The sequence below is a fragment of the Neomonachus schauinslandi genome, chromosome 2 (assembly GCF_002201575.2).
Source record: "Neomonachus schauinslandi chromosome 2, ASM220157v2, whole genome shotgun sequence".
NCBI lineage: Eukaryota > Metazoa > Chordata > Mammalia > Carnivora > Phocidae > Neomonachus > Neomonachus schauinslandi.
Window position 1 is genome coordinate 16,175,046 of NC_058404.1, and position 237,372 is coordinate 16,412,417.

Below are 237,372 nucleotides of genomic sequence, written 5' to 3' on the forward strand. Positions count from 1 at the left end.
TAAGTTATATTAATAAAACTGTAAAAACCTCCAGAACAGAAAGAATAAGTTTGTGTTGTTTTAAAGACTAAGTTTGTAGTAATTTATTACAGCAGCAATAGAAACCTAATGCAACGGGTACTCAATACAGTTTTCACATGAAAGTGCAAAGAAAGCTAGGAACTATGGGTTACCCATATCCTAGGGAGTGTCACTAAGGAATTGACTCTATTTTTGTGCTTTACAATGTATCTTGTACTGGTTGTAATTGCCAACAAGTACACAGGATCATTTTGTTGTTTTGTAGGCTAAAAGGCAGGATTTCACTTAATTCTGCTTGATAAACTATGCTGGTACCATTTCCCAGGGATGAGTGTCTACTCTGTGGTCAAAAGTTTGTTATACAAAGGGTTTGAAGAAACATTTCTCCAAAGAAGTTACACAAATGGCCAATAAGCACATGAAAAGATGCTCAACATGACTAATCATTAGGGAAATGCAAACAAATCATGAGATACCACTTCACACACATTAGGATAGCTATTATAAAAATAAGAGAGAAAATAAAAAGGATTGACAAAAACGTGGAGAAATTGGAAACCTTGTGTATTGCTCATGAGAATGTGAAATGGTGTGAGTGCTGTGGAAAAACTATGGCAGTTCCTCAATAAATTGAACACAGAACTACCATATGAGCCAGCGATTTCACTTCGGGTATATACCCGAAAGAATTGAAAGCAGAGTCTCAAACAGATATTTGTACACCCACGTTCATAGTAGCATTATTCACCAAAGCCAAAAGATGGAAACAACCCAAATGTCTATCAACAGATGGATAAACAAAATGTGGTATATTCATACAGGAATATTATTCAGCGATAAACAGGGATGAAGTTATGATACATGCTACAACATGGATGAATCTTGAAAACATTATGCTAAGTGAAATAAGCCAGGCACAAAAGAACAAATATGACCCCACCTGTATGAAGTACCTAAAATAGGCAAGTCACAGTAACAGAAACTAGAAGTGGGGTGCCCAACTAGCTCAGCTGATGGAGTGTGCAATTCTTGATCTTGGGGTTGCGGTTTTGAGCCCCATGTTGGGTGTGGAGATTGTTTAAAAATAAAATCTTTGAAAAAAAAGAATAGAGGTTACCTGGGGCTTGGGGGGTGGTGAGGGGAGGGGGAGTTCTTGTTTAATACGTGCAGAGTTTCAGTACAGGATGATGAAAGTGATCTAGAGATGGATACTGGTGATGGATGTACAACAGTGTGAATGTACCTAGTACCACTGAATTGTACACTTAAAAATGGTTAAAATATTAAATTTTGTGTATATTTTATCATGATAAAAAATAACAAAAAAAGATTATATCTTAAACTTTAATTTTGGCTCTTTCTGGACTATAAATTTATAAAATTTTGCCTTTTCCCTGGTTTTCTTTTCCTGCAAAGAGCACATCCTCATTAGTCCATATTGAATGAATGAATCAATGAACATATGAAATAGATTGTAAATAAGCTTTTTTTTTAAAAAAAGATTTTTATTTATTTGACAGAGACACAGTGAGAGAGGGAACACAAGCAGGGGGAGTGGGAGAGGGAGAAGCAGGCTTCCCGCGGGGCAGGGAGCCCGATGTGGGGCTTGATTCCAGGACCCCGGGATCATGACCTGAGCGGAAAGCAGACACTTAACGACTGAGCCACCCAAGCACCCCTATAAATAAGCTTCTTCAGGACAGAGATTTTAATTTCTTTGTGCCGCTTCATAATTCTGGTCAGAAACGGTCATCAACTTATAAGTGAAAAAAGGATCTTCTCCAGATTCATTGAATCTGGACTCTTTTATCAGAAAAGATGAAAATAATATCCCCTGACCCCTTTTCACAAGTTGTTTTTCACTTATTAAAAACTTCTTGAAACAGAATATAGGCCTGACTATTTCTGTAGAGAGCTATTAAAAGACCTTTTTGCATAATAGCTGGAGGTTTTTTCATCGATGCTAAACTTTATGTTATGAGTAAATGGATTTTTTTAAAAAAACTTAGGAATTAAGTTTTGAAGGATGAAGTCTTTCCGGGGTTGAAGTTTATAAACCAAACTGAAACTAAATGTAGTTGAGTTTCATATATTTTAAGTATCTAAAGGGGGGTACTTCAAAATATCTAAATGCTGTAAAAGGAAATTGAGAAAGCAAAATGACTTAGAATCACATTTGAATTTCCTGAACTTCCACAAAGCAGAATTAGTAGCTCTCTTCTTGCCACCATAGAACTTTATAATACCTTAGTAATATATATTACATTGCTTTATGCTTCCCCCACCAATTAGAATGTGAGCTCTTCAAGGACAGAGACCGTATTTTTTTAAAGATTTATTTATTTTAGAGAGATGGGGCAGAGGGAGAGGAAGAGAATCTCAAGCAGACCTCACTGAGCAGGGAGCCTGATGTGGGGCTCGATCCCACAACCCTGAGATCATGACCTGAGCTGAAATCACGAGTGGGACACTTAACCAACTGAGCCGCCCAGGTGTCCCCAGAGACTGTGTTTTATACTGTTTTCTAACAAAGCACCTAGCTAATATTTTTGGACTGAATGAAAGAATGAATAAAAGTCACATACTACCTTCCAGAAGTTTACAGTCTATTTAAAAGCCGGATGAATGCTATTATTATTGTATTGGTTTTGTAAGGACATTATTTGTATAATATAGAAAGCAGTTTGTTTTGCCCTTTGACATTACTTTTAACTATTTGAAAGATGGCATCATGGAGGAGAATCTTGTAATTTAGGTTCACCACTTACTAGCTGTGTGATTTTTTAACAAGTCATTTAACTTCACTGAGCCTCAGTTTCCTAATCTGGAAAATGAGATTATAAAATTTACCTTATGTCCTTTATAGAGTTATAGTGAGGAACATATGTTTTAAAAAGGATTTCCAAAAGTTGGAAGTTTCCATTAAGGGGAACCTGGGTGGCTCAGTCAGTTAGGTGTCTGCCTTTGGTGTCATGATCCCGGGGTCCTGGCATCTAGCCCAGCATCTGGCTCCCTGCTCAGCGGGACATCTGCCTGTGCTCTCCTGCTCTCTCAAATAAATAAAATCTTAAAAAAAAAAGTTTCCATTAAAATATGAGATTATTTTTACTACTTTTTTGGGTCTACTCAATTATTCTAGATATAGTATCATGGAAGAATATCAGATTTATTCATTCAAAAGTATTAAGGGCCTACTCTGTGCAACCCCTATTCATACTCTAATATTAATTTTTACTTTCTATAGGTATGTTCTCTTTCCTAGAGCAAATAAATGACAAATGAAAGACACGGGCTTCTTTTTGGCAGTATATAAAAGCTTTATATAATATTAAATATATAGTGTTAATCTGAAAATATTCAAAATCCTTTCCTAATTTATGCAAGTACATTTAATCAATATTGTGTCCTGCCTACTTTATATTTTACTCTGCTCATAATATATATCATGAAAAAGCATAAAGATCAGTTCAAAAAGTTTTTTTTTTTGGCCCACATGCATTTTGGAGAAATTAGATAATAAGTAAACACAATTTATATTCTTTCTTTATCATCTGCTGCCCAATAATACTGGATATCAAATCTAAGTGAGTGTAGAATTTTTTTCATTTTGTTTCATAACTTGAAAATATTAGAGTAAAATAAAGCTAAATGATATAGCTATAACCCCAAACTCTTCACTGAGAAACATAGTTGTATACTATCTCCCTTCCCCCTATCCTTCCCTAGGTCCTTTTGTTCATTTTATAGGTAAATGGGATTAGATTATGAAGAACTATCAATTCCAGGAACAAGAAATGTGAACTTTAACATATTTACAGTGATAAGTCACTGGATACCACTGATTTTGGTGTGCAGCCAGATGATCCACAAGATACTGATTAGTGTATTCTGTCAAAGCAAATTGTGGTAGGTTGTTAAAGTAATGCAACCAATGAATTTTACTCCCCATATTTAAGCCCATGTGTAGACCTCTCCCTGTTTAATTACTGGTTGGGCCATATGATTTGCTTTGGCCAATGGGACATTAGCAAATGTAAGCAAAAGCTTAAAAAAACCTTGCACATGGCATCCCTGAGACTGTCATGTGAAGAAGGCCAAGCTGACCTTTTGGAGGGTAAGTACACAGGGAGCAGAGACAAGCCATCTCAATAGAGACTCCATAGATCTAACAGCCCCTGCCTATGCAACCAGGAGACCATAGTTTCATTAGTGACCCCAGGCAAGAAGAGCAGAATTGCCCAACTGACCCCAGTCCAAATTGCTGACCCACAAAAGCATAAGCAAATGAAATAGTTATTTGGTGGTAGCTTGTTATGCAACAATAGATAATTGACACACCATATTTCCAGTGTGTCTTCTTTTGGATAATAACCTCTTGGATAATACTTAGTTTTTGTTTTGTTTTGTTTTTTAAAGATTTTATTTATTGAGAGAGAGAATGAGATAGAGAGAGAGCATGAGAGGGGGAGGGTCAGAGGGAGAAGCAGACTCCCTGCTGAGCAGGGAGCCCGATGCGGGACTGGATCCTGGGACTCCAGGATCATGACCTGAGCTGAAGGCAGTCGCTTAACCAACTGAGCCACCCAGGCGCCCTGGATAATAGCTTTAAAAGAATAAATAGCTGGAATTTAAATAAAAACTTGAAACAAACAAAAATATTTGGCAGATAAAAAAATCAAATTGCACGGCTCATTGTATGTAAATTATTATTAAAAAAATAATTACAAAAAAGATAATTAAAAATAATTTAAAAATCCACCAAATATCTTACTTCCTATGAATGCTGTATTTTTTTCCTTCGTTGAAATACTGACACAGATGATTCCTTATAGAAAAACAGTATAGTCATAGTAATTAAAAAATATATTTTAATGCTTACTTTTCTTCACTATGCTCCCTGGGAAGCAGGATATAACTCATTTGATTGGAAAACAATAGTGCTGTTGAACTGTTGAAATTCTTCAGGATTGCTACAAGAAGAGAGTTCTGAGACTTTGCTTTTGTTTCTCTGTATCACTCATCCATTTACTTCTTCCCTTTTTTCTTTCTATGCCCGATTGGCCCTATCACCCATCCTTTTAAATCATTAATCTCTTCAGAATTCCTTTATTTCCTTTCCAATTCTTTCATCTATCAAAGATACAGCTGCTGCTTTATTGGTCTTAGTAGTAATTTCTAGTATTTAGCATATTAGCATCTTTTCAGTAAACATCTGTATATTAACGATGGGATCATGATAGGAGAATAGGAAAATAATGTACTCTAAAAATTATCTGGACCTCTTTCGCTTGTGTAGGTAGTAACATTTGTATTGAATCTTTGGTAACGAAAATATAGGGACTTGGAGCCAAAGCGATTACGGCAGCTGTGTACACACTTTGGCACCAGGCCGACTTTTTGGGCCTTTCGATAACTAGCATTTGCAGGCTTCATTACTCTTCCACGTTCGTCGGATTCTTTCCCTGAAGGAAATAAAAGAAGGTTGTTGGGGGAAACTGTATTAAAAGTGAGGATCAGGAATGGTTGCCGATTTTATCTAAATAGCAGGTGAAAACAAAGCAGAAATCTGGGGAACCGTAAGCATGGGAGATTACTTGTCAGGGAAGCGCGGAGAGCGAGGATTAAGGGATCACCTGAGCCGGAGAATTACAAATGCTTCTGACACCTGCAGCAAAATTTTCCATCCACGGATGGCACCCTGGGGGGAGGGGAGGAGCAGCGCAGGACCGAGCAGTTATCCCGGCGATTGGTCGCGCCCCCTCCCCTTGAGGGGCAGCGACGGTCGGACCCCGCCCCCGCGCCGCGGGTGGGCTGTGGGGGCCGGGCGCGGCCGGGCGCCTCCCACCTGTCACTCAACAGGCCGCGGCGGCTCTCCGCCCCCCCCGTCCGCCCCCCCCCGTCCGCCCCCCCGCCTGAGAAGCACTTCGGGGCCGCCCCCACCCCCGCTCCGCCGCGGGCTTCGCCAGCTTAAGTCACAACGAGGTCCGGCTACCTGGGCGCGCCCGGCCGGACGGCTGCGGGGCGGGCGCCGGGTGGCGGCGCTGAGGGCTCGCTGAGAGGAGCTCGGCGGCGTCTGTTGGAGCCGCTCCCTCGGTGGGCCGCCGGCGAGGGCATGAGCGCCGACTGCCTGTGCCTCAGGAGCGGCGGCGGCGGGAGCGGCGAGGGGAGGAGGCGCCGCGCAGCGGCCACCGTCCAGGGCAGCGCCGGGGGACAGCAGGGCAGGAGATGTGCTTGTCCTTAGCGGCACAAGAAGCAGCATGCACCCCGATGCCACCGACAGCAGCGGCGCCGGCCTCAACCTCGCGCCGGCCGCAGCCACCGGCGGCCGCCGTGCCCCGAGCGCCCCGGGCGAGCTGCGGCCGGACCCCCGGGAAGACGCGGCGGCACCGGGGGCTCCTGGCGGCGGGAGCTGGCGAGTGCCGGTGGCCGTGGCCGCACTCGCCGCCGTGTGCCTCTCCTGCCTGGGGCCCGGTTGCTGGGAGGCGGTCGGAGGCGCGGGGCCGTGCACCGTCCTGCTCGGGCTCAGCCTCTACATGGGCTGCGCCGCGGCCGCCTTCCTCCTGGGGACCCTGTTCTCCCTCGTCTGCCGGAGCCGGCGAGCCCCGCCGCCCGACTTCGTCGCCGCCTGGAGACGGCTGGCCGCGGCCGCCCGCCGCGCGCGGGGGGTAAGTACGGGTCTCTCCACTGCTTCGCGCGCCCGGGGCCTCGGCCCGGCCCTCCCCCGCTTCCGGTGCCAGCCGCCCGCTCTCGGAGCCCCGGGTGGCGGCGGCGGGGCCCGCCCTCTCCGCCCCGGTTGCCCGGGAGGAACGGGGCTGGGGTTGGTCGGCCCGGCCGGCAGCTGCGAGCGATCCCCCAGCTCCCGCGGGAGGCGGGCTCCGGGCTCCTCCGGGCTTGCGAGATGCTCGCCGAGATGCACGTTGTTAGGCTATGTAGTTGCTCCACAGCCATCCCCAGGCACAACCTTGATAGCTGAATAATCATTCCAAATCTTGGATGTTGCTCTGCAGTTGGCGACGGAGCACTCACTGTGCGCACGCGCTGCCCCCTATATCGGTCATTGTATTTCTAACCGTTCTCTGGGGGAGGTAACTTGATGACCTTTTACCGATGCGGAAACTTGTTCAGAGAGGCTAACTTGGCTTGGCAGTACCTCTCACCCAACGCTGTGTACACTTTTCACCACACCATCCTGCCGTCCACTACGTAGATCAGTAGCGCAGCCCCAGCTAGTTTCTGTGATTTAGAAAGGGGATGTCAGAAATGACTTCAGTTTGCAACAAAAGGAAAAGTATCCCCAGTGAGGTGTGAGACAGCAGGGCGGTGGTTAGGGAAGATAGGAATGAGCTCTTCCTCTTCCTTAGTGCCAAACCGCTGCTTGATCAACCTCCCAGCTTCCTCTGGTAACCCTCTAAGTTAAACTTGATTCTGTTGTAGCTTGTTAGCTTGTTGTGTTTGGGGTACATTATGCTGAGGCTGAGATTTGTTTCTGCCAATGATTTATTTAACATGGGTTTACTAAGAGAATTATAACTAATATTTCATAAGCCAATAGGATACAGGATAATATCTCTAAATAAGCCCGTGAAGAAATAACCATACTCCATAAACCAGTGGTAGATGAATACACTATTGTTCTAGGCGATGGGGAAATAAAGTCCAGATTGACTGAGTGACTGACTGATTTGGAATTGGTTCTTGGTAGAGTCGGTGCTTTCAACCAAAAGCTGGGTATTAGCTGCCACAGAGCTGGTGGACAGTGGCATTTGTGTTGGCAGGCAAGGCGAGCTGCTCTGAAGTTTAGTGCTTTAGGGACAGTTACACAGTTTGCACCACTGCCTGTGAGAAATAGGCTCACCAAGGCAGAAACAGATGTCCCTTCCCCTCCTGAGACTGCTGCCTGGTTTAACACCCCTGCTGACCAAGAGTTGCCTGACCACAGCAAGAGCAAGTGTCTGAAGATCTGCAGAGAGCTGTTCAGATCAGCAGAGAGTAGCCTTGCCCAGACTGAGCACTCTGGGTAGAGTCCACACAAATTACTGGTATTTAAAGTTTAAGTGTCCATTACGTCATACTTATTCTTCCATATGTTTAGATGGCTAAGCACTCAAGAGCACAGTACTTCTGCAGATCTCATCTTGACACGGTTTCTCAAATTCACCCTCCGATCAAACAACTTCACTTAATTTAAAAATGTGGATTTGAAATCATAACCAATACACAATGTAATTTGGCACTCACTGCTTGACTGAATGATATTGTCATTAAACTGAAATTGCCCAACCACTTTAGGGTAAGGGAAATGGCAGTGGTTCAACTTCATAAAAATATTTGTTAGAAGGACCATTGCCCCCTTGGGTTTTGTATTTGCTTATAATATGATCTGCTTACTGTTTTGTAAATATCATCACTCTCTTCATCAAAATTACCCTGTCCTGAATCGGTCACTTCTGAGTGCAGCCCTCAGATAATGGCTGGAGGGTTGTACGTAAGGGAGTCAGGCATCCTCACTCTGTAAATTGATTAAGAGTTCAGTATATTGGGGCGCCTGGGTGGCTCAGATGGTTAAGCGTCTGCCTTCTGCTCAGGTCATGATCCCAGGGTTCTGGGATTGAGTCCCACATCGGGCTTCCTGTTCAGCGGGGATCCTGCTTCTCCCTCTCCCTCTGCCTGCTGCTTCCCCTGCTTGTACACTCTCTCTCTGTCAAAAATAAATAAAATCTTAAAAAAAAAAAAGTTCAGTATATTAAGGAACAGGAGCTTCTGTTTTCCTCAGTAGTCTCAAAAATTAGTAATGTTAATTTCTTTTAAAAGCCTTCATGTAACAGTCCTTTTTTCTCCTATCTAATTTAGCAAGAGTTGGTGGGCAGGTGTATTTTTCCTCTTGATTTTTCTCTACAATGATAGAAAATAAGGATCCCGATTTTACAGGCTGGTTTATTGATTTATAAATGATGTCCCCATTCTTTAGAGTATTGTAAGAAATTATAATTCAGTCAATACGTATTTATCGAGTGTTTTATATGAGCCAGGGATTATTCTGGAAGCTGGGATTGAATCAGTGAGACACATAAGAACCCTACTCTCTGGAGATTATATTCTTATGGGAGATCAGGCCATAAACAAATGAGATATTTGTAGATAATGATAAATGCTTATGAGACAAAAAATAGGAGTCAAATGATTAAGAGTTCCTAGTAAGTGAGAGCAGGAAGTTTAGATGATGAAGTCAGGGTCAAAACCCGGGGTATTGCATTTTGCCTCTGAAGCCGTAGAAGCCTTATGTTGTGGGTTACCAACATTTCCCCAAACCCCCCAGCTCATTTATACCTCTGGGTAGATAAAACTTGGATTAGCATCCAGAAAGATGGTTTAGTAGAGGAATTCGAGAAAATAGTACTTTTTTTTTTTTTAAGATTTTATTTATTTATTTGACGAGAGAGACACAGTGAGAGAGAGAGTACAAGCAGGGGGAGTGGGAGAGGGAGAAGCAGGCTTCCCGGTGGAGCAGGGAGCCCATGCGGGGCTCGATCCCAGGACCCTGGGATCATGACCTGAGCCACCCAGGCGCCCCGAGAAAATCGTACTTTAAAGGTGACAGAAAATGAAGCAGTATATGTAATCCTTAATGTATACAACCGGAAGATTTCAGTTAATAGAAGAAGTGAAGTATAATTTTAAGGAAAGTAGATTATTGGTCGTTCTTTGGAACTTGGATTCTTATAGTAGTCTTAAATGAGAAAATAAGGACATTAGGAAAATGTAGTTTCTAAGCTCTATATTGTAATTGAAATGCGTATTTTTCACATAAAATTTTATTTTTTTGACAGGACTGGTGTTATTTACTCAAGCCTTTAGTTGTGCTGTATTGTTTATTTATTTTACCCCTTCCTCTAGTTGTGCTATATTTCTAATTTGTATTTAGGTATTTTTTTTTAATGTTCTGTTCTTTATGAATGGAAGCATAAGCATGTGGTGTAGTATAAAACATGTCAGTTCTGTGGGGGTAGGCGCTGGACCACACAGGTCATTTAACATATGTGGAGGGGGAGGCTGTTTAGTAGTGAACCAAATGGTGCCTCTTAAGATACAGTGACTACTTCACTACAGAAATTTTGATTCAGCATGAAGAAAAGAATCCTCATTTGTTCTTACACATTTTGGATTCTTCTAGTATCAGCCAGACAGGTCAGAGGCTGGGATCTATCCTTCTAGCTGTCCATTCTTCCTTCCTCTTTTTTTTCTTCTTGGTCTCCTTCTATAGAGAAAAAAAAAATGCATACACCGTTAAAAGTAAACAACCTCAAAGAAGCCCAAACTAAAAGTGACGAGGGGTTTTTGTGTCTAGGAGTGTTTAAAATGCTTCTGCATGCTTCACAGTGTACTTATTGGCTGTAAACTCCATGTGGTTAGCACCCATGATTGACACCTTTTGTTATATCTTGCACTTAGAAAGAACTCAAGCAGTGTTTGCAGATGATGATAAAGAAAATTGTTCTCTCATGCTTTCCCCCTCCCATTAATCCAGTATTAGTATTTATTGGGAATCTCCCATATGTGCATGAATTTTGATTTTTGGGGGGGGGGCAGGAATTACTATTGATTAAAATAGTAAAAATAATTTTCAACTCAAGTAGAAATAATATGTAGCAGTATATACAGGTACTAAGGAAGCTTTTTTGTAAGGTCAGGAAAGTCTTACAGGTGATATCTGGGCCCCACTTTAGAAAAACTTGGACTTTGTTACAGGCCAGTGGACTGGAGCTATGATGCCCTGGGGCTGCCCTGCTCCTGGGGTGAGAGTTGTCTTATGCCAGGCCAGTTAACTTGTCTGGCCCAAGAGCCTCAGCTTCACTGGCCACAGTTACTTGACCCTAGCACATCATCTAACCAAGGCAACAGAAAGAAAAATGGCAAAAGTGAATCAGTAGTTTAGAAAACATATTTTCTTTACTGGACCTGCCATACAAAGCGCATCTTCATATAATGGAAAAAAGGAGAATGATTTTTACAATTATTCTCATAGTCTATGGATTTTCTCTTTCACATTGTTACTTACTAGATGTTTCTTCATTTATGGCCCATAAATTCAAAAATAAGCAATGAATTCATGATGATCAGAAGGCTGATAAAAGAAAGTCCCCTTAGTAGCATATGGGAAACCAAAGTCCACTGCTATATGAAGAAAACATTAATGAGAGACTTTCCAAAGTTCAAGCAGATAGAAGAGTTCACGTGGTTGATCAAATCTAATTAATAGGAATTTACCGAATATCTGCTACATATCTGCTATTATGATCTTATTAGATCACTTTTTGCCTAGTTAGTTGCTGAGTGCCTGTGCCCGGCACATAGTAGGCTCTCAATAGATCAGTTTTGCCTGAATAAATGGATTATTGTTTGAGACAAGACAATCCTACTGCCATTTTTAATCAAAATTTTAATTCCAGCATCCTAGAGAAGGGTCAGAGCCTTGCAATATGTGTTACCAAGAGCTTGGGAAATTGCTCTCTGGAAATGCAGAGCAATGTTTTTAGTGTTGGGGAGGATTCAAAGATGAACAAGAATCTCCCTGTCCCTGCCCTCTCAGGCTGAGTAGATGGGACTGACAGAGAAGACTGAATGGGAGAGGCCAGATGTTTATAGAGACAGTAAAATATTCACACAGCAATCCCTGGTGCCAGTTGGCTTGGGTAGGACTTCTAGAATTCCTAAATGAGTTCTTTTACGAATACAAAAGTTCTTTGAGTAAAACAAACTTAATTTAGTTACTTGAGGGGAAAAAGGAAAAAGAAACCGGGATTAGGGAGATTATATACAACCTCTTTGTGACTTTCCTTTATTATGCTAATGTGATAAACTAACCCTCAATAATTTGATAATGGATAATGGCATAATAAATTTACTGTCTTCAGAATGTTTGCGTTTTAACCAGGGGATTTAAGTCATGGTGGCTAGTGGGAAAAATGTTCTTGAGGAAGATGGCTTTTTGACAACCCTTAAATCACAGGATCCTTCCTCTTTGTGGTCTAAAGGTTGTTTTCCTTTAAATTCACAGTATTCATAATTTTTAAATTTAATTTTTTTATGTAGATTATAAGTTCACATGTTTTTTTTAAAAGTCATATACAAGGGTATACAGTGAAATTTTCTCTTCCCTATAGACAGTTATTATTGATAGTTGTTTATTCCAGATATATATTATGCATATATAAGCAAATATAAATATGTATTCAAAGGGAGAAGTTTTTGATATTTATAATTTCTTGATACAAAAACTATTCCTTAAGCTTAGGAAACACAAGAAGTTATATATGAATGGTAAGTTCAAAGTAGGAAGATACAATACATGATTATACCTGGAACATAAAAAAATGCTTATCAAAAACAGGACATGTATGCTAAGAAATACAGAAAATGGGATTTGAATTTAGCAGAACTCTCTAAACGAAGCAATATTTATTTTTATAATTTATACAAAAAATAAACCAAGCAAACTGCTGACAATACATGTACCATTTAGGATTTGAGTTGCCACTGAGTACATGAGATGAAGCCCAAGAACTAGGATTGGAAAGGTAGTTTGGGCCACGTTGTGGAAGTCTTCAGTCAAGAGAACAGAACTGGATTTTAGTCTGTAGGCTTGGCAGCTACTGACTCAGGAGGAGAAATACTATGTTAAGTGCAGTGATAAAAAGTGAGAGTTAATGAAGCTGTGTGAATGGAGACAAGAGAATTTGTGAGTGAGATTTTTCTTTGATGTAAAATATTATCATTACAGTTGGGTTTAATTATCTTCTCCAGAGTGTTCCAACATTCTCTTTAAAACAATAAATTCAGCCCCAAAACAAAGGGTCCTCCTGTTCACAAAATGAAGACCACAGTTTCCAAGCTTGAATGTTCATTCTATTTGGAGCCCAAATTTTGGTCACTTCTGGGAGGTTTATTTCTCTCTTGAATCTCAAGCTGTTTTTGTTTTTGTTTTGTTTTTGATGTCACCTTTGTAATTGAATGTTGCCTTCTTGAAAATATCTTAGGTTTCATTTCCCAACCTTATTTTGAGGTAGGGAGTACCCCCAGATTCCTGAAAATGTGTTCTTGTAGTCAGAATGGTGCACACAATTGTACTAAAATGGTGATTCAGCAAGTTTGGTGCTGAAGGCTCAGGCTTTAAGTATTAAAACGATGGCATACAAACTTGTGGTTTTAAAACAAATTGCACCTTTGCTGTCGAAAGAAAAATATTGCAAACTTGGAATTTATTTTTTCACCCTTCACTGTTAGGTCCCTTTCCAAACTAGGGTTGGGTGGATGGGGGGGAACAGTAGGGATGATACGCAGCTCTTCTCAAGGACTCTCCTGGGTACCCTGAGCCCAGGGTCAGGGCCTGTGTCCATTACTCATTTCTGTGTCCAGTGTTAGTCCTGGGGAGTATGCTTATATAGTTTCTCCAAACACAGTGGAGGTTTCCAGAAAGTCCAGTGCGTTTAGGTTGTATTTTGATGGGTTTCCCAGCTCCGGTCCTGCTTTGGGAGAATATACTTAGGAGTGTGAGATATGCCTGCTCTGTCCCTGGGGCTGACCTGTGCTGGTCAGTTACTACAGGCACTGACCAGTCCGGTACATTTGTCAACCAGCCTGGGGTTTCCATGTCTGAATAGCCCGGAGCTGGATGTGAAGAAAAATGTATACGGGAACTCCAGATAAAATGTCTCTGAGGCTGAGGAGGAGAAAGAACGAATTGTACATTTTTAGGATAAAAAACATGAACTTGTTTAGGCCACTAAGGTCTATTTAATAAGCTTTCAGTTTTAGTGTAGAATACTACTCCTGGAAAATTAAGGAAGTTTTTACAAATACTTATTTCTAAAGTAACCTGCATTTCTGTAGTTCTCAACCACCTGAATGTATGAGTGACATTACTACTCATGGTAGTAACTAAAATTTTATAGGCATTTGCTCCTGTCTACTCGGGCAGAACCTTGGTCTGCAGTGCCTTTAACCGCCCTTCCCAGTATTTCTGAGAGTCCATAGGCAGTGTCTTCTGTAATTGTGAATAAGTTTATTTATGGTGTTCCGTTCCTGGTGCCTACAAAGCATTTGAGCATGGCTTTTCTGCCATCGCTGCTGGCAGTCTGTGAAAAAGCCCATCTCTTGTTGGGCTACTAGTGTCTCAACCCCCTGAAGCTGGATATCCAGGTATACTTTGTTTCTGTTTTTTTTGTAGTTTATAGTAGCTGAGAGTGTAGCCCTCTTTCGGATATGCTTTAAAAAAATTTTTTTCACCCTTATCAAAGAAGCTGAGGAGCTGATGCTCCTGTTTGCATTTCTTGTGAAGAGAACCCCTTTCCTTTTGTTCACCTGGCCAGGAGCAGCCCTTGGAGTCAAGCTAGAGCTTTCTCTGTCTCCAACCTTGAACCCATACGTACAAGCCACTTCCCAAAAGGCCTCTTTACCCTCTGTAAATCAGCTTTTACAAATATCCACCTGAGGGCTGCATGCAGGCTTTGCCAGTTTGTTAGATATGAAATTAATATTTTAACTATTCCAGAAATTTCACTGTGGTTTTTTCTGAGGCAATTAATCTCTTTTTCCTTCTGATTTTTTTCCATTTCCCTAAACCTTTCTGAGATTACAATCTCTAGATAAACTCAGGAAGTTGCTTTGTTTTCCAGATTTGAATTATGGTTGTTCTTGGTGTTTCTTTTTTATTATCTTAGGCAGTCTCACCCTTGAGCCCCCTGTAATAACCATCTCTACACTCAGGATTAGAGATTTATTCTTCTTTTTGGCCCTCAGTCTCATTTATTCAACTGCTTGACTTGGCATTAACAGCGGTGCCTGAAACTCAGCTAGTCCAAGTGTCCCCATCCCTCTTCTGTTGTCTTTTATGTCCATGACTAGCACCTCCTAATGTCAGGTCCCACAGCCAGAAACCTTTGAGTTCCCTGGACATCTCCTTCTCTTCACTCTCCTTATGCCATCCATCATCAAGTCCTGCTGCTTATTTCTTGAGTATCTTGCACCCATCTACTTCTTTCCATCTCCCCTGCTTCATCACAACTGCCATCATGTCCCACCTAGATGACCGCAGTAGCCTCTCAACTGGTCTCTCTGTCTCCTTGTTGGCATTTTAAAAATACAAACCTAATCAACCCATCTTCAGCAACATGTTTAATTAAAATCCACCAGTAGCTTCCTGTTCTTCCCAGCTCTTTAGCCTCATCTGTCTTCACTACCTTCATCCTCACATTCCATCCTCAGTCCTCAAAGGGTCATGCTCCCTCCTTCACTGGCGACTTTGTATATAGCTTCCCCTGCTTGGAGCAGCCCATTGCCCTCTTACCTAGTTAACTTCTTTCCCCCAGACCTCAGCCATTGCTTCTGCAGAGATGGTCTCCCTATCTGCTGTGTGTATTCTCATGGCGCCACATACCTTTTCTTTATTCTGTATCTATCACAACTGTAATTTAGACCCCCTTGGATGATTCCTTGTCTTTCTTGATCTCCACGAAGGCAGAAACTCCCCTGTATCTTTAACTTTAGCATGATTTAGTAGGTAAGTGATAAATCTTTCTTGACTGAATAACTGGGAATCAACAGAGCATTGGCAATAAGATAATGGTTTTGGAACTTGTCGTCTGAATTTGAATCATGGCTCTCTCAACCATGGTAACTGTGGTTATGGGCCCAAATAACTGTGACTATGGGCAACCTGCTTAAGATTTCTAGACCTCAGTTTTCCTGTCTGAAAAATGGAGATAATAAGTAATTTCAAGGGTTGTTGGGAACAATGTTATAGTATTTGAAAATACAAATTCTAGCATTCGTAAAAGTGCTTTGAATATAGAAGGTGTTAAATGGTAGATTTTATAGTATCACTTTTGAAAAGAGCTTTTTATTGTAAAATAAAAAATGCAGATTCAGAAAATCACACAAAATAAATGTATAGTTGGATGAATGATCATAAAGAGAATACCCTTGTAATTTTCAAAAACCCCAGAAGTCCCCTCTGTATCTCCACCGCATGTCAGCCCCTTCTCTTACACCTAAGTAACTGTCTTGACTTTATAATAATCACTTCCTTGCATGCCATTATAGTTTTATCACTCAAATGTGCATCAGCGAACATTGTAGTTTTTTCCTGCCCATTTAAAAAAAATGTATTAGTTTCCCGTCTATGTTTTCTTTCCTTTACAGTTTATCTGTGAAGAACCTGGAGCATCTGTCCTGTGGAGTATCCTGTAGATTGGGTTTTGCTGATTGTGTGTGAATGATGCAGTTCAGCATGTTCCCCTCCTTTGTATGTCCTGCATATTAGCAGCTGGATCCAGAGGCTTGATCAAACTTGTGTTCAATCCCTTTGGCAGACTATAGATGGTGGTGTGACCTTTCATCAGGAGGCACATAACATCGTCTTTTTGTTGCATGAGTAGCTGTTGATGCTTGATACCTAGATCCACTAACTTATTGGGGGTGACAAAATGGTAATGTTTTAATTCTGTCGTGAGGTCTGTCTGCAATACAAGCTACTGGAACCTGTTCTGTTTCTGGGCAAGGAGTGATTTCCTGGGGTGGACATCTGAGTCCGAGTGAAGGGTGGTGGTCACGTGGCCCAGATTTACACAGTCCCCCAGCCCTTCTCCAAAGCCCTGGTGACCCATTATGAGAAATATGTGGATGGGGGAAAAAAAAAGGGAAAGAAATATGTGGATGAGGCTTCCAAGAAGGAGATCATTTTCATTTTCATTTCATACTTTCATTTTCATGTATTGGTTTGAATACTTTTTAAAAAGAGACATGTTTCTCTCATCTGTTTGGTTCCACAGTAGTATAGTTCACACAGAAAAGCAGGGTAAATGCGAGGTTCCCCCCCCATTATTTCTAAAATAATGAGTTAATTCCCCATCATCCTCTGAAGGTGATCAGTTGTTTTGTGTTTTGAAAAAAAATTATGAACTTATGGATTTGAACACAGTAGATGGGTTTCAATCAGTTGTAATTATCTTTTTGGAAGCTTATATAATCCCATCTTCGGCTAGTGGGAGCCTTTTGAAGTTGGCTCCTGAGACCTTTCAATATGACCCTACCTTTTGATATGACCCTGATTGGCTTTTGAGAGTTTTCTTGCTATCTGGTATAACAGAATATTTCAGGTTCATCTTGAGCATTTTCTGCTCTCACACCTGGAATTAGCCATTTCTTCAAAAAGAGCCATGATTTCTTTTAGTGGTAAATGGAATTTGAAGAACCCATTCTGCCTCAGCTCTGAGCAGCACAGCCAGACCCAGATCTAGCTGTTGGGACTTCATTTGCTTTATTTGTTTGTAGGGTGACCAATGGACCTGATTTGCTTAGAACTGTCTTGGTTTTAGCACCGAAAGTTCTGTGGCCAAAGGGGAAAAAATAAAACCAAAAAACTCATTCTAGGTGTTAGGGAGGCTCATTGCTATTGGTTAGGTCATTGTTTCTTGGCTTTCTCTATGGAGAAATTTGGAAAAATATGTGTGAGGTTGGTCTTTTGCAGAGAATTCACTCAGTTTGTTAGATTTATATACTCTGTATGTCTTCTTAAAGGCAAGTAACACTTATTTTGAATAGTGCTCTGTAATCATCTTTGCCACTTGCTTATCATAGCGTACAGTGACATTGTTCACGGGTTCAGGGAAAGAGTTTCTGTGGTCTCCATTGAATTCATTGCACTCCAATCCATGGTTGTGAATATAGCGGACACATATGTGCACTACAGGAATCCCAATGGTGAATGTTAGAGAGTGAATGCCTTAGTAATTGTTGTAGCTAAACTTAACATTAATTGCACTTACTGTATGCAGGTGGATGTATGTATTACCTAATTTAGTTTTTATACCTGCCATGTGAGGTAGGACTTTTCGTTCATTTTACAGATGGAAAAGCTGAGGTTTAGAGCAGCTGAATAAAGTATCCATGCCATGTAGCAAGTGGAGGAACTAAGAATTAAACCCAGGTATCTCTTACTCTGGAGTCTATACACTTAACCACTATATTACCCTTTTAATTATTAAAGACTAGTGTCACCTAGTTCAGGTTTAAAAAAACTTGAAATTCTTTGAGATGGTTCTAGTATCTGTTTAGGAATTAGTGTCACTTTAGAGGTCTCAGGATGAATAGCACGATGTCCCAACTGCCCCTTCTGTGCTCATGATGATCATTGCTAATCAAGTAAGGCCATTTTTTTGTTTGTTTGTTTTTCTGCTGGTTCTGGATGAGGTCTCAGAATCCCTTTCAACATAGTATTCCAGGCAACCACTAAATATTTACTCGAGTAGGCACATAATGTGAAACCCATCTGCCATGCTGAGTGAGAACCTCCTGGAAGGGCAGTGATTCTTCTGGATTCCCGTAGCACATTCCTGTGTCTGTATTACTCTCATCACTTTACTATATCTTAATAGTCATACAGTCTTCTCATCTGCTCTGGTAAAAGCCACTTTTCTAAACTATGATCCATAAATACTTAATTCTGAGAGATGCTTTTAGGTACACTGCAAAAACAAGAGGCAGGATGAGAGGCTTGTTTGGTCACAAAATTTGAAAAACTAAGTTCTTGAAGCTTTATTTATTTATTAAAAAAGATTTTATTTACTTATTTGAGACAGAGTGATAGAATGTGAGAGAGAGAGAGAGAGAGTGTGAGCATGAACGCACAAGCTGGGGGGGTTGGTGGAGGCAGAGGGAGAGGGAGAAGCGGACTCCCCACCGAGCAGGGAGTCTGACACAGGGCTCAGTCTCAGGACCCTGAGATCATGACCTGAGCTGAAGGCAAATGCTTAAGCAACTGAGCCACCCAGGCACCCCATTCTTGAAGCTTTATAATGTGCATTATTGTGTTAACATTCTGAGAAATCCTGTCGTAAAGGAATCTGTTAAACTGTACTTAATCCTTGTTTTCTACATGTGACCGATCCCTATATCCCACTCTTTTTTTTTTTAAACAATAAAGAAGATGTATTAAGAAATCATATAAAATCTGGAGGTAGGACAGGCCCAGTCCCCTTGTGGGGACTGTCAAACCTCCAGCACCATTTCTTTGTATTTTTCTGTCCTCCCCTGAGGGGGATTAACTCTCAGACTCATGGCCAGATGACTGTAGCAGGCTCAGGTGCCACAGCCACACAGGATGATACTCAGAGGAAGAAAGGCCCTTTTTATTTTATTTTATTTTTTTTTTATTTTTATTTTTATTTTTTTTAAAGATTTTATTTATTTATTTGAGAGCGAGAATGAGAGAGAGAGAGCATGAGAGGGGGGAGGGTCAGAGGGAGAAGCAGACTCCCTGCCGAGCAGGGAGCCCGATGCGGGACTCGATCCCGGGACTCCAGGATCATGACCTGAGCCGAAGGCAGTCGCTTAACCAACTGAGCCACCCAGGCGCCCCAGAAAGGCCCTTTTTAGAGCAAGGAAAAAGTTATTGGAAATGCCTCTGGCAATGTTCCCTTCACATCTTATCGTCTGGGTTTGGGCAGGTTTCCATTCCTAACGAATTGTTGGCAAGGGGGATGGGACTTCTGTGAGTGACCCAAGTGGATCCTTTAGGAAGCAAAGAAGTAATAGAGTTAAAACAATGAGCATTTCACTTCACCTCACAGGTCTTCGTGACTAGGGCCAACCTCTCTTTTTAGCCTGTCTTCCACACTTCCACTCATTCTTAAAGCTACCTTCTGTTCCTGAATTTACCTTTGTGTGGTGGATGTGTGAGTGCCCACATGCCCCTGGGGAGGCCACTGCCCCCATTTCTGCATGGTCACTTCTGCTTGTTGTTAAAGGTCCATTTCAGTTGCCCTTCCACTCAGTCAGGTTTACCTGCCCTTTGGTTCTGCCCAGTAAACATTTATTGCCGTGAGGAGAGGGAAAAGTCTAGGTTAATTCCAGGGTCTGGCATGGGTGGATGAATGGCTTCAGGTGCCATTTGTGCAGCTTTGGAATGGTGGAGGGTAATGGGCTTTTGCCATGTAGATTTTGAGAGGCCCGTGGATATGTTCAGCCTGAGTTGGGTATGCAGGTCTGCAATTTTAGGGAGAGGCCAAGATGAAGCAAGTCAGGATACAGGTGGGTGGGACCTAAAACTACAAGGTGGGTGAGGGTAGCCTGTAATGGTTGAAATCAGGGAACCAGAGGGTGGGCGGAGGAGAAGCCGCTCACGGAGGTGTGAGAGGAAACATTCCACGACAGTGAGCAGGAGAGAAAAGCCCAGAAAAGCAGGGAATTAATGGCAAGTAGCGTCAGGTGTAGCAGAGAGGTCCAGAAGGAGGACCAAGTGGTGTCCACTGGCTTTGACAACTGGGAGGTCTTTGGAGACTTGTGCCAGTGGTGTTTGGGGAGGCAAAGGCGGATGTGGGGGCAGAAATGATATTCTTGTGGGTAAAGAGTGAGCAGGAGGTAAGGAAGGAGAGACAGTATTTGGACAGTGCTTTCTAGAAGCTTGGCTGAGGAGGAAAGAAGAGAAGGCAACATTTATAGGATAGTGTGTGTGTGTTTGGGGAACTTTTTGTTGAGTGGAGAGATGTAAACACATTTCTGGGTTAAAGGGGAATCTTGAAAAGTAGAGAGGAAGGGCCTGAACGTCTCCGAGCTAGAGGATGATTGATAGGGCCAGTGTCCAGGCAGACGGGACCAGAGCACCGGTGGAGGGTTTAGGCTTGAGACTAGTGGGAAGGAGGAACAAAGGGGAGAGCATAGAGAGAACCTCATAGGAGGTTGACAGGGAATTCAGATGTTTCAAGCTGACCCCTACTTTCTTGGTAAGTAGGAAGTAAAATTAATGGCTGATGGTTAAGAGGATGACAGATGTAAAGGATAATCTTAAAAGCGGTGGTAAAAAGGTTTGGGGAGAAAAAAATCAACCTATTGGAGAAAATAACAGCAAAAACATTCGTTGAGCCCTTAACTGTTGTACCCGGGCCATATACCGAGTACATTCTCATTCAGTCCTCCCAGTGACCGCATGAGATAGTTACTGTTATCCCCATTTTATGGGTCAGGAAACCATTTTAAAGAGGTTAGGTGACTTGCCAAAGGTCAGGTTTTGAACCAGGGATCCAGGCTTTTTCTGACACTGGAGCCAGCCTCTCAGTTTTTATGCTCTACTGCCACACAGGGGAGAGGAAGCCTAGCAAAAATAAGCCGGCATATTGTTTTAGAGTTAAGGGCAAGATGTGGGTTGGAAGCCAGGAGAATGTGGTGACCCCCACTGGCACGGTTGTGATATTTTTGTAGGAGGACCACTCAGTTCCTGCAGTGGAGCCAAGAAGGAGCCAGGCTGTGGAACAGGCCAGGGTGCAGGAATCCTTGATGAGAGTTGCTCAGGTGTCAGCTAAGCCAAGGAAGGAACAGAGGCCAGGAGGGAGCGTAGAGAAAGGGGGAGGGTCAAAGAGATTGTCAGTCTCCTGATGGTCATGCCACAACCTTGGGTGTGGCCACAAGAAAGGGGGAGTGGTGAGGAGGGTCCTGGAGCTGAGGAGCCAAGACACTGTGTTGTGGATGTGATATGCCCTGATGGTCCACGTTGTTCATCTTCCTATTTCTCTTGTGACTGAAGGAGTTGCCTTCAGAAGCTCTCTGGTAAAATGTTGTCTGAGGAGAAAGCTTGCATTATACATTATGAAATCAGAGACAATGGGAGAGACTAAAGGTGGGGAGAGTGGGGTTGTTGTCTCTTGACTGTTTTGCCCAAGCCCAGTTCTGGCAATACCAGTGTCCTTCATGGCATTTGCTTGGAATTATACTTGGGCGATTTTGCCAAATAAATGCAATAGAAGTTAGGTAGTAGAGTTGTTTTTCTTTAGAAGAGTATGTTTTAGCCAAGTTAAATTTCCAAGAATGGTTTCATTCATCAGTGTAGACCGTTCTAGGAATACAAATAATTTTTGATTCAAGAACTGCCTTTAAAACTACCTCTTATTACCTTAACTGATTTTTCTTGTCTCTTAAAGTGATTAATGGTTTGATAATATTGTGGAATAGAAATTCTTTGGAGAAGGAATTCTTTGAGAATACAAATGAAATATTGTAATTATCATTTCAGTTAACTGAGCAAAGTCAAAGTTAGGAGTAAATCTTCTGTGATTCTGCTTCCAATTAATGTAAAATGATTGCTATACTCTTAAAAAATCTTCTGAATAGTAAAACACTAATTAGTTTTTTTCAGGGGTCATAACTTTTATTATCACAATCATTTAGCATTTCTTAAAGTGTAGTCTAAGGGTCCATAAGTAATTTAGGAATTTTTGTTAAAAATGCTGTACTTATTTCAAAGACACATCTTACGCTTTCTGAATTAGGATCTTGGGGGATGTGACCTAGAATCTGCATTTGAGCAAATTCCCCAAGTGATTCTTGAAAACTGAGTTGGTGTGTTTTCAAGCAATGGATAGCCACTTCTGGGTGTCAGCAGGGGCAAAGGAAACTCAGAGCCACATGTGGTATTTGTATTTGTTTATATACCTATGCACCAGCATGGCCCCCTTCTCAAAGATGGAAGGCTATGAAGGCCTATCTTTAATACTATGTTTCTTTTCAGAAGAAGTTTTAGTCTTTGAATTTCAACGTTTATTTTAGATAGGAATGGAAGAAATAATTTGTATGATCTAGATCTAGGCTGAGACAGTTAACTTTTTACTCCTCCGTTAGAAGGGATTAAAAAGTCAGCCTCTGAGTAGTTTTCAATTTTGTATAGCTAGTATTTTTTATGGCAATAATTTATCTCCTACATTTCAGTATCTTGTATATATTTGTTACCTGGGCCACTCTACGTGGAGCTCAGCTTTTTGCTTTAAGGGAACTGTGGAAATAGAGATCCTACTGAATCAAATTACTAATGTGATATTTTTCTAACTAGGTATGTACTAAATATTTAATCATCGGTTTTTATTTAAAAGCTAGCCAGCAAATTAATAATGGTATCGTGGTTTTTCAGGGCAGTAATGGAATATTTAAAAAAATTGCTTTCATTACTAAAGATCTCTGAAAAAAGCAATTCTACATGACTCATGTATTTGTTGAGTTACATGAAGCAGAGGTAATCACTCTGACTCCTTTATCATTTGTAGTGAGTGGTTTCAGTGAGAACTTTGATGAGATGAGAGTCATTCTTGTAATATACTTCAATATGTGTGAACTTCAAAATTCTTATGAAATGATTTCCTGGGTTGACTGTATATTGAGCAACTTTTCTTCCATGACGTGGGCTGGAGAGCAAAATGTAGAGAAGATAGCAGACTAGAAAGAATATTAGAATTCCTCAGCATAGCCTCCCTCTTTAAAACAGTTTCCTGATCCATAAAATGGGAATAACAGTAGCTATCTGATGGGGTCACTGTGAGGACTGAATGAGAATGTACTTGGTATAGGGCCCGGGTATAACAGTTCAGGGCTCAACGAATGTTTTTGCTGTTTTATTCTCCAGTAGTTGTTCCTCCCCCCACCCCCCGCAAAACCTTTTGCCACCTCTCTTATTTGATTGTGGGCTTCCATCAAGAATAGATTAAGGCCCATGAGCCCAGAGAATGTAATTTCTTTACCTTTGTCTCTGTAGTACCCACCTAAGTGGCAGCAGACACACAGGATTCTCAGTAAATGTTAGATGATTGAATGAATGGATGGAAATGTGATTCATATCATGGAAGCCTGTGATTTCCCGCATGAACTCAAAATTACAATGGAAGCCAGTGATAAAATGGTTACAGAAATTTTATTACACAAACCTTTTCAGGAATGCCCAAAGCTAATGTCAGTTTTCAATAACCCTTCCTGAGCCAGTTTGCTGTTCCTCATTCTCCTCCTTCCAGCCCTAGTATCTGTTCTACACTTGCCAATTTAGGCAAACTGCGGCTGCCTGTGTACTTTCAAGTGCATGTTAGAATTTCAGTTTTCAAATCTATGTCTGATTTGAAATATACTTAAATTTATCTTGAAATCAAGTAAAGTGTGTTTTCTAAGGATCTTCAGATTTAAGTCCTTAACATTAGAAATGGAACACATTTTTCTTCCCATTAGTCTAATTCTTCCAACTGAGTGGAAAAACAATCCTAAATGTATTAACCTACCTCAAAATCTACCTCTGTTGATCAATTAATAGAGAAATATTCATTTTTCTCCTGGAAAGTGGATTATTAACCAAGAAATCTGCTTGGGACAGTAAGATCTGAAAGCATGAAAGGTTGTAAAACTAATCACATGTAATAGAACTCATAATTATTTTGGGGGGAAGGAAATTAACATAGTAAAAAAAAAATTAGACCATGACTCTTGGAACAATAATAAGAACCTATATTTGTAAACTGTTTTATAATTTCAAAGCACTTTCACATGCATTATCCTTCTTGAAATGCAGAATAATCCTTTAATAGAGCAGAAATCATTTAAATTGAACGGAATCTCAGACAGGTGGATATGTTCACTAGAACTCAGCAAGAAGATGGCAAAGAACCAACTACAGCCTACTTTTTCTGGGTATTAATTTAGTGCTCTTGCCACTGTAATGTAATGTCCTATGCTTTTTGCCATAGTAATAACAAGGGGATTGTGCCCCAGCATAAAGTACATTTGAATTTCATATTTGTTCAGAGAAAAGATCTGATTTCATACTCCTTTATAGGATCTAGTCTCAGATCCATCCCAACTGAAGATCTTTCATTATAGAAATATAAACAGAACCCCGATCCCTACATTTGATGCATGCAGGCAGGGTTGGCCTTTAGCCTAACACAATAATACTCTGACAAATGGTGTAATAATCTAATCTACCATTCATCTCTTGCCAAGTTTATTTTAGTTAAAATCGTCATGGGGATTTGTATTTCTAGAGGTCATGTTGGCTTTACTATCTAGGTATTCCTCGGGCTAGAGAAGGCCCTGGCTTGCTCCTGCCTCTGTATCTCTTCCTCATTTCCCTGTCTGGAAGTGACCTGCAGCATTGGACTTTCAAGGTACACAGTTTAGGGTTGGCTGAAGAGGCTGGAAAGGGATTTTTCCAGTTCACCTCTGCATAGTTTGTGCTTCAGAGCATCCCCCAAACCCTCCTACCGTGCGCTCTTGTTCCTTCAGTTTGTTCTTAGCTGAAAAGACTCCCTGAAGCACAAAATTCTTGAGGTATACAGTCCTTTGAAGGAAGTCAGAGTCTAAATCCAACTGTATATTTAATAGACACTTAGTATTTTTTTAGAATGTTTTTTGGTGGTACTACACTTAGATCAACAGCATAGAAATGAAAATATTTTTTCATTTAAAATAGGAAAAAAATGATGGAGACAAAGTTAATGTACAAAGTAAGTAAGAGAATAGTCACATTGTGGTATAAGTCATTCAAAACAATATATTACAAATTTTTTATTTCATAAAAGATGCTCATAATATAATATTGAGTATGAAAAGCCAGTTCCAGAGCTGTGTGAATACTATGATCCTAATTTCTATTAAAAAGTATGAAAATGAAAAAAGTACCAATAATAATTTGTAATTATTATTGTGTTACCAGGCACCCTTGTGCTTCATGTGTATCCACTCATTCAATGCTCTCATCAACCCAAAGAGGCAGGTACTATTATTATCTTTATTTTATTTTTTTAAAGATTTTTATTTATTTTTTTGACAGAGAGAGAGACAGAGAGGGAACACAAGCAGGGGGAGTGGAAGAGGGAGAAGCAGGCTTCCTGCTGAGCAGGGAGCCCGATGTGGGGCTTGATCCCAGGACCCTGGGATCATGACCTGAGCCGAAGGCAGACACTTAACCGACTGAGCCACCCAGGCACCCCTATTATCTTTATTTTAGAGATGAAGAAATTGAGGTACAGAAAAATAAGTTGCCCAAAGTTACATAGTAAGTGTTGGAGTCACCCACTAAGAGGAAATACACCACAATGTCAATAATGATTATCTCTGGATTAATGGTGTTATAGGTCAATTTAATTCTTTACATCTATAATGTAGAATGTGTCTCTGCTCTTTATGTTATTAGAAATAGCATTTTAAAAAGAAATTAAAGCATGTTTAGGATCTTAGAAAAACAATATGAGAACATTTGTAAGTTTGAATTTCAAAAAACCTTTTTTTTCTTGTGTCTGAAATAGAAATTATACTTGGTTAAGAGGGGGGGAAAAAGACACAAATACTGCTACTTTCCATCAGTACGATCTCCCTTAATGATAACCTCTCAGTGTATGTGTTTGATAATTTTCTTTTATCAATAAAGAAAATGAGACCTTTTTGAGTTCATGATTAAACATTATAAAGCACAATCCAGGAAGCTGGCTTCTGATCAGATCAGACCAGGTTTTGTTTGAATACTCAAATACTTCGCCAGTAATAGAAAGTGTGAAGGCACACACACTGTAGAACATCTCCAGGAAATGTACACTTTCCTCCTTTTAAAGTATAGCCTCAAAGGCAAAAAATATTTCAAGAACAATGTTTTATTATGTTGTATCTTATTTTCCTGTTACTTGACTTTTCAGCCCTTCTTACTTTCATTTCTGCCATTCCTTTCCCTTCAGAACACCAACCAACAAGCCATCCAACCAACCGACTGATTAGCTGTTGAAAGTTGGTAACATTCTGGGTTTTATTAGTGATAATAGCTCTACTTTGCTATTAGGTGCCAGGCACTCTGCTAAGTGTAGAGTACCTGGCACCGTTTGTCCCCAACGGTGTAAGCCCACAGTGTTTGGAATAAGATAGAATTACTCAGAGATAACATCTGAGCTTTTTGATTTATGTTTTTTTTTTTTTTAAAAGATTTTATTTATTTAACAGAGAGAGACACAGCGAGAGAGGGAGCACAAGTGGGGGGAGTGGGAGAGGGAGAAGCAGGCTTTCTGCCGAGCAGGGAGCCCGATGTGGGGCTCGACCCCAGAACCCTGGGATCATGACCTGAGCCGAAGGCAGACGCTTAACGACTGAGCCACCCAGGCGCCCCTGATTTATGTTTTTTGTTGAAAAGAGTTGGAACATCTAGCTGTGCAGTGGTGGAAACCCCCTTAACTCGTTTATATTCCTTACCAGGCTCCTGTTGTCTTTTTTCATTTTTGGACCCCTGATGTTAGTTATTTAATCCTCTGAGATATTCTAAGCCCGCTGAAGCTAGAGAGGGAAGTGGCTGGGTCAAGGTTCTACCATGAGTAAAATGCGCTGTTGGACGGACTGGAGAGCCCGTGTTCTCTCTACTCTGCCCTGCTGCCCTCACAGCTCTGTAACGTGGCTACTCAGCTTCGGTGTTAGGCATGACTTTTATTGCTCGTGTCACAGTCTTTTGTCAGTGTCTTAGTCAAATGAGATGGATTTTCAAGTTTTTTATCTTTTTTTTTTTTAAGATTTTATTTGTTTGACAGAGAGAGACACAGCGAGAGAGGGAACACAAGCAGGGGGAGTGGGAGAGGGAGAAGCAGGCTTCCCGCCGAGCAGGGAGCCCGATGCGGGGCTGGATCCCAGGACCCTGCGATCATGATTTGAGCCAAAGGCAGACGCTGAACGAATGAGCCACCCAGGCGCCCCTTTATCCTATCTTCTTGAGATAGCCTTTCAAGTTTCTTAGTCCCTTATCTTCTGAGGGAGGCTCTGTCTGATTCTTGCATTTCTTTGGTTTTGGAGAAATTATTTTTTGAGGCTGAGGCAGAAAATGATTGGCTTGAAAGGAGCTATGATTTTGAAAATAACATAGTTTGAGAATGAGAATATTAGTCATGGGATCCCAGGAGTAGTTGTCAGATGCTGAGAATACTTGGAAAGACTCAGCCATGTGACAGGTCCATGTGGTTAATGGTGATGATGAGGAGTTTGTGTTTGTTTTCCTAAGATAAATCACTATTTCAGTACCTTATAAGAAATTATACCCATTACTCTTTCAACTCTGTGCAACTGTTTCTCTTTTTAAAATAGACTAAAATACATTAAAAAAATTTTTTTTTCACCGTATAAACATATACTGAAGGAGAACAAGGAGAGCGGCACTTGTTTATTTGAGTAGCCCAGGTAATGGGCATGAAAGCATTTCCAAGTCATGCGCTGGTGGGCCTGGCCCTGTTCGTGCTCCCTCAGGAAGCAACACAGTAAGTAAGCAATGTCATGCTTGTAAACAGTGGACAGCGAGGTACTTGTCTTGGCTGGATTCCAGGTGGTTGCTGATTGTTTGGTTGCTAATGATGGCAGAGTGCCCCGGTCTCTCCACGCGGATTCTCTCTGGGTGTTGCTTCCTCCTGTGAGGGTGTCTGTAGCTCTGACACAAAGACAGGGTGTATTTTGGCTATAGACTAAAAGCTCATCTTCAGAAGTGAACAGAAAGCTGAGATGTACTCAATAAAGGGTTTATTGATATGGTATCTGCTCCTTGATGCTGGAGGATTTAGTTACATATGTTAGAAAAAAGCTTTCTGGTTTTGCCCTGTCTTTGGAAAACATTTTTAAAATGAGCAATTATATGTCGGGACCTCATCTTCCCTCCAGAGAACTCACCGAGTGATTAAAAATGAACTTAGGTTTGTTTTAAGCTAGATTTAAATCTTAAAATGAAGACAGAGTTCATTTATTTCAGTTACATAAAAAACAAGGTGTATTTTTTACATGACAGGGGTGCTGGTTAACCAAAAGCTCTTATGAGTTAATAGTGTGGTATGGATACTAAAAACTTTAATGAGAGCTGGGGGGGTCAGACTACATTCAAAGTCCTAATTTCTGGATTTGAAATCTTACTGAAGATTTATTTCTAGCACTTTGCTGGAGTGGGGAAAGTACAGACATTTTGATTTCCTGTTTTCCAGTCCTGGCATTTTAGGAAAGTGGCTGTCAGGAAGAGGTAGGCTTTCCTTGGGGAGTGAGGCCTGTGACAGCGCAGATAGGGCAAGTTAACATTTGCCTTCAAGAATAAGTCTTTTGGGGAAGTCTCTGCCAGGCGGAGTTTGTTTTTTCAAACCTATAAATAGAAGAGAAATGAAGATAATTTTGGCTCAACTGTCTTCTGAGCTACAGGAATTTATTCAAATTTTGCATTTGTTGCAGCTAGCTAGCTTTCTCCCCTTCTCCTCCCTTCTTCCCTTTCTCTTTTCTTTTTCCACCTTGGGATAAGGATTAGTAAATTGCATATTTGTGATCTAAAAGAAATAGGGTATGTGTGATAGTGACTAACTTATACGTGTGTAGTAATTTAGAGATGAGGAGATTCTGGCTCCATAAATAACTGGTTTCCCAGTTATTTTGAGCCCATGATTTTTTTTTTTTTTTAAATCTTCCTGTTCCTCTTACTCAGAGATTCTCCAAAAGGCTGTGGGGATGGGATAGGGATGAAGAACTTTTTTCTTTCCAATAAGGGCCAGTAACCCCTGGGGGATGGGGTGTGGGGAAATCCAGAACCCCAGGTTGGAAAAACAGATTGAAAAATTAATAGAGATTTTACTTAAAGAGCCAAAATAGAGAACATTATTCTCATACTCCTTTTAGATTAAAGAGAGTAAAGGACTTACTCAGCTACAGTCAGTAGTGACAAACATGTTTATAATACTACATATTATATCTAAGTATGAAGCAGAGGGAGGAGGGTATGTGGACAGATGGCAAGAAGTAGTAAAGCCGTAATTAGGGACAAAAAAAGAGTAAAGGTAAGAATGAAAAAATTTAAGTTTTGGAGGGGCATCTGGGTGGCTCAGTCGTTGGGCGTCTGCCTTCAGCTCAGGTCATGATCTCAGGGTCCTGGGATCGAGCCCCACATCTGGCTCCCTGCTCAGCGGGTGTTCCCCCTGCTTGTGTTCCCTCTCTCGCTGTGTCTCTCTATCAAATAAATAAATAAAATCTTAAAAATAAAAAAAAAAAGGAATTTGTAAAGATAGACACATAAGCAAAGAATATGCCTAAATATGTGTGCTGCCTGTCAGTCACATTCATACTTGCTTCTCTCCCGGCCCTTAAAGACAGCTTCTATTTTAAGAACCCAGATTCAGGAATGTCTGAAATAAGTGTTGTTTGGCCTTGGTTTTATCATCCAACTAGTGTTATGTACTAAAACTACCATACCTACATTTGGGAAGCCAAAGGCTTGAGAAATTGTGATTATTTATTAGAATAGTGCTCTAAAAGTGTTAGCTCAAAAAAACTGTCCCCAAAAATGTGCAAGTTTTTAAATATCTGTCTAATATTTTAAGAATTGCTGGAACTTTAAAATTCCTTTCGTTTCCTCAATTTTTTCCACAAAATAAATAAATTTAAAAATTAAAATAAAATATACCTTTAATTTTATAGCAAGCTACTGAGAGACTAAAATATAGTTTTAAGTGGTTGACAGTGTATTTCTTTCATGCAGTAACAGCTTCTGTCTACAAGATGATGATTATTTAAGGTTTTTTTTTTTTTTTTTAATTCCTTGGGAGAGTGTTGAACGTTATGTTAATTTGTAGCACAAAAGGATTCTTTTCTTTCATGACTGGAACACATACATCTTTTATTTATTTATTTATTTATTTATTTGAGAGAGACAGAAACAGAGTGGGTGCATGGGGGAGGGGCAGAGGAAGAGAGAGAAAAGCAGATTCCTCACTGAGCAAAGAGCCTGCCTGATGCATGGGCTCCATCTCTTGACAGGGAGATCAGGACCTGAGCCAAAACCAAGAGTCAGATGCTCAACTGACTGATCCACCCAGGCCCCCCTCATGAGTGCAACACATACATCTTAAGGCTTTTAAAAGTAGTTCAACTAAGGAATCTGAAAACTGTGGCTTTTTGTTTTTAATAACAAAAATGGATGACACTCTTGGCGCTTGACCCGTGGATAGTGTGAAACTAAGCTAAGGACTAGAAAGTCTCCACTTTCAGGTTGGGTGGCTCAGGGCCATGGGGTTGATTGCAGTTGTGTTGGGCGTCAAATTTGTATTTCTCTAACTAAAAGGGAGGTTACATATTTTTTTCATATATTTATTGGTATTTGTTTAACCTATATGATAGGATCTTTTAGTTTCTTTTCTTGGTTTTTAGTTATTTTTCTGAGGAGCTCTGTATATGTTAAATAATAGTCCTTTGTTATATATATGTTGCAGATATTATCTCCTGCTCTGTCATTTATATTTCTTAGTATCTTTTGCCAAACAGGAGTTTTCTATTTTATATAGTCATATTTGTCAGTTTTTTTTTCTTTAAAACTTTTGAATTTTGTGTCTTATTTTAGAGAGGCCTTCCCCATCCCAAGATTATACACAGTTTCTCCCTTATTTCCTTTGAACACTTTTTTAGTTTAAAAAAACAATATGTTCTTTATCAATTTGGAATTATTTATGTATAAAGTATGAGGCAAGACTCTAACCTTATGCATGAATATCAAGTTATCCCAACACCACTTATTCAACAGTCAGATTTTCTTATGTTCTTAATTCTCATATGTAGATACATTTGTTTTTGTACTACTACTGTTCTGTTGATTTGTTTATTCTTACTCTGGCATCATGTTGTTTTGATATATGTAGGGAAAATCTTTCTTTTTCAAAAATTTCTTAACTAACGTCAAGCATTTATTTACTTTTCCAGAAGAACTTTGTAATCTATTAAGCAATATCTTAAAGCTTATTTAAATGGTATTTCATACTTTGGTTTTATTTTTTATATATAATTTATTCATTCAGTAATCTGTGCCTTTTTTTTCTTCCTTTTTTTTTTTCTTTACATTTCAGAGTCCTGTGTATGGAAACTCACATGAGTCAGTTCAGTCTAGAAGGGTAGTAATTTCTCATAATATGGACAAAGCTCTGAAAGAAGGTAAGGATTAAATGAGAGCATGCGATTACTATGTAAAGCAATTCATTATGTTCTAAAGGGAAAATTGTAATCTCTAACAAATTTATCTATCCTTCTTGTCTGTGTGTAGCATTAGGAATTTTTATGATGAATGAATAAATACATCCATATTTTAGTTGAATGGATGGGATTTAAATATTTATTAAGTAGGATTTCCAGGTCACATGAAGCTAACTGGCCACGTGGAGCTAATTCCACCATATGAAACAAGGATCTGTTTTCTTTTACCTAAAATAGGTATTAGGAAATATTTTTTCTTTTAGATATAACCTAGAGAAGGTGTGTTGGAGATGGGTGCACTTAGGCTCACTCATCAACAAATCAGTTAAACAAATTAAGGGGTGTAGTGGTCAGCTTTCTTAAAGAATGAAGGATATGTCAGTAGAACTGGTATTGAGCAAGGTTGAAGGTAGGTTGCCGAGGGCATGGTGTTGTTACATGTAGAAGTGGAAATCAGGTGTAATTAGAAATATTAAAGTTGAAAAGATATATTTTGATGATCAAATTAAAGTTCAAACAATATTTTTAAAATCAAATTTCTAAAAACACAATTTCAGTTACAAGTGCAGAAAGTCTGAGTTTTTCAAGTGAATATGGGGTGTTAGATACGAAGTGGAGAGAACTGAATAAGTGATAAGTACATAGCAAGTATGTTTACTTTCATAGTTCACAGAAATCACTGTATTAAAATTTGAAGATGAGGGGCACCTGGGTGGCTCAGTCGTTAAGCGTCTACCTTCGGCTCAGGTCATGATCCCAGGGTCCTGGGATCGAGCCCCGCATGGGGCTCCCTGCTCCATGGGGAGCCTGCTTCTCCCTCTCCTGCTCCCCCTGCTTGTGTTCCCTTTCTCGCTGTGTCTCTCTCTGTCAAATAAATAAAATATTAAAAAAAAAATTTGAAAATGAGTACTATGTAAGTACAGAGACAGTCTGAAATTGTGTGGATTCGTAGAATTTTAGAACTTTGGGGACTAATTAAACTTCTAAAATATTTGTATTAGTAAAGTATGATGACTTTGATAAAGCCAAATTTAAAATCCAATAATTTTTATTCATAATCTCAAAATTGTGGTTTAAAAATAATTGCTTTTATTGAGGTAAAATTTACATACTTTGAAATGCACAAATCTTAAGTGTACATACAATTCAGTAATTTTCATAAATGTGTATAACCATGTAACCAGCAACCCTGTGAAACTAAGGAACATTTCTGTCATTACAGAAAGCTTGCCACCTGTACCCCTCTAATCAAACCCACCTTCCCTTGTTCTAATTTCTATCATTATAGATTAGTTTTGCCTGTTCGTTTTGTTTTTTAAAGATTTTATTTATTTATTTGACAGAGAGACTCAGTGAGAGAGGGAACACAAGCAGGGGGAGTGGGGGAGGGAGGCTCCCCACTGAGCAGGGAGCCCGATGCGGGGCTGGATCCCAGGACCCTGGGACCATGACCTGAGCCAAAGGCAGACGCCCAATGACTGAGCCACCCAGGTGCCCCTAGTTTTGCCTGTTCTTAAACCTTATAGAAATGGAGGGCGCCTGGGTGGCTCAGTTGGTTAAGCGACTGCCTTCGGCTCAGGTCATGATCCTGGAGTCCCAGGATCGAGTCCCGCATCGGGCTTCCTGCTCGGCAGGGAGCCTGCTTCTCCCTCTGACCCTCCCCCCTCTCATGTGCTCTCTGTCTCTCTCATTCTCTCTGTCTCAAATAAATAAATAAAATCTTTAAAAAAAAAAAAAAACCTTATAGAAATGGAATCATACAGGATGTAGTCTTTTATGCCTGGCTTCTTTTCTCAGCATGTTTTTAAGATTTATCAGTTGTCTGTATCAGTTCATTCTTTGTTATTACTATTGAGTAATATTCCATTATACTAATATGAGTGTGTCACAGTATATTTATCCTTTCTTTTTTGGACATTTGGGTTGTTTCTAATTTTTTGAAACACACTGGATAAAGTTGCTATAAACAAGTATTTTTGTGGACATATGTTTTCATGATGTTTATTCTTACTCTGGCATCATGTTGTTTTGATATCTGGTATTTGTTGGACAAATTCCAAGGAGTAGAATTGATAGGCCTAGGGTAAGGTGTGTGTTTAACTTTATGAGAAATTGCCAAATAATATTGTAAAGTGATGATGTCTTTATTTAGACTCTCACCGTGTATGACCGTTAAAATTGTTTTACATTATCACCAACATTTACTGTTGCCATTCGTTCTATTTTAACTATTCTGATAAATGTAAAACAGAATCTTACTGGGACCTTAAATTGCATATCCGTGGCAACTAATGATGCTGAACATCCTTTCATGTGATTATTGACCATTTCCATATCTTCATTTGTGATGTGTCTGGTCAAGTCTTTCTTTTTAAAATTTATTTAACTTATAATTTATTTGTAGGAATGTTCTTAAAGATTCTGGATTCACATCCTTTGTTAGATATAGTTACAGTGAATACTTTCTCCCAGTGTATAGATTGCCTTTTATTTTTTTAATGTTGTCCTTGAGCAGAAGCTTTTAATTTTGATGATGTCTAATTTACTAATTCTTTTTTCTTTCTGTTCTCTAGATAGGATAATTTTTATTCATCTGTCTTCAAGTTCACGGACTGTTTTTCTGTCATTTTTAATCTACAGTTAAGTGTATCCAGTGAATTTTTTTATTTCAAATATTGTACTTCTCCTGTCTAGAATTTCTTTTTTTTGTTTTTTAAAGATTTTACTTATTTATTTGTCAGAGAGAGAGAGTGCGCGCACAAGCAGGGGGAGCAGCAGGTAGAGGGAGAAGTAGGCTCCCTGGATCCTGGACCCTGGGATCATGACCTGAGCTGAAGGCAGATGCTTAACCAACTGAGCCACCCAGGCGTCCCCTGTCTAGAATTTCTATTTGGTTCTCTGCTGAGATTTCCCCATCTGTCACTTATTATGACCATCTTTATCTTGAATTCCTTGAACACACACACACATATATAGTTGCTTTAAAGTCTCTGTATGCGAAGTCCAAAATTGAGGCTATCTTGGAGTTGGTTTCTATCCATTGGTTTTTCTCTTATGTATGTGTTACTTTTTTTTTTTTTTTTTGGTTTCTTCTCAGGTCTTCTTATTTTTGATTGTATCCTGAACAATGTGGATGCTACTTTCTAGACATTCTAGTTTCTGTTATCTTTCTCTGAAGAGTGTTGGTTTTTGGTCTAGTATGCAGCTTAATTTTTTGACTGTTCACCTTGAGGATACTTGGTTTTACCCATATTTTTAGGGCAGGTCTGCCTGGATTTTGTCTAAGGTAAATCCCTCAGCCCTGGGACACAGGCTTAAGTCATCTAGTTCATGTCCCTTACACAGTGGAAAGTCCATGGTCACACCTCTAACCGACCGGGTAGGACTTTAGCTCCAGACGTGGTCAGAGTACCTGCTCAGCTCTTCCAATTTTCCACCTGTTGCTGTGAGCTGGTCTCCTTGCGGTCTTTCCTCCATACATGTGTAGGGCAGAGTCGGCAATGGGTTTGAGAGCGTGTGATCCAGATTTTGTGGCTCCGTCTTCTTTGTATTTCCTGCCCTTATTTCCGTCTGCTTTGGCAGTTCCTAACTCTGTTTTCTGATATCTTATATTAAAAAAAAAATACAGATGTTCAGTCTAAGTTTGAACTTCCTTGTGTCGCTAGGACCGTCAAGTGCTTCGGGGAAAGTTACATAAATGTGGTTCATACCAGCACTAGTCCCTTCTATCAAGGGTAGGTTTTCCCTTCAGTTTCTCTGACTTTGCTCTCCAGTGCCTTTATGTATTTATTTAATTTTTTAAATTTAAAATATTTTCTTTATTTATTTGACAGAGAGAGGGACAGACAGAGAGCACAAGCAGGGGGAGCAGCAGAGGGAGAGGCAGGCTTCCTGCCGAGCAGGGAGCCCGAGGTGGGGCTCGATCCCAGGACCCTGGGACCATGACCTGAGCCGAAGGCAGACGCTTAATGACTGAGCCACCCAGGCGCCCCTCTCTCCAGTGCCTTTAAATAGTTCTTTAATATTTTTTTTCTAGAGTTCCTAATGGTTTTCTGTAGGAAGGTTAGTCTGATATAAGCTATTCCACCATCCCTGGAATTGGAATTCTTCTCTTTTAATTTTAATTGTTGTAGAATACACATAGTGTAAAATTTACCATCTTACCCATTTTTAAGTGTACTGTTTAGTAGTGTTAAGTACATTTTCGTTGCTGTGTAAAGTCTTTAGAACTCTTTTCGTCTTGCAAGACTGAAACTCTGAACCTATTAAGCCACAATACCCACTCCTCTCTTCCCCCAGATCCTGGTAATCACCATCTACTTTCTATCTCCATGAACTCAACTCTAGGTACTACATATAAATGAGGTCATGTAGTATTTGTCCTTTTGTGTTTGGCATATTTACTTAATATAGTGTTCTCAAGGTTAATGCATGTTTGTAGGATATGTCAGAATTTCTTTCCTTTTTAAGGTTGAATAATATTCCATTTTATGTATATAACCACATCTAAAAAAATATTTATTTTTTTAAGTAAGCTCTCCACCCAGTGTGGGCCTTCAATTTATAACCCCTTGATCAAGAGTCGCATGCTGTACTAACTGAGCCAGCCAGGCGCCCCTTATAACCACATTTTCTTTATCCATTCATCCATTGTTGGATATCTGGGTTGCTTCCATCTTTTGGTTATAGTGAATATGCTGCTATGAACATGGATATCTCTTTAATTTTTTAAGGCTGTGAAGTTGCTTTGTAATTGAGATAGCATGTTTACTTAACCATGGACCAATTTGTTTCAGAAGTGTTTATGGAAAAAAAAAAAAAAGATAAGGATTGAGATCTGGTTGACAAAAACCCAAACAGAACAAAACCAAAAAAAACCCCAAACCACATCATCCTCAGTCTAATTTCTGTGCAATGATTTATTTTGAAAGAACAGTATTATCCAAAGCCTTTGGGTAAGAACTTTAGTTAATTAAACTTTGGTATAATAATTTTTTTCTTTTCCACTGTATTCTTAATGTTTACAATTTCCTCTTGTTTTAAGCAAAATGATTTTCAGTGAAGTTGAATATTATATCATCTACCAAAAGAACTAAAGGCTGCTGTAAAGTTGGTTATGAGAGTAAAATGTATGCATCAGGCAGTCGTTAAAAACAATAAACTAAAACCAAAATTGTCTTCTAAAAAATTTTAGACATTTAATTTAATGAAGAATTGGAATCTAGAAATACATGTTGAGAAAGTTAAGAGGTTTCATAAGTATTTGGAAAACCTATAGTGATTATAATATGCATCTCTGGAGTATGTTAATTTGCATTTCTAAGCCCTGGCACCAGTATATTTAATTGAAATTCTGAATGTTATTAGCTAGCTATAGTAGACTTATATTGGTAAAATTGAGGGTCTCTTGGTATGTTTGCAAAATTTAATAGCAGGTACACTTGTTAAGGCTGCAGTAACTTGAGTTCAGTTGATATGAAGTGCTTATGAACTATTTAAAAATTTCCCCCTAAAGTTAGTTTGAAGTAGATAACATAATTATTCCATCTTACCTTTATATATTTGTTTTACTCCCTTTAGAATACATATATTTTTTTAAGATTTTATTTAATTTTTGAGAGAGAGAGACAGCAAGAGAGGGAACACAAGCAGGGGGAGTGGGAGAGGGAGAAGCAGGCTTCCTGCTGAGCTTCCCGATGTGCGGCTCCATCCCAGGACCCGGGATTATGACCTGAGCGGAAGGCAGATGCTTAACGACTGAGCCACCCAGGTGCCCCTAGAATACATATTTTAAAAACAGATTTATTCAAAGAGTTGAGTAAAATACAAGGTATGTGTGTGTATATGCATGTATAAATGTTTGTGGGTGGGTTTTTTGTTGTTGTTACTAAAAGTATGCTTGTGTTGTAGCTCAATATAAATTAGGACTTGGTCTTAAATCTCTATAGATTGAATTACAAAGAAGAGAGAAGTAATATTTAAAAGTGCAGCTCAAAATAATACAGTTTGGCTTTCTGTGAAGCAGTAAGAATTATTAAAGCTATGAGGTGTGCCTGGCTGGCTCAGTCAGTGGAGCATGTGACTCTTGGTTTCAGGGTAGTGAGTTTGAGCCCCATGTTGTATGTAGAAATTACTTAAAAATAAAATCTTCAAAAAAAATTACTAAAGCTAAAAATGCTGGAAGTTGAACGGCATACCCAGGGAAGATGATTGAACTATATATTTGCTGTGCTTTGTTAGCCAATTTTAAGTGTAAAAACTGTATTTTAGGGATTCAGATATGGTATGAATGAACCATATGTTTGAGAAGTCAGAATAGCCACCTTTCTATACCAGATGCTCTCAAAAGTTTCTCCTAAAGTTACATTTCCAGGAAGACTGTCAGGAGATACTTTTGAAAATCTTTATGAGTACTAAATCTCAGATCTATAGCCCAATTTTTACTAGGCTACCCTGAATTACCTCACTAATGTGGACCAGATAATATAGTTCAGTAATGAGTACCTGCTATTTGCTCAGGAGAACTTTCAATTTAAATTCTTGAATTGAAAATACAGTTCTTTGTAATGTTATCTTTTTCGAAGCATTGAGGATACTGACCTCTGTACTTTGACTTGTAAGATGTTGTCCAAGTGTCTTATAAATACCATTACTTCCATTACTTTTTGGAGTATCCTTCACAAATGTAATATTAATGTACATTTCCAGATGAACATATTTCTGTTAGTTTTGATTGGCTCTTAATACTTTTCTGAATTTCAGGGGTAAATGTGCCTATAAAATAAAGTGTCCAGGTTATACAAAAGGCCATAACATGAACGATCATGATAACAGAAGATATTACAAGGTCGTTGTCCAAGTATAACAGAACTTTCAGTTTCTTTGGAACTTGTCTTAGATAAGGTGAACCTGATGTGGCGATCTCTTTTACTAGGCTCTCTGTGGCCATTTCCAGACGATGGTAGACTATAAGAATTAGATGCTGACACAGAGGGAGCAGAACCTACACTTGAAAGACCATGACTCTCCCACCTTCCACTCCCACCCCTAACCTCCTTTAGGCTCAACTCTTCTAGTTCATGACTCTACCTAGTGGTGTGAAATATGTATACATTTTTTGTTGACGGAATGAACACCTCAATCAGTGACATAAACTAATAACCCTAAATTTTCCCAGAAGTTGGCTTTCCTTCCACACATAGACAGTAATTACTAATTGCATTTTAAAAACTTTGCAAACTGCAGAGTGCTATCTATATGAACGATGGAATTATTATTGTCCTTATTACCATTAGGCCAGTTCCTGGTTGAATGAGCTCTCTTTCTTTGTTCAAAGGGACTCAGGTCATGGATGTTTATGACCCTTGGGGCCTTACCTCTTGGGCAGGGAAGACTGTATCTTGAATTGCTCTGGGGAAAAGGCAGAGGTAGAAGAATGGCTCTCATGGAGCTCTTTCTCTTACACTATTTCCTTAGTTTGAGTCATTCTTTGTTCTGAAAATTTATAGGTAGAGATTACCTAATATCACGTTATCTAGACTAACATGGTAGCCTTTTAACTGGTCTCCTCACTTCCAGTTTTTCCCTACTTTGTTACCCTAAATCCTCTTTTTTACATTAATCCTACTCAAAGTTCCAAACATGTTATTCCATTCTCTATAATCTGCAGTGATTCCTTTTTACCTGCTTATTTCATTGAGAGTAGTCTAGAAAATAGATCTGATAATAGCACTTGAAGTTTTGTTGGCTGCTATTATGTGTTTAGAAGAAAAACTCTTTGCTTGGCAATGAGCATAAGTGTTCTTCCATTTCTCATTGGGGTTTGTTATATTATTTCTGCTTATCTCTTAGTAGAGACCATAAAATAATTTTATCATGAATTTCTGTGTCTCTTCAAATTGATCCGTAGGATATATTTTAAAATATTTTGTTCATATGTGCACTTGTATCTAAATGAGTATATGTATATACTTGTATATAAATGAGTATATTTAGCTACATAATATATACTTAGAATCATGGCTCTGTTTTATACTTTTTTCTTCTTCTTTTTTTTTTTTTTTGCCCCACATGGAGCTCAAACTCATGACCTGAGATCAAGAGTCACATGCTTTATGGACTGAGCCAGCCAATTGCCCTTGTTTCACACTTTTTATATTTGCTATATTTTTATAATACTTAGGTTAAAGGTGTACTGATAAGCTATTGATAGAGATTTGTTAGTTCCAGGTATATCTTCTATTACTGAGTTGTGGTTTTTTTTTTTTTTTTTTTGAAGATTTTATTTATTTGACAGAGAGAGAGAGAGAGAGCACACACACAAGTAGGCAGAGCGGCAGGCAGAGGGAGAGGGAGAAGCAGGATCCCCACTGAGCAGGGAGCGGGATGCGGGGCTCGATCCCAGGACCCTGAGATCATGACCTGAATGGAAGGCAGATGCTTAACTGACTGAATCATCCAGGCGCCCCTGAGTTGAGATTTTTACCCATATTCATTTTTATCAATTCCTAACAAAAATGTAGTATTGGAGGAGTATTTTAGAGCTGTATTAATTAACATATGCAGTGTGTGGTTAACACGTGTAATGGGAAATTATGTAGATGAATATGCCCTTCACATAAATCCTTTAGCGTGCTGAGATCTTATTTTAAAGATATTAAGTCTCTTATAATTGCTTTTAATTTCCTTCTATAATTTGAAACTAAATTTTAATGAAAGGAAAAATGCTTCTATTTCCCAAACGTTTCGGGTTATAGGTTTATTTGCTACTAGTTAAAAATTCTGTGGTATGACAACTTTGTTTAATAAGAGAGTAAGGGAGAAAGAATTGCAAATGAACAAATTAGCAGTGCTTTGTAGTCAGGGTGGCTCTTACCAGAAGGATATAAAAGCTTTGCAGACAAGAGTCTGTGGAGATTACGTAATTCAGCCCCCCATCTCAGGAAGTAATTTTTTCTAGGTCATCCTTGTCCATTGGATATCCAGCTCGTTTTGAAAGTTTCTTATGATAGAATATTCACCATTTACTGTGAATCTTGAATAGCTTTAATGATTTTATTCATTATGTTGAACGGAAAAGACAATTTCTTATGACTTCCACCCATTGGTCCTATTTGTGCCTTCTAGGACAATTTTTAGCGTATTTTTTTCATATAAATGTTTTAAAGAAGCTGGATATCCAATGGAAAGGGCCGCTATTCAGATTTCTCATGTCTTTTACTCACGTGACTTGTTCCACCTTCATGCAGGACTACAGTGTGCTGAGTAGGAAGAGTGTTTGACTGGCAGATAGGACACTTGGCTTTATCACTTATTTGACTTTGAGCAAGTTATTTCACTTCTGGGAGCCTCAATTTCTTGAGAGGATGTAACGCAATTACTGTGTAGGAGCTATGGTCTACTTTTTGTCAATAAGTGAGATTATGGGATTAGCCTACTCCTGTTTTTGCTCTAATTTCTTAAATATCCAGGTCAGAAACCATTTCTGCTTTCTCCTAAATGGAATAGTCCAATTAGGAATGAGATGTGGCTACTTTTTGTAAAATCTAGAAAACGTAACCATTTGTTCAAATTAATATTTGGAAGTGATCAGAAAATAGCCAAAAGGTTTAGGAAATGATTTATTTGTTGGTTTTGCTTTTGTTTTGCCTTTTCTTTTGTGTCCAGCAGATATCTATTCTACCTTATATACTGGAAGCTGTACATACCAGAATTAAATGCTTATTTAATGAAAAATGAAAGATTGAGGTAGTATCTCTTTTTTTTTTTTTTCTTTTAAATGCCTGCCCCTTAGTCTTTGGCAAGTAATCGTTCTCAGCTATAAAGCTTAAGCTATCTTAAGTGTCTTATCCCACTACTGAGGCCAGTGGAATCACTTTGAGGATTTAGCTAAACCTTTGTACATATGTGTCTGTGAACAAAATTCTTGATGATTTATGTATGTGTTTGACCTATGGGATTTAAGATGCCATTTTGTGAATTATTATAAAGCTGCAATGCAGAAATTCTGGAAATGTGGAAAAGCATTGGATAATACTTTCATAGTTGATATTCTGAGGAAAAAAAAAGCCATCACAGAATATTAAAACAAGAATGGGGCTTTCCTTGACTTGTGGGCTTTTGCACATATATGGAATCCTTACATAAGATGAACTCTGAGCTGGAGGTTCCATTTGCTATTCAGCTTTCTAAGAACTGTGACCTCCCTCCTGCCACCTTCCCATCTCCCCCCGACCTAAGCCCATCTAAAATTGGTATATAGCAATCAAGATGAATAAAACAAGCACCCAGTCCTGGCCTGCAGAATTATTTAAGAATTATTTGTCAGACATTTGTGGGCCAGGTGTGCAGTAAATCAGGATCCCAAGTTACTTTTTGTTCCACAGGATTCTTGGGAACAAAGCAAAGCAAGAGGATAGACTATTTATCTGAGACAAAGTATGGTCATATCAAAATTAAGCCAAATCAAGTGGTATTTGAAGAAGGAAAGAGAAAACCTTGAGAAATAAGCAGTGATTAAAAAATAGTACAGGTATCCTTATGCTGAAACACGGATATGGGGCTGTGTTCTTCCTCCCTTGGGAAAATCACGACTTTAGTCCAGTAACATTTTTATTTTTCAGTCTTCATCTTCTATGTGGACTTGAGCTGCCTTGAGCAACAGAGAACTACTGTGTATAAGTGGCGAGTGAGTTATGTGGCTAGTCCAAATTAAGATGTGCTGAAAGTATAAAATATATACCAGATGGTGAAGACTCAGCATGGGAAAAGAATCTCATTAATTGGGGTGCCCAGGTGGCTCAGATAGTTAAGCATCTGCCTTCACTCTGGTCATGAGCCCAGGGTCCTGGGATCAAGCCCCGCATCGGGCTCCCTGCTCAGCAGGAAGCCTGCTTCTCCCTCTCCCACTTCCCCCTGCTTGTGTTTCCTCTCTTGCTGTCTCTCTGTCAAATAAATAAATAAAATCTTAAAAAAAAACTTCATTAATTGATAGTCTTGATTATATATTGAAATCATAATATTTTGGATATATTAGTTGAAACATATTAAAATTTAACCTGTTTCTTTTTTCCTTTTTTAGTGTGGCTACTAGACACTTAAAATTATGTATGTGACTCTCCTATTTCTGTTGGACAGCACTGCTCTAGAGCTAAGGGTTTTTATTTCCAAGGCATAAACTGATCCAGAATTAAGAAAAGAGATACTAGAAATTTCCCAAAGAAGGTTGTCAGCCACAGATGCTGAGCCTGGTGTGATCTCTGACTTAGGGGATTCTTCCTGCGTTAGTTGGGGTCTCATTAAGAGACAGAAACCACATAATACTTGAACAAGAAAGTTTAATATAAAGAATGATTAACTTGCCAAGGGACTTGACTACTGAGGAATAAAAAGAACTCCAAAGAATATAGGAAGAGCAGATAAGGGGAGCAATCACTACTTCTGGGGCCAAGGCAGAGCACTTCCAGGAGGGATACGTTTGGGAGCGGGTTCCTTCTTCACTCCCAAGTTGAGATCCAGGTCTCACTGGAGAGGGCACATGTGTGGCCCAGGTAATGGTGGAGAAGTTTGGGGGAGATGCCACAGGCTACGGGAAGCCACCCCAGGGTACTAGCAGACTTCTCTGGGGAGCTGCCCTCTGAATGCCATTAGAATCTGCGGGGGGTGAGGCCATCTGATGGCCCACCTGCTGCTGCCCACCGCACACTGCAGGAGCAATCAGAGAAGAGCACACAGGAACCAGGACAAGAAGAAGCCCCTTCCTCCTCCACAGTCCCCCCAGCATCCTCTCCTGACAAACTCTAACATGGTATGGGTTGGCAAAGAAATGTTTACATGGTCTATCTCCAGTATCATAAAGCAGGGCAAGAAAAGGTGAATTTGGAAGCGAGAGGCAATAAATTGATGACTGGCAGACTCGATAAGTGTGTTGCCACTCTGTAAGATGCTCTGTTTTTTGATAAATTTAGATAGTTTGGCCCCAGGATAGAATATTTAGAAATTGGGCTGTCCACAAAAATTCAGGACATATGGTCACCACACCTCCAGAATTTTAGTTAGATGAGAATCTTTTTATTTTCAAACATTCTAGGAAAGATTATGTCTTCTCTTGTGTTATCTACTGTCTTTATATTTTAAACAGTGAATATTAAATAGTAGGTCCTCAGCGTCTAGTAGAAATGTGGTCTTGGTATATGCTTCTTTCGTCTAAGATTTACTCATTGCTTTGTTTATTCCTGGTAGTGTTTGACTACAGTTATAGAGATTACGTTCTGTCCTGGTATGGAAATCTCAGCAGAGATGAGGGACAGCTTTACCACCTGCTCTTGGAAGACTTTTGGGAAATTGCCAGACAGCTGCGTCACAGACTGAGCCATGTGGATGTGGTTAAAGTCATCTGCAATGATGTTGTAAGAACTTTACTCACTCATTTCTGTGACCTGAAAGCTGCGAATGCCAGGTAACTGTTCAAACATGAACAACCTCCCCCACTTTTTTTCCACATTAAAATATCTTTCTTATACAGAAAGGGGTCAAAGTCAAGATAAAACTCTAGAATTTTCTGCCTCTTGCTGGCACTTGGCTTGAAATATAGATATATTGAGGGAGAACATTTATAGTGTACTGGTAGAGTAGATTTTTTTTATAACTCTCTAATAGAAAACCCCTTTATGGACTTCTTTAATTTTGTGAAAAACTTAAACAATGAAGTGAATTTTACCGAGCCAGCACTGTCATGAACTTGTTTATAGAATCATGAGTACCTAGAAGTAGAAAATTTAAATACAGTGTCTTATACTGTGAAGTGTCCATGAGTTTACAATGTTTAGTAAGGTTTAGAATTTCTTTTTGTTGAGAGCTCTGTTGCATCACCGTATCCTGAAAATTGACTTTTAAAAAGAACTCAATATTGGGGTTTGTGGCTGTAATTAGAAATGTTTCAATATGAAAATTGTGAATATTTAGGCTTGTTAGCTCTTTGTACTGTTCCACTGACAAGATCTGTGCCTATGAGGTGACTCTGCCTTTGGAAGGAAGACTTCAAGGCCATTTCTGAGCTTGTAACAAATCCTTAGAGGATTTGTTTAGAGGTTTGCTGGTAGGCTCTTAATTGTATGTCCTACTCCTGAGTGAGTGTGAGAATGCTGAATTACAGCACTTCTAACTTGCGTATAAAAGTCATCTTACTGAAAGAAAGGAGTAGTCTTCTGCCTGTTTGGATATGGACTCAGTAGGAGGGGTGCTCCTTACAGTTAACGTGGCCTATTCTCACTGCTACTCTTCTACCTCTACTTTCAGGGGAGAGAGTGGGTATCTGAAAAATACAAATGAGGATGGATAAGCATTGGCATCCTTATTGGGCAGGTGGTGACTCCTATTCTCTTCTGAGAGGCCCTGCCTAGTGAGTTTGTCAGCGGGCAGTCCCTGTTCTGCCCTGTGCTGTTGCTCAGTGGGGCCTACTTGCCGAATGTCCTTGCGCAGCAGCAGCTCCCTGTTCTTGGCTGTATTGCCTCTTTCCATCAGTTGTTCTCTCTCCCAAAGTCTGTGTCGCACAGGCTTATGAGATCAAAATGTGCAGAGCCATCGTGTGCCTGATATTTTCCAGTTTGCTGCCCCTAATGTTTTGCATTTTTTAAAAATGGTGACCCATAGTAAGAAAAACATTTTATATCATGACCCAGTTTCATAAAACAATACTCTTATTACCTGTGATAACTGGTATTTTTGTGTTAACATCTTTTTAAAAATGGTATTTGAGATGAACTAAATTTTATTTTATTCCTTGTGGGTCACAACCCATGATTTGAAAAAAATTACTGTAGAGCAATTGTTCTCAGATTTTTTTTTGGTCTCAGGATCCCTCTGTATTCTTTAAAGTTGTTGAAAACCTAAAAGCACTTTTTTTCTTTAAGGTTTTGTTTTTAAGTAATCTCTACACCCAATGTAGGGCTCAAACTCACAATCCCGAGATCAAGAGTTGCATGTTCTTCTGACTGACCCAGCCAGGCTCCCCCAAAAGCACTCTTGTTTATGTGGGTTCTATCTTGTGGGGTGCTAGAACCAGCTTGTACTGGTTTGAGTTTGCAAGAGCTGACTGTGCACATCCCTTCCTTACTTTGAGATCAGGAATATCACCTTGCTAGCTTGTCATTGGCCGTGGTGGGAGTATTTACACTGTGCAGTGGGCGAATACTACAAATCAGCTGTTTTTCCCCTTGGGGAGCCAGTTGTTAAATGTATACCACCTCACCTCTTGTTATACTATCGATATTTACCATGTCAGCTGTTAAAATCAAGACATTTTTAAAGTGCACGAACACAGTCCACTTCCCATTAGCCAGTAGAGTGATGGTGTAGGCACACATTAGGTGGCCTCTTGGACGCTCCACTCTGCTGGTGAGAACAGGAGTGGAAAAGACAAGTGACATTTTATCTTACACATAGGGGTCCCCACGCCACCCTTTGAAAACTGTTGTTGGTAGAGAAAGCAACTTCCAGAAAGGGAGTGTGTGAACTGACAAGGAAAGGGAGAGAATGAGGACTCTAGGGTTATACCCCTGATGTCTCAAGAGCTTCAGCTGCTCTTTTCAAGTGTTCAGCAACCCCTAGGAGCTCCTGCTGGTTTGCTGTAATATCTGTTGTATAAAGGGCTCCTTGCTTCTGCGTGCCAGGTACTGTCCAAGACTTTTCTGAACTCAGTGGAAGCTCATTTTAAAGTATTTAAATTATGGTTCACTGAAAGACAGTATTTTAAATTTATGTTTTATTCCAGTGAGAAGACTAATGGATTTAAGTTTGGGAGAAGAGCAAGTGGTTAGAGAAATTTAGTATTTTCATGATGATATAATTTGAACATGAGCATATATTTTTCATGGAGACATTTACCAGCTTCTGAAATTACTGCTTTTGTGACTAATATAAAGATATTATGGGTAAAGCATCACAATAATAGAAACAGATAATTGATTCCATTTTAGAAACGCCTTCCCTCTGGGCTTCTAGTTTTCTTATACCAACGGTAGATTTATTTTGCTGATATCTGGGCTATGCCTAGAAGCTCTAGTTGATGATTCTTATTAAAGAAAAAAAAATCTACCACTGTCCTCTGGGATTATAGATATTTGAAAAAGTGCCAGTTAGTTACTAGTGTTTTGCATATAGATGATTATGCCCTAGAAGTGAACCCTAACTAATATCTGTTAATGCATTATCTTCTACAAATCACACAATGAGACTGGCAGACAGTGTGTCTAGGTTTGAAGGCTGTGTCTGCACTTGCCTGCCCCAGGTAAATAGTGCCCTCGTCCTAGAAATCTCCCATTGGTGTGCGGATGTCTATCGGCTGCAAAATGACTTTGGCAGCCTGGGAAGCACCCAACTGAATTGGCCACTGTCAGACAAGAGAATAATAAATTGCATTAATAAAAGCAACACATACACTGGTTGACCGTTAGGCAATGGTGTGGAGGCAGCTTTCCGGTCAGCTTGTGTTTATTTCCAGGCTGACATTCTGTTGCTGCTTTAAACCCAGTCCAGATCACATTTAAGTCTTGCCTCTGCTTCCTCTTCCTTTGTCCCATCTGTCTTGTTCCAGCATGTTTCAGGAAAATCTAAAACTGATTCTTTTTATGCTGTTTGATCAGTAGCATCTTTAATTTCATAGTCTCCTTCTTACAATCTCTGTGTGTTTGATTTACTAGTCAAGTACAGGCATGCTGTTTAAGGGGAAAAAATAATGTTTTTTATTCATATTTTCTGTCTTTATCTCTGAAATTTTTCCCCCTTTCATCTTTGCGGTCTTTGATTATGGAGTAGCGTAGAGTCTGGACTTGAGAGTCAGGCTGAACAGGAGAGTTATTTCTACCATTTATTACCTCCGACTTTGGACTATTCACTAACCACTCAGATCCTCAATGTTCCCATCTATGAAATGCTGCTGATGATACCTGCTTCTCAGTGTAGGTGGGAAGATTAAGTCTTGTTGTACATGTGAAATTCATAAGAGGTGAATGAATGTCCTTTCGCTCACTAGGAATGAGAACCCAGATGCAAATAGTAGGACTTGGAGTAAACAAATGATCCATCCACACTGGCAGAAGGAGGGTGCTGCCTGCACGCAGGTGCATGGACACCCCCTGACCCAGAAGCAGCCACGCGCCTCGGGATCTTTCCTCAGGTTCTGAAGCAGTACTTGATGTCCATGAACTAGAAGCCATCATAGGAATATCCTGCTTGGAGTGAGCAGAGGGATTCCAGGGAAGCATTGGCCTCTCCCTTTTCCTTAGATGGAGTGCGTCTGACCAGATATCTGGCCTTTTAGGCTCACTCAGAAAGTTTTTCCCTAACTCAGTTCTAGGAGGGAGATGAACTTGTAGAAGTCTGATGGCCAGGCTCCTTTTGTCTGCCTTCCACTGGAACAGAGAAGGGATTGTGAATACTTTGAGAGGTATTTTGTTATTATAGAAAGAAGCTTCTGTCATTAGTTTTTTGGGGCCAACTTTCCCCAATAATTGTTAACCGACTACCTATTTTAAAGTAAAGTTTCATCCTTAAAAGTGCTTGATGAGACAAGTATCATCTAGATCTTACTATACTAAAAGATCATCTCTAACTGGCAGCATAGCTAGAATTTCAAATAATTGAAGATGCCATTTTAAATTTACTTATTTTTTATTTTTGTTTTTTTTTTTTTTAAGTAAACTCTACCCCTAATGGCCTGAACTCATGCCCCCCAAATCAAGAGTCTCATGTTCTACCAACTGAGCCAGCTGAAGATGCCATTTTTAAAGAGTCAACATATACCACTATATATGTAAAGGGTTATTCTTAAAATCTGTTTCTTTTGTTGGCTTTTCATATTAGTATTGAATTTTTCTTGCTTGTCGTAGAAGACAAAGAGGAAATCTTTCTGTTTTAGAGTACCTACTCTGGAAACTAGTCTTCATTGTCCAGTGCAAAAAGAAATTGCCATCAACACTCCGGAGGTGCTAGTCGTAAAAGGCACTAATATGCATTTGTTTCATTACTGTGTAGCACCTGGTGTGATTCCTTCTGCTCTGCATAGTGTCACCCCTTGCCCAGGATTGGGTGCATTATATTTAGTTAATATAAGAAGTCCGTAAACGTTGTCTCTTATCTGGAAGGTATTAGAAAAATGAACTTCCCAGTCTTTCTTGAACTACTCCTATCAAGGTACTGTGGGAAAAGGAGGTATAGAAAGTTCTACTTTCTACTCCTCTTCACTCAGATCCTCCAAATTAATGGTCCTGGGATGAGGATAGGGTCAGTGCTGATAGGGAAGCCTATGACCACAGTTGGCAAGACTCTTTAGAAAATACTTGGGAACCTCACAGAAGGCAATTTGCCACCAATTTCTGTAGCATCAAGTAAGTCATGGACCCTCTCCTCAGTAGAAAACCCGTAGAAAACCCGTAGAAAACCCATTTTATCCCATGATTACTTAGTCAGGAAAGCTGTCTAGTGACCCTGGTTATGTTAATTTTTTTTTGAAAAATGAAGCTGTAGATCACATTTAAGAAGACATCTAGGGGACTTAAAAATAATCCAGTTAAAGAAACACTCATACTTTTCTGGATTGTTGCTGTGATTTGGGAGTTATGTGTAATTGTTGATGCTACTTAAGGTTTGAAATCCTGGAAGGGCATGCATTAGCATTTTTCTAAATTAGTCTGTGATTGAGAAAATTATTAGCTATTGACATTTTTGAGGAGTGGACACAATTATTACAACATGTATTGTCCATTTGAGATATTTTATACTTGATACATAACCAAATTGTTTCCAGAAATTTCTTTCCTTCCTCTTCCCTCTCTTCATTAATTTCTTTTAGACATGAAGAACAACCAAGGCCTTTTGTGTTACATACATGCTTGAGGACCTCATATGATGAAGTGAGATTCCTACAAATGTGTTCTCGGGTTCTGGTATTTTGTCTCCTTCCCTCAAAGGATGTCCAGTCTCTCAGCTTACGTATAATGCTTGCAGAAATACTCACAACAAAAGGTAGACTTTTATAAATAATTCTTATTACTAATGTGATAACAAATATGCAAACAAATGATATGCAAACAAATGTTCTACATACTAATGTGGATAACACTTTATATAGACCTATGCGGACCTTGTATATCATGGGACATGTGGGAGCTAAGATATTTTCAGATTTTCAAATGTGAAGTGTCACTCAAAGACAGCATTATTTGGCCATCCATGATAAACAAGTTTTTTATGTAACATGTTGCCAAATGCATAATCCATTCTGTTGTTTATTTTGACAAAGGATAATTAGTCCTTATGTTCTTCACAGGGAAGCATCCCTTTAGGGTAGCTTTTGAATTATCCAGGTCAATAATATATTCATCAATGAAAGAATACCTGTACTCAAACTCTAGTGTGCATTTACTTAAAATACTTTTAAGATAGAAGATTCATTGATAATGCCTATATGTAATTTTGTGAACTTGGAATAGACAAAAAAGGAACTGTACCACAGTATAATGTAATTACTAAAGGACGTATAATGAGGGAGATGCTTGGCCAGAATATGAAAAATGGAAGAAAATAAGACCTAAGAGAAATTTCTCTTACCTCAAAATCTCAAATAACATTGCATTTGATATGCATTGATTGATTGTCTCATTTCTTTTCTTTTTTTTTTTTTTAAAGATTTTATTTATTTTTCAACAGAGAGAGAGAGACAGTGAGAGAGGGAACACAAGCAGGGGGAGGGGGAGAGGGAGAAGCAGGCTTCCCGCGGAGCGGGCAGCCAGATGCGGGGCTCGATCCCAGGACGCCGGGATCATGACCTGAGCCGAGGGCAGACGCTTAACGACTGAGCCACCCAGGCGCCCCTGTCTCATTTATTTTCTGTGGTCATTAGTGGATACCAAACATAGAGAAAAGGGAATTTTTAAATTTATTTTTATTTTTTATTTTTGGCTTCACAACCCTGAGATCAACAGCTCAGCTGAGCGCAAGAGTTGGTTGCCTAACCAACTGAGCCACCCAGGCTCCCCAGAAAAGGCAACTTTTTTTTTTTTAAGATTATTTATTTATTTTAGAGAAAGAGAGTATGTGTGAGCATGCATGTGTGCAAGTGGTGGGGAGGAGGGGCAGAAGGTGAGGGAGAGAATCCTCAAGCAGACTCGACGCCGGGCTTAATCCCAGGACCCTGAGATTATGACCTGAGCCAAAATCAAGACTCTGATACTTAACCAGCTGAGCCCCCCAGGCACCCCGAAAAGGGAACCTTTTAACCTAAAGTTAGTAGGATGAGTTTGTAGTCGTGTTATTGACTTTTTGACAACTTCTTCCTTGAGGTCTGCATTCACCAGTTGGGAGAACGTTCACTTTCATCTTTTGGCAGACAAAACCTGTTGAGCCTTATAAAAAAAATAGATAAAAGGAAAATAATCAGTGTACTTAATTTTGATGTCTTTGTTAGGAACCTGGGTTGCAAATGACTTTCTTTCATTATTCCTTTAAACTTAACTCGTTTGTTAAATCAACCACTTGATTGTGGCCGTAGTTGGTAGCATACCCAGAGGGAGCTGTATGTACACGCACACGCGTTTTTGAATATTTGAGTTGTTTGTATTTTCCCCATTTGGGTAGTTTAAAAACGTTTCCCAAATGTGGTTTCAGTTCTGTAAAAGAAAAACAATTCCTTTAAAGGACAATACCTTTCTCAGTGGTGCTTTCTTCTTCTTCCCACAGTCTTGAAGCCAGTAGTGGATTTACTTAGTAATCCAGATTACATTAACCAGATGCTACTTGCCCAGTTGGAGCGCAGAGAACAGATGAATGAACATCACAAGAGAGCCTACACCTATGCTCCTTCTTATGAAGAGTTCATCAAGCTTATTAATAGCAACTCTGATGTTGAGTTCTTGAAGCAACTAAGGTATTTGATCTTTAATTATAGCATGACAGTAGCTACTAATTATCATCCTCTGCCTAGTTAGGTACCAAAAAAATGTGGTTGTCAGGGAGGCAGAAATAAAGGAGATCCATAAATCTTACTACTCAGTGACAACTAAATTTATCCAGTTTCTCCTTTCGCAGAGGAATTAGTGTTTTTTTTTTTTTTTCCCCAAGGTATCCTGTTTTTCAAGTAATTAGATTATAATAGATTGAAAGCTGTTTAGTTGTAGGAGTAACTACTTAGCTGCTCAGATATTTACTTAGAAAACCATGGGAAGGAGATGGTGTGTTTTTAAAATTACATAATAGAACATTGCATTGATCTTCATTTTTCTTAGAAAATGCAGGCCCAGGTTTGGGAATCATGGGTTCTTGACTAATTATTTTGAGAAAACACATTTGAAATATACCCTAGGAGTCTCTTTGATAGGGGAATGGAATCTTCCTTATCGTACTTGAGATATCTTAGGGTTAAGTGTGTCTGTTTTTGTATATTTATTTTTTATTTTCATAGTATATGCATAAACAGTATGATTATATAGCAATATATAGTTTGTGGATTTTCTAGGCTTCTGTTTCTGTGGTTTCTCTTCAGTTTTAATGTCCCCAAACAATAATACATGGGGAAGAAAGGCAACTCCATATGTCCGTTTTGCTTCTGGTAAGTAATTTTGATAAATTACAGATGGAAAATAAAATATTGACTGAAAGGGTCTTTAAACTCGTTGAGGATTTTAGATTTGTCATATTTGCCTCTGAACTAGGGTTGCCATTAAGGTGAGTTGTGCTGCTTAGTTTTCTAATCTGAATAACACAGTATTGTAAGAGGTAGACATTATAGAGGGTACCATGTTCTTGTAAACCATGTCCTGTATTGATCTAGGTCCTGCAAATGTATAATGATGGCTTCACTTGTATGATTGTGGTTACAGATAATTTAATTCTTAGGGGATGTAATCTCTGGAGATTTATTTATGCTTCTCTTTCCATGCATAATCTTGAATAAGCTATATGGTACTCATTTATTAGAGATTTATAATCATCTGTGTCTGAACCTAGAAATTCCTTTTTGATCATTGTGACCCTTGAGTGTAGAGAACCCAAGAGTCAGTATCCCAGATTTGTTATCTGGGGTGTACAGGTTATACCCACTCAAAGGTTATCCTTATCAGGACTTCCTTTGAAATTTAAAAGGAGTTTAAAGTGTCATTCTATAGAGAGTGAAAGAGCTCACAAGGACAGGACACCCTTGTTGCCTCCTCTTCCCCTTCAAACTGCCAACACACGCACCCCAAGTGCTGGTTCTAGAGATGCTGTTCAAACCTGTGCTCCAGTAGTGCTCTGTCTGCCTGCTGCTGTACCTGTTGTTCTGGATGTACTGCATGTGGTGTGACCTTGGTAACGTGATGACCACCCTCTGTGCAATTACGGTTTTCTCTGAAGACATTGCTTGTGAACAGATGGCACCTTATGTAGATAAACTGAAGAAGCGTTGCATTCCTAAGTACTTTTTCCCTGTTAAGCAGTCTTTCACAATACAGTCAGAAGTGGGTCACTTGGTAACTTCAAGGAAGTCTAAGATAACAATCTAGGATCAATGTGGCAGATAGTTAACTGAATCCGTATTCGTTCTACTTCCAGACTTATGAATGAGTGTTCTGTTTTGTGTATCAAACAAAAGATCCTAGCACTGCACACATGTTGACAAAGATAGTGGTGTAACGAAAAGGTACCAAAAGACTTTTTTGAAATCGGAAGTCATTATTTTGAGTGATCAAACACTAGTACTCTAACACAGTTCTGTAGTATGAGATGAATGAATCTTGATTAGAATTAATGGCTTATCTTTTTCAAAACGTACTGGTCAGAGGCTCAGGACTATCTGAAATGCTATCGATATTTTAATATTGGCAGTTCGTCATCTGATAGGTAAAGAAGTAACTCAGTAAGAATTGACCTTTAGAAAACAAAAGCCCCAGGATAATTGGATAACCTGCTTTTGTCAGAGTAGGGGCATTTTGGATTGCTTTCACCTGAGTGGCCAAAGAGGACACTAGGTACCCTGATTTGACGCTTTTCCCTTTAAACATGATGAAATAAAAATGGTATGAGCGCTTAAATCTTTCTGTAAGATCACTTCCTCTTGATGTCATAAATAGGGCAACACTGAAGTCTAACACACTGGGTGTCCTGAGAGGCAGGCCCTCTGTTGAGCACAGAGAGGCTTAAGGGGCAGTAGAAATGCTGAACTAAAGAGATATGGCTTACACCCCATTAAATTCACCACTTTATATGATTCAGTGGTTTTTAGTGTATTCAGACTGTGCAGCCATTACCTCTAATTCCAGAATATTTTCGTCATTTTAAAAAGAAGCCCTGTGCGCATTAGCAGTCACTCCCCATTCCTTCTCCACCCCAGCCCTTGGCAACCACTAATCTACTTTCTGTCTCTGTGGATTTGCCTGTTAGGGACGTTTCATGTAAATGGAATCGTGCAACATGTGACCTTTTGTGTCTGGCTTCTTATATTCAGCATAATATTTTCAAGGTCATCCATGTTGTGGAATGTATCAATACTTCATTTCTTTTTTTGGCTGAATAATATTCCATTGTATTAATACACCACATTTTGTTTATTCTTTTGTCAGTCGACAGATAATTTGAGTTGTTTGCATTTTAAAGAATGCCTTTTGAGTTATCATTGAGCATCTTCAGTAGTATTATCAGAAAATTCCTAATCTCTTCCTAACCACCCATCTCATATATATTCCTATTCCATATATTCCTGTTCTCTTTTGTGTCTTCCACGTTACTGTTGGGTTTTCTTTCCAACAAAGTTCATAGAGTCCATGGGGAGGACACTTGGAGAGGTACTTTGGTGATTAGATTATCAAACTCTTAAAGTGCCCACTCTGTTAGATAGAAAACAATACATTTTCAGATTTAATTAAGTTGATGTAATGACTGAGTGCAACTAAATGACCTATCTTTCTGACCTCTGTCCCTTTATAAACTTTCAATTTTGTAATCTTGGGAAATATGTTGATGACTTCCTTTGGAAGGGCTGCAAATTTCTCTTATAACAAGAAGTCGTATACATTAGTCAGCATAAGCTATGGGATCATGGTAATCTTGAATATATAGTCCCCGCAACAGCTTGGCAAAGAAGCTTGGGAGAAAATACTGTGAAGGGCATTTTCTCTATGAGACCATTCCTTGGCCTTTGCTGTAGATAAAATTTCAGGCAGTTCTGTTTGATATTGTACTGGTATATCTTGTACCCAGGGGGCAGTGTCCCTATTCATTGTATCTTAGGGTAATCTGAGGGCTAACCTTATTCTCTGCTTCTTGCACAGATTGAACTAGAAAGGCTGCCAGGAACAACTCTGCAGTGGTAGAGGTTGATCTTTTTGCTCAAAAAAAGTGATGCTGCATAAATTATCTGGTTACTGGACTACTTATTGTTTATCTGATAGAAAAATTGCTCTGTATTCAAGGGTCAGGCCTACATACTGTTACTGACAGGCAAAATTGCTTTTTATCAGACTCTTGTCTAAAGCCGGCACTGACGAAGCTTATCAGCTGCCCCGCACTAATGGAGTGGCTTTCTTCCATCATAGTCTGAACTATTCTGTTTTTCTTGTACAATGAGAGTATGCCACTGTCTGACTTTATTAGCATTTCAGGTCACTATCTTCAAATTGCCCTCAGTAAGATTTTAAGATAGGCCACCTAAGCAAGGAATGTGTCTTATTTAGACTTAAGCAGTTGATGAAACCATCCACTTTTATTTCATACATATTTGGGAGATAGATGCATATTTTCTAAAGGAAATAAAGTCATTAAACTCTGCTGGGTTGGAATGCATTAAAAACAAACAACCAAACCAAAAAAGCCTTGAAGGTCATATTTGTAGTTCTGTGACAGTGTTTTTTTCGGAGTCAGCATGAGCTGCTTTGACAGTACGATTATGGAGCTAGAAGTGCTCCCTTCGCGTACACTAAACCAGTGGTTTTTGACCTTGGCTATATATTAGAATCACCCAGGCTTTAAAAAAATTACAGCTGGATATCTCACTGTCCTTTGCAGCTACTTCCTTTTTCTTCTTTTCTGGCATCCGAGATGTGGAAGTGAGGATGTGGTGGCTGGACTGGTATAACATTTTGAATTTTCCAGCGTCTTCTAGTGGAAGCAGTGATCCACTCTGCCAACGAGACAGGAGCCAGAAATCTGAATGTCCTGTTGATGCAAGATATTAAAGGACAACTGAACAGATTCCCACCGCCCGTCTGGGTGGTGGGGTGGCGACCACCGTCAAGGAAGGCAAACCAGAGGTCAGAGCAAAGACACATCCGTTATTGAGACTGGACGATTACAGCTGTACTAGAGAAAGCGATGTGTGTTCCTTTATTTTGAAGAGAAAGAGGGAGTGGGAGTAAACATTAAACAAAGGGGAAATTAAAGGTTCTGCCCTTATAGAACCTCCTACGAGGGAGCAGGCGGATCATGGCCCAGGAATACCCCGTTGCCTGTGTTGTGTGTGTAATTCCTCGGCATGTTTGCACAAAGTGCGCTATGGAAGCAATTTGCTCCTCCATGAGAAATACACTTGCCTAGGCTTCACCCCCAGGGATTTTTATATAATTGGCCTGCAGTGGAACCCGGGCATCAGTGGTTTTTAAACGCCCTCCAGGTGATTATAACGTGCAACTAGAATTGAGAATCTCTTTTAAATGGAATATTCTTCCACTTGCTACCAATCTCAAGTCTCGGCTAGATGTCCTATAGTTGTTATATTCTAATTCTTTGAAAACTATTTATCACTGTTTGTGAGAGATAGTAACTGTTGAGAAGAATATTGATTAATCCAGACACCTCATTCTTCTACCATGTTTATTGTAATGAATAAAGGGCGTTTTATCACTGGTGATCCTGAGAGATGTATTTAACCCAAGGTTTCTCAGCCTTGGTGAAAATGCCATTTTGGCCCAGACAATTCTTGGTTGTGGGGGTGGTTCTATTTATTGTAGAATATTAGCATCACTAGCCTCACCCATTGGATGCCAGTACCACCTCCGTAGTTGTGACAACCAAAAACATCCCCCAGACATTGCTAGATGTCCTCTGGAGGACAAAATTGCCCCTGATTAAAAAGTATTACTTGAATCCCATGAAAAGATTGGAGATACTTACATTAGGATTAGATTTAGATGAGGAGGCTAGAAAACCCACAGAATAATGATTACTTACCAAAGTCCAGAGGGTTTTTTCTTTCTTCTATAAAAGAAGTCAGGAACAGGCAGTCTAAGACTGGTAGGAGGGCTCTACCCTCCTCAGGGACCCAGGCTCCGTCCAGCTCACTGCTCTGCCATCCTAGGAACATTCCAGAGTCCTCGTGGTTCAGGGTGTAGTCTAGAATGCCATTCATCATATCCTAATTCCAGGAAGCAGAATGAAGGCAAGAAAAGATGGTGGCAAAGGTCATGCATTGGCTGTCTTTTAAAGAACTACCTGGAAGCTACTGCATGACATTTCTGCTTATATTTTTTCCGTCAGATATAATTATTCTGGGAAGCCTTAGGTTCAGTTAAAAATGGAGGATTCTATTATTAAGGAAAAAAGAAACATAGATACAGAATGGGCACGTTGCCATTTTTGCTACAGTGCTCCTGTTGTATAGTTAGAGCAAGGTGGGATAGCGCTACTCCCCGCACAGACATTGGACAAGTACTACTTTCCGGGACTAGACATTTGCCAAAGTTAAAGAGATGCCAAGCAAATGCCCAAGAAGGGGAAACTTCTTTGTTTTTAAGCTACCATTTGTTGAATATCTAACATGCATTAGGTACAGGGAAATTCTTACCATCTGATTGTTGTAACGACTATGTGAATTAAGTACTACTATTCTCATTACGTAGTTGGGGAAGGTAAAGTGACTTGCCCTGGATCACTTAGCTAATAAGGAACAGCTGGGATTTGAACTCAGGTCTGTCTGACTTGAAATCCTACCTGTAAAGGCGGGTAACCGGCTAGCCAGGTGGGCAGAAAAGAGCAGCGCACACGGCCCCTCCCTTGTGGGACTTCCTGCAAGTGGGGCGGCCAGTCTCTACTGTCCAGGAGCCTTTGCAGGCACTAATGCTTGCGTGGGGAACAGTGCTGCCAGAAGTGCCATCCTTTGTTAGGGAGACAGGGAAAGGCTGCCAGAGAGACAAGAAAATCGGGGCAACCTGTCACTGCCGTAACTTCCATTTGCTGCCAGTCCGGTCTTTATTAGATTTTTTCAGTTCTGGATTTGTTTATTTCTGACCCCTTACTTAAAGAGCAACATGGAGAATCTAAAAATAGTAGAGAGGAAATGTCAATAATGAATAAAAGGTTTAAAATTAAAATATTAAGTATTATTTCGCTTGGAGAAATGAAGGAAACCTTTTATCGAGTGTGTACTGAGATGGATGTGTTTTCTGTTTTACTGCGATAAAGCAAGCGGGAATGGCCATAATGGATAGGTTAATTTAAGAGGTCATAAGGAGCAGTGGAATGGGTTACTGAGGGAGTTTGCTAAATGGTTTTTCTTCAGATGTTAAGGGGATGGATTTCATCTCTGAATTAGTTCAGGGGCATTTGCACATGAAGATTAGTACACTAAAAATATTAAAATTCCTAAAATTGCATGCTTCTGTGTAGGAGAATTTAAATTATTTGAATGTTTGGTGCTTTGAACAGTGATTCTGAAGATAGATTTTGAGTCATGAGCAGTAAAATTGGATTATGTTATAGAGGAACATGGAAAAAGAAATCAAGCATACCTTCAGACAAACTGCTCCACCATGTCAGAAATCAGTAAGCACATATAAACTGCAAAGGAAAGGTTAACGTGGGTGGGCAAGGAGATGAGAAATCATGAAGTATAAAACAAAGAGAAGCCTGGCAAATTTTTATGAAAAGAATAAATGAATATAAATTTAGTTTTTAAAAAACCACATTAAAATGCAAGGCTGCTTATGGAAAACGTTCAAAAAGATCTTTCAGTTTTATAAAAAGTAAAAGTACATTGACTTCAGAATTTAATTCCTTCTGTTGGTGTCTGAGAAATAGCAGAGGGCACAGAGGTGGTAGTTAAACATATGGGAGAAAGCAAAATACCTTCATTTAGGAGGAAAGATAAGTATTGATGGCAATGGAAAATTTGATCTAAGAAGGGGATATTTGGGATAAAGAAGTTTATGATCTCTCTGAAATTAAAGAATTCATGATGCGCTTATAATTGGAGCAACACTGGCACGGTGGGTAAGGTGTATCTGCTTTATGAATGACCATGAGGACCATGAGTCCATTTACGTAAAGCACTCCGCCCAGGATCTGCATATTCCGCATTGTTAGTTACTGCTATCGTTACGATCTCAGACCAAGGATTGCAAGTAGATCTAATTTCATGTGGACACTGATCACTTACTTGTGGCCCACTAGAGTGCAACATTTTATTTGGGGGTTTGAGGAGGCCCAATAAATAAAAGTGCTCCTCTCTCCAGCCTGAGGTCTGAACCACCTAAGGGCTAAGGAATAAGCCAAATGAAGGCCAAAAATCTTGCTCTTATTACTGATAGATGATGGAGAATGTCGTTTATATATGCAAGCAATGACTCTCTAAAATGGAATCTCAGAATCAGACATTCTTTCCCACCTGGCTTTGTCCCTGATTCTCCCTCCCGATCCCCATCTTTCTGGCAGGTGCGGAGTCCACGTGCTGGCTGTCCTTGGAGGCAGAGAACACATGCTCTGAAGAGGAGAACAGAAGGGCTGTGCTTCACATGCCCGGTTCCTCCTCCTCTGTGGTCAGTTTAAAGACCTCTTCCTTCTCTAGAGCATAGAGGAGAAGATGAGAGAGAGCTGGAGAGAGGCTGGGGATGAAACCCCTTATACTTAGAAAAAAACATCAAGAGGAGGTGGTGGGGTGGATGGGTAGTGCTCTTTTTTTGGAAAAAACAAGCAAAAGTGGTGGTGCTGGGTCTCTACTCAATAGAGAAGAATTTTATGATTCACCAGGTTCACTGAAGGAATGGCAGTGAAGAGTATAGAAGTGGTGTGCAAAATAGCCAGTTTTAAAAACTGGCTATTTTGAGGAGGGGCAAGAAACCCTGACTTGTCGCATTTGCTGGTTTCTGTGGTGTTAATACTAAGCTGCCAGGATGACCTCACTGAATGGGAAGTTGGGAAGAGATTTGTCGCAGCACACCCTCCTATACATAGTGGCTCCACCATGCTGACACAGTAGACGTGAGTAACCGTGAACATAGGTGCTAGCACAATCCATTTATTAGGAAATGATGAGTTGTAAGTACTTTCACCTTTTAAAAAGTACAGTTTAATTGCAGGTTTGTATCATTTTAATAATGGTAGATTTTAATTCCTGAAAAGTTAACAGCCGGCTCTCCTGAGCCGACACAAGCCTTGTGAGCTGGCTCCAGCATATTGCTGAGTAGTGGCCACACGCTCTGTCTTTTGATGACCCTGCACTACACAGAAATGCAGTTCTCCTAGAGGTAGATGAGGGTTAATAACAAAAAGTCACCCTATAGCGACCAGTCTCGCTATCTAAAGTAGACTCTACCCACAGACATGGGCTCGAGTCAGATAGGCTTGGATTTTGCAGACCTGGCTTGCACTTGGCTTCCTTTCTTATAGGCGGTGTGGCCTTGGGAAGTCATGTATGCTCCAAGCCTCAGTTTTAACTGTGAAATGGAGAAAATAGTTCCTATTTCATACGACTGTTGTGATAATTAAATGAGATAATGCATCAGCACAGTTCTGAGGACAGACTTGCTAGGATCCCAATAAAGAGCTAAAAATATAACCGTGAGCAGGAGAAGGCAACAGAATTCTCAGATCCTGACTTGAATAGGGTTAATGGATGAGATGAGGCAACACAATCTCTTATGTCAGAAAAACTTCAAAGTGTAGGAGAAAGTCGTTAGGACATTTTCAGTACAGAACATAAAACTAGGCAACTAAAGATAATATTCAGTAAGCATCCTGAATGAAAATGCCTCAGGCAAGAATTGAGAATGGACTGTAACATCAGTGGTGCTATACATTGGTCTATAAATAAACACTTTATGGTGATATTAATAGCTGATATAAAGATATGAGAAACACTAGTAGAAACGAGGTACAGGTAGCAGAGAGAAAAATTTTGGCCTCCTTGAGGTTAACTGAAGGACACCAGCTAGCCAGTGGTGACATAACTTAGCTTGCTTTTGTAACATGTAATTTCCATAGACTTCTGGGAACTAGAAAATGAATATATGGTAACATGTTATTTTAGGAAAACTTAAAGATCTAAACCAGATGAAGAAAATAGAAGCCACATTGCAAACACATGACAATACTTGGTATTTTCCAGATTATTTTCTGTACACATAGCATGAATTGTGTATGTGTGTTTACGTAAGTTCGGGATACCGCAGGCTGCTCTGGTCCAGAACTTTCTAACTGGTGTGACTCAAATGTAATGTATAGGTGTGTGGGGATAAAGGTTTCCTCAGCCCTCCAGGTGGCTGGGTAGGACCTGGGATGGCGGTTCTGTTCAAATATTATGATTTGCCATGTGTGCCACGAATGGAAAAAGCTTAGGAAGCATGCCTTAGTCTTTCTGTGGAATCGGCTGCCTTCTACACACTAGAAAAATGGAAAACTGGTTTAAAAGCCCCATTAGAGGAAGGAGACTGACTACTCTGAGTCCTGACTGAAAATACTGCCCCAGTTGGTGCTACAGCTTAATGGCACTTCCTGCTTAATACCATTAAACACACCCCGTGGGAAGATAGCTCTGAACCTTGTTGTTCTCCTCAGACAGAAAAACTAACATGAGAGACTTTCCTTGGTTCATAATATTGGCGAAGATTAAAAATTTGACACCCAGGGTTGGCAAGGATGTAGGAAAACAGACGACCTCATGTCCCCCTGGGAGGAGTATGAATTATTGCCTTTCTGTATCACAGTTTTATAATATGGAAAGCAGGTCACAAAATGTGTATTCTTTCTGATACAGTTATTATTCATAAGCACTTATTTTAAGGAAATAATCATGAACGTGTGAAAAGATATTTCCAAGAAAGTTTCTTGCAATTTTATTTAAAATAGAGAAAAGCTTGAAATAACGGAATGCCTAACCATTAGGGCTTAGTGAAAAAAAGGTGTCGACACACCTGTACAATGGAGTGCCACTTAACAATGGTGCTGCATCAGAGTATTTAATAATATGGAAGATGGTATACATTGAAAAGGCTCTAAGGCCTTTTATAGCATAAATCCAGTCTTCGAAAACAAAAAAATTTGTTTGAAGAGAAGTCTGTAAATACTCACCAAGTGTTAAGTGTGATTGACTTTGAATGTCGTGCTTTGTATATTTTCCCATTTTCTTCAATGAATATATGTTACTTTAGAGAAAGTAAAAATGGGTTCAGCCTGAGGAAGTAAAATCTGCCCAGCCATTTATCAGGTTGGAATAACAGATACTAAAACCAGCTACAAAGTTAACAGGAAATGATATATTTTTTTCCAAGTATGCATAGCAGCTGTAAAATGTCATAATGATAACCTTCTTTGAATGACCACTGCTTTCTTATTCACTGAGAAACTTTGCTCTCTAAAATCTTAGATTTTGCCATTTGAAATTATTTCGGTAAGAGTGACACATCCTATTCTTGCCTGGAGGGTTTCAGTCACTTTGACACAGAGAAGCACCCTCATTTATATAAGTCAGAAGTAGAGCTACAGATAAGGGGTTTTCTGGACTAACCATTCCATGTTTATTATAACTTTGTAGTTTCCAGTAAAGTGAGACCCTGGGTCTATGTGAAATGATGATTTACACAGCTCTGCTTTGAACCTGTCAACATGCTGCTTCATTTAAAATTTCATCTACACTCCATACTTCCCCAGAATCCCATAGAAGCTATCTTTTCCTTGGTTTGGGGAGACACCCCATGTTTCTTCATGCTTATTGAAATGAGTCAATAAACCTTATTTTGTTGGACTTCAGTGACCTTGGTGGCCTTAAATTGATTAGGCTGAGATACTTTTATAATCAGGAGAAAAGTAAGGCTACTTAAAAATTTTTGTATATATATTTTACAAACATGCACACACAGCATCTCCTTAAATACTGCATATCTAAAGGGTCAACCAACAGCGGTGTTAAGGGACAAAAATAATAGTTAATATTTATTAAACTCTCACTGTGGGTTGGGCACTATTCCAAATTTTTTAAAGGTGTTATTTAATATTCATAAATACTGTTACTTTTGAAATAATTTTCAAAATAGTATTTTGAAATAATATTCAAAAATATGGTTAGTCTTTTTACAAATGAGGACTCTTGAGTTTTAGAAAGCTTAAATAATTTTTTCAGGGTGACACAGTAAGTGTTGGAAGCAGGATTTGAACACAGGCCACCTGGTGTCAGAGCTCACATGCTTGACTACTCTGCTACACTTAGCTGGGAAACAGCTTTAGCGTAGCCAGCTGAAATCACCATGGCTTTATTTCTTTCCAGATGTTGTAACTGAAGTCCCTCTAAATGAAAACACTGTCCCTAACCTAGCACAAAGTAGCCTGTAGCAACTTTGAAAACATTATTTTTAACTTTTAAATTTTTAAAAAACCTGTTTATGTATATGGTATTCTAATCTATGTTATTGCTAATTTTATTTTATTATTTTTTTTTTTTAGAGAGGGAGTGTGTGTGTAGGGGTGTGTGTGTGTGTGTGCGCGCGCATGTGCGCATTCACGCGGTAAGGAGGGGCAGAGGGAGAGGGAGAAGGAAAATCTTAAGCAGACTCTGCGCTGAGCATAGAGCTGGACATGGTGCTCAATCTCATGACCCTGAGATCAGGACCTGAGCCAAAATCAAGAGTTGGGATGCCTAACTGACTAAGCCACCCAGGCACCCCTGTAATTGCTAATTTTAGCATAAAACCTATTTTAAACCATTTACCATATTGTACACCTGAGGGTTTATTCAGCTTTTGACTCTTCTAAGACATTCCAGCATGTGCACATCCAAGACAGCTCTAAAATAGTAATTAAAAAAAAAATTGTGTAAGATGTGTGTAGAGAATTGAGGAGACTAATATTTGTGTGTGCATGTGTGTGTGTGTATAAATAACTTAGAAGTCAATTCTGATAGAATTCCAAAGTTCTGAACAATTGACAGTAAAAGGCAATAAATATATATATTTCTAAGGTGATTATTTTGAAGACTAATTTTGTAGCATTTCGGGTGAGTTTGAGATGGTGGGAAGACTTCAAAAATACAAACCTGCCCTGAGTCTTTATTAATGCAGCTGAGTGTTCAAAACTAAAGAGAAGTGAGGTGATAACTCGGGCAAGAGATGGCTGTCTTCATGTGACCTTTTTCTTGACCCTGGAATAAGAGATATTGGAGGTAAGATCTCACCATAGCCGGAAAAGAACCAAATTCTTGTTAGTGGCTTCCTCTTAATATTGGAGTTTACATTATCATTTTGGAAAAACACATACTTGTGCACTTCTGATCAAGAGGATGTTCGCAAATATCAGCCCTCCAGATTCTTGAACCAAACTCAGCACCAGCAAGGCCATGCACTCCTCTGGATGAAGACAGCCGAGTGAGTGCTGACTATTCCTAAGAGCTGGGTAGATAGTCCTCCCGGAGGACTAGGAACCCTGTGTCAGCAAGGATAGCTGCCAGCATTTGGATGTACAGTTGACCGTTGAAGAACGTAGGGTTGGGATTCTAATCCCTCGTGCAGTCAGAAGTCCGCGTATAAATTTTAACTCCCCTAACACTTAACTACTAATAGCCTACGGTTGATTGGCAGCCTTATCAATAGCATATACAATCAACACGTTTTATATGTGATATGTATTATGTACTTTATTCTTATAATAAGCTAGAGAAAAGAAAATGTTAAGAATATCATAAGGAAAAGAAAATACATTTATAGTACTGTACTGTATCGAAAAAAATCTGCATATATAAGTGGACCCACATAATTCAAACCCATGTTGTTCAGTGGTCAACTGTATGTTGTGAGCTTTTTTTGAGAATGAAAGTCACTCATTTCCCACGTCGTCTTTTGGTATCAAGTGAAGGTGAATTTTACAAATTCAATAATCATCTTCAAATACCTATTATGTGCAGGGCACTGTGAGGAGGGTTTGGTGTACATAAAGATGAATTAGTTGTGGGTCCTTGGATTTATTCCCCTGCTGTCGAGGTGTTAGTAGTCCAGCATAGGAGACCCATGTGGGTATAAATTGCTAAATAGGAAGCAAGATATTAAGATCAGAAGTGGAGTGCAAATTGCTAAAGAAATGGATAGGAGCAAATACTCTGTCCTGTAGAAGAGAGGAATCTGAGAACCCTGAGAGAAGAATGCTATGAACTGATATTTAGGAACAAATAGGATTTCAGCAGATAAGTGCGAGAGGTTGTGTGCAAGAGGGAGAAGAAACAGAGCAAAGGCTGGGGGTCAGGAAAGAGCTGAGTGTGTGTTGGGGTATTGCATGCAGTCTGGTTTGGCAGGAAAACGGTACCCAAGAGGGACCTAGAGGGCAGTGAGGCTGCAGAGATGATCTGGTGTTGGCCATGCTTGTGTCCTTGAGAGGGCCTGACACAAGATAAACATGAACCCATATTGAATTTTAGGGCAGCAGGAAAGTGGTCAAGAGCATGAACTTTAGAATCAGCAGCCCCAGGTTATCATTTTGGCTCTAGTACTTAAAAGCAGTGAGACCTTGTATAGATTTCTTAATCCACCTGAACAACTTCTTCCTCTGTAATGTGGGGATAATTACAATAGCTATTGTGAGGATTAAATGAGAGAAAGTATCTGGACAAGTACCTGGTACTGAATGAGAGGAATCTGTGTAAATGTTAGCTGGTATTTCATGATAATTTTATGGATTCATTTAAGAAGTTTAACTCTTCACTCAAACAGCATGTGTTTCTTCAGTACCATTGATGACTCATTTGTTCCAGAGCATGAATCACCAAGAACATCAAAAGAACAGATTGTTCAGAATATTACTTGTACCTGTTTAGTTTTACAGATGTTATTGTATATTAATGTAGCTTCTTGTCTTAGTTTGGGCTGCTATAACAAAAATACCACAGGCTGGTGGCTTAAACAACAGACATTTATTTCTCACACTTCCAGATGCTGCGAAGTCCAAGATCAAGGGGTTGGATATTGGGTGTCTGGTGAGGCCACTTCCTGGTTTATAGAGGGCCTCCTTCTTACTGTAACCTCATAAAATGGAAAGAGCTCTCTGGGGTCTTTTTTTTTTTTTTTAAGATTTTACTTATTTATTTAAGAGAGAGAGAGCGCGCACGCGTGCACAAGCCAGGGGGAGAGGCAGAGGGAGAAGCAGACTGACTCCCTGCTGAGCAGGGAGCCCAATGTGGGGCTTGATCCCAGAACCCTGGAATCCTCACCTGAGCCGAAGGCAGACGCTTATCTGACTGAGCCACCCAGGCGCCCCTCTAGGGTCTGTTTTATAAATGCACTTATCTCATTTGTGAGGGCACCACCTATTAGGGGTTAATCACCTTCGAAGATCCCAGCTCCAAATACCATCACATTGGGGACTAGGCTTCAATGTATGAATTTTGGGGGAACAAAACATTCAGTCCATAATATTCATTAGTATTTACTGAGTGCCTGTCATGTGTTTAGTGCCAAGCTAGGTTCTGTAGGAGAATACAAGACACAATCTCTGTCTTCGAGAGGCTCATGATTTAGTTGGGGAGAAAAAGGTAGCATATCTTTCTTATAGACAAAACCACAATTTTATCTTAGGCTAAGGTGTGTTATTTCTTAGAGAAGTGTTAGGCCCTGAAAGGACTGGGCATACCATTTCTTAAGTGCACAGCACTGTTTGTGGAAGTTTGACTCTTTAAAACAGCAATATAAAATAGTAGATAAATAGGTACTCTTTTTTTTTTAGATTTTATTTATTTATTTTTGTGAGAGAGAGAGCCCTGTGTTTTATTTGATTAGTACAAAATACAGTCTAAACGGTATCTCTGAAAACAGCATTTTCTAAATATTCGATCTTTTCTTTTTCTCTCTTTTTAAATATCAGGTATCAAATTGTAGTAGAAATAATCCAAGCAACTACAATTAGCAGCTTTCCCCAGCTGAAGAGGCACAAGGGTAAGAACGAATTTGTTTTCTTCAGTTATACATTCTAAAGGTTCTCGGTCTACCCCAGTCTTCTCTTTTGTCAGAATGTTGGCAAGTATGAGCATTCTTCTGGCTTATATTTAAATATTTTCAATTTATTAAAATAATAGTATAACAGCAGCATTAGAGAAAGTAAATATAACTTCATGCTAACAAAACCCCCTATTTGTATTTCTGTGTTTCTTTAAACTTTATTCATCTGTAGTCATAATTTTTCAAAGGCTGAAATCATTGAGTATAGAGTGCTTCTGTTCTTAAAGTAAGCATGATTTTACAGTTTTTTCTCATTAAAATTTAATCTTAATATTCATTAATATTTCTAACTTGAAACATAATCTTGATAGTTATTTAAATGACTCCAGTGAGTTGATGTTTCATAATTTCCTCAACCTTTTCCTTTAGTTAAGATTTGTATTGTGAATAGCTTCTTTCCTCTTTCTACATTAAAAAAAAAAAAAAAAAAAGTTCTATTTTTTTCCCATTTGTTTCTCTTCAAGTGAGATTTTTACCCAGGCATGGTAGGAGTAATTAAGGTGTAAAGCTGGCTCTCAGGTCCCTTATAGTTGGCCTGGGGCCAGCATACCCCCATCATGCATGAAGTTGAAGGTCATGTCACTGTTTAGAGTGCAGGTCTTGAGTTGTGGCCGAGAGGCAAGCAACCCTACCTTGTAGACCGGCCTTTCCGTGAAAACCTCCAGGCCCACTCAAGTCCCATCAGGGAGCAGAGTGTTAAAAGAAGGAAGAGTTGGGCCAGGGCCTTAAAATGTGCTCCCAGGTTTCTAAGTGGCTCAGAGGCAACAGGAAGCTTGGCCTGGGGACTATTCCTTGTGTCTGAGTCACTGACCGAGATAGGAGCTGGGTAAAAAGGAGATGAAGAACAGACTAGGAAGAGGCACTAATTCTTAATCTCCGCCCAGGAGGGAAGATTGTACAAATTTGTTCATTCAAAAAATGTTTACTCAACATCAGCGAGGCGATGATGATACGGTAGCAGACAAAACAAAATCTCTGCATTCATCAAGCCCCAAACTGAGACTGGGAGGCAATCAGACAATGAGCAAATCAAGTAAACAGTATTTTAGATGGTGATATGTACCCTGGAGAAAAACAAAGCTGTGAGGTGGGGTGTATAGAAGGGAATGCTGGCCCAGCTGGAGGGGGAGGAAGATTTGCATTCAGATAGGGTCATCCGGGAAGACCTCACCTATAGGGTGACCTGGGAGCAAAGACCTGGGGGCCTGAGGGTGTCTGTGGAAGGACAGGTGAAAAACTCTGAGGCAGAAGCATGCGGGGCTTGTCTGAGTTGCCTAGGTGGCTGAAAACGGGTGCAATCCATTCCAAAGGGCCTTCCTGGTACTGCTGGGACGGTGGCTTTTAGTCGGCATGAGGAAGGAAGTCTCTGGAGGCTTTTGAGCAAGGCATGTGTGGTCTGATTGATTCCTGCAGGATTGTGGGCTCTGTTCCTCTCCTTTTTTCCTACTGTTCCTGCAGAGAAGATCCTACATCTGCAAAGACCCTATTTCCAAATAAGGTCACATTCACAGGTACCAAGGTTTATTCGCTTCATTTCGGACAGATATTTTTAAGAGGATGCGAGAGAAGGAATTCTAGTTGCCACCATTATCTTTCCTCATTGTTCCTCCTTGAGTTTAGTCAGAGATACCTTTCCTTATTTTGTGGTGTTGTATTTGTTTACTAGGGCTGCCATAACAAAGTAGCACAGACCGAGTGCTTAGACAACAGAACATTATTTTCTCACAGTTCTGGAGCCTGCAAGTCCGAGATCAAGGTGTCCAAGGGGTCGGCAGGGTTGGTCCCTCCTGAGGACTGTGACAGAAGGGTCTGTTTCAGCATCTCTTCTTGGCTTGTAGTTGGCTTTCTCCCTCTGTCTTCACATTGTCTTCCCTCTGCCCAGGTCTTTGTCTAAATTTCCTGTTCTTGCAACACTAGTCTTATTGGATGAGGGTCCACACTAATGGCCCCATTTTCGCTTAATCACCACTGTAAAGACCCTGTCTCCAAATACGGTCATTCTGAGGCCCTGGAGGTTAGAACTTAATGAATTTGAGGGTGGGAGGGGGGCACAGAAAAGCCCATACAATGTTATTAAACATTGTCAGTGATACTTTCATGCTTCTCTTTGCCATTTGAGCTGCTCTCAACTTTCTCGGGTATCCTGGCCTCCCTCTACCAAGCATTGGGGAAAAGGCAGACAAGCTGAGCTCACTTGGGGCCTTGGAGCTATGTTGCCTTGGGACAGAAAATAGAGGAGACCGGTTTACTTCTCTGAGGTCACTGGTTAACAGTGATTATCATCATGTCCACAGAGTGTAATACTCAAATGGATTTTAGTCTTCTTGCTTTTTGCAAAGATAAATTGTCAAGATTAGTCTTTTATTACGTACTTAGTATTTAACATGAACATTTAACATGAGAATGTAAGCACATTGTAGGTATATAAGGACAAATTAACTGCTAAGAATGTATTCTTAATTTGATGTATTCTGGTTGAATTTTGATTATAACTTAAGCATTCAGTTTATTATATGTATTAGTTTCCTAGAGCTGCCATAGCAAAGTACCACAAACTGGGTGTCTTAAATAAGAAAAATGCATTCTTTCGCAGTTCTGGGGGCTAGAAGTCCCAAGCCAAGGTGTCAGCAGGGCCATGCTCTCTCTGAATGCTCTAGGGAAGAATCTCTTCCACACCGTTTCCTTAGCTCTTGGTATTGTCAGCAGTCCTTTGGCTTGAACACATGTCACTCCAGTCCCTGTCCCTATCATGACATGGCATTCGCCTTGTGTCAGTGTCTCTTGTTTCTTATAAAGATACCAGTCCTATTGGATTAAGGCCCACCTTAATTAAAACGAGCTCATCTAAATTTAGTACATCTGCAAAGACCCTATTTCCAAATAAGGTCACATTCACAGGTACCAAGGTTTAGAACTTCAACATATCTTTTTGGGGGACACAGTTCAACCCACAGCATTATAACTGATATGTTCAAGATAGCATTGGAGTGACTTTTTTTCTGAAAATGCTAGAAACATTTATTTTCAGTAAGCTCTCTGACCACATTAAGATGCGCTGCATTACTCTTCTTTTGGGTTAATTCTGGTACCAGCAGTTAGCTTTTCTAAATTAGTCCCTTGGGGCACCTGGGTGGCTCAGTCGGTTGGGCATCTGACTCTTGATTTCAGCTCAGGTCATGATCTCAGGGTCCTGAGATTGAGCCCCGTGTCAGGTTCCACGGTGAGCAGGGAGTCTGCTTGAGATTTTCTCTCTCCCTCTGCCCTGCCCTTTCTTTTTGTCTCTCTAAGGTAAATAAATAAATCTTTGAAACAATAAAAATAAATTAGTCTCTTTTAAGTCTGTAATAGGGTTCAAAGTAAGAAATAAAATCTCAGCAAAAAGTAGGATAGCTGAAACCATTAGGTGATTTCAGCCACAGTGTGTCTTTATGTCCAGAACAAAGACAGTTTCCATGGAATCCGCACTCTGGCAAAATGTGTGGGTCTGTATAAGAATGAAGGGAAGCATAGCAGAGGGAGGAGGGAGGTAAAGTGGATTTCATTAGAAGTTAAAAACTTGTGTGTGTCACAAGAAAGTAAAAAAGACAATCCACAGAATGGGAGAATATATTTGCAAGTCATATATCTGATTGTATCCAGAATATATAAGGAACTCCTGCAACTCAATAATCAAAAGACAGTGTAATTGAAAAATGGGCCAAGGATTTGCATAGCCATTTCCCTAAAGAACCTATATAAATGGCTAATAAGCACATGAAAATATGCCCTACATCATTCCATACTAGGGAAAAGCAAATTAAAGCTAATATGGGATACCTGTTACACTCACTATAGAGTGTAAAAAAAAAATTGGTAAGGAGGTGGAGAAATTGGAACTTGTGTACGTTGCTGGAGGAGATGGATAATAGTCTGGCAGTTCTCCAAAATGTTAAACATAGAATTACCATGAGATCTAGAGTTTCCACCCCTAAGTACGTACCTAAGAGAAATGAAAACATACATCCACAAAAAAACCTGTGCTTGAATGTTTGTAGTAGCATTATTCATAATAGCCAGAGAGTAGGAACAACCAAAATGGCCATGAACAAAAGGTGGTATATCCGTACAATGGAATATCATTCAGCAATAAAAAGGAATTGATTCATAAAATACATAAATAACTATTAATACATGCTACAGCATGGATGAACCTTGAAAACATTATGATAAGTGAAAGAAACCAGTTATAAAGGCCACATATTGTGTGATTCCCTTTATATGAAATGCCCAGAATAGGCAGATCTGTACTGACAGAAAGTAGATTATTGGTTACCTGGGGCCATCAGCAGAGAGTGAGATGAGTTGGCAGGGGAAGTAAGTACAAGTTTGAGTATGAGGGCTAGTGGGTACAAGTTTTCTTTTGGGGGGAATGCAAATGTTCTTCTACATTCAGATTATGGTGATGGTTGCATAACACTGAATATACTAAAAACCATTGAATTGTATGTGGCAAATGGATGAATTTATAGTATGTGAATTTTATCTCAGTAAAGCTGTTTAAAAAAAGGAATGAGAAGGTAGAGACTAAAAATTCAGCTCGTGGCAAAACTAATTTAAGTGTGTGGCTGCCACATTGGACGCTAAGGAAATAATCAGGAATTTCTAGGAGTTTTTAGCGTTTATTAAGTTCTACTAAATGAAGTAGCATGTTCAAGTGTCTAGGCTGGTCTCTGGCAGGTAAATGTGTAGTAAAGTTGAACTGGAATAATAAGTAAAGTCTTATTTTATAAGCGCTTTTTGATCAAATGTATTTCTGTTTTTAAGTTTATTCTAAATTCTAATTGGATCATTCTGGTTTATCTGGTTTGGCTTTGAGCCAGAGAATCTCTTTCTCAGAGTCTAGGACTCTGCTTCTTGTGTATGCAAAACTAGCTTGAAACAACCTTACAGGCTTAGAGTTTGGGAGAAGTGATCTCCATTTGCAGGGGACTTCGTGTGGGCCCAGAGGACAGAATGTGTGCTAGAGAACTTAGCGGGGAGAACCAGCTTTGGTGTTGCTTCATTCACAAAGCAGACTCTCACACTTAATGAAGCCACACGTAGCATTTAATAGTGGGGAGGTAACTGTGACCAAAACAAAGATTTTTATAATTACCTTCCCAGGTTAGTCTGTGTATCACCAGAATGTTTTGATAGAATATTCACATTATATTTTTATTGACTAATTCCATTTAAAAAGGGTGTTCAATACTTTTATAAGTTATTTGAGTTATTAGATTTTCTAAATCTTATAAAAATTAATTTTTGATAAATAATTAAAAATTTTGTCCCTAATTGTATTCAGGTTATGGTTAATGGCATGGTTAATAATTCAAGTCTATTTATGTTCATATTTTTATAATAAAGAGAACATTTGAGTGTAGTGCCTCTGGACATTATAGCCCTAACAAAGTTAGAGAAACCGTGTAATGCACAATCACATATAAATGGAAATAGAAAATTTAAAGTTGATTATTTATGAAATCTTTTTTTTAAAGATTTTATTTATTTTGAGGGAGAGAGTGCAAGAGTGGGTAGGGGCAGAGGGAGAGAGAATTTCAAGCAAACTCCACCCTGAGCATGGAGCCTGAACTGGGGCTCAATCCCACGACCCCACGACCCATAGATCATAACCCAAGCTGAAACCAGGAGCCAGATGCTCAACCAACTGAGCCATCCAGGAGCCCCTATTTATGAAATCTTTTAAAGTATTTTTGGAGTCTCCTGACTAGGAAGGTGATGCAATGTCTGGGAATGAGGTATTCCAGTCTGGGAATTTTAAATAATTTTAAATAATTAGGTCGTTATAAGTGCACATACTTTTTTATAGAAGAGGAAGATGAAATTTAGCATTCCCCATTGTCTTTACTTTTTCTTTTAATTGAATATTCAGTAACATCTTATAGGAAGTAGTTATTGTTTGTGAGATTTGGAGTTTTAATGTGTGGCTGGCAAATAAAAGGTTACTTTAAAAACCGGTTCTAGATAGCTACTGTATCATTCCTTAAACTGATCTTTTCAAACAAATTTGTGTGTTTATTTTCCTCCCTGTTAAAGTCATTAAGGAAAGTTAAATTTTTAGCATTAAAGGCTCCCCAAAACATAATTGTTGAGTTATTTTTAGTGATCTTTGAATTTTAGGGATAGTGTGCTTTAGTGAAAATAGGGAAAGAATCAGGGAAAAACCTCAGGCAAAGAATCAGGCAAAGAATCAGGGAAAAACCTCATTCTGTTAATCTCTTGCCACAAGCCCGGCTGGCCTGCGTTGGTTTCCTTAAACCTGGAAAATCAGGCTGTGCTCGTTTATATCTCTGAGTGACCATGTAGCAATGCAACCAGGTTGTGTGTGCGATTGTAAGCACTTTCTTTTTTTTTTTTTTTTTTAAGATTTTTTATTTATTTATTTGAGAGAGAGAATGAGATAGAGCATGAGAAGGGGGAGGGTCAGAGGGAGAAGCAGACTCCCCGCTGAGCAGGGAGCCCGATGCGGAACTCGATCCCGGGACTCCGGGATCGTGACCCGAGCCAAAGGCAGTCGCTTAACCAACTGAGCCACCCAGGCGCCCGTTGTAAGCACTTTCACTTCCAGTACTGTTTCTCCTTATTTCCATGTTATTTCTGTGAGTGGGAAACTGAAGTTTTAAAAAAGAATGAACAGATGGAGGATCCTAAGAATATTTTAGGATTGAACCTAGAGATGGGAACTTTATTTATGAATGTAGTGATATATATGTGCTATAAATATAGTTTTGTTTTTACATATAAAGATGTTTCTGGCAAGTCTTTTTCTTTTTTTTTTTTAAGATTTATTTATTTATTTTAGAGAGAGAGAGGGTACATGAGCAGGAGGGACATAGGAAGAGGGAGAGACAATCTCAAGCAGACTCTATGCTGAGGGCGGAGCCCAATGTGGGGCTCCATCTCTCGACCCTGAGATCATGAGTTGAGCTGAAATCAAGAGTTGGACGCCCAACTGACTGCACCCACCAGGCGCCCTCTCCTTTTTTAAAGATTTATTTACTTATTAGAGAGAGAGAGCATGTTCGCGAGAGAGAGCGCGCGTGCGTGCAAGCAGGGTGCGGGGGAAGGGCAGAGGGAGAGAGAATCCTGAAGTAGGACCGGTCCCCCCCCCCGTTGAACGCAGAGCCTGGTGCAGAGCTCCATCATGACCCTGAGCTGAAATCAAGAGTTGGCTGCTTGACCCAGGCACCACAAGTCTTTTTCAGTCAAAATCACTGACAACTAAGAAATGTTATGCAATTGTGAAAATACCTTGAACATTTAAGGAAAAAGTGTCATATAACAGGTTGGGAGAAATTACTTGACTGCACGCTCTCTGAGACCTTAAGGAACCAGCCAGCTAACTCAGGATGACAGAGGAGGGCCTGGGGACTATTTTACTTTGTATATTCATGAAGGGTCAAAATAAGGCTTTTTTGAGGCTTCAACAAACTCCAGCAAATTCACATAAAACTCTGCATGTGTTTTAGATTCACTAATCACTTTTTTTTTAAAGATTTAATTTATTTATTTGACAGAGAGATAGAAAACACAAGTAGGCAGAGAGGCAGGCAGAGAGAGAGGGAGAAGCAGACTCCCCACTGAGCAGGGAGCCTGACATGGGGCTCGATCCCAGGACCCTGGGATCATGACCTGAGCCGAAGGCAGACGCTTGACCGACTGAGCCACCCAGGCGCCCCTCACTAATCACTTTAGATTAGTACATCATAAATGAGGAACAAATTACTCTCCTTAACAAAGTAGGAATTTTAATTTGATTTTTAATGGCTTTTGGGGGGGAGATTTTTATCTTTTCAAGAAATAAGGTATCAAATGATTTTTTGACATCTTTACAGAGCTTCATGGTTTAATTGCTGACATGATTCTAGGGAAAATAAGTCCTAGAAAAAAAATCATATTATCAAACTCATCTCCATGTATTACGGGTAAGAAAATTTTATTAGGTATAATTAAGGGAAAAGGTCTTAGAGAAAACTTATAAACACTAAACAATTTGAAACAATTAGTCTCAGAAGATTTAGTTTGTTCACAGAATTTTCTTGCCTCTGACCTTATTTTATCATTCATCCTGGCCAAATGTACTGACTAAGGCCTGAGTTTTCCCCACTAATAACCTTAACTGCTTATTGGTCATGGAATTTAGGAAGTTTAGCCAAGTCCAGCTAGATAATTTCAGTGAACTTTTTCCAGTCTTCATCCTCTTTGACCGTTCGGTACATTTGACATTGTTGACTATCCTGGCTAGCACTCTGTCTCATTCTTCTTTGTTCTTCTGCTTGCTTATTCTCTGTTCAGCCTTTAAATGTTGGAGTTTCTTAGTATTTGTTTCTAACTCTCTCATTACTTTATACCTGCATGGCCCAATATAAGAGCTATTAATTATTTATGGCTATTTAAATTTAAATTAATTAAAAGTAAATACAAATTTAAAACTCAGTTTTTTTATCATACCAGCCACATTTCAGTTGTTCAGTAACCGTATGTGGCCACCATATTGGATAGCACAGAAAGAATATTTCCATCACCGTGGAAGTTCTGTTGGGCAGCACTGCCTCTACCCTTTCTTTGGCTAGTTTTCTCTTTCCCTTACCTATATGCTGGTAAGTCTCCAAATTTCTCTCTACAGAACTTCTGTGCTCTACTTTTCTACTTACTACTGCTTACTCAGTGTTTTTATTTGGATATCATAAAGGGACCTCCAAATGAAAATGTTCAAATTAAAGTACCACATAACTGGTCACTCTTGTTTCAGTGACCAGGGATCACCATCCATCCATATGTCACAAACGAGGAGTCATCTCTGTTCATTCCTTCTTCTTCATGTACTATGTCGATTCCATTATTGTCACACAGATTGACCTCCTAAGTATATCTCAACTCTTGTTCTCTTTCTCTACACAACCATCTTCCACGACCGGTCTCTCTTGACCTATGGTAATAACTTCTTAATTGGTCTCCTTCTATCTACTCCTGCCCCTGTTTAATACATTTTTTCATATAAAGTCACAATGATTAAAAAAAAATGCAGGTGCTGTCATGTTACCTCCATGCTTAAAACCCTTCATTGTCTTGCCATTGTCCTTAGACACGCAGCCCACAAGGTCCTGCTTGCTCTGGCCCGCGTTTCTGTCTTCAGCCTCATCTCTTGCCGTTCCACTCCCTCTCGTTGTACTCCAGCCACACCAGTGTTTCTTTTTCCTCAACTCACCCTGATTCATCCTGCCTCATATTCCCTGCCCATTTTCTTGATTCTTCTTAGAATGCTACCCTCCTCCCAATCTCACTCTGTCTAGGTAATTCCTACTTACCTTTATAATTTATCTCAGATGTCTCTTCTCTGATCACAACCCCACTTCCCCTGATTCTGGGTAGGTAAGAAAACTCCTGAGTTTTTAGGACCCCTCATATCAGTAGAGAATAATGTACTCTGGAGGAAGTCTTAATCACCAGAAGTAGGTCTTTAGTCATTCAGCAAACATTTTTTTGAATGCCATTACGTGTTAGGCACCGCTGTGCAATGAGAAAAACTGTCTCTGACCTTAAGGAGATCATAGTCTAACAGGGAGACAGGGAGATACACATACAAAATTATAATACAATTTGATAATGTGGTGAGAGTTACATGTTCAGGATTTAGTAGTGGAATGGATGTGCGGGGCAGTCAGCTCTACCTGGAACAGAGGTCAAGACAGACTTTTTCTTCAGAGTAGCAGCATTGAGTTGGAAAGATTGAATGGCCCTCATTTCCTTCTGGGCTTATCAGGTGGATATGGATAGATGGTACCACATGTCCACAGACAAAGAAGACAGTTGTGGAATGGCCTCCTGTGTGTAAGTTATGTCAAGTGAGACACTGTGCTGGTGCTTGGCATGTAATGGAGAAGTAAGGCTTAATAGGAAGACAGGAGCTGAAACTAAAGGGACTTGTAAGCTATCCTAAGAAGTTTGGACTTAATCCTGTAGAGCAGTGGTTTTCAAACTATTGTGTGCATCAGGATCACCTGGAGGGCTTGTTACAATGCAGATTCCCAGGCCCTACTCCAAAGGTTCTGATTCTGGAGATCTGGAGTGGGCCCTAAGAGTTTGCAGTACTCACAGGTTCCCCAGTAATGCTGATGCTACTCATCCAGGAACCACACAGAGCCACTGCTGTAGATAATGAAGAGCCATTAATGTATTACTGTTTGTATTTTAGTAGCCAACTCTTTAGCTTTTTATTTACAATTAGAACAGCCAGACTAGTTGAGTAATAGTCTATTGAAATAAGCGGACTGCTGTGGTCTGAATGTTTGTGTCTCCCAAAATTCTTACATTGAAATCCTAACACCCAAACATGATGGTAGTAGGCGGTGAGGGCCTTGGGAGGTACTTACGTCATGAGCGTGGAGCCCTCATGGATGGGACTAGTGCTTTTATCAAAGAGGCTCCAGAGAGATCCCTAGCTGCTTCTACCATGTGGCAAAAAGGTGGCCAACTGCATCCTGGAAGAGGGCTGTCACCAGAACCTGCCCATGCGGGCACCCTAATCTTGGATTTCCAGTCTCCAGGACTGAGAAACAAATTTCTGTTGTTTATAGCCGCCCAGTCTGTGGTTGTAGGTGCCGGAATGAACTAAGACATGGGCTAAGTATAGGAATTCTAAGTAGTACCAGGACATAAGCTAAATTGTCCCTGCAGCTTGGTGGGAATAAGTCCAGGATTACAGCTCCCTTTTTAAAGCCTTCTTTTCTGTTCTTCTGTTCTGAATCCTGAAATGTTATGAAGAATAGTTAAGGTGATTCAAGAGTAACATTTATTCAGCTGACTACAATAAAGGACATGATGTTGATTTGAGTCTGCTAGAAACTGCCAAGTATTAATAGTATACCCTGGGGAGTAATATGCTCATAGTATAGTAATATGCTCAAAACATAGGGCTTTGGTCACGTTGTGCATCTTCTTTAGAGTTTAAGTAAACCATTTTAGAACTGCATATATCAAGTAGAACTATAGAAGACCTTCAGAAAATACTGCGTATGTATATGGACACAGATAGTTGCTGATAAGGACCATAATGATTTCCATTAGAAGTTACTTTAATAAAGATAATATATACCTTCTTTGTCTGATCTTGCATTTAAAGGTGCCCCTGCCTGAAAGAAGGGAGCTAATCTGTAGACTCTAGTGGACTTCTCAGCATCCTTCATTGTGCTTTGATATGATCTGATTTTCTAGCATTGTAGCAATCTGATACAAACAGTTCCTAATTTATGAATGACCTAAACTTAGAAGACACCTCAGCCTATGGCTACAGGGGCCCTTGCCAGGGTTTCTCCCTGCCCGGCCCTCCTGCTGTGAGTACTGCAGCCTCTGGCACCTGCTGTCCCTTCTCCAGCATCCCACCTGGCTCCCTGGTCCCTGTCCGTCCTCTGCCTGGAGGGTCTAAGGGCTCAGGGCTCTTCCACTACTCTCTCTATAGTCCTATAACATTATAGCCAGTCCTCCTCCCACCTCTGTACCCCAAGAAAACTTTAATCATCATATATTCTAACACCTGCATTTATACAAATGAAGTTCAGGTCTAGAGATGGTAAATAATATACCTGGTGTAACTAGAACTAGTCACACACAGATCTTGAACTTGAACTTGAACCCAGGTCTCCTGATTTTTAGTCCTGGTCTCTTCCCACTACACTGCTTATTCACATGGGTAGATGTTATGAAAGTCTTGTTCAAAACTTACAAATTATTGGGCTGGATCTGTGTTCTAAGTGTATGTCTCATACCTGTTCAACTCATGGTTCCTGTTTGGGAGCAGGACTCTCCTAGCTATTGTGTGGATTTAGTTGATACGACATTATTACTTTAAAAATGTATTGCAGGCATGTTGGAGGGCTTTAAACCAAAGGAAGTGCAGGGAGTTTGAGTACTTGAGACATTTAAAGGAAGGAAGAAAAGGTGTACTGTAAGCATACCTGACCAGACTGGGCCAGGTCAGACTACCAGCTCTCTGTACTCTTCTCCATTATAACATGAGAGCTTCCGCCATCAGCTCCCGCCGTGTTCTGCTTATTCCTCAAGTATGCGTTCTGCTAAAGTGGAGTGACACTTTATACTGAAACTCAGGTGTTTGATGTGGTAAGAAAATCCCAGGTGTTCTTTTTGAAAAAGAACATACTGGCCTCAAGTTGAAAAGTAAGATAGATGTATATATATTTTAGTTCCTGGGCAACTTCTGAGGTGATTTTCAGATAATTTTGAAGAAATTTGTGATGATTAGTAACTACTGAGAATTGCTGTTAGTTTCGTGTTAAAAAGTGGAGCACCATTTTTCATTTTGAAAGTTGACTAGTCCCTAGGTAAATACATACCCGTTCCTTGACTCCTTCTCTCAAGAGGGTTTATTAAAACTTCTATTTACATGAACAAGAAGGATTCAAAGGATTGTTAGTTTGTCACTATGGACACGAGTTGAGGAATGGAGGCCCAATATTTTCCGGTGAGGAACTCCTTTAATTCCTTACCTCGAGGGCCTGGGTGGGGTGTGGAGGGGGTGGGGAGGTAGGGGACCGGGCAAGAACAGGCCTGTGCATCCTGGGGAGGAAAGCCACGTGTTGGGGAGTCAGGGGAAGGGGGCAAGTGTGCATGCAGCCCTGTCTCCTTAACTGTCACAGAGTTTGTACTTCTCGGTGGGGTGGGAGTGCAGGGCACAGTTTGGCCCCCCCAGGGTGCTTGGGGCATTTGACAGTGTCCAGAGACCTTTTTGGGTGTCCCATCTGGGGGAAAGTATGCTGCTGGCATCTAGTGGTAGAGGCCAGGAATGCTGCTCAGCATCCCGCAATGCACAGGACGGCCCCCACGAGAAAAATTTGTCCAGCCCAAAACGTCAGTAGTGCTGCTGATGAGAACGCCTGCTCTGTTACACATCGACTCCCCCAGTCAGCCTGCCGAGAGTGTTGCCATCAGGAGATGTCTTGGGATTTGGTAGCGTGCTATGAGAAAAGAAAAAATACTCTGCTCGTGACATTTTCTAGGACCTGAAAAAGAAAGTAGTGCCATGTTAATCCACTTACACTTGTGCTGTTTCTGGAGTCCTTAGTTTACACTGTAAGTGACTTCACTCTCCTTTGCTTCATTAGAAGTCGTACGTAACAGTTCTCCCTGGTGTTTGTACTTTACTGATAGACACTTCACTTGCTTGAAGAAGAACTGTATTGTGGGAAGAAAGTTTAAAGCAAAAAGCAGTGCCCGATGTTGTCCATAGGTCTCCTGCAAGATCTTCATAGCCAAAAGCATTCACCCAATGTCTAATCTGAATTTCTTTTTTCAGCAGAGGAACCCAATGCACCCATTTCCTTTTGTTGTGGCCTCGGTAGAATCTGGACTATTCAGAAGGAAGAACAGTAAATATTTATAATTCATTGCTTTAGAATATTCTATCACTTGTGTGTTCATCTTGGCACCAGTTTCAAGAGCCACTGCCATTCAGTGTTTCACCTGCCACTGTTTATCTTCTTGGCTTCTTTTTAAAGCTAGGTCAAACAGTTGTGTGATTCACCGGCTTGTAACAATGCACAGTGTTCCCTAACACTCGACAGAGAGCCAGCCATGTGAATCTGGCTTGAGCTGGGCCACAGTGTGTTGTCACATGCCCACTGGCCTATACTTTTCGTGGCACGAATACTTCCTGACTGAATGGGTTTTCAGGTCACAGAGCATATTCATCTACATCGCTGGATTTACAAGGATTTTGGCACGACACACACACGGGCTGCATGAGTTCCATGTTACTCATTTAGCACTGAACGTGGTATTAGTTTTCTGAGGCAAAAATAAACAGAATTGCCTAAGCAACAAGCTGCTGTCAAATTCGTTAGCAACAAGCTTTGTGATCAGACAATGGCATTGTATTCACGTGAGCAGGCGACATTCAAGTAGAACACGAGAATATTCTTCTCAGCCCTGCAGCTGGGTTTTAGATGAAGGTTTATTCTCTTTCTTCCTTCCTTTTGGAATTTGCTTCTAGTTTTTGTGCTTTTAGAAAGGTTTTTATGCTTTCTTAAGAGAAGAATTTGGTTGTTGATAAATGTGTGTCAATTTCTTCCTATATATGTCTCTTTACTAGCCTATTTTAACCCCAAATTAAAACTGTGGCCTAGATTTATTTTATAAAAGGCAATTATTTTGTTCCCAAACTTTAGGGTATTTTAAATATGCGTAAAATAGGGATGCCTGGGTGGCTCAGTCGTTAAGCGTCTGCCTTCAGCTCAGGTCATGGTCCCAGGGTCCTGGGATCAAGCCCCACATCGGGCTCCTTGGGAGAGCCTGCTTCTCTGCCTGCCGCTCCCCCTGCTTGTGCTCTGTCAAATAAATAAATAAAATCTTTAGAAAAAAATGTGTAAAATTTAGATTTTAAAGATGTATGTTTTAAAAATGAAAATATTTTTTCTGAAAAATTAGCTGTTCCAAACGTGTGTTTGTTTTGGTACACACAGAAAGCATCCTAGTTTGTGCTAGACTGATTTGGAAGCAGACTTACATTTACCTTTATCTCCCACTAAGGGGACTCTGAATTACTATTTTTTCCTTTTGAGGTTATCCTCATTATTATTATTAACATTGAGTTAATGAGCTCCTTGGTCTGGGCCTATCAGCCAAGCATAGGACAAGTTGAGAAACTATTATTAAAGTCAAATGAAAGCATCTCTTCAGCACACATACAGAAAAGTCATCCTATAATATCTGACAGACCCTCTGGAACAAAGCCATCTGTTGACCTGAAGTCTACCTATTACCCTTGTGCTATGTACAGAAAAGAGCTGCTTCTGAAAGATCAAATGTTTTGTGGTACTCACCGAAGTTGTCTCAGTAGTTTGTTCAGCTTGCCTAGGTACTGTTTTAGGCATCTGCACAAACTGACTAAGTGGGTCGAGAGAGGTAATGACCATCTTAGGGACTGGAGGTCTCCGGCAGAGTTCTATAAAACATTACAAAGTGTTCTATAAAACAGTTGGAGGGGCACCAAGAAGCAGAACCCAGACTCCCTTCTTTAATATGGGTAGTTCCAATCTAAGCTGAGCACATTAGAACTCACCTTCAGAAGGTGTGATCTACCTGCCTAGGTATATTTATATTTTTCTAGTGGTCACCTAGGCCCTGAACATTGCCTGAAACAATCTCATTGTTTCTGAAGTGAGCCTGCTCTTCTGCGTTCCATAGAGGATTTCCCACTTTCCCACTTTCTGCAGGCCTCTGAACAATTGCCCTTTTTACTTATCTCCCTGTAAGCAGATAACCTTACTCACTACTTCAAGGAAACGGAGACCATATGAGGGGAACCGCCCCAGCTTCCAACCACCAGTCTTCAAACTTGCTTTGTATGTATCCCCTCTCTTCTGCCTTCTGTGTTACTGTGGTGGAGGAGGTGGCCTTTTTCCAGAGCTGGTCCATTTACCTGTCTTCTGGATGCCTCTCCCCATCTGTCACTTCTCTTTCTATCTTAACTGATTCCTTCTCATCAGCATTAAAACCAGCTCATCTCTCTCCCATAAAAAAAAAAAAAAAAAAAAAAGCCTTTCCCTCAATCCCAATCCTGCCTCCATGTTGTGTATGCAAAGCCTGTCCATTCTCCACAAGGAAATGACTAAATATTTAGTCATTTTTAGAAATTAATATTGTGTAAGTTTTTTGTTTTTACTTGAAATTGTATAATGCTAACATAAGGAAACATACCATTATAAATGTTTTTGAATTAAATCTTAAAAAAAAAAAAGTTCTTGCTAAGACCATATAACTCCTAAGTGGCACAGCCAGAATTCAAATTTAAGTCTGATTCCAGACGCTACTGAAAACTCTCCACTGTATTTAACATGGATGTCGCTAGTGATTGGCAATGGCAGATTTGGTGGGGAGAAGGGATAGAAACCATATTGTTGCCGTAGAGGTAAGGATACTCTGTTTCTCTCCTTCAGAGCCCAAGTTTAGAGAAGCACAATACCTGAAACATAATAAGCGCTTAGCGAAATGTTAGCTCTATGGTTGTTACCGCTCAGGAATACTTGACACAACTCATTCATCCATTTCAACAAATATTTAATGAGTTTCCGCTGTGTTGCCAGGCACTGTTAAAGGTGCTGGAGATACAAGAGTGTATAAATAAGCAAAATGCCGACCTTGATGAGGACCTGCTTACAGGAGAAATAAGTCGAATATAAGTGTGGTTATAGGTGGAGAAAGTAAAGCAGAGAGGGAGAAAGGCAGTGTTGTAGGCTGGGGGTTGCAGTTAGAAATAGGGTACCTAGGGAGGGCTCCCCCGAAACCTGAACTGAGGATCTGAGGGAGGTGAGGAAGTGAGCCCTGCAGATCCAGGGGTGGATGAAAGGGCCTCACTGAGGGAAGGCATGAAAAAGCCCTGAGCAGGGAACCACCCAGTGTGTTCAGGAAGCTCGTCATCAAAGACCACGTATTATATGAAATGTCCAGAATAGGCAAATCCATAGAGAAAGCCCCATAAAAATGCCCAGGGCTGAGAGGGTTGGGTGACTGCTAATGGGTACCTGGCTTCTTCCGAGGGTGATGAAAATTTTCTAAATAAGTGATTGTGGTGACGGCTGCACAGTCTGTAAATATACTAAAAGAAGTTAAATTGTACACTTTAAATAAGGAGAATCGTATAGTCTGTGAAGTGTATCTCAATAAAGCTGTTATTTAAAAAAGGCAAGAGGGGCGCCTGGGTGGCTCAGTCGGTTAAGCATCTGCCTTTGGCTCAGGTCATGATCCCAGGGTCCTGGGATCGAGGCCCGCATCGGGCTCCCTGTTCGGCGGGAAGCCTGCTTCTCCCTCTCCCACTCCCCCTGCTTGTGTTCCTGCTCTCACTGTGTCTCTCTCTCTGTCAAATAAATACATAAAATCTTAAAAAAAAAAAAAAAAGCAAGAGCCCATAAGGAAACCGGTGTGGTTACATGTGTGCGGAGTCAGAGAGGATGAGTCTGGAGTGTGTAGGGCCTCTGTCCCCCTGAAAGAGCCTTGCCTTTCGCTGCGGGAGAAATGGGGGCATGGGGGAGGGTTCTGAGCAGGGGAATGATGTGATCGGGTTGATAGCTTAAACAGGTTAGCCTTGGCTGCCATGCTGACAAAGACTGAAGGGGAGACGAAGGGGACAGCATGGGACCAGCTGGGAGGCTGTGCCTAGCACACACGAGATACTGTTTTTCCCGTGTTGCTGAAATTCCTTCTTTGGCTTCTCTGTAAACCACACACTCACATTCTCCTTCTGTCTCTCCTTCACCATCTCCTTTGCTAGCTCTGCTTCTTCTTTCTCACTATTAAATGTAGGGTTTACTTAGATTCTGTACTGGGACCATTTTATCTCCTCCTGGGTTGTCTCACCTACTCCTGTGACTTGAGTTACCATCGACTGCTGAATACTTCTCAACTCCACACCTTGTATCTCTGCTCAGGTAGCCAAATGCCCTTAAACTCAGTTTGCCTGTTCTTTTGCTGTGTAACAAAACCACCCCAAAATGCAGTGTCTTAAACAATAGTCCTTTCTTTTGTACACAAATTGGCAGTCTGAGCAGGTTTGGCAGGGATGACTCTTCTCTCCTTGACTGTGGCTGGATGCCTCACCTTCAAGATGGTGTATGTGCATGGTGCCAAGTTGGTGCTGGATGTGAGCCGAGGTCCAGCCAGGGCTATGGTCTGGGGGACCTCTCCATGTAGATCTCTCCAATGACTGCTTTGGCCTCCTCAAAGCACAGAGGCCTCCTGGCTGGTGGACGATTTACCAGGTGGCTGGCTCAGGGCTCCAAGTGTGTGGCCTTTTACGATCTAGCTTTAGAAGTCATGGGTTCACTTCCTCTGTAATCACAAACCCACCTGTGTTCGGGAAAACGGAACACATACCCTCCTTCTCAGAGGGAGATTGTCACAGTAACATTGACAAAAAGAGCAGGTGAGATGAGAGATCTTGTGAGCACCTTTGGCAAATATCATCTGTCACATTGTCCACAGTTGAATTTAAGATCTTTCATAAACCTGTTTTTTCTATAATGTTCCCTGGTTCATAATTGGCCCCACCACCTCCATGGCTGCTCATGGCAGAAACTTGGGAGCATCTTCGATACCTCTGTTTTCTTTACATTCTTCAGCCACCTACCCTCTCCCCTGTCTGGTCAATCACAGGGTCCTGTTAGTTCTCTTTATAAATCACTCTCAGATCCTTCTAGTCCCCTCTCCTGCCCTTGCTGTGACCCTGGTTTAGGCATCTGCCTCCTGGGTTACTGCAGTGGTCTTCAACTGGTTTCTCTTCTTGCAGTCTTTTGCCTTCCAGTTATTTTTTTTTTTTACCATTCGTGTATAATCTTTAAAAACACAAACCCGTTTATGACATACTCCTGCTTAAAACCCATTAGAAGCTGCCCAGTGCTGTTGAGCTAAAGACCGAAGTTGTTCCTATGGACTAAACGGCTTTGTGTCTCTTGGCTCCTGCCTCCTCCACATTTACTTTGGATCACTATCTCCCCCTTGCATCTGCTGCACTGGTTCTTCCAGGTCCTCCCAGGCTCTCTCCTTCCTGCCTCACAGCTTTTACTTGCACACTTGCTGCTCTCTCTGGGCGCCACATTCCACTCCTTCTTCATTTCATTTGAGTGTAATTTGCTCAGGGAAACCTGGATCAGAAGCACTGGTCAAGCAGCTCAAGGATACCTGCGCATTTTCTTTGTAGCCCATATATGCTCATAATTGCTCCTGTTGTCTTTGGATTTCTGCCTTGCTAGGCTTTAAGTTCCATGAGATTTAACAATTGGTCTTGAGTCCCAAATGCCTACTAGCCAGTGCCTGACACACAGTGAGCACTCACAGCATGCTTAGGAATGACTCTGCACACATGATACATACATATATTTAAATACACATTTACACATGCACATCGATTGTGAGTTTATGTGTATAGATGAGGTTTTTTAAAAAAATGTTTTATACCCGAGTAGGATTTTTCAGTGGTGTATTTAGAAATTAATGGTACTTCTATTTGAGGGTATATATATGTGTATGTGTGTGTGTTTAGCATGAATTCTCTTCTTTAGTACCCACTGTTCAAAATGTACCATGTCAGACACCAGTCTCGTTCAGAGTTGTTAACGTTCCCCTTTTTGTACCTTGTCCTCTGACTGGGTCCTGTCCATCCATCCCATTCAAGGTAAAGAAACTGCTGCAATGAAAGCTGATCTCCTAAGGGCCAGGAATATGAAAAGGTACATTAACCAACTGACTGTGGCAAAGAAGCAGTGTGAGAAGAGAATCCGAATCCTGGGAGGCCCTGCCTATGACCAGCAAGACGAGGGGGCCTTGGATGAGGGAGAAGGGCCTCAAAGCCAGAAGGTAGAAGTTTGTGGTTTCTTGTTTTGACCATTTCGTGTTAGTTATAAACACTCATGTGATCTCCCATCCAATCTTTTAACTTTTTGGTATTTAACATAAGACATATGTTCCAGAACAGAGACTCACATGTTTGCTCACAAAGAGCTGTATTACTTGGTGTCCTTGACTTCTGTGAATGGTAATAGGTAAGATAGGTAGGCACCGAGTATATGTGTGTGTAGGTGCCCATGTGTTTTTTCCTAATCCACAAACCCTGAGGCACACACTTACACTTACAATGGCCCAATCGAGTTACCCACTACCAGGTGGATAGAACTAACCACCCATGGAATAGAAGGTATCTTGTAAGTTATTTTACTTAGCTCTCATCACAATTCAGTGAAATTTGAATTTCTCGATCTTTCCCATTTTACAGGTGAAGAAACAAAGTTGGTTTAAGTAAATTACCTAAGCCCAGGTGGGAAGAGGCAGAACTAGATAAAAACCCAGATCTAGTTGCTTCACAATCTGAGTGCTTTCTCACTGAGCCATAATATGTCAGCAACTGTTTTTACAACAAAACTTTGGACTGTCTGATACGGGGTCCTCAAATCATGGAGCTTAGGAAAGTGTCCTAGCCCTACCTCAGTATCTGTTCTTACTCTCAAGGACCCAAGCTTGTCTTGCAAGACCCAGGGCATGCTAGGATTGAAGGAAACAGCAGCGGTACCCCCTGAGGAGCTTGTTTGTACCACTTGGGAACAGGACTTCAAGGCAGTCTCCAAACTTCTCTTTTTTAAGATGGCACTTAGCCACAAAGAGGCTACCATTAGTATAATTTGACTTTGGCTACAGCCTCTAACCTCACTTGTTTGGATTTTTAGTCTCTTGATCTTTTCTCATGCAGTTCTTGGTTTGACTTCAGATGCCTATCTGTGACTTTTCCCTTCCTCCTCATTCCAGAGATGAACTTTGACCTTTTTTCTTATTTGTGGCCCAGTCTCCATTAGAGCCTCTTCAGGATAGTTTATGCTTGACCTTGGACCAACTCTAACACAAGCCAGAGTTGTTCTTCTGCAACATCTTGGACAAGTGGCATGAATGCAGCCCCAAGTAGCTCTTGTTTTATAGAAGGGTCTCTCCTTACCACTGGAGATCTGTTTATTTTGCTCTTAGCAAATACACCTTTCTGCAATTTTGGCTTTGTGGTCCAAAGTGAAAAATTTTACCTTTTGGTGAATGTTGGAGAGAGAGTGGATTTGGCAGGTCGAATATTGTCCTTCTTCCCCTTTCTCCTCAGCCTCTGGACTCTTAAATAGATTTCCAGCCACATTTGTCACAGAAAAAGTTCTCCTCTTGTGTCCCATGTATTCATTCATTCATTCATTCAACAGACATTTATTGAGGGTCTACAATCTCTCAGTTACAGTGCAAGGTACTAGAATACAAAAGGAATAAGATGGAGTCCCTGCTCTTAAAGAGTCCTATGTAATTATAAAATAGAAAGGTAAGTGATCCAATAGAGATGAGAGATATATACCTAGAAGACGCATCTGATGGCTTGCTACCTAGTCAAAAGATGATGTGGTTTTAGATCTTATGGTAGGAGAAAACCTTGAGAAACATAAAAGAAGATCATTTCAGAACTGAATGTGAATTCAGTACATGTTATCTGGCAGTATTTACTAGAAGTAGACTTAATCTGGTTTTAGCTCCCTTTTGACTTATTTCTTCACGTATTTAGGAAAGGAGCAACCTATTGGTGTTGCAACAGTGTAACCTCAGTAAAATTATTTCCGTTAGGCTTCAGGCTGAAAGCTTCAGATAATATTACAGAATTCTAATGTTTATGATGGTTTGCTAGTCGAAAGATAAGATTTTGGTTAGTTTGGGGCCATAAATGGGTAGAGGAGTTTTGCTATAACCTAATCATATTTGATCCAGAAAAATCACCACCCAACTTTATTTCAGAACCTAGTCTTCAAAATTAGGTGAATCCCCCAATTTAAAAGAAAGAGATTAAGTAAATAAAAAGAAGGAATTATATGCTCTCTATAAGAAACTAAATATTAAGGAACAGATTGGTTGTAAGTGAAAGGAGGGGAAAAGGCATGCTTATGTAAACACGAAGCATAAGAAATCTAAAGTAGTTAATATTAACATCGGATGAAATAGACACCAGAACAAGGAATATAACCAGGGATGAAGAACATTTCATTATGATGAAGGGGTAAGTTCATCAAGAAGGCATGATAATCCTAAATATGTATGCAATCAATGAGATCTTTAAAATACATGAAGCAGGGCACCTGGGTGGCTCAGTTGGTTAAGCGTCTGACTCTTGATTTCAGCTCAGGTCATGATCTCAGGGTCGTGAGAGTGAGCCCTGAGTTGGGTTCCATGCTGGGCGTGGAGCCTGCTTAAGATTCTCTTCTCCCCTCTGTACCCCCTCCCCACTCACTGTGCTCTCTCTCTCTCAAAAAAACAAAACAAAACATGAAGCAAAAACTGACAGAACTGAAAGGAGAAAAAAAGTTCCACAATTATAATTGGAAATGTTAACACCTCTCTCTCAGTAATTGATAGAAGAAATAAACAAAAAATCAGGATACAGAAGACATGAACACCAGTAATAACCAATGGGAACGAATGGACATTTCTAGAACATTCCACCTAGTACCAACAGAATACACGTTCTTCTCAAGTGTACATTGAACATTCACCAAGAAAGACTATATTGCTGGGCAATAAGACAAATCCCAACACATTTAAAAGGTTTAAAATTATACAGGTTATGTTCTCTGACCAAATGGAATTGGAACTCAACAGTAGATCTGGAAAATTCTCAAATATTTTTAAATTAAACAGTATATCTAAATAAGGCTTGAGTCAAGAAATTATAAGGGAAATTAGAAACTAGTTTGAAGGGAATGAAAATGAATGTACAACATCTTAATATTTGTGGGATACAGCAAAGACTACTTAGAAGGAAACACTTTTTTTTTTTAAGATTTTTTATTAGAGAGAGAGAGACAGAGCAAGCATGAGTGGGGGGAGAGGGGAAGGGCAGAGGGAGAGGGAGAAGCAGGCTGACCACTGAGTGAGGAGCCTGATGCCGGGGCTCGATCCCAGGAGCCCGGGATCCTGATCTGAGCTGAAGGCAGATGTTTGACTGAACCACCCAGGCGTCTCAGAAGGAACCACTTTTTAATGCTTATGTTAAAAAAGAAGTAAGGTTTAAAATCAGGGATCTTCCTCCTTAAGAACCTACAAATGAAAACTAAAATAACTAGAAGGGAGGAAATAGTATAACAACAGAAATCAATGAAATAGAGAACAGAAAAACAGTAGAGAATCAATGAAAGCAAAAGGTAGTTCTTTGAAAAGATCTATTATACAGTCTAGTTAGACTGACAAAAGGAGGAGGGAAGGCACAAATTACCATTATTAGGAATGAGAGAGGGGGCATCACTATAGATCCTCCATGCATTAGAAGGAGAACAAAGGAGTATTATGAACAATTTGAAGTCAATAAATTTCACAATTTAAATAAAACAGACAAATTCCTTTGGAAATACAAATTACCAAAACTGACTCAAAAAGAAATAGAAAATCTGAGTAGCCTTAGATGTATTAAATAAAATGAATTTATAATTTAAAACCGTCCCACAAAGAGAACTTCAGGCTCACATTATTTCACTGGTGAAATCTGTTAAACATTCAAGACATAGATAAGATCAATCTTTTTTTTTTATGTTAATCGCCATACATTACATCATTAGTTTTTGATGTAGTGTTCCATGATTCGTTGTTTGCATATAACACCCAGTGCTCCATTGAATACGTGCCCTCTTTAATACCCATCACCAGGCTAACCCATCTCCCCAACCCCCTCCCCTCTAGAACCCTCAGTTTGTTTCTCAGGGTCCATAGTCTCTCATGGTTCGTCTCCCCCTCCAATTTCCCCCCCTTCATTTTTCCCCTTAACCATATATAAGTTTTTATTTTAATTCCAGTTAATTAACATATAGTGTTATATTAGTTTCAGGTGCACAATATAGTGATTCAATGATTCCACACATCACCCAGTGCTCATCAACTATTTAACCCATTCCTGCATCTCCCTTCACTCTGGTAGCCGTCAGTTTTCTGTTTACAGGTGAAGAAACAAAGTTGGTTTAAGTAAATTACCTAAGGTTTCTCTCTCTCTCTTTTTTTCCTTCCCATTGCTCACTTGTTTTCCACATAGGAATAAAATCGTATGATATTTGTCTTTCTCTGACATTTCATTTAGCATAATACTCTCTAGTACCATCCACGTCCTTGCAAATGGCAAGATTTCACTTTTTTTAATGGCTGAATAATATTCCATTATACACTCAAGCATGTGTGTGTGCACGCATGCGACACACACACACACACACACACACACTACTTCTTTACCCATTCATCAGTCAGTGGCTACTTGGGCTGCTTCCATATGTTGGCTATTGTAAATAATGCTGTTATAAACATCGGGGTGCATGTATCCCTTTGAATTAGTGTTCTTGTATTCTTTGAGTAAATACCCAGTAGTGCAATTATTGGATTCTAAGGTAATTCTATTTTTAACTTTTTGAGCAATCTCCAAACTGTTTTCCAGTTAGCTCTCCTACCAGCAGTGCACTAGGCTTCCTTTTTCTCCACATCCTCACGAACACCTGTTGTTTCTTGTGTTTTTGTTTTTAGCCAATTTGACAGGTGTGAGGTGATGTAGTAGTTTTGATTTGCATTTCCCTGATGATAAGTGATAAGCATCTTTTCATGTGTCTGTTGGCCATCTGGATGTCTTCTTTGGAGAAATGTCTCTCCATGTCTTCTGTCCATTTTTTAATTTGTTTTATTGGGTGTTGGGTGTTTTTTGGGTGAATATTGAACCACCCTTGCAACCCAGGAAGAAATCCCATTTGATCGTGGTGGATGATTTTTTTTTAATGTATTGTTGAATTCATTTAGCTAGAATTTTGTTGAGCATTTTTCCATCTGTGTTCATCAGGGATATTGGCCTACGGCTCTCCTTTTTAGTGGTGTCTTTATCTGATTTTGGTGTCAGAATAATGCTGTCCTCATAGAATGAATTTGGAAGTTTTCCTTCCTTTTCTATTTTTTTGGAATAGTTTGAGAAGAATAGGTATTAACTCTTCTTTAAATGTTTGGTAGAATTCACCTGTGAAACCATCAGGCCTTGGACTTTTGTTTTTTGGGAGTTTTTTGATTACTGATTCAATCTCTTTGCTGGTGTTCAAATTTTCTAATTCTTCCTGTTTCAGTTTTGGTAGTTTATATGTTTCTAGGAATTTATCCGTTTCTTCCATGTTGTCCAATTTGTTGGCACATATTTTTTCATAATATTCCTTGTAATTATTTGTATTTCTGTGGTATTGGTTGTTATTTCTCCTCTCTCATTTGTGATTTTGAGTCCTTTCTCTTTTTTTCTTGTTAAATCTAGCTAGAGGTTTGTCAATTTTGTTAATTTTTTTTCAAAGAACCAGGTCCTGGTTTTATTAATCTATTCCATTGGTTTTGTTTGTTATTTGGTGTTTATTTTGTTTTTGTTTTAGATTCTATATCATTTATTTCTGCTCTAGTCTTATTTCCTTCTTCTGGGTTTAGGTTTCATTTGTTGTTCTTTTTCTAGGTTCTTTAGGTGTAAGGTTACGTTGTTTATTTGAGATTTTTCTTGCTTTTTGAGGTAGGCCTGTATTGCTATATATTTCCTCTTAGAACTGCTTTTGCTGCATCCCAAGGTTTTGAGCTGTTGTGTTTTATTTTCATTTATTTCTATATATTTTTCTTATTTCTTCTTTGACTTCCTGGTTGACTCATCCGTTGTTTAGTAGCATGTTATTTAACCTCCATGTAATTTTGGTCTTTACAGATTTTTTCTTTGGTTGATTTCTAGTTTTAGCAGTAGCGTTTAGCATAGCATTGTAGTCAGAAAAGATGCATGATATAACTTGGATCTTTTTTTGAATTTATTGAGACTTGTTTTGAGGCCTAATATCTGATCTGTTCTGGAGAATGTTCTATGTGGTCCTGAAAAGAATGTGTATTCTGCTGGTTTAGGATGAAATGTTCTGAATATATCTATTAAATCCACCTGGTCCAATGTGTCATCAAAGCCATTGTTTCCCTGTTGATTTTATGATTGGATGACCTGTCCATTGATATAAGGAGGGAGTTAAAGTCCCCTACTATTACTGTATTATCATCAATTAGTCCTTTATGTTTGTTATTAACTGTTTTATATATTTGGGTGCTTCCATTTGGGTGCATTAAATATTTACAATTTTTGTATCTTCTTGTTGGGTTGTCCCCTTTATCATTTATTATATAGTGTCCTTCTTTGTCTCTTGTTACAGTCTTTGTTTTAAAGTCTAGTTTGTCTGATATAAGTATTGCTACTCCAGATTTCTTTTGACATCTGTTTTCATGATAGATATTCTCTGTCCCCTCACTTTCAATCTGCATGTGTCATTTTTTTTTTTTTTTTAAGTAGGCTCCATGCGCAGTGTGGATCCCATTGTGGGGCTTGAACTCATGACCCTGAGATCAAGGCCTGAGCTGAAATCAAGAGTTGGATGTTCAACTGGCTGAGCCACCCAAGCGCCCCTCAATCTGCAGGTGTCTTTAGGTCTAAAATGAGTCTCATGTAGGCAGCATATGGATGGGTCTTGTTTTTTTATCCATTCTGTCACAGTATGTCTTTTGATTGGAGTGTGTAGTCCATTTACATTCAAAGTAATTATTGATATACATATTTGTTGTCATTTTATTTCTTTTGTGGTTGTTTCTGAAGATTTTCTCTGGTCTTTTCTTGTCTTTCTCTCTTTCATGGTTTCTGATTTTCCTTAGTGATATATTTGGATTTCTTTCCTTTATTCTTTGCATATTTATTAGTGGTTTTTGATATATGGTTACCATTAGGTTTGTATATAACCTCTTCTGCATATAGTAGTCTGTATTAAATTCATGGTCATTTAAGTTGTACCCATTCTTTATTTCTCTCCTCCTCATGTTCTTTATCATGTTTTACATCCTTTTGTGAGTTCCTTGACTGATTTTATACTGAAATACTCATTTTTACTGCTTTGGTGTTTCCTACCTATCTACTGTCATTTTTGGTCTCTCCTTTCTATTCAAAGTTTGCCTTTTAATATTTCTTGCAGAGCTGGCTTAGTGGTCATGATCTCCTTTAGTTTTTGTTTGTCTGGGAAACTCATCTCTCCTATTCTGAATGATAGCCTTGCTGGATAGAGTATTCTTGGCTGCAGATTTTTCCTGTTCAGCACTTTGAATATATCATGCCATGCCTTTCTGGCTTGGAAAGTTTCTGCTGAAAAATCCCAATAGCCTCATGGGGTTATTGGTCTTCTTTTGTCTTACTGCTTTTAAACTTTGTTCTTTATCATGTGTTTTGCCAATTTAATTACAATATGTCTTGGTGTGGATCTGCTTTTGTTGATTTTGTTGGAGGTTCTCTGTGCCTCCTCGATCTGGATATCTGTTTCCTTCCCCACATTCAGGAAATTTTCAGGTATTATTTCTTCACATAAATTTTCTGCCCCTTTTTCTTTTCTTCTTCTTCTGGGACTCCTGTAATACAAATGTTACTACATTTGATGGAGTCACTGAGTTCCCTATTCTCTTTTTGCATATTCTTTTTTCTCTCTGTTGTTCACCTTGATTACTTTCCATTACTCTGTCTTCTAGGTCATTAATTTGTTCCTCTGCTTCTTCCAGCCTGCTGTTCATTCTTTCAAGCATGTTTCTCATTTTGTTTTTTGAGCCCTTTATCTCTGCTTATTATTCCTTATCTCTGTGTAAGACATATAAGACACTCATGTCTTCCACCTTTTCTCAAGTCCAGTGAGTATCCTTATGATCATTGCTTTAAATACTCCATAAGACATGTTACTGGTACCTGTTTCACTTAGCTCTCTGGCTGTGACCTTGTCCTGTTCTTTCATTTGGGATAAATTTCTTTTTTTTTTTTTTTTTTTTTAAGATTTTATTTATTTAGAGAGAGAGTGCATGTGAGTGAGTGCCAGGGGAGGGGCAGAAGGAGAGAGCAGACTCCCTGCTGAGCAGGGAGCCTGACATGGTGCTCAATCCCAGGACCCTGAGATCATGACCTGAGCTGAAGGTAGATGCTTAACTGACTGAGCCACCCAGGCGCCCTCTTTGGGATAAATTTCTGTCTTCTCATTTTGTCTACATCTCTGCCTGTTTCTCTCTTTTAGGAAAGTCAGCTATATCTCCTGTTCTTGAGGGTAATGGCCTTCTGAAGAAGAGGTCCTATAGTGCCCTGCCATGTAGTCTCCCTTGTTCCCCAAGACCTGGTGCTTCTGGGAGTGTCTCCAGTATGTGGTGTGTGTGTTCTGCTGTTTTGTCCTGGCTGCTTTATCCTTCAGGCCAGTTATCTGGAGAGGCTCTCTTTGCCTGTTGTGGGCAGTGTTTGGTCCCTGCCCTGAATGTGGTACCTTTTAACCAGGTGTGCTCAGACTGCTTGTGAAGTGAGACCTGTCACCACTGCCAACAGAACTACAAAACTCTTGAGTCGGGGCACATGGTGTGAGCAGGGGTTTGGGCTGGTCTTCTGGGGAAGGGGCCCTGCCATGCTGGGACTGAGGCAAGCATGACTGGGAGGGGCAGTTCCGCTGCAGCATAGGGTTGAGGGGTGCTTGGTATAAGCAGGTTAGGTAGCGAGTGTGGGAATAGTGTTGGTTCCTGCAGGTGGCCCTGCACTTATGCTGAGGGGTGGGGGAGGGAGATGCATATATATGGCCAGTTCCTTTGTTCCCCGAGTGGTCTCTCCATGAACACTGCCTCTCTGGGATATACTCCGAAATGAGTGAATAACCTCCCCACTATGTGCCCTGGGTGCTCTTCAGATCTCTCTTTCCATTCTGTATGTCTGCAGGTTGTTTGCTGGCCTTCTCTCTGAGAGCAGCACAGCCCCCTCCAGGCTCTGTCCCAGCCCAGTCCACTGACCTTTAGAATTACAGGCTTCAAGCCCCACTGGTTGCCAGAAGTCACGAAATTTGGCCCCTCTTACTTTCTAAGCCAGTTACTGTGGGGATTTGTTTTCCCCCGCTCTCCCCTGTCATTCATCCTTGTCCGTGACCCTGGCTTCTTCCTCATCGCAGCACCGGGATCCATTTCTCTCCCAAGCCGCATGTCCACACTTCCTACCTTCAGTGTGACTTATTCTCTACCTTTAGTTACGAAGTTTGTTCTGCCAGCCTTCAGGTCAGTTTCTGGGGCATTTAGGATGATTTGAAAGTTATCTAGTTTTGTATGTGGGACAAGGTGAGCCTGTGATCCTCCTACTCCACCACCCCCATCTTCCAACCCACTGTCTAAGATCAGTTTTCATATCAATTTATATTTGATCCAAGACCCGTCCAGAATGAACACCATCGAGTGTAGCTCAGGCGGGACTCTGCACTTGAATATGAAGATTCTCTGAGTTTCTGTTTCTGCGGGAGTTCTTGGAAAGCATCTTTCCTAAATTCGTCTTTCCTTCTTGAATTCCATACTATTTGTAGTTTGCTACAAACACAAATCAGGTAATTTCTTAAGGAGAGGAACTGTTTAATTATGGTTAAGAAGCTGTGCTAGAGTCGGAAAGCCTGCCTCTCAATCCTGTATCTACTGAGATTGACTTTGGACAAGTGCGCTTCTTTGTACTCCATTTGTAAAATCAGGATAATTGTATGTATCCTTTGGGTGGCGACCATTAAATAATGCACATAATGGGATACGTACACCACATGGTATATGAGCACTCACTAAATATTATTACTGGCGTTGATTATTATGGGAGTGTGTTTAGTGATGATATAGATGTAAGAAAAATCCGATTGTAATCTCTCCTTTTAGGATAAAAACATCATTCCCAAGATCCTAATTCTACATATTCTCATTAGTATATTGGAGATAGCCTCATGAGTAAATTGTGGATGTTTTGTAACTAGAGAATCCTGGTCCTTTGTCACTCTTGGTAACATGTTGGGTACATTAGGAACATGTTTATTCCTCTAAGGCCCTGAGGTACTTCTGAGTGCTTTTCCTGGAGAAAAATTAACTAGCTGGGTAAGAGGTAGTAACCCACACAAAACACAGAACTTAAGTTCACAAAATATGCATGATGAAACCAGATCAGGTTGGACTCGGAGAAACTGAAAAATCGTAAATAAAAATTCCTGAAGAGGAATAGATAATGATCTGCCTTCCTGCCTGAAATGCTGTATGGCCTTTAGTAATGTAACGTCTACCAGGACAGTATTTTGTCTCCTACCTAGAGACCATTGACTGTGGTAGCATCCCTCCCAGAATTACCAGGGATCTTAAGACAGAAAGAAAAGGGCTGAACTAACAAATAAATTAAGAGCACAATGTTTGCTGTATGGAAGCCCTTAGTGAATGTTAATTATATCATTTATAGTTTAAAAAAATGATTTCGGTAGTGGTGTCAAGTTTGACCTACCCACCCTTCTCTTTGTACTTCTACACAAAAATCTCAGAATTACTGAAATTAATTAATCTCAAATGAATTGAGATTGAGTTAATCTCAAATGAATGCATTTGACTATGAAGTATACGATCTACTCATCCTGTTCACCCCGATCCACACTGTTAGTGTAGGTGTTACACACTGAGATGCTCTTCTCTCCTTCAAGAGGAGAGAAAAAACCCAAATGGAGCAGAGAATTTGGTTAATCCACCAGCCAAGGTAAGAGATATATCAGATGTTTAATTATTCTTGAGATATATTTGCTATCATTTATATATATATATTTGTACTTTCGGAACTGAGCATAGACTATTCATAAGATACAATAAAAATCTAAAAATGGCTAATATTTTAGAAGACGTTTTGAACTTGGTTTTGCAAATATATGAATTTGTATCTAACTTGGAATTCATTTTGATCCAAGGAAAATTTATACTGGGAAGACTTCCTTAGATTTCGTTGAATGCTCTTTCTGCTCGGCTTCTCCCTATACTAAAAATCAGTAGCTGAGTGATGTGTTATCCCTAGCCAAAGTTGATATGGTTCCTAGAAACCTCTGTGGACCATGTACAGTTAGAGTTTGTACTTCAAAATGCTTTACTGGTAGGGTTTACATAAAGATACATGCTGTGATCTTCCAAAGTTAGTAAACTAACTAAATACTAACTGAAATATTTATGGACTCTAATTGTTAGTGATCTGTAGCAGAGGATGGCTGTCTCTTTTAATTAGTCACCAGAAGTTGTTAGAAAAATGCCTGAGCCTTTCTGTTCACAAAACCTCTTGAGGGCTCACTGTTGGCAGAAGAGTTGAATCTGTATTGATCATATGCACTTGATTGTAGAAAGATCTTACTGGTAACATTTCCAAAAAAATTCTAATTGCCACAATTTAAATTTTAAGAATCTTAAAACATAAATGTTTCTTTTATTGCATTTGAGTTATACTTACGTGTCTTTTTTTTTTTTTTTTTAAACCTAACTAAGAGCTAAGGATATGGGGCTTCAGTTCCTTCTAAATTAATTTGAGGCATTTCTTATAACGAATTGAATTATGAATAATTATAAAGGTGATCTGCTTTCTCCTATTGTGGCAGCCTATGCTCAAGATTTTGCACGCTGTGTCTCCAGATGTGGTTTTTCTTTTTCTGTAAGCATGCAAAATGGTAAACAAAGGAGTAATTTTGGTACATGCATAACAGTGTAATATTATGAACCAATTAAAATGCTTACAAAAGATTTTTTAAATAAATCTGAACAAGGTTGACAGATTAGCTAATAGTACTGTGTTGATGTTTATTTCCTTATTTTGATCATCATACGTTGTTTATGTAAGAAAATATTCTTGTTTTTAGGAATGTGGGCTTTATCCAGTGGTAAAAGGCTGATCTTGTCTGCAGCTTACTATTTTTTTTTTTTAGTATGGTGGTTGTGGTGGTGTGCACCCATGTGTGTGTGTGTATGTGTGTGTAGCAGGGAGAGAATGTGATTTTAAAGTTTAGGTGGTAAAATTTGGGGAATCGGGGTAATAAGTAAAGTTATTTGTAAAAAAAAATGATACTGTAAACAAAGGAACAAGATATAAAATCATTTTCCTCAGCTGTATAAAAATAGGATGGAAGGCAAAAATGCCAAACTATTAGATTCTAGCCTCCTGGGTTTTTTTAGACATTTCTCTTCAATTTTTCTAGTATGAGCATCTGTTACTTTTAGCAGTATATCCCACAGGGCAAGGATTTTTGTCTGTTTCATTTCCTAGAAATGTGCCTGATTCAGAGTAAATGTCAAATAGATCTTTTGCTGAATGTGTGGATGATTAATTCGAAAATTGGTATTTGTTGAATATGTACATTTTGAATCTTTAATAAACTTTTTCCATTTAAAATTTAGGAAGTAGAGAGAAATACCATATTACACTGACTATGACCTTAAAAAATGAGGTCCCCCCCCCCCGAATTAGAGACTAATCCATTGGAAGTTAAACTGATAATAAAAATTTTTTTTCTTAAATTTCCTTAATAGATTCTTCAGTTTGAAGATATCTTGGCTAGTACTTTCTACCGAGAGCACTTTCGAGTATACATGGAAAGGATGGACAAGAGAGCTCTGATTAGTTTTTGGGAGTCTGTGGAGTATTTAAAGAGTGCTAACAAGGTAGTACATACAGCATCAAAGGAATATGAATCACTAGCTGATGAAAACGTGCATGTTAGACACTGTGTCTGTTTCTCAATGAAGCTGTAAGATAAGTATACATTAAAAGACTATTTAAAACCAAATATAATAATGGAATTATGTTCTAGCCGCTAACAGTAAATGAAATTAGATTTTATTTACAAAAAAGATGCTTTTGAATGTGTAGTCAGGGAAAAAAAGTGACTTATAAATGTGCCAAAATATTGAATTTATTTTCAGGCAGTTATTTTTTTAACACATTATGAAAAGACTTATATATATATATTCACATTGCTGTTATAATGAATTGATCTTGTCATCTGCACCTCCATCTCATAACCTTGTTTTTTAATATCATCGTGCATATTTTACACAACTGTTCTCCTTTTATTTCATTTAAAATATGATTGAATTAATGGGGCTTAGGTGGTCCAGTTCGTTTAGTGGCCGACTCTTGGTTTCGGCTCAGGTCATGATCTCAGGGTCCTGGGATCGAGCCCCATGCTGGGCTCTGCGCTCAGTGGGGGAGTCTGCTTGTGGATTCTCTCTCTCTCTCAAATAAGTAAGTAAGTAAATAAATAATTTTTTTTTTAAGATTTTTATTTATTTATTTGAGAGAGAGAGAAAGAGAGAGAGCATGAGCGGGGATAGGGTCAGAGGGAGAAGCAGACTCCCTGCTGAGCAGGGAGCCCGATGCGGGACTCGATCCCGGGACTCCAGGATCATGACCTGAGCTGAAGGCAGTCGCTTAACCAACTGAGCCACCCAGGTGCCCAGTAAATCTTTTAAAAAATAAATAAAATATGATTGGATTAAGAAACACAAAACATTTTTGGTTATAGATGCCTCTTACAATGAAAACTCCAACAATAAGCATTGTGTTTTGCACTTGGCAAGGTCTCAGTACATTTAAGGATTAAAGACTGTGAAATATGTATGTTTATATGTTATATGTATAACATATACATATATTTTGAGAGGCTTATTAAAATAAGCACAAAGGTACATTAAATTACTATTTGCACTTTATATGAGTGTTGGCAGAACTGAATACCAACTTAAAATACATCATAAATCACAAACTACTTGTTTTCTGTAAAAGATTTTTATTTATTTATTAGAGAGAGGGAGAGAGAGAGAACATGAGTGGGGAGAAGGGCAGAGGCAGAGGGAGAAGCAGACTCCCTGCTGAGCAGGGACCCTGATGTGGGTCTCCATTCTGGGACTCCAGGTTTATGACCTGAGCTGAAGGCAGTTGCTTAACGGACTGAGCCACCCAGGCACCCCACAAATTACATTGGTTAAGGAATTAAATTCACTCTCATAGTATTTTTAAATCTTCTTAGAAATGCTTTTCGTTGTTAATTTGTAAGCCACAAATTACCTCGTTTTACCAAATACTGTTTTTGCCTACTGTATTAGATATTTTATTTACTAGACTTGATTCCAAATGACTTTTGGCTGCGCTCAAAGGAATATTGCAAACAGCAATCTAAAGAACTTTTCTAAACTACTGAAAACAATTTGAAAGATTTCAGTGGAATAGGAGCATATAGCTTTGTCAAATGCAACACTATTTGACCTGGCAACACTGATTTGGATGTAAAAGTTCTGGGATGTTTGTTGAATTCACAATCTTCATTTGTTAAGTTGTCTTCATTTTTTAAAAAAGATTTTATTTATTTTTTTTAGAGAGAGAGTGTGAGCAGGGGGAGGAGCAAAGGGGGAGGGAGAGGGAGAGGGAGATAATCTCCAGCAGACTCTGCACTGAGCGGCAGAGCCCTAAGACCCAGAGATCATGATCTGAGCTGAAACCAAGAGTTGACGCTCAGCCACCCAGGCGCCCCTGTCTTCATTTTTCACTTCTGTTGAAGACTTTGTGTAACATTCCTGGAGTTAATGAGATGTGTCTAGAGGAAATATAAATATTATGTTAACCAGAAGAGATACTGAATTTGCGAAGCAGGCTGACTGTGACCTAAGTGTAACGTTTAAGACTAAGCCGTCTAATATAAGCTTGATTATAATGCAATAAATCATCATTCTGAAAGAACATTTTTCTTGTTTTCTTAAATTATACAATACTGACTTTTTTTTTTTTGAGTGAGAAATGGCACTTCCAATTATTTATATTAGATTTTAAAAAGCCAAATTGAATTTAGCTGATATTTGAGCTGTGGAATTCAGATTTACGAGGAGGAGTCCATTGCAAGAAGAGAACTGTTGTCATTTTTCTCCTTCCAGCATTTCAAAGAAATTGCATTTGTTAACTATTCAACTGAAGTGTTCATTTAAGGAGCCAGTTGTCTTTTGAGGGTCTCACTCTTACCCCTTGGTTCTGAATGTGCACACGGAAGCCAGAGAGCCACCTGGTACCAGTGTATGTTCCACGCCTTCCTTCCAGCTTTGAAATGTAGAGAATTCTGAAGATACTCCGTTTTGTCAGGGATGAAATTTCTTACCTTTCTTGTTCTTCATCCTTCTGTTTTTCAGAATGAAATCCCTCAATTAGTTGGCGAAATTTACCAGAATTTCTTTGTGGAAAGCAAAGAAATATCTGTGGAAAAATCACTTTACAAAGAAATCCAGCAGTGTCTTGTAGGAAATAAAGGTATTGAAGTGTTCTGCAAAATCCAGGGAGATGTTTATGAGACCCTAAAGGATAGGTATTACCCTTCATTCATTGTCAGTGACCTATATGAGAAACTGATGGTAAAAGAGGACGAGAAACATGCCTCACAGTTGATTTCCAGCAAGGATGAACTGGTGAGTCACCTTTCACTTTCTCCTCCCTTCTCAGTGGTTAAGCTTCGAATATGATCTGATGGGCTCATACTGTATAAGCCGAATTTGGTGCGCCCCTTCACCTTTTAATGAACAGGACCGTAGGTGGAGCTTGCATACGCCTCCCCTTGTTCTTGTGAACAGCTGACTACCACCACCTGCTGTTGAGTCAGAGACCTCACTGCCCCTGCCTACCTGAGACACGCCCCGAAAACGCGAAGGCAGAAAGCCTGTGGGGTGGGACATTTGTGACTTAGGCCAGGTAAGAGAATCCATAGAACTTAGTGCGGCCTGAGAATAGTCGAAGGGTGGGGAAATGAGGAGAGAAAGAGAATGTGGGAGGAGTTACAGGAAATATTTTGGAGTTTAAAAAACCAGAGGTGATAAAATAAAAAAAAAAATAAAATAAAAAAATAAAAAACCAGAGGTGAGTAAGATGTTCCAAAGAAAACCTTGCTCAGCCACACCTGAAGTCTCATTTTCTTAAGTGTGCTGTCATTTAATGGGAGAACCCCAGTTGCCACCTGCCATTTACTATTAATGATTTACGTGAGTTTTAAGATTTATGAAGATGCAAAGAAAAACAAAATGTTTTAAGTCACCCTACATGGAAAGATGATAATTTATCGTGGGTTTTTTTCTTTTTTTTTTAAGATTTTATTTATCTGAGAGAGAGAATGAGATATAGAGAGAGAGCATGAGAGGGGGGAGGGTCAGAGGGAGGAGCAGACCCCCCGCCGAGCAGGGAGCCCGATGCGGGACTCGATCCCGGGACTCCAGGATCACGACCCGAGCCGAAGGCGGTCGCTCAACCGACTGAGCCACCCAGGCGCCCTCTTGGGTTTTTTCCTGCCCAGTGATTTCTCAAGCCTTGAGGAATCACGTGCTTGCTCTTGATGGTATTTGAAGTCAGTATCTGAACTGTTTTTAAATTCATTCCTTCAGAGTTTTCAAAAGATTTGTTACTTAGTGCTTTATATTTTCAGTGTATAACACCACCGAACTGGTCCAAAAAATCATTACTCATTGCATCTTATTTTTTAAGATAGGTCAGTTTGTTTAATTTTAATTATTTATTTATTTATCTATTTATTTACTTAGTTATTGGTCAGTTAACTGTGTTATCTCTCCCTCAAAAGTTAAAATGGTTAATTTGCAAATGCCTTAAAAGAGGTTATTCAAATTGATTAAAAATGTCAATACCCAACAGATAAATTGAATAAGGTCTTGAACTGACAGTTGATATGAAAGGTAAACAAACATGAAAAATTATCCAACTTCACCTGGGACTCAAGAGTAATACGTATCACTGAGCTTTTGAAAGCTCCTACTCTTTTGTAACAATAATCCTACTTCTAGAAATTTATCTTAAGACAGTAAGTAGAGAAGTTTATGTATCATGGAGTTTGTTTTAGTACATTTGGGATAGCAAACCAGCAGAATCAACCCAGAGCACGAGCAGCAGTAGGAATATGTCTTAGTGTACTATCCATTGCTAGGATACTATACAGCCATAAAAATTATAATTTTGAAGTCTGTAATTAATACCTTCAAAATAAGCAGCATTGTAAATTATATGGAAAAGACAGACTACATGTCTATGTGTACAAGGTGTAGAATTATGTCATGATATGTACATTCATGGACAAGGATTTGAAAGAGCCGACAAAAATAAAAACAGCTTGTTTTTCTAGGATTATTAATACTTCATTTTTGTTTGAAAAAATGACTGTTACAATTACTAAAAATTAGAAGAAAAAATTCTGGAAGAACATTAAGGAGTATAAACAAAGCAGAAGACTGTTCTCAGCCATTCTTTCCAGTGCCCCGCACAAATCTGTTTTATACGCAGTCTGTTGGTAATCTATCCAGATTTTTGAAAGTTACACCGTTCTTTATGAATCTTAAGTCACTTTGAACTGCTAACCATTTTACTTGTAAAATGATCTACCTGTTGATCTGTAAAATACATCTTCAAGAGAAGGACTGAACAAAGGGTATACCAAAAATACTTTCACTAATAGGAATTTGGAAATTTTATTTTAAAGGGACTCGCATGAGTTTTCTGTAATATTCTTTGGAGCCCGAAAGGAAGCCAAATGTATCTCAGTGTCTTTGTCCAATATTAGGCACAGATCATTCGGGTTGAGCTGGGTGCAGAACTCAGTTGGCTTCCCTTGTTCCAAGCAGATTCCCTTGGGTGTACCATTTGGAAGATAATGGTATGGAATCCACCCCACGACCTCATCTCCACCCTCCACCCGCTTTTTCCGGCTATTAAATGTTTCTTTTTTCACTGCAATCCTGAACACCAGTTACTTTGGTTCCAAATAACTTTGACTTGTTACTTTGCTGAGGCAAAGCAGCCTGCTCCTGGGTTGTTACCACAGAGTCTTTCCTTAGTGGAATCTAGTCCTTGAGCACAGTGTAATGATAGAGAACCTATGCACTCGGTAATAATGGCTGACCAGTCCAGCATCAGAAGATAGTGTGGTTCTCCCATCCAAGTACTAACCAGGCCTGACCCAATACCTGCCACCCCAGTCTTAATCAGTGGTGGAAGAACGGTCTCAGAACTGTTTGTGTCAATTGGCCATTTAAGTTTAATAGTAAAAGATTGGTTAATGATAATGCATCGTAAAACCTTCAGAAGGAAAGGAGAATGTTTTGTGGACCATTTGTTTTGTGTGTGTGTGTGTGTGTGTGTGTGTGTGTGTGTGGCAGTTTTAAGTTATTAGTTTTTAAAATCAGTACTTTTTAATGGAAACAACTTGACCAAAAATCTGTCACAGAATTTTGAGACCCATTAAAACAAAAGTTTAATGAGAAAAAAAAAAGAAGAAGATAGTGTGGTTCATGTGACTTTCTCCCCCAGGGCCCGGGAGTCGAGGCTGGTGAGGAAGCTGTAGATGAAGGCACGAGCCGGATTAATGAACAAGCCAGCTTTGCTGTAAACAAACTACGAGAACTAAATGAGAAACTTGAATATAAAAGGCAAGCTCTAAGTTCTATTCAAAATGCGCCAAAACCTGACAAGAAGGTAACTCTTTTGCTTTCAAGGTTGTCTTTGAAAGTTTCCATTTTTCCAATTTGATAAATAGTTTTCAGTTTATGTTGCAAAGCATCACAGTTTCCTTAAAAAGAATTTTAACAGTAAGTTCCATTGTTACATTTTTGCTTCTAGTATAGAATGAGAAAAGCACTTGTTTCTAGCCTTCGGTGGTCTGGGGTTCCCCCCCCGCCCCGTCATCAGCGGTGAGTAGCTCTGTTCTCTCACCTGGCTTGCCTACAGTACCTTTGCAGAACAGAGCAAAACATTTCCTTGTGTCAGATTCCTTTCTGGAAGTAAATTAACTCCACGAGGACAGTCTTTTCAATTTCATTTTTCTTTCAAATGCTGTGAGTCACGGTTTAGAGAACCTCAGAGAATTACGCAAGAAGTAGATTGTTTTGCTAAAAGCCAACAGAATTGGAAAGTTTAAAAAGGTGAACAGCATCTCCCTAACTGGCATTTTGCGAACCCCAGCAGTGGTGTGGCTTTTTGCTTTGTGGTTATACCTTTTCAGAGTCTAACAGGGAGGCATTTCTAGTATGGCCTTGGCCGATGCTCTTCGGTCTGCCAAATTGATCTCCTCTGGCAATTTCTGAGTGCGTGTTCAGCAACATAAGTGATGAGTAAATGCACGAGGCTGTGCCGGTCCCTGTGGGGAATCAGTGATATACAGAGCCTGACGTGCCCTTTGGGAGCAAACATGGTGACGGTGGGACCAAAACATACCCACATGAACATGAAGCAGAGAGTCTCAGCCCTGACTGATGATAAAGTGCAGGACAAGGTTTAGGCTGGGAGTGCTTCCTGTAGGCTTTTTGAGCAAGGAAAGAGTCCTTGTAGCCTTCATGTTCAGGAGACTTTCGGAGCAAAACTTGTGCCCTCAAACCACAGAGTTACATATCCTTATAGGATTTCTCATGAAAGAGATCCATAGCCTTTTTTTTTTTTAAATAAAATTACTTATTTTTTAAAAATTGTTGCAAAATATACATAAAATTTATTACTACTTCAGCCATTTTAGGTTGTCAGGTCAGTGTCTGTGTATTCACACTGTTTTGCAACCATCACTACCATCCATCTGCAGGACTCATTTCATATGGCAAAACTGAAACCCTGTACCCATTAAATAATACTTACCATTCCCCGCTCCCCATCCCCTGGCAACCACCATTCTACTTTCTATCTCTTACAGATTTAGCTACTCTGAAATACGTCGTGAGTGGAGTCATACAGTATTCATCCTTTTGTGACTAGCTTATTTCACTTAGTATAATGTCTTCAAGGTTCATTCATATTATACTGTGTGTCAGAACTTCCTTCCTTTTTAAGGCTGAGTGATTTTTCCATTGTGTATATATATAGCATTTTGTTTATCCATTCACCCATCAGTGGACATTTGGTTTGCTTCCACCTTTTGAGTATTGTGAATAATGCTGCCATGGACATGGGTGTACAAATATCTTTTCAAGATCTTGCTTTCACCTCTTTTGAGCATGTACCCAGATGTGGAATTGCTGTTTTTAATTCTTGGAGGAACCTCCATACTATTTTCCATAATGGTGGCACCATTTTATACCTTCTCACCAACAGTGCATGTAGTTTCCAATGTCTGTAGATCCTCACAAATAATTGTTTTTCAGTTTTTTGATAGTAACCATCCTAATGGGTGTGAGGTGGTTTGAATTTGCATCTCACTAATGATTAGTTATGTTGAGTATCTTTTCATGTACTCTTTGGCCATTTATATATTTTTTTTGAGAAATGTCTATTCAAGTCCTTTGCCCATTTTTGAACCAGACTGTTTGATTTTTGTTTTTAAGTTTTAAGAATTCTCTATATATTGGGGCGCCTGGATGGCTCAGTCGTTAAGCGTCTGCCTTCGGCTCAGGTCATGATCCCGGGGTCCTGGGATCGAGCCCAGCATCGGGCTCCCTGCGCTGCGGGAAGCCTGCTTCTCCCTCTCCCACTCCCCCTGCTTGTGTTCCTTCTCTCGCTATGTCTCTCTGTCAAATAAATAAATCTTAAAAAAAAAAAAAAAAAAAAGAATTCTCTATATATTTTGGATGTTAATATCCTATCAGATATGTGATTTGCAGATATTTTCTCTAATTCTGTGGGTTGCCTTTTTACTGTGCCAATAGTATTCTTTGCACAAAAGTTTAAAATTTTTACGAAGTCTAGTTTTCCCATATTTTCTTTTGCTGCCTGAGCCTTTGGTGTCATAGCCAAAAAGTCATTGCTAGTCCAGTGTTATGAAGCTTTTACCCTATGTTTTCTTCTAAGAATTTATAGTTTTAGCTCTATGTTTAGGTCTTTTATCCATTTTGAGTTAATTGTTATATAGGATGTTAGGTAAGGGTCCAACTTCATTATTTAGCATGCGGGTATCCAGTTTTCTCAGCACTATTTGTTGAGGAAATTGTTCTTTTCCCATTGAGTGGTGTTGACACCCCAGTCAAAATTCTTTGACCATATATACAAACGTTTATTTCTTGGCTGTCTATTCTAGTGCATTGGTCTACATGTCTGTCTTTATGTCAGTACCATACATTTTGATTAGTATAGCTTTGTAGTAAGTATTGAAATCAGGAAGTGTGAATCCTCCAACTTTGTTCTTTTTCAAGATTACTTTGGCTATTCAGTCTCCCTTGAGATTCCATATGAATTTTACAAAGGATTTTTCTATTTTTGCAAAATACATTGGAATTTTTATAGGTATTGTGCTCAATCTGTAGATCACTTTGGGTAGCACTGACATCTTAGCAGTGTTTAGTCTTCTAATCCATGAACATTGGAGATCATTCCATAATTTCTTTCATCAGTGTTTTGTAGTTTTCTATGTAGAAGTCTTTCACTACCTTATTTAATTCCTAAGTATTTTTTTAATTTTTATGCTATTGTAAATGGAATTTACATTTCCTTTTTGGATTGTCCATTGTTAGTGTAAAGAAATGTAGCTGATTTTTGCCTGTTGATTTCATATCCTACTATTTTGCTGAATTGTGCAGCATTTCAAGTGGTTTTATAACTCTCATGATGTTTTCCCTTTGGCAGATTGTTTTCAAGTTGAGGGAAGAGATAATTCTAATCGAGAAAGAACGCACGGACCTACAGCTGCACATGGCAAGAACAGATTGGTGGTGTGAGAACCTCGGAATGTGGAAGGCCTCCATCACCAGCGGAGAGGTAGGTCTGATTGCTTTTCCTCCCAGTTTATTTTAAGAGTATGACTTTATATGAGAAGACTTAGTCCTAGAGAACTATGTTTGAGGGTAGAAAACCTATGTTTGTTCTTGTAGACTGCATTTGTCCTTCCTTCTCTCTTCCTTCCTGTTTTCACTCTGTCTTACCCATGACTGCAAGCTGTAGGAGGGCTGCCCGGTATAGAACTGATCTCACTCCACTTCAGGTTGTCCTTATTCACTGGAACTGTAAGCAACTTTCAGATAAGGACAGTTAATGCCTCCGAATTGCCATTTTATTTTTCCATTGAGGATTGAAATAAAATGGAAGGCACTATTTGAAATTTGGTGGTGAGAAATTAAAAATTTAAGTGTTTCTGATTGCTTCATTCTGCTGACTTCACTTACTTAAATCTCAGTTGCTCTAAGATCTTTAATAATGAATATTTTTTCCTTTGAATTAGAAAATATTTTGCTGTTCTTTGAGGGATATGGGTAACAGTTTTCAGAATATGCTGTATCCCTTTTGTCTTTGAAAATAATTTCTTTTCAAAGAGAGATGCATATGGGCATTTACATTGTTAATGTGGACAACTTCTTCATTCCCACCTGCCCTACTATCAGTCCTGTGGAAATCTGGAGATAAAGGTCAGGTCCACACAGATAACGAGATCATGAGTAACATTAGGGTTAATGTTCACACTCTTACTGTGGTGTGGGGCGGGCTTGAAATTCACAATCTTAAGTTCACCTCTAGATTACATAGCAGACAAAGCGTGTTCTCCAAGAGCTACTGTGAAAGCACACACATTACATGAGTGCTTAACCAAGTGCTTCACCAGGTCTGTGGTACTTGGTAGCACTCCCATTAAGGTAAGTTGTAGGAATTTGCTGTGGCACCTTGGTCACGGAAAAGATAAGTGGACATGGACACTGAGGAGTCCCCTGACCACCAGAGTTCACAGGCAGTCCCACAGAGAACGTGTGGAAGATGTGTCTGCTTCATGCCAGATTCTCCTGAGTTCTGATCTGGGCTGACTCCCTTACTAGACGTGTGATCCTATGACAACCCGGGGACCCTGTGCGTGCCTTCACCTCCTGCATCCTCACAGTGGGATAATGGTCCTACCTCACGGGCCCCGTGCATGCTCTGGGAGTCTTGTGTCTCTTTCCTTTGCCTTTCTTATTGACTCTTTGTCTCTAATTCGATTTGTGACACTAATTCAAGCTTAAATTCAGTGTGTTTTCTTTTTGTTTTTTCTCTTAATCTATTTATGTTAAGTATAATAATGGCCTGTTCTGAATTGTGATATTGTATGTATATGTGTCTGTGTTAAGGAATTATCTAAGTCGGGAGGTAGAGGAAATTACGTGTTTCAATGTAAAATTTCATAAAAATAGAAATCATGGTTTGTTGAATCCAGAAATTGAACCGGGGAAGTCTTTATCCTTTCCTGAGACAGGTTTTGGCATATCTTACACTTGTTTGCTTGCTGTTCATTTGTTTTTTCAAAGAAACACGCTTAAGATGTTAAGTTTGCTATATTAGTTTTCTTTTGATGTGTAACAAATTACCACAAATTTCATGGCTTAAGACAACACCCATTTATTAGCTCACAATTCTGTAGGTTGAAAGTCCAACCCTGCGTGACTCTCTCATTCTCTACTCATTGTGTCATAAGGCTGAAATGAACATACTGGCCAGACTGAGTTCTTGTCTGGAGACTGGGGAAGAAATCCTCTTCCAGGCTCATTCAGGTTGTTGGCAGAACTCAGTTCCATGTGGTTGTGGACCTGTCTCTGCTCTCTTGCCGTCAGTGGAAGCACCGCCACGCACCCCTCTCCTTCATGCTAGCACCGCGTGTGCAATCTTTCTTGCACTTCCAGGCTTTCCCACGTCTTCTCCTGCCACCAGCCCGAGGAATCTCTCTGCTCTTAAAGGGCTTGTGTGATTAGGTTAGGCACACCCAGGTAATCCCGCTGTGTTAAGGTCAGCGGTTAAACATAACATAACCTAATTGCAGGAATAGATTCCGTGGTATTCACAGTCCCAGGGATGACGCAGGGCATGTACACTAGGGAGTGGGAGATCTTGGGAGATATTTAAAAATCGTGCCTACCATATCTGCTCACCACCCTTTTTGTTGTGTTTGTTTTTCCCAAGGTTACAGAAGAGAATGGTGAGCAGATGCCCTGTTACTTTGTCATGGTAAGCTTACAAGAAGTTGGAGGAGTTGAAACTAAGAACTGGACCGTCCCCAGAAGGCTCAGTGAGTTCCAGAATTTACACCGGAAACTTAGTGAGGTATGAATACTCATGAACACAAGGTGTAGAATTACTAAGCAAGAAGATATATAAGAGCTCATTTCAATTTTTTACATATAAGGAAACTAATTAACCTTTCTCCTTTGCTGTGGATACTGGCAAAGTGGCATTTTCAGCATGACATTTGGAAATTAACCCATAGACAAACCATTTAGTGTAAATCCTTCAGGACGAAGCATTGTCTGCTCTCCATTGAGCCTCATAGAACCCCAGAGCTGAAAGAGGGCTAGGGATCATCTAGGGCCACTGGTGTTTGAAGCTACCAGTTGTGACCTTTTAGTGGGAAGCGAAATCAATGAATGATTGCAGCAACAGGAAGACCATGGAACATACTGGATTTCGGCACAAAGAGTAAGGGTCATAAAGTGTCGTGGTTGAGAACACAGACTCGGGAGCCCAGACTGCTTGAGTTTGGATCCTAGCTGTACTGTTTAGTAGCCATATGACCTGGGACTTGTCACTGTGTCTCTTTGTCTCTCTTCTTCATCAGTAAAATACAAATACTGATAGCGCCTGTGTCTCCTATCTCAGAGTTGTTGTGAGAATTAAGGGGATAAATGCATACACAGCACTGAGAAGAAGGTGTGGCACATAATAAACGTTATCATGTTGGTGGTGGTGGTAGTAGCAATGAGCACTGTTTCCTAGAACCCCTTAGTTTTATAGGTGCGTTCGATTTTATATGTGGCTATGCACGTATGCGTGTGCGGGTTGCAACACAGCATGTATTTCCTACTGTAGGTTTTAGGTAGAAATGTCAGAAACCTTCTAATCTAGGTCAGCTCTTTTATTTTAAGAGGAGAGGAGCTGACCCCAGAGAGTTTGATCGATTTATCACAGGGCATGTTCCTAGTGGCCCAACCTGGACTGGAGTCCGGGCCACCTTATTTTCCATTCCTTATTCTTCCATCTTTCTCAGGAACTGCGTCCTCTCCAGCTCTCCTCCTCCTAGAGATGACAGCCCTCCTCCCTGGCAACTGAGACTCTCTTTGGTCACTTCTCCTCTTGTTTCTGTTTATTGTCGTCTGGCTCAGAATGAATTGATGCTGGTAAAATCCTGCGGTCACCTATCAGACTGCTCTTCTGCCAGTGAAATGCGTCTGTTTCCTTTAACATTTTCTCCTAAGGGGATTTTTTAAAAAATCCCTTTAATCACCAGCTTATAAATTCTATACCTTCTTCAAGTGATTTTAAAATGATGGTGGGGGCGCCTGGGTGGCTCAGTCGGTTAAGCGTCTGCCTTCAGCTCAGGTCATGATCCCAGCATCCTGGGATGGAGCCCCACATCGGGCTTCCTGCTCAGCAGGGAGCCGGCTTCTCCCTCTGCCTCTCCCTCTGCCTGCCGCTCTGCCTACTTGTGCTATCTCTCTGACAAATAAATAAATAAAATCTTTAAAAGGATGGTGGCCAAAACCAAGTGTCCTACTCCAGTACTTCTCAAAGGGACTGTGGTCACCCTGGCAGTGTGGAAAGCGAAATCTCTCTCTAAATAGAAGATTACATTTTCCCCAAAATGTGCGAGTAAAATAGACACTACGGAAAAGTGTGTCGTTTGCCCTGTGACAAACCATTGTGAAGCCGACGTTTAGTATCCATCCAGTTGCTGATAAAAACAGGAGGAAGGAGAAAAAGGAATTTAGAGGAGATTTTGAAATAAAATGTATGTGGAAAATGTTCTTTGAAAATAAAAAAAAACAAGTAGACTGAAGCCTTAGAGGAAGTAAACCTTATAAAACTCCATGTCTGTCTCATTTCCTTATCTGTAGCTGATCCTTGGTGTTCTTTTCTTACCGTTAGAATTTACTGTCCTGTGACTTTTCGTTTTTGTGTGTAAACCCTTCCTGCTGACAGCTGGGACAGGAGGCACCTTTTCAGGTCCCTGGTGAATTTTAATCTTCCCTTCTGACTCTCACTGCCTGTTTCATTTCTTGAAAATTATACCCCGAATTTGAGCCCTGATTTATATGTCTCCTTGGGCACATGCCATTGTACCCCTGGTTCTTCAGTGGGCTGTGTGGGAAGGGCTAGTTTTTCCTTTCCCAGCACCCGAAGCACCTGCATGCCCTTGTTACAAGCGACTTAACCCATGCCATCTCATGCTGTGGACGGGCCAGCAGGCACTCCTGTGACCCTCCTGTGCACGGAGGGTGACGCCAGCAGTTAGAGCGGTCGCAGGCAAAGGCTGTGCTCGCTGACTTTTCAATGCCAGTTGGTTTTATTAAGCGTATTCATGTGACCCCAGTGCCTTCATGAAGGGCCAGTGTTTGGAAGTGGGGCCAGAGTCCAGAGCATTTGGAACCCACTGCCCTCCTAGGGTCTGAGGGGCAGACTGGCAGAGTCCTGTCATAAAGAACACAGACTTTGTGGTCAGATGGATCTGGGTTTTAATCCTGATCTTTAATTGTCTCATATGTGAAATAGGAATAATAACAATTGCCAACTCTTCGAGCTGTTATTTCATGTGCCGAGCTTCTAGCACAGTGTCTGGCAGAACGTAGGACTCAATCCACAAAGGATCTGTTATTATTTATTAATATATTATTATTAATGTACTTCCATTGTGCAGTTTGCCACTGAAGGGCAGTAATAAAGCGGCAAGCTAAGTTACTCCTTCTTTCCATTGTTTTATCAACTGGGATAACTTTTTCACAGAGATGTTATAAACAAAGCACATTCTAATAGGAAGATTTTCTTCCTGTGAGCCAGGTATCCACACCTAGAGCCTTGTGCTTTGTGCGTGTTGTTCAAACCCACCTGATCAGCCTGGCCTCTGCATTGCCCAGCTCTCAGGCATTCAGGGGCCTAGGGATGAGCTTTAGCTTTTTTCATCAAATGTCCCGTTCCTCTCGATTCCATGAGCCTGATTAGAACAGGCAGGTTTTCAAGGTCTTAAACCTCAGAGGAACAAGTACAGGAGGAAGATACTTGGTTTGTTCTAATTATAATTCTAAACTTTTTTTTTTAACATGAAAATGTGATTCGAAATGCTAACATTTAATGTTTTCCTCCACAGTGTTTCCCTTCTTTAAAAAAAGTCCAGTTGCCTTCTCTTAGCAAGCTGCCTTTCAAATCTATAGATCACAAGTTCATGGAAAAGTCAAAGAATCAATTAAATAAGTTTTTACAGGTAAGCAATTGAAAACTTTTTGGATATGAGAGGAAAAATTAGTTATTTGGGGTTAAACTGTCATCATACTAAGAGCTTGCTTGTTTGCTTCCTGGTCTTAAAGGTCATGCCAGGTCCTCAAAATGTCTTTGGTTTGTTGGTTTCTTTGTTTATAATTAAAGTATACTATACACACAAAAAATAAAATATAACAAGTACAAAATATGTACAATACAGATACCATGTGTGCAGCTTTGTCCTTTTCCACACACTGAGCCCGCCCTGTAAATAGCACCCAGGCCAGTACGCTCCGGCTTCTTTCCCGTCACAGCCCCTGGCCCAGGGTGGTCACGATCCTGACCGACGACTAGCCACACAGATACAGTTGTTTCTGAACTTCCTGTAAATGGAATCATGCAGTATGGACTCCTTTGTGTCTGACCTCTTTCACTCAACAACTGTGTCCAGGGGATCTACCCACAGTGCTGTTCTAGTTGCAGATCATTTGTTTTCACTACCACGTAGGTTTTTCATTGTGAGAATACACTACAGTCTATTCATCCCATTGTTGACGAGCATTTGGGCCACTTCCAGTGGAGGCTATCATGAAGAAGGCTTCTATAAACTTGTAGTACTTGACTTGTGGTGAATCTGTGTTGCGTCTGGGTTTCTTCATTTGTCCAAGTGGTTGTGGCAGTTTTTACAGTCACCACAGTGTGTCGGGATCTGATGGCCGCCCCCCGCCCCCGCACCTCCTCTTCTCTGCCTGTTTCTCTTTAGTCCTGGTGGGTGTGTGCTGGGGTCTCCCCGTGGTTTCAGTTTGCATTTCCCTGATGGCGAATGAAATGGAGCACTTCATTACTGGCCACTGGGATAGCTTCTCTGGTGAAGTGTCTGGTCAAGTTGAGTCTGCTCTTCTGTCGTGTTGCCCATCTTTTCCACACTGCTTTGTGGGAGTTCTGCATGGGATTTGGATGTGAGTCTCTTGTCAGACCATTTATGTTGCAGATATCTTCTCCCTTTCTGTGGAGGGCCTTTTCACTCTCTTAATGATTTCTTTTCATGAACAGAAGTTCTCAATTTTAATTTAGTCCAGTATATCAATTTTGTCTTTTATGCTTATGTCTCTGTGCCTGTTAAGAAATCTTTGCCTCCCCCAAGGTCCTAAAGCTACTCTCCTAATTTCCTCTAAATGCTTTATTGTTTGTTTTCAGTCCATTTTTAGAGAATAAGGCCAAACATATACTATCCTTGATAGCAGCCACTATTTATTTTTCCTTAGCTGGGCCCTCTGTATTCAGAGGATAGTTAAGTTACTCAAACCACGTACGCTTGTAGTTTTTGGAGGCATGGAACTTTGCCTCGTGAAACACTTTTTGCCTATGTAGTGGTAGCTAGAAGTCCTAGGATTTTATTTTATTTATTTATTTTTTATTTTTATTTTTTTTAAAGATTTTATTTATTTAACAGAGAGAGACATAGCGAGAGCAGGAACACAAGCAGGGGGAGTGGGAGAGGGAGAAGCAGGCTTCCCACAGAGCGGGAAGCCTGATGTGGGACTTGATCCCAGGACCCTGGGATCATGACCTGAGCCGAAGGCAGACGCTTAACGACTGAGCCACCCAGGCGCCCAGTCCTAGGATTTTAAATGATGGATGTTGCCAAATTCTTAGTGAAGGCTTTATTAAAACATAGTTGTTCACTCAGAAGTATGGGTCATTGTTGGGGCGCCTGGGTGGTTTGGCCTTCGGCTCAGGTCATGGTCCCAGGGTCCTGGGATCGAGCCCCGCATCGGGCTCCCTGCTTGGCGGGAAGCCTGCTTCTCCCTCTCCCACTCCCCCTGCTTGTGTTCCTCTCTCACTGTGTCTCTCTCTGTCAAATAAATGAATAAAATCTTTAAAAAAAAAAAAAAAAAAGAAGTATGGGTCATTGTAAAAATAGATTTGTTTAAGTCAGAGTTGCTTTGAAAGTGTTAGTCTCTTTTTTCCACCTATTCCTATCTCCCCCCTCATATATATATGTTTGTATGTGTATATGTATCCTAAAGTTTTTCTAAGATGCAAATTATTTTATTTCCTGAGGGAAACTTTTATTTTATAATATAATAATACATAAATATGTGTGTGTATGTAATATATAATATAGTGTAATATGATGTAAATTTTCCTTAGGAAATAAAACAATTTACACCTTGAAAAACTCTGAATTTAATTATGGCAGAACTGGATTAGAGAATCGTCAGTGTTTAAATGCTCTTACAAGAGAATTTGAAACTGAAATACTACCATTTTGTTGCTGATTCAAAATGTCTAGGAAATAATTAAACCCACTCCAACACAGTACCTGCTTAAATCATCCGGATGAACTAAAGATCTCATTTGTGAAACAGATGTGTATTGCTCAAAATCCAGGATTTTTAAACTTCAGGTGTGGAGGTTTGGAACCCTGCAGCCGACTCTCGTTTCCTTCCAGTCCTCTGCTACTGGGGCGGCGGGGGGAGGTCTCCGTTTATTTGGCCTTTCCTGTTGCCACAGATCCCACACTCTGGGCCTGTGCTTTTGGGGTGCAGAGAGGGTGCCCATGTGCCTTTATCGGATTGTTGGTTGTGGAAGTGGGTTAGCGAATTCTGCTGTTGTGCCAAGAGAAACCGCACTCTGAGACTCTGCCGATAGGTCATGTGGACATAGCCGAGAGCAAGAATAATCTGCAGCTAAGCCAGATGAAACAGTGTGTCTAGTGACCTTTTGTCTTTTTCGTCAAGAGGATTTTCAGTCAGGAAGTAATGGTTTGGATTGTTTTTCATTTCCTCAAGGACTGTTTGATAAAGCCATAACCATTGAATGTAGTTAGATAGGTTATACAGCAGACTGTTGTTTGAAAGTATTATCCCACCAGCCGCAAACAGGAAAAAGGTGCAGAATGCTTAGTCTTTTATTGGGTCCACAGGACCTTCCAGAAAAAGGGATTCCACTGAGTGTATGTTTACTTGAATGTTTATTTATGACAGATAGTTCCCTAGTGAAGCATACTAATTGTACAGATATTTAATAATCTAGCTACTCATTCCTAGCCATACTGTTGCTTATGTCTTTCTTCATTCGTGCTTACCACATTCCCCATTCCTGCTCCCATACTTAACACCACCTACCCCAGCTATTCCCCTCCAGTGGCGCTCCGTCCTGCTTCTGGGTATGCATGTGCTGTGTACTCTTCTTGGAATGCCTTACCCCTTTCTCCATCACCCACTGAACAGTCATCTGAGATCTTTACCAGAATAGAATAACATGCTGTAAGTGTTTGGAGGGAAGGAGCTGGGAATGGGATGCCATCCCCAGAGAGCTTAAAAATGATAAAAACCCCAATTATATCTTGCCCCACAGACAGCTGTGAGAATTTCTTACTTATTGTATGTACTTAATTTGATTATTTTCCTTCATAATAGAATATAATTTAGGCCAGAGTCTTATCACCCTTAATGATCACTTTATTTATGTTGATTGTAATAAGTTTGAGACTTATCATTAGTTATCATTTCCTACTATTTTATAAAATAATGCTGGAGTATAGATTAGCTAAAGGAAATCAAGTTGGGAGGATATCTCCTGCCTTCTAATCCATCTGCACGTATGCCTGAACATTTGATTCTCTGCAGAAGGAACGAAGGCCTATCTGTTGGGCGCCGGGGCTGGGGAAGGCAGTAGTGACATCAGCTCCCCTCCACCTGAGGCAGGACTTGCCCATGTTCAGTCCAGTCTTCTGCGGGACAGAGGAAGCTAACAACCCCTGGAACGTTGGTCGTCCCCTTGGAGCCCCTGTCCCCAGTGTGCCAGTCCTGGCTGTTCTCACGGGAGCTTGTTCTAGGGACGGTCATAGAGTTCATTGGGTTTCTGCCTTCGCCTGAACAGATGTAATGTGACTGTCATGGGCCAAGTCCTCTGAGACTAGATCTTAACCTCTTCTGCCACCCCAGGCTCTGACATGAGAAGCACGATGTGCTCCCAGTGTCCCTGTCCCCCAGGGGATTACATCGTCAATGGGGCACTGTTTCCCACTGGTCTCGTTATTCCTAAAGCCTGTATCTTTTTTTGTTTGTTTGTTTCAAGGCTTTATTTAAATTCCAGTAGGTAACATACAGTGTTATATTCGTTTCTGGTGGACAGTGTAGTGATCCAACGCTTCCATGCAACACCCGGTGCTCATCACGACAGGTGCCCTCCTCAATCCCCATCACCTCTATCACCCACCCCCCCCGCCCCCTCCCCTCTGGTCACCATCAGTTCTCTAGACTTAAGAGTCAGTTCTTTGGTTTGCCTCTCTCTCCTTTTTCTCCCTTTGCTTGTTTGTTTTGTTTCTTAAGTTCCACATATGAGTGAAATCCTATTAAACCCTGTATCTTTTAATGCTAGACATTTAGACATTCTTGTGGTCATGTTGTTAATCTTACTGTCCTACCGTAGCACTTACCTGGGCATAAACTTAATTTATGTTCTTCTTTGCTATCTCCGGAGGCCAGATAAGTACCTAAAGAACTTGAGGACATTTCCAGTTCAAGGGCTCATAAAAACAGTTCTGTAATTATGTAAGCAAGCTTGGAAGGTGGGAGCACGGGGAGAAAACTCCTGCCTGGTGTGGACAGTGCCGTGTGACAGCTCAAAGTGCCTTTTTTCAACTGATGTACAAAGTCTGAACACAGCCATAAAAGGGTGGTTGAGTGGTCTCCTTGTGCAGTGTGCAAATGTGTAAGTTCCAGCACCGCTGGATGGAGGTGAAGTTGACATTCCAAGGCAGTGGTCCCTGGGTCTGTAGGCCATGTGCAAAGCCGGGGATTTTGTTGCGCTGAGCAGCTGTCCACACAGCTTCTTCCACAAGCAGGATGACTAGGGTGCTCCAGTTAACCTGCAGGGGGTTGCTTGCGATTAAAATCATTGGAATTCATCTAGTGTGTTCTGTTTCAGGGGGAGAGGAGAATGGTTTGGGGTTCAGAATTATGAAAATAAATTCCCAACACAGTCCTTTGCGCCTTGCTTGCCCCTATTTGTGGTGGTTTCCGGCAGCACAGACTTATTCCTCCATAACAGTAATGCACCCTCTTTCCTCCCCAGAATCTGCTGTCAGATGAAAGACTGTGTCAGAGTGAAGCACTTTATGCCTTTTTGAGCCCTTCTCCTGACTACCTCAAGGTTATTGATGTGCAGGGGAAAAAATCCACTTTTTCATTATCCTCATTTTTGGAAAGACTTCCTCGAGACTTCTTCTCCCATCAAGAGGTGAGCTGTTGAAAGGTCATGCCATTTTTGCAACAGATTTAGGGGAATGTCTTTTTGAAGGTTTCTTGAAGTTCCAGGTATTTGTTGAAAGCATGCTACTAGTGGGGGGGGGGGAAGCGAATACATCTATTTTCAGCTACTATCACTGTCATATTTTTGGAACACCTGCTTGTGCTCCCCTACAAGCCACTCGCAAGAGTTAAGATACAAAAAAGAGTGATAACAAGGTTGGTAAGTGAAATGTGGGTGGAAAGTTATATGGGAGCCCTGGTAAAAGTGGTGGACAGGCAGTGCCCCGAGATGGGGAGTCATCATTAGGGGGAGCTGGAGCTCACTTTGAAGGTCGGGATGGGGGGGACAGTCAGTAGGTCATTGGACTGGAGAGGAGAGCTTCAGGAGTGGGCTAATGGAAGGTTAGGCAAAGAGGGGAGGTGGGGGACGAGGTCATGCCAGGCTGAGGAGCTCAGCATTAATTCTCAGGGAGTAGAAGGTCATGGGATATTCTGAAGCAAGACGAATCTAGGAGCTACATTTACAGGTAAAGAAGCAAATAGAGATTGCAGACATTGTGATTTCATATTCTGGACCTCAGGCCTTCCTGCAGAGTGCGAAGCCCCTTCTTTGGCTCTTCAGCAAATTGCACAAGACTACCTCTGAAAATGGGCGTCTCCTTATGGAGATGTTCACTGCCTCCTTGGCATTCATTGTTAAAGGCCCCTGGCTCTTCAGTAGGATCGGTTGAAGGAGTTTGGACAGAAGGAGCTGATGATGAAAAGGGGCATGCTACTTCACTGCATCCTGAGCTGGGAGAAATCTGTGCACAGCACAGAGCACGTCCATGCCAGTGCTCGGGGCTCTGTGTAAGCCTGCTTCCCCCACAAGGGACTCTCCCACCTCTGCCCTGCAGGCCCGTATTTGTAATGTCTGGCCATATTCAGTTAGCTTGCCTCCATGACCTCTCATTTATCCCTGAACCTCTGGGAGTTTACATTATGGCTCAGTCACTCTGTGAGATCGTTCTCTGAAGGTGAGTGCTGGTGGCCAGACCCAGTGGCTTCCTGTCCGTGTTCAACTCTGTCCACCTCTTTTGCAGCATCTGATGTTGCTGTGAGGTTTTGGGAACTCCTGCCTCTGTGACTTCTCAGCCCTTTCCTCTGCTCATCCAGTCCCCCACAGTGCTGTCATTACCCTATGCTCGGGCTTCGGCCTTAGCTGTTGCCTGTCTGCCCACATAGAAGGAGCCTGCTCGGCTGTCCTCCTGCTGCCTCTGTTTGGGCCTCTGACAGCGCTTCACCCTGCTTGCGGAAACAGCCATGCACCTGTTTGTCAGCCTCCCGAGATCGCTGTGGGCCGCTGAAAGTCTGGATCCACGTCACACCTGTTTGCACTAGCCTGGTGCCTGGCATAGAATGAGTTTTGAACTGAAACTTGCTGATACGCTGATGAGGAAGTGAGAGGGGCTGAAGTACAGAATCAAAGCTTGAGTCAGAGCTTTAACATAATGACGTTATTTTGAAATATACATGTTTTTAAAAAACAGTGCATTTTATTTTATTTGTTTTTATTTATTTGAGAGAGAGAGAGTGAGAGAGCACGAGCAGGATGAGGGGCAGAGGGAGAAGCAGACACCCTCCTCAGGGAGCCCGACGCGGGGCTCGATCCCACAACTCCAGGATCATGACCTGAGCCGAAGGCAGACACTTAACCGACTGAGCCACCGGGGGGTCCCAAAAAACAGTGAATTTAAAATCATTTAAGTTAAAAAAAAAAAAACCTTACTTGGGGCACCTGGGTGGCTCAGTAGGCTAAGCCTCTGACTCTTGATTTCAGCTCAGGTTGTGATCTCAGGCTTGTGAGATCGAGCCCTGTGTTGGGCTCCAAGCTCAGCGGGGAGTCATCTTGGGGATTCTCTCTCTCCCTTGCCCTCTCTCTGTCTGCCCCGCCCCCCACACACTTATGTGCTCGCACTGGCTTTCTCTCTCAAATAAATCTTAAAAAAAAAAGTTAAAAAGCCTTACCTTTAAAATTCAAAATGGCTAGAAAACTATTCTGTTATCTACTAATTTACTCCTTATTAATACAGTGATAGAGGTTTTTCACAATTATTTTAAACCTAGAATAAGGCTTTAACACCAAGCTTTTCCCTGAGGTTAGACACACATTTTGCCCTCTGTTGAGAATGCATAGATCTCTGCATGCAGGAAAGTTGAAAGAGTACTTAAGGTTGAAATGTGAGCACATAGTTTGGAATTTACACTTGAAAGAAAAGAATAACTCTACCAACTTCCTTGGATAAGTGATCTGCTTCCTTTGACCTTTCTGTACCCCCAGGAGGAGACAGAAGAGGACAGTGACCTGTCAGATTATGGTGATGATGTGGATGGGAGGAAAGACGCCTTGGCTGAACCGTGTTTCATGTTGATTGGGGAGATCTTTGAACTTCGAGGAAGTAAGCTTCTTTGTTATTATTTAATGGTAATTGCTGTTAAGTGTGTACACACACACACACATACACTCATAATATCCCTTTATTCCTAGTCAGATGTGTATTTATGTCCATTCACTCAACAGCAAATACTTTTAAAAGCCAACCAGACACCATGGTAGAATCTGAGGCCACGACCTTAAGACAGATAATCATCTCTGGGTCCTGGGTTACCCTATACCATGTTCCTCTGAATACAGATAGAATGCTTTGAATTTCTTTTATGTGATTTAGCATAGCCTCATTGCTTTATCACCAAAAGGTATACAAAAAATAATTTTGCATAGCCATGTTGTTCAGGCTGAGGTTTTGGTGCTGTTAGGGTGTACTGTGGTCAGGGACACAGGCATGCCTCGACCTTGCCTTTCAACTACACCTTTGTTCCCATAGAGGAGTGGTTATTACTGGAAGGGCAGGGAATTTTGTCCCTCAGGGGACATTTGGTGATATCTGGAAACATTTTTGGTTGTTACAACTTGGGGGATGGTGCGACTGGCATCTTGTGCGTAGAGGCCAGGGATGCTGCTAAACTTCCTACAATGCACAGGTCAGCCTCCTACAACAGAGAGTTGTCCTGTCCAAAAGAGTTAGCGCCAAGGTTGAGGAATACTACCCTAGTAGTACTTGAGGAAGATGTACTTAGATGAAACAAGAGCACAAACAGGATTAAAATACTCTTGTTAAGACCCACACGGGTGCTTCTCTCCCAAAGTGGTCCTTGGGTAAAAGGTCAAACGGTAATGCTTGGCCAAGTCTTGAGTGCTAAATAGGACCCTCTGCCCACACACACCTGGCAGAGCCTCAGGACTAGCTAGAGCTAGGACAGGTGCCTCAAGGCACACCTCACCACCTAGAAGAGGAGGCGCATGAGGGGGTCAGGGTTGGCAGAAGCACAGTAATGCCACCAACCACTGTAAATGTTGCCCTGTGACTGACTGTCCGGTGCTCTGTCTGCTCAGATTAGCATCTCTTCCCTTGGGGTGAAGAAGGTGGGCTAGGACTCGTTTTAAGTGCCAGAATTAATTATTTTGGTCATCAGTAAGCCACAGCTAAAACAATCAGCAAACACTTTGGGAGCCTTTGTTTTAGATATCACTCTGTAGGCGAAACAAAAGTATATCAGATGTAGATTCTTCCTTCAGTGAATTTACAACACAGGGGTTCCAAAAATGTAATTCACGTTAAGCAGTAGACCCAATTCTAAACTGCAGGCAGAGATTTATACATAAGGGTGTTCACTTTAGCATGATTTCAATAACGAAAAGTTGGAACTAAGCTGAACTTTAGAACTGAGGGATAGTTAAATTAAGAAATAACCATGAGAGAATATCATCCAAATGCTAGAGAGGCTTTCAGATGAAAAAGCTGTCCCTGTTCCATATTTTAGACTAAGATATATACTGATGTTTGCCTTGGTTCAGTGTAGGCAGAAACAACTAGTTCTTCACCCAAAGTCTGACTCTTCCTCAGTGAAATCTGGCCCATTAAATCATGAATCCTCCCTGTTTCCCATAGAGTTGATAAGAATGAGGAAGCAGCATTTTAGCCTTTTGGCAGTGTGCTCTTCGTGATACAGAGATTGAAAGACAAAGTCTTGTCTTTGCAGCGTGGATTTCCTCCATCATGTGCCTGCTCAGAAGCATATTTGGTTTTGCCAGTGACATTTCAGAGGGGAATAAATAGAACATCATTTATAATGAGATGTGATAGAGTTGCCGTCAGCAAAAACCCTAGTGTTGCTGCAGCTGCTTCTGTCTCTGAACAAATGAGTCTTTGGAATAAATACTAGGGCTGTTTCCTGTGTGGTTTGGGGACTGGGGACCGGGAGAGGCTAGGAAGAAAGTAGTAAAGGCATGTATCAGTGATGAGAGAGAATTTGCCCCAAAGACATTTTTTGGTTCCTGCTCTAGTTCAGTGTACAGAAGGGCATCAGTAAGACAGCCTTTAAAAAATTAACTTTCACTTGTCTGCCAGGCAGGCATTCTTCTGATAGCTGTCTATGTCGTCAGACCCTCTGCATGTGAGCTGCCTCGCTCCTGCCCTAGAAAGCCAGAGTGAAGTTATCAACACTGGCAGGCATGCTCCTCCCAGCCTAAATGCCCGCCTAAAATGAAACACGTCTGCATGCTACCAGCATGCTCTGAATTCCATAAAAAATTAAAGGCACTTTTGAAGCATGGTTCTGATTCCAAGACTTGACTCTTACTTGAAAGATTAACTACACTACTTTAACTGGACACTTAGGTCCATCTAAAAAGGTAGAAATGACTTTAGAATGTTTTCAAGTCTGGTGCCAAGTCGGTGTTAATCGTTGATTTTGTTTGGGTGGTTTCCTTTTTACAGAAGGGTTTGTGAATTTAGTCCTTTTGGGTTTTCCTACTGGACAGGAGCCCTGAACTCAGCCAAGCCTGAATTTCTCATTTGCTTATGTGTGAGTAGCTAAACATTTCAATGAACGGATGTGAATTTATATAGGTGGAAAATTTGGTTTAGATTCCAATTTGCAGACCTAAAATATCCTCATAGCATTTCTTTGCCTTCTTTTGGTTTATGTTCACATTCTGGACCTGTAAAGAAGATATCTCTCCATGTTAATAATAACAGATCTGTAGAACCTTTCACAACACTCACATAAAATATCGACAAGATCCATAAAGCAGAAAAGCACATGGTACTCTTGTCTTCGAACAGATGAGGAGACTGAGGCGCAGAGAAGGTGGTTTGTGCCAGGCTGCTCTGCAAGGTGGCCCAAGAGAGCGCTGAACCCACCTCTCACTCAGGGTCCTGGCTCTTCGCAGTTCACCTTTCTCCCAAAAGCATAAAATATATAAAAATATGCAGTGATCTGCAACCTACTATCCAAATGGAAACTTAGACCCACACATTCATTTTAATATTTCAAAATATTTGTCAATATTGGACCACAGATGTTTCTCGTTCAGAGTAGTGTGTGAGGAAATTGGGTTCCACAAGCCAGACAGAAATCTAAAATAGGCATTGCATTGTCTGCTAACAGAAAACAGACATGTAAGTAGCCCGGGGATATGTGAAATAAAGTATTATTTCCACTTGCTAGCTCAGCTGTTGTTCAGGCATTGAAAAGCTATAAAAACTCTTAGGTTTTATCTCCTCAGTTGCTATGTAGAAAATGAAAGCTTAGGAGAAATTTTGGGGGCAGAAGTTTGCGAACCTAGACCCAGATTCTGCAGATATCATAGTCTTGACTTGGTGTCAGGACTTGGATTGAGTCAAATGGTAAGATTAATGCTTTTTGCAGCTGTGAAAATGTCGTAATTGTGATATACTGTGCTAATTCTTTTCCTCTGATTTCTATTTCAGTGTTTAAATGGGTGAGAAGAACATTAATTGCTCTCGTTCAGGTCACTTTTGGAAGAACCATCAACAAGTGAGCTGCATGACATTAGTTTTTGAATTTTTGCCTTACTCTTTGCCCTAGTAGTCAAATTACTATACTCGTGGTATGGTAGCCGGTGATCTCCCTAGCTGAAGGTTTTGTATTTTCTCATGTTGTTTCTGCAATGATTCTAAGATTGGATAGGGAGACAGGTTTCTGAAATAATTTCTCCCATAGAATGCATGGTGAACTAGATGATCAAAGCTTGAGCTAGCTTCAGCATTCTGGCTGAAAGGGTCAGAAAATGCTGTTCTGTAGGGACACCGGGCTGCCTCACTTGGTGGAGCATGAGACTCTTGTGGTTGTGAGTTTGAGCCCCATGTTGAGTGTGTGGAGATTACTTAAAAACATAAATTAAAAAAACAAAAGGAAAAACCAAAAAGTTCTGTAAAGTTCTCTTGATCACGATGACCAGTTTGAGTATCTTGGGCACAGAGTTTTTATGTTGTATGATGGGCATCAGTTTTAGGCTTAGACTCTAACCCAGAATGAAAGTAGGATGAGCATCACGTGACAGGTATTTATTTGGAGGGAAATGCAAACCATAGTTTTTTTTTTCCAAGTTGGGGTAACATTAAAATGGTAATTGCTCTAATTAGCTAACATCTTAATATCCATCCATTGAGATATATGTGTGTTTCATATAACAGTATTGTAAGCCATATATATATTTGAAGCTATAGTCCATTATCCATATACGTAAGAGTTTAACTATCCAGTACTCTTCGAGAGAGAAGCATTATGACTTCCTGCACAATAAAAACGTGAGTCATTTATGCTAAAAGGGGGAAGAAATCACTTTTTTGTACAGCAAAATATTTTTCAAGATGAAATTATCAGATTTTCCCAAGTGAAGGATTAGTTGTTAAAACCATCATAATAACCTTGTACGTATGTTTATCATATAGATCATAAATTTTTAAGGGAAACATAGCGAAGAACAGGTTATCTTCTTACTCATTCACAAATAGAATATACTGTCCTTGTGGTCATAAGCAAAAGTTTACTTCAATCTCTAAGATCTTATTAGTGGCTTATTTAGTTGACTTAGTATCCTAGGCTTGTGTTTTAATCAGAAATATGGCCTGTATGACTTACCATTTCAGTCTAACACAAACCTCTTAACTGTTACATGTAGACAGGCCTTAGATAAAGAAAATTCCACAATGGCCCTATATTTCTCAGTACTCCAGACTTGCTAATTTATTTTCCTTTTCGGTTTCAGCAAATCATGCATACTTTCCTTGCTCCTATCTGTGATAGGGGCTCTTACTTATAAAATGAGCAGCTGCGGTTTGTGAGCAGTGAATCCATTTGGCAGTTACTTTCATGGGACTTGGAGGAGAGGCATCACGTAGAGGGTTTTCAGGCTGTTCATTTCAATGGGCTTTTTATGAGGTAGAGAAATGATGGAGCACCTGGCCCTTTGCTATTTTTGCCTTTAGCAGAGAGGACACATCATAAAATTAAGCAGCAGTACAATATGTGCCTCTTGCCTTGTACCAACTATAATTTCACATGCCAGAATTGATTGAAAAGCTTCCTATGGTTTTGGCTAATTGAGAATCAGACTTAAATTGGTAGAAAATACCTAGGTGATGGCCTTTTGTAAGAGTCACTCACCTAATTTTAAAGTGCAAATTGAATACTTAATTTCTTACTTAATTTCTTGATGTAGTGCCAGTGAGTAACTCAAAGCAAGAGTACAGAAAAAAACCAGGTGTCCACAGTTTTTTTTTAAGATTTTATTTATTTGACAGAGAGAAAGACAGCCAGAGAGGGAACACAAGCAGGGGGAGTGGGAGAGGGAGAAGCAGGCTCCCCGCAGAGCAGGGAGCCCGATGTGGGGCTGGATCCCAGGACCCTGGGATCATGACCTGAGCCAAAGGCAGACGCTTAACTGAGCCACGCACTGAATTGCCCAGTTCTAAGCAGTATAGGGAAGTATCTTAGGAGACATGCAGGTACAAACAGAATTAACATAGTTTTGATTCACGGTGGAGTTTAGACATCAATAGTAACTGATTCCTGTGCAAAGTACTAGGGCTTGAAATCTCTATTTCAGATACTATTTCTGAAAACCTTACATTGTCTCTTTAAATGGTTGGGAAGTCAGATTTTTGAAGGGCTTTTTGATTTATTATTATTATTCATGAATTGAGCTTGAAATTTCAAATCTTTCTGGCACGGTCAAGATGATTCTTTCCCCCTTACCCTCCCCCTCCCCCCCCCCCCCCGCCAACCTCACCACTGCTGTTGGGCTTTTTGAGCTGTGTTGTCTCTTGACAGCAGAAATCCTAGAATGGGTTAGCATTTTACTAATGACTAATGAGATAGGGTTATGTGAAGAGCTGGATAACCAGATAAAAGCCATTTATTTGTAACTGTGCAAGTCAAATGTCTGCCCAACTTTCATTCTCAGAGAAACGTGGAATACTCTAGATAGCAATGTATCGTTTCAAAGGCCTTCACTTTAAGGTGAAAGGTAGTATCTTGGGGCACGTGGGTGGCTCAGTCGGTTAAGCCTTTGCCTTCTCTTGGGTCATGATCTTAGGGTCCTGGGATCCAGCCCCGCATGGGGTTTCCTGCTCAGTGGGGAGTGTGCTTCTCCCTCTGCCTCTGCACCTCACCCCTCCCTGCCCCGCTTGTGCTCTCTCTTGCTCACTCTCAAATAAATAAATACAATCTTTAAAAAAGAAGAGAAAGATAGTATCTTTTTTCCCCTTGCCTAGTGAGCGTGTGAAAAGCTTACTCTGGGTCATAGCACTCTGCCCAGCATGATCTGCCATAGCAACACCAAGAGACAGCTAGTGAAAGAGCCCGGTTCTTCCCCCAAGACTTCAGGAGCTCAGGGAAGCTTCCCAGACCACTTTTAACAGTCTTAAAATGCATTTATGTTTTCAGTTTGTACCACTTCATGGAGAAGTTAGTGTACTAAGTACCGTGCCCAGTTAGAGTAGCTGCAAGCTTCAAACCAGTCGGTCTGCTCTAGGTTCTTGTCCTTGCATATTGCAGGGTACTACATGGCAGGCAGACATTTGGAGAGGTTGGTACCAACGGAAATGTGAGCTCACGGAATGAATGGTCATCCAGTACTGCCAAAATGAAAACTATCTTTCGGACCCAGAGTTTAAAAATCCAATTCCTAGTTTATTCATCAAACATTTAGATCAGGCTGTATCTTCACCTACCCATTGATAAATGCCTTTTGAGAATAGAGTATACAACTTCTAAAACCCTCATCCAAGAAATATTTTTCTCTTAAAAGACAAATCCGGGACACAGTGAACTGGATTTTCAGTGAGCAAATGTTGGTTTACTACATCAATGTTTTCCGGGATGCTTTTTGGCCAAATGGGAGATTGGCGCCAGCGACCACAGTCCGAAGCCAAGAACAAAGTCAGGCAGCAAAACAGAGGGCACAGCAGAAGCTGCTTGAAAACATTCCAGGTGAGGCCTGGCTTCCGATCCTGAAAAGTAGAGATAAAGAGCAAATGTTAACCCTGTTAAGGCATTTTTCACTTATAACTCTCAGGAGACTTTATTTACAACAAGAAAAATGATCACACTTTTTTTCTTTTAAAACATGTCCTTTGCTAAGAAATTATTACTGAGAATCTTAAGAACAGTAGTGGTTATAAAATGCTTTTAACTAGAAAAATGTTTTAGGGCAGATAATAAATTTTGTACTTTAAAAATCCTGCTGAAGTATACTGTTTAGAGAGGTTAATTTTTAATTGGGTAGCAATGTATTAAAATTGTAGTTTGTATAAATGCCTTCTGTTGAAAAATTCTAAATAAACTTATTTTCTCTTTAAATGTTTGAAAGAACTAATTGTTCATGTTCCTCATGCCCCAGTGCCCTTTATCTGTTGCGTACATATCATGTACTGTCTCCTTCACTGGATATGCATGGATTGTGCACTTTATCAGTAACAGCATAGAATGTAAACTTAATCTTCCAGATATGCTTCAGAGCCTTGTTGGACAGCAAAACGCCCGTCATGGTATAATAAAAATATTCAATGCACTGCAAGAAACAAGAGCCAACAAGCATCTTTTATATGTGAGTAATTTAAAGCCAACCAGAGGATCAGCTATTAATTCAGTTTTATGTTTCTGTTCACATTATGGGGGTTGATTTAAACCTTTGCATAGTTAATCATTCTTGTTACTTGTAACTCTGAACCCATTTATTTACTCTGCTTCATCTTTGTCTGTCAGTTTTTCAGTTTGGTAAAAGAAAAAGAGAAAGAGTGATTCCAGCGTGTGCAACTTTCTCATTCTCTCATGTGAGAGATGCATGTGACATTTTTGCATGACTGCTTAATTTTCTTATTTCAGGAAAGCAGACTGTTTCCCGGCCATCTGTCTGATTATAATTAGCAATATTAACTATTGATGATGTGATAATGGCAAAGAGACCATGAAATGAATCAATCTGATATTAAATGGAGTTTATATAATATTAGTTCCATTCATTCGAGAATAGCTTGTTCTTGGAGAATCATCTCAGACCTAAAATGAGACTTTTCTCTTAGACATAAATATTTTGAGCAAATCCTTAGAGGAAAAAAAAAAAAAAAACAAGACACATCATTTTCCTACTTTTTTTCTTCTTTCTTGGTTCAGGTGCTGATGGAACTGCTGCTAATTGAGTTGTGTCCTGAGCTGAGAAGTCATTTAGATCAACTAAAAGCTGGTCAAGTTTGAGACTGCACAAATAAACCACCAGAGATATGTCTGTGTAACAATAGACATGAAATACTTCCCTCTTTTCCACAGAGGGCTTGATTGAGAACCATATTGATTTCTATGTTAGTTACCTCCCTCTAGTTTTGTGTGACGTGAGCAGAATTGGTTGGAGGGGGGTACTTAATGCTGTCATAGGCAACAGAAAAACACACTTCTGTTCTTATTGTTTTTATTTTAATAATAATATAAATAAAGTTCAACATACTGATTGAAATACAAATGTTAATATGTGATAAGAACCTAGGAAATATTTTAAATATTTATGAAAACAGTTTTGTTTTAAAATGAAGAACTATGACTATTGTACAGTTACTTTCCTCACTGAGGACTCTGAACATTCCTGTATTATTTCATGTGTATTGAAGAACATTGTTGTGCAATGCTTTGTGGAACGTTACCGTGAAAATTTTATTGTCTTTATTTTTACCAAAGATTTCCCATAGTTTGAAGCATTTGAAGCAATAAAATATAAAAAAATGAATCACTGAGGTGCTTACATCTCAAAAACAAGGTTGAAACACTTTGGGCAGTTCAAATATTTATCAAATACCATTTTTTTTTTTTTTTGGTAAAAAGCACTATGTATATAAATACTTCTGCAAGGAAGTACAAAGCTGGCTGCCTTTCTCCAGACACAGAATGAATATGTGAAAAATACGATTTTTAGTGTGAATAAGAAGAGCCAAATTCGTGCTTGAAATGATGTGTTGGGAGAGTGGGATAGGAGCTGAACTTTGAAGGATGGGCAGCAATGAGATAGGGAAACACAGGTGGGAAGTTACTTCAGGGACACGAGGGACTTGATTTATCATCAAGACTTGTGGACTCCTCGGGGTGTTGGGTGAGATCCAGGCTACAAGTGTCATTTTGTTATTAATAGTGGGGCCATGAACAAGTCAATCAGTTTTCACCATCTATTATGCAGTGCTAATAAAACACTTTCCCTTCTGTAACTGCCCCGCCCCCCCAGGAACATTGAAAGCAAAACTAATAGGCAAAAATTCAGTCTGAAAGCCGTGAAAGAACAATACTGTATCTGTACTAAAGTGGTATTGATTATGGCATTGCTAGATCTACCTGCCAAGTCCTTGATGTGGAATGTAAGTTCTGAAAGGTAAACGACTGAAAATTAGTAAACCAAATTTTATCTTTGGGCTTCTTTTAGTCACAGCTCTTTGATCCTTTTTTCAAACCAGGATGATATTTGACACGTCAGGAAAATAAAACAACAACAAAGTTGGCTGTTTATATGAATAAGAATCATCCTTCAAAGGGATGTCGAAAAGACACATTCAGATAAGAGAAGCAATGTGAGATCACCGAACCCTGGGAACTCATCGTAACACAGTTACTGGTAATGTCCACCTTACGCGCAATTAAACCATAGCTGTTAAAAGTTTATATTGCACATGAGAAAAATAACTATTTTGAGCCCTTAGTCTTTCTTTAAGATAAATTTTAACTTTTTCATGAGATAACAGCCACAAGTACCAGCTTTATGGTAACTACAGTAAACTGGAATTTTAAATTTTATGTTGGATTCACTGAAGACAGTTAAGCGTAGTGTATCAGCACATACGACACCTGTCAAATTCCTACATCTGGGATTTCTCAGACCTATGTTTTTTATTTTATTTTATTATTTTTTTATTTTTTTAAAATACATAGATTTTTATTTTTCTTTATTTTTTTATTCTTATGTTAATCCCCATACATTACATCATTAGTTTTTGATGTAGTATTCCATGATTCATTGTTTGTGCATAACACCCAGTGCTCCATGCAGAACGTGCCCTCCTCAATACCCACCACCAGGCTAACCCATCCTCCCCACCCCCCTCGCCTCTAGAACCCTCAGTTTGTTTTTCAGAGTCCATCGTCTCTCATGGTTCGTCTCAGACCTATGTTTTAATGGCAGTTACAACCGTGGGCTTGACTTTGGGATGAAGAAAGACATCTATTTAGTGTGCAGTTAAAGCCAACAAGCACCGCCTTATTATGTTCCTATTTTAGGATTCCTAAAAGCTTACGGGACTGGATTCAATGTGGAGAGAAGAATACTGGCTGGCAATATAGATCGTCAAATGGTTGAAGGAATATTATATATAGATGGTATTAAGAGAACAAGAGTGAAGCAAGCGGGTTTATATTGTAGAAGGAGATTTAAGCTAGGTATTATGAAATCTTAGCCATGGACTTGATATATTGAACCATTAAGTGGGGGAGAATAGAGAATCTTGAGGAGAGGTTTTAAAAGAAAAGGATTAGTTTTCAGGGATGGTTTAAGTTTATATGTCTTAAGAGATTTAAGGGAGAAGTATGTGATCCTTTGAGGGTATCACACAGATCTAAGTCTATGGAAACTGCTTTCCTTTATAATAGAGACAAAATGAAGTTCAAGTAATATAGAAAAACCAGAGCACAAAACAAGAACAAGTCATTTTCTGCCATACAAAAACTTCTTTAGTGACTGGTACATGCGTATTAATTATACTAAGATGAGATCTTGTTTAGATCCTCTTCTGGAAAGGATGATTGTGATTTATAAAATAAAGCCACATCAGCTTAGTTATGTCCACAGAGAAGGTGTTGTGAAGGTTATCTTTAAGACATTGTTTCCAGTGTATCTGTTTGACAGAAGTACACTACTATACTATCTTGTCCATCTGGATCCTATGATTTATATTATCAACTTTTATCTTCATAGGTCTCATTAATATAAGGAGCCGCTTGCTAATTAAATTTTTAGCATTTTCAGTTATGGTTCTTATATTGATAGATGATTTAATTGAGATTTTTTTCATATTTTATCTTGCTTTGAAATGCATCTAAGGTTTTTTAAATCTAGAAAATGAATCTAATCACAAAGAAACATCTTGCTTAGCTGATTATCTTATCAGGAATATAGCAGTGATTTTACTCATTAAGATCTCTAAGGGGAGATGTGGAGAGGCAAGATTCTAAGCAAATTCTTTAAATCTACTTTTTTTGAAGTTTATAATAAGTTAACCAATTACCTATAAGAATTTCTCTTAAGAATACAAGATGTCCCAAAAGACTTAGTGCAGTCTTAGTTTTAATTTCTTCAGAAGTATAAATGCTACATGAATTTATTTAAAAACATTATTTGAAAGTTTATTTAAATTTTTTTATTTATTACTTTTGTGAACAAGTGAACACAACAAATAAAGGAACCACAAAATGAAAGAAAAAATTAATAATCTATCCAAAATTCACAAAACTAAGGGTGAAAGAAATTTAAGGAATTAAACTTGCAAGTGGTGTCTTTTATGTTTGTAGCATTTCTATTTCTGAAGGAATTACAGCGAAGACTGCACTAAGTCTTTTAGACACTCTATTTAAAGAAAAGAAAAAGGTATTTGCTTTGTGGAGTGGTTTTCCGTATTTGAGGTTTGTAAGCTAAGAGCTAGATCTTTAAGGGCTCTTTTTGCAATCTGATCCTATAGCTAGGTTTCAAGTTGCAAAATTAGAGATTTAAGAACGAAAGTAACATGTCATCGGTAAAATACCCAGGATAATGTAACTTGGGATTCAGAAGATAACAAAACATAGCTCCTATAAAAATACACACATTCTGAGGTGTTAGGGTTGATGATCTTTGTTGAAATGCATTATGGTCTAGATTCTTTGACGAATAAGTAAACAGTGAAGTTCATCTGCCAATGCAGCATTCAGACGACAAGCCTGAAAGTCAAAGATAAAGAGTCCGTTATTTAGATACATTTTGAATTGTTAGGTCTTACTAAAACTTTAAAAAAAGGCTTTGGTTTGTTTTTAAGAACTACAATGAATTTCAAGGGAATGTCTTAGTTATGACACCTTTCTATTTTGATCTCTTGATAAAGGAAGTTCAAATTAGCCTATGCAAAAAAGATCACACTGAAAATAACCATGTTACTGTCACATGAAAGAGAAAACTTTTATCAGTGCCAAAGGATAACGGGAATTTACACACTGATGATAGCGTTCTGGGTTATGAATTATTAAAATAAATAACATGGAAAACATTGGCATTTGGTCTCAAACTTGCTATTATCTTATTATATGAATAGCAGCAACTATGACAATTTTAAAATAACATCTTATTATGATAAAGTAAATAGCAAGAAGTAATAGTGAATATAACTGCATAGAACGTCAAGAACTTGGAGGAGACATCGGAGGTTATCTCATCCACACCTGACTCCATGTAGTAGCTGTCCCTTCAAGACCCATGACAGTTGGTCACTAGATATTTGCTCGGTTGCTAAGTTGCCATCTTATAGGAAAAACTGTTGTTTTTGTTTATTTCCCAAGCAGTTGTATTAGAAGATTTTTCTTTATACTAAACTAAAATTTCCCTCTGTGTACTTTAGAATCAATGAAGGGGTCCTAGGAGAATATATGAAGCTGGTTTCGTGGAGACCCTGAGAGGCCAAGTAGTTGGCAGTCGCCTCATATGACAGGATTCACCCAGACCCTCCACTGGAGTGCTACTTTTGAATTCTCTACATTTTTAAAAGCATCCTCTGTAAAATACAATGGCCAAAATTGAGTAATGAGGATATTATCTCCTACAATGTGGAAAATAGTTTTAAGATTACAGTCTGTTTGTTTGGCTGTTTTATTTGGGATGAATATATACCACATTTCAGAATATTTTTGACCCAGAATTTTCTCTGCTTATATTTATTTAGAAAGGCCATGATGGATAGCGCAGAATCTGAAATTGACTTGGATTGGAAATTGGTATAATATAGAGCATTTAGATTTTTTAAAAAGTTACAGACAGCTCTTTTTCTTACTGGTAGAATGGTGTAGTGGTAAATCTCTCAAACATCAGTTGTATTTGTATACTGTGTTCCTATATTTATGTGTTGATATGGGCTTAATGCTCTGGAAATTTTAATTTTAAACAATTTAGGGTTTCCAAAGTTGCCCGCACATTGGAGTCCCCTGGAAAGCTCATGATTTGATTGTTCTGAAATAAGACCTGGGCTTTGGAATTTTTAAAAGATCCCCAGGTGATTTTATTTTATTTTATTATTTTTTTTAATTTTTAAAAGATTTTACTTTTTTGAGAGAGAGAGCAAGAAAGAGCACCAGCAGGGGGTGGGGGGAAGAGGGAGAAGGAGGAGCAGACTCCCTGCTGAGCAGGGAACCAGGGTGATCCCAGGACCCAGGATCATGATCTGAGGTGAAGGCAGATGCTTAACCCACCGAACCACCCAGGCGCCCCTCCCCAGGTGATTTTAATGTAGACAAGTTTGGGAACCACTTCGGTACTATGGTCAGATTCAGGCAAAGGACTTAGAAAACTGTACCTTCCCTTGTTCCCCTGCTCCAGCTAAATAGCTTGTGTACCCACGAATTGCTTTATAAATTTTAAGAAGACATAATTGTAGTTTGGACTTCATGGTGTCATGGACCTAAGGCATGCACAGTTTTTATTGTATTTATTTTTTAAAAAACTTTACTTGCAGTTACTATTCATAATGATTCCCCCTTTCCCCACTTTTTAAGTTGCGTGATTTTAGAAGTGAAATTCATTTGGAATCTAAAGCACATGAATTGAAACATGAAAAGTCTTACTTCAGCTGATTACACCAAACTCATGAGTGAATATTCCTCCTAAGTGTGGTAGATGTCATACATAATATTTTTAGAAAAACTGTATTTCATTAAGGTACTAGAATGAGAATAGATTCAACACTTCTGGGTGGAAGAAGACATGGACATTCTGGCTTTAAGGTCTTGGTGCTGGGCCTTAGGCTGTAGAGTAGCAGAGTGAGAGGGAATAATTTGCATCAAAATGGGACTTTTATCATCTGAGTTTAATTATGCTAATAAGAATCTGGCAGAATAGGGGCACCTGGGTGGCTCACTTGGTTAAGCGTCTGCCTTCGGCTCATCATGATCCCAGGGTTCTGGGATTGAGTCCCTCGTCGGGCTCCCCTGCTCAGTGGAGAGCCTGCTTCTCCCTCTCCCTCTGTGCTCTGCCTACTTATGCTCTCTCTCTCTCTCTGTCAAATAAATAAATAAAATCTTAAAATAAAAAGAATCTGGCAGAATTGTCTGCAAACAATCCATGTGTCTGACAACCTCTCCTAGACAGGTTATCTGCACAATAGTTAAGTAGGGAAAAAAAAGTACTAATCTGTAAAGATGTTCAAGTCTTAACTAAAAGCTCAGAAATTTCTATTTGGGTCCATTTATATAGATTTTCAGACTTACTTACTTTAGAATAGTAGTGTTTAGCTGTTGCTTCATCCTTTGTGATACCCAAGCCAAGCTGAAGGCATCGGGCATGGTAGAAAGATGCCATGGCCATGCCCCTGATGATGAATTCCGGGAGACAGTCCGTGACCTGGGCTATCAGGGGGATGTCATGAACCTCATCGTAGTCAGCAATCCTGTTGTGATGTTTAATTGTTGAAATTAAGAAGGACATTGTTTTGGTTTACATATTTACAAATGACATGTTCAGAGATTGTCCTTGTGCCCAAAGTGATTTCCTTATTTCTCCCCGTTTGAGGACTAAGTTGTTTGTTATATGGTGAAGGGTAAATATAACAGTTAAAAACCAGGAGAAGACGAACTACCAGAGTGGTTACATCACAGCTTCTCTGTGGTAATACTTGTCAGGCTTAATAACCACTAGAAAACAAAAAGGTTTCTTTTTTTTCTTGTCATATTAATATTTTAAGCTTAATATCACTTTGCAGATTTAAACAATGGGGAAAAAAGCATTTTCTATTTCTTTGGATCATTTATTCAAACATTGACCTGAAATTTGCACTTAAGTCACATAGGATCAGAAAACATATTAAGTAACTAACACATCCATCTTTGTTAAAAAATGGGCGATACAAAGAAGTCCTCCTTTATCACCCCCACACAAGTATGGAGAGTTGTGTGAGAATGAGATCTACCCGTAAGTTTATGGGGAACAGGAATGTGCATAATAATGGGAAGTCTGAAAGATCTTAAGAACTGTTTAAAGTCTTGGTGTTCACCAGATGGCTACTTGGAGATTTGGGTCTTTGGGGAATCACACTTTTAAGTGGCCATGACATTGGGGGACGGAGGGTGGAACCAGGCTCTTCCATCCTACATTGTAGACGGCTGCCCCACCCTGGGCTAGCGAAGAAGAGGGGGGCCAGGAGGTGGCTCCATCATGCATTATTGGGAGGGAAACACACTAGCATGGCCTTAGAGCCTCTCAAGAGGACATCCACATTTGTTTTTCCTGGTATGTTGCTTTTGTAAGTTATGAGCAAATAAATGTAGGAAAGTACATGGGCTCAGAGAAGAGAAATCTCCATATAATTTATAAGATGTTAATGTTCACGTCTTTTAACCATTATGCTCATTTTACAATCTTTATCAAGCTATCTTGCAATTGTGCAGTTGTAGAACATGTGGCTGAAGAGTCTAGGAAGAAATTAAAACATTTAATAAGCATTTCTGATATGCTAAACTATGTTAAGTACTTTATTTTTTTTAAAAGAATTTATTTATTTATTTGGCAGAGAGAGAGACACAGTGAGAGAGGGAACACAAGCAGGGGGAGTGGGAGAGGGAGAAGCAGGCTTCCCGCTGAGCAGGGAGCCTGATGCGGGGCTGGATCCCAGGACCCTGGGATCATGACCTGAGCCGAAGGCAGATGCTTAACGACTGAGCCACCCAGGCGCCCCTGTTAAGTACTTTATATACACTATTTTTATAATGCTGTGGAAGCATGTTGTTCTTTATGAAAAAGGAAATCGATGCCCCAAAAAGTTAAACTTGATTAAGATCACTCAGCTGGCATATAGAGCAAATAGAAATCCTGAACTGACGGCATAGAATTACACTATTCAATATGGTAGCCACTAGCTACAAATGGCTACTTAAATTAATTAAAATCCAATGAAGCATAACAGTTGGAGCCTCAGTGGCATGAGCCTCATTCCCAGTGCTCAGTAGCCATCCTTTTCAGTATTGCAGCAAGTTCTGTCGAACAGACCTGGCATAGAACATCTAGTAGGAGGTGTTGTAAATACTTCCATCCGGCTTATTTACCTTTTGGAAAATGTAACACACTTAGTAAAAAATTTCATCTTATAGTAATACTCCACGAGATTCCCTTGAGCATAGACATTTCCACGTTCTGCTGCTTCCCGTAAGCACCGCAAGGCGGCTTCAGTATCCTGGCGGATGCCTTGTCCATAAAAATACATTAGTCCAAGTGCACCCTGGGACTCCAGATTTCCATTGCCACATGCTTCCGAGTGCCAATAAAATGCCTAAGAAAAAACACAATTTCATCTTATTTATTATTCACCAGGCAGAATTATAAGGGAATACTGGAAAGAAAAACAATCTCTCATTACAAGATAGTACTATTAATTAATTAATCTCTAGGAAATAGTTCTAGCACCTTGAGTGTATTTCAGGTTAGCACCAATTTCACATATCTAGAAGAGAGTGCTAAGGTGAGCCCACCTGTTTTCTACCTACAATGTAGGTTAGGTCACAGTCTAGACAGTTCAGCTGTCTCAGGATTCAAGATTTTTACATTTTTCCAGAGGAAGGATCGGGAGGGTGGGAAGTAGGAGGTAAGTGTCTGCTAGGCTTTGAGACACACCAGCAATGAGGCATACCCGGAAGAGGAGAGCTGCTGATGCTGAGGGACAGTCAGCTCCAGGGGAATCTCAGAGATGGCGCCAATCGAGATCAGAGGCCACCAGGTTAAAAAACGCATGTGGTCACAAGCACATTTGCTCAATATGCAACTACAATGAACTTGAATTAGTTAAAAAAATTATTTCCAAGTGGCTGCTCAGTTATCCAAAGAGGGTCTTGGTTGCTATGTGTTTCTTGTAAGTTTAATGCCTCCTACAAGTAGGACTTGGCTCTACATTTCCTTCTCCCTATAGGATTTCTTGGAAAATGCCTCAGTCATTGATGATTAAAGAGATTATATTTCTGTAAAAATCCTAAATGGATTTAATTTGTTACTACGTTTTTGTGTGTGTGTGTGTGTGTGTGTTGTGTGTGTATTTTACTTATTAGGCATCGTTACTTTCTCAGAAAAAATTAATTGTAATTTATTCACATGTAAAAGGATTTGGGCTATATTTCAGGACTCTCAGTTTTCATGGTATAATAATATTTTGTATGTGTGGCTTTTTATAGCATTCAAAATGCTCTCACATCTGTGGACTCCTTTGGTAGAGGTGGAGACGAATAAAGCATGAAATGAGCTCTGAGATCCTAAAATGTGAACTTCCTTTACATTTTAAAGAATTATAAGAGATCTTTAAAACTAAATACTCATTCTTCACCACCCTCCATTCAAAAAAGAAATAGTGAAATATTAATCTACATGTGGTGCTAACATTAAAAACAGATCAATGTTACCTTTTCTAAGTCTTTAGGCTCTTTTGTTGAATAATACAATCCTAGGATACTTTGAGCCTTCACACTAGCTTTTGGATTTCCATTGTCTGCAGCAAAAAGCCACAGTCTAAAAAAGAAAGGCAAGGCAAGTTATTCTTTGTGTCAGCATTTGATTTTAAAAAAATCTTGTTCTCAGGTAACACTACCTTTCAGCTTCCTCATCTGATCGTTTGACGCCCTTCCCTTCATAATAAGCTCTTCCAAGGTTGTAGGCAGCTGCAAATTTTAAGTGTCTTGCTTTGGGACATGGAGAATCAACAATTTTCTTCATATATTCCACTCCTTTTTCCTTCCACAAAGGAAAAGAACAAACAAAAAACCCTAGTTTTTAGTTTTACCCAAACTAAATTCTTTCTCCCAATAATATTTTAAAGTGTTCACCCTCTGACATGACGTTTGATGTCAGGACTTTGTGCCCAGACAGGATGGTTGTGCTTTAGTCTGCAGAGCTGGAAAGGAAGGGGGTGGGGGGGATACATCTCCTAAGGAGGCATTCCCAGAGCTCCAAGATATAAGGCATTTCCCTCATTTTATAGCTTCCAGAGTTGCATTATGTTTCAATATGGTTTCTTTTCTTCTCTCCTCCCTCTGACCTTATAGCCCTTATTCTGCATGGGCATAGTTTTTAGAACTTATCAAAATATTTGAATAGCTGTAACTTCTTCCACATTTATAATTAGAGTACATTTGTGAGCTGCAAACACTGTTTTCTCTCTTCGAGCACACCAAGTATGCTCAGTGATAATTTACACCCAATATGCTAATCTTCATAGGACATCTGCATAGTCACAAAGAGCACACAGAAGACATTGCCCCCTCCAAAAAATCCATCAGACACAAACTTTCAGACATCACTCCAAAGAAGAAAACGTTTGACCATCAAACATTTTCTATATACTACATTCTAGCTTTTATCCTTCACTGCTCTCTCCCAAGTTCTGTTGCTGGCCGAACACCACAATAATAGAAGATAAAGGTGTTTGCCTTCTACTGAGTCCCAATTTATAAGGATTTATTTTTGTGAATGTGTGACATGGGTATCTGCCTTTTTTCCCCAAACCTAATAGTAAGAGGGAGCTTACTGGTAGTCAAGTGATGTGATTGTGTAAATCCTTCCACAGATAGCAATGTCTAAATCTGGAGCAAACATTAAAAAATAACCAACTTTTTAAAGTAGGTGCCCAAAAAACCCCCAACTTTTTAAAGACACTGGGAAGTTTACCAGACCACACACAAGTTGGAGGAGAGAGTCCTCTTAAAAACTGCAAATGGAAGGGATCCATGAAGTTCAGTGAACCCCAGGCTGGATAAACAAAGTAGCTTTCAGGCATATATCATAGTCAAACTGCTGAAAGCCAAAGAAATCTTGAAAGCAGCCAGAGAAAAATGACACATCATATACAGGAGAACAGCTATATAATTAGTGCATCTTTTCTGACTACAAAAGAATGAAACTAGAAATAAATCACAAGAAAAAAAAGGGCGGGGAACACATGGAGGTTAAACAACATGATACTGAAAAACCATGGGTCAAGAAAGCAAAGAAGAAATCAACAAAAGATGTGGAGACAAATGAAAATGAAAACACAACATTCCCAAATATTGGGATGCAGCAAAGGCAGTTCTAAGAGGAAAATATATAACAACGCAGGCCTACCTCAAGAAACAAGAAAAAGCTCAAATAAACAATCTAACCTTACACCTAAAGGAACTAGAAAAAGAAGAACAAAGCCCAAGGTATGTAGAAGGAAGGGAATAATTAAGATCAGAGCAGAAATAAATGATGGACTGAGAAAAATGTCAATGAAACCAAGAGCTAGTTCTTTGAAAAGATAAACATATGGCAACAAATTGAACAAACTTGAAGAAATGGATTAATTCCTAGAAACATACAATCTTCTGAAACTGAATCAAGAAGAAATAAAAAATCTGAACAGATTGATTACTAGTAATGAAATTTAATCAGTAATCAACACTAACAAAAAAGTCCAGGAACAGATGGCTTTACAGGTAAATTCTACCAAACATTTAAAGAAGAGTTAACACCTATTCTCCTCAAACTATGCCAAAAAATAGAAGAGGAAGGAAAGGTTCCATATACATCTATGAAGCTAGCATTATCCTGATACCAAAACCAGACAAAGACACCACCAAAAAAGAAAACTGCGGGCTAATATTCCTGATGAACGTAGATGCAAAAATCCTCAACAAAATATTAGCAAACGGAATCCACCAATACATCAAATCAAGTGGGATTTATTCCAGGGATGGTTCAATATTCACAAATCAATGTAATACACCACATCAACAAAACAAGGGATACAAATCATATGATCATCTCAATAGATCCAGAAAAAGCATCTGATAAAATTCAAAATCCATTCATGATAAAAACTCTCAACAAAGTAGGTTTAGAGGAAGCATACCTCACCACAATAAAGGCCGTATATGAAAAACCCACAGCTAACATCTTACTCACTGGTGAAAAACTGAGAACTTTCCCCCTAAGATCGGGAACAAGACAAGGATGTCCACTGTTACCACTTTTATTCAACATAATACTGGAAGTCCCAGCCACAGCAATCAGACAAGAAAAAGAAATATTCATTTCGTAAATATGTTAAACTCACTATTTACAGATGACATGATACTATATGTAGAAAATCCTAAAGACTCCACAGAAAACTACTGGAAGTAATAAATGAAGTCAGTAAAGTTGCAGGATATAAAATTAATACTCAGAAATTAGTAGTATGTCTATACACTAACAACAGCAGAGAAATTAAGAAACTCCATTTACATGGGGTGCCTGGGTGGCTCAGTAGGTTAAGGTCATGATCCCAGGGTCCCTGCTCAGCGAGGCGTCTGCTCCTCCCTCTCCCTCGGCCCCTTATGCTTATGATGTCTCTTATGTGCTCTTTCTCTCTTTCAAATAAATAAATCTTAAAAAAAAAAAAAAAACCCAAAAGACTAGTTCAGTTAGTATACTGAAGAGTGCAGAGATGGCTGAGGAAGTCGGGTCCAGGCTACCGAAGGAGGTTTCCTAACGTTGCTCATGTTACCTCCATCGGAATGCATTCCTGACCTTATATGCTGTTCTTGTCTCCTGAGTCAGCCCATGTCAGCTGTTCTGTGAAAACTCCCCCGCGCCCCCCTCCCCATTTGTGCCCAGTACGCGTATCTGTCTCAGTCCAGTACTCACAACAGCACTCATAGTTGTTCTCAGACTATGCGTTCCTTCTCATACTTACTTTTGCTTCCCCAGCATCTCAGACTGTTCCTGCCTCCTAAATGTTTGTGGAACAAAAGAGTGAGTGAATAATACAATGAATCCAACTAAACCAGAGCTGCATAAGTCACAGGAGTAAGCACGTACCTCGGGGATGGTAAGAGTAGGTGCTCATAGTGCAAAAAATAGAGACATATTTTTTTCGCTGCTTTTGTGTCCTTTAGGGCAATTCCAATGATGACAGTGACCCTGGTGAATGGTACCAGTGCACAAAGAAACTCCGTTGCCTTAAGTAGTAGGATCTGTGTGTGTTTTGAGCATTGGATTTGTAGGTGAACTAGGTGTGGACTCAAAGGGACCAGGAGATGCTTACTAAACATCAAGGGAGAGATAGGCAGTTGGCGGTATGGATCTCAGCATGAGGTTCTGGGGTGAAGACAATTTGGAAGTCTTTTAAAAGTATAGGCAATGTTAGCTGTGGGGCTGGATGAGCTGAGAGAGTAAAGGGGGGCAGCAGGGGCCTAGGTTCTGACACACTTCAACATTTAGAAGAGAAGCACCTAGCAAAGGACAGAGGGGCAGCTATGAAGAGGTGAACAGGGAAAATTATATTCCAAACATAGAAGATTCGGGCGCCTGGGTGGCTCATCCAGTTAAGCGTCTGCCTTCGGCTTAGGTCATGATCCCAGGGTCCTGGGATCGAGCGCTGCATTGGGCTCCCTCCCTGCTCCACGGGAAGCCTGCTTCTCCCTCTGCCTGCCACTCCCCCAGCTTGTGCTCTCTCTCTCTGTCAAATAAATAAAATCTTAAAAAACAACAACAACAACAACAAAAACCCCAAACAATAGAAGCTGATGGAAAGAGGCTTATAAAGCATGGGAGAGAATCTTAGACACCGAGAGGAAGATGTTTCAAGAAGGGTATGGTCAACTGTGTTCAATTCACGGTAAGGGCAATGTAGTCCTGCATTCTACATGTTATTATGCTTTTAACAGGCTAAGCTATAAATAGGTTAAAATAAAATATCTTGTATTTAATGGAAATACTCATTTTTTCATCATTTATTTCATATGCTATGATTATAAAAGAGTACAAATTAAGAATTTCAGGAATTAAAGTGTAGTCCCCATTGTTAACTTTATACAACATAAAGTCAGGAAGGAAGACACTGGATGCTAGTGCCTTCTGTTACTTTACATGTTGTTCAATCTCGTTGACAACCTGTGAGTTAGGTGAATGGGTTTTATTTTGTATGCTGCCTCCAGTGGATTGAATTGGTAATGTCACCTTAAAGCTGTATATTGATTAAAATTCTGCTATGTCTGGATACAGCTAGAAAGGGGGCCGTGATCAATTATCCAGGATGGCCATGGCCAGGGGTGTAGGGAAATGGCAGATGTATCTCTAACTTAGGTTTATTTATCCTCATTTTACAAATGAGGAAACTAGAGCCCAGAAATAATTTCCCCAAGATCATACTGCTTGTAAGCAGCGAAGTGAAGATTTGAAAGCCTACAACTTTTCACAAATTGTTAATAGACCATTATGGACAGAGCAGCTTTGCTAGTGAACACAGAGAAACGAACTTCTGAACATCTTTGAAAAATTTAAAAGTAAATTCCCAATTCTTATTTGATAGTGTGTGAAATTTCCTTGTAAGATGAGACCAAAAAAAATAAATAAAATAAAAAATAAAGCCCCCAAGGAACAGAAAAAATTGTAACACTGATCTCCAAACCTCATAGCTTAGTTTATTCTTTCTTTTATCTTCAAACATGCACAGATAAATGAGGCCTAGAAATATTAATTATTATATAAAAATTATGCAGCTATTAAAATGAAAATATAGATTATATTTATTGACAAGGAGAAGGACATTCAAAATACATTGTTAGGTGAAAAAGGATATTAAAAAACATTATAGTGTGGTCCTACATTGAAAAAATGTATACACACACATATATACATACACACACATATATATATACAGATATATATATAATTTTTTGCATGGAGCAGTACATGGAAGAATATACTTTAAAATAATAACCAGATTTATATTTGATAGCAGAATTTGGTGATCCTATTTTTGTTTATTTTCTAACTTTTTTCCATGTTCATGTAGCTTTGGAATAATTTTTTTTTATTATGTTAGTCACCATATATTACATCATATATTTTTGATGTAGTGTTCCATGATTCACTGTTTGCGTATAACACCCAGTGCTCCATTCAGTACGTGCCCCCTTTAATACCCATCACCAGGCTAACCCATCCCCCCCTCCCCTCTTTGGAATAATTTTTAAAAATAAAGGAAAACATTTTAAAAGTGTTATTGACAGTCAATGGTAGCAAGGAGGGGGCAAAAAGAAATTTTGTTTTTCACATAAATGTAAAAATGACTACTGCTATCCTTTAAACGCTGAAAGGACAGATACTATTAAAATATAAGTATAGAAATATATTATTAAAATATAAATAATTTTAATTCCTTTGAATAATCCATTAACAATGAGATCTTAAACACTGTGAACAAAACAGTAACTTACAGCGTCTGTAGGTGTCCCCAGCCCGTCATAATACATTACTCCTAGCTGGTAAGTTGCTTGATGGTCTTTTTCCTTGATTTCTTCAAACTGTTCTAATGCTTCTTCATACCATCCCTAAAAGCTCCCAGGAAATATTGAATTATTTTCATTATTACCTCAAAGTAATCCCAAATACTTAATTCCCACCTAAATCTAGCTAGGAGCACCAAACATAACAAAAGACAACAAATTTATGGAATTTGCAAGTATGGCATTGACAACAGTCAACATACTATAAAATCAATAAAATAGACCTGAATATGGCAACTGAAGGAAGTGACCAGGAAAAATATGGGCGAGACTCTCTTTTGCTTTCACTCGTACTTTTGGATATTGCCAAACTTCTCCTAAAATGATAGCCCAGCCTTCTGCTCAATCCATCCTGCTATATCCCCCAGCCACTCCTGGAGTTTGAGACACTTCAGAGTTGGGGCCAGAGCATCAGAGAAAATGTGGACATCAGGATATCCACTATTATTAAATATCCACTATTATGATGGCTCATGTCCTCCAGGGTTGCAGTTCTCCAGCTAGGGAGAAGACATGGGAAAACAAATGTGATTCTCTAAAATTATCTTTCTCCCCTACTTCCTATAGAAACCTACATATTTTAAGGCTCCTTAGCAGTTCTATGATCTGATGCTAAGGTGTGAAGGACTAATGGGGCTTATATCTTAATCCACCAGGGAAAATGCCTTGCACTGAAGACTGAATCCTTTGTAATCGTGGAAAGAAAGTCTGTTACTGAACTGGAAGGTTATTACTTAGGAAGAGCAGACCAGAGAAAAACAACTTCTGGAAGACACAAAAGCACCTGAATTCCTTTTTTCATAAACTATAATGAATCAACAAATTGATAAAACTAATAAAAACTGCACCAAAATACTAAGAAATATTAATTTTAAAGAACACATAATAATGAGTTAATGACCTAGCTGTTAAGACTCATTCTCCTTTCTGGCTAATGTTTGGCTAGATGTGAGAGGGCTGGAAAAGTTAGAATACGCCGTAGGAAGGAAGAGAAAGGAGGTCCTGTTAGTTTTCATGATTTTCAATACAATCTACATGCTGGAAAATCTCAAATACATACTTTCAACCCAGACTTCTCTTTGGAGATCTAGACTCTTAACGGCTAAGTTTCTACTTTGAAACCTGTCTCCTTGGATGACTAATGGACTTCCGAAATACAATGTGTATAAAACCTGAACTCTTGATTGTCCTCTCAAAATTCACCCTCCCCACTCCTCTATTTTTCAGTCCATGATGCTCTCATTTGCGTCTCCAAAATAAATCCAGGACCAGCTTCCACTGCTGCCACTCTGGTCAACACCAGCAAGCATCCTCTCTTGCCTGAAGTAGTATGATTTCTCCCCTAAACTGGTCTTGGTTCCATGCTTGCCTTCTAATCTGTTCATCACGGACTCAAAACCCTTGAATGTCTTCTTACTACAATTTAAACAAAGCTCATCTAAAGCCATTCTCTGCCTTGCTTATTACCACATTGGTCTCAATTCCTAGAGCTCACAGAGCTCCCCCTCATCTCTGAAACATTGCATTTTCTCCCCCTGCCTGGAATGCACTTACACCGGGCTGTGTGCCCTGCTCGTTGCCTTTTGAAGAAACTGAGACTCTAAGAGTTGAAGTCTTTGTGTCCAAGGCTACACAGTTAACAAGTCGTAGGAATCATACCTGACCCGATGCCCAAAGCTGAGAGATCATTCTCCTAACCTATGCTAGCCTCATGGTGACAGGTGCATGATGAGTCCTCAACAAATATTTGTTGCCAGAAGAAATGATGGCGCCATCAGATTTAAGAGCAAGTGGAATATAGGTTAATAGCTGCCCAAATAGTGAGTGGTGAAGGGATTGGGGACAGTTGGTCCATTTTCACATCTGCCCGTGGGGGTCAATGAAGGACTGCTGCTATATATATTATATGCTTTGCACAGTTTCTCCTACATCTGCCCCTCAGGATGCCTCAGCATAATGTGGAGAAAGAGGGAAGCTCCCTCCTACCTCTAGAGAGGAACATATAAAGCCTCTAAGTACTAGGTAAGAATCAGGGTCTTTAGTTGTTATTCATATGAAAAAATTTTATAAATGATATTATTTGGGGCAAAAATATAAAAATTATATTATATATATAAGTGTACATTATATTTTTAATTTCTAGTATGAGAATGGATTATATGCCAGAATGACTCCTATAAATGACTCCTTAGAACGACTTTTATGGAGGAAGGTCAAATATCTCCTTAATCTTGTACTTAAAGCCACAACCAAAGCCTAGGGAATTTACCAGAATTCCCTCTGCATAACAATGTAAGGAACTCTATGGGAAATTTTGCTATGAGAATCCAACAACAGCATTATATGATATGAAAAACAGGAAAAATGAAATAAGATAAAAACAGAGAGGGAGGCAAACCGAGACTCTTAACTCTAGGGAACAAACTGAGGGTTACTGGAGGGGAAGGGGGTAATTGAGTGATGGGCATTAAGGAGGGCACTTGATGTAATGAGTATTGGGTGTTCTATGCAACTGATGAATCACTAAATTGTACCCCTGAAACTAATAATACACTATATGTTAATTAAATTGAATTTAAATAAATTTTTTTAAAAGAAAACAAGCAGGAAATGATACCTCTTCAAAATATAGTTGGCCTCGGAGGAAATATGCCATAGCATCCCCTCTTCTTATTCTTTCCTTCAAGAGCTGCAATGCCTTATCCACCAAATTCGCATGGCTGTAACGATCTGGTTTTTAAAAGGTAAAGAATTCCATCTTTATTCATACGATACGAATTTCCTCTCTTGAAGTCATGAATTATAGAACTCATCTGGCTCTGTTTATACTAGTTTCCTTCCTAGTTCTCATTCATAAAACTGGCCTCCTTAGCTCAAGGGAAAAACATGATCACTGCACCTAACACCGTGCCTTGTATAATCATAAAATATGGGTTGATTGGTTCCCAAACCAACCCTGTTTACTACGAGGCAGGAGCTCTAGCAATGCAGTCTGTGTGTAGTTCTTTATGCAAAGCTACCCTGTGGATTAGTGAAATTCTTAATTTGAGCTTTAATTAGAACTACTCCAACCAAATGAGCTAGTAACCATTCCCAATTTAGTATTAGTAAGTCTATAGAAACAAAAGGGTAGCTTTAAATGCCAATTTGAAGTAAAGTATGGCATTGTTTTCTTTAATAGAAATGACATCTGGCTTCTCTTTTCCAGAAGGGTGTCCTAAAGTCCTAAGAGTAAAACCAGGATTGGAATCTAATGATGAGACTTCTCCACTGATGATTTGCTACCAGACGAGCAGCAATTTCTCAGATTCTTACAGGAAAGCTAAAAAGGACTGTAAAGTTAACCACTTCCTCGACAGCAGTTCAGACTCCTATTTCTTGTCTTTTTTTCTCTGGTGTACAGAATTGACTTTTAGTGAGAATATTATCAGAATTTGTACCAGTCTTTTCCTTCCTCCATTGGAAGAATTTTGGGTTCTTAGCACCATACTGGAATAGAGAGGTATAAAAGGGGTTCTTGGGCAACTTCTCACTGGTCAACTTCATCCTGTTTCCACAATGTGTATTCTGTAAACATGAATAAAAAACAAGATAGTAGAAATGTCTTCCTCCAGAAAAAATGCAAAAAGACTCCATTCTCCCTTGGCACTCGTTATAAAAAGCAACCTCCCCGCATTTGCCTAGGGATAGGGCAGCAAACTACCAGCTCCGGGATGTGCACATTCTTTCTGAGGAAACCAGGGCCATCCGTAGCTACGAGAGGCACAGCATCCTCCGTGTCTGCTTCCACAGCATGGGATGAATGATGAGAGCCATTTGCAAGTCCTCTCTGGCTGTGAGTTCACATCTGCAGTGGCTTATGTCACCTACCACACCTGCCACTAGCAGGAATTGGGGACCCTGCTCATAGAGTTCTTGTGCACTGGTACTTTGCCTTGTAACTGAAGCTCATGACACTCATTCATTTCAAATTAAAGCATCTGTCTCTTTTACCTGGGAATACACTTTATTTTAGTTGTGTTGTTCAGTTTTATCTTCCCGTCTGTATTGTTTTGCCATGTTATAAGATGGATCACAGTTGAATGGAAAATCAAAGCCTTCATATAAAATGTAGAGGCCACCTCATTTGGGATGAAGGAGTCCAGGGTGGCCCAGGCTGAGGGTAGTGAGACAGCAAACTCAGTTGTTGCTATGCTTGTTTGTTTACTCCTTGGCATTCTACTGTTACAGCTGACTTTAACCAATCAGGAACAAGCTTCCAGTAAAGGTTCCTGATTGGTGGTGAGGAGAAGAACTCAGGAGTTCTTCAGTGTGATTGGAAAGCTGCATTTATACTATTATGTGAAACTATTTTGGACAATTGCTTCATTAAGAAGAATGAAGTGCAGAAAAGGGAAATAATTCAGTATATCAGGGAGAGAAAAAAGAAAAACAAACCACTGCAGTATCTTTGTCATTTTGGAAGAACCATTTAATCTTTTAAAAAGTCAGCTTCCACATCTCTAGTTTGGACTATAAGTAGTTTGAACTAGAGGATTTCCAAATGTCTGTTGCTAGATATGTAAAATTTTTTGATTTTATGATTCCCAAAACCTTTTGTTTGTATTAGTGAATGTAAAATTTAGTTTCCAATGAGCTTTGGGGTGAAGCAATAATAGGTAAAGTATTTAGAAGCAAACCAATTCAAATAGGATGATATGGATAGCATTATCAATTTACTGAGAAACTGGTTATAGAAGTTTTTATTATACTGAAGACATCAACCTGTGTGCTATTTTATCCAAAAAGGCTAAGAAAAAACTTGGCATATTCAGAAAGGTCACTGGAAATGAAGCAAGTCAAGAAACACTACCCTACCTTCTTTGAATTCATGTTGCTCTCTGTGGTTACAGTACTGCACATGGTTTTTGTTGTTGAAGTTTAAAAGAAGTGTTGGAGAGGGTCTAGAAAACATAAGCAAAGGTTGATTGAGCTCTTACTTAAATGCCAGGTTTGTTCTAGGTGCTTCACAGGCAGTAACCCCTACAAAACTATGAGATAGGAGCAATTATGAGGCCCTTTTAACCTATGAGGACACTGAGGAGGTTAAGTAACTTGCCCAAGGTCACAGGGCTAGGAAGTGGGACAATTGGGACACCCCAGCACCATTGCACCTCATCATTATTCTATACTGTTCTCCAAAAACTGAGACTAATATGATTTTTCTAAATGGCAGGACTCCTGTAAGAGAATACACTCAAATCTAGTACTTTTTAATTTTAGAAAACGAGATATGAGAAGATTTTAAAAAGGAAAGTTTGAGTTTATTTCTGTCAAATCTTGAGATTAGATATAAAATCATCATTTGAAACTTGACAACTGTTTGCATAACATGCTGTAAATTTTAAAAATTCTCTAATAAAAATTGTAGACATTAAATGATGATATAGAATCTGAAGGAAATCCATAATTTTAAAGGGAAGTGTCGGTGTAGTGGATGTTGATGGTGCCCTTCCCTGATCCTCTTTACTAGCCCCATCTCCAGCTGCTGTGAGTGTTAATTGAAAATGACTCACATCTGTTCCTTCTTTCTTTGTCCCCTGCCAAACATGAGTCCCCTCAGTCCTGGACACTTTGCTCCCTCCTTCTTAGAGACTGGTCACTGGCGTGAGCACTTGGAAAGACAGTTCCTATTGAGAGACACAATTTGCCATGAGTCTTGAGCATTCTGGCACATTCTTGCTGGGTATGTCAAGAACACAGGCCATGACTGCTTTTTACATGGACCATTTCTCAGGGTTGTGTTTGCAGTGAGTATCCTTGAGGGATAGGGTAATATCTCCCCGCAGATAAAGAACAGGCTTGTTTTGTTTAAAAAGTACTAAATCCTTCCCCCTCCTCCAATGCTTAGTTCTGTTCTCTTACAATGCAGCCTACTGAGTATACGGGCATCCACCACTGGTCCTTATTATGACCTCCTGGGAATTAGGGGTTGAGAGAACCAGTTTCAGGATCATGCTGACACACTGGCTATTGCTTTTGCTAAGAGTGAGAAAGTCATTTATCTCTGACCCAGGAGTCTTGTGTGTTCTGCCAACATCTATGAAACAGGCTAGCTTCTTAGTTGTAAGTCGGGTAAAACCTCAGGCCCTGCACAATTCTTGGTACCCCTTTGCCTCAAGGTGAGATGAACTCAGCAATGTGATATGTTCTCTGTGAGATCAGAATGAAGCCAGTTGCCATCTGAGCCCACATACCTACTTAGCATTCCCTCCTTGCCAGATTGTGCTTCTTTCACTTCCCTTCTCCTGAGAGTACCACCACCGCCACCCCCAGTGCATCACTTGAATAAAAATCCCTGGCTCAGACTATGCTTCTAGGGAACTTGACCTAGTGCAATAGAGATGTATGGAGGAAGAGGTACTTTATTCCTATTTTTCTAAAGTTGTCATAATAAAGGATAACTTTCCTTCCAATAAAATGTTAGACACAGTATACTAGGGATAGTATGTACAGTATAGTGTATGAATTTTTTGATAAAATACTACATCATTGGTAAGAGGACTAAAATTAGTCCAATGATGAATAGCCTTATTGAAAATGCTGCATGACGGGAAGGATAGAATGATCTGAGAGTAGGGGAAGTCTATAGAGACGGAGATGGAAGTTATAGCTGCTTCTCTAACAGCAGAGTCGTGCAGATAGAATTGCAGGACGAGATGAAGCTAAATGGGCATTTCTTTAAGATTCAGGCAAGCTGGGACTCCTCTATGGTTATGTCATAGCAGGGATTCGAATCAGAATGAAAATAAATATAAATGATAAACTTGAAAAACCAGGGGAAAGAGACAAGTGTTTAGAACAGACTAGATTGTAGTACTACAAGTGAGAAATCATTACGTAAGGCTTAATTATAATGCCAAAAGACTTCTATTAAATTTTTAAAAACTGAAAAAATTAAAAACTAAAAAACTGAATAGATACAAAATAACTTTTAGATATATGTGTAAAGAATGGAGAAAAACAATATGATTAACATCCATTGCCTGCCATTTAATGTTTAAAAGGTACATTACCTTTAAGTCTCCTGTAGGCTCCTCGTTTAGTCTTCCTCCTCCCCCCTCCCTTTCAGCTGCCCTACCCAAACACTCCCTATTCTCCCCGTAAGCTCCTTTTTCACGTTTCTTAGCTATTCATGTTTTCTCTTCTGTTAAGTATCTGCCTTTGTGACATTTGTCTTGTTGAGTTGTAGTCCTTCATATGTCGGGCGTGTCTCTTATAAATAGGCTTCATTTAGATTTGTTAATTCTTTTTTATACCCAGGCTGATAATCTTTGATTATTACTGGTACATTTAGTTGTTTTACATTTATTTTAATCACTATTGAATTGGAATTATTTTGTACTTTCAGTCCATTTGCTTTATTCATGCTACTTTTTCTCTTTTATTGCCTGCTGTTGGATTTATTGAATTGACTAGGTATTTATTTTGCTTTGGGAATGTTGAACTTCCTGAGTCGTGGGTTGGTGTCTTGCTGCTGTAACAAATTACCATGAACTTTGTGGCTTAAAACAACAAAAACTTAGTCTTTCATAGTTCTGGAGGCTAGAAGTCCAAAATCAAGGTGTTGTCAGAGCCATGGTCCCTCTGGTTCTAGGGAGGAAACCATCCCAGATTTCTTTCCTAGCTTCTGGTGGTTGCTGGCAATCTTTGGGGATCCTAGGCTTGTAGGCTGTGTCACTCCAATCTCAGTCTCTGTCTTCACATGGCCTTCTTTATGTGTATCCTCTATCCCTGTGTGCCCTCTGCTTATAAGGACAGCAGCCCCTGGATTTGGGGCCCACCCTAATCCAGTATGACCTCAACTTCACCTGATTTTTTGTAAAGATCTTATTTTCAAATAAGGTTACATTCATAGGAATCAGGTTTTAGGACTTTGAATATATCTTTCTGGAGAACACAGTTCAGCCCACTACATTTTCAAGTACGGCTTCTGCCCCATTCTATCCCTCTTCTCTTTCTGGCATTCCAATTAGACCTTCCTCCTGTGTCTCTTATTCTGTTTTTCACATTTCCCATCTGTTTATCCCTTTTTGCCACATTCTAAGTAATCTCTTCAGCACTCTCTCCCATTTTATTAATCCTTTCTTTAGCCATGTCTGGTCTGCTGTTAATATCTAGAATTTTAATATTAAATATTTAAAAACTTTTTATTGAAGTGAATATAAATACAGAAATGTATATGTAAGTTTACAGCTTGATGAATTTTCACTCAGAACAAGAAAGAGAAAATTACCAGCACCCCAGAAGCCTCCCTAGTACTCCCTTCTGGTTACTACATAAACCTACATGTAAATACAATATTGCATAAGTGATTTTTGCATGCCTTTGTATACCATATGAATGGAATCAGGCACTCTGTATTATTTTGTGTCTGGCTTCTCTTTTTCAACATTGTTTGAGGATTCATCCGTTTTGTTGTGTTGGTTGTAGCTTTCTACTTCTTGTTGCTGTATAGTATTACATTGTGTGAATATACCATAATCTATCTCTTGTAATTGATGGACATTTGGGTAGTTTCTGTCTTGGACTTTTGAGAACAGTTCTGCTATGAACATTCTTGTACCTGTTTTTTCCCTAAACATTTATATGCATTTCTCTGGGGTATAAACATAGGCGTAGTAATTCCTATGTCGATGGGTATGCACGTTCAGCTTTAGTAGATAGTGCCAAAAAGTTTCCAAGTGCTTGTGTACAAATTACTTTTTAAAATTAAGTGCTTGTTTTGAATCTCTGGTAGTTTAGGTAATTTATGGTAAGATTGCTTGGTTCATTTGAGTTTTCAATTGAAATCACCCAGTTAGGCCAATTTATCCGAAGTCCTGCTAGAAAGTTTTTAGTGGTCTTGACTCCGACAAGTATGAGACAGCCTTCAGTTCGGGACTTGTTCACCTTGTATAGCTGAAACTTTGTACCTCTGCCATTATCCCCACTCCAGCCCCTGGTAACTGCCGTTCTACTTTCTGCTTCTGTGAGTTTGACTATTTTAGATCCCTTATGTAAGTGGGATCATGTTATGTTTGTCCTTCTGCATCTGGCTTATTCCACTTAGCATAATGTCCTCCACGTTCATCCATGTTGCACAATTGGCAGGATTTCCTCCTTTTCAAAGACTGAATGATATCCCACTATATGTAAGTACCACATTTTCTTTATTCATCTGTCAATGGACATTTAGTTTGCTTCAATGTCTTGGCTTTTGTGAGTAATGCTGCAGTGAACATGGAAGTGCAAATCTTATTTTGAGATTCTAATTTCAATTCAAAATATTCAGAAGTAGGTTAGCTGGATTATATGGTAGTTCTATTTTTAATTTTCTGAGGAACCTCCATAGTGTTTTCCATAGTGGCTGCACCAGCTTAGATTCCCACCAACAGTGCACCACAGTTCCCTTGTTTCCACATCCTCACCAACACTTGTTGTCTTTTGTTTTTATGATAAAGACTGTTCTAATGGATATGAGGTTTTCTCATTGTGGTTTTGATTTGTCTTTCCCTGATGATGAGTGATGTTGAATACCTTTTGGCCATATGTATATCTTTCTGAGAAATGTCTATTCAGGTCCTTTGCCCATTTGTATTTAATTATTTTTTTACATTTTAATTCCAGTATAGCTAACATACAGTGTTATATTAGTTTCAGGTGTAATACAATGATTCAACAATTCTGTACATTTCTCAGTGCTCATCATGATAAGTTGTACTCTTAATTCTCCTTTGCCCATTTTTAAATAGGGTTATTTTCTTATTTTTTGCTATTGAGTTATACAAATTGAAGTCCACTTTTTTTTTTTTTCTTTTCTTGTTTGTGCTTTAGGTGTATTAGCTAAGATAAGAAAACCATTGCCTACGCCAAGGTCACAAAGATTTACCCCTTTGTCTTCTTCTAAAAGTTTTATTGTTTCAGCTATAGGTTTTTGCTCCATTTTGAGTTATTTTGGTATACGATGTGAGGAAGGGGTTCAAATTAAGTCTTTTGCATGTGGATATCCATTTATCCCAGTACAATTTGTTTAAAAGACTATCACTCCCCCAGCTTCTGTTTATACTTTTAACTAAGTAGTTCTGTTTTGCAGTATGTGTATTAAATCTTTTACAGGCAACTTGGCCTTTAAATTTTGTGTTCTGAACAATCTAGTTATTTTGAAAGGTAGAAACTTATTTAGAGATAGAGTTAGAAATGAATTTCTACTTTAAGTGGAAAATCAAATGTATTAAATTAAGAGTGGAAACGTCTATCGGTATATGGAAAGTAGTTTCCATTTACAACTTCTATTTGTATATTGTCAGTAACAGGTAAAATAGGTAACTATTAAATTTGCAAATATTTTAACAACTAAAATATTAAAAATTATTTTAATTTTGTTTAGGTGAAGATGGCCTTTATATACTGAAATAGAGGGTATCTGCCATTATGTACATACCTCATCAAGCAAAAAGTGGTTTCATTTCATTTAGGAACTTGGCTTCAGAAATGGTAAAGAACATGGGGGCTATATTTTCCTCATCCTCTTTGTATGATAGAAAATTAGAGAGCATGTTAAGTGGTTAATATCGATAAGTGGGAAAAATTTACTATCCAATATGGTCAGTAAGGTATCAGAAGATCTGGTGTGAGGAGCTTAGGAGAGGAACCAGGCTATTGGGGTTGCAGAGAATAAATGTGAGCCTCAGCCATGCTGGAGGTGTCCCCCATCTCTGATAATGCACAGCCTGGACTCCCAACAAGCTGAAGGATACAATTAGAGAAAGAGGGACAAAGTCAGAGAAGGTCTTGTGAAATTGTTCCTGGGCTCAGGATGGGGAGGAAAAGAATGAAGTCTTAGATGAAAAACTGCCACAATGGAGGGTGGCTAAGCTCTGCAGTCCTTGGTGAAATTGAGAGTGAAGGCCAAATGCTGGAGGTGCACAGAGCCTTCTGGCAGAAGAACCTCTCTTGCCTGGAGACAGGTGCTACCTGGACATACAAAACAATATCCTCTCATCAGCTCCCATGTAAATGCAAAGTAGAAAGATCCTAGAATCACACATAGGGCCACTTCAACGCGTCACAGATATTATTTAAAAAAAAAAAAAAACTCCAACTGGGTCCAAAAAGCCCCTTTGGATTTTGGCAAAATCATTTTCCCTCCTTGGTGAATCTCGGGATCTCTTGCAGCAGGTAGCCCTTAAGAAAGTGCCTTTGCTTCCCTCTGTGTTGATCATATACTCAACACGGTATGTACATCTGGGTTGGCCTGCTATTTTATTCATGTAAAAATTTGGATATTTGCAATCCTAAATAGCAATTCTCACCAAAGTATCCCTCCCTCTTTAAAAAAAAACATTAGGTAAAAATGTACATCTTTGGGAATGTGATAAAATTGTCTAAAAATGGTTTGTAAATTTTTTATGGAATAGCAAAAGGTAATTTAAATGTAAAACTGCTGTGAAAATGAGTTTAAGAATGTTAGTGTCTTTTATGGGTTATTCTTGTGTTCCTGGGCAGAAAAGAGTGAGCACAGCTGGCCTGAGGCTGCCATCTTTAGAAGGACATGCTGACAAGGTTGGTCCTCGGTTGGCATTTGGGAACTTGACACTTAAGTTGTCCCCCAAATGACAAGATGAGTTTGCAGTGTTTACGTTTATATAAACAACATGATGATGTATGGCGGATTTGTTTCCTTCTGGAATTCTGTGATTTTAGTAGTTGGTAGGCAGAGGATGCCTACATGCCAGCCTCCAATATAAACGTTGGGTCCTGAGTCTGTAATTGGCTTCTTTAGGCAGAAACATTGCATACATGATCCTGCGGAGCACACTTATTTAAAGTTCTTTTAAAATAGAGGTACAACACTGAAGTTCCTATCATAATAAACAATGTTACTGGTACCCATGAAAATAGAGTTAAATAAGTGTCCTGGGCAAAAATGCAAAGGCCTGGGTTTATTGTTATTGTTCATTGCTGTTGTCTAGTAGTCATTAAAAGAATAATAGTGTTCATATATTAACTGGAAGCATAACGTGTACACATATATGGAAACTTAGGAAAGAATATTATGGATATTACGGAGATCTCAAAAGACAATATTGAATCAGGCAGTGGACTTCTGTTTTTTTTTTTTTTTCCCCCCCTTCCAGTTAGGTCTATTTGTTTATTTAAAACAAAAGTGCTGCACTGGGTGTTATGCACAAACAATGAATCATGGAACACTTCATCTAAAACTAATGATGTAATGTATGGGAATTAACATAAGAATAAAAAAATAAAAAAATAGAAACTTCTAGCAAAAAAAAAAAACAAAAAAAACCAAAAGTGCTTTTTTTTTTCATGCTCTGAAATGAGGAAAAAAAAAAAAAAGTGGGAAAAGACAGGATGTCTTTTACTACCAGATAAGCACTGGGTGGAAGAGCCTGGTAGCTTTTTAATTTTTCTCCAATTTACCATGTTTTCTGTGAGCAAATAAACCACTCTAGGAAAGATTGATTTGTTAAAAATCTTCGTAATTACGTGGGATTCACATGCCTCACTTGTCTTGTTCCTGCTGTGTAGAAACCTTTTCTGGCCAGTTAGGGGTACCAGGGTCTTTCCTGAGGGGATTCACTCAACATCCAAAGGTAAATGAAGGCACTTGTTATGATGAGCACTGGGTGTTATATGTAAGTGATGAATCACTAAATTCTACTCCTGAAACCAATACTAAATTACATGTTAGCTAAATGGAATTTAAATAAAAATTTGAAAAAAATATAATGCATTCTATTCAGCTACTCTCTTTATATTCCTTAAATGAAAGAAATAGGTTGCCCAATAAATGCTTTTACTGCATTTATAGTGGTTGGTCAGTTAAACAAGAATCGATACAGAAATTAATAAAGAGTATATGATCATACCATATACATTTTAACTTATAACATGTAAATATATGCTACCTTCCAATCTTTTCATCTAGGGTCAGAAGCTATTTCCTTAATAGAGGTTGACTGTGAGAGTTTAGAGTTGTCTTTCTTTCATAAACCATAGGCATATGAATTCCACTTTATGTTTCTTTCAAATGGAGTATGAGTTTAAAAATGCCCATCAAACAGTCTGAATGTAGAACTATTTCTCATCTTTTACGGTTGATTTATCCTCACTTACTTGGGAAACACTTTTCTTAGAGACTTGATGATTTTGAAAGCATTGAGTTTAGTTTTCTTAAAAATTATAGCTCTCACTGTTCCTATTTCACCAGTTATGTAATATTTAATTCATTAGACATTAATCTTTATAGATGTGGAAAAAAATTCAAAGTGATGTGAGCCCAAATAACTGAGCATTCTAGAAACAGCCTGGTAAGATCCTCCCAGTGATCAATGCAATGGGCAGTGTGTTTTGCAGAGGAACTGAAGTATATTGGTCAATCAGAACAAAAAAACTAAGTAGTGATTGGTTTTGAAAACTTTGTGAAATTTTTTTGTTCTTTTGATTAAAACTAGCTTTATTCATAAGGTTTTAGGTATCTTCTGTCATTATTGTATTTGGGAAGAGGGTTACTTAAAGGTGAAACTAAATATTTGAATAAACAAAAACTGTAATAGCCATGGTCTTCAGAAAGAAAAAGAATATATAATGGTTTAATTTTAAGTTGCCTCAAGTCCTCTTTTTTAAAATAAACTTTATATTTTAAAATAATCTGAGATTTACAGAAAACTGCAAAGATAGTACACATAATTGCCCCTATTTCCTCTGTTGTTTTCTTTTTTCATTTGTTTTTGCCAAATACTCCTTAATATTTTTTTATTTGAATATAGTTGATGTTACATTAGTTTCAGGTGTACAACTTGATTCAACTTCACTATATGTTTCATTGAATGAAAGAGTTGTTTTTCTATGGATTATAATAATAGTCTCTAAGGACTTTCTTTTGCTAATTTTAAGAAGTTAATCTTAGGGGCACCTCGGTGGCTCAGTCAGTTAAGCGTCTGCCTTTGGCTCAGGTCATGATCCCAGGTCCTGGGTCCTGCTCTCTGCTCAGCGGGGAGCCTGTTTCTCTCCCTCCATCTGCCTGCCGCTCTGCCTGCTTGTGCTCTGTCAAATAAATGAATAAAATCTTAAAAAAAAAAAAAGTCAATCTTAGTAACTTCAAATCTACCAACGATGACCAAAAGTCTTTAAAATTTAGTTATAAGAATGTGGTCTCTGGAGTCAAACGGTCTGAGTTCAGCTCCACCCCTTAATAATGATAGGACCTTAGGTTAAGTTATTGAACCTCCCTAAGCCTCAATTTCCTTTCCTGTAAAATGGGACAGATAACAATACCTATCTGTATTAACCTTGGGGCATAGGAAGTGCTCAATGTCCATTTATTTTAATAAATTGGAATAGACATTAGTGGCCATTTAATATAATTTCTTATTTGTAAATCTTTATTTTACATCACTGCTGTGTATCATATTCTGTAACTAGACTGAATTGCACATAGTCCTCTTAACACTGGAAGATATTTTATACTCCTTAGAAATACTCTTCCCTTCATGGACTACCTGGCAGATTCCTCCTACTCACCCTTCCTCAGTCTACATATCTTCATTCATTTGGTCACTTAGTCATCATCTAACATTTTTTAAAAACATTCACTCTAAATGGCATCCTCTTTCTGGAAACACATCTACCAGCAAATTAAACATAAATAGAATTAACACTGTTAGAAGAGTGCCCGTTGAATATGCATCTTGGATCATTTTCCTCTTTAGAAAACTGATCCCACGCGGTACATGTTCAGTAATAACTCCAGCTGCTTGCTGGTAAGATAGTATTTCTTCCCCAAATGTATTTCTTCTGTGTATTTTTGTGCTCCACCAGCTTTGTTCATTTTTAGAAAGCTTTTAGGCCCATTACTAACAGTAAACCAGATACTTAGCTGGGATATATTTTTTCTGAAACACTGTCAGCAATGGACAAGTAGGAAGTGATTAAAAGGAGAAAAGCTTTAACAACTATTCACAAAATTCCCTATCCTTGTGAAACTCACATATGTAATAAGAAGTTAACACTAATTACTAGACTTAACACTTGCTGAATAGAATCTTGTTTTAAATAAAAAGGATGTAATATGGAGGCAGACTCATCACACCAATATCACATTGCACATGTTAACTGCAATTTCTGTTTAGAACTCTAAGAACTTCTCTGATAGTACCTTGTATCATTTAAGAATTCATTTTCATTTAGGAATTCATAATTCATTTAAGAATTCATTTTCATCTGTGTGAACCTGAAGCTTAATTATATTCTTTAAAAAACAGTGCTCACCTAACTGATAAACACGAGAAAAGGGAAACTGTCAGTGATCATGTGTTCTCACAGATCTGACATTCTTCAAATATCATAAAAAAGGTATTTTGAATAGTTTCAATATAAATACAGAACACAAGCATGATTCTATGTTTGAACATAAATATATATATACACATACACACACATTTATGTTCAGGTATACATATGAATAAGAATGTGGAAAACTACCCCTTGGGTCAGTGCATGATAAATTTATTATTGTAAAATTATTTTATGGCTCTTACTACAAAATAAGATCCTGCAACCAAAATTAGAACTAAAAGGCCACTCATTGAGCTTGTCCTCCAAAAGCATAGTAATTTCCTCATCAGTCCTGCTCTCAAAGGTATGAACAGGAAGAAGGAAATCACGGAGGATGTCAAGGAAAATGAATATACGGCTCCAGCTTTAGTTTCTGGCAAGATTGATCTGGAAAAAAGCGTTCAGGAAAAGACAGTCAAGAGATGATAGATGTGTGGATGGCTACAGTTTGAAGTCAGGAAGTCTGTTTCTCAAGTAGCACCGAAAGCAACGACTCAAGCAGGACAGTATGCAGAGCCCGCCCCCCCCCCCCGCCCCCGCCGACCCAGCCACGTCCCCCTCCCGCGCTTTCCCCTCGGAGCGGCCGCGAGGGAGCGGCGGCTCCGCCCGGGAAGAGCCCGTTAGGTCACAAACGTTCTCGGTCTGGGTGCGACTTTCCTTGAACCCCCTCCGCCCCCCAGTGAGTGTTCGGGCTGACACAGTGTCCTCGTCCTTTATGCAAGCTCAAGGTTAACAGCCTGGGCTCTCAGCCTCTCCCCAGGCGACGAGCCCAGTGGTGCTTTACCCAGTCCCCAGGAAGGGACACAGTACAATGGCTGGCTGGATTTTACCGGATTTCCCAATACGGGCGTGGTGTCACCGAAAGGGCCCGGTGTGAGAAATCGTTTAGTTTGGGGGGCGGGGGGTGGTCACCGCGGTCCCTGTGGTAAAACCTTAGTTCACGTTAGCCGCCCCGCCGCCCCCGCAGCTCCCGCTTTCCTCCCTAAAAGTCCAGGGCGTCGGTGACAGAGGCGAGCGGGGGGCGGTTTTGAACGTGACGCCAAAGGAACGCTCATCCTTCCTCCCGAGCTGGAGGGCGCAGGACGCGCGGCGCCAGCACCACGCACAGCGGCTTCCAGAGGTGGTGCTGCCAGAGTTCTCTCGTTTCCTGGTTACGTGCGTGCTAGCAGAGACGAAAACCTTCGCTCGCGACTCCCGCTTTTCCATAGGGACCAAAGGGCCGGGCACGCTAGTGTGGGACGTGCCAAACTCAGCGCGCCTCATGGCTGCCGCTGGAGCACACCCCCCCCCACCCCGCCCAGCGCTCTCGGCGGCGCACGCGCACTGCGGCTCCGCCGGGGCTACTTAGGGCCCCGCCCCGAGGTGGGCGGGCCTGGCGCCTCCCGGCTGGCCAATCGGCTGGCAAACCCGCGCCTTCGTCCCCAGCCAGCCTCGCGGGGGCACGTGCCGGTGTTTGTGTACGTGCTGCTCCCGCAGGGCGGGGAAAGGGCCGGCAGCCCGCGGGGCGAGGCTGCTGGGGCGCGGCCAGGGCTGGGGCGCGGCGGCGGGGGGCCGGCCCCCTGGCCCGGGCAATCTAAATCCTCCCGCACTCCGGCGGGCTGTGCACTCTTACCTGCCGGTCCGCAGCGCCTGCCCCGCCGCTCTGCACTCCCAAGGCCTCCCGTCCTCTGCTGTAGGCGGAAAATGCTGTTGCTTGATTGCAACCCGGAGGTGAGACGCGGGCCCCTTTCGTCCTGCAGGCTTACTTCTCCGGGTGTCTGTCTGCTCGGGAGCACTAGCGAGGGGGACTGACCACTGAGCGCTGCCGAGGCAGGCCTCTTCAGAGTTAGAATTGGGGCGTGGGGGAAGATTCTCGACCGCGGGAGAGCGCGGGACTGGATACAGGCAAGAGGGGTGCTGGAGCTGCTGTTCTCCCGCAGGTGGATAGTCTGAAGCATCTGCTGGAGGCCGGCGCCTCGGTCAACGCACCCCCGGATCCCTGCGAGCAGTCGCCTGTCCACTTGGCCGCAGGGGGCGGCCTTGCTTGCTTGCTTCTGTGGCAGCTGCAAACTGGCGCTGACCTCAACCAGCAGGTAACTAGGTTACTGATTGTCGCTGTGTACAACCCTCCCCTCCACCCGGATCCACACAAACGTTTCGCAGACGCCAAAATACTGTTTCCCTTGCTGTAAACATGGCTCTCGCAGAGATGTCTGATCGAAATATAAAGGGAGACACTTAAGAAATGTAAAACCTTCTAGTAGCCACATTAATAAGATGAAACATGAAATTTTATGATTTAACTCAATTTACCTCAGTATTTCAGTATGTAATCAATATAAAGCATTACTTATATTTTCCATTTTCTTTTCAGACATCTCAGTCTGGTGTGTATTTTACATTTCCAGCCACATTTCAAGTGCTCTTTAGCCATCTGTATGGCTCCTGGCTAGGATATTGCTCAGCATACGTAGGTCTACAGTTTATTTCAAAAGCAACAGTTGCTACATTACCAAATTAAAAGTCGCAGTACAGTAATTACTTAAATAACAGTTGTGAGGCAAACTCCCAACTATTACAGTTTTCTACAGAACTTTCTTACGGTAGTCTGCCTCGCCCACTGAACATCAAAGTAGGGTGAGTTTAAATTGTAAATCGTTTTACCTTTGTAATACTCTGCTTTTTATTCACCTGAGTGTTAATGTAGGTGGTTGTGGCTGCATGTGTTTTTATTGATGAAAACTTTGTATTTAATAGAACACCAAGTGAACTTTATTGAAAAAAACCCTTGAATTAAAAAATTCAGTACAGTGTGGTTCTAACTGGCTTTCTTAAACAGTAATTAGACTTCCCCTACCAACTTCCACCGAAACTGTTTCAGGGAGAGACTAAAACGTGCTGTCTTCCCTTTAAGGATGTTTTTGGAGAGGCTCCACTACACAAGGCAGCAAGAGTGGGAAGTCTGGAATGCCTTAGCCTGCTCGTAGCCAGGGATGCCCAAATTGAGTAAGTATAAAATCAGTGGCTTCAAATTTTGTATTTTCTTGGATTAAGCTAATCCAAAATACAACTGAAGCTGAATTACATGTGCTTTTACAAATGCTTGCCTACCTAATTGACAATTTAGAGTTGTCATTTAAATGTTAATTTAGGCTGTTAATGATACCTAATACTATTAAATTTAAGTAAAAAAATGGATCCTCAGCAATCAGAGGTGCAGTTCTGTTCATCTCTTGTGGCAATATTACATCTTAGCTTTGGTTTGGGATAATCCCTTCTATAAAAGGTCTCATTGACTTCCTTTGAGTATTACTTATTATATCGAGCACAGAACACTCATTCATTCAAAAATGGAATGTCCACTCTGTGCTGAACTCTGCGCCAGCCTCTTAGGGTGCAATAGCAGGGAATATTGGAATTTCTCTGATTCCTTTACTACTTCCGTTCTGAAACCAACATTTGTATGAGCCCAAAGCTCCTTTGTAGAAGGATATATTAAAAAAAAAAAAAAAAGGCTAAACAAGTACCAATTTTTATGTAACTCAGTTTTTGTCTTAAATTCAGTTTATGTAATAAGAATGGACAAACAGCTGAAGATCTTGCTTGGGCCTGTGGATTTCTAGAATGTGCCAAGTTTCTTACAACAATTAAATGTATGCAGACAATAAAATCAAGTGACCGATCCGATAGAGATCACTGTGTTCCAGTGCCCAGACAGAAACGAAGTTTTGGAAGTGTAGAAAATACAACTGGAAAAAGGAAGTGTTGGTAAGTAACTCAGTACTGTTTTCTTCCTCCCTCAGGGATTGCTTATTCAGCAGTTGATTGTTTCATTTAAACATCGGCAGTCTTATTTCTAGTGTATCTTTTTATTTTTGTGAACACATTTTAATACTGGTTATAGTAACTACTCCTAGATTTTAGAGGCCAGAAATCATCCTGCACAATGGAAGGATGGGGAGGAAACCTTTTTTAAAAAGTTCTTAATGTCACTTACGTTTTTTAACCACAGATTCACGCTGGTCCTGAAAAGGTTTGAAGAAAGCCTTCACTCCGTGCAGATCTACTGCCCAGCCAGAAGCTATGGCTTTTGGCTCACCAGGTGTATCTCAGCTCCTTCTAGGAAGGAGGAAAACTTTCTTCTAAGTGAAGATAACATTTAAGAACACATGTTTTTACATGCCTGTAATATTTTGGTTGTGCCTGCTTTTGTCTTTTAAGTTATTAAAGAATACTAAAGAATAAACTGTTTTCTTTGTGTAGTTATCTGCAGCCTTTGAAAAAAACTGTAGTTTAAACCATCAGACTACACCCAGGATTTAAAGCGAAGTTAAACTTAGTCTTTATTAACAAATTTGTAATACAACTTTACTACAGCCTTTGAGTCTAAGATATTTTAAAAAATATTTGGTCGCTGAGGAAGACATAAATTATAGTAAGCATCTTTGTTCCAAAAGTCTGGGCCCTTCCATCCACACCAGCCCTAGATTTGGGAGAAGGGAAAGGAAAACCTTTTACTAGATTATAGGATTACATGATCAAAGCTGTAACATTTTACAATCCCATTCTGTCAGCTGGATCCCAGAATAAGACTACTTATATAACTCAAAAGATTTGAACTCCTATAAAGCATAGGAAAGTAACATACTCGAGTCCATTTCAGATGGAGTTAAAAAAATTTTAATTTTACAGTATTTAATCATAGATAAAAAAGAAAAAGCTTCCTTATGGTAACTGTTACTCCAAATATCACATTTTTTTTTAACATCTTTTTTTTTTAAAGATTTTATTTATTTATTTGACACAGAGAGCGAGAGAGAGCACAAGCAGGGGGAGCAGTAGAGGGAGAGGGAGAAGCAGGCTTCCTGCCAAGCAGGGAGCCCGATGCGGGCCTTGATCCCAGGACCCTGAGATCATGACCTGAGCGGAAGGCAGACACTTAACCATCTGAGCCACCCAGGCGCCCCCCAAATACCACATTTTTACTGAGTCTAAGTTTTATAATTCTGGCAGTCAACGGCAGGTAGGTCATAGTTGAATTGGCAATCTGTTTTTCTTAGCAGTCCTTTAAAGGCTGTCTTAGGGACCACGCTGTGTGTCTTAGCTATGAGGAAGTGTGGCAGGGAGAAATCTGTGCTGGCCTCTTGAATTGCCCTTCACTGTCCTCAGGCTATAATCCTTCCACTTTCCATTCTTTTCCATCGTTTTCCCCAGCAGAGAAAATTACTTTCAAAGTCTCACTGTGAATACAAATTCACAAAATCTCTTCTAGAGCCATTGATTTATTTTCTTAAAGACCCAGCTAATGACTAGTCCGAGTTATCTGAAATGAAATGCTTTGCTTGCAAAATACTTGTTAGGAGGTCAGCTAGAACTCTTAAAATAAATACCACTGGGTGAGTGACAAGTAGTGTGGTCTTATCCCTTAGCCTAACTAACTTGGAAGCTGCTGTGTATTCTGGCAGTGACCTAGAGCTAAAGTTCATGGTTTCTACAGAAGATAGTGTGTAGCTCTATTTTTTAGTGTGGAGGTTGGAGGGCTGAGTAGAGACGCTCTTTAATTTTTGCATTTTTCTTTCTCTGATTGCAAAAATAAGATCTACATTATCAAAGTTCAAATGAAAGTAAAAAGTCCTCCATCAGTCCTATCTGCCCCCAGGTAACCACAAAATTTGTGGGGTTTTTTTTTTGTCTTTGAGACCTGTTTCTATATGTAAATAAGCTTCTTTTTTATTATCTTTTTAAGCAAAACTTTTTCTAATAAATTTAATGTCCTAAAATCTGTTTTCTTAATGATGAATAAAGGCTTATACTCTCTGTTTTAATCTTTTAGGCCTTTTCCAGATAACCAGACTCAAATTATTTTATAAAGAGAAGTGGGTAGAGAGGATGCCCAAACCAGAAACTGATGGGAGTAGACAGGGTGCTCTTTTTCTCCGAGGCGACAAGTTCCCTTTGGGAACTTCAAACAGGAAAGGACCCACAAGAGGGTCAAGAGAGGCCAAGCAGAGGCAGAACTGTCCCTACAGCCCTTGCCAGACTGAATGTTTGTGTCCTTCCAAAATTCATGTTGAAAGCTAGTCTCTAAGGTGATGGTATGTGGAGGCGGGGCCTTTGGGACGTGACTAGGTTACGAGAGTGGAGCCCTCATGAACGGGATTAGTGCCTTCATTAAGGAGGCCCCTTCCACTGTGTAAATACAGTGAAAAAGTCTGCTGTCTGTGAACTCGTAAGTGGGGCTCACCAGACCAAACCTGCTGGTGCCTTGGATTTCCCTGCTCCCAGAAGTGTGAGGAATACATTTCTATTGTTTATAAGCCACGCAGGCTATGGTGTTCTGTTACAGCAGCCCAAGCTCTGAGACACTGCTCTAGATTCTCGAGTCAGTGAGAGTCATTACTACTGACGGCCAGGCCTTGGCTTCGTGGTTCCTTACACGTGCGAAAAGGGCAGAGGGTTTTCTACAACTGAAAACTCTACAGAAATCTAACTAGCAAAGAAGGACAGTACAATCCTCAGAGAAAGTAATCAGGGACAATGCCTTATTCTATCCAACTGCTTCAGAAAACCCTATCTAGACAATTCCATCTACTGCAAAGTTCCTCAAACTAGCCAGAAAGAAGTAATCATACCTCTCATTAAAATAATGAAGGCTCCTCATTGCCTGTAAGTTAAAATCTAAGTGCTGTGCTTCTCGGCCTGGCTCACAGTTTTAGCCCTTGCCTATCCCTCCAGCCACACCTCCTCGCCGGCTCTAATCATGTCAAACTGCCAAAACTGGGCATGTTCTGGGAACATGGCCTGCTGTCCTTTCACGGTCTCTAAAGGATCCCTCTACTGATCAGCTTTGTAAACTCTACCTTCGATAACCGTATTTTTTCTGGGGAATACTTTTCGGATCTCTTTTGTCTTCTACACTAGATTAAGAGCTTTTTTTTTTTTTTTTTTTTTAATATTTTATTTATTTGACAGAGACACAGCGAGAGAGGGAACACAAGCAGGGGGAGTGGGAGAGGGAGAAGTAGGCTCCCCGCAGAGCGGGGAGCCCGATGCGGGGCTCGATCCCAGGACCCTGATATCATGACCTGAGCCGAAGGCAGATGCTTAACGACTGAGCCACCCAGGCGCCCCTAGACTAAGAGCTTCTTAAAGACCTTTTTTAATACCCCTATTGCTTCGGACAGTGGACGCGTCTTAGTACTTAATGATGAGTGAGGGACCACTTGGCTACAAAAAGAGAGTAAATATTGCTCCCACTTCCGTGTGCTGGCAGAAAACATTTCACAGATTTCCAAGTCCAAATGCCTTGAAAGATAAAAGCAGGACACATTTATCTCCTGTATTTATAGTCTTATCGCTGGCGAAATAGTTTACTAAACTGGGCTATAAAAGAATTCAGCCACACACACACCAAAGCTCTTTATGTACTAAACCCCTCATCCTTAGGGCTTTGGTAACTTCATGCAGTTACATTCTGTTCAACTTCTGGAAGTGTCTCACGAATGAATTTCAATGCTAAACCACCCAAATCCCTAGGAACTGTGTTTAAAAAAAAAAAAAATGACCTAACTATACGACAACTTCAAAATTCAGAGAAGGCTTTTTATTGGTATTAGCGATGTTGACTTAAGTGGCAACACAAGAAAAATGAAGGGTAGTGGGTAATTGTAGGATATATTCATTGGTTTGTGGCTGAAAAGGCTGTATGCATTCTTTGTAATTTTAATATATTTGGCAAAAAATATAGAAGTTAAAATTCAAGTTATGTCTTATTATACTTGCCTTCTAAAGTTTTAGTATGAGTTTTCACATGTGAGAATTAGCTGCCTATGCATTAGGTTAAACTTATACCTCCTTTTTTTTTTTTTTTAAAGATTTTATTTATTTATTTGACAGAGAGAGACACAGCCAGAGAGGGAACACAAGCAGGGGGAGTGCGAGAGGGAGAAGCAGGCCTCCTGTCGAACAGGGAGCCTGATGTGGGGCTCGATCCCAGGACCCTGAGGCCATGACCTGAGCCGAAGGCAGACACTTAACGACTGAGCCACCCAGGCGCCCTAAACTTATACCTCCTTTAACTGGTATTGTAAGTATCTACGAATACTCTTAAATTTGTCTCAAATCCAAATCCTTTCTAGAATGAGAATAAATTATATATAAATAAATTAGACGTAGTCAAGCCTCCATAATGTCCAACATACTACTTATTTTTGGTTAGTAATACAATTATAAAGGTTATTTAACCCACTCTATTTTAATACATTTGTTTATGCAAAACTGTAACATCTGCAAAAGAATATATTTATAAGCTCTTGGTTCCATTATTAAGTTCAATAACTAAGAAAGTCTTCATAAATCTAACCTGAATTTTGTTCTTTGCAATTCACTTTAGTTCCCTCTGGGACCTGGACAGTGTCTCTATCCAGAGAGCTCGTCCTCACAGCCCTAGAATACCTCCTGATAGTGTATATCACAGCCCTTGGTTTATAGCCTGTTTGTTAACGGCCAGTTTGTTCTCCTTTGCTTCTGGGTTCTTTGCCTTGCATCTACATTTGTGTTAAAAAGATACTTACCTTTTCCAAAATAACTTGTAGATCTTCAGCGCCTGTATAATGTGGATCTAAAATCAGAAATTTTATCTGCCCCGTAACCTCATTCCGTGCCACTCCTAGTATTGTGTGGGCCAGAACTCCTCCCCCTACAGCAAGAGAAATACGAAATATGAGAGGGCATGTATGAGTCGCAACTTCTTAATCGATTTCTTTTTTTTTAAGATTTTATTTACTTATTTGACAGAGACAGAGACAGCGAGAGCAGGAACACAAGCAGGGGGAGGGGGAGAGGGAGAAGCAGGCTCCCCGCCGAGCAGGGAGCCCGATGCGGGACTCGATCCCAGGACCCTGGGATCATGACCTGAGCCGAAGGCAGACGCTCAACCGACTGAGCCACCCAGGCGCCCCTCAATTTCCATTTAAAAAGATTATTTGGCCTATTGATTGATATAACACAGTATTAGAGGTGACTAGCCTGTATTATAAAAGACCACAATGTCAAGTACACTCTGAGAAGATAAAATTGTATCTTTTAAAATTGGAAAAGATACAATCATATCTGTACTCACATCAGGTTTCTATTCCACTGCCATATCCATGGGATTACCCACACTGGATTTAGAAAGGGCTATGGAGGGTCACAGTCACCGCTGTGAAGCCTTGCTCAGCACACACGCAATGTTGCCTCTGCTCTGAGCGCCTCCCGTGGGACAGCCCATCTACCCGTTCCGGTCCTCCTGATACTCTGCCAAGTCTGTCTCCCTGCGTATCTTACATACCAGTCTTAGTCTGCCTCTGTCATCTCAGATCAAGTCTTGTTCTTCACAGAGGCATCAACATTTAGATCAACTCCTCTAATCCCCTTTACAAATAAAGCCCAGAGAGGTGAAGCAATTTGTATAATGCCACACAGCCAGCCAAGTTAGAGACAGCACCAAGAGGCTCAACTGAGTGACCACTGTTCTCCACTCTTCAAATATTTCAACAGTTATCACTTCTCTTCTTAGCTTTTACTTCTGGTTATTACAATCTTTCTTATAACTTTCCTCCCACCTTAAAAATTGAAAAATATCCAGAGGTCAGTATGTACGGTATGAAAGCTAATTTTAAAATGTTTACAAATGACTGATTTTATGTGACATTATTTATATTAACAACAAATTTTACAAATTCTCTTTACCCAAAGAGCCAAAGATGTCCAAAACACCTTACCGATCATGACTGGAGTTCCTTCAGTCTGGAAATGATTAGCCAGCTCCCGTCCTTGAGAGGCCATTTCACAACCTTGGCTAGAAAGAAATCATCTTCCATCAGATGAACGACTTCTCACACTAAGGTCAAATAAGGAGTTTGGGAGCCAGTGTTTTCTACCGTTTTGTTTTCTTTCTTAGTTATTGAAAAAAACAGGAAATAAATTTAAATAACATTAAGTGGTAGGGAACTGACTTGAGAGCAATTTAAAGCACCATAACCTCTCGATGTATTTAAGGCCACTAAATGTGTTAGGAAAGAAGCAAGAAGACCTTGCTTCTTTGCTTCTGGAACTGCATAAAGAAGGATTTTTAACGGATGAGTGAAAGTGGTCACCTTGATGGCCATGGGGCTCTTATGGGGGGATTTAATTTCAGAAGAATGAGTTTTAAGTCCTGGGTTCTTGTCTTCTTGCCATCAGACTCCGTCTGTACCTCCTCATCTTTAGACTGGGACCAATCACCCCTGCCCTGTCTACATGGCAGGAGATTCGGGACCAAAACAGATGATATCTATGAAGCCAAAGTGAAAACTGCAAAATGTTTTCAAGTACAACGTATTATTTTAGGCAATATTTCAATGTCCTATACAATCTGTCCTTTTGAGAAGAGAGAAAGATGGCCAGATGAAGGGAGATTATTTTTTAGATTGGAGGTGCCAGGTGGTGGCTAACCCTTAGCTCTTGCTTAGTAAGGAACGTATGAAGTTTTAATGTGCCAAAATGTTCACTTTTGAATCACCATATGCTTCACTACTTAATCTATCATTTATTTGTCAGCTCTGGTTTCCACACACAATCCAAACTGCAATTGTGAAAACATACGTTCTTGGACATAAGCACATGGGACAAAAAAGGATAACGTTACTGTATCTATTGAGGTTATTATAATAGAAAAAGTATTTAAAACATAAGCTCACTAATAAGGAATAAGCCAGTTACTGTCATAGAAATCAATCTTAGTTATTATTTGCTCATATTTTATTTTTATTTTTTTAAAGATTTATTTACTTTAGAGAGAGTGAGCGAGAGAGAGAATTTCAAGCAGACTCCATGCTGGGCGCAGAGCCTGACACAGTGCTCGATCCCAGGACCCTGCAATCATGACCTCAGTATTTGCTCATATTTTCATGCTAGACTTATGGCTAAACTGTACTGGGAAAAAAATGAATATATTATTTGGACATATTATTAGTTTACTGGCATCTTAAGAAGAAAAAGGGCAGGAGGTACACAGAAAGGGCAGTCATAGATCAACATTTGATTTTTTCCTTTTAAGACTTTTTAAAGACTTGAGGATAAACAAAAAGTTGACTTTCTGTAACTCCAGTCAAAGTTGACAAATTTCCAAGTGTTCCTCTTCTTGGCTAAATTAGGTCTACACCATGCAAGTATATATTGCAAAGTTTACTCATCAACTCAAAGCCTTCTAAAAAATAACCAAAAAATTCAGGGTTTAAAAAATGAGATTTGTAAAGCAATGAGGCAATGTGGAGGAGAGAAAGTAAAAACAGTGAGGAGGAAGAGAAAGGAGAGAATATATAATTTTCCTCTTTTTTAATAAAATGACAAACTTGCTTCGAAATGATATCACTAATTTCTTAAAGTGTCCTCACCTGACAAACAGTATTTTTGAAGTTACACCAATCAGTTGGTTCAGTACCAGCTGTACCTCAATAGATCCAATCCATTGCCGTGATCCAACAAACGTTGCTGGTTTGTCCCCGGCATCAACTAGAGCCTTTGTGTAATTAAAAACACAGAAAAATCCATACACAAGACAACTATTAAAAACTACTTTTAGGACCTTTTCCCTGATTACGAGTATGTTTTTTTTTTTCCTTCAAAACAGAAATAAGTCTGTACCAAGAGGTAATAATCATTATTAGTAGTATATGAAGGCTAATGAAATGTACAATTGATTAGAATTTTATTTATTTATTTATTTTTAAAGATTTTATTTATTTATTTGAGAGAGAGGATGAGAGAGAGAGAGAGCACAAGAGGGGGGAGCGGGAGAGGGAGAAGCAGGCTCCCTGCCGAGCAGGGAGCCCGATGCGGGACTCGATCCAGGGACTCCAGGATCATGACCTGAGCCGAAGGCAGTCGCTTAACCAACTGAGCCACCCAGGCGCCCTGATTAGAATTTTAAATGGCATGTTCTGTACCTGCTGAATTTCCCTGTGTGTTGGAATGGATCTCTCTGTGTAGCCTTGGTGTTTGAACCAAGAGCAGATTGTCTGCAGAGATCGGTAAGCACAGCCCCAGCCACTGTCATCCATCCGGTCCTGCATGTAGTGATGATAACCATAGATGCCCTGGACCACATAAATCTATATAAAAAGAATACAGTAACATACTAATTTAAGATAGATGCACATATTCTATACATACATCCAAGACAAGTTTACTGTTCTCAGAGCTGGACTGTTACTTCAGTTCCTTACAAAAATGCCTTCAGAGAACTACAGTCGAACATGATACTTTCTTGGCTTTTTATTAAATGTCCAGAGTTGTTACCACAGGCTCTAAGGCCTGGCAAGTCCTGCCCTCTGGCCTCCTCTCCAATGTCATCTTGTACCACTTTCCCCTGTTGCTGGCTCTGCTTTAGGTTCAGATATGCCCGGGGCAATCTGATGTCAGAGCCTTATGGTTTGCTCTGCCTGGAACACTTTTCCCAAATAATTTGCAGCTCTGCACCCTTACTTCACTTGGGTCTCTGCTCAAATGTCAGAGGCCTTCCATGATCACCCAACCTAAAAATGGCATGCTTTACTCCCTCACCACCCACCTCCTGCCGTGGCTGTCACTCTATCCTGCTTTATTTTTTTATTTTTCAAAGCACTACTTGACACCTTACTTATTACTTTTTAAATCTCTGCTTAACCACACTAATATGTGAGTTTGATAAGGGCAAGTATTGTGTCTTCTTTCTTTCTGGGCCCAAGCTTCTACAGTGGGTCTGGCAAACGGTTAATAGTCAATGAATGTTTACTGAATAAATGATGAAGGAAGGAATAAAGGAATGAACAAACAAAGGGGCCATTTAATGGGACATATGAAGAATATTTTTCCAATTTTGTAAACCTGCCATTGATTACAGCCCAGGTATGCTATTTAAATATCCTTAAGTAAAGGCCAAGATCATATAACTTCTTTCTTGTAGTATAATGTTAAGAATACTCATGTGTTTTTTTCTCCACAAACTGGTGTAAGGTAGTATTTTTTTAAAAATTAGGTAAGAAGAAGTATGGACAAATATAGAATCCTCACCCAACAATTAGACAATATATTTTCTTCTCAAGCACACATAGAAAATTTTTGGCTAGAACATTGTGGTAGGTGGAGAAATGGTCCCCAAATGGTATCTATCTCCTAATCCCTGGAGCCTGTAAAGGCTACCTTATATGGTCAGAAAGCAAAAAAAAAAAAAAAGGGGGGGGGGAAATCTCTGCAGATGTGATTAAATTAAAGATCTTAACATACGGGAAATTTTCCTGGACTATCCAAGGTGGGCCTGAAATGCAACCACAAGCATCCTTGTGAGAGAGCGGAGAGGGAAATCTGACACAGGGGGAGAAGAGGAGGCAACGTGACCACAGAGGCTGATGGGAGCGATGCACCAAGCAGTGCCGGCAGCCACCACAGCTGGAAGAGGCACGGGATGGATTCTCCCCAAAGCCCTTGCAGGGAGCATGGCCACACTGACACCTGATTTCAGCCTCATTATAGGGATTTCGGACTGGTGGCCTCCACAACTGAGAGAATACATCTGTGTAGTTTTAAGCTACCAAATCTGTGGTTTCTATAGCATCCACAGTAAATGAATATGTCTCAATAAATTTCAGAATCTGTACCACATAAAAGTTGTTTCTGACCGGCAGGCAAAAGAGTCAGAAATCAGTAAAAATACATACACACATACCTACATAAATAAATTCTAATATATTTGGATGTTAAAAAACACTTTGAAATAATACACAGATTAAATAAGAATCGTAATAGAAGTGTGAAGATACCTAGAACTGAATAAAACTAAAATACTTCAAATTAAAATCTGTGAAAACAGTGCTTTGCTTGAAATTTAAAACCTTAAAGTAGAGAATAAAAAAGATTAACAATATGCAAAATGCCCAACTTAAGAAGCGAGAAGAAAAACAACGAATCAAAGAAAGTAAAGGAAGAAGAAAGAGCAAAAAATTGATGAAATAGAATATAGAAGTCACAATAAAGGGGGTCAATAAAGCCAAAACTTAAAAAAAAAAAAAGGCATAAAAATGATATAAAGAATGAAAAAAAAAATCACTACAACTACAGAAGAGACTAAGACCTAGGTAAATAGAACTTAGAAAAATGAAAAAAGTCCTATAACCATTAATAAAATTAAATCTTATTAAGAATGTTCTCACAAAGAAAATGCTAAGCACAGCATTATTTTATAGGTAAGTTTAACCAAATGATCAAAAAAAGATCATGCCGATCCTACAGTAACTCCTCTAGAAAATTAAAAAAATAAAAAAGGGAACGCTCCCCAACTCTTTCCATGAGCCAGGATATTATTGACACAAAAATGAAATAAGAACAATGTGAGGAAAGAAATTCAGAAGCCAATCTTATTCATGAACACATACGCAAAAATCTTAAAATGTTAGCAAATGAAATCCAGCAAAGAATAAAAAGTAATAATGAATCATGCTCATTAATTAGTGTGATTTCTCAGGTTCAAAATGAAAATAAATGGGGATCAGCCTTTAAATAAATTAGGGAATGGAATTTCCATAGGAAAACTGTGGTACATACTATTTATGACCTTTTTAGAGTACTGTGAATACTGCTATTTTAAGCAACAATTATTATAAGAAACAGGTGGTAAATTTTGTTTTAGAGACGACATACATTCTGAATCAATCCTTAAAACTTCCACTGGATACACACAAAAAATCACCACTGACACGGATCATCAGTTGACTCCATAAATAATTATTAAACTCACCATACCAGTCTCTATGTTAGGTGGATTGAGATAAGTATGCGGATTTCTAATGTAACCATCCTTGTATGGTTCACCTGGAAAGTGATAAGCATTAGACCTTCTGAAATACGGTCTGTCATGAGGCAGATTGAAGAGGTCATGTAATTCCTAAATGAAATCAGAATCAATAGAAGAGAAAAAAGTTAAATAACTCAGACTCCTCACTCATCAGTAAACTAATTCAAACTAAAGACAGAAAACAAAATTAACTATATATTGGCTATAAAAGTTATCAAACACACTTTTAATATAATTCACTAAGGTCGAAGAGAGTGAGATTTAAACTACAACCAAATGAGAGTTATGTATGTTTTTCCATGGATATGGGTCGAAACTAGAAGGGAACACAGAAAAAATGAAAATGCAGTTGAGCCTTGAACAATGTGGGGATTAGAGACACTGAGCCCTCACACTGTCGAAAATCCACATGTAGATTTGACTCCTCAAAAACTGAATAGCCTACTGTTGACTGGAAGGCTTCCGAGAACATACACACGTTAATGACTTATACATATTTTGTATATGTACTATATACTGTATTCTTACAATATAGTAAGCTACAGAAAAGAAAATGTTATTAAGAAAATCGTAAGGAAGGGAAAATACATTTACAGTGCTATACTGTATTTACTGAAAATAATCTGTGTACGAGTGGACTCTTGCAGTTCAAACCTGTGTTATTCAAGGGTCAACTGTAATTTGTCAGAGTGAGAGAAGTCACATAATTTCAAATTAATTATTTATCATAACAGTCTGTTAAAATACATCCAGGCTAAAGACTGGTTTTGAAACAGCCTTGTAAAATGAGTAAATTGTAATTAACAATGACAGATTTATATGACAGCATTCTGAAAAGTCACGCTTAAAGTACTTAACAAATACAAGGGGTGGTGAGTAAATTCTGGAGGAGACATTGGTGGTAGGGAACCAACCAATGTGGCATCAAAATTAAAATACACATACATGTTTAAAATGCAAAATTTTCCCAACTGTATAAAAACGTGACCCTTCCTCTGTAAAGTCTGACATTGTCGTTTTCGTGTCTCCTCAGTACTCTTGCAGCCGGAATGGGATCATCTGGCACCTCTGCAGGTCAGGTCCACCAGCACTTACAGACGGAGCAGAGCGTTACAGGACTCGCCCTCCTCCCAGGGACGGGTGCGGAAGATGCTCCCCTGGTATAATTTGATGGGTGCCAGGCAAGACCACACATCAAAAATATGCACTCCAAAACCAGTCATTTCATTAATAAATCTCAGTTCTTTGAATGCTGATCATGCTTTCTTCAACACGCCTCTAATAAAACCCAAATAACCCTGGGAGGTGGGGGGTAAAGTATTACCATAAATCCTAATTAGAATTAGCATAAATCCTAACTTTCCCTCCCTAACTGTAATCTTGTCTCTTTCACAAATCTGAAAGTAACGGAAGGGAAAAGGAATTTATTTATAAACACTCAGCAGCAGCTCAAGGCATGTAAGCATCTTTTCATTTCTGTATTTCAATATGGAAAAATTTCACAGAACATATGAACCACAATGAGTGTCTGAAATCAAAATGTTACATATGGTTTAGCATATATTTTCATTAACATACTTTTAAAAAAGTTATATGTCAATAGAAATTAAATAACACGTAAAAATAGTAGTCTGATTCTACTTTCATATTAAATCATAAAATAAGTTCCATTTATTAGAAATGTTTAAGTAAATATAAAATGAATGATGGTCATAGTTTTTCAAAGAATAAGTGTATTAGCTTTACTTTTCTTTCTTTCCCTTTTTTTTTTTTTAAGATTTTATCATTTGACAGAGAGAGAGAGAAAGCACAAGCAGGGGGAGTGGCAGAGGGAGAGGAAGAAGCTGCCTCCCCACTGAGCAGGGAGCCCGACCCCAGGACTGGAATCATGACCCAAGCAGAAGGCAGATGCTTAACCGACTGAGCCACCCAGGCACTCCTTGGTATTACCTTTCTATAGGCCTGCAGCTGACCATCTGGAATTCCTGATGGATATGAAATTGTTACAAGATTTTTTTCCCCTGGCAATAAAAAGTGCAATGGTTCAGGGACCACAATAGATGTTCCTTTCATATATTTCAAAATGCACTTCTCCGTATCAGTTAGCTGATTATGAATTGCATCAACTAGAAGTTTACGAACTCTGTGGAGGGAAATATTCAAGTGCATTAACAAAAGTTATAGTGGCTATGATAAATGAGAATGGAGAGTTAATATGTCCTAAATACAGTAAAAACCCCAACTGGACCAGGATTATTAAACGAAGTGTAAATTTATGCAAAATTAAGTAGACTGTGTATTTCCAATGTGTAGGTAAAGGGAAAACCTCTTAGGTTTTTGCATAGTACCCTACTTCCTCTAAATAAACATTTAATTACTAGATGACTCAGCTTAATAACAAACAAGGAATAAATCATAGTAAAAATAACAACAATCCTGGATATGTCTATATGATATTTAAAAACGGGCTCTGATTACTCTGGGGAGGAGTGCTTATTTAAATGTGTCAGTAGTAGTACAAAATACTTACTTTCCCCATGTTTCTTCTGGAGCAACAGATAGAACTACATCAACAGGTAAAGTCATACTAACATAGTGGTGTCCTCCGTTTTCTCTTTCAATGATGGGGGTTACGGCTCCCAGAGAGGTTGACATTTCCAGCATAAGATCTACATTTACTATTTGATGCTATAAAGATAAACAGCAATAGTCAACTTATAGCACATTGAACATTAAATATAAAGGGCAAGTAAAATGACTTTTTAAGGGCCATATATAAAGCTGTATTACAGTAAGTAGTTTAAAAGCACAAATCTTGGGCGCCTGGGTGGCTCAGTCGTTAAGCATCTGCCTTCAGCTCAGGTCATGATCGCAGGGTCCTGGGATCGAGTCCCACATCGGGCTCCCTGCTCGGCAGGAAGCCTGCTTCTCCCTCTCCCACTCCCACTCCCCCTGCTTGTGTTCCTGCTCTCGCTATCTCTCTCTCTGTCAAATAAAGAGATAAAATCTTTAAAAAAATAAAATAAATAAAAGCACAAATCTTATCTTAAAAAAAAAATCTCCTCTGCTTCAAAATAATCTGAGGAGAGGTGGAGAGGGAGTGGGGATGAAGATGAAATCAGACTGACCATTTGCTGATAAACATTTTTTTTTTAACATTTGTGTGTGTGTGTGTTGATAAACATTTAGCTGGTGTAGGGTTCATCAGGATTCACATATTATTCTACTTTTGTATAGACTTAAAGTGAAAAAAAAATCAAATGAACAAGATACAATAACCACACACCAAAGGAACTTTTAAACATACATTAGAACTATAAACCCCTGGCCTAAAGACATAGGAACTGTAAACAAATACTGAACTCCGTTAGTAGGTTTGATTTTGACAGTGGTATGGAATAACAACGCTGAAAACACTTTCTATTTTGAACAAATCTGGTAGAAGATTGAGAATACTGGAAGCCAGGTTTTTCACTGGCAAAGAGTTATGAATTCAGTGAGGTAGAAATAGAATTGGAAATATAAATATGATTTACATAGATAAATAGGAATGTATTGTGTGTGTGTGTCTGTGTGCGTGTATATGTATGTATACATGTATGGTATGTATGTATACATGTGCATGCTCCTTAGAGAAATGGCTGATTCCTGAGCTGGAACAGGGACGGTACATGACGTGCCTAGAACACCTTGTGGAAGAAATAGGAAGTACTCGAAAATACAGTGTCCAAAGGACACTGGAGCCGGCCTGAAAAAGCTTTCACTGGCCAAATCTTGGAAATGTGAGCATCCAAATAACTAATGAGAGTAACAGATTGTAACTCACTGCATAAAATAGGAACCTATGCTTCCATGCATATAATAAATAAATAGGGAAAAGCAAAGCTCTTCCTTATGGTATAATGTCATCTAAGAACTGTAGAAGGAAATGACAGAAAAATCACCACTTTGTAACCATCAGGTTAATGTTGGATTCAGACAAAAATTATCAGTTGATACTGGAAGTGGTGGGTAAAACTTTGGTGAGGAATAGGATAGCCTCTCACCATGAGATACTTACTACTTACAAGGGAAAAAATAGTGCCCTCACCCAGAGAAGAAAACCAGCAGACACCATGTGAAGTAAGTGATCAGAGTTAACGTCACCAATGCCAGAGGCCGACTGATAGCATATGCCTCTTTAATATGATGTGCTAAGGACGACATGACATCACCTGAATCTAGTCATGAGGAAGCCTACAACAAACCCCAACTGAGGAATGTTCTACAAAATAACCGACCCGTACTCCTCAAAATGTCAAGCTCCAACTACTCGTAATTCTCAAATCATCTGATCCACAGTCCACAGGTTCTTTAAATCTAACAGCTACCAATTGTAAATTTAACAGCTCATGTGGACATCTCACTGGTGTCTCAAACAATGTGACCAAAACTGACCTCCTGTCTTCCCCATCACCCATCTTTACCCAAGCAAGAAAATGGTCATCCCATAACCAATTCATTTCCAAGGATCATCCATTTTATCCCCTAAATATCTCTTGGATCCCTTCCCTCCTCTGTTACCATAGCTGCTGGCTTAGTTCTGCTTCTTCTGAAGTGGCCCCCACCTAGCTCTCCAACCTCATGTCCACCCTATTTTCCCGTAACAGCCTAGGAAAACACGGTAGTGTATTAACTTCATACAACTTCCTCCCCTGGAGTAGCTCCAATTTTCATCTCCAGTATTTGCCAAGTCTGTGGCATATGGCAGGTCCTCAATAACACTGGTTCAAAAAGCACCAGAACTAAGAACAAGGTGAAGAAAAATAAATCATTTATTATTTACTATCTCACAGCAAAATGTGTCTCTGTCATGTTTCAGAATGGTTCCTTTTTAAAGTAATTTGCAAACATACTCGAGCTGTGTATTTTTGTAGGAGTACAGAAAGCATCCCAAAAAAGGTATGTATTAAGATATGTGTTAATATGGAACAAAAGCTTAGACATGTAAAACAGAGATACAACCTCTGACAAGTCCTTTATTCTTTCTGGACCTCAATAATCTGATCTGTAAAAACTAAGAGAATTGCATTAAATAATCTCTAAGATCTCACTCCAGTCCAAATCCAAGGATTATAAATTTTTAACACTAAGAAGACAGGTGATTTGCTTACCATGTCTGATAACTTTTTGTCTTTCTTTCTCATAAATTTTCGTTTGGTATCTTCTTCCTGTTCAAAGCTAGATGTTTAATACACAAAGATGTTTATAATATGAGACGACATTTTGAAAACATTTCTAGCAATTTTCAAACATACTCACTGAATAAAGCGCATTATGTTCTTACAAGCAGAACTATCACTCAGTTCTCCTGGAATGGTGTTTATGTCACTGTTAGGCCATATGTACACTGAACTGTGGCAAATTCTGAACACAAGTGCATTTGAAGAAAGCTTGGTTGACAGGTCACTCAGCACATGTTTTAGTGCTTTCTTGATAAATATTTCTAAATTAAAAGCAAATAAATAGAAGTTAATGAGAAAAATCTTAAACTTTTCAACATGAATGATTCCAAACACATAAAAGTAGAACACAATAAAGTTGACTCCCAGATAACTATTCAGCAGATTCAATAATATTAAAAAAAAATTTTGCCTTTCTTTTAAAAAAATTGAGATAAAATTCACAGACCATAAAATTCATCCTTTTAACGTATACAATTCAGTTGCTTTTAGCATATTGACAAGGTTTTACAATCATCATTATCTAATTCCAAAACACCGTCATCACCCCAGAAGAAACCTATACTTATCAGCACTCATTCCCCATTCCTCCTACACTGACCCATGGCAACCACTAATCTACATTTTGTCCCTATAGATTTGCCTATTCTGAACACATCCTATAAATGGAATTGCACATTATGTGTCCTTTCATGTCTACCTTTCACCCTGTATAGTATTTCCAAGATTCATTCATATTGTAGCATTAATCAGTACTTCATTTCTTCTTATGGCTGAATAATATTCCCCTGAATGGATACAACACACTTTGTTTATCCATTCACAAGCTGATACATATATGGATTGTCTCTTTGCTTTCTGGTTATCATGAATAATGCTATGAACATATGCAAGTTATTGTGTGCATATATGTTTTCAACTCTCTTGGGGAGGTGATCACTTAAAAGTAAAATTGCTAGGTCACAGGGTAACTCTATGTTTAACCTTTTGAGGGACTGCCAAACTGTTTTCCAAGGGAGCTGCACTATTTTATATTCCACCAGCAACGTATGAGGACACAAATTACTTTCAAAACACCATATAACTTGTAGCAATAAAACTGTTGAATGAAATTCAAATTTCTTTGTAGTTCTTTTTCTCTTTGGACTCTATCCCACTAAGAATACAGTACAACCAAAGTACTGTATTCTAAAGTCAAAGTTTTTTCTGTGTAATGTGTCGTTAACCTGACACTTGTCTGACTTCATTTTCAGGGATTTCTTTTTAATTTACAATAATTTTTGAAATATGTAAAACATTTTCATGGTTCAAGAAGATATATTTAAAGAAGACAATATATACTTATTTTAGCTTTATATTCTTAAATCCTAAACCTATTTAACCTGGTGGTTAAAGTATTTAACTATCACACTGATATCTTGATAAATAAATACCTTGGGGTTTTGGTAGAGAAAAGATTCCTTATAACAAGTCAGATTTTAAGACATCTTGATGTGTTTCAGAAGGTCAAATTTAAAGATTTTCAGCTACACTACAAAAGACAAACATAATTCCTGGATTACCTTCTGTTTATCCCTAAAGGACCAAGAGATAAACTAATCTGAAAAAACTGTGATGTCTTTAAAGTTAAGCATCTCCTTCCTCTATATTTTCTCATTAATGATTCCCTTCACCGAATGTTTGAAAGAGTTTGATATTGTAGGAGTAATATAATCAAGTCAGAAGACAAACTCAAATATGTTAATTACTTGGTAAAAAGTATTGCAGCCCTTGTTTACATTTGAAATTACATTATTATATCTACTAATGGATTAATTATACTTTGCAGTAAGTTCATAGTAAAGTATATCTTCAATTTATATGGAGTTGTGAAATATAAGGCTTTAGCCACACAAGTTAACATATTAGAGAACTACACTTTACTAATAAGATAGGCCTGGAAATGAGTTTGATTTAGTCTTTGTAAGATGGTTCTCATCTGGATGGCACATTAGAAACACCCAGAAAGCTTACTGATGCCTGGGTCTCTGTCCCAGAGACTTACTTTCATTCATTTGGGAGTGGGGATTCGAATGGACCAAGACTGAGAGCAATTTTTTTAGCATAAAGGGATGAGTCAGAAAGAACATTCTGCGTTCTCTCCCTTCCTATTTCCACAGGGCCAGGAAACGATGGCCAGCTAGTGACCTCCTACAAGGAACTTGGCACTTTTCTTTTTTTTTTTTTTTAAAGATTTTATTTATTTATTTGACAGAGAGAGACACAGCGAGAGAGGGAACACAAGCAGGGGGAGCGGGAGAGGGAGAAGCAGGCTTCCCGCTGAGCAGGGAGCCCGATGCGGGGCTCGATCCCAGGACCCTGGGATCATGACCTGAGCCGAAGGCAGACGCTTAACGACTGAGCCACCCAGGCGCCCTGGAACTTGGCACTTTTTATTCCTTATCTTTCTGAACTTGTCTGTGGTTTCTGACACCACTGATCATACTTTTCATGAGTGATTTTATTTATTATCACGGTGTTAATGATCATCCTTCAGAGATATTCTTTCTCTCTAGTCCTGACCACCCACCCTCCCCTAAATTTCAGATTCAAATCACCCGATGCTTGCTGGGAATCTGCACTTGATATACTCTGGTATCTTAAATGAAACACCTTTCAAACGCAACTCATCTTTCTCTTCTGATATTCTTTACTTCTGTTTGTGGCCTTAGCCCAAGTCAGAGATAGGAAGACATCCTAGAATTTGCTTGATACAAACTCTGCTGATATTTCTCCCATAGAATTCTTATACCATTCCAAACAACATAACTTTCAAGAGGGTGGGCTCTGGAGACTCAGGGTTATGTATAGGTGCAAGTCTGCAATCTACATGCCTTGTTTACATCGTGCTCATTGTGGATATTTGTATTTATTGTGACAATTTTCTTCCAGTGGGCAGTGAAGTTCTTTTAAGAAAGGGGATATCTTTTTCTAATTTGCACAGAGAAGCCTCACAGGCTAGCAGTGGTGCTGGAACACAGTGCCTGTTTAAATCCAATTTACAGAACTCACTAACCACATGATTTGAGTTTATCCTCACTCAGTTTCATTTGCAAAATGAAGAGGATCCCAGTATATTTCACCATCAATTTTATAATAAAAAAGGAGAGTTTTTTTGGTCAGACCTACCATTAGCAGTAGCTAGCTGAAAAGCTAGATCAAGGCCTCCTCTTATTCTGAAGAGTATATCCATAGTCTCTGAAATCACCTAAGACAGAGAACCAAAATTCCATTGTAAAACAAAACAAATTCATCCTCATACAAGTGAGACTCAATTCTACTTCTGGAAATTTGTTCTAATGAAATAAAGTTCAGTAAAAATTTAACTTTAATAAAAAAAAAACTGGAAACTACCTAAATAGTTATTAATAAGAAGTCAGTTAAAGAACAATACTACCATACAAATACTAGGCAATCAATCACTTGAACAATTTGCACTATGAAGAGTTCTACAGTTGCCATTTGGACAAAAAATATTTAAGGACAATGAAAAATACTGAAGAAGACAAAAGTTAAAAAGGCAAGAGCACTTTAACTCTGTATGATTTTGCACAATGTAACTAATCGCTCAGTACTTTTGCACTTTTCTGTAAAATTGGCAAAATCTATTTCATAGGGTTGTTGGGATGATTCCACAAAAGATCTTAAGTGAAAGGACTACAACCTCCCTAGGCTTCTGAACTGAGATCCTCTCTGAAGAAATAATATTTAAGCTGAGATGTGAAGGGTAAGTAGGTATGAGCATTAACAATTGCAAAGGAAAGAGGCGGGTGGAGGTGGGAGAACCCATTCCAGGCAGGGGCACAGATTGGTGAAGATCTGCTTGAAAGAACACTTAAGAGACTACCACAGATGTTGAGATCTGATGGCGACAAAGACAGGGAAGGTAGGAGCAGAGTAAATGACAATTGACAGCCATGTAGAAATAGAATGCATAGGATCTGATTACTGATCAGATGTTCAGAAGTTGAGAAGTGGAAGATGTCAAGGATGATTTCCAGGTTTTTGGCATGCACAACAGGGTGGATTTACTGAAATGCGGATCACTGGACGAAGAGCGGGTGTGGGATGAGGGGAGGTGGAAATAAGGAGTCAGTTTTGAACTTGCTGAGTTTGAAATACGGATCAATTATCCAAGTGAAGGTAGATATAGATCTAGAGCTCGGAATACAATTGCCAAATCTGGAGATACAAATCTGGGAGGAGGCACAGGGTGTAAAGAAAAGCATCCTTGAAGAACACTACATCTAGGATAGGGCTTGGAGGACCTCGCTGAGCAATCAGGAGGGAAACCGGGGGAGTGCGACATCACCGGAGCTAAGGGAATAGAGTATTTGAAGGAAGTCACTCATATCTTTCCCAGGTCCAATACTTCAAATCTTCAAAGACGCCAAATAATCCCTCGTTCACAAAATGCATTCACAAGGAGGAGGCGCGGAGAGCGCAGGTCCCACCGCGGCTGAACTGGGATAGTCTAGGCTGTGCGGGGCAGTTTCCCTCCGGCTCTACCAGGGAGAGACCGAGAGAAAGGCGGCCCAAACCACCGAGTTCGCAGCTGCCACTGTGGGCCCCGGTAATGCCAGCTCCTTTCAAGGGCTTGGACCCACGACGGCTACGAAAGTCCGAGGGGAAACGCAGGGGTCGATTGCCAGCGGAGGTACTCACCAGGTCGGCTACGTGGCTATGACACGGGCGCTGACGTCCGCGCAAGGGCTCAGCACGCTGGCCCGGAAGTGGAGTTTCCAGGGGCGGAGCCTGGGAAGGCTGACTACAACTCCCAACATGCCCCGCAGCAACGGTATGGGGCGTACCTTTCCACAGCTCCTCGCGGATGGATAATGGGGCGGGTAGCAGAAGTCTTTTCTCAGTAAATTCTATTGGTTGAATCCTTCGCATTCTACCCACACTCTTAAGTCTTTATGTATGTTCCTCGATGCGGCTTCGAACTCTCCACATGTCCTTCCGTAGCGTACTTTGAAACGAGTTCTCCCGTACCCGAGGCAACGCGTCACAACAAACACCTGCGACCACAGTCAATCTCGGCAGTGCGTGGAGCGTGTGGAGGCGCTTCGCAGCGAGGCCTCGCGCGGGAAGCGCTTGCGCGAGGTGGCTCGCAGCACTTGTCGCTCCTGCCGCTGAGTTAACCCGGACCCGACCTCAGACGACCTGGTCCCGGCTATCGGACTGGGTGTCCTTCTGACAGGTGACTTGGTCCTCGGGGCCGCAGGGTGTTGGCCTTTAGATACCTACCTACTCCCTACCTGCTCCGCGCCTGTTTTCTTAATGGGAAGTCTTTTTCCTGTCGCCTCAGCCAGACGTTTTCCTCCCCTCCTTCAGCGCCTCCTCCCTTCAGCGCTTTAAGCGTGAGGGACCTTACCAAATTCACTTGTGCTACACTGAATTACGTACTCGCCCGCTTAGACTGGAAGCTCCCTGGGGCCAGGAGCCACGCCCTTTGCAATGTTTGCCCTCAGCGAGCTTCACCCAGAGGGGGGCGGTTTGCAAAGTGTTTGTTAAATGAATGAACGATTCTGTAAATGTTGCTCAAGAAGAGTTAAATAGTGGACAATTTCAAGGCGGGAGCTTCTCTCCTTTCCTCCTCCCCTCTGTGGCTCGCTTTGTTGTGTGCCAGGCGCTGCGCAGGCACTGGAAACGCGGTGGTAGGGTAGAGTCAAACTCACCCCGGTTCCTGCCTTCGTGGAGCCAACAGTTGAGTGGGGAAAACAGCTGTTAATTAAAGGATTCCCGCACGTTGTATGTGAACTGATAACCCATTAGATAAACCATGGCGAGGGCTTGGAAAAAGTAGTACAAGGTATGAGGTAATTAAAGAAGTGATCAATGAGCTACACGATCCGAAGCATCAGTGTTAACTGGGGGAGCTAAAGGAGTCAGCACGGTGAAGTACTTGCATGAAGTGAAACAGCGGGTGCCATGGTCCTGTGGCTGGAGCGAGTCTCATCGGAGAACTGAAAGAAGACAAATGGAGCCCAGGGGCCAGGGCGTGGGGTTCCCATGGTGACAAATGTGGGTGATGGCGGACCTTGTGAGCCATTTAAAGGGTTTGAGCCCCTGTAACAGCACAGGAAGCCCTTGTGGTCGGGCAGTGGGATGGAGCTTTGAAACACCCCACAAATGAAAGTAGCACATCCCAACTGACGGACGTTTGCTTTTAAAACAGACCTGATCAGAGGGAGAGGTGGAATGGGGGGAAATGGAAGCGTATCTTCTTACGCTTTAGTTTAACGGAGTCTTCACTTGCGTCTTTGATATTACCCGTTAGCAATGTTGATGCTCAGAGGAGCCACAGTTCCAAAGAGGCAAGTGTGTTTAGTGTCACTGAAATTCAAGGCAAAAGTTTCTTACCTTGGATTATAAATTGGGAAGCATAAGCCAGTGTTTGTTTTATTCAGTATTGTATGCCCAGTGCCTAGATCTAGTCGGTACTTAAAAAATATTATTGGGGCGCCTGGGTGGCTCAGTCCGTTAAGTGACCCACTCTTGATCTCACCTCAGGTCTCGATCCCAGGGTGGTGCGTTCAAGGCCCCCCCAACCCCCTTGGGGCTCCACGCTGGGTGTGGAGCCTATTTAAAAAAATATGTATTTCATATATGTATTTATATATATATATATATATATATAATGATGAAGTCGAGGCAAATATTCCTTAGCTCTTTGGTCTTCCTTTCCAGAACATGTCTAATTAAAAAAAATTAAATAAATACTTGAATGTTTAATGTGATATTTCAAAAGAAAATTCACAATTGCAGTTTAGCCTTTAACAAGTACTCTTAATTCTTTGTGCATTATCGTTTGTTGTTCTTAATTTTTATCTTGCCTAGACAATTGTCCTTTCCCATCCATCCCCTTTGTGAACTAATTTTGCCAGTGACACATTTCTTGTTTTCATTTAAACTTGAGAAAACTCAAGAACATAGGATAACACATAATAACTATATGTGTTGTGCATTCTGAAAAACTGTTAATTTCCAACATGAGAGACAAAGCAGTATGTTTAAATCATTTGATCTAAACTGAAAGTGCCCCCCGCCTTATGTAATTATGATTTTTAAATCTACTTTGAACTTCTCAAAAGACAGGGGCTGTTTACACAGTATTTATACTATACAGTAACAATTTTATCATTTACAACAGATGAATGGCAATGACACAGATGCTGTCATACGCATGTCTTTGGAATTTGTGGATACTTCACCCAGAGAATCCAGGGGAGGGTTCATGGTGATAATTTTGAATGCTGTTATTCCCCTTCAGCCCCACAAAGTAGATTATTTCCCCACATAGTGTGGGACCATTGTTTTATAGTGAATGCTAATTCTCAGGCTGAAAGTCATTTGGACTGAAATTTAATAATTGCCTTTTTCCTAAAATTTTTTTTTCCTGTATTTTTCAATGTAAAGTAGGATTTTGCTATAAAAGAAATAGCCATAAAGAACCCTTTGAAGTTGTCGATATAGAGAATACCACCACAAGAAGCAACCATGCCTATGGAAGGAGGGAAAACTGATATGGAGAGGATTGGCCTGTTCAGTGAGATGGAATATGTTACTGTTGGTGATAAATATGTGTCATCATTTAATCGTAAGTATATCTGGTTTTCTTTACAGCTTAATAGTGGATATTTTCTATATGAAATTTTGGATTTAATATTTAGGTTAAGTGGTATATTTTAATGCTCTATATTTTAGAGCATTAAGTTTAAAGTTGAATAAACTTGTGAAATTTCGATAGAGTTAAGAGACAACTTAATTTTATAAGAGCTGGAAGCTCCTTTCACTGGGATACCCTTCCTTTGTGTATTCTCTGTCATAGGTAATTTTACTTCTTTCCAAAGGTGCATGGCAGTTTTCTCTCAGAATATTTTGTTTTTAGCTTATGGTTTCTCAGATGGGACACTCTGTTATGCAAGCAGCATTTACATTTGCATCCCAAAAGGCCATCCATGATTACTTTCCTGAAAAGTGAAATGCTAAGTGAATAGCTGAGGGATTTTTAGAAGAGTCATAAATAATAAAGAGCTAACGTAAATAAACATTTTAAATGTCTCAGTTAAATTTTTGGCTATTCAATGACTCCTTTGTTACAAAAAGAATACACTGACATGAAACATCTCCAAGATATATTGTTAAATAAAAAAATCAAGGTGCAGAATTGTTTATTATATATTATGCTAAGCATCAAAGATGGAAAAGGATGTATATGAAAATATTCATTGGGACATGTTTAAACATTCTCTGGAAAACAAAATATCATGATTTCCTGTGGGAGAGGAACTGGATGTACGAGTGTGGGAGGAAAATTTATTGTAAAAACATGTTATTGAATTTGGAACCATGTGAATATATTACCTTTTCAAAAATTTAAGTTAAAAAAATCAGTGATACAAATTCATATTTAAATAACTGGTTGATTTAAGGATTGTTTGCACTTCAAAAAAATTTTCACATTGCTGAAGGACTTCCCAAATTGAGCTCTCCTAGATCTAAATTATAAAAGAAGCTCTAAATACTTATAAAAACAGCCTTCTAAAAAAATTACTGAGCTACTAGTATTTCATTGTATAAATATATCACGTTTATTTATCTGTTCTCCTGTTGATGGAGATTTGAGTAGTTACTTGTTTTTGAATATTACGAATGAAACTGCTGTGAAAATTCTTGTTCACGTCTTTTAGTGAGTATAGACACTCATGTGTGTTGAGTATATATCCAAGAGGGGAATTGCCTCAGTTTGTGTATGGAACACCCTTCCCTTCAACCTCAACACACACACCCATACACACGTACTTGCTGATAATCTCACACAGTGTTTTCTAGTATATAGATGGGGAAGCATTGGATTAAATGCTTTTCGTGGTCTCTTCCAGTTCTAAAAATCAGAGTCTATAACCAGGACCTAATTATTAAAATGATTCAGTAGAAACCTCTTAGGTCTTATAGTCAATATAATCTGCAACACAGAGCTTTCAGTGAACATTTTGAGACAGGATTTTAGAGCTCAAAACTCACTGGCCCCAATCCCACAGTTTGAAACTTTTCTCAGTTATTTTTCATGTTCTTTAATTATTAGCTCAAAGTTATGATATTCCTAATTTATTTTTAAAGGACCCTTTAATGAGGCTGCAAGCAAAAATAAACAGATGCTACCTGGGGGATCCAAAGAAATGTCAAATCTCCAGGCAGGTTATTTTGATCCCCATTTTGTAAGGATATTTGAAGGTGAAGGCTATGTAAATCTGAATCAAGTGAGGAGACGGCATATGATGGAAGAAGCAAAAAAAAATCTAGGCAAAGCCTTCCTCCCTAGTAGTGGAGATAAAAAGCCGTAAGTGTATGGGGGAAAAGTCATAAATACATCTGCCCATTTCTCTCCTCTAGCCCAAATTGAGTCTTTCTCTGGAGGACTTAAGTATGATTCATTTTTTAAAATATGATTTTTAGGATGAACTTCTCTTAGGTGGAGACAGTTATATTGCGTGATATAAGTTGACAGGTAGTTTTGATTAAGTAGATCCTCATCTTATTAAATTTTTGATTATGTCATTGCTCTCTATTTATGTAATAAAAGCTAATTAAATAATGCAGATACATTTGTTTGAAAACCTTGAAAAAACTGCCTTGGGTCATCTGTGCCCTTTACTCTTTTTTCTGCTTTGTAAAAACTTTTAAAAAGTATACATAAAAATTATTAAATTAGGAGAAGCCTTTTTTGATAAAGAAGATAATTTATCAAGACATGTTATTTAAAAATCATTGTGAAGATACATGCATAGAGTTTAACAATATTTTAGTTGTGACAGTTGTCAATGTGAAGGTTCATTTTTTTCCCTTACCTTTAAACCACTAAACAAAGAAAATCATATAGTCTGTTACATTATATTATATACCTGAGCTTTATGATATGATGTTAATGCACACTCTGTAATGTTGACTGTAGAATTTGTGATGGATGAGGATTGGTTGAAGGCCAATTTTGTGCTTAATTGTGCTGGGTTTTTTTTGAGGTTAGTAAAACTGCAATCTTCTGAATTAATGGAAACTATTATCACTGCCTAGAGATTATGAAATTTTGTTTATGTGGTACATTTAAAATAAGCATAAAAAATTAAAAACATTATCTCATCTGAAAATTTGTGACTTTGGAAAATGGGGGAAATTAGATTAAGAACTAAAAAAATTGGTTGCTTTTTTCTTACTAAAGTTAGGCAAGTCAATTCCATTGCATGTATTTTGTTCCTTTTTCAGTCATTTTTTATAAATTGTGATCAAATATGTATAACAAAATTTACTGTATTATTTTGCCTTGTTTTTTAAAAACTGTATTTAAGATGTGGTTTAGGAAGCTACTATGGAACATTAGGTGGTCCTGTGCCATTCTTCAGTGCACAGTCAAGACCCAGAGAAAAATATGAGGCACCTGGAAAGAATTTATACACAAACCCAGGAAAGAAAGGAACTGGATATGGGTAAGATATTTTTCATACTTTCGTATCACTTATTTTAAACTTAAAAAAATAAAATTTAAAATTTCTGAATCCTAAAATCACCATTACTTAATTTCCTTCCTTAGCTATGCAAATATTACCATAGGTAAACAGTTTTCACACTCTGCTGATTTCTACGATGCACCCAAACTAAATTATAAGGTAAAATAATCTATTTTAACTTTCTTCAATCTTTCTTTTAGTTGACCTAGAGAATTTGTTTGTGATCTGATTATGGATTGTTTTATTTTATCAGTATTTGTATTACTAGGGCAATGGTAGACTGATGTTTATGAATTGTGATAATTTTACCTTTTTGATATTAGATTTCCATATCTTGCTGTAGATCTTCTCAGCTCTTCCCAGGCTAAGCTTTTATCTCCTGCTATAGTTGACCACATGTTACCTTATATCTCTCTCAAATAGCTGTGAGGCTTCCGTTAACTTGGCCTGATCAGCTATGTCCTGTTTTGAGTAGAAGAGTCAAGTCCTAAGCCTTAGCTATATTCCCACCACACCCTAATATCTGTGGCTAGGACAGTAGGGGTAGTACCCTTGGCCTAATCAAGCCATTATGATCCACAAATGGAATGCAGGAGTGATAGGGAGAAAAGAGAAGGTGGAAGGTACAGAATGGATGAATACCTACAGAAAAGAGAGAGTGATAGGATGAGAGGAAAGTACTCTATTAAATGACAGATATAAAAGCTAAATGTATTGGTATATGCCTCTACACTCATTTTATATAATATTTGACTTTGAATGAAACATAGTCACTTATACAGACAAAGCCTACATGGGAATGAGTAGAGGAAACCTTATAAATTTTGGAGCAGTATCAACATAATTTAACAATTTCAATATAACTTAAAGGAAACTGGCATTAATGAAAAGTCAAGTTTGGACATTAAGCAATAGAACTTAAATGGCAAGCATTTTATTAGTTTTAGGCATGCAGTCTTCAACAATTTTGCCATGGTGACTTTAAGCAGCAGTGGGGCCACGAGATAGAAGGATAGTAGCCATTTTTGCAAAGGGGTGTGTCCAAACTCAGGAAAAGTTTTCTATTAAATTGGGCAGAAACATTGGTCATTTAATAAGCATCTTTGTTTCTATGTATGGATTATTATAAAATTATGTATAAGCCAGTTTTTATCTGTAGGAATAGTAGTAATAACACATAATATATAAACACACACAAGACAGTTTTATCAATGACTCAGTAATTAGTCTTTTTTTAAAAAAAGATTTTATTTATGTATTTGGGAGAGAAAGAGAGAGAGAGCATGAGCAGGGGGTTGGGGAGAGGGATAAGCAGACTCCCCACTGAGCAGGGAGCCTGACAGGCCCCTGGGATCATGACCTGAGCGGAAGGCAGACACCTCACCAGCTGAGCCCTCCAGGCACCCCAGTAATTAGTCTTTTATCCTAAACTTTATGTGCATGAAATACTTTTCTCTCCTAATAGTAAAGTTCTGTTCTTATTTTCAAAACTTATTATTTATAAGTCAGAAATTTTATATATTTTTTTAGAATTTTAAAGAGATTACTCCACTGCATTCTTGCTTGATTGTTTCTTACAAGAAATCTGCTGTCATGCTGATTTTTGTTCTTCTATATGTACTTACTGTCCTTTTTTTTCTAGCTACTTTTAAGATTTTCTATGTTCCTCATTTGAGCAATTTGATTATGATGTGCCTTGGTGGTGTTTTCATCTTGCTTCTTGTTCTTGGGGTTTATTGAGCTTCTGGGATCTATGGGTTTATAGTTTTCATCAAAGTTGGAATATTTTCAGCTATTATTTCTTCAGTTAATTTTTCTGTTCTTCTATCTTTCTCCTCTCCTTCAGGGACTCCTATTACATATGCATTAGATCTCTTGAAATTGTCCCACAGTTTATCAGTGCTCTGTTTGCTTTTTTTTTTAATTTCTCTTTTTTCCTTCTCTGTATTTCATTTTGAATTGTTTCTTTTTTCTATGTCCTTAAGGTCACTAATCTGTTCTTCTGCAAGGTCCAATATGCTATTAATGCCATCCTTTGTATTTCTAATCTCACACATTGTGCTTTGCTCTCCAGGAGTTCTACTTGAGTGTTTTTTTTTTTTTTTTTTAATATCTTACATGTCTCTATGTAGCTTTATGAGCATATAAAATACAGTTTAATTATTGTTTCTATTTCGTTCTCTGCTAATTCTGACATCTATGTTAGTTCTTGGTTGATTTTGAATTACTGATTTTTCTTCTTGGTAGAGGTCATATTTTCCTAGTTTGTATTATTAGTGATTTTTGATTGGATGTCAGGCACTGTGACTTTTACTTTGTTGAGTGCTGTATGTTTTTTTGTATTATAAAAATTCTTGTGCTTTGTTGTGGAATGCAGTGAAATGACTTGGAAACAGTTTGATTTTTTTTCAGGTCTCACTTTTAAGATTTGTTAAGTGGGACAGGAGCAATGCTCAATCTAGGGCTAATTATCCCTGCTCCTGGGGTCACCCCTTTCTGTGTGTTCTACCCAGTGCCCTGGGAGTCATGTTTTCCAATATAGCTGATGGAATCAGAACTCTTGCCAGCCCTGTGGTAAGAGCCAGACACTGTTACTTCTAGTCTTTTTAGGCCGTTCTTTTTTTGGCTTTGAGTAGCTTCCTCACATATATGCGCCAATTCATACTCAACTGAATACTCTAGGGCAGGGGTTGGCAAAACAAACACAATATTCTAGTAAAAGGTGACCATACTCTAGCAAAAGGTAATCTTTAAAGCATTGCTTTATGGTAACCTGTATCAGCATCACCTGGGGTGACTGATAAAACTACAGATTTGGGGGCCATCTAGCAAACCAAGAGGATTAGAAATCTCTGAGAGAAGAGCTTGTAATATGTATTTTAAATAAATTATCAGGGGATTCCTATGAAAACTAAAATTTGAGACACACTGCCCCAAAGGATAAATGGAATGGTTAAATTATCCTTACCACTGTGGTGTGGAAGAGGAGATCTCTTTTGTATCATAGAAACAAAATAACAACTGAATGTTTTAGAGAAGTGAACCTAGCGGTATATATTTTAAAAATCTACATGCTTCTGTTAAAATATGAAAGAAAATTTAACTGTTACTTCTAATTTGAATAATTTATGTTATATAATTTCAAACTCTGATTTACAGAAAGAGAATGAAGAACACCATCGTTTAGCTAAAGGAACACCTTTCAAGTTAAACCTTTACCCAAGGGAATATTTTGATATCAATCCTTATTTGTTTGAGAAGTCTTTACCACCAATTAAAAAAACAGAGAAGAAAGAATTACTTGCACACCCCTTTAAGCCCTCTTCTCCCGGTAAAAAGGTAAGTTAAAAATTTTAGAATTAAAAATTATTACACATTATAAAGAATTGTTTTTTTTCTGTCACATCATTTTATTAGCCATGTAAATAATAAACCTCTGTTTATTATTCACAGTAAGAATTGTGAAATTTATTTTAACAAAATTATGAAAAGTCAACAAAGCCTGGCTAGTGTAGGGAATAATGGAGCTCTTGAAATGAAATAATTACTAATCACTTTAAGTGTATTTGAGTTTACAATGGATTTTCTCAGTGCCTCTCTAGATCTTAGGCATAGTTATTCACAGAACCATGAAAAGCCAGACCATCTTTTAGGTTTTGAAATGTGATTAAAATGAACCCTCTCCTACTCTGCTGAGGTTTACAAGTGCGAATAAAAATGAAAATGCTTCTTACTGTTTATAAACCTTAGTTTATACTTTGAGTCTTTTGTGCATCGCCTATTCATTTTCCCTGCAGATTTTCTATTAGGATATTTGTCTTTTTCATATTGATTTGTAGATCTTTTAATATATTAATGATATTCTTTTGTCATTTGTGTTGAAAATAATTTTTTTAGTCTGTTGAATCTTTGACTTCAGTTATGGTATTTTGTGCTATTCAGAAATTTAATAAATTTGTAGTCAAATTTATCAATTCTTTATGCTGAGTTTTATGTCATTCTCAGAATGACTTTCCTTACCACCAATATTATAAAAATATACATTCTTGATTTCTTCTATTAGTCTTACCCTTTTGCATTTAAATCTTCATTTGAAATGTATTTTGACATGAGCAATGTAAGGATTCAGGTTTTATCTTTCTCAAAATCCAGGTTTTTTTCTCTCAGAGATTTTATTTATTTATTTGAGAGAAAGGAGAGAGAGAAAGAGAGAGTGTGCTCAAGCGCATGTGCACAAGCTGAGGGAGGGGCAGAGGGACAGGGATGAGCTCAGCTTGATCCCAGGACCTTGGGATCACGACCTGAGCTGAAGGCAGACACTTAACCGACTGAGCCACCCAGGCGCCCCTCAAAATCCAGTTTTTAAGGTAGGATGAAACTTTGAGGGAAGATGTGCTCTATATCTTGATTGCAGTCATGGTTTCAAGGGCATATACAGCTCTCAAAAGTCATAGAATTGTAAACTTTAAGTGGGTGCAGTTTATTGTATGTGAATTAGACTTCAAGAAAATTGGTTTTTTAAAAAGCCAGTTGTTCCAAATATCACTGATAGAATTATTTTTAATACCACTGCTTTGAAATTGCACCCTTGTCAAATCAAAACTCCCATTTTTTCCCTTCAATTTCCATTTTATTTGATGTTTATTTCTACCTATACCAAGTTACTTTAAATTACTATTACATTTTAATTTGGGATGGTCTAATTTCTTGTTACTCTTTAAAAAAATTACATTGGCTAATTGCCCATATTTATTCTGTAGAACTTTTTTTTTTTTTTAAAGATTTTTATTTATTTATTTGAGAGAGTGAGAGAGAGAGAGCACATGTGAGAGGGGGTAGGGTCAGAGGGAGGAGCAGACTCCCTGCCGAGCAGGGAGCCCGATGCGGGACTCGATCCAGGGACTCCAGGATCACGACCTGAGCCGAAGGCAGTCGCTTAACCAACTGAGCCACCCAGGCGCCCCTATTCTGTAGAACTTTGAAGTTATTTTCTAAAGCTCTGGGGAGAAAGATGTTTGGTATTTTGCTAAAAAGTTAAATCTTCAGATTTTTGGATGTATTAGCCTATTTATGATTTGAATCTTCTGATCTAGAAATAAACTACTTATAAAAACCTTTAGTTACCTTGTAGGATTCTATATTTTACTTCACACAGGTTTATATATCTTGTATTTTATTTCTATTTATTTTAAGGCTCTGGTCAACAGTTTTTTTCCCATCATATATTCCCTTATATAATTTATCTTTATAAAAACATTTGATAATTGGCCATTTCATTAAGTTTTCTTATGTTCTAATGGGTATTATCTTGATTCTCTTTAGATTTTCAAATATATGATTACATTCTCTGCAAATAATTTTGCTCCCTCCTTTCCAGTATTTATAGCTCTTAAGTCATGTTCTTGTGCAGTAGCTTAGGTTAGCAACAGTGGCCATCTTTTGCCTTAATCTCAAATTTACTGAATTACTTGAATTTACTCTAGTGTAAATATTTATTCATATTTATAGATGCCAAAAATAGGGATAAATCAGGAATGTATGTAGAATTATATTGAATGTTTTGGTGTAATCTACTTAGACTATATATTTTTTTCTCTCTTTGACTTGTTATAAGGTGAATAATAATAATAGATTTCTTGGGATGAATCCCACTTGGCCATGTTGTATTAATCTTTAAGTGTACTAGTTTACCTTATTTGTTAATCTTTTAAGTATTTTTTGCATCAATAATTTTAAGTGTAACTGGTCTGTATTTTTTTTTTATATGCTTTGTTTTATTTTGTTATAAGTAGATGTTAGCATAGATTCAAAAGAATATGTGTCCTCAATCTGGAAAACTTGAAATATTACAATTATGTCTTTTATTTTTCATTTATATTTGGCTTAGATACTGTAAGATAAAGAATGCCTACTTAAATGGCTTATTATGATTCTATAGAGTTTTCTTGGTAACTATATATAATACAAAGATTAAAATTGTGGCAAATCAGCTTAAAAAGTCAAAGCAATTATTTGTTTTGTGTACAGGTCAAAAAATAACTTTGACTTTTCTTAATAGACTATAAGAACAGTATAAAGTAGATCACGTTTTCTTCACACCTTCTGTTTCTATGTGCTATTCCTTATTTTAAAAAATTTTTAGTATCTTTTTCATCATTGACTGATATTTAATAAACTCTTGTTATGTCAGCCTCCCAGTTGGACAGATCTTACCTTTGGCCTCTTTTCTGAGCATCCTCTGGTTTTGAGCCCCAATTCTTTTAAGGACTGTATCAAAATATATTTGACCTAAGTCTTATTCCCTCAGTAATAGGTTCACCCCTTAACTAGATGATAGCTTGATCTGGTAAACTCTTACTAAAATATTAATACTTGGCAAGAGTTTGGAATATTACTTTCTTATAAACATTTGCATTTTAATAGAGAACTTTTGGAAATTACAGTGTCTTGCCTCATAAAATTGGCGGCAGGGAGACTGCTGGTATTTGAACAGTACAGGTGTACTTAGTTTTATTGGGCTTTGCTTTATTGTGCTTAACAGATACTATGTTTTTTTTACAAATTGAAGGTTTGTGGCAATCCTGTTTTGAGCAAGTCTATTGGCGCCATTTTTCCAACAGTATTTGCTCACTTTGTGTTTCTGTGTCACATTTTAATACTTCTTGCAATATTTCAAACTTCTTTATTATTATTACTATATTTGTTATGGTGATCTGTGATCAGTGTGATCTTTGCTGTTACTATTTTAATTGTTTGAGGGGTGACATGAACACCACCCATGTAAGACGGCAAACTTAATTGATCAATGTTGTGTGTTCTGACTGCTCCATGTACTGGCCATTCCCCCTTGGGCCTCCCTCTTTCCTGAGAAACAGCAGTATTGAGATTAGGCCAATTAATAACCCTACAATAGCCTCTAAGTGTTCATGTGAAAGGAGGAGTTGCATGTGTCACTTTATTATTCTTATTATTTTTTTTTTTTAGAGAGGCAGAAAGAGACAGAGGTGGGGAGAGGAGGGACAGAGGGAGAGGGAGAGAGAGAGAGAATCTCAAGCAGAATCCCTGCTGAGTGTAGAGCCCTACAGGGGCTCGATCTCATGACCCTGAGATCATGACCTGAGCCAAAATCAAGAGTCGGAAGCTTAATGGACTGAGCCACCCAGGTGCCCCACATGTCTCAATTTAAATCAAATGCTAGAAATGATTAAGCTCAGCGAGGAAGGCATGTCAAAAGCAGAGATAGGCTGAAAGCTAGGCATCTTGTGCCAAACAGTTACTCAAGTTGTGAATGCAAAGGAAAAGTTCTTGAAGGAAATTAAAAGTGCTACTTCAGTGAACACATAAATGATAAGAAAGCAAAATAGGCTTCTTGCTGATGGAGAGAGTTTTAGTGGTTAGAAGATCAAGCCTGCCACAACATTTCCTTATGCCCAAGCAAGGCCCTAACTCTCTTCTATGAAGGCTGAGAGAAGTAAAGAAGCTGATGAAAAGTTTGAAGCTAGCTGAAGTTGGTCCATGAGGTTTAAGGAAGGAAGCCATCTCCATAACATAAAAGTGTAAGGTAAAGCAACAAGTGCTGATATAGAAGCTGCAGCAAGTTACAGCTAAGAAGACTTAGCTAATAGAATTCATAACGGTGGCTACACTAAACAACAGATTTTTAATGTAGATGAAACAGCCCTTTATTGGAAGAAGATACCATCTAGGACTTTAATAGCTAGAGAGGCGAGATCACTGCCTGGCTTCAAAGCTACAAAGGACAGGCTGGCTCTCTTGTTAGGGGCTAATGCAGCTGGTGACTTGAAGTTGAAGCCAGTGCTCATTTACCATAACCAAAATTGTAGGGCCCTTAAGAATTATGATAAATCTACTCTGTCTGTGTTCTGTAAAGGGAACAACAAAGCTTGGATGACAGCACATCTGTTTATGACATGGTTTGCTGAATATTTTAAATATATTAAAGCTCAAAAAAAGAAAAGATTCCTTTCAAAATATTGCTGTTTATTGACAATGCATCTGGTCACCCAAGAGCTCTGATGGCAATGTAAAATGAGATTAATGTTGTTTTCATGCCTGTTAACACATCTGTTCAGCAGCCCGTGGACCATGGAATAATTTCAACTTTCAAGTCTTATTATTTAAGAAATGCATATCATAAGGCTATAGCTGCCATAAATGGTGACTCCTCTGGTGGATCTGGGCAAAGCCACCTCATACCCTTCTGGAAAGGGTTCACTATTCTAGATGCTATTAAGAATATCTGTGATTCATGGGAAGAGGTCAGAATATCAGCATTAACAGTTTGGAAGTTGATTCCAACCCTCATGGATGACTTTGAGGGGTTCACACTTCAGTAGAGGAAGTAACTGCAGATATGGTGGAAACAGCAAGAAAACTGGAATTAGGAGCCTGAAGATGGGACTGAACTGCTACAATCTCATGATAAAAGTTTAATGGATGAGGAGTTGCTTCTTATGTCGGAGCAAAGAAAGTAGTTTCTTGAGATGGAATCTACTCCTGATAAAGATGCTGTGAAGATTGTTGAAATGACAATAAAGGATTTAGAATATTACATAAACTTAGTTCATAAAGCAGCAGCAGAGTTTGAGAGGATCAACTCCAATTTGAAAGAAGTTCTACTGTGGGTGAAACATTGTCAAACAGCATTGCATGCTACAGGGAAATCATTCATGAGAGGAAGAGTCAATCAATATGGCAAACTTCATTGTCTCATTTTAAGAAATTGCCACAGGGCGCCTGGGTGGCTCAGTTGGTTAAGCGACTGCCTTCGGCTCAGGTCATGATCCTGGAGTCCCGGGATCGAGTCCCGCATCGGGCTCCCTGCTCGGCAGGGAGTCTGCTTCTCCCTCTGACCCTCCTCCCTCTCATGCTCTCTGTCTCTCATTCTCTCTGTCTCAAATAAATAAATAAAATCTTAAAAAAAAAAAAAAGAAATTGCCACAGCCACACTAACTTTCAGCAGTCACCACCTGGTCAGTAAGCATCCATTAACATCAAGGCAAGAACTTTCCATCAGCAAAAAGAATATGATTCACTGAAAGCTCAAATGATGTTTAGTATTTTTTTTTTTAGCAGTAAAGCATTTTTAAATTAAGGTATGTACATTGTTTTCTTAGACACGATACTATTACACAGTTAATAGACTACAGCATAGTCTAAATATAACTTTTATATGTACTGGGAAACCAAAAAAATCATTTAACTTGCTTTTTTGTGATATTCACTTTATTGCAATTGTCTTGAACTAAACCCACAATATCTCTGAGGTATGTCTGTATAGACAACTTTCTTTAAATGTAAAACCAACTCTATAGACAATACACAAATATGTATGAACTTCTTCACAGTCTAATTTTATTAAAAGCATTTTACAAAACTACATTAAATTGTCTTTTATTTGTTTTTATTTGTAGGCTGGTGGAATGAAGGCAGGAACATTTGACCCTTACCCTTCACATTCTGCTGACCCTTATGTGGTTAAATTGGCAAACCAGATTTCCAGCAAAGGTGCTAAGATTTTCCACCCACCAAGTGGACCAAAGAGCAGACCAATTGAAAGTATAATGACCTTGAATGTCAAAAGGTAGTAATATATTACCTTAGCCTGTAAACTAAGAAAAATTGTTTTTGACTTTTTGATCCCTTCAAAATAATATCTCCTATTTATACATACTGTAAACAATGACAAATCTGGGTGTCTTTGAAAATCTCAGCTCCTTTTATACAGAAGCTCTTCCTTGTAGAAGTTCTTTCCCATGTTCTGAAATTTCTAATCGAAAAAGCTTAATTTATCTGTACAAACTATTCTGTTCATAAGTTTTAAAGCAAGTCTGTAGTATCTTATGAGTTGTTTGAGACTGTTTAGATATTTATAGTTCAGTTAGCAGTACAGATTAACATTGTTTGTTTCTCAAAGGGTGTTTTTGATCTTTGTAAAATTATTATCTTTATGTGGGCTCCAGGCTCTCAGTAATTATGAAGAATTCTGATGACATTTAAGACTTCTCTCAAGTTTTAAATAATCTTTCATGAAATCTTCTAGGAAATATTTTGGTTAGTTAAAAAAGCTATTAACATCAGTTTATAATACTTAGAAGAAAAGTATATTGCTAAAGTATTTTAAAAGTTCAATTTTGCCCGAGGTTTGAGTACTCTCAAAACTGAAAAGAAGTTCTCAGGAGTTCAGAATGTAAATTAGAAAAGGATAATCCATCATTCCTTTTTTGTGTGTGTGCAAGATCATGAATAAGTGGAAGAATTCATTTGATTACATTTCTATCTATTCATTTAAAAAGTTTTAATACCAATTAAGCTAATTTACGTATTTCTAACTTCAGTGTAATCATACACTAGATTAGGTAAAGGAGACCAAATTCACATTCTTTTCTTTTATTAAAACATCTCAGTACATTTGTATCCCTTGTGAACAGTGATTATAATACCAATCTTACTATCCTGTGCCCAAAATAAGACTGCTCATCATTATTTATGTAATTTAACTGTTGTCTAAAGGCATAATATTCTAACGGGGCTAGTTGGTGGAAATGGGAATATATGGAGTCTTCTTTTCATGTCCTTTGATCTTCATCCTTTGGCAAGCTCCTTATCTATCAGTACTCTGCCCAACTGTGTCTATGTAATATAGAACAGAGAGTAAAATTAGAATTTTCTTCACCACACTCACCCTCAAATAGATGGGATTTTTAGGGAGGTGGGGGTGTGGGGGGGAGGGGGTAGTTTCAGCTTTTCTGAGTGTTCTATTCTATCCAGAGAACAGACCTGAGGAAGTTCTATGGTATGTATGTTTGTAGCAGAGAAAAGAATAACTGATTGCTCTTTTGGATAATCAGAAGTTTATCTTCTGTTTAGTAATTTTGAGTTTATTGATAATTTTTATATTATCACAAATACTATCCTAAAGCAAGTTATAACTTCTCTTACCCCAATTTTATTTATTTATTTATTTATTTATTTATTTAAAGCTTTTATTTACTTATTTATTTTAGAGAGAGAGCATGCAAATAGGGGCAAGGGCAGAGGGAGAGAGAGAATCCCAAGCAGACTGCACCAAGGATAGAGCCCTGATGCAGGGTTCCATCCCACAACCCCAAGATCATATGACCAACCAAAATTAAGTCAGATGCTCAACTGACTGAGCCACCCAAGCACCCCTTACCCTGATTTTAAAATTAATAAACCTCTGGGTGGTATTTAAAATTGGTCCCCTCGAACCAATTTTTCCTTCTTAAATTATATTTTAAGTGACGCTTTTTAATCTAGTGAAAGAATTTGGTTTTTGATGATTAGTTTTTTTATTGCAAAACTCTTTTACAAGAACGTACAGATATATTACCTGCACCTAAAAAATTAAATGTGCATTTATTTTCCAATTTTAGGGCACTAAATACGAAGAACTACAAGACTGCTTCAGTACAGTCCTATTAGCATTCAGAAGACAAATAACTTTCTAGGTTGTGACTACCAGTAATTCATTATGGAGTGCTAATTATTTGCATAAAACATAAGATGTGGAACATATCTCAAACATTTAAAAGATATTTAAGCCTGCAAATCTAATATTCTTCCTTGTTTTAGACTATTAATGAATAAATAGTATTTGTTAATAATTTAGTATATGGTTGTTGATCTTTGTTTAGATCTGTGTTCTGGGGAGAAAATAATATTTAGACATTTCATAAAATCCTGAAGTGTTGTCTATCATTTGAAAGCTTACTCCTAATGTTGAAGAATTGCAAGCTCAGAGAGCCAGAGTGAAGGCTGGGGCTAGAGGGGTAGAAACAGCACATTAAGTTCTTACCTTGTGTTTCTTCTTAGAGGTATTTGAAAATTGGATTGATAGCTTATCCAAGTGTCATAGCCCATTAAAGCATTCTTAATATTCAAAGAGAAATATGGATCCACTCATATTGCATAGATTCATGTATGCACATTACAGAGTGAGGCAAATGTCTCCATTTATGTGGTCTCATGCCTTCTACTTATGGCCTGTGTAAAGCTTCATATTAGCCGATGGCAGCCGCAGGATGAGTTGGAGGAAGGGAGAATGGGGAATGCCTTTTTAGTTGAGTATCTTACAAAAATACAAAGTTACAGGATGGATGGAATTTGTCTTTGGTGTCCTCTTATGCACATTTGTAGCTGTCCAAAGCTGCCTGTCCTGGAACATCCCCCTCTAGGTCTTATTCTCTTGTTCCCAGATTATCTCTTTTTCATTTGCCCTACCACTTTAAAACATATCTGTTCTTGAAAGATATGATTTAAATACATTACTGTAATTCACAGCGAGGTCTTTATCAAAGAGTCCTTATTCAGTTGGGTGTGGTGGTGGTAGGATTTAAAAAGGGAAATTTATAATATCTATTAATGTAATATATTGGGGAAGTTATTTTTGATCCATGGTGACTTCCTTAGTACTTGTCCCTTTGCCATTCTAGGCTTCTCAGAGCTGGAAATCAGAATGTATAGAGACTGCAGTACTCTTGTTTCCAACTTGCTTTTTTTTTTTTCCAGGGGGGGATACTATGTCAATTCAGATGTATCTGGATTTTAAAAGGATTAAAGATGGTACACAGAATTTTTACTATTGTAAAATATAGTAATATATATATATAATATATAATATATATATTTTTATATCTCATACGATTTACTTTTTTCTAAAAGAATATTTAAAATCTTTATTTCCTATGCAAAGGACAGTGTAGAATGAACATCTTAAAGATATTATCAAGGATATAATGTGATCCAAAGGAAATACATTTGTCTTTAGGAATAATTTTACCAGGTGCACATAACTGAATGAAAGTCATATATATTGATAAGTGTTACTAAATAAGCCTTATAAATGTTATGCATTCTTTTGAGATGAGGTATATATTTTCAGATTTTATTAAAATTTAAATAATTGCTCATTTACACTTACGCCTTCATTGGCTGTAATTAATTTTTATTGATGTGCCTCCAATAATAACACACACTTCATATAATATTCATAGATGGGAATGCTCATCTGATGCCTTACTGGGGGGCATAAGAAGCAGTATGACAGTTGGCAGAACTTATTTAGAGTTTACATAAATGCATAGTGTCCATTTACAGAAAAGCAAATGCAGGAACCAGTAACAGGAATAGTGAAGCCTGTAGAAAAACTAAGATATTTGAAATGATAATAAAGGAGCACACACACTTGATTTAAGGGGCATAAACTATTTATGATATCTATTGATTATTTTCTTTTTCTCTTTTCTTTACTCTTTCTTTTCTTTTTAAGATTTTACTTATTTATTTAGAGAGAGCATGTGTGTGAGTAGGAGGAGGGGAAGGGCAACGGGGGAGGGGAGGGCAACGGGAGAGGGAGGGAGAGAATCTCAAGCAGACACTGCACTGAGCATGGAGCCCCACTCGGGGCTCCATCTCACAACCCTGAGATCATGACCTGAGCTGAAATCAAGTCGGACACTTAACCGACTGAGCCACCACCCAAGTGCCCCAGCCTTTTGTTATTTAAATTGTCTTGTTCATAGAAAAATATGAAAAGAGTTTCAATTTTATGAGGCTAGCATAACTGGACAAGGATAGCTAAAAAGGAAAATAATATTTCTAACTCATTAAAAAAACCTCAAAATCAAGTATCAGCCAATAAATCCACATTTTAAACGATCATAAAATAAGATTGATTATTCTATGACTACTGCAATAGCTTGACATTAGTGGATCTATTATAATTAGCTTAAGTAATATATTAAAATGGAAAAAATACACGTCCCCCCAATAGATGCTGGAAAGCCATTTGACAAAATTAAATACCCTTTCCACTTAAAACCTCTTAGGACATGAGGATTAGGAAGAACCTTTCTTAATTTTTATAAAGGATATATCAGAATCATAACAAACATTAAGCTAGAGCCATCAACAACTCTAACACTGTGCTTTAGAAAATACAGTTAATGCAGTAAGATAAGAAAAAGCCCTGAGGGGAATAAAGGTTACAAAAAGAAATACAACATTGTTCCTTGCAGGTGATATAGTTACCTACCTACAATGTAAAAAGAAACTATTGAACAATATTAGAAATAATAAAATAGTCCAATAAACAGGATGTATATATAGTTTTCTGCAAAAAAAGATAGTTTTTAAAAAATATGTCAGGAAGTGTGAAACTATTCTATGTACAATAGAAAAAAGCTAAGGAAACTTAGGGTTAAAATGAAAATTTAAAGAATGGCCTGAACGATATGCCATGTTCTAGGGAGACTCAATATTGTAAATACGCTATTTCTCTTTACTACATCAATAGATTTAATGCAATTCAATTAAAATCTCTACAGAATTAAAAATAATAAAACTTGACTAGCTACTTCTAAATTTTATTTTGAAGAGGATATTTGTCCCAACCAAAAATATACTATGAGGCTGTTTATAACATAATTACAACACTAATATATTAGGGGATTCCACTTAAAACTGGCAGGCAGAACACATTTATTTGCTGGCTTTCTTTCTCTGACACTAAAAATATAATACTAAAATAATGAGCCCAGAAAAATGAATAAGGAGATCATCAGAGAGTTAGAAGTTTCAAAAAAAATACAATAGACCAAAAATAAATAATAAAAAATAAATAAAAAGTAAGAATAGAGCTAGAAACATTTAAAGTGTGTTGAGGAAAGACTTTTTCAGTCTATTTCTTTTTTCTCCTACCTCCTTCCTATTCTCAGTACTTTCCCAGTTTGGGCAGCCCAGAATTTTATCCCCAGATATTTTTTAGGGCTCCAAGAGTAAGGTTCTTATTCTGGCATTATTCTCATAATAATACTTACTCTGGTTACTTTTTTTTATTTTTTATTTTTGGAGGGCTCCATAGCCTAACGTGTGGCTCTCTACTTATACACCTTAAAGTGAGGAATGGCTAGTCAATAGCACTGTACACACATACCCTAGTCACAGGCAGCTTTTCTAGAGATGGGGGAGATTCAGTGAGAAAACATTCCTACAGTTACCAGCTACCTAGAAAGATTGCTGCTATATTCTGTCCATTCATAGGACTTTCTAAATTTCCCAAACTTGACTGCCCCAAATTGGCTTCTGGCCGAGATAGAGTAAGAGGGGCTGGACTTATTCTCCTTCCTTAAACAATTGAAAACTGTACAAAACATACACAACCCCTCTTCTTAGACATTGGACACAGTGCAGGACTGTCATCAATGAGAAAGAGGAAACAACTGAGGTGAGTCCTGCAATTCCTTTTTATTTGGAGGCACTTTCTGGACTATAGAGGATAGAGGGGAATCTCCAAGTATGGTAGCCTTGCTCATATGAGACAGAAATTGGAACTCAGAGAGTCTAAAGTGCCTGGAATTTGTGGGGTAGAATTCTAGGGAGGAAAGAGCTACATAGGAAAAGAGTTCAGAATTGTTCACTGGAGTCCCCTTAATTCTGCTGACTGCTAAGGCACCCATAGGGTTAAATTCCATGAAGGAAGGCAAAGGACAACTGGGGACCTGTCAGTTAACCGGTTCCCACAGCTTACATAGGGCCGGGAATCATTTGAGGATGGGAAGTTCCACCAGCCCATGGAGGGTCTTTGTCAGTCACAGGATAAGCATAAAGAAAATGCACACCAAGACACATCATAATAAAATTATAGGAAAGCAGTGATAAAGAGAAAAATCTTAACATCTGCCAGAGAAAAAAAGACTATGATAATTCTTATCAGAAATGATGCAAGTCAGGAAAAGAATGACATCTTCAAAGAGTTCAAGGAAACTCAATTCAGAATTCTATTTTCACTGAAACATATTTTTCAAAAAATTAAGGTGAAATAAAGACTGAGAAAGAGAAGAGGTGGGACCTGCATTACAAGAAATGTTAAGGAAAGTTTTCAGGTAGAATAAAAATGATCAGATGGAAACGTGGGTTTAAAGGATGCTAGAGGGGCATCTGGCTGGCTCACTCGGTAGAGCATGTGATTCCTGATCTCAGGGTTGTGAGTTCAAGCCCCATGTTGGGCGTGGAGCCTACTTAAAAAAATAAATAAAATTTTAAAAATGAAAAAAAAAAAAGGATGTTAGAAATGGTAAATAGAAAAAACTTTTTTTCCCCTCCTGGTTTAATTTCTTTAAAAAGTTAGAGATAACTTATTATTTATAGTAAAACTATTAAAAATTTGTTGGGTTTATAACATATATAAAAGTAAAGTCTAAATAACAGTAGCGCAAAGAATGGGAGGAGGGAAATAGAGATATGGTATTATAAAAGTCTTCCATTGTATATGAATTGCTATAATATCATTTGAAGAAAATCAGTAGTAAACTAAAAATATATAACTCTAGAGCAGCCTTTAAAAAGTAAACAGAGATTTCTGATAAGACAAATTGGAGAGAAAATGTAATCCTAAATACTTAATTAATCCAAAAGAAGGCAGGAAAAGATAAAAGGAACAAAATAGATGGGACAAATAGAAATCAAATACACAGAAATCAATTACATTAAACATTGATAATTACATTAAATGTAAATAGCTAAACACTGCAACTTAAAGGCATAGATTGTCCAGACTTGGTAAAAAGAAAGACCCATTTACATGCTTTCTAAAATAAACCCACTTTAAATGTAAACACATAGGTTAAAAGTAAAAGGGTGTAGTTTTTTAGTTTAGTTGTTTATATTGGCGATGGTTTCAACACAAATATTCTATTTTGTAACTGTTAAGTCTCACAGTTCTTTAATCTTAGTTCTGTATTTAAATTGATACAATGCTCACCTTCCTTTACTCCTTTTTTCAATACCTGAATTCATTCTCTTTTTTTGCCATTTATATAATTTTATAATAAAGGAAAATATGAGACCATAGTTTTTCACATTTGTAAGCATCAATACTTTTTTAAAAATAATTTTTATTTGAATGTAGTTGACACACAATGAACATTAATTTCAGGTTTACAACATAGTGATTTGACAAATTTAAACATTATGTTATGCTCACCACAGGTGTAGCTATCATCTGTCACCCACACAATGCTGTTATAATATCATTGACTATATTTCTTATGGTGTGCCTTTTATTCCTGTAACTTATTCATTCCATAACTGGAATTCTCCATTTTCCACTCCTTCACCCATTTTTCCCTACCCCCCTGCTCTTTCTCAAGATTACTTTGGCTATTCAGGGTCTTTTGTGATTCCATGCAAATTTGAGTAATTTTTGTTCTAGTTTTGTGAAAAAAGGTGTTGGTGTTTTGATAGGTATTGCATTCAATCTGTAGGTTGCTTTGGGTAATATGGACATTTTAACAATATTAATTCTTTTAACCCAAGAGCATTGGTTTGTGTCATCTTCAATTTATTTCATCAATGTTTTATAGTTCTCAGTGTGTAGGTCTTTTACCTCTTTTGTTAGGTAAATAATATCCTAGATATTTTATTCTTTTTGGTGCAATTGTAAATGGAATTATTTTCTTAATTTCTCTTTATGCTACTTCATTATTAGTGTATAGAAATGCTGCCTATTTCTGGGTATTAATTTTGTATCCTGCAAATTTACTGAGTTCCTTTATTACTTATAGCATTTTTTTTTTTTTTTTGGTGAAGTCTTTAGGGTGTTCTATGTATAGTATTGTCATCTGTAAATAGTGATGGTTTAACTTCTTTGCAAATATGGATGCTTCTTATTTCTTGTCTGATTGCTGTGGCTAGGACTTCCAGTACTATGTTGAGTGAAAGTGGCAAGAGTGGACATCCTTGTCTTGTTCTTGGTCTTAGAAGAAAAGCTCTCAGTTTTTCTCCATTGAGTAAGATGTTAGCTGTGGATTTTTTTAAAAAATGGCCTTTTTTATGTTTAGGTATATTTCCTCTAAACCCAGTTTGTTGAGAGCTTGTTTTTTTTTTTTTTTATCATGAAATGATATTGAATTTTATCACATGTTTTTTTCTGCATCTATTGAGATGATCATATGATTTTTATCCTTCATTTTGTTGATGTGGTGTATCACATTGATTTGCGAATATTGAACCATTCTTGCATCCTCAAAATGAATCCCACTTGGTTGGGGGAATGATCCTTTTAATGTATTGTTGAATGTGGTTTGTGATTTTGTTAAGGATTTTTTTTTTTAATATTTCATTTATTTGAGAGAGAGAGCGAGTGAGCATGAGCGGGGGAGGGGCAGAGGAAGAGGGAGAAGCAGACTCCCTGCTGAGCAGGAAGCCCGATGCGGAACTCAATCCCAGGACCATAGGATCATGACCTGGGCTGAAGGCAGACGCTTAACTGACTGAGCCACCCAGGTGCCCCTTTGCTGAGGATCTTTGTACCCATGTTTTCTTTTTTGTGGTGTCATTGTCTGCTTTTGGTATCAGGGTAATGTTGGCCTCATAGAATGTATTTGGAAGCTTTCCTTCCTCTATTTTTTGGAATAGTTTGAAGGAAATAGGTTTTAACTCTTCTTTAAATGTTTGGTAGAATTTACCTGTGCATCATTCCGGTCCTGGATTTTATTTTTTGGTAGTTGATTACTGATTAACTTTTGTTAATAGTAATTGGCCTGTTTGGATATTTATTTCTTCCTGATTCCGTTTTAGAACACTATGTGTTTCTAGGAATTTATCCATTTTCTAGGTTGTCCAATTTGTTGACATATAATTTTTCATGGCATTCTTTTATAATCCTTTGTATTTCTGTGATGTCAGTTATTACTTCTGTCTTGTTTCTGATTTTATTTATTTGGGTCCTTTCTCTTTTTTTCCTTGATGAGTCTGGCTAAGAGTTTATGAATTTTGGTTATTTTTTCAAAGAACCATCTCTTGGGTTTCATTGATGTGTGTGTGTGTGTGTATTTGTCTGTCATTTATTTCTGCTCTGATCTTTATTATTTCCTTCCTTCTATTCACCTTGGGTTTTGTTTCTCTTTTTCTAGTTCCTTTAGGTGTAAGGTTAGATTGAGCCTTTTCTTTTCTTTTTTTTTTTTTCTTGTTTCTTGAGGTAGGCCTGTATTGCTATATATTCTTAGAACTCATTTTGCTGGGTCCCAAAGATTTTGAACCATCGTGTTTTCATTTTCATTTGTTTCCATGTACTTTTTTATTTATTCTTTGATTGCTTCATTGACCCACTGGTTGTTCAGTATCATGTTGTTTAGCCTTCACATCTTTGTGTTTTTTCTTGTGATTTAGTTCTAGTTTCATACCTTTGTGGTCAGAAAAGATGCATGGTATGAATCTAATCTTCTTAAATTTATTGAGGCTTGTTTGGTAGCCTAACATGTGATCTCTTCTGGAGAATGTTCCATGTGCATTTGAAAAGAATGTGTATTCTGTTGTTTTTGGGTGGAATGTTCTGTGTATGTTGTGTCTACTTGGTCTAATGTGTCATTACAAGACAGTTGCTTATGGATTTTCTGTCTGGATGATCTATCCACTGATGTAAGTGGGGTGTTAAAATCCCTTACTGTTATTGCATTACTGTCAATTTTTCTCTTTGTTAATATTTGCTTTAAGTGTTCCTGTGTTTGATGTGTAGATATTTACAATTGTTATATCCTCTTGTTGGTTTGATCCCTTTATCATTATGTAATACCCTTCTTTGTCTCTTGTTACAGTCTTTGTTTTAAAGTCTGTTCTGTGTGATATAAATATTGCTACTCTGGCTCCCCTCCTCCCCAACATCCATTTGCATGGTAACTGTTTTTCCATCCCTTCACTTTCAGTTTGTATGTGTCTTTAGGTCCAGCAGGGCAGCGGAAGCTGAAGTAGACACAACCCAAAGTGTCCCAAGATTCTTTGTGTTGATGGCACCCTGACAGGACAGCTGAAGCTGATGTGGGTATAAGCTGGGGTGCCCTGGGATGCTCTGAGTAAGGTGTGCCCAAAGCTGGAGGGGAGCTGAAGCCTAGGTGGTTATGTTAGGCCAGCAGGTCCCTTAGCTCACTGCACAGAGGATGCCCTGGCAGCACAGCTGAACTGAAGTGGAGGCATGTGGTGGTGGTGGTGGGGGGGCGGTGGTTGGGTCTCTGTATACAGAGGACACCTTGGCAGGATAGTGAAGCTGAAGTAGATATAAATGGGTGTTCCAGGACTATCTGTAAAGAGATAGCTAGAGTTGAGATGGGGTACAGGCCAGGAGATCCTGGGATGCTCTGCTTAGGGGGTGCCTTCGCAGGACAGCTAAAGCTGAACTGGGTGCAAGCCAGGGTGCACCAATGTTCTCAGTGTGGAGGGTCCTCCGGCCAGGCAACTGGAACTGCGTCTGGTACAGGCAGGTGTGTTCTGGGGTGCTTTGCATAGGGGGTGCCCTGTGGGGTGGCTGAAACCAATGCAAGCACTGCCCGGGGTTTCTAGGATCCTCTGTGCAGGGGGCACCCTGTCAGACAGCTGGGTCTGAGGCAGACATCAACTGAAAGGTTCTGGAGCGCTTTGCACCTGGGTGCCCTAATAAGCTGTTTGAAGCCAAAGTGGTGTGGGCCTCTTGTGTTCTAGGGTGCTTTGCACCTGTGTCACCTTGGTGTGAAGGGTGGAGCTGTAGTGAATGCTAACCAGGTGTGTCCTGGTGTGCACTGTCCTTTGGCTGCCTTGGTGGGATGGCTGGTGCTTATGTGGGCTACGGGTCTAGGGCTCACTGAGGTGGCAGGTCAGCTAGGGTACCTGGACCATGCACTGGTCCATGCTTTCAAGGGGGAGCATAAACTATATCCACCAGACCCTCCCACCCAGAGAGTGTTCCAGCAGCTCCCCTAGTCATCTGGTGGAGTTCTAGTGCTGGCTCTTTTATATGCTAGATGCAATTTTAAACTTTATCTTTTTAAAGAAAAAAAAGGGAAAAAGAAAAAAAAAAAAGAAATAGAATAGAAATAAAAGGCAAAAACAAATATAAAAAAGCGTTTTTGTTTTTTAAATTTAACTTTTCCCCCCATGCCCAGGTGCAACTGGGGCTAGTGTGGGCTTGCAGTTCCAGGGTTTGCTGAGGTGTTGAGCCAGTCCCTCTGATCCAGGGAGTGTTCCTGCAGTTCCTTTGCCCTTTTACTTTATTTTAAAGATTTATTTTAGAGAGAGACAGAGAGCAAGTGTGAGTGTGGGAGGGAAGGGCACAGGGAGAGAGAGAGAGGGAGAATCTCAAGCAGACTCCCCACTGAGCACAGACTCCACATGGGGCTCCAGTCCAGGACCCTGAGATCATGACCTGAGCTGAAATCAAGAGCCAGCCGCTCAACTGACGGAGCCACCCAGGCACCCCTCTTTTTCCCTTTTAAGCCATAGCTTTTTTTTCTGTGTCCCAGCACAATTGGGGCTGGTGTGTGCTTGTGGTCCCAGAGCTTACTGAGGTGGCCAGTCAGTTACGGCAACCAGACTCTGCTCTCGTCTGTGCTTTTAAGGTGGAAAGGGAATGTAAACCTGTCATTCTTCAGTCCCTATGACTTGGAAAGCATTCCCCCCAGCTCCTCCATGGGTTGGCAGAGTTCTAGAACTGTCTCTTTTATATGCTAGTTGCTCTTTTACACTGCCAGGTTTTTGTTGTTGTTGTTTGTTTTGTTTTGTTTTGTTTTTTTCTTCCTGTGCCCAAGGACAGAGGAATCAGTTCTTGGCCCCTCAGCATCATCCCTTCCACTGCAGTTTACAACATCAGGGGTGGGGTTTCCCTTTGTTACCATGTCTCTGTCTCTCTTGCTGTTCCCTACTGCCGTTCTCTTTTGTTGTGCAGAAGCTGTTCAGTTGACCCTCAGTTTTTCTCCAGGAGGAACTGTTCTATAAATAGGTTTAATTTGGTGTGTTCCATGAAGGCTGAGTTCAGGGTCTTCCTACATCACCATATTGGACTGGAACCACCCTCATTATGTTTGATTTTCAGGATTTTGTCATCAATTTTTCATGGTATATATTTATGATCTGACTATGAAAAATTTCTACTACTGACTCACCATTATAAATATAAAAGTAAAATGAAGCAAAAATACTATGCAAACACAAGTCTAAAGACAACTGGAGGGCCGATATTAGTATCAATCAAAGACATTAGAATAAGGAGAATCACCAGGGATAAATGGGCTCATTTTGTAATAATAAAGGGATTAATTCACTAACAGGACATGAAAGTGTACACATAAAAGAACTTTAAAACATATGAAACATAAACTGATAGAATGGACAAACCTATTTTTCTATTCTTCTATAGTAATTGTTGGAACAAGTAGAAGATCAGTAAGGATATAGATTTTATCAGCACTGTCAACAGCCTTTCCTTAGTTGACATTTTTAGAACACTCCACCCAACAACAGCGGAATATACATTCTTTTCAAGTTAGTGTGAAACATCGACCAACACAGACCATATTCTGGGCAGTAAAATAAGTTCAGTAAATGTAAAAAGATCAATTGTACTGTTCTTTGATCACAATAGAATTAAATTAGAAATCAGTAACAGAAAATACCTGAAAATCTCCGGAGTTGGAAATTTAGCAACTCACTTCTAAATATTCCATTATGTCAAAGAATAAGTCATAGGGGAAAGAGAAAATATTGTGAACTGAATGAAATTGAAAACATTAAAGTTTGTATGATACAGCGAATGCAGTGGTTGGAGGATAAGTTGTAGCTTTAAATGTATATTATAGAGAAAAATAAATTTTCCAAACCAATAACCTGATCTTCCACCTTAAACTAGGGAAAGAGCAAATTAAGACCAAAATAAACAGAGAGAACAGAAATCAATGGATTAAAAATAGCAAAGTTAATAGAGGAAGTATTAATAAAAAACTGATTTTTGAAAAAAGCAATAAAATCAATTGAACTCAAGAAAAACTGTTCAAGAAAAAAGGAGTATCCCTAAATTACCAATGTCAGAAATTAAAAATGGGACATTACTATATGTCCTCTAGACATTAAAAAGATAATACAGTCTTGACCAACTTTATGCCAATGTGTCTGAGAACATATATGAAATGTACAAATTCTTCAGAACATACACATAGTCAAAATTGACTCAAGAAGAGATAGAAAATTTCAATAGTTCTATATCCATGAATGAAATTGATTTTGCAATGTAAAACCTTCCTGTTTAGAAAACTCCAGGCTCTCTGGTCAGTTCTGTTATGTACTTAAGGAATAAATAATATCAATAACCAATCCTACACTAATACTTCCAGAAAATGGAGGAGGAGGGAAACTTTCCCAACACATTTTATAAAGCCAGATTTTCCTGATACCAAAACCAGGCAAAGACATTAAAGAAAATAACATAGAGACTAATATTTTTCTGAACATAGAAGGAGAAATCTTTAACAAAATATTATTGAATTGAATCCAGGAGTATGTATTAAAAGGGTAATATATAACCTAGTGAAGTTTATCCCAGGAATGCAAGGTTGGTGTAATGTTTTAAAATTAATAAATGTAATTACCATATTTACAGATTAAAGGGAGAAAAAAACCCCCACATGATCACTTTGGTAAATGCAGGAAAAGCATTTGACAAAATTCAACCAGTTTATTTGTATAGCAATCAGTCTTGGAAGCTAAAGACAGTGTCTCCTCTGGAGCAAGGACAAGTATGGTAATTGTCCTATATAATAAGGGTAATGTTTCCATCAAGAGCAAAGGGGAGGCATAGGCGTGCTTATTGCACTCATAAAAGATTTGGGTTCCCTAAGTTCAGAGTTCTCTCCGGTAATGCAACATGCTGTGTGACCCTTTTCATGCTGCATATAGGAATTGGGGCTTGGAGAATCAATGCAAAAGTGCTGGTGTTCTGGCTACTGCTATTGCTGTGAGCAACAAACTGTTCTTTATCCCTGACCCAGGACTCTCATGTCTTCCACTAGAATCCATGAAACTGTCAGACCAACATTAGCTTACAAGTTCAGTGAAATCTCAAGGCTGTTCACAGTTCTTGACAATATAAAAATATATACCTAATTGCAGTTTCTAATTAAAAAATTACTCTAATTACAAGGTAATTATAATCCTATGTAAAAGTGAATTTAAAATAATTTTGTGGAGGGGGCACCTGGGTGGCTCAGTCAGTTAAGCATCCAACTCTTGATTTCAGCTCAGGTCATGATCTCAGGGTCCTGAGATCAGGCCCCACATTGGGCTCTGCTCTTGGTGGGGAGTCTGCTTGAGATTCTCTCTCTCCCTCTATCCCTCCTCGCACTGCCCCCCCCCCCCAGCACTCTCTCTTTCTCTAATTATTAATTAAAAAAATAATTTGTGGAGAAAAAAGTACTGGACAAAGGATTTTGAAACATTGATTTTAGAAATTTATTTACATATCTTGGATGGAAGCAATTGATACAGTTGACTTGGAATTCCTGGAAAAAAAAGAATTTTTTAATGTGGGAGTGCCAGGTATACTTCAGAAAACAGAAACAAAAACCCTGCTCCCTGCCAAACTTGCTGTGTGCATATACAATGTATAGAAATAATATAAGTAAAATAACAACATGAGTTTTATCAAAAGAGCAAAATTCCTTTTTTTTTTTTTAAAGTAGGCTCCATGCCCAGTGTGGAGCCCAATGTAGGGCTTGAACTCATGACCCTGAGATCAAGACCTGAGCTGAGATCAAGAAACAGACACTTAACCAACTGAGCCACTCAGGCGCCCCAAAAGAGCAAAGGTCCTAAATAATTCCAATAGATAATAAATTGGGTACAAATCTTACAAGAATAAATTGTATTCATCTTAAAAGTTTCCTTCTTATTACTGTACTCTGGCTAGTGCCCAATAGGTGAAAAAAATCTTAAACACATCCCTACTAATCCACTGCAATATTACATACCTTTCAAATCAGGAGCCAAAGCCCTACTCCTAGGACCAGAGGTGTCTTCATAAGTATCACAGTTGTCAAAATGGAATTTCTCTCTTCTTGAAACATAACCCTTTTTTGATAGGTCACTCTGTGGACTGCAGACTTTTTCACTTAGATTTAAATAATCTCTTTGAAGATTCCGCATCTCAAATTCTAAGGTATCCCTTTCATTTTCTATACTTCTTACATAGTTTTCTAAAAGTATTTTATCTTCTGCAAGTCTACTGATGCTGTTTTCAAATTTTATATTTTCTTTACTATGTTTTTTTAGTTCCTCTTTTAGAATCTGATTATCTGTTTTAATTTCCATTACCATTTTTGATAACATTTCACATTCAGTGCCCATTTCTGACAAACTATTCTTATAAATACTTGCTTCTGATTTTGCATTTTTTATTTCTTTCAGAAAATTCTCCTCTGCAGTGGATTGGTATGTTTGAATATTCTCAATTTCTCTTTCCATCATTTGTCTAGCAGCAATGGATTCTTGTAATGTTGTTTCAAGATTAAGTTTTTCACTTTTAACTGTTTCTATTATTTGAAGAAGTGTCTCTTGTTCAGTTTTTGCCAACCTTTCTTTCTCTTTTAGCTGCCTTATCTCTAGTTGGTTTTCCTTCAGTTCATTTTCAACTGAGCTTCTTTCCTTTAGAAGCTGGTATGTTTTTTTCTCTAGCATTTCCTTTTCATCTCGTATCAATAGAATATTTGTTTTCATTGATTCCATTTCTATACTCATTCGATTATTTTCATTATTGACTATGGCCATATCATTTTGAGTTTTGTGTTCCTTACTTTTTAGTTGATCTAATGTTTCTATCATTTGTTGCTTCTCCAAAGAAAGTTGACTATTTTTTTCCTCTAGAGTTTTATTTTGTCCTACAAGAACATTATATTTACTAATTATTTTTTTCAATTCTTTAAGACATTCTTTACCATCTTCTTCTGTTTTAATTAACTTGGACTGAATAGCATTCTTTTCTTCAACCAGATTCTTAAGTTGCTTTTCATATGTTTCAATTTTCTGTATCAGAGACTGTGTAGTAAACACAAGAGGTTTTATTTTGGTCTTAAGGGTTAGATTTTTATTCTCCAGTTCTGTTACTCTTTTCTGTATCTGCATAGATTCTTTTAGGTAATTCTGTAAGTACTGAATTTTTGCAACACACTGCTCAGTAACAGAATTGACTTTGGATGTTTTCTCATTTTCAAACATTATTGGTCCTTGTTTTGATATTAGTGGTTGTGTTTCTTTGTCTTTCATTTCATATTTTGTTGGGTCAAAGAATGACAGTGTATGTCTTGGAACTCTGGAATGGAATTTTAAATCTGTAATATTCTTGCCAGTGAAAGGAATTTCCTTACTGTTTTTCTCATTTCTCTTTCCCCTGTGCATTTCACTCTTGGATAACCTTTTACATTTCCTGCAAAAATTCACATGGAATTTTGACACTGTTTCCCTGAATGGTAGTAATTTGTTTACTAATGCTTCTAATTCTGCAATTCTCTTTGATTTTATATCTTCATTTAAGTTACTTTCTATATTTTCTTCCTTAATAAAGTTAATTTTTTCCTTGTGACTGGCGGACAGGTCATATTTACCATTTCTTGGAACATTTGTGTCAGTTTTTAAAGTTTGAAGTTCATTTGTAAGTGCCAGTTCTCTATCATGTGACTTTTGTAGTTCTTCCTTCATTTGTTTGATAGAACGACAGATATCATCTAAATTTTCACAGAATCCATGCTTGAGGAAAGGCTCGGTAATTTTGGATTTATCCAGAATTACTGTATCAGCTTGAGGCATCGTATTTTGAGGTGCGTGAGGTAGAAAACTATAAAGGTTATTATAATTCTTCACCATGTCAGAATTTTCTGAAGGGTTCATAATTATGTTTGAAGCTGAATTATCTGTTGAAGTTCTCTGAGTTAATAGGTCCTTGAAATGTATCTGGGATGGAGTATCTATACCTTGACAGAGACTGTTAACAATATCACTGCTGAATTTTTCTTCTGTTGAATGAATAGTGTTGGACTCCTCAAAATGATGAATTTTCTCCATAGAAAGGATTTCTTTTTGATTCTCTATAGGCTAGTGACAATAAAAAGCACACTATAAATGTACTATATCATTTGCCACATGACAAGCAAATCAAGAAAATATTTTGTGGAGGATTTATTTTTACAACCCAGATGAACATTTTATCCATTTCTACAGGCAAAGAGGCCTAATGAATATGACTCATTTTCTCCAGAAAAATCTAACAACAGTTATTTTGAGATCTGTAACTCTGGTCTTCACAATTTACTTAGAAATTATACTTATTTCCTCAGAGGGTGACATACATGGGTCAACCCTTCAATATCAGAAATAGAAATTTAGAATCCCTTAGGAGACCATTGTAGATAGATGGGGAAGATAGAAGGAATAGGTCAAATGCAATAGGAAGTTTAAGGGAAATGAATATTTCCACTTCCGGGCTGTTTGTCAACCTTAGCTTGCATTCCTATTTCAGATGATTCTAGGGCTGTGACTATTCTAGAAATGCGAGTTCTAATCAGTGTAGACAGAGTGACTCTGGTTCCAGCCTGTTTCTAGAGAATTCACCTCAGGTCTTGGTCAATCCTAAAAGTAGAAAAATTCCTAAGTGGATAGACAGGCTAAAAAAAACCTGCCTTATATTTCAATGCACTTGGGCATCTTTTAGGTATTCCTCTGACAGTCCATTTGACCCATGAAGAAGGTTAAGAATGTAAAGGTGAAGATAAAATGGTTGTGGTAACATTTTTGAAGTGACTAAATATAGAAATAGTTTTGTACAGAATAACATACCAAAGCTTTTTCAATGCGTGTGCCAAATACTAGATTTTTTTCTGAGCTATATTGTGGGTTTTCTACTTCAATAATACTTTTGTTCAAGATTTCACTGATTTCAGACTGTACCTTTAAAAGATAAATTGATAATGTTAGAATTTTATTTCAGATTTATAAACTTAAGAATGTATAGGAATAACAGATACTATAATTCAAAGATACCTTTAAATTTCCTGGACATAAAAATTCTTTTCCATCGTGTAAAATATAAAATACATGTATTTAATTTATAATAATCTCTATCATTAAAGGAATTTTTAAAGAAAATTATGTCTTTATTATATGATTGTAAAATCAGGAAAACTTACTTTAGTAAAGCAATAAAATTTTATGAACTACATTCAAGTAATTTTGGATGTTTGATTTTTATATTGTTGAATAAAGCAGAGACTTTTGATCTCTGTCATCAGAACTGAATCTATTCGATTACCCTCAGGAGGAGTTTGTCTTCTCTTGCCACTTCCCTGCACCTGCTTTTAGTATAAGAATATTAGGATGAAGTTTATATTGGGCTTTAGTGAATATGTGTTGTGTTATGTACCACCAATATCCCTACCCTATCCTTCTGTTAATACTGTCTCTTATTTGTTCTGGATAAAGTCCATGTGCCTTTGGTGATCCCACTTCCAGCTGCACGTGACTGAGAGCTAACCAGTCAGAACACTGCCTTCCTTTCAACAGTGATTTGTTCAAGGATTGCGTATGAACCAATCTCAGGCAGTCAGAATCAGTCCAAGCACTTCAGTATAAACTCTTAAGGAAGAAAAGAGCATGGTCCCTTCACTGACTGGAGTCTGGAAGGAGAAAAGCCTAGCGCTTCTAGCAGCCCTTTTGCTACCACATGGAGTCTGAGAATCCAGCATAGTGGAAAGCAAAACCAAAATAAGGAGTGAGATGGGTTCCTGATGACCGAAGTCCTGATCATATGGATTAAGCCATCGCCAGGTGAACTTGTCCCTAGGGTTTTCAGTTACCTGCACTAATAAGATACACTTTTTCCCTAGGTGGATTTGAGTTAGATTTCATCTCACTTATAATGAGAGTTCCCATTTGTAAACTATATATAGGTAGCACTTTAAACATACATTTAAAAAAAAAACCAGTGAGTACTATTTCTTTTTGGCTCATATCCAAATTCAACGATAATAGAATGTAGTTTCCCCCAAACAAATTTTGAGCCTGGAATATTCTTATTTTATTACATTCTACATGAACTAATCAGTTGGCTAGTGATCATTAGCTTAAAATGTGGGATGATATCTTAAGTTTGGATATCTCCCATATAGAGATTAAAAGAAACATACCATGCTAACATTCTGCAAAGTCTGTATTCGGAGAGCCTGAAATGATTCCAGTTGATGCTGAAGGGCCTATAATAAAATTAAACATGGTATGAAATTGAACCATTTTGAAATTCCTATTATTTCTTTTTATATATATCCCCCAAAGTTGCCTATTACCAGAAATGATCACATGAGGGTCAAAGGACTCACATTCTTAGTCATTCTTGCTAATTCTCCAATGTATTTTCATGAAGATTTTTGTGGAAAATCCACGTGAATTTTGGAAGTATTTATTCTGAAAGAGATCAGCCTTTGTACAGGTATTTGGAGAAAAAAAAATGAAATGAAAATGAACTTACTTTCAGTGCTGATTGTGGTTGGATTTGATGTTCTGATTCTGATATGCAGCCATATTCTAAAAAGCAAAATTGAAAAACCATATGATCTAATTCTTAAGTTTTATTTTTAAACAACTGTAATAGAAAGTAGTCTCCTAACTTTCTTGGATAGTGAGACAGAGATAATGAGAATTTTGATGTTCACATTAGGAAGAACCCAATGCTAGTCACATAATAAGATCAAGAAATAATTTTCCTTTTTTTAAAAAAAGATTTTATTTATTTATTTGAGAGACAGAGAGAGAATGAGAGAGTGAGAAAGCATGAGAGGGGAGAGGGTCAGAGGGAGAAGCAGGTTCCCCGCTGAGCTGAGAGCCCGATGTAGGACTCGATCCCAGGACTCTGGGATCACGACCTGAGCCGAAGGCAGTCGCTTAACCAACTGAGCCACCCAGGTGCCCAAGAAATAATTTTCACTTGGCTTAAATAATTTTCACTTGAGATTGTAATAGTGGTTTTACTTTTATAATAAACCATTAACTTGTAATGCCAAACTTGGAACTCTCAAAAACTCAATTATCTTTGTTTCTGCAATATAAACTGCATTTAAAAAAACAAACAACTAATAATCCTGTTGTGGGAGACCTTTGACAAAGTACTGTGTAGGTCTCAGTGTCTATGAAATGGCCATGTGCTGTTTTTCCTCATCATGGAAAACAAATTGGACTTACAGAGCATAATTTTTGTAATGCTCTTAAGCAAAATACTATAAAAACCCATGTGTTCCTTCCTAGAAAATAGATTAAAGATATGTAACAGGGGAGAAACTATAAACTGTTTGCAAATTTCCTGACATATATCCCTCTTTGTCCAAATAGGTTTTTTGCTTGCTTTGTAAATTTTTATTAAATAATTTAAAAAACACTCAGTGTCTCAAATGAAATGAGAGTTATGATGGAATGTTCCCCTAGGCTGACAATTTCTGCCCTAAGAGAAGTTTTTTTTTTTTTAAAGATTTTATTTATTTATTTGAGAGAGAGAGAATGAGAGACAGAGAGCATGAGAGGGAGGAGGGTCAGAGGGAGAAGCAGACTCCCCGCCGAGCAGGGAGCCCGATGCGGGACTCGATCCTGGGACTCCAGGATCATGACCTGAGCCGAAGGCAGTCGCTTAACCAACTAAGCCACCCAGGCGCCCTGCCCTAAGAGAAGTTTTTAAAAGAGGTCAGCACATCCCTCATTTGGAATGACAGTCTGCCAGATGTTATAGGAGCTTGTTGCAAAGTACAAGAACCCCCCCAACTCCCCATTTGCCATCTGGCCCTTCAACACTGAGAGAGCAACTTTGGTTCAGAGCTTGGAGCTGTTTGGTCAACTGAAGAATCCCACCTTCATTGGAGGGCAGGGAGGGACAGTGAGTCTGTTTGGGTATTGCTCAGCTTTGCATCTTACTAGGAATAAAACAATAGTCTGAATTGTTCATCTCAGAGAGATTAAAAAACAAAACAAAACTCAAGTGAGATCTGGACGAATGCAACAAGGCATCCCAAAGTTTTTCAGACTCTAAGACGACTTCTAAATGAACTCAAATTGTAAATCAAAACCAATATATTACCTAGAACCCCACCACCCAGAATTAACCATTATGAATTTTAGGTACTCTCCCTTCAGTCAGCTCTCTATGCATATATGCAGAGAAAAAGAAATTATTTTAGAACAGTGGGATAATATTATACATGTTACTTTTTTTTTTAAAGATTTTTTAATTTGTTTATTTGACAGAGAGATAGAGAGCACAAGTAGGCAGAGAGGCAGGCAGAGTGAGAGGGAGAAGCAGGCTTCCCGCTGAGCAGGGAGCCCGATGTAGGGCTCAATCCCAGCACCCTGGGATCATGACCTGAGCCGAAGGCAGCCACTTAACCAACTGAGCCACCCAGACGCCCCTATACATGTTACTTTTGATAAGTAGTATTAAATTTGTGTTTCTTTTAATAGAATAAAGAAAACTGCAATTAGTTGAAATTATCACTATTGTTCAGATTTTTTTCACTATGTGTAAGATTATTTCCTGTAAGACCCCCTTAAGCTAATGAAAATATATCATGAGGACTAAGAGATTGGAATTTTTATGTTTTTTAATAACGTGTACTTCCACTGTATTCAGTGTTGATTTAGTCCTTGCCAAGAAGGGGAGTAAATGATGAGAAAATTAGCATTATACTTGCTCTCACATTTACTTCCCACTTTTCATGATATTTGCTTATTACATTATTTTTACACTGTGATGTTTTATGATGCTTTCATTTTAAACACAAAGATAGGACATTATTATTATAAATATTTTCAGCTGTCAACTTTATTTTTAATGGATTTACTGTTCAGAATTCCATCTCCTTTCTGCATCTACAGCACCAGCTTCCCTTTTCCACACAGGTTTCTTTTGTCTCATTAGGAGGACTTGCAAATTGAAGACTAGGTACAGTATTTCTTTTGCTAAAACTGAGTACGAAGTATGGGTCAAAAGAAATTTAAAGACTTGGTAAAGGGATATAGCAAATACAAGATTTTAAAGAAAGAACATGAGATTTACACACTGCTTCTACATATATTTCCCTCCCTCCATCTCTTCCTTCTTTTTTGACCATCGTATGATTGCAGTTACCATGATGCTTCTTGTCATATGGCTCAGTGCAACCTGAGTAACTCTGCTCAGAATTTGTTTTCTTTGACATACTGTAGATGTTTTCTCTTGACATTCTTCTTGGAGTCCATTGGTCTGTCCCTCTGAAATATGGTTTCAGGGCCAGGGTGTTTTACTATCCATTTTCTATAGCCTAAAAATTAGGTGAGGGGGGTCTGGGGGAAGAGACATCATTTGGAGCTGTGTGAAGCCTCCATTGGAGGATGTGATTGCTGTCATTTTGTTGTTGTTCCCTGAGACTGGTTAGAAATCTAGAGGAGATATATCTTATTACCCTAGGGAGATATTCTCTTGATTGGGATTATTCTCTTAATTCAGTATGGAGTCCTGGAACTAGGACTGCCACATAAGATTGTAAAGGTTGTTCACTACACAAGGGCTCCTGGCCAAAAGATAAATGTGGGCTGAGATGTGTCCCATGCTCCACTACACTCAGCTAACCATTACCCTATGTGGGTTTGCATATACCTAGAGTCTGATATACCTTTCTCTAATCCATGCAAAGGCACCCCATGAGCCAATGGCAGCCCTACTCAGAACTTCTTTCCTCAGAGCAAAGTAAGCCCCTGTTGATCAGTGTCCAGGTTTACTTATCTATTCTCCTAGCTGCTCCTCTCTACCCACCTAAAGCCCAATCAGCAGAAAGGAAGACACAGGTATTTCCTCTTTTTGTATTCACATTTTGTATTAACAGTGGGAGGGGCATTAATGAGTATTTTCAGGATTTTGACTTGTTTTATTGCTTCTGAAAGTCAGAAGCCAGTCAGTAGTTTGCCTTGTCAGAATCTTCTGTCTTTATTTTTGGCCTCTATTTTCCAATTTTATGTCCTTCAGGTGCTGCTGGTGAAGTTTTTGCTGGTTTTCTAATTTTTTTTTCTTTTGTTTATTTCATTTGGTACTGGAGGAGGGAGGTCTGGGGTCTTCCTTGGCTCTAAAATCTCTATCTGAAAGCCTAGAATAATTTTTAAAAGTTAATGATTTAGCGTTTTTTTGTTTATTTCACATTTAGTGATTCATTCCTTCAACAACATCATTCATTCAAATATTGAGTGTCTAGTATGTGGTATGCCAAATTATAGGTACTAGAGACACAGCAATAAATAAGACAACTTGTAAACCTCTTGCGGTACCTACGTTCTGGAGAATGAGCAGAAAATAAAAAGCACACAAAGAAATAAACAAGATACTTTCAAAGAGTGATAAATAACACAAAGAGGATAGGCTAATGTGACAGGGAGGATGGGGACAGCACTGGAGAAAGTGGTTGGTAGAGGCCTATCTGGCCTGGTCCGTGGCCTGAATGTGGTGAGTTTTAGCTAGGTGTGCTCTGGACTGCGCATCTGACCTCCACTGGAACTGAGCCCTGCAAAACTCTCTGGTCAGGAAACATGGTGTGGGCAGCGGTTTATGCTATCTGTGGCCAGAAGAGATGAAGGAAGGATGACTCCTGTTTTTTTTTTTTTTTTTGGTGAGAGCAGATGGATGATGAAATCTGATGTTATTTACTAAAATGGAAAAGAATGGAGTAGGAAGATGTTTTAGGGAAAACTTTTAGATATGTTAAAGTTAAGTTTCCTGTTAGTTGTCAAAGTGGACATCAAAAGGCAGTGGGATATTCCCGTTTCTGGTTCAGGGGAATGGATATGAACACTATATGGGAAAATACAGATGTCACTGCTGGCCTAGACAAGGGCAGTTTCTGTGCAGTGACAGGCACAAAAACCCAAATGAAGTGGCTAGAGAGAATGGAATTTGAAGATTTGTGGGCATTGAGTATAGGCAACTCTTTTGAGTTTTACTGTGGAAAGAAATAGGGTGCCTAGTGGAATAGGGTGCATGTTAGAAGAGATGTGAAGGTCAGGAAGAATTTTTTAACCATGAGAGATTCTAACATGCCTGCTTCCTGCTGGAATCATGTAGTAGGAAAGGAGAAGAGTATTCTGGAGAATGAGGGAGGTTAATTGCAGAAGCTGAGTATCTGAGAATTCCAGGAGAGCTAGGATAAAGAGGAAATGAGCTTTGATTGAGCAGGGACAATTCTTCCATTGAAACTGGGGACAGCAGGAACAGCAGGAAGATGGTGGTGGAGTAGGAGGACCCTAGGCTCACTTTGTCCCATGAATACAACTAGATAACTATCAAATCATCCTAATGCCCCAGGAATCAACCTGAAGACTGACAGAAAAAAACTCCACAACTAAAGCAAGAAAACAGGCCATATCGAAGAAAATAGGAAGTGTGGAGATGTGGTTTAGGGGAGAGACAGATCATAGCTGCTGTGCAGGGGAAGGAGTCATGGTTGCAGAGAAGGGAGGGAGAGAGAGGAGCACACAGGGGAATGCACAAGGAGAACATTTCCCCAAAGCCATTGGCTTAGAAAATGAGAGGGGCTGAATTCATTGAGTTTTTGCAATCAGTGGGGCTTAAATCCTGGAGTTTTAAACATCAGCAGCCTTGGCTGGGATAGAGCCCAGACAGCCCTGTGCTGCTCCTAGACAGAAGGCAGGCAAACAACAAGGGGGCAGAGAGTGTGGAAACAGCCATCTGAAGAGCACCTGGGACACACAGTGAGGAGATTATCTGCTCTTCTCAGAGCATGTCCCTGAGAGGCAGCATTCACAGAAACAACTCTGAGGGAACAAAGGAGCTGGCCAGTGCCATTCCCTGCCCCGCCCCTCAGCATAAACACAGAGCCACCTGTGGGAAGCAGTGCAGCACAGACACTGGCTGCCTAACTTGCTTACACCAAGCCCTACCGCCCTGTGCTGCAGTGGAACTGCCCTTCTCAAACATGCTTGTCTCAGTCCTAGCATGGCAGGTCCCTCTCCCAGAAGACCAGTGCAAGCCCCTGCCCACACCATGTCTCCTGACCAGAAAGTTTTGTAGGGCCTCAGTTCCAGTGGAGGTGGTGACAGGTCTCATTTCACAAGCAGTCCAGAACACATCTAGCTCAAACTCACCACATTCAGGCCAGGGACCAAACACTGCCCACAGCATGCAAGGAAAGACTCTGCAGATGACTGGCCTGAAAGAGCAGCCAGAACACAACAGCAGAGTGCACGCAGCACACACCAGAGGCACTCTCTGAAGTGCCAGGCCTTGGGAACTACATGACCTCTTCTTCATGAGGCTATTACTTTCAGGAGCAGAAGACATAACTGGTTTTTCTAATACAGAAAGAAGGCAGATACGTAGATAAAATGTGAAGACACAGGAGTTTATCCCAAATGAAAGAACAAGATAAGGCCAAAGCCAGTGGTCTAAGCAAAACAGATACAAGTAACATGCCTGATGGAGAATTTAAAGCAATGATCATAAGGATACTCACTGGGCTTGAGAGCAGAATAGAAGACATCAGTGAGACCCTTACCACAGAGATAAAAGAGTCTCACTGATGATCAGAAATGAAGAGTGCAGGGCGCCTGGGTGGCTCAGTTGGTTAAGCAACTGCCTTCGGCTCAGGTCATGATCCTGGAGTCCCAGGATTGAGTCCTGCATCGGGCTCCCTGCTCAGCGGGGAGTCTGCTTCTCCCTCTGACCCTCCTCCCTCTCATGCTCTCTGTCTCTCATTCTCTCTCAAATAAATAAATAAAATCTTTAAAAAAAAAAAAAGAAATGAAGAGTGCAACAAATGAAAATAGAAACACCCTTGATGCAATGAACAGCAGGCTGGAAGAAGCAGAGGAATGAATTAATGACCCAGCACAGAGTAATGAAAAGTAATCAAGTTGAACAAAAGAGAAAAAAAATTGTGCAAAATGAGAATAGATTTAAGGAACTCAGTGACTCCACCAAAGATAATAATATTCATATTATAGGAGTCTCAGAAGAAGAAGAGAGAGAAAAGGGGACAGAAAATTTATTTGAAATAATAGCTGAAAATTTGCCTAATCTGGGGAAGGAAGCAACATCCAGATCCAGGAGGCAGAGAGAACTCCCATCAAAATCAACAAAAGCAGGCCAACACAAAGACATATTGTAATTAAATTTGCAACATATAGTGATAAAGAAAAAATCTTAAAAGCAGCAAGACAAAAGTAGTCCTTAACACCTATTTTTCTCAAACTATTCCAAAAAATAGAAAAGGAAGGAAAATTCCAAATTCATTCTATGAGGCCAGCATTACTCTGATACCAAAACCAGATAAAGACACAACTGAAAAGAGAACTACAGGCCAATATCCCTGATGAACATACATACAAAAATTCTCAAATATTAGCAAACCAAATCCATCAATACATTAAACAAATCATTCACCAAGATCAAGTGGAATTTCTTCTTGGATTGCAAAGGCGGTTCAATATTCTCAAATCAGTCAACATGGTACATCACATTCATAAAAAAAAGGATAAGAACCACATGGTCATTTCAATTGATGCAGAGAAAGCATCTGACAAAGTACATCATACATTCACGGTAAAAACCATCAACAAAATAGGTTTAGAGGGAACATACCTCAACATAATAAAGTCCATATATGAAAAACCCACAGCTAATATCAACCTAAATGGGGAAAAACTGAGAGCTTTTCCTCTATGGTCAGGAACAAGACAAGGATGTCCACCCGAACCACTTTTATTCAACATAGTATTGGAAGTCCTAGCCACAGCAATCAGACAACAAAAAGAAATAAAAGGCATCCAGATGGGCAAGGAAGAAATGAAACTTTCACTATTTGCAGATGACATGATACTCTATACAGAAAACCTGAACAAATCCACCAAAAAACTGCTAACACTGATAAACCAATTCAGTAAAGCTGAAGAATACAAAATCAATGCACAGAAATCTGTTGCATTTCTATACATCAATAATGAAGCAGCAGAAGAGAAATTCAGAAATCAATCCCATTTACAACTGTACCCCAAACAATGAGATACCTAGGAATAAATTGAACCAAAGTGGTGAAAGACCTGTACTCTAAAAACTATAAACACCGATGAAAGAAACTGAAGGTGACACAAGGGAATGGAAAGACATTCCGTGTTCGTGGATTGGGAGAACAAATATAGTTATATGTCTATACTACCCAAAGCAATCTCCACATTTAATGCAATCCCTATCAAAATACCAACAGCATTTTTCACAGAGCTAGGACAAGCAATCCTAAAATTTGTATGGAACCACAAAGGACCCTGAATAGCCAAAGCAATCTTGAAAAAGAAAAGCAAAGCTGGAGGCATCACAATTCCAGACTTCAAGTTATATTACAAAGCTGTAGTGATCAAGACAGTATGGTACTGGCACAAAAATAGACACATAGATCAATGGAACAGAATAGAAAACTGAGAAATAAACCCACAATTATATGGTCAATCAATCTTCAACAAACCAGGAAAGAATATCCAATGGGAAAAGGAGAGTCTCTTCAACAAATGGTGTTGGGAAAACTGGACAGCTACATGCAAATGAATGAAACTGGGCCACTTTCTTATACTATAACAAAAATAAATTCAAAATGGATTAAAGGCCTAAATGTGAGATCTGAAACCATAAAAATCCTAGAGGAGAACATAGGCAGTAACTTTTTTGACATTGGCCATAGCAAATTCTTTTTAGGTATCTCTCCTGAGTCCAGGGAAACAAAAGCAAAATAAACTATTAGGACTACATCAAAATAGCTTCTGTACAGCAAAGGAAACCATCAACAAAACTAAAAGGCAACCTACAGAATGGGAGAAGATATTTGCAAATGACATATCTGAAAAGGACTAGTATCCAAAATATAAATTTTATAAAGCTTATAAAACTCAACACCCCAAAAATAATCTAATTTAAAAATGGTCAGTTAACACGAATAGACATTTTTCCAAAGAAGACATACTGATGGCCAACAGACACATGAAAAGATGCTCAATATCACTTATCATCAGGGAAATGATTGGTGAGAATGTGGAGAAAGGGGAATCTTCTTGCAGTTATTGGGAATGCAAACTGGTGCAGCCACTGTGGAAAACGGTATGGAAGTTCCTCAAAAATTTAAAAACAGAACTACCCCACAATCCAGGAATTGCACTACTAGGTATTTACCTAAAGAATAAAAAAATACTAATTCAAAGGAATACATGCACTCTGATGTTTATAGTAGCATTATCTACAGTAGCCGAATTATGGAAATAGCCCAGGTGGTTCATCTATTGATAAATGGATAAAGAAGAAGTGGTACACATATACAATGGAATACTACTCAGCTATAAAAAAGAATGAAATCTTGCCATTTGCAATAATATGGCTGGAGCTAGAGAGTATTATGCTAAGTGAAATAAGTCAGTCAGAGAAAGACAAATACCATATGATTTCACTCATATGTGGAATTTAAGAAACAAAACAAAGGAGCAAAGGGGGGAAAAAAGAGGCAAACCAAGAAACAGATTCTCTAGAGAACAAACTGATTGACAGTGACCAGAGGGGGCGGGGGTGGGGGATGGGTGAAATAGGTGATGGGGATTAAAGAATGCACTTGTGTGACCAGCACCAGGTGTTGTATGGAAGTGTTGAATCACTATATTGTACACCTGAAATGAATATAACACTGTATGGTAACTAAATGGAATTTAAATAAAAACTTGACAAACAAGAAATGGGGGACAGCAGGTAATACGGGTACACAAGCAGGTAGGTCAGCAAATTTTAAGTTTGAGGGTCAGGCAGTTTGGGTCTGATTGCTTTTTTTTTTTCATATAGTGTGAGATTATGTTAATGAGTTTAGAGGTAGTGGTGAAGGGTTTTGGAGATTGAGGAAACAATAAGAGTGAAATAGTTATCTTGGAGAAGATTTGAAAAAGCATTTGCTGGGGAAATGAAGTGTTCCAAGGAGCACTGAGATCCATGTTATGACTCAGAAGTGAATGGCTTTCTCCTGCAATGTTCAGAGGATTCAGTGAAGATATAGAATAGGCAGAGAGTTGGATTTATTGGTTTTTAATGGCTATTAAAATAACTTTTTGGTTTTTTATGAGTTTTGGAGACATTGGCTACTACTTATTCCCAAAGGAAAGCTAATCTTAAAATTCAGCAATACTTAATCAACCACATAGAATTATGTGATTCTAGAATTGGAAGGGAAATTACCAAATAGGCACAGGAAGGGGAACACAATCAAAGGTCATCATTTATTAAGTCTTTGCTAAACATGCAATATTGAGAGGTGTGTAGATGAAGTGGAAGATAGGGTCCCAGCCCTGAAGAAGCTGATATTCTACTGGGAATGCAAGAAATAGTATTCATATTATGTTCAATTAAATTCTCTAGCTGTCTCATATTTAAATGTGAGGAGTGAAAAACAAGATAGTTATCAGTGGGATGGCTTTTGAAGTAATTAAAGATATGGGGAATTTATTCTGAAACCTGCAGAGGATTATGCCATTAGTCAACATACAGGCACACCTTGTTTTATTGTGCTTTGCAGATATTGTGATTTTTTTACAAATTGAAGGTCTGTGGCAACCCTGTGTCGAGCAAGTCTCTTGGTTCCATTTTCCCAACAGCGTCTGCTTACTTTGTGTCTCTGTGTCACATTTTGGTAATTCTCACAGGATTTCAAAAATTTTCGCTATTATATTTGTTATGGTGATCTGTAATCAGTGACTATAACGTGCTGAAAGCTTAGATGATGGTCAACATTTTTTAGCAAAAAAGTATTTTTTAATTAGGTATGTACATTTTTAAAAAGTAGACATAATGCTATTGCATGCTTAGTAGACTACAGTAATATAAACATAAATTTTATATGCAGTGGGAAACCAAAAAATTCATCTGATTCACTTTATTGTGATATTCTCTGTATTGCAATGGTCTGGAACCAAACCCACAATATCTCTGAGATATGCCTGTATTAAGTGCATACCTGTAGCTAACAGATGAAGGAGAACAAATGAGTTTTTAAAATGCAACATAGTAATGATTCCATATAGGATGTTAGAAGATACTCTGTAGGGCGCCTGGGTGGCTCAGTTGGTTAAGAGACTGCCTTCTGCTCAGGTCATGATCCTGGAGTCCGGGGATCAAGTCCCGCATCGGGCTCCCCGCTCAGCGGGGAGTCTGCTTCTCCCTCTGACCCTCCCCCCCTCATGCTCTCTCTCTCAAATAAATAAATAAAATCTTAAAAAAAAAAAAGAAGATACTCTGTAGTCAAAGGTTTGTCATTCTCAGGTTCAAATGTTTTGCTATGACAACACAAATTCATTCCTAGAAGGAACTGTTTTACAAAGCCTAATGAGGTGTGACGCTGTCTGCATGGGGCTTTGTCGTGGAAGCCGTAGGGTCAGGCTGTCTGTGCTTGAATCCTGGCTTTGCCATACACTTGCTATGAGGGATAACACAAGTAGTTATCTAGTTTGTAGGTAAAGCCCTTTGCAGAATGCATGGCACAAACTAAATGCCCAAGAAATATTTATTCTAATCACTACTGCAGAGACAAGGGTATTATCAATATGATGACGAGTCGATAAATTTCAAATTTCCAGTTGCAATGGAGGGGAGGGATGGCTGCTCGAAACTCTTTAATGTTTCCCATTTTGTGCAGAATAACCCCCCAGATCCTTAGATGGAACTACAGTGCCCCCTTCCCCAATTTCCTTTCTGATCTTACCCTTCCCCTTACTCATTCTGGTCCAGTCACACCAACTGTTCCTCAAATGTGCCAGGCATTCTCCTACCTCAGGGCCTGCACTGTTGCTGTTCTCTCTGCCCGAATGCTCTTTCCCTAGAAATCTGCACTGATCACTCCTTTACCTCCTTCAGGTCTTTGCTCAGATGTGATCTGCCCCATAAGGTCTCCTACCACCCTATTTAAAATCAAATTGCACACTCCCTATCCACCTCTGACACTCTGTATACTCCCCCACTCCCTCTGTGCCTTACTTTTCTCCATGGGATGTATTACACACAATCTCCTTTGTTCCTTCTAGTAGAAGGTAAGCTTCATGTGAGCAGGTATTTTGCATATTTTGTTCTCTGTTGGATCCCCAGCACCTAGGACAGTCCTTGTTCAAAAATATTTGTTAGATGAATGAATGGATGGATGAATGAATGAAGACTTGGGTAGAACAGGGGTGCTAAGAACAGCACACTGGATATCTCGAAGTCTCAAAGTATCCTTCACATCTCCATTCCAATCAATCAAGGGTTACATAGGCTAACCACTTACTCTTTTAAAATTAAAGAGGGGCGCCTGGGTGGCTCAGTCGTTAAGCGTCTGCCTTTGGCTCAGGTCGTGATCCCAGGGTCCTGGGATGGAGCCCCGCATCGGGCTCCCTGCTCGGCGGGAAGCCTGCTTCTCCCTCTCCCACTCCCCCTGCTTGTGTTCCCTCTCTCGCTGTGTCTCTCTCTGTCAAATAAATAAATAAAATCTTAAAAAAATAATAAAATTAAAGAGACCTCAGAAATACTATAGGGTTTCTTGTAACTCAGCATTATTTATGCAAATGGGGTTACTATTCTGTCGGTTAGTACTCAGGGAATGGATCACATGGTGGCAATGAAGTGTAGATAGGAGAACGGAAAAAGGGGAGGGAACAAAGCCATACCTCCTAATTTTGCCATCCAAGGCAGCACCCCAGCTCAAATCTATGCTACTAAAAACCTGTCCTTGCTAGACCCTGCACTTGTAACTCATCTGCTTTAGCAAGATAGACTGTGGCTCTTAAATAAGTGTATGTAACCTCATTTTCTGTCATGCTGGCATCTTTCCCCAGAGCCCTAAATCTTATGTTAGAGAACATGTGATTTGCCAAATTAAAGTACCTCAATTTCTTCTCACCTTAAATGCTTTCTTTGAGGTCAATATTGAGTTGACACAACCTCTAAACTCTCTGTGAAGACTCTTACTCCCTGTTCAGGTTTCCTGTTGCACAAGGATGCCTGCATATCCTCATGGATGGTGGGGCACAGAAGACTGGGACATTGGCCAGTCAGGCACTGTCCTGCTGGCCTCCTTGGAGATGCTGCTTATACTGATGGTCCCTGGGCATCCAGTTGTCTTTGGTCTACTGAGATGTGGTTGCTCTAGCTCTTCTTTCAGGGCCCTTGACATGGCATGTGCGAAGGTCCTGGATTTAGAGAGGTGCAGAAATCCTGTCCTGATCTCAGGTCACTTCTCTCAGTGCCTCCATGTCTGGATTCCCCATATGTCACCTGTGGGTTTTGGGCAACTGGGGCTCCTAACTTGGTGCATCACTCTAGATACCGCCTTCTACCCAGAGTGCTCTGTTCCTTCCCTGGAATGTCACACTGACCACCAGCCTCTTCCAAGAGGTGGGTAACCTCCTTGGGCTTCTCTCAAGGAAGTGAGTCCAACTTCAGTATTCTCAGTATGATACCCCTAACTGGGTATTTATACACATCTTGTTCATGATTTATGGGAGCTTGGAATTGTAGCACTTTGGTTATTTCAAATATCCTCCCTATACAATATTCTATAGTCCACAAATACTTACTGTAAAAAGTAATTCCTTTGGAAAAATTTATATCTTTTTAACATCTGCCCCCAAATATTCTTATTTGATAATCAAGAAGCAGTATAGTATAGCATGGTGGTGAAGGCCTGGACTCTGGAGCCACCCTGCTGAATACTGGCTTTTTCATTTGCCACCTATGTGTCCTTGGGGAGTTAATCACTCTGTGCCTCAGTTTCCTCATAAAATGTGGATGATGGTAGTACCTACTTCATAGGGTTGTGGTGAGGATTAAATGAATTGATACACTTAAGTGCTTGGAACAACACCTGGCACAAAGTAAGTGTGCTGTGTTAGCTATTTTTAGTACCATAATAATAGTTACCCAAAGTACATATGTACTGGAAGTGCACCTGTCCGGCCAGTGGATTTAGGCAGGGGACCCCTTGTCTATAGTAAGAGGGAGAAACACCACTGACGTGGAGATTTTACCTGTTTCACTCCCACCACTTTCCTTTACCCCGTCAGAGGAATTTAGGATCTTGGACGCTGAAAGGAGAACGCAGTCAACTTCGTCCTCTTCCTCGTGATGCTTCTCTGTAACAGAACCATATGGCGGGCTTTTAGCTTGGTTGGGAGAAGGGAGGCGAAGCGTGCGATTCGGGCCGCGGGCGCCCGAAGCGGCCACGGGAGGGCGCGCTGGGACCACGCAGCGCGGCGGGACCCGGTGCCCCGGAGGCTGGAAGCAAAGGCAGGGCGTGGGGACGGAGGCGGTGTTTTTCTCCCGGGGGAGAGCAGGGGTGTGCGGCTAGTCGGGAAGATCGGCACTCCAGAAGGGACCCGCCTTGGGGGTGAAAGGGTCGGGGCGCCGGGGCCGAGGTTGGGGGGGACGGCGCCCTCTCCTAGCCGTCCGCTTCCCAGGGCTCCCCCTCAAGAGACAACTCCCCACGCCGGCTCTCTCACCCGGGCTCATTCCTGCTGCTCAAGGTCTCCTCCCAACTGCCTTCCCCCCCACATTCCGCCCAGTAGCTTCGCGCAGGGGCAGCTCGTTGCCTGGTAACCGGGTGGCCGGCCGCCTGGAGCGGCTGCGGTGCACGTGCCTGGGTCGGAGTGGCGGGAGGCGGGGGTGCGCGCTGAGGTCCTGGGGCCTGGGGCCGCGACGCTCGTCCCGCCAGCGCCGCGCCTGGGACAGCTGCGGTTTGCTGTGCCCTCCCAAACCAGGGGCTCGTCTCCCTGGGGCATTTTTCTCCTGCCGTCTTCGCTCACCGGAACTTGATCTTGATCCTAGTTGGCCACTTAAGACAGCACCTGTTGGACCAGAGCTGTGCGGACAAGGGGCAACGCTTGGAGACAGGCATACACTTAGGAACTTTCTCCGTTTTTTAAATTTCATTGTTTGTTGATTTTGCTTCATTCCTCGTTTTTCAACCTATCCGCCGGAGAAGTGTTAGTGTTTGGGGATTTGAACGATCCAAAATCAATAGTGTAAAAGGACTTTTGCTTGCTGTGGTTAAAAGAAGACCCCTATTTCCAATAATGATCTTAACATAGTAATGAAATGTATGAAAATGTACACATTAAAGCTGTCACAGACTCACTGATCTCCATATGTCAAAGCATACTAATTTCCTGTGCACCTGGGCAAACCACTTGCAAAAGATGGATGTTGTGTTGGAATCTGGAACTCGTTCAACGAAGGACTGTTTGGCGTGGCTGCAAGCAATACTTTGTGCAGAACAGAAAATGGCGCTTTTTAAGTAAAAGTTTTAATGAATATATATTACTTTTTTTGCAATAGCAACCATTACAGAGAGAATATAAAATAATTGAAATTTCAAATTGTAAGTCACAATAAGGAATTTAACGTCATGATACAATAATTTATTTTATAATAATTATATGTTTTGCTTTCATGGAAATGAAACCCATTATGATAGTCTCAGTGTTTACTTGCTATCCTTTCTTGTTTCCTATAGAGATGGTCTCTAGAAGATTTGATAGTCTTTCTTGCGGCATTGTAGACAATTTCAATAAATTGTGTTTTTGAGAATTTATGTTCTCCATTGATGTCCTATAGTGACAAAGCTAACTCCCCACCCCCCAGAGCTACAAGTTTTTAGCAGTGTCTGTTAAATTACTACTCTAAATAATTTACAGTATATTGAAGTGAGGGTATAGATAAAATACCACTTTAATAGTTAATTTCTATACTAATGAAATTTCCATAACAAATACTATATTTTATGTAACATTAATATCTAATAATATGTTAATATAATGTAATGTTCTCTAATAACTTTAATTTGTCTATGTAATACATGGCAAGTGAATATTGGTTATTGTACAGAAATTTCTTGGGGATTTAAATGGGAGGATTTTGCCACACCATTTAGTATAGAATATAAAAAGCAGATGGTAAGTTACAATGTCAAACTCAAATTTAGCCAGTGCCCTAATCTCAGTAGAGACATACTTAGATACTTCCTGGCAGAAAGATTGTCAGAACTGTCAGAAAGGCAGTTCTTTATTTAGAAGGACAGTTTATTTGAGAAGTCAGTTCAACAAGGCCTTTGGATTTCAAACATTTTTCTTTTGTAAACTAAGTCATGTCTATATTCTCAGAAGAAAAAACAAATTGTCAGAAAACTTCATGTAATTAACACAAAAAAGCCCATCTTTGGAGCCTACAAAGTTATAAAAATTAATACATTAAGAAAAATGTCTTGAATGAGAAAGATGTCTATGATATGAGTGGCATCCCCTCAGAAGAGGCCCCTTGTGTAGGTTCTCCCACCAACAGTTACACACGGAGACCCTCTTCTCTGATGAGAGAGAATCTGAAAGTTGTAATAAGAGAACACGTCCCTAAAAAATCAGGGTGTTTGCTGGACATATTTCTTTGGGGGCATTCACGACATTTGTGAATGTATGTTGAGGAAACATACAGATAAGATAAGAATCTGAATAGAATCTGAAAACCATTGTCACCTATCACAGCCTGTCCTTGAAACTCCATTCTGAATTTAGCAGTGATTCAACGACTTGTTCTGTTTGAGCATGGGTTTACTTACCTGTACAACAGGGCACCAGCAAGACCGTTCTGAGGATTACTGGGACCCTGTGTCACAGTAAGTGGAGTAGCCACATAGGAGGCCGACCGTGAACGGCAGCTCTAGACCTCAGAGTCTAAGGTGAGATTTCATGAACAGTGTTGAGATCTTTCCCTTATTTGAAAAGATTTGATACTTCAATTGAAAAAGATTCAATGATTCTAGCTCAAATATCAGAAAAAGTTTGTATTTTAAAAAGCAGGGAAACTGTGTTGTCTAATTTGTATTGTGTATCAACTTGGTTGATGAATTTGCCGAACTTCTAAAAATTTCACAAGCTTCTAAGTAAATGCACATTTAGATGACCTGTAAAATGTAAAGTCCTCATTATGTTTTATTATTAAATTATTTTTTGATAAATTTAATAATAATGGAAAGTGCAAAGAATGATGTAACTAACCGTTCGCTTCCATCTACCAGAATTAACAGTTATAACTCTATCAACATATTTGGCTCATATTTATTTGGAAAAATTAAAACATTACATAGAAGTAATGGTATCATAATGGTATCATAATTTTGTTTTATTCTGCAGCTTGCTCTTTTTACTCAAAATTACATGTTTTTTAAGGTCTCTCTGTATTAAAAAATAGGTCTTTAATTGAGTTGTAAAAGTGGGCTTGAAATATCTTTCAGTTCTTTGTTTTTGACTTTTTGGTTTCCTTTTCATTTATTTATTATTTTAATTTTTAAAAAGATATTTATTTTTGAGAGAACTGAGAGAGAGAGAGAGAATGAGTGGTGGGGGGCAGAGAGAGAGGGAGAAGCAGGCTCCCTTGAGCTCAATCCCAGGGGCTCGATCCCAGGGCCCCAGGATCATGACCAGAGCCAAAGGCAGATGCATAACTGACTGAGCCACTCAGGCGCCCCAGTCCCCTTTTTTTTAATTTTTGAAATCATCACCAACTTACAGTGAAGTTGGAGCTACATGTTTCATTTTTTCTTGAACCATTAAGAGGGAGTTGCTGACATGGTGTCTCATCAGTCCTGAATGCTTTGATATGTATCTTATAAGGACGCTTTTCTTTCTTTCTTTCTTTCTTTCTTTCTTTCTTTCTTTCTTTCTTT

General features: G+C 39.1%; 6 protein-coding genes across 10 annotated transcripts; 3 read left to right on the forward strand and 3 right to left on the reverse strand.

Moving 5' to 3' along the window:
• The first annotated feature begins 6,248 nt into the window (after positions 1-6,248).
• Positions 6,249-129,975, forward strand: SNX25 (sorting nexin 25). Of its 4 annotated transcripts, XM_044911731.1 has the most exons (20): positions 6,249-6,686; positions 31,695-31,779; positions 44,059-44,275; positions 49,667-49,839; positions 51,553-51,739; positions 64,319-64,414; positions 66,886-66,959; positions 86,242-86,423; positions 98,982-99,113; positions 101,628-101,900; positions 104,794-104,958; positions 108,025-108,156; positions 110,317-110,457; positions 113,492-113,605; positions 118,687-118,851; positions 121,183-121,300; positions 124,676-124,742; positions 128,020-128,201; positions 128,717-128,817; positions 129,384-129,975. In XM_044911731.1, exons 1-20 carry the CDS (start codon positions 6,279-6,281, stop codon positions 129,462-129,464), a joined length of 3,093 nt encoding a protein of 1,030 aa, XP_044767666.1. In that variant the 5' UTR covers positions 6,249-6,278; the 3' UTR covers positions 129,465-129,975. The 4 variants fall into 4 exon arrangements, with proteins under 4 accessions (XP_044767666.1, XP_021549968.2, XP_044767674.1 ...); XM_021694293.2 differs by lacking the exon at positions 64,319-64,414 and having other exon boundaries at positions 66,889-66,959; XM_044911739.1 differs by lacking the exons at positions 64,319-64,414; positions 118,687-118,851 and having other exon boundaries at positions 66,889-66,959.
• A 3,170-nt stretch (positions 129,976-133,145) lies between these two features.
• On the reverse strand, positions 133,146-148,401 carry LOC110584271 (LRP2 binding protein). Of its 2 annotated transcripts, none has more exons than XM_044912812.1 (8): positions 148,238-148,401; positions 147,415-147,527; positions 144,732-144,842; positions 139,097-139,239; positions 138,912-139,017; positions 137,571-137,794; positions 135,745-135,919; positions 133,146-133,211 (listed from the first exon to the last, which is right to left on the reverse strand). In XM_044912812.1, exons 1-8 carry the CDS (start codon positions 148,341-148,343, stop codon positions 133,146-133,148), a joined length of 1,044 nt encoding a protein of 347 aa, XP_044768747.1. In that variant the 5' UTR covers positions 148,344-148,401. The 2 variants fall into 2 exon arrangements, with proteins under 2 accessions (XP_044768747.1, XP_021549969.1); XM_021694294.1 differs by having other exon boundaries at positions 144,729-144,842.
• Positions 148,402-161,676: 13,275 nt separating this feature from the next.
• Positions 161,677-164,418, forward strand: ANKRD37 (ankyrin repeat domain 37). Its single transcript, XM_021694239.1, has 5 exons — positions 161,677-161,885; positions 162,095-162,247; positions 163,069-163,160; positions 163,719-163,922; positions 164,167-164,418. Coding segments are annotated over exons 1-5 (477 nt in total). The 5' UTR covers positions 161,677-161,858; the 3' UTR covers positions 164,168-164,418.
• Positions 164,419-164,517: 99 nt separating this feature from the next.
• UFSP2 (UFM1 specific peptidase 2) lies at positions 164,518-184,964 on the reverse strand. Its single transcript, XM_021694162.2, has 12 exons — positions 184,932-184,964; positions 183,396-183,474; positions 180,307-180,490; positions 180,159-180,225; positions 177,536-177,693; positions 176,956-177,148; positions 174,949-175,095; positions 172,124-172,288; positions 171,572-171,696; positions 169,919-169,995; positions 168,728-168,852; positions 164,518-164,637 (listed from the first exon to the last, which is right to left on the reverse strand). The coding sequence occupies exons 2-12, from the start codon at positions 183,457-183,459 to the stop codon at positions 164,551-164,553; spliced, it is 1,392 nt and encodes a 463-aa protein (XP_021549837.1). The 5' UTR covers positions 183,460-183,474; positions 184,932-184,964; the 3' UTR covers positions 164,518-164,550.
• Positions 184,965-187,769: 2,805 nt separating this feature from the next.
• C2H4orf47 (chromosome 2 C4orf47 homolog) lies at positions 187,770-202,240 on the forward strand. Its single transcript, XM_021694268.1, has 7 exons — positions 187,770-187,869; positions 189,393-189,612; positions 190,616-190,753; positions 190,858-190,933; positions 193,934-194,113; positions 200,209-200,378; positions 202,192-202,240. Exons 1-7 carry the CDS (start codon positions 187,770-187,772, stop codon positions 202,238-202,240), a joined length of 933 nt encoding a protein of 310 aa, XP_021549943.1.
• A 13,332-nt stretch (positions 202,241-215,572) lies between these two features.
• CCDC110 (coiled-coil domain containing 110) lies at positions 215,573-234,167 on the reverse strand. The gene is made up of 6 exons (XM_021694166.1): positions 234,158-234,167; positions 233,687-233,791; positions 220,122-220,177; positions 219,784-219,849; positions 218,438-218,548; positions 215,573-217,696 (listed from the first exon to the last, which is right to left on the reverse strand). Exons 1-6 carry the CDS (start codon positions 234,165-234,167, stop codon positions 215,573-215,575), a joined length of 2,472 nt encoding a protein of 823 aa, XP_021549841.1.
• Between the last annotated feature and the right edge of the window lie 3,205 nt (positions 234,168-237,372).

Excerpts from the sequence above, each read along its gene's own strand:
- UFSP2 (XM_021694162.2), bottom strand. The coding sequence starts at position 183,459 with ATGGATATACTCTTCAGAATAAGAGGAGGCCTTGATCTAGCTTTTCAG. Across the intron at positions 177,694-180,158 it reads ACAAAAAGTTATCAGACATG|CATCAAATAGTAAATGTAGA; the intron begins GTAAGCAAATCA and ends TTATCTTTATAG. Across the intron at positions 164,638-168,727 it reads TACAAGTTATTTTGGAAAAG|GGCTGGTGTGGATGGAAGGG; the intron begins GTAAGTATCTTT and ends TCCCAAATCTAG.
- SNX25 (XM_044911731.1), top strand. The coding sequence starts at position 6,279 with ATGCACCCCGATGCCACCGACAGCAGCGGCGCCGGCCTCAACCTCGCG. Across the intron at positions 64,415-66,885 it reads GAAGACAGCCGAGTGAGTGC|CAGGTATCAAATTGTAGTAG; the intron begins TGACTATTCCTA and ends CTTTTTAAATAT. Across the intron at positions 118,852-121,182 it reads ACTTCTTCTCCCATCAAGAG|GAGGAGACAGAAGAGGACAG; the intron begins GTGAGCTGTTGA and ends CTGTACCCCCAG.
- LOC110584271 (XM_021694294.1), bottom strand. The coding sequence starts at position 148,343 with ATGAAGTTGACCAGTGAGAAGTTGCCCAAGAACCCCTTTTATACCTCT. Across the intron at positions 139,018-139,096 it reads TCAGATGAGGAAGCTGAAAG|ACTGTGGCTTTTTGCTGCAG; the intron begins GTAGTGTTACCT and ends TTTCTTTTTTAG. Across the intron at positions 135,920-137,570 it reads TGTGTTACATTTTCCAAAAG|GATTGCTGACTACGATGAGG; the intron begins GTAAATAAGCCG and ends ACATCACAACAG.
- C2H4orf47 (XM_021694268.1), top strand. The coding sequence starts at position 187,770 with ATGCCTATGGAAGGAGGGAAAACTGATATGGAGAGGATTGGCCTGTTC. Across the intron at positions 190,754-190,857 it reads AAGAAAGGAACTGGATATGG|CTATGCAAATATTACCATAG; the intron begins GTAAGATATTTT and ends TTCCTTCCTTAG. Across the intron at positions 200,379-202,191 it reads ATGACCTTGAATGTCAAAAG|GGCACTAAATACGAAGAACT; the intron begins GTAGTAATATAT and ends TTCCAATTTTAG.
- ANKRD37 (XM_021694239.1), top strand. The coding sequence starts at position 161,859 with ATGCTGTTGCTTGATTGCAACCCGGAG. Across the intron at positions 161,886-162,094 it reads TGCTTGATTGCAACCCGGAG|GTGGATAGTCTGAAGCATCT; the intron begins GTGAGACGCGGG and ends GTTCTCCCGCAG. Across the intron at positions 163,161-163,718 it reads GCCAGGGATGCCCAAATTGA|TTTATGTAATAAGAATGGAC; the intron begins GTAAGTATAAAA and ends TCTTAAATTCAG.
- CCDC110 (XM_021694166.1), bottom strand. Across the intron at positions 219,850-220,121 it reads AACCACAATCAGCACTGAAA|GCCCTTCAGCATCAACTGGA; the intron begins GTAAGTTCATTT and ends ATTTTATTATAG. Across the intron at positions 217,697-218,437 it reads CACGCATTGAAAAAGCTTTG|CCTATAGAGAATCAAAAAGA; the intron begins GTATGTTATTCT and ends TATTGTCACTAG.